Source organism: Aquila chrysaetos, chromosome 20, assembly GCF_900496995.4.
Source record: "Aquila chrysaetos chrysaetos chromosome 20, bAquChr1.4, whole genome shotgun sequence".
In the NCBI taxonomy this organism is placed as follows: domain Eukaryota; kingdom Metazoa; phylum Chordata; class Aves; order Accipitriformes; family Accipitridae; genus Aquila; species Aquila chrysaetos.
The window spans coordinates 21,200,537-21,488,894 of record NC_044023.1 but is presented as its reverse complement, the minus strand read 5'-3'; the positions used below and the strand labels follow the sequence as shown (position 1 = coordinate 21,488,894).

Here is a 288,358-nt window from a genome sequence, read left to right as displayed (position 1 = left end):
ACCTAAACAATATAAAAAAGTTACCTTTTTGGTGATGAAAATAGCATATGATAAAAAACAATCCAACAGAAACTGCTGATGGGAAATCTGACTAGGTTAATACAGTTATTATCTAAGTCATGCTGCCAGCTATAGACGAATATTTTCCACAATCCATTCATTGTTAATGAACATCCAAGCTAGCAAATTAAAATAAACCCATTTTATCACTCAGATTTAATGATTTCCTGCTGGGCCTTTTTAATGTTCAGAATTGGCCTTCTTTGAAATACTTAGCTCATCAGCAAATTTGCTGTCAGTTTTTCGTTTCTTCTCCACTGAAGGTTACTCTGAAATTTTCACCTTTTCCTTTCAGATGTTTATATTTAAAGATAACCACTGCCAGCATGAACAACTTTTACTTCTCTTTGAGCTTGGAGTTCATAACGCTGTTTGAAGGCTGTAAGCCCTTAAGTACTGAAACAAGGTGAACATTCAGCTCCAGAAATTTCAAATCCAGGTGAAGTGAACTTGCTGATTAACTCTGTGAATGAAATGAGTATTTTAGTAGAGTGCTAGGATGACAGCAAATGAAAATCTGTCCTAAAATATAGTAAAACCTGCAGGAAATACAAGGTACCTGCTGAGAAACCAGCTTTCTCTTTACCTATAATGTTTAATCTTTTTGACTCTCGCCTAGTTCTTCTAGGGTAGAGGGAACACAGTACAGATTTCACAGCGCTGTCATTGCCACTGAAATGCTCATATTAATCTAGATTTGTATGCTATGTGACCGTTGGCAACAGGGACAGTTAACATTCCAATATCATTTTCCGTTCAAGGATACTGAAGAGCATTGGAAACATTAAGCTCTGAGGTTGGTAATTTACTAATGAGAAAACTGATTCAAAGAGAAATTAGGACCTTAATCTCTCATCCATTGAAGCCAATGGAAATCATTTTGTGGTTTCCTTGGGCAGACTGTGTGTGGCTTGTAAAAGGTCACACGAGAAATCACAGAAAAATTAGACCAAAAGTCCAATAACTTTTTGCTTGTTCAGTACAAGAATAACTGTCCCTTATCCTATGCCTGAATCCTTTGTATCTGAATCCCTTCTCCTTAATGCAATTTAGAAATATTCCAATAAATTTAGATTTGCTAAGATTACATTTTCATATCACCACCAGCTGTGTGCTGCTGCAGAGGAGATGCGGAACAACGGATAGCTTTGGAGCACGACTGTTTTTTTATTCAGGCCTAACATCATGGGTCTTCTCCCTGGGACCTGAGCTGGAGCCTTCATTGGTAGTGGAGGTTGATGCTCCAAACAGATAATGGAAGCAAAGATCTCTTGGGCAAGTTTCCCACAGAAGAAGCACAAGCCGGTCCCATAGAGCTGAAGAACCAAAGCCTTTGTGTCCTGTTTGCCTGCTCACAATTATTTTAAGCGCTTTAGTACAACTGAAAGCCATACCTCATGTCATAGAAATGAGATTTTCAAATTCTTTGAAGTGGTTAAACTTTAACAAAAAGCTACTCTGTATTGCTGAGACCTTTCATTGAACTAAAGCATCCGGTTTTCAGGGTGACGTGATGACATTGAAGAAGTCACAATTAAATTCTTCGGACTTGTTATTTTAGAGGTAATATTCTCCAAGGACCTGATCCAAAACACTCTGTACTCAGCAGGAGTCTTTCCGCCTCGGGGCTCCCTTGATGTTTTGCAAGATCCTCTATCTCTGGTAATATTTCAAGCAGTTTATTACAAAATTCCATAATGCAATATGCATTGCTTGTGTGGCTAGAAACCTTTATATCAACAGTCTAGATAAATGCCGGTACTGCTATCATAATACACTTCAACAGAGGTAAGAAATATAGTGCTGTATTTACAAATTTGATCCATTCAGGGCCTAGGGCTGTAGTAACTTAGATATAGGAGCGTTTATGCACAAAATCACTGGAGCATACACATGATTATTTATCAAGATGGTCTCTGTATAGTGCTAGTATTATGCATTAGCACCCACTTGATATAACAGGAATAAACATTTCACGAAAGAACACGAAGGACACTGGAAAGGTATATCACAAGCACAGTTTTATAATGAACCCAGGGAATATTTATGTTGTACATTCCACGTAAAATATGTGAGAGCTAGCCAAGTAAAGCCCTCCCAAAACTAGGTAAGCAGGACACTTTTATAATGGTGATATAACTGAAAGAACGTTCCTAGACTTTCATGAACCTTATGTTTTCTATTGGTGTTCCTTCAACTTATGTATCACTTAAAGGTCATTCCACAGCACGATTGAAAGAATAGATGTATTTTGGTGGTATACAGAACAGACTTAAGTTTTTGGACTAATCTGGGCTTAGCAAACTCTAGTGTGCAGTGAGTGGCAAATGTATTATTCTACTGTGTCATATAAAGGACTACCTCAGATGTTTGAAATAATGCATATAGTTAAAGGTTATGGTAGAATAACATTAAAGCAATTCATTGTTTCTGGGCCTGATGGTAATATGAATGATAAAAACGTGATGACTATTATAGCCTTGAAGCATTACAGTCATTTTGCTATGATAATAGTCCTCAGATTTGGTTATAGCCCTAATATGTTACCTGAAAGTTAAAATTAGATTCTCAGGTCTGTTGGCACATAATGATTACTTATTGTCTAGAATGTAATTTCTGAAAGAAAACGAGAGTTGATCTTGTGGATAAATGCTGGTTTCTTTTATCTTTTTCCTTTTTTTTTCTTTTCTTTTTTTTTTTTTTTAAGACAAACTAAACATGGAGTTTGTATTTCAGAGGAGGAATCAAATACGCCAAGATAAATATCTCTCCTGCTCCATACTTACATCACTCTTTGTACCAAACTGTTATGAACCACGAGCGGGTAACATCTCTGGTATTAGAAGCAATACACCAAAGCTGTCAAGTGACTGAGAGCTTCAAACCAGACCCTCCAGGTTGTTTTGGGTTTATTTTTGAGATATTTTAAACAGGCATGTGCAAAGCAGCAGCTCCCAGAAACCTGTCCTGGCTGTTAGGCTTGCCTGAGGGGTTACAGTGCTGTCCGTCTGAAGGACACGGGCTCTAAGATGACTTTCCTCAAAGTGAGTCCCAGCCTTCCCCTTCCCTACAGAAGTACCTAGCAGGAGAAAGGAATCGGAGTCACAATTTGTACTCCTTCCCCACCACACCAGGCAGTTGTCTCAGCTCTGTTTCAAACAGTGCCCATTATCGTAATATTAGCACTTCACAATCCTTAATGCGTGTTTAATCCATCATTTTTAGGACTCTCATATGAAGGACTCGCTGTCCGTGGTCACCGCTACCACTGCAAACTGGAAGATTGCAATCTTAGCCATAACAAGGTCACATAATAAAGCACATACCAGAAGAAAGACTAATAATAATTTTCATTGCGTATAATAAGTATATAATAAAGTTTAGTAGTAGACAGTAGAAGAGCTGTGAAAGTCAAAGCATTTCTTTTCTATTTCTGATTGTCACTGCAGAGAACCCCCCCCCCCCCAAAAAAAACAAAACAAAACAAAAAAAAACAAACCAAAAAACCCCGAGAATAATATTCCAGCCAAAGCTGAGCCGGTTCCAGACAAGCTGAAAAAGAAATGAAATGGTATCACAATTATGACAATGCAGAATAGAAATTCAATATTTGTTCTGTAGTTTGTGCTGTGCTTTACTTTAGGGGACTAGGAAATGTTTGATTGAAAAGGGAATCGTGTTCACGGGGTGTATTATTCATTCCAGATTTCACTTTTGTAGCTCAGGATAGTGGAATACATTTCTTACCCCAGAATCTGTCTGATGTCTCTGCATTTCTGGAGCTTCATACAGGTGATTGGAAATCAAACATTCCAGGGAGATACTGCAGTTAAGTATTAAACCTGACAGTTTTTATATGTCTAGTACGATAATTGATTTCATGTTATGCTAACCTACTCTGCAGGTTAAAGCAGCGAGGATAGTTCCATTTCATAGAGTAGTCACTGAATTATTATTTTTAAGGTTTTAAAAGCACTGAGGCAATTTACATTTCTATTTTCCTTTTTAAACATTCATATAGTTGAAGAATACATTGAACACTTGCACAGGCAAGAGGACAAATTCAACCCTGAAATTTCCTCTGAGAAAAAAAAAAAAAAGTAAAATAATAAAAAAAATTAGTAAAATATTAAAAATAAGTTAACTTCTTGAAAGGAGGGATTATATGTTTATTTTCTTTCTCTTTGTTCTGGTCCACTTACTACCTGCTTGTGGCTTCTTGTTGGAGTGGGGAGCTGGGGAGTGCTTGGCAGTGGCAACAGTCTGAGCGATGTCCAGCATTTCAGAGTTTAAAGGCAAGCAAACTAACACACGTTTAAGCAATATGGTACCAAAAATACATTGGCATAATGTCACTGCTGACAAATTTTGGATTCACCAACCCTCTTCTTGATCAGAGAGGTTTCAGAGAACCGATACTTCTCCGATGTCTTTGGTAGAAGGGGTTTTTCCTAGGTAATCCTTAGACTGGAGTAAACAGTTTGTTATAATGCCTCAAAATGGAAAGGAATCCGTATTCGAAAACACTGCTTTTTTTTGAGCACATACATTAATATGAGGAAATAAGGTGGGATTCACAGAGTATTATGGGACACGGTGAAAGTTGCCCAACTTTCCCTTCCAGGGTACGTAGCCCTTTCCCTCTGCTTCAGACTCATCTCAACCAGTCAGAGGAATGATTTAAATGTGGGTCTTTTACTTTTCAGGTAGCTCCCTAAACTGAAAATAAGATGGTCTAGGTCAAAGTGCCTTCAATCTTCCCAGCTATTACTGTTTCACCTAAATAAATACTACACCTGGAAAAGAGAGGCTGCTTCTGTGGGCAGCTGCTCCAGGCACTTGATTCACATCCCAATCTCACTCAGCAGTCATACATGTTATGCCAAGTGGAGAGCCATTAACTTCAGAATTAATTCATGAGATAATGTCTTTTTACCTACTGGTACAAGTAATTGCCATGACCCAGTGCCTGTTCAGGTAACAGAATTTCTACTTCGGTAAGGACCAAATCAGGCTGTATATGGTCAGAGACCACTTCTTTTTCCAAGTAGTTTTCACTGTGTATTTATGGTGAGAAATGAGTGTCGCTTTCTTTTTGCACATTAGGACTGCTGAGCTGAAGAAAATGGGTATAACTTTTCTTTTAATTCTATAATCTTATTATCCCAGTTCCAATAAAAACTGATAATGAAATCTGAGGATATTGAGAACTTGGATTTTTTCCATTAAGTTTAACTTGATATTTTTTTCAAGCAGTGTGGTACTTACTATAGTCCAACTCTTTTTAAGACTATCCAGGGAAACATAAACCCTTGCAGCGAGCCATTTTCTGTCAAAATTACATCTGACCTGCATATTTTTGCAATTCTCTGATGCATTATACAGTCAGATCAGGTTGTTCCTTGACCAGTTGTTCACCCCTATCAATTGCATTAGCATTTAACCTGTCAGTTTAAATTACAAAGGTAACAAAGGTTTAGGAAGGTTACAATAGATCCAATCTCACACAGAAGTGTGGAAGAATAATCTTAAATCATCCTTCAATGCGAGTGTTATTTTTTCTCCTGACATACATATACTCACCTTCTAGAAGCATCACTGCAACTGTGGGCAACTTTTTATGGTGAAGACTACATGAGATCAGCAAAGCATGTGAAATAAGAGAAGTACTAACAGTAAGACAAGCACGTATATTTTATTTGAACTTAGATTGCATCTCCTATATTTTTACTGATTTTCTCTTCTATTCTCTATCCTCTTTCAGTGCTAAATTTCCTCTTTTTCTCTCTCTAGAGATTCTATTCTTCATTGTGTCTGATTAGTAAATTAGGTCCTATTCTATAGTCACATAAGTACATCATCGGGGTTGGAGTCCTTTAAATCCTTAATCCTTTAGACTTGAAGCTACTGTCTGCAGGAGGGACAGCCCAGCTTCTCCTCGAACCATCCATCATCCTGTACTGCACACTTACAGCTCTACCACATCAGTTTTGGGTTTTTTGGGTGGTGTATTAATAAAATACAAACCTATGATGCCAGTACACTAAGACAAAATCTGTTCTCTTTTAAACAAATGCATATGCTTGGAAAAATCTAGAAATCGTATTCACTTTGCCTGGCATCTTTCATATTTCTATAATGATTTTATAACACATGGGCAAAGGCCATCCTATCGCTGGTTCTGTAGGGTTGTTCAGATGCAGAAGGACAATCTGCAAAATGCCTCCCCCAGCGCTGCAGCTCCAGCCCTGCACGAAGCCCAGTGCATCAGGGCAGCGACGCGGGGAACCACCTTTCAGCTGGCTCGTAGCGAAGGGGCAGCACAGTGCATCTATGAGCAATGAAGTCAGAATTCCAACGGCAGGTTGCCTGAATACAAAATATGACATAATTCTTACCACACCTACCCATACCAAGCTTTCTGTGCCCCTCCCAGCATCAACACAGGCTGTTGAGTAACATAAAAGCACTCCATAGCCTTTTGCAAAGCTAAATCAGCACATGATGAGCCAAAAATGCCACTGACTGAAGCATTAGGAAAAAAAAAACAACCAACAAACACAAAAGCAAAATCCTGATTCTGTTAACCTGTAAATGCCATGATATTTCTTACATATTTTGCTCCCTTTCTTACTGAAGGTGAAACAAAGGGCTTCTGCCAATAATATTCATATGCACAAAGCTCACATCAAAGTTTGCCTGAATGTAAACTGCATCATTAAGATAGTAAAGAAGCAATACGAAAGGTAAAGCCAGATTGTAGCTGTTACTGAGCTCAGGAAACACAGCTGCATATTTCTTTTAATATGCGTAGATATTTTAAAAATACTGTTTTCAGTGTGTCCAGAACGCGTGTTAAAAAGGCTCTAAAAATAACAATGCCTGCCTGTATATTAAGTTTGAACAATAGATAAATGCTAAAAATAATGATGTTGAAAAAAATATTTTAGCCATATATCTTTGCATGCTTAGACAAATACCAACTTTACCACATGCAGCTGTGCCACATTAGCTGTGCCATGATGAATGTTGTTTAATAAGCAGAAGAGCAGAGGTTGGCCTACATTTGGCTAGGGTGCATTCGCTGCTGAAATTAGGATGTGCTGGTTTCATCTCCCCAGACGTGGAGCAGCTGCTCCACCCGTCATGCAGAAGAGGGCTGAGGCAGGGTTTGCATGCTAGACTCTGGGCAGGACATTTGATTCCTCTAATAATCTAGATATGCAGATATTGTTAAGTGCATAACTGATAGAAGATTGTCATGAGAATCTATTGACTATCCAAATAGGAAATACAACTCCATACCAGTCAATATGAATTTCCAATGAGTCTTTGAAGCCATACAGGTGTCAAAAAAGACAATCTTTACAGTGACAAGACTGATTCAGACCTTATTGCTATAACCCGCAATATTACTGCTCTTGAGCAGACAGGTAGATTACTCTACAGTTGCATGCCAAGTTTTATTAAAGAATGCATTGGGAATTGTCAAATTTCTGAGACTGCTATACTATCCGTACACTCAGACGAATCTTATGGCCTTTTCCCAGCAACTCATATTCTGTTTTCAGTACATATGGAATAATGTTAAGGAAAGAAACAAAAGGTAAAGTGATTTTCATCTTCAGTGCAACATTCACTACTCTACTACACAGCTGCAGATTTTGTTATTCCTTGCACAGAGACAGAGCTTGGATTTAGATTTTTGGCCCTATCACATCTTCAGTTTGTAATAAGACCTATCTTAAACCTATCAGCTTAGCTGGCCAGCTGAGGCTATTTCTCCAGAGGACATTCCTCCACCAGACTCATTCTTCATTGACTGGGGGAGAAGTCCTCTATGACTGAGGTGGGGAAACTGGATAGAGCTGGTGAGCTGATTCCCTCGAAGAGCATGCAGGTATCATAACAGATTTCCTGGTGCAAAATGCTCCAAGAAAAAGGCAGATTTCATTTGAGAGGTCTGTGTTATAATTCCACCTCCCTTGCAATGAGCTTCTTCAGTAGATACATTTGAACAGTATCATTTTCAGTTTTAAAGGCTTTTTCTTTTTGAAGAGTAGAACATTAAAACCATATAAAGTGAACTGGCTCCAGACTTATTTTTTGTCGCTTCACTATAATTTCCATCTTTCCCAAAATAAGCAGTTCATTGTGGAACAGACTATCCACTGCCCCCAAGTGTTCTCAGGAACACAACAGAGGCATCAAGTTCAAGCAAATGAACAAAGAACAGAGATCCAGTCTTTCAATCAGCACTTGTATTCACATCCCTGCAGCCACCATGAAGCAGCCAAAACTAAAGTTAATTAACCATTGGTCCTAATCTTTACATTCCAGAGAAAAAGAAAATAAAATAGTAACTGACAAAAAACAAATACAAAAGTATTTAAAAGCTCTGTTACCATATTTTGACTATGCAGATATTACTTCTTTGAACCAACAAGAACTGCTGTCCCCTGATCAGGGAATTCTTCTTGTGAAAGAACAAAATACTTCTCTTAACTTAGATAATATCCTGGGATATTCCAAAGGAAAATGAGTATTTAAATATAGCACAGGCCCTATAAAAACACCTCATCAAGACCTGCTTAGAGTGCACTGGTACATTGTAATATACTATATAACTCTGTGGGTGAGCCAAGCACTAGTGAACCACAGTCCATTTCCAGTTTCTTTAAATATCTCCAGCAAATGTATGTGGAAACACTCCCATATCTACATTTGTAACTCCAATTTAAACTACTTTTTCTAGTACATATTCATTAATAAAATCCTAAATTGTTTAGTGTCTTGTGGCATAAACCCAAATGCAGCCCCCAGTCCTACCAAAAATAAACCTTAACACCATTTGGTATGTTGTTCCAATGAATATTTATAGTGGTGCAGGTGTCAGAGACTCTTTTCTGTGAAAAAAAAACCTTATTCAGGTTTTATTGATGTAACTCACGATATTACTGCTCTTGTACAAAACAAGGTCACACTGAAGTTATATGTCAGACTTCATTAAAGTGTGTATTGGGAATCATCAACTTGTGATGCTCGCTGACCTGAGCACCTTGCAGTTCATGAACGTTAGCAAGGCTTTCTCATGCCACACATTTGCAATGTGTTTGCATAGTCAGCTAATCAATACTGGTAAGAAAATGGACCAGAAGTTACCTGACTGTCATTATCATTGCAATATTACAAACCTGATGATGTTGTCATCTGCGAGTATAGCTTGCACCTCCACTTGATAGTTTCAAGTCTTTCTTCTGCTTGCTTCACAGCAAGCATTTGAAAACAGATCTTTCTTGCCTTATGCAGGAAAATAATCCCATTTGGAGGTTGTTATCTTTTAAACAGAAACCATCATGGCTCAGAGAGCTGGTCTTTGAAACTTCTGGCAAAGCTGAGAAACTTGCACAAAAAAAGTTTTGTTTCAACTACATCCCTTCCCCCAGAAAGCTTCAGAAAGAAACAAAAGTAAAAGAAAAAAAAAAAGTTCTCGGTTTCCTCTATTTCCTATTCTAGAAGTATTCTCAATATAAATGAAATTAGGTCATGCATTTGATATGGCACACATGCACTATTTATGGTCTGCAATCAAGCTGCAAGCTGTGGAGTTCAGTGCCACTGTCTATCATGAAGTCAAACTCTGAGGCTAAATAACTTAATAATATCCTTAAATTTTGTATCTACCATGTATTCATGCTTTGGAGAGCAAACGCCTCAGCTGAAGGTTCCAATGTAATTTGTTTGGAGTGCTGACCTTCCTTTGAAGTATTACTAGTATTTGTCACTGTTATATTCATGATAGTAGATGAGATTTACCAGTCCTTCTTGCCTGTGTTATCAAATTGCTTAACTTAAATATTTAAATGGGAAATGGCTTTGCATTTTTACTGACATATAGAGTAATTCAGATACAGGGGCTTTGCAGTGCTGCAGAGGGAAACACTTATAAAGCTGATGACTCACTGAGATTTCTTGTACAGTCTTGGTGTGTTAATGTACAACAGGAGAATTCCACCCAGATACTGCATTGAATCTCTGATTAACAACAGGGAGAGAAAGAGAGATGATTTTCACTTACCACCTGGAGAGCTATAGGACTGAAGAACTCCACTGGACCAAAAGCCCAACCAAGTTTTCTCTATGTATCTCACATCACACTTTGTTATACTCAGGGCATTCATTTTTTGCATTGTTGTTTTTGGTTTGGGGTTTTTTTTTTTTCCCCCCAATGTGTACATTTGATAACTGCCAGAACTGCAAAGAAGATAAGGAAAATAAAGAAAATTATGCTTAACCACAATGAGACTATCAGAATCCAGTAAATAAATGAGTGTTTCCCGTGCCTGCATCTTAATCCTAAAGTTAATGTAGTCTGATTATTTTCCCAATACTACTGGAAATCTGAGGTTCCTGTAGGCTTTAGAGAGCCTCCTCATACTGAAGTTCAGTGGGAGCCGATAACCTGATTTCTGTAGATGCCTCTGAAGAGTCCAACTGTAAAATTAGACAAAAATATTAAATATTTTTAAAGTGATTTGGGAAGTCTTCATTGACAGGTACCTATGAAGTCATCCAAAAGGTTTTCTTCCCCCAAAAACTGTGGGCAAAGAATTTGTTTAAAAAACATGGACACAATCAAATTTGCTCCCTATCTTAAAAAGTAATCGTGTTTCATAACATTCAGAAAATCACAACTCACAGAGATACATTGCTTGTTGTATACATAACAAAGAAGTTTCAAACTGACATTTGTATGGCATTAACTAATTAGGTGAATTTTATACCTATTAAAATAACCAGTACAAACACTGTGTGAACCCCCTTAGTTCAATTCCAGTCTGGGTTTATTTGCTTTGGGAAATGTGCAAGTAGAAACTCAATCATGGAAAAATACCCCTGCTACTCAATATATGTCTCCAGCTGATACCTTTTCACAAACCTAAGTAACCGGGGAGAGTGATTCAAATAAATAAACCCTCTATATTTAGACAAAGGCACTGTCTTTTCCATTAACATCTCTCAGAGAAATAAGAATAATATTGGGGATAGAGAACTGATCAATATTCCCCTCAAAGTAGACTGGTTAAGTGCACTAATTAAATTAAAAAGTCTGAAGATTAGAGTCTCAATAGCAAAGCAGATGTTTTGTACTTACCAACCTGCCAAGGTGGGATATTTCCATGCGCTCTACTGGGCCTCCATTACAGACTGAAATTGCTGGAAGGGTCAGACCCAGCACAAATGAGAGGCCACACCAACTTATCATCTGTCCAGGTATTAGCAAAGCACAAAGTTCACTTCTAAGCATCCTTTCCCTTTACCCTCAGGAGCTGTAGCTCCAATCAGCAGCTTCTGGCACATGTTCCCAATGGGCAAGGTCAGAGCAATCCTCATTTCAGTAATGATCTTGCGGTCCTGAAGATATGCTCTGCTCTGCTGTATCGTAAATATAAGGAAGGTAGCGGGCAGAGATAACAGACACGTGTGCAAGTTTGTGCGTTCCCTCCTCATTCACCGTTCAGCAGATTCCCATTCATTGCACGCAATTGCCTGAAATAACAACCGCTGCGCTCATGTTTATTAGAGGTAGCCACAGCACTGCCTTGTCACATTTACTCACATATTTCTTTATTGCCTCATGTCAAGTTCTGTTTGTGTCTTGTCAATCTAAGAACCTCTAGAAACATGTGGAATGGTCTTGGCAGAAAGCTCTCTCCAAGCATGACATTTGGGTGAGTGTTCAAGGCATGTGCTTGGCACGAAGCTTGCTAGCTGGCTTTTGGAACTGGATGGAGGAGCTAAGCAGCTACCCCATCGCCTTCAACTAAAGAGCAGGCTGTCCGGCTTCCAGCTGTGGGGCAGGATTTTAGAAGGGGCTGTCCAGAGGATGCTCAGGGGACAGCCACCCCCTTGAGGGTCTCTGGGGGCTGCAGAAGCAATTGCACATCTCAGAAAGTGTCCTGTGTCCAGCCCCGGAAAGCCAAGAGGATGTGATGCTGAATATGACCTGGAACATCCCAAAAGCCTGCTGACAGTGAATTTTCTTCTTTAGAAAATGTATTTACAAAAAATAAGTAAGCATCAGAAGTACCATGCCATATAATCTGTGCTAAAAATATCCCTGTTATTTGCATCAGAAGAAAGGTGTTTACATTATCAACTACAAAAAGCTTTCAGGAAACTCTTGGATTTCTTTTCAGTGTACAAAGCTTAGAAATAATATTTTGCTGAGCTAAATGTCTTTTATATTTACTTTTTAAAATAGTAGCTACTTTATGTTTTAACAATGACCTTTCCATCTGTTGGGTCAAGGATGTCAGCTGACCATGGAGTTCAGGGTAAAATAATTCCCAACAGACAGAACATTTTATTTTTTCTAAAAGAAGACAGCTTTAGCCTTTGGCTCCTAGTCAATATTTTGAAGAATTACTATGATTCTTAGGTTTTGCTAAAGAAAAATGAATAATCATGTCTTTTCCTTAAACTCTAAGTCTCTTTCTATCCATCCCTCTCTTTCCTACAGCAAATCCTCTGTCTAACCTAAATGAGTGTCCCAGTCTAACCTAAGTGTAATCACTGTGTTAACAATACAGACTTTAGAATAATTATAGTTGCAAAAGTCTTAGATGATTTTCCTGTGGAGTATAGCAGGAATGGAAAAGGAAAAACAGTAGCTGAGATTACTCAGTCTGTTACTAACATTGTGGCTTTACTGAGAATTTTAATGGTACTATCGCAATGAGGTATGTGTCACAATGACACTGTCATACCTGGTGCATGTACCAAATGCAACTTCTGGAAGTGTTTGAATAATCTCTACCCCACAAAGTGGGGAAACTCCTGTTGCAGCAACTTTGGTGTTACCTAAATTTGTCTAAACTCGATGCACATCTTATTTGGCCAAAGAAAAAGAGACAAGGGAAAACAATGAAAACTATCAGACATCAACCAGTATCACCTACGTGAAATACTGGGGATTTTTTTTTGCCATAATCTGTCATAAAGACAGAGCAGAGACATGATAATAGGTTTCAAGTACTTAAAAGGTAGCGACAAAGGTGGAGGAGAGAAATTCTCTTGGCCATTGAGAGTCAGGCGACAAATATTGCCAGGGAGGTTTAAGCTAGCCTAACTGCAGGACCAGTTCAGACCATGGCATCTCCATCTCCACCGCTAGCATTTAAGAAAAGGTTGGACAAAGAACCATCAAAACCGTTGCAAGTGTGCCTGACGCCGCTCTGGGGCAGAGGACAATTAAGGTGCATGAAGTTCCTGGCTACAGCTAGAAAAATGCCTTATACTTCTGAACCATGTTTTTCTCCCCAGATGCCTCTGGCCAGTAGCCCCTGGCAGAGAGGCGGGCAGGGGCAGGGGCAGCTGGGATGCTCGCGGACCCGGCTGTCCACCCCGGCTCACCCCTGCGGAAGGGGACAAGGTTAGAGTCACTGCGGCAAAATCTTCTGTGACAAGGCCTATTCATGTTGTTCATCAATAAACACCTAGCTGCAGATTTTTAAAAGGTGTTTAGATACCTCTATGGTCTATATAAGTTTTAGACATACATAAATAACTAATTGCATTAACAGAATATCACCCTTAAAAATATTCCCCTTAGTCTGGCAGACCTAGGGCTCTTCAGTACTTGATGGCATTGATCTCTGTATAACCTTAGAGAGCAGATGCTTTACTGTCTTGTGAAAGGTAAAATACAAAGGAACTAAGGAGAAAATAGGAAAACTCGTGAGAAGAGGCAGAGAAGGTAAGGCAATAACTTCTGCGAAGGTGAAACTGTTCTGCTGAATCTAGTTCTCTCAGGCAGAACTGAAGTAGATGAAACACATGTTGGCATCTTAATGCTTAGTTTTTCTTTCTTCCCTTTTCTTTATAGTAAAAGGAAGGAAAGTATTTCCTCTCCCATCTTGGATCTACCCATCAGACAACAGATCAGTAAAGCTGTGTTGAAAAAAGAATAATGTTTCCAAAGCAATAGAAATTCCTGAAGAAGTACCTATATGTTTGCTTGATAAATTATTTCTTCATTTCTATATTCATACAAAGCACATGTATTTTCACGCACCATTGAACAGAGAAATACTGTGAATTTCCATAGAAAGCTGCTATTAGGTTATTTTTCTTTTACTGAAGAAGTTATTTGCTACGGTTTTTCAAACCATAGTAAAAAGCCTTGCTATCCTTCCTGTACCCTATTGACCGCAAGGGCAAATTATTTTTTTTAAATGTTATTAATGGAAGATAGTTTCAGGTTTTACTTAAATTCAAGCATTTTCTCTGAATCAGTCTGTGTTTTCAAACTAACTTGGCAGGATCCTGATATTACAGTAATGCAAATCTCAAGCTAAAAGTCATTATTAGAAGTGGATCAATATCAGTTTATCACAAAAATGTGATGTTCAGTAGGATCGAGGCAAAAAGGAGATGCTCAGGAACATCCCAGCAAAGCTAAGCAGGACCAGGGATGGGCTGGCACACGCTAAGGAAGAGCGGAAAGACAAGCAGGACCCCAAGCTCAACTCTCTGGCACAGGGTGATGGAAACCAGCTGCTCTCAGAAAAGCAGAAGATACCAACCAGAAGACACCAAGAAGGAGGAAGACAGGCTGTTGATGCCTCCTACATTGAGATGCTGATTTTTCCCCCAATTTCCCAAGTTTTCTATAAGCAGGGGTTGGGAGGGTATCAGCAGTGTGGCAGCATGGCAAGGAAGTTCCCCGCTGAGCGTGGATTGTGTTTTCTTGTCCCACAAGTTTTCAACAGTTTGCAGAGAAATTGTGTATGAACCAGGGCGTCAGTCTGTGACCTCACATTTCCACCCACCAACACCTCCCCTCTTTTTTTTGGTCAGGTCAGTCAAATTAATTGGTTTCAACTTTTTTTAAGTAGAAGTTCATTAAAATTTTGAAAAATTGCCATCAGAAGAAAAAGCACAATCTTTGGTTAACCGTGCAACCCGCTGTTGCACTGGCTTCTTTTTCTTCTTAATTGGATATGTTGAATCAAATCATGCTTAGCAAACACTTTTGATTTTGGCAAATCAGCATTTCTTTCCAGTGGGGGAAAAAATTGTCAAGAAATTCCCAACCATCTCAAATAATTTCCCAGATGTGGTGGTAGCTTAATAAAGTCGTAGCCTATTTAAAACTACATTCTTGTATCTTTTAGGTTTTCCTGAAGTATCAAGGGACAATCAGTCACCACTTGTACTCAATAAACTAGGAGATGGTACTACAGGAATCGATACAACTCTGTAGAGATTTGAAAGATGTGCATATATTGGAGAAAGCAGTAAATAAAAATACAGCCTCACTAGAATTTAATTTAAGTATCCAATGGGTGAGTTTGTACTTGTGTGCATAGATAAATAACTTAGCCAAAGGAAAGGGAAAATTGTAAACTTAGCAAGTATTGACTAATATACAAAAAATAAGGCCAATGTCATCAAGTTATACTCCGCTATTCTAATTCTGCATTAACTTACATAAAGGGCCTTGATGATTGGATGCAGATAATTTCTGGCTCTCCACTCCATCAGGAAAAATCAAATTGGGGATATTATAGACTAAACCAACATTTTCCCACTATATTACCAGTGTTTGTTGCACATACCAAGCTCCATTGCTCAGACAGATAAGTTTGTGTTTCCAAAGGTGACAAGAGGTATGACTGGCACTGAGAGCATGCAGAAAGTATTAGGAATGATATTGTCTCAATATTGAGTTAAGACTATTAACGGTAACATTTTTAAAGACTTCTTGGACAACTCACGATTAACATTTCTTCAGTCTTCTGAAATTATCAAGCATTATGAAAACAGACAAGGTCATTGTTTTATCTGCAATAAAGTCAAAGGAATTGCTGGAGATACAGCAAGAGTATTACACATCTAATTACTACCGTGGTAATTTATTCAATAAAGCTCTCATTTAATTACAGGAACCTATTACACTGAGTGATGTGCTAAGCGTGATTTATATCATCTCAGACGTAAATATTCAGAAAGAGACCTCCCATAGAGAAAGCAGCTCCTCTCTGCTCTCCGTCCGCATTTCACTTCGGCGTGCCGACACAAGAGGAGGGCACACCGGCAGGTCACGCAGCCGCCGCGTGGTCGGCCTGCCCGGGGATTTAGAGGCAGAAAAGAAGGTGGCTCCAGCAGTGCGGTCTGAAAGAGCACTGCACATCCCCACGAGTTGTCCCAGGGCTCGCAATTCATATCAGCACCTTGCAAGCCGGCAGTGATCATTTTGGAAACAGTGTCACCGGCCAGAAGCACGACTGATGCTTCCTTGCTCTTCAGGAGCATGGCCCTCAGCCACCAGCTGCAGACACAAGCCGGTGGTGAGCTGTGACATACGATCTATGTTACGTCCTCTTTCTATGTTACGCTCACCAACAAACACTGAGAAAGTTGAGATGGTAGAAATTTGTCAGTAAGCCTGCACTCTTTCTGCAGCCGTCAAGAGACTGCCTCTGAAATACAGTATGAATCCATACTGATTCACACTAAGTTAGAAATACAGAGAATTTCTTTTTCATAATGTGGAAAAATAAATATTCCTCATACTTGCAAATAAGTTGTTTCTTATTGGTATGATATTACGCACTTGCACATGCTTGCACTTGCTGCCCTCACTGCTCTTCTTCCTCTGCCCTTGGGTTATCCAAAAGCCGATGGAGAATCTGCACAAAGAAAGATTTTAAACCCCAGAGCTTTTAAAAGGAGAGATATTTAGAGCTCTAATAAATCACTGCCTCTGCATGAACCGTACCTGTGCCATTTTAATACCAAAAGCATGGCAAATCACTCTATTACTTAAGTCTTTCCCTCCACAGATCTCAGAGCTTTCACAAAAAAAACAGTAGAATGAAGCAGTTTATATTTGAATGTAACATATTTTTCAATACCCATCTCTCAGAAAACGCTCACTTATTTTATCACAAATTTAAACAACAACAAAAACCTCAAACCCAGTCAAACCCAGCCGTGTCAAGCCTGACAGAAGTTGATGTCACTCATAAAAGGCACAGCTTTCTAAAGAGACATCTTTCTCGTGGAAAGTGTTAGCCATTTGATAATACAGGTAATATTCAGCACTCTATATCTATGCTGATATATAAAACTGCTGTCAAAGCTGCTGTCTTTATTGACATCATCATGAATGCTTTGCTCCCGCGGTGAAGACATCATTGTCAGAAGTAGCTGAAAACATTATATAAGGTATTTCTCAGTTTAACTATGTAAAAGTCCATTCTTAGAAACTCTTCAGGATCCCCTAACATCAGAAAAAGCCTGAAAGAACCCCATTCACAATAGCACGTCCCACATAAAATCTTCAAAGAGCATTTTAACGGGAAAAAAAAGCTCTGGGTTGGTGTGACTAGTCACTCCAGGCACGGGCAAGCCTAGCTGTGACTGCCCACCTCGCGGCTCCCCTCCTGCGCGAGGGGTCGCACAGACTTACAGAAATCCAACCGACGAGGAAACTACTGGGCAACTGATGTTCGAGAGGCTGAAATAGGAAAGTCCCCCCAGCCACGTACGGCCCCTCGCAAAGCTCTGGAGTCGTGTATCATCGCTGCGGCACACCCCGCGCCTGTGGGCGATGCCGAGGAGCACCAGGCATCCGCGGAGGAGCAAAGCAGGAATCCCGCTGTGCCCGTTGCTGCATTCTCCTTCACCGTGCACTGAAAATAATACTGTAAATAAAAGGAATAAATCATTGTCTCCCGCAGCGCTGACCTTACCTAACCTTGCTATAATTTGACAGATAAAACAAGTCACTGAAGACCAAATCTACAGAAAGATTTCAATGATTTGCCACCTAGTGGAATCAAACTCCAGCGATGCTTGCTCAGGGGTGAGCCTGTGCCTCGGTCCCGTTGCAGTCTCAGCCCTTCCTAATGACCCCCCTGCCCCGGTCAGGGGATCAGAGGCGAGCACATGCCCGCACCGTTTCGCCCCGTTGCCATCCCCGTGACATTTTATCCCACTCAGCTCTTACCTCTAATCTAATTTGACGGAGATGGAGAAACCTCACGCTCTCTAGAGATCGATTCTCCTCAAGCGCAGTACATAAATGAATATTTTACAAGTCATATAAATGCAGCCCTTTCCATTTTTCTTTTCCACTTCTGCTGCACGAAGGCCGATGCTGGTACCAATTTATGGCGTTAAGCTCCCACCTCAGGGGCAAGCAGAGAGTCCTGGCGTTCCAGCTGAGCCCCTCACCAACCTCCGCCTTCCAGGGCTCCCTCCTAAGTGCCAAAAATCACATAAGCTGCTGTTTAGTATGTAACTTTTGACATCATTTTAAGTCCCATTCAGCTGTAACAGTTGATTATTAAAAATGTGTAATTGCTCATTTATTCTAGAAAACATCTTCCAGAGGTCCTGTGCATCAGTGGTCTGCAGTGACCTCTTTGTTGGTAAAAAAACCAATCTGTGCTGAAACTACTGATGTGTGAAAACTTCTTTAATAAGAAAACTCTCTCTACATATGGTTACATTCTTTAACACCTAGTGGTCAATAGCTAACATGATGTACCTTAAATGTGGCTATAGGGAATTAACACTTGACACCTTAGGATCCCACTGCAATAGTCCTGCGCTTTTGACTTCAAAAGCAATAGAAGAGTAATATTGAGATCAAAGACTTCAGCACAATTACATTTTTGAAGTTTGCAAGCCATAGAAATCGGAGGCATTTTAGTACATTTGCTCTCGTACTTTTCTGAACTCCTGAATACTTGCAGTTGCTGTTCAAACTTTTGATGCAAACTAATGTTTTGATGCACAAGGGTCTGAAGATGCCAGGGAATTCCAGATTAATCCACACTGACAGCAAGAGCTCATTTTAGCTTTCCATTGTGTGTGAAGGCAGTTTGCAAGGTTTGCAAAAAAAAAAAAAAAAAAAAAAAAAAAAAAAAAAGCTCTGCTATACGTTATGATGAAAAGTAAGCTCTGCTACTCGGGGCAAACACTATCTTTTCGAATATGCATATGCAGCAGTCCTTATTTTTGGATGAGGCATACAAAAATGTAGAAAGTTGTTTCTACATTTCACTGCCAGCAGAATACTTCACCTTTTCCTGCTCCTTGCTTGTGCACCCTCCAACAGACGTAGCAGCAGCAGATCAGTTCAAATTCTGGGCTCCTTTGCACACTGCTGCTCTGCCATTTTAGGTCTCTCTTCTTGCACTTTTATTCTGTAACAACTGGTTTATGAATGTATGTAACCATTCGCTCATCGCCATCGTTGGCTGAGCGACAGCTTTCCCTCCACAGTTGCACAGGATACAAGTCTAATGTCACTCTTAAAATCTTAACAAGGAATATTCCTAGTCTAACTTACTATTTGTGTCTGATCTATCAATTATAAAAGAAAGTCAGACACTCAGAAATGGAAGATGTCCTGATCCACTGTGACAGATGCACAGTTGCCCATTTCCTGGTACGTACGTTTCTCAAATCTCTTTATCCTTTTCTGTATTTAAGCAATCTTTTCCTCTTGCTCATCTACTTGTTTTTATCAATATTGGGTATCTTGCTTCCTCTCGTGAAAATTATCCAGATTGCTACATGACAGATCATTTCAAACAGACAATTGTGCTTATTGAGAAATTCAGCATTTTTGTGGGAAAGTATTTTTAACTTTTTGCTGAACAGACATTTGTAACCAAACTCTCCAAGGCACAACGAATGCTCCGTCCCTTTCCCCAGTTTTTAAATGGAACAGCAGACACCGTTTTAAGGCTTACCTATGGCACAGGCTAGATCATATAGCCAATATTTGCTCAATTACCACGATGCCACGTCCATGCTTAATATTCAAAACTACCTGTAAAACTTCAGTTTTATAGCAAACATTTTAATCAGGCCTTGCAATCTGTATTATTTAGTGACCCCAAATCACATCAGATGGTGCTTTGAGTAAAACCTGGCCAAGTCAAAGTCCACTTGAAAAGCAAAGTATGGGCCCCCACCACAGCCAGCCGGAGAGCCAGCCCCTCAGAGCCAGCGCGCAGGGGAGAAACTCGGTCCTGTTGGAGTTTCTGGAGACTCTGAAACAAAAAAGCTGTCAGCATTCTTTGTGCATGGGGATTCCCGAAAGTCGCATTACATTACATGCTTAAGTGTTCAGCTTGGAAACTAAATTGCTTATCCTTTATGAGAGGTAATCGTTGAATGTAGCAGTGCACCATGTTAACCCCATTTGTCCAGAACACTGTCCTGGGCAGGTAAAGTGATTATAAATCTTGGCAATACTCTGTACGTCTGGGGGGCTAAAGTAGAGTAACATCCTCTTTCTGCACTACAGACTCCTTGTAAAACAGGCTATATATAGCAATAAATCTGTTTATTTTTGTTATGGTTCTTCCATCACTCTCTGACTGCTTCTGTTTTCTCTTTGAAAGCACTTGATTGTACCATTCTCTGTCTGTTTTCAGCATCATAAAATGAAATTCACTTCATTGATCAGAAGATGACCTCTATCCAGTGCCTCTTAGATTAGAGATAACAGCAGGCTGCTGTCTAACTGAGAAATAATTTTTTCAGCTCCTTCAGCTCCTCTTTATTATGATTGCTTCCTAACATATCACTTAAAAACTGGAACAGAAAACAAATGAGAATATCTTTTCCCAGTGTTTGTATTTTGACTTACCAACAAACACACACACACACTGCAGCACATGTTGCTTGAGAGTAATTCATTTTTTTCTGTGGAAGATGAAGAAAATATTTAGCTGTAGATAGATGAGCTGAAGAAATGGGTAAAAATGGATAGACATAAAACCTACTTTTTGCCTTAAAGACTTTATGCTTTAAAACAGGAAAAATGGTAGATGTACATTCATGTGAAATTTAAACTGTGCATATTCAGGAACAGGTTTTTAAATATCAGCATTAAAGATCATGTTAGAATATATTATCACATTCTGCACTGTAGCATGTGTTACATATTTTTAACAAGGAAAGCACGAAAGACTAATCATACACTATGAATAATGCCATGTTTTTACAGTGAGATTTGCAAAGCGTTATCCCAGACAGTCACTTCTGCTGGGGGCAGGAGAAGGGAGACGCTCCTCCTCCACGGGACCGTCCCACTTCAAAGGTGTCTGGTGTACAGTGATATTTATCTGAAAACAGGCAGAAACGCCTGTATTATTTCAGCTGTTTCAGACCTATTGCTGAGCTGCAGGAGAAGTTTCAGCTGGCAGCAAATGCCGTACTCTGTTCCCAGGGCCCTGGGCAATACTGCCTTGGCTAAGCGGTGGGATTCCTGGAGGGCTTGTCAGCCCCAGTAAAGCCTCTCAGCTTCAGTCTTACCATCCTGCACTTCACCACGTTGAAGAATGCACTCTTTAGGAATAAAATGAACTTTTCTTTTTGTTTTCCCCCGACAAAACTTTGAGTGCCTCAGACACTGGAATGGGATTTTGACAGCCGACCTTATTTTATCAAGTAATATATCACCAAAGCAACACAAATCTGATAGTGTATTACACTAGTACAGATAAAATGTTACACAAATACATCATCCAAGAAATGCTGGTTTTATGACCTGTTTGCCCTAATATGAGCTACTCAGCAGAAGCCCCTTCTAGGGTACTAGGCTTTTCTTGCTTTATTTAAGGAGAGAGACCTTTCAAAAGATGGAGAATAGAGAGAAAATTTATTTCTTTCTAGCTGTGGTGTGTGCCACTCCTCCTTTCACGTGATGCAACAAAAGCTGTGACCGAAGCAGTCTATAAGGCTAATAAAAACCAAAGCTGCCTTCCTTGCTTCGCTCAAGGGGACACGGTGCTGTAGCCCAGTCTGCGGGTCCCCGGGGAGCCTGGCACAGAGAGCGGGGACTCGGTGCATTTGGGATTCTCTGCGAGGGTGGAAAGGCGGCACTTGGCCTCTGCAGAGAGATGCCCTCAATGTCAGGCATCTATAGGCAAGTTGCACTGCAGGAAATTTAGATTGAGATTACAAGAGTGAGCATGAAAAGAAATACTAGTAGTAGTTCTGCAAGGGGATGTGTTCAATGGGATAAAGGATTAGCTACAACAGAGTTTGCCCATAGGGCACATCAGTTGCTTTTCAGTATTCTGCACCAGCAGATGAAGGACAGCCTTTAAAAATGTTGATAACATATCTAGCATGAACTTTTTGTACTTCATTGGCCAGTTGTAACTTCTAAACAAAATTTACCTTGCCCAGGCTTCAATACTCAGAGCACATTCCCAGGAGAGAAGAGCAGCTATTGCTCAAGGTCAGTCTCAACTACAGAGGTGTGGAATAAAGAAAGTCTGAGCATCTACTAGCTGGGAAAATATCATCTAGGACTCATCTCCGTTTTGTCAAGAAGAAAGTCCTTGGGACAGGGACTCTCCTCCACTCTGGAGTTGCACTGGGACTGAGGTTTTGCTGTAGCCTTGTTCCCTGACCACACTGGAATAACACAAACATTCATTCAGAAAACTTGTTCTGCACAAAACTTTCTGCATATTCTAATGTGTCACTAAATTTCCTTGAGTCCCCTTTTAAAAAAAAGAGAGATGAGGTGTTTGGGTTAGTAACACCACTGTTCCCTTTAGGTGTGCAAAAGCCAAATTCCCTGATGGACAAAGTCGTTTTGAGATGGTTAACCCATAAGGCATGCAATGCATCGCAGTGCAGAGCCTGCCATTGTTTCAGACAATTTTATCTGATCTGTGATTTTCAAAACTACTGAAAGCACACAGATAGGTTGACAGATACATTTGCTGTGTAATATTGGCTCTGCAGTGCTAATATTGGCTGTTGCCTGACATTTTCTATAACAACATTTATATAACCAAAGTTCCTGTAATTTCTAAGTTATCTGATGCACCACGAAATTTAAAACCAGCAATTCCATTTTCTTCACTTATCAACTTAAAGCTCATGATGAATCAAGTAATATCAGGTAAGATAAATTATGCTGCTGTTTATTTACAGTTTACATCCCTGCAGTCGGTGTACCTTATGCAGGAATTGACCTTTGGAAGAACTATAGCAGCACATTATTTTTGCAGCAGTAACATTGATGGAAATTGATGATGCCTGAAAAACACACAATTATAGTGTCTTGATTAAAAATGGAGCACATTTCAATGAACTTTTCCCTTCTTCGCATGATTATGATACACAAGTACTAACATTAATGGTATTTTTTTATATAATGAACCATAAAATTACAGTTGGCAGTCAAGAGCACTCTAGCAGATAAGTAAGGCAATTTTCCTCATCATTTTTCCCTTTGTTGTCAATCTTGTTGCATAGCCCATTGCCTTTTCAATGAGCTGTAATGTGAATATTCAAGATCTTGCTTTTCCCCGGTGTATATATTCCAGTTGAAATAATTCAGTTTCATGCCACCCATTTTAATAGGTTTTATTAAGTAAACTTTTTTTTAGGTTTTCCACTAGTACTAGAATTTGCCTGCACACTGACAAAAAGAATAATGGCATTTAAATTGTACAGGTTTCATGCAGATCAGCAAAAGTGCTTATTGAGCTTGCTGTGCAAACATGCTTAAAAGTTTGTTTTTGATTTTGCTCTAATACTGTCTTTCTCTCTGTACGGGAGGTTTTATGAAGTTTAGACATGTTTGAATTCTTACCCACGTAAGTATGACAATCCAATTAACTATAAGTTTAGACTGAACTGAGTTACAAGAAACATACATTATAGCTATTAGGTCTCATATTAAAGCGTTTTAGGAAGCATTTACTTCATGCTATTTCCGATTGCCTGGCAATTTACAACTCTTGATGTAAATTACAGTTACTGTAGTATGAGAGAGGAGTAAAATGTCGCATGGCCTCACCTGTGTCTTACGTGGAATAAAGTGGCAATAAAGATTAATGCGTTATGTAGTTTGAAGAAAAGACGTGAAGTGCTCTTGAGCGGAATTGTCATTCTCACTTCCCACTACATGTAAACCAGCAGCTATCAGATAATCACAGCTTTCTCTTGCTCCAGCAGTAGGATGAAGTCTGGGCTCCACTGAGGACAAAAAGTTGGTGAGTGTGACCTCGCAGTGCTGGGTGAGAAGGGTCCTTCTCAAAACAAGTTTGAAAACGTTACTTTTCTGTCCCCCTAGCTGTAGGATTTGTTCAGAGTTTAGCAGTCAGGGAAGGAGATTATGTAAATAGCTCAGACTTGATAAAGATCGACACTTTATCATCACCGTAAGTGCAGAGTCATGAGAAACTCATCTTCTGGACATGCCCAGACCTTGTGCCATCTGAAAGTCACCCTGATTTTAGGCTCTTGTAAACTGCCAACTGTTTCCTGATTCTCGTTCAAATCTCACCTGATCATCTTACTCGCCTTCCTTTATTATTTGCAATTTGCCAAGGATGGATGTTCTTTCTTCTTTATCTGAAGAAGATGTCAAGATATTAGTGGGTTTTTATATGGCATCTAGCAATCCTTAAGAACAGCAATAGCACAAACAGACAAAAACATGTTAACCCTTCGTAAATAAGAACCACAGTTACAAAAGGCTACCCTAAAAGTAGCAAGCAGTAACTCTTTGTTACAGTTCGTTGCTCAGCCCCTCTACCAGCACAAGATCCTGGCTCCGTTCTGAGAGTTATTCCTGGCTTCACACTTATTCGTACTATTCAAACCAAATTTTATGATCTTATAGTTTTTCTTTTTCCCCACAGACTATGAAGCAAATAATACTAGTCACTGCCACTCAAGAAAAGCAAAATCAACAACTGTAACTTGGATATTGGGTAACACTACTGAAATCCCCACATTTGTGGAATAGTTGTAGATCATTTCATGACATTTGCTTGCAGAAGTCTAGGAATTTGCAAGAATGTGCAGGCCAAGAGTGTTATTAAAAGAATTTTTAAAATTCAAGTGTTTCACCAAAGGCAGATTGTTTTATTTTTGTAACTTTTAGTCAGTGAAGATAAGTTATAAGTACGTCTTGTTACGTTTTGTCAGATCAGCCTACACTAAGAGTTGAAGTACCATAAAGTAGTAGCATAGGTAAATAATCTATGAAACAGTAGTCCAAGTTACAGGAGGTCACCCTGATTTTCGTTTTGGATGTCTATCACTATATGAAACACAACGCTTATCCTAGGGGGGGAAAAAAAGCCTCCTAAGACCTCCTACATGGTTGATTTAAGTTTATTGCAATACTCAATTAAATTTAGGGCTACATTCTGTGGTATTTAAACATATTAAATTCTCATTGACTTCAGCGGGAGTGTTATTCAGTTAAAGCCTGCATTACTTCAACTATTTTATTGAGCTCTACTTGAATAACCACACATAAGCCCACTAGCTTGCAAAGATCTCTACAAAAACAGGACAAAAAAAGAAAGAATCAACTTAACCAAAAAATTCTAAAGAACTGAAAAGAAAAATAATCTGTAAACTGAAAATGAGACATCAGGATTTAATGGCATAGATCTGAGTCTTACGTACTGCATTTTCAGCGATGCAGCTGTGATTTACCCATTAAAACCAGAGCATCTGGCAGCCGAGCAGCTGCACGTGGGTTCAGTGATGAGCGAAGGGTGCCACAGACCTCCCTCTCCTCCAAGAGCTCCTCTTCAGCCAGGAGCTGAGCCGACACCACCGATAAATGTCCCTGATGGGATGAGGTTTGCCTCGTTTCTGCCACCACTTGCACTCAGCACCTTTGTTTTCATGTTCCCTCGGCAGCTGATCCCCAAATGCTTTGGGTTTGCGCAATCTACCCGAGGCTTCTTTTCAAGCAGTAGTATTTTTAAAGGTTTGTGAGTTACGTTAGCTTAGGAAAATGAACTGGTCTGGGAGACCACTGTCCCTAACTGTGAGTAGTGTCACTGTGGATTTTGTTTGTTGGTTTCTGCAATAGTGTTTTTTTCCCCATGGGTTCCTACCTGCAAGGAAACTGGAGAAGCTGCTTTTAGTGAGAGTCACGCCGTACTCCTTTAAAAGAGACAACTGCTGTGAGAATTTCCTGGTGGTATTAATTCCCATTAGGACCAAAGATGAGGTCTAACATTTGAACATGCAAAGTCTGCAAGAAATTGTTGTAAAGAAGTGAGGCCAGCTTCCTGGTGAAAAGAAGCTGATGAGACCATGCTGGCTGCCTCTCCAGGTGGCTTTGAAACAGCAGTTAGTTTTATCCAATTTAAAGTGAACATGGGATCAGCTTCCAGCACTCATGGAAGTACTTATGTGCTTGTATTAGCTGCAAACGTGCAAGACCGGTTCCTCAGATTCCAGCTCCAACAACTGCAATCCTTTCTTAAAATGAAGCTTACCTATAAAGTTGACCAAAGCCAATTTTTAGAAGAAACCACCGGTATATCCAACACAGACTACTTCTGATCACTAGGTAGCAAGAACTCACTGCTCATTTCAATGGCCTATATTTTAAGCGTAGGCTGGTCTGTTGTGTAAAAGATGTTATTAAGCCAGACCAAGTCTATAAAATAAATCAGAGTTAAGACAAATAACAATTAAATTTTGTTATGAGCTGTGAATGATGAGATACGTGTTTCTGATAGAGAATACAAGTTGGTGAATAGGTATCCAGTGTGAAAAAGAAACCACTGTATGGTGGCTTTTGATACGTGTCCATGTAACTTTCACATAAACAATGGTGGCTAATCTTGGCTTAGGGAGCTCAGAAAAAAATCTACAGCTGAGAAATGAAGAGTGTCAGGTTTGCAATGAGCTAATGTGGCAGAAGGTCAAGGTTGACAAATCAGCACCAGCCTAATGCCTCGAATATGTCCACTGCAGCGCTAGTCTACGAAAGATAAATGAAGAAACTGTCAGCCAGCTCTAGTCTAAACAATGGAACAATTTAAAGTGGAGGGAATCATAATCTGAAGCAATTTGTTCCATACTGTACCATCATGATAAGGAAAATCTCAATTTTTCTCTGTCAAATTGGGGTGTAAATAGGAGTTTCAACCAAAAATCTTTCATCAGAATAAAAGTCACTTTTCAAGTTATCCTTAAGGATAAGAACCAGGTTTTAACCTCAGTGGTACAGCAGATACGAGAAAACAATTTTGGCTTGGTTGTGTAGCAGTAAATAAAAAGCTGCCAGTTGTACTGCCCATTTGGAGGTAGACAAGAACAGGTAGTTGAAATATGCATTCATGAGACGTGGTGCTTAGCAGCACGTCAGAAGAACGTTCTGAAAAACAAAGTAATGCACATCCCCTGATGAGGTAAATTGCATTTGCAGTTTATTTCTAGAAGGAGGAGATGGCCAGTTAACTCATAAGGGATTGCTCCAAATCAGAGTACTGTCCTCTTTTGGCCTCCAAGGTAAGACGTATGGAAACGTATGGAAAGGAGCATGCAAGAATCATTATTTCTCACAGATTTACTAATGTTGGGTCTTCTCTTCTGTCAAAGACATCTCAGGGGTCTTCACCATGAGCTACACGAGTAGAATGGCAGAGGGAAGACCCTGCAAAAAGAAATCTGAATAAATAGGTTGTAATGTGTGTGTTCCACTACATAAAAAGAGTGAAGTAACAGTTAGTATGTGATAAACCCACAAAGTGGAAGAAATTGGAACTTAAAATTCTCACTGATCCACTCTGTAACTTCACACTGCAGTTATATATTTTTATTTCTGCTCTTTCATGAGTCTCTGATCTTATGATTTTCTCTCCCATTTTCCAGATTTTAATGAGTCTATCAAGACATTTGTATAGCACTGAAAAGAAGGTTATGCAAAGTCTGAAGTAAATTCAAATTGATTTTGAGTACAAGGCACTTTAACTTAATATGCATCTCCCTCTACTCAAAATGGCTCGTTACTACCGCCTCACACTTCCAATCTCACATTGGTTATATTTAAATAAAACAGGTTCCTATTATCCTGTGTGGTTAATAATTCAAGGCCCAATCCTGTTCCTGTTAATGTCAATGGGAGCTATTTGCTATTGACTCCAAAGGGAAGAGGTATGAATGTGATATCTGTATCATCAGATTCATTCCATTAGATGGCTGTAGGTTTCCAAAAATCCAAAGATTTCAGGGAGCTGATAGTTTGCAGAGAACTTACTACTCAGAATGTCCAAGAATACACCCTATAATTATAATTTTGTGGATGTAGTTTTCTAAAACAGAATTATTCCTCATATGATACTTAGTCCTGGTGACGCCGAAAAGACAATCTGTGGTATACATCGGAGACGTGATTATTGCATCAGTGGTGACGTTCATATGCGATGTTCCCATTGCTTCTTTTGGAGATCCGTCTCAGGTCTTATCCTTCCACTACTCTAATACCAGTCTTGAACGTACTGTTTGCTACCGGCCGGATTCCCTAGTACAGCAGCTATGTCCCCGCAGGTACAGGTGGTACGGCTCTTGAAGTCATCCCAGTCTTCCACACCCAGCGGGGTTTTGCCGGGATCGCTTTCCTTGGAGAAAGGGCTGTTCTGGACTTGTCTCTGCCGGTTCCCTGCCATCGCTCCACCGGCCAAAACGGCACCTCAAAGACAGAGTGACCGCAGTGGCAGAGACTGAAGCACTGGCATTCTCCACTGCTTTTTCGTACTTCCATAAGCTATTGCGGCCCATTGTCCTAACAGGTACCTTGCAGTTAGATTCTAATCCCTCAGCTCACACACCTTGAGTAGCTCTGTTAACTCCTTACACACAGCAGTCTTACCTCCGAGTAAAAAAGTTTACTACTTATTTTTAAAGATAATAATCCAAACTTTACCCTAATGGCCTCCTGGGTGTTATAATTTAAAATATAGTTAAAATACTTCAAATAATTACACAATCTTAATAGAATATTCTTTAATACATGTTTGTTTTTTTACTGCTCTAGTACTCAATGTTCTGGAGAGTGTATCAGCAATGTTAGTAAGAGTACAGATTTGTATGATAACAAAATCTGAAGCAACAGTTTTTTATATTTCTTTTTAATATTAGTTTCATTTCAACTGCAGCTGTAGGCTGGAGAATGGCAAAAAATATTCCTTGAAAAACCTGTAGATCAATGTTTATGGTAAAGTAGTATTTAGTAGTACTAATGAAATCTATGAAACTACTTACATCTTTAATGAGATGCATATAATTACACAGTTCCTTGGATTGGGGGAGCCCAGCTGTGATAGAGAGAAGTACCACAGGCAATTTTAAAACACTTGAGATACTAAAAGTAAAGGAACTTCCTATCCCCAGCTCACAAAGCCCACTCATCCTTAGGCTCTGACCCTTATAGCCTGATGGACATGTTTTCAGGTGCAATATCCATGCAGATTTTATAATTAATTATATTTTCCTATAATTCTTCAAGGAAGTTGCACAAAGGGAGAAAAATCACTAGCAAAACAGTATGGCCTGAAGCAACAACAACAAAAAAAAAAAAAAAAGAAGAAAGCACAATAAAAAGAGTAAGACAAAGGAGACTGCTCTAAAATTAGTCTATGTTTTTAAGATGTGTCTCACAAAACGATTTTTAGGCTGTGGTGGTGTAAACCAACCAACGCTATTGACAGAACGATGACAGACTATTGACTCAGATGGGGAAGGATCCAGCCCGCCTACATCACATCTCTCTCGCTGGAATTTGAGCCCTCTAAGGTTACAGAGAATGGATTCTATAAAACTAAACCTAAAAAGTGTATTATTTCTCAGAGGACACAATTGTAACAAGCTTTTCCTGATGGCAAAAATCCAATTATTGTAGTAAAGGTTGTGCTCAGTTATTTCTCACTTCATGTCAAAGCAAATTGTAAAATGAGGTGCATGGGAACTCTGCTACTCTACCTTTACTGATACATAAGCTTACACTCTACCTTTTTTGTTGTTGTTAGTAAGACAACAGAGGGAAAAACTGATGGCTAATGTCATCAAGTACTGGCCAAGAGTGTGATATATAGATTTTCTTCGTGTTTCTCAAGAACTGCAAAGAAAAGTTCAGCATAGATTGGATCAAATATATATTTTTCTTTGGTGACAGAAATAAAGTTATCTTCATCTCTATTGAATTTTTCTTCTTCTTAGATAGTAGTGTATGTTAAACTAGTACAAGTGCTTTTTCTATTTGCTTGGCAGAGGAAAAGAAAAAACTCCACTCAAAACTAAAGGCTAAAGCAATTATTCCTAGCTGTATCTTTGCTTTCTGTGAAATGGCAGTATGGCTTGCGAGGAAAGCTAACTTTTTTTTTTTTAAGGAAACCAAATGCAGTAAGAATGAAGACCTTGGTGAAGTTTCTTCACTGGCCACTGCAAATAATTGATGCCATACTCCACCCTTTGAGCTCACAGCAATGTAACCTCAGAGCGAAGACCTCTTTGAACAACTCCTCCATGCTTTCCTAACTCAGTGCCATTAGTACAATAGCTGCAAAATGCCTTTTTTCTTTCTTTTTTTTTTTCATTTTTAGCTTTCCTTTCAGATGTTATGAGCATATGGAAGAAGGACACTTCAAACAACGCTCACTTGGGCTTGCTTTCCCTCCCATCTGGTCCTTCCACTGGGATGGCCTCCCACACCTGAAACACCCAGCTCTTCTCTCCGCTTTGGATCATGGGTGAAGTGACATGTTTCATTTGCTGCAGCTACTGGACTCAGACATACAGAACTCTTTCTTTTTCCACAGTAGTTGAGATATCTGCTAAATATCTCCCCCGCATCTCTTTTCTGCAGGATTATACATGCAGCTGTAGCTATGTTCATTTTTCTGCTCAAGCATTATAAAGGTGGACTTACTGCTTCTCTCACATTACTACAATATGTAAATACAAGTTAGGAGATGACTTGCATACACTTTTGGCAAGTTCAGCACAGATTAGACCCTGCAGTAGGGCCGGAGCTGGGCAGAGATTCACGGACAGAACGAGTGCCCAACAGCAGCTGTATGCCGCAGAAGTCTGGGCTGCATCCCTTTGCCATGAACAAACTAAAACATAGCTTAAACTCAAGGAATTTTCTGGGCTGCCCACTTTGACTGACCCTCACTTGAGATGACCTAATTCAGTTTATGAATTTCTTTTTAGGCATTTGCTAAACCAGACTTAATCAGACAAACAAAACAGAAAGCTGCCACAGATTAAGTCTGACCTGTTGCATCCCAGATTGAACTGAGGCCAGATTCTGCTTAACATTCACAGTTATGAATAAGCTTTCTCTGTCAAATGGGCACTGCTAAGCCACATGCAAAATAAAATTAACCACAAAATCCAGCCGCCTTAATACTGATGGGATAAAGCAGCACCCAGCAAGGAAAAGGACAGCAGAATTAGGCCCAAAACTTAAGTATAAAGCAGTTTACATTAAAAAGATATTTGACAGAATGACCATGCAATACGAATACTGTCTTTAAAAAAGTGGTTAGTGCTCACAAAGGTGCACTGCCCATCAATTGGGAAGTTGCTACATCCGTATTTGAAAATAATGTCTATTGGACCGATCAGTTTGAATATATTAGGTGGGCATCTGTCTTCAGTTGAGATAGCACTAATTTGGTATTGTTCTGTTGAAGCTGACTACAAAGTTAGATAGATGAGTCCTTAATTGACAACTATTTGCTGACTCCTAACAGTATGATCTGTATTTAGACAGGAATTTGCCGAAACAAATACTAAACACGCTGCTTTTAGCATATATTGAGGGGTGCGGTGTTAACCCCTTTCCATCCATTCAAGATATTTGCCTGTTTTAATTGTTGTATGGCAGTGATTAGGAAACAGCGAGAAGTGCTGTCTCTAGTGGTCCCACTTAAGTGTCTTCATTTGGGTTTCATTTTGGGGTTTCATCCCAAATAGCTAAGACTGAGATCCCTTTTCTGTTTTGAGCTATGACGTTCAGTAAACATCTAAATTGCACCTTCAGTAATAGGGTTTTTTTCATTCAAAACTCTTCCAAAAACCAATGAACAAGCCAAATCTCAGAAAATTCTGCAGGCTATAGTTACGTTTGCTACAGTGCTCTTAGTAAGACTAATACATAAAAGGCAATAGAAATACGATTTGTAGGAGACCAACACTTCTGAGACTAACTTTACAAAACTGCCCTTTGCTCAACCTGAAAGGCTTTTAATAATGCTGTGACACTCAAGACATGCTTCCACCAAACTGATATTTATTTATTGACCCCAATCTTGTGACACAGGTCAGGTCTACAAAGGGTTATTTGCCAGACACAAGACAGGGGCTTGCCCACTGGCTACTGTCAAAGTCCTTAAGTCTATTTTCATTTATCTTAGCAAAAATCTTGGCCAAGCAAAAGCTGCAGGGCTCGACTCTCAAAGTTTAGAACAGGTTCATTTCTCAAATTAAAATTTTATAGGGCCTTGGCTGTCAGAGCAATTTGCAGACATGCCAGCCTTCATCACTTCTACTGACACTGGATCGCCTACAACCCTCTCTGCAGCCGCCGCGATCCCTTGCCACCGCTCCGGAGGTTTGTTCTGCCCTCGGAGCTGGGGAAACACTACCAGTAGCTTATGCCCCGTTTGCCTTCTCCTTCACCCCAACACAACCGTGCTGGCCTTTTACTTTTGATTTCTTTCGGTTTACAGGGGTGGTTTATGTCGCCAGGTTTATGATTGCTGTTTCTGCCAAGTCTCAGTCATGACTGCATTTATCAGCCCAGCTGAGAACAGGTGTAAACCAGTTCTTAAATACGGGTGTGAGTGCATAGTTAAAAAAAATACTGTAAGACTGTAATGAATGCATCTTTTGGAGGAAAATAAAACCAAAGGAAGTAGACAAGTTTATCTGAAAGTAAACTGATAAATAAAATCAGTTCTGTGGAATACTCCAATAATCTGTTTTTAATATTTAGACTGCTTTAAATAGCATGCAGATTAAATTTGATATAGATGAAATTGCAGCCTCTATTTATTTGTGTTCATACACAGAAGCCACATAAAAACCTCTTGAGTTTGTGGAGGAGTCTGTAGCGAATTTGCAAATAACCATATCTACAGCAGTAGTGCATAATGTACCAGTATAATATACTGGAGAAAGTTGTCACTTGTTTGGCAATTAACACTGATATAGGAGGGAAAAGGAATGAGAGGATATTAACAGATTAATCTTGGGTCCTTTTAGACTGCGCTGAAGTAAAATGACAATTGAGTTTACTCCAACTTCTATTAGATCAGTGCCCTCTGCTGATCACTGCTTGGATTAAACCAACCGCACTCTGCTCCTGCAGCAAACCAGCTCACAACCACCTGAAATACAGTCCCAGTATGCGCCTTTACATTTACAGGAAGAAACCGTATATGGTTTTAACCCTCAACACCATCTTTCTAACTGAAGCTACAAACAACTGGGAAATTTAACAACAACCACCTATACTGGCAATATTGCCTAAAAATAAAAGCATCTCTACATATCTTAAGAAGTCCTGTGGTTCAGCCCAGAAACAAAAACTCCCCGACTTGCTGCATTGCTGCTAAACTTTATCTTTTTCTCCTTCTGATGAAGTGAAATGTTTTTAATGTATTAGGAAAAAAAAGTGATCGACAGTTTCATATTGCATCTGTATATTGAGATAAACTGTCCCACTTTGCAAACAGCCCATGCCATGACACTTAGCTTACCACTTAGAGTAAGGAAATTCTTAAGGTGAGTAAAATTGGCACAGCCAAACACATGGATGCATAAATAAATGGTCACAAACTTGCAGTCCTTCTCATGCTGAATGAAGTAAAATAGAAAATGCCGAGCACTGTCTTTCATATCTGTAACTTGTTATACACATATTATCAGCTTGATATCCTTGTTTAGCTAATAAGCGAAGTGCTAACATGGGGCAAAAACTGAGATATTTGCCAACTGCCATTGCATCCAGCAGATACAGGTGGAAGGGAAATTTTATCTTGGCTAGAAATAGTATTATGCTTGGGGATGCTCACTCAGTAAGGGGCTTACTTGCAATTGAGTGAATGTCACAAATGCATAAAGCCACAGAAAATATAAAGCCTCTGTTAGTTTAAAAAACTGAAAGATAACTACAAGAAAGCAGAACAGTTACAAAAAGAGAAAAAATCCAATAGTGAGCTGGGAAACTTGACAGCAGCCTAAGTTTAAATGCTGCCTGGAGGAAAGAACACATTGTTCCATGAAGAATAGGAAGAAATGCACATGGCAATATTTGGAGTCTATTGATACCCTTTACATTTAATTCCTTCTTCTTTTTAGATTGAACTTTCAGCTTATATGCAACAATAGGATTCAGTCAAATTTGAAAAATGCACCAACAACTTTTTCTTCTGGGAGTCCATTTCCCAGAAAAGTGTTGCAGGCTGCTTTACTGATGTATAACCTTAGCTCTAGTGTTTGCTATTCATATTTTTCACAGAAATTAGAGTAGAAAAATATTTTGGTAATGGTTCTGCAACCATATATTCCCTGCAAAAGTACACGCCTTTGTGTGTGCGCGCATTATCTTCTCCAACAGTCGGTGAATTTGGATGCTGATTTTATTTCAGATGGGCATATCTTCTCCTATGATACATCATTCAGCAGTCTCACAAAGCATGGAGCTACACAGTGCCTTGCTCCCCAGAATCAGTAACATATTATGGTGGCCAAAGAAAAGCCCATTATATATTGGCTGCTGAATATCCCCTAGCTATCCCCCGAGGTACTTCATCTCAAAACGTAACTAGAAGATAGAGAGGGTCAGCGTTCACGTTATTCACGAGCATCACCGCTGCCCAGCTCAGCACTCCCGCGCAGTCTTTTTAGCGGTTTGCCACTGTTCTTCCTTCTGTGCTATGAAAATGTGTTGTACATATTACAATGGGGCGTTTATATTGCTCAGGAAGCAATCAGAAAAAAATCACTAACCATTAGAGTGAGGAGTGGAAATGAATAGTTGACAACTTCTTTATCTGTTGGTAATCATTTTAAATAGAGTGGAAAGGATGCTGGCACGCTGCAGACAAGGACCTCATCTCAGCGCGTGATCGTACACCACTTAGTGCAGCCCCCCCACACACTTGGAGCAGCTCACCGCAACATCAGCACTATAATAACAGTTCGCAAAAAATGCAGCTGAACGGACAAAGGGAACAGTAGATGTTGCACTTCTGGTAGTAACTGGGACACCCAGGCTGGGGCTCTGCGTGCCCTGGTTTGTCACCAGCAGGTAGGGACCTCAGTGCAGCACCACAGCCTGGAACCGAGCCACCGGTTCCCAAATAACACATCCAGAACAGATGTTGGGAAATCTCAGGAAAACACAGGAAATAACCTCTTGCTGTGCTCTTTTGTAGGACACGCTATTTTTTTCTGCACTTCCATGCTAATTAAGTTCCTGGAGGTGCCACTTCCTCACAAATCCTTCCCCTTCCCTAAGTGAAATGTCAGTATTAGTGCTGATTCAGTGGCAAGCATTGCTTTCGGGACCTAACATTTAAGCACAACGGTATTACTGGCAAGGTACTACTTGGCAGAAAGAGAGCGAAAAGTTTGGCAACTATGGGCCAACATGGGTAGCAGATGTTTTTAATGCCAGCTTCTCTCTAATTGTAAAGCAGCAGCAACAGCACAGCATGAAAGGAGAATACCATAAATCTCCAATGTAGAGACTAGTCCACGAGCACATAAATTCTGCCACTTGTTAACAGAGTTTGCTGACAATCTCCATGCTCTATTTAAAATTGCGTGGTGTGCAGTCTCATTTGGCTTCCTAATAATAGGCACAGCGAGCTCAGGCTGGGCTTTTAGACACAGGTTGCCATGATACAGCTCCCCGCCCCACGAAAATCACAGGGGCCAATTTGGAGTACAGAGATGAATCTTGCGTACAGGAAAGCCTTGGTGCCAGGCATCTTTGCTCAACAGCGGAGGATTAGCACATATAATCAAAGCTTCTCTGCTTTTGAGGACGCGGCAGCAGTAACAGGCTTTCCCCCTCACCTGTAGATAAAGCACCCAGTCCTTCAACAAGCTGTGAGGGTCGAGTCCTTGGAAAAGTGTTCACCTTACAAACGTAAATCTGGCTTTGTGCCCTCGCTTCCTCAACGGAATCATCCACCATCTACTTCCCTGTATTGCGCTGTAAGAAGACAAGCTTTCTTGTGCGGAGGGAGGTGAGCTGAGTCAGCAGTCGCTACTGGCTGCTGTTGCTCTCGGGTGCTAAACCTCCTATGATGTACTCTCATGGGGTTTGGCGATAATTTCCTCAGATTTTGCTACAAAGAAAACCCATGTGATATTATTCCTCATTCCCAAGATCGGGGTACCAGCCTTGCACATTTTTTTCCTGGCTGGAGGCACTAGTGATGCGACTACTCACAAGAATAGGGATGTCCAGGAATACGTCCCTGCTCCTTGTCCAATCTCACCGTGCTGCTTTCGCTAAGTAGTAAGGGTTAAAACCACAACCATAAAATCGTGGTTTGGAACTGACCTGGAAAGCAAAGTTTATGAAACATTTATTCACTGTTCTGACATCTGGAGGGAGATACTTCGTTTAGGTCATGAATTTTTCTGTCTGGATCCAAGCTGATCACTCATGCTGCCACACTCCACCCTCTGTTCCCCTGCACCTTCTAGCCCACAACTAATTTTCAAAACAGAGGAGGTTGACCCTTAAGAAGGCTTGGAAAGTAAACTGTTTCTTTTTCTTTTTTAAGCAGCAGGAAACAAGACTGTTCACAAGAAGGGAAAATGTAAGAAATAAATGTTTAAAGAGTGAGGAGCTAATATGAAGGGAAGAAAATCTTGTATATTTATGAGTAAAATGAGACTGTGTCCTCTTGAATCTTGCAGTCAGAGGAATCTGAACTGAATTAATCAATCACCAGACTATTGATAGGGAAAAAAAAGACTTGTCAGCAAGCAGCTTGCAAAGGATGTAGATGGAGAGCTAGACATACCAGTCCACCTTCTCTAAACAATTAAAGGACAGACGCAGCTAATTTAAATCCACACAGCAACATCCTAATCAATACAGCTAAGCTGAGTTTCTCAGGCTAAGGATATTGTTGGTTCAACTTTTATTATCCTTAGTTATAAAATTAGAAAGTATGGACGTGACATGCTGTGGTCAACGTCATTCCAAGAAGTTCACTCTACCTTCTTCGGTAGGCAATGCGCTTCTCAGCCCCCATAAACGTTATCAGAAAACTGGAAGGGTATTTGCAATGGAAAGGGTGAAATCTGCCAAAGAAGTCAAAACCCATACACTTCTTCCTATTATAGTTCTTCCCAAGACAGAATCCCCTGAAGGAAGAGACTGTGTGAAAATGGGAACTGTTTCTCTGACAGAGAACGGATTGACAGATTCTGTATTTATTTTAAAAAAATGCCTAACTAAGCATCATTAGTCACCCATCATCCATATTTCTCTCCATAAATGAGAGTGCATAAAGCTATAGAGTCTCCAGAGAAAGCAATTACAATATTAATTTCAACTAAGTGACAACTAGGAAAAAGAAAAAAAAAAAATCAGTTAGCTTAAGGAGTTCAGTTCTCTTAAATCGTGATTATGAAAACTACTTCGCAAACACTGAAAACCACCAGTCACCAATATAATCTTTAAATGAGATCCCTGGAAGGCACTACGAAGAACAATATCCGTGTAGGAATACATTTCAGCAGTAATGAACATGCAAATCTTCAAGTCTGTCAAGCCACAAGTTTGACCATAAAATAGGCTAGATCCTCGAGCTGGGGGAACCAGACACACGCACGCGCACACAGGCAGGCTGTCGATCCAGCTAGGTTTATTGGCATCTTTGCACTGAAATTCAAGGAGCTGTACTTTCTGACCCCACTCTATGGGCCGTGATCTGGCCCATGCAACAGGTTGCTGTCCAAAGCCTCACTGAAGCCCTAAGTGACTCTTGCCTTGAAGATTTCATAGACTCATAGAAATCTTGGTTGGAGGAGACCACATCAGATCATAATTTCCCCACTCAAAGTGGAGCTCTTCATGCTGGATCAAGTCAGCTGTGGCTTTTTTCTAGCTGAGTCTTGAAAATTTCCAAGGATGGAAATTGTGCATCTCCCTGGGCAGCCGGCACCAGTGCTGCTGGAGGAAAATTTGGGAGAAAGGGCTTCCCATCCTTTCTTAAACTGGAGAGCTGAAAGAAATCTCACTCCAGCTTTCAAATAGCATAGAGGGCAAAGCCACAGTATGAAAGTCAGCGTGCCCCAAAGTGCTCTGGCTGTCTCCTCATCTTTACTCACTGCTGACAAGGTCAGACCCATAACCTCGACACTCAGCTCAAGTGTATTGTGTTGCTACTTTAACACCAATGGGAGCCTTTGCCCTAATTTAGATTTGAGGCCAAATTCTTCTCACAAAATGGCTTGAAATGACAACAGCGTAATGATTGTCTAGTTAATTTGCTTAATAATGAGAACCAATTATATAGCAAGAACATTTCCCTTGTGAGTTATTTTCCTTCTCAACAAACAGTCCTGTTGGAAACGTGACGGTCTCCCATCCTCAGAACACCACAAAATATTTTATCCTAGTCGTTTAGCTGCCAAACACACACTGAAATGTGTTCCTGCAAACACTGACAAGATTGATGTGGTGTTGTATTCTAGCTACACTGGCTGATTCTTGACTTGGGCTTTGCTTTTATTTTTTCTGGCAAAATATTGCCCATTAAAAACTGTAATAATGCTAAAATAGCATTAAAAAAAAAAAGTGGGAGGGGTTCTTTCGAAAGATTTCAAGGCACTTCCCATTTCAAACCAGCCTCTTAGATCACCAAAGCCCATTTAAAAGTTGTCTTCAAAAGGAAAAACAAACAAAGCAAAAATACCCTCCATTCTAATAAGCTTCATTAACTTCTAAATATCCATAATTTGTCATGGAACTCACTCTTTCTTCAGAGGACAGCAAACGCCTGCGTGTGTCTGACGGGCTAAACGACACCTTGTTGAACAAAATGTCTGGGAGTCTTTCAGAGTGACAGGATTTCGCAGGAGCTGTGTGATATTTTCTGTCGGCTTGGAAAATAAGCAGAAGTGCTGCTTCATTCTCTTTGTCACACAGTATCACCCAAATGAAGATATAAATATAAGGAGCCAAATAGTTGTATCCTATTTCTTGAACATCCGCCTATGCCTTCAGATCTGACAGATTCAAGTTTCTGACCCCAATTAAGCAGCTTCATCTCCATACCTCAACCTAGGAAACAAATAGGTAGAAGGGACTACCATATGTTTTGGTTTTCAGTTCATTAAATCCTTGATTGTGCAAAACCTTTTAAGAGATACTACCCCATAAAATTCATACAAAGCTATATTTTGTGTTGTTTGGAAGAATCTTATTAAACATTTTCTCCAAAGAAGTATTTCAACCTTTTGAGAATCAGCGTGACACTTAAATGAATTATTCATGCAAGGCTCCACAAGATGGGCAAGTTTCCTGCCAAGACTTGCACAGTGAGGGGTGTTATAAAACTGAAATTGGAATGTGGAGAGAACTGATGGAAAAGATTTCAAAGATCATTTCTGTTGGAAAAAAAAACCCACAACTTCAGACCTTTAAACTTGCTTCTTCACAGTAGAGAGCCTTCTAAATGTCCCTCTTCACATCCACTCCCAAATTCTTCAATTTTAAAATGTGCTCACAAACAGATACATGTTTTTAAATTAAGCCACTGAGTGATGTAGGTGCAATTTGTGAGAATCATTGACACATAATTCATTTCAGTGATCCTTAAATGAGGCTTCATCTCAGGAAACCCTGGTAAGATTTCCTTCGCCATCTTCATGGAAGCGCTACCCACTGACACCATGGAGCTCTTCCTAAATTACCCAGTGTGGGACAAACCAAGAGTTGCTCCATGCATATAAGAGACGACCCTGAAAACCAATCAGGCCTACGAACCAAATTTATGAAAATTTGTTGAGCTTAACTCAAAAGCTGGCATCTGGCAACAACCAAATGACAATTAAGAGGCCAAACATTAAAGTCTTTTATTTTTTACCCATATTTGCAGGTTTAGATGCTGATGAAAATGAATAAAGCTTACTTCTTCCCCCACAAATGCGCTGCACTGAATGACTAATGAAAGCCACATTTTAAATAATACAAAAGACGCAAGAAGGGACTGCTATCATTAATGCAAAGCAACTCTGTACCACCTAACATTGTTTTGGTGGCATTTGCATAAGGGGAAAAAAGCCCTGTAAGCATAGAGGGTTGACAGGCATGATTGCTGAGCACATTTTAATAATTAATTCCACAAATAAGTGAAGTCTATTTTAATTTCACCTTAGACAGCATTGCTATCTCAGCGAAGTAAATTGTAAGCCCTCTTCTGTTACTGTACCCAACACTGACACTTTGGAAACATTACAAAAGCAGCGGGAATGTAATGAAAAATATATATAGTGCTGAGACTTCTGAGCTATCCAAAGTGCTCTTTAAGATCCTGCAGATAATCTTTAGGGAATAATCCAAGCAGCTCTGTTGTATAAAGTTACATTAAATGACTGTACATCATGCTGTGATTGAAAATGCTGATCAGTTTGATTGGACATGGATTCAGTTCCAGCTCCTTAAAAGGCCTGTAAAGAGCAGCTTAGTAAAGAAAAAATAAACTAAAACCACCAAAGTGATGATGTTTGTGTGTTTCAAACAGAAACATAATAGTATTATTTAGCTGTGAAGGAACTGCTAAGAGGATCGGGGGAAAAAAAAAAAAGTGTTCAGAAACCTCTGGTTTTCTCAAACTAGACAAAAAGTTGGTTTGTCCTGTATTTTGACTTCTCAAAAGTTTCTGTAAAGCCCTTTTACATCAGCATCCCCATGGATAATACCACACCACTGCTTTGCAAAGCGCTAACACATAGCCATATTTGGCCAAGAAGAATTTCATGCACGCAGAGCAGATGAGGTGGATACTTTTTCTGACAAATGAATGTTTCTATGTTTTCCCAGCTGCCTCCTGAAAAACAAGGGTTTGAGACTCATTCACAATTTCCAAATATAGGCCCTTTTATCATTTGTAGGTGGTATGATTTTTTTTCCTCCTTTCTTTCAAAGGGAGGGGTTTTCATCTTGGGAAATCGCATACATCTGGGGGAGCAGCTTCTTCACCTTAACGCTTTACCAGAGGAAGTCCTGCTTCCAGAGTAGAGGGAATGCACTTTTGGAAGAAAGTTAAGATTTTTCATCAGTATTATGTCTCTAATGTATTTCTCTGAAACCTGAAAATTCATGGCCCTATTCCAGTTTCAAAAGAGTCTCTGTGGACGCAGTATCCAGGATGTATGTTTTCTCTCATAAGAAAAGCTACATTTCCTTACAGTTTCTTTGCATTTTGAGCAAAAAGGACTTAGAAACAAACAACATAGTCCAAGCAACTGACTTATTATATTGCATCAGGTACACATTTTATTCCTGCTACTCTGAAATGTTGCAATTTAAAGGTACACTCAGATTGTACTGGGGACCCGTATACTTTTTCTGAGATAAGACTTTGGGGATTTTTTTGAGATCAAGTCACATAAGAAGAAGAGATTATAAACACTTGTTACAGAGTTGTCCCAGCCTAAAATATATTCTGCAAATACATCTTAAGGTTCTGTAAATAAGGTTACTATACATAATCCCACAGGTACGAGTATTATATGTACATAATAAAGCTTAAGATCTTATTCAGTTTTCAGGTATTTTATGAGGAAAGATACTGCCAGATTCTCAAGGGCCAAATATTTCATTCAAAGGCAAGGAGATATTATCATACTCTGAATAGATACAGTAGTTAGTTCGTACAGCATCTCATAAAAGTGTAATTTGCAGACTTCAGGAGAAAAAGAAATGCTTTAAGGAACACAAGGAATATTTATGTAGCTACACAAATTACTTGGTTGAGTGGGGTTGCCTTTTCAGAATGATTTTAGAAACTGAAATTACTCCTTACAATATAACTTTTGCCATTATTGTTATCCCTTGCACTTAAAGATATTAAATCCTTGCCTTGAAATTTGGCTCATGAACATGCAATTATGATTAAAGCACTTCATCTTCTTAGCCCATTAATTCATCACAGTAACTAGCCAAATTCCACTGCACACAAAGTCTGGAATAAATGGCAACCTCAGTACAACATAGCAAATACGACCACAGGGTGAGCACATCCTCATTTTGTTCCAGTGACAATATCACCTCTGCTTAAATATGCATTTTTTGGATCTCAAGCAACACACAGCAAAGAGCAGATGAATCAGATTATCTGGAAAATGAAGCGATTTTCACATTTTCAAACCAATTGTGAAAATAAACTTAATAGTAGATTATTAATGTGAAGGAAACACATTTTTCTCATGCTTAATCAAAATTGCTCAGGCAAGTAGTTTCATTCCTTCTCAGTTCTTTCCCTGAATGAGCTGTCTTTCCAAAAAGCATGAAACATGTTATACTGAAGATTATATTGTTGGAAAACTTGAATTAGATATCAGTAAACTCTAAGATTCAAATGCTAATCACGCAGGTATGTATGCAGAAGGGCTCTAGGACTTGAGTGTTAATATGCTCACTTTAATAATAAAGTTAATGAAAGTCATTGCTTCAGACAAGAAGATGTGCCTATCACAGTTGTATCTTATCTATCTTTAATACATTTAGTCAATATACAATGATGCTGAACATACCTGTGCAAACATACCTAATTTTTTACCCTGAAAGCTAATCAATAATATTTCTGTTAGCATACTTCAGCTTAACTATTGGAAACAAGTGGCTGGAAACAAGTAACTGGTATTTCCTCCTCATCCTATATTTGTGTGTACTAAATCCATATTAAGATGACTGCTGAGCCTTGTAACGACACCTCTAGGTCATGAAAAAACCAAGAGTCATTCTGAAAATGATATTACTGTAAGGAGATTTTCTCTGCACTAGATATTTAGAAGACTGAGAATACCCCAGAAAGGTTTGGATCAGCTTCAAGCATCTCATAACCCAGGAGACAAGACTGCAGGATCAGTCCAACCACCTACGTGCACAGGTAGCAAAGACAACCCGCATGTACCTCAGACTCCCCGGTCAGGCCGGAGCAGAATCTTCACAAAATACCCTTCCTTTTCATGGGAGCATAGATTGAGAGTCGGTCCACAGGTGTCCTGGGCTGTAACGTCTCTTTTAACATACTGGTGAAACAAAGCTATGCACACCCAAAAATCAGGACGTGCAACAGTAGTCATGAGATGCTTGAGAGCACAACTCAGACAAGTGACTGGACAGTAAACCAAAAAACTAAACACACGTCTACACGTCACACCTCCCATCACAGTTACGTTGGTTGCAAATGGGTATTGTACAACAGGGACATCCCAACTGGAAATTTTCTGTAGCGTTCAAAGCTACAGAGCATTAAATGATCACATCAATTGATAATGACTGAAGCATGAATATAGAATAATTACCACCTTCAAGGGAAAACAGGAACGACAAAAATAATAACTAGTAGAGAATAAAATATAAGGAATATATTAATGTATAAATGAGAGACGTGGCTAGAGCCTTTGAACCTGAGCTGCACGCCCGCTGTGAGTGCTTTGATCACCAGCACAGTGCTCACCAGGAGACACCGCCTGCATAAGGAGCAAGAGATGAACGTGGTACCGACCTTGCACAGCTCGGCCAGCATCTGGATCAGGATCCCAAGGCTGGCACTTGTCTTTTTGCTCTTTCTTTTCTTAATGCCAGGCTTCTTTCTCAGCTTGTTCTTCACTGAAGGACACCGCAAGTTTCATCGTTTTAGCAGAACAAAGGAGACCTCCCAGCTCATCCTAGCAAGCAGCAGAGGACCCCATGGCAGCACATGCTGATGGTGACCAGTACACAGATACCCCCTCCCATTCTCCTCACCTTCCATTTATAGCTCAAAAATATCACAGTTTCACAGGCCACAGCACAGAGATGCTGCAGGGGTTCTCTGTGAGTGACACTCCTTTGAAAATCATTTACTGGCAGTCAATATACTCTGTGAAGTAATCTCTATTTTATTTGTTTCCCTTGGCTATAGTTCCCCGTAAAGTTAAAAAAAAAACCCAAAAACAAAAAACAAAACCAAACAACAAATGAGGTTGTGTGATCAAAATTTCATATTAAGCTTCTGATAATTCACTCCCAAGTGATTCAAGTAGGAACCAGAATGCCTAAATGAAATCACAGCTCCATGTAATTCATAGTCATTTGCCAATTAATGTATTTTAGCATTAACCAATGAAAGACAACCAGACAACACTCAAAATACATACATATTACAATAATGAAGACTTCATTAGAAACCCTGTAAAAAGTGGCTTCCATATGTTTCACAGAAATTGGATGTTAGCTGTTCATTGATTCCAGTTTTGCTCAATTATGGAAAGCACATTTGCAAACATTAAAATAGTTAAAGAGCATATTTTATCTTCTTTAGGACTTGGAGGCTGAGGACAATATGTCAGCTGATCAGAGAACAAATTTTTGTCCACGATAACTCAAACTGACTACTATTTGACAAAATTCTGTAAATCAACAATAGCCTGAACATTGCTGGGCTTGGACAAGACTGCAGTTGCAAAGTCACTACCTTTTGTCAGTAGCTTCTGTAATGATAAAAACAAAGAAGTACTCATTAAAAAACCAAGCCAACAAACCAACCACTGTTAGAGAATTAAAAGAATGCTTATTTTCTTATTTTTAACACTAAAGAGATATAGAGCACATTAAGAAAACCATTAAATTAAGATCTGTAGAATGGTGAATACTCAGAGAAAAAAAAATAGTTATTTGTTAATTGGTTTGGGTTGAAAGTGATGTTATCCTACCAGTTATATTCCATTGAGTTGGATTCTGTTGATTAAAAGTTAACTTATAAATCTGACATGGTTCCACCCAAATCAATAGAATTCTATTTACTTGCTAGAGGAACATTGATAATCAGGCTCATCAACTTCAAATGAGCAGAAACCGATTTACCAGTCACGAGGAAGAACCAAATCAGACTCCCAAATACAAGTTAATTCTAGTAGCCCTCCTCATAGACTTTTTGTACACGAAGGTATACCGTAAATATTTTAATAATCTTACAAATACTATGACTAAACACAGAAAACTTCAAAGGCTTACTTCCCTAAAGAAAAAGGAGGAAAACCGGAATTTTGAGGAAAGGGAAAGAGAAAGTCAAAGGAGAGTCTGTGAAAGTGAATTTCTGGAAACAAATATATTCTAGAGGCTGCAGCAAAATGTATCCTCAGCACAGCAGGCATGAGACGAATGGGTTGTCAAAGCCGTTAGGAGCCATTCATACTTTCAGAACAGCCGTGTACCAATATGATCGTCTGCCACACCGAGGGACTTCAACCTCCTGAAGTGTTTTTTACTAGTAGCTAGGTCAAGGAACCAAATATTGGACTATTTTGTGAGAAATATCAATATTAAAATTTACCTGCTTGGGAATTAAAAGGAAGATAAAAAGCTCAATTTGGGGCAGAATGGTAAAAAGGAGAGGGGAATTGTACTACAAAAATTGAAACTTGGAATTTTGCCTTAGTGAACATTTTGATGGACTTAATTTCGTTTTAATCTTTAAAAAATATAGGATATTGACTTAAATTCCAAACCATTAAATTCCATTTAAACCTTCCAAATGCATCTCTTCACTTAAAAAGTCAAACAATACTTAAAAAAAAAAAATATATATATATATATATATATTCTAGTAGCCCTCTTCATAGACCTTTTGCACATGAAGGTATCCAGTAAATATTTTAATAATCTTACAAATACTATGAATAAGCACAGAAAGCTTCAAGGGATTTTTTTTTTTTTTTTTAGGGGGAAATTTGTCAAAAGCATCTTTATTCCCACAACACCATTTTATATCCATATCTCCTTAACTCCTGGTGAAAAATCAGGGTAGTAGTACCCAAAATGAGCTAACCGCTCTGCAGTCTGCAGAAGCCTTTCCATACCAAGTTCCTCCAGGACTTTTATGCTTTGTTTTGTTTTTTTCCTAAAGGCATCGGCAGTTTCTTTTTTAAGATAAATAATTTACAGACCCAACATAAATGTGCAAATTGTATTGGTAATGCATAATCCAAGTTCCAAAAATACAACAGTATTTTTGTACAGAAGATCCAACAAATAACTAAAGGGGAAAAAAACAGGGAAGATACTGTTGCTAATTTTGTCAATTAATTAAGAGAAGAAAGAAACTTAGAAAAGAATCCAGACAGCACAAGATTTCAGTGGTTGCTTTAAACCCAGGAAGATCACAAGTTTCTGAAGAGAATTTAAAAAATGCTATATCTGGAAAATATTTTTAGATTTTGCAGAGTCCATAGACACCTGTGCACATCCTGACCTCCAGGAGAGGTACTAAAAATAGGCTTCAATTTAGATTTACACTGCACCTTCAAAAAACAGCCTTGTAGCCTGCATGGCTATTTAGACAGCTATAAATAATAGAAGAGCTTATGTAGGAATCGTCTCTGAGCTCAGTGGTCAAACACATTTTGGCAACCTGAAGGGCGGATTATCAATTTTACATTTTGTTGCAGACGTCCGTTTCTCATTCCTGTGGGGTGGCTGCTCCAACTCCAGAGGTCCTGCTGAAAGCTCTGCCCGCGCAGCCCCCCCGCCGTGCCCCCGACCCGCTCTGCGCGTCCTTGGCCAAAGTCAACGGCAAAACTCTTCCGACCCGCAAAAGCCACCGGCTGCGCGCCAGGCAAAGCCTGCCTGGTGGGAAGACCAACCAAGGTCTCTCCCAGTTCAAAGGCCACCAAAGACAGTTAGACTAGAGATGATATTTTTATAAAACAAATTGCGACTACTGCAAAGAAATCCAGTGGCGGAAATTTGCCACAATTCTCATTTATCTGGTCAGTAATTAATGAGCACTGCATACATTGTTCGGAGTCTGAGCTTTCTGCCTTCAAGCTGCAGCGACTACATTTTCTGCCAGTGTTATCCCAGCACGGATCATTAGAGACCGATCGGGGAAGTCCTTTGCCTTTTCTCTGTGGCTTAAACCTAGTTTTATATGGCTGGATTGTGAAATCTTTAGCCATTCTGGTGAATTTTCCCTGAACTCCCTCTGAATTGCCAAGCGGCTTCATGAATCGTGGACACCAAACCAGGACAGCAGCTTTGCCGCATGGAGTTGCCCTGTGACAGAGAGAAAGAGAGTTTCTGCCCAGAACTATTCAGTATTCTCCTCTTGTACACCGCTTCTCGGGATAAAATCTCCTATCCTGCAAGTATCAGCTACATTCATTATTCTTAGATATATGACCTTACATTTGGTGGTATGAAACACATATTGATTGAATGCTCATCTGACAGGCTTGTAATTACTCAGGTCATCCCATTTACCCTTTTTAAATAATGGCAGAACATGAGCTTTCTTCCAGCCTATTGAAACTTCCCTAGTGATCCAGGACTTATTAAAAATAAACATTAATGATCCAAGGAGTAGCTCAGCTGGCTCTTAAAAATTTTAGGTGCCAGTTACCTAGACTTACTGATTTAACAGAGCCCGACAATAGTAGCTGCCGTTTAACTGCCTCTTAATCACTGCTGGGATATAAATTATTCCCTCCTGCGAGGCAGCGGCATCACCCACCTCCCTCACCGCCGGGGAGAGGACAGACACACCGACAGCGCCGTTTCCATCTGCAAATGGGCTGGTGCAACTTGTTAAAGTTCATTTCACTCCTGTCATATTTAAAGGACATTATGAAATAGGTTTAAACTTGCTGGCCATACATTTTCTCATGCTCTTTTGCTTGTCAATCTTACCGTGTTCAACTCCTCATTTATATTCTCTGCTATACGCTCCTAATGGCCCCACTCACCATTTGTTATAGAGTATTTTGCCAAGGGCGGGGAGGGGGGTCAGAATCAGGAGAGTTTTATTGTTTTCATCTGTGTGAAATTGGATCTTTTGGAGAAGAGTAAATAAATTATTGAGATTTTTTTTTTTTCCCATTAGCACATACTAGACATAATCAAACCATGCTTCCCTGCACCAAGCAACCACTAACATTTCATTCAGTGATCAATTACTCTCTTGCTGTGGAGATAGGATCTAATATAGAGCTCCCTTCTGTTGGATGCAATGCATCTTGAGTTAGGGAAATGTCAACCACAGTTTTTAAGCAACACCAAGGGCAATCTCATACCAGCCGCTGGAGACCTTCTCAGAGGAAAGGACCCAGCGATGCCGCAGTTCTCCTGCTCCTCCCATAAGCCCATCTCCCTTCTACCCTGCAAACGCACATTGCAAAACAGAGAGTGAAAAAAATCCTGTGGGATTTGTTTTCCTAGCAGACATGACCAAGTGCCCCATCTTGTATTTTAGCTATTAGGAAATTGAACTGAAACACTGATCGCTCATTTCTATTAATTGCCTGCGACTGACAAGGGTAATGCACTCTGGTCTAAGTGCCATTTCCCTGTGCCTTCTGCCTACTTGCTTCTTCCAAAAGAGCAGAAAGAGCCACTAATTGTTATATTCGATACTCCCTATTTCCTGCAAGCAATATCAGTTTAATTAAATTTACATGGTTATAAGTGACCATTTCATTGCTGACATCTTCATTTTAAATGCTTCCTCAGTCCCCTACTGACCTTTTTCTTTTTCTTAAGCTGTTTTCTACCCTTCCTGCTCAGCTGTTCACACTGTCCCAGCTGAGGCTGGCTGAAATAGAGGTCTTCTCCTTCCAGAGGAGGACAGAAATCCATAAAACCCAAATCCCGTTGACTGCTATCACTGCCAGGGTATTTCCCTTCGCACTTAGAGCATGAAGGGTCTTTGAGAAGAGAATTTGGACATTTCTCTTCTTTCACCCATTCAAATCCCCTAGAGCCATTCACAGGTGAATCCAGAGGCTGCAACGCCGTTACCCTCAGCAGAAACCATCATCATCATCACCACCAAGGTGGGTACCTGAAGCTGCTGAGACAGGCACTGCTGGCGATTCCCCAGCCCTGCAAAGGCACTGCAGTGTTCTCCAAAACAATGAACAGCAAAACATTCTGCTACTTTCAGCCCAAAACCAGAGAGGATTGACCTGTGAGCGGCTGCTCCTCCCGATGCCACCGAGAGCCCACTCCTCCGGCACCCGCGCTCCAGCACCGAGGTTAAAGCTCACCCCGTTCCCGTGTGCTTTTCCCAGGGCAGCCAGGGCCACGATTCCATTGCAACTCAGAAACCTGAAAATCTGAATAAAACAGCTTAAAAACCACCCCTCTTCTCAGTAGCTCTCACTTAGGTTAGCTCAGCTCTCTGCCCAAGCCCAGAGGAAATGCCCAAAAGCTTTGTGCTTGTCCCAAGCTCCGAGTCCCTTCTGAACCTGCTTTTTGGTTGGGTCGGGCAGGAGGGTTCCTACAGCCCTCACTCCCTCCAGTTAGTGCTCAAAGTGGGGTTACATTAATGCAGGTGAGGTTACCGCTTCCAGCCGCAGTCGCTTCAAAGCGGCAGAGGTTGCCTTTGAAGGGTTGGCAGGACTGAAAATGAAACACAATTTTCAACTGCACGAGCATGAAGGAAGGAGGAAGGAACAAGCAGCTGGGGCCGAGCATCGCGCGTCCATCCTCAGAGCCTGTGCTCAGAAATCAGTTAGCGTTCGCTGTGCCGCCGGGCGGCTCCGGTGCAGACACCGGGCAGTAAGCGAGCAGCTCGGCCGCTCTAAAAGAACGGAGAACAGTCTTGCATTGCCGCGCACCAAGGATGCTCGTTGCTCTGCTCCTTCCCATCTCACCGTGCGCTACCTTTGCCGCACAAGGCTCCCTGGTGAGGAGAGCAGCCACCAACAGGGACTTCAACAACTGGTTCTCTTGCAATTAATGGGACCACAATTTTCTTCGGTTGTTTTGACATATTTTTCATGAGATTATGTGGTTGGGTTTTTTTCTGGAACGAGGGAGAAAAATAATAGCAGCAGTGGTTCTTATAAATCACTTTTATCTGGAGGTTTCAAAGCACTTTGTAAAGGAAAAGATTACAAAAAACCCCAGGTTTATGTACAAGTGAAGTAGGTAGTAACTGCAAAAAACCACCAGCTATGGCTATCAACTCTAGTGACCCTACCAACACCAGCTCTACCTGTAGATAGCAGAGAGGTATGCTGGGGACAAGAAGTCACGTAGAAAGAAAATTGGTGTTCCTGTCTCATCTGCCATTCTCCTCTAGTAAGAGTTTGTACCAAAACATTCACTTTGTCAGGGAAATGCACGCAACATCATCCATGCAAAACTTCTGCTTGATGTGTCATGCCACATTCTGACTATGATAGTTTAGTAAAAAGAAATGTACACAAGAATTAGAAACGTATTGATTATGAATGCAGTCTGATCGGACTTCTATCCTTGGGGGTGGGTGAAGAGAGAAAAAAATATTTTCTGAAGAAACAGTAGTTAGCTTACTGAAAAAAAAAAAAAAAATCCATTCTCTTGACTTGAGAGATAGACAAGCTGACAATGAAAGCACAACTCAAATTAAATATATTGTAGGCATCCCTTTAGAATTTGTGCCATGTCTAATTCACCTTGGAATTGAAGTCATCACATTTTACTTTTCACGAGAAGTACAAGAATAATAAAGGAAGTTTGTCTCCCTATGAAAACAGGGCAAATCTTTAGCACAATGGTAAATTATTTCTAATTCATTGCAAGGGAGCCATAAAATAAATGACATAGAGCTGTCAAGTAAAATTCATCTAAACACTTCTAAAAATCTCACAGGGAAACTTCCTTCTTCTGCAAAATACAGTTACAAGGAAGTGGGTCAACTGTATAAATCTAGATGTAAATTCCTCAGTATACCATGACTAAATGAAACCACGAGGAAATCTCAGTTTAAAAATCTGACTTGATTTGTCTTGTAAGATTTGCACCAGAAACAAACAGCTTCAGTATAAGAACTTCTTAAGAGCACGTGAGGGCCTGATTTCAGACCCCCCTACAGAAACCTGACGTCCTTGCATCTAAATCGACCGTGACTTTAGACCAGCAGAAGACTGAGGCTCTCTGACTCCAGACACGACTTCGATTCCCAGCGCTCGGTCCTGCTGCATCCTTACCTGCCGGCCAGACCCCAAGGCATGGCTGCAACACACAAAACCCAGCTGAAGGATGCTATAAATATAATAATAGTTTTTTTTCCTCTCCTCCTTTTAATTGCCTCGGTCTTGTTGCAGCTCTGTGCGTGCCTGACCTCCGTCAGAGCAACCCTCGGGCTGTTCTCACTGCTACCTGCTGCGGCTGCCGCAGGAGGACCGCGAAGGTAAAGCACTGCGGGGGCTCTGGCCACTTTCTTCTCATCAGACAGTACCTGTAGCAGGGACATCGTCTTCAGAGTCCTACATTGGCTGTGAAGATGCATTTGATATGGAGCTGAAGCCGAGCAGACTGATTATACCACTGTTGCCATGTGTGTTAAGTCAGAGACAGAACTCCAAGCAGCCAAAAGGCAAATCTGGCCCAGTTTCTCCCCTTTCCCTCTGGGGAGAATTCAATCAAGAATTGATTAATGCTTGAATTCTCATCAAGAATTAATAAGTTCCTGATGTGGTGAAAATGAATACTCTCAGAGAAGCAGCCAAGCTTGTTGTTTTGGGGCGGGGGGGAAGCAGAAATTATATATATTTGGCAAGTCTGATGCCATGGCTAAGTTACAGAGAGGGGAAATTCTGAATTCCCTGACTGTTTATGCTTTTTTAATAATGTAATGAGTGCATTGACTGAAGGCCAGTTCTCAGAGATAACTTGGACTGCTTCCACCACAGTTTTCTCAAGCTTAGGTACAATGCTTAGACTCCTTACAAACATACCGGGAGAGATCCGGGCACATCCCTTCACAGCCTTGGTAGGACCCAGGTCCCAGTAAACAGGGGACACTGATGCTCAAGATGCCTTTGAAGTGTCTTAAATCTTGTTCCTTTCTGGAACTTTTGCATTTTACCGCTAGGCAAGAGCGGCAACTAATGCTGAAATAAGACTGAAGGATGGGTTTTTGCTACGGGATTGATTTATTTATTTAAAGCACCCCGTTCTTGCTGCCTACCTTCACTGGCTGGAGCCCCCATTCCAAAAGGGATCCTCCAGCCTCAGGTGGGTCAGGTGTCCACGTCACACCTCCTGTCACAGGGTCCTCACTCCCAGTTACCTTGTTGGAGGCCCAGTCCCACCAGTACAGGTATGCTGGAGGAGAATATAGACCAACATCCACCTGTCTCAGCACCCAGTGAGGTCTGCCCTGGTCATACCTGCAGAAATACAGCCACAAAAAGCCAGGCAAACTCCGCTGGAAATCCTTCCCCCAGCTCAAACACGAGATGCTTTGCATCATTACGAGCGAGAGCTTTGGGGTACGCACGCCCAGGAAAGGAGCTACAGGGAGATGGTAAAGTTTAGTGTTAAAAATACAGCTGTACCTGTGTTAAAATACAGCTGTACCTATATACCCGCTGATGTCAAGCACTTGTAGGTTAGGCAGCAGCTAAGCACTGGGCTCGGGTGCTTTAGCTGTTCTGAAGTTCTTAAATCCTCAAGCAGCGAAAGTTTCAAGAATAAAAAAAATAGATGCTGAAATACAGTTAAACCTCAAGAACTGGAGGCGAGAGAGTTAGAGCACACGTTACTGAGGTGCAGGGAAGGCTGTCATTCAGTCCAGGAGGGAGAAGACACAGGGAAATAATAATCTCAGGTGATTTCTTACAATCACTATGTCCTCAAATCCTTCCAGAGGACACAGCCAAGGAGGTTATAAAAGTTATTATCTGAAGAGACACAGGAACAAGCAATATCCCTGGCACAATCGCTACTTGTAATTATCTTGAAGCATTTCCTGGAAGAGTCATCATGCATGTTGCAGCATCTGCCTATTTCCCCGGTGTAACCACAGCAACACTTGCTTTTCTGCTCCGACTGGCAAAGAACAGAAGGGATTTGGGGATAATAGCAGGGAGCGGAAACGCCAGGTGAATACTGTGGAATATGAAATTCCAGACTGCATTTGTTTATATTTAGCAATCGTTTGCTTTTATGAAAAGAGTTATCAAATGGTGATCATCCGGAATTAAAAAGCCAAGCGTGACTTTTGTCTGCATCACCAGCAGATGTTTTGGTCTGCAGAAGATGGCTGCATGAAAGATAGCTGTGCTACACTGCTCTCATTACCAGCCTGGAGGGATGTGGATTGTAAAATGTATCTTAGCGATGCCTCACAACGATGATTAAAATTAAGGTAGAACTGAATAAAATATCATTGTAAAGAAATAATTAAAAAGTCTAGACCACATATCTGTTACATACAGGGGAAGGCTTTTTATTTTATTTTACTGCTTACTGTTCATCTTGGGGTGGAAACCAGAAAACAGGTTTCTGTTTTATTTCATTCATTTTCTTCCATTGCTGCATGAACATTCATTTGTGTACATGCAACAACAGCAGAAAGATATATCCCCCAAAACCCCTTATGGAATATGCTTGATTTCCATGGCAAAAATGTGCAAGGGGGGGGGGGAAACTGTGCAAATGTGGGGAAAAGGAGTTTGGGGAAGGGAGGGAAGGGCAGGTTTAAGACCACTAGAGGTTTTTTTTCCCTCCCTCCATGACAAGATCAGGTCCAATACTGATTTAATTCCACCTCAGATCTCTTTGCCCTTTCAGCTGCTTATCAGGCATAGCTTTGTCTAAAATCCACCTTTACACATCCAACTTAAAACAAAGTCAGTGATTAATTTGGCTAGAAAGTCCAAGCTGGACTTCCATCATGTTTGCATAGGCACTTCACCTGGATGTGAGTTTTATTCTCCATATTCTTCTCCCTCCGCATCTCCCAGCTACAAAATAAGCACTGCCACAGAAAACAGCATGGTCCCTGGTCAGGGAAGTCAAAGGACTTTATGTCCTTTTTATAAAGGGAAAAAAAAAAAAAAAGCATCTAAATAGTTAATAAATTACAAGGGAGAAAGAAATCCACTTATTTTTGTCCCTTGTTGCCATGCATTTTCTTTCATTTACATGACTAAAATCAGACCAGAAACTGTTGCTTATATCCATGGCACTGCTCTTGTTTCACACAAAGCGAGGAACAAATAAAGCTGCACACGTTTCTCCATCTCCACATGGCTGTGGATGTCAAGAACACAATATTTCTTTTCTTCCATTCTCCAAAGCCAAGCCCTGGTCATTTTGTGTGAAAAGACTCTTACAATAACAATCCCAGAAAATATATATTCTTCTCTCTGCCTTTGCCATATTTGAAAGTGCATACAACAGAGTCTACGGGACCTATACCTGACTCCTTGTTTGTTTGGGGTTTGTTTGGGGTTTTTTGGAGGGGGTTGGGGTTTTTTTTTTTGTTTTGTTTTTTTTTTTTTTTTCCTGGAAGGAAACCAAAATCCTGCTTGGAGCAGTGCCCCAGCCTCGATGGGAGCAGCTGGGCTGGGGATGGAGCAGCCCACCCACACCGCTCCAAAGTAGCCAACGTGCTGTCTTTTGTCAGAAAATAGCTATAGGCTATGCCACTGCAGTAAAGCCCATTTCCTCGCCCAAGGAAAATGTCAGTAAAGGTTGAAGAAAAAGCACAAAGCCAGTCAATACTTTCTCATAAAAAAACTCATCAATTTATCTATACATACACCAGTCAAAATGAGGTACAGCAAGTACTGATGGAAAGCCATAAAGAGAAATATTTAGCAACATTCTTGGTACTTTCTTTGACTGGCTGGATAACTAAAATACCTTAAAAAAAGAAAAAAAAAAAAGAGACATGATGCTTTAAGACTAATTGAACCAATAATCAAAGGCTGTCTCTAATTCCTGGACTAGGAGGTCAATTACTGAAATAAATTTGACAGCAGATAGATGGTAACAGTGTGCAATTACCATTTAAAGACTTGATAATTATGGCAAGAATTAGTCTGCATTTTCAACTGCAGCAAAATCCATCAATTTTTAGTAGTTATTATCTTGATTATAAGAAGAAACGGATTCAGCTATGTCTTGTCAAACTGACAGAAACCTGAAAATACAATGGGCGCTGATAACAGGCTGATGAAACGAGGCAGTGGGTTTAAAGTTTCCATTCCTTAGCTGGAAACTTAAATTGCAGATGTGAGAAAATTTTAATGTTCAGAACATTCGGCAAGGATAGATGTAGACAAATTTAAACTCATAAATAATAGGACTGAGAACTGCATATTTTTATGAGGTTTGTGAAAATTAGTCAAAATATGGGCTTCTCACACAGACATTTAAACTCTCAATTTTGAAAGTCAGAGTCAGCTACAGAGTCACAATCCTGCATATTTAAAGAATTAGCGTGCTCTTCTTCCATTCCCCAGGGCTTTATGAACCTTTCGGTTCATGGGTGCACGCTTTCAAAGCTCCACAAGGTTGGTGAGTTGGGTTTTGCTGTAACCATTTCTTTAAAAATAAAATAAAATGTAAAAAAAAATCTGAAATCTAAAACTCTCAGTAAGTCACAGATGGAGTTTGATGTCCTTTCTTGCTTGAGGTGGACTGTATTATATTTTTCCCTATTGAAACAATCTGAAAACAGAACAGTTAAGATCTCCCTGTTATTCACAAATCTGCAGTCCGGAGAGGTTCAGAAAAGTCAGAATCAGGTAAACCTCGGGAGTCCCTGCTGCCCTGGGAGAACGAATACCTGCACAGGAGAGCGGCAGTACTGCTCAGCCTAGCAGAGCTCAGCACTAACTACATGCAGAAAAAGCCAGAAAAACGGGTAAAACACAGTAGCTAAGAGGCATTGTAACAGCAGCCATGACACCACTAACAGTTAGATAATCTGCACACTTGGAGTCATTAAAAAATGCAATTTAAAAAAAAAAAAAAGTAAACAGTTTTTGGTCAGGGTTTTTTTTAGTAAAAATTTTTCAAGAAACACATCAAGAAAAATTAAAATCCTCAACAAGTGACCGTTATGGGAAATGAAACAAAACAAACATTTTCAGTAAATAATTTCCTCCCCCCCAAATTTAAAACAAAAATCACTTAAAGTACTCCTGAGGAAGAAACAATGAAAAAAAGTGGCTTTAATATCTGCTGTGATGCTTTCCCCCCTCTATCTTGCAATGCTCCTCAAGACCTGTGTTCCAAAATTACTCTCCCCCTCTGCTTGTTGTTGCCACTTTCAGATCCCTTTGCTGACACTACTCTTTGCAACAATTATTTTTGCCTCAAGAACTTTTTTTTTTTTTTTTTTAAGTTTTTTTTACATTAGGTGAATTAGTGTGTCAAGTGATCTGATTTCACTGCACTTCATGTAAATTTATTTACTTAGTGGCCTCTTGGTTTCATGCTGAGTTTGGACAAATGTAGTCTTTTTTTAAATTATAAATAATTAACCAGAACTCCTACTCTATTGGAAGTTGCTACTCCACTGTCAGTCTAAATAGCCCAGTGCTTTTTTTGTATGCATGTTTTGTGTAAATTGCCACTTAGAGGAAAATAAATGCTCAGAACAATGACCGCCTGAAGTCGTAAAGGATAACATCCCTCTTACATGGTAAGCTTATTTTTATTAGAAACCGCATTTGTGCTTTTAATTATTTAATAAAAAAATCATAAAAGGAACTCACTTCAAAATATACGTAATCTCAATTACCACGTGTCCAACCACCTGCAGACACGCAGCGTGGCAGGAGCGCACAGGAGGGAGCGACACGAGCCATTCCCGGCTTGAATCCTGCACCAGGACTGGGCTCAGGAAGGTCTCCACACCAGTAACACACTGGTGAGGACCTCAACACCTGTACAGATCTTCTTTACATCCCCCGGAGGGGCAAGCTGGAACCGTTTTGGCCAAATTGTTGTGTCTTCAGCCCTCTGCTTTCCAGTGAGAGCCGGGTACCCGACCAAGCGCTCCCCGGGCTCCTGCACCCTGCCTGACGGAGCTGGGGGCTGTGGCCCCGGTCACGCTCCCCTTTGAGTCTCTCCTCTCCCCTCCCAGAAATAAGTATTTATTACATGGAGTCTTAAAACCTGCACGTTAATCTCTTTTTTTTTTTTTTTTTTTAAGCTTTTAAAAAATGTTTTAAACTTTTTTTAAACTTTAAAAAATGAAAAAAAACCCACAAACACCAAAAAAAAGCCTGAAACAGTTCAGACATCTTGACCCACAGCAGTTTCAAAATCCCATGTGCAGCTGTAAGTGGAGCACATTTTCCACCCTGAAGAGATGAGGGAGGTTACAGGCGGCGAGAAAAACACATGGTGAGGAAGAAGCTCCAATATAGCACCGATGCAAACAGGCTGGAAGTTTTCCAAGCCCAGGGACTGGGGAGTTGAGGGATCAATATAGACAGATCCTGATAGAAAGTCAGGAGGAAGAAGAAAAAAAACCACAAAGTTTGTGCAGGAGAGGCAGCCCTGCTACTTCAGGGATAACAACAAACCTGTTTCAGAAGAAACACGGATCAGCCGCATCACCCAGCCAGGAGAAAGGGGGAAACCCCACAGCACTAGTGTGGGAAAAGCCCTTTGGTGGGGGTCACAGCCCTGTAAATCTCCCCAGCAAGGTCTCCTGACCTTCCTACCTTGCTCTTCCAGGTAAAAGCAGTAACAAACCCATTTTCCCAGCGCTGGTATGCTCTCACCTGGGTGTCTGGGTCACCTCCCCGCAGCCGTAGGGCTTCGTGGGGCTTTCTGCAGCTCCAGCTCCATCCCCAGCCCAGCAAACACGCGGGACACCCGGCCTCGCCTCCCGCTCCCGTGCGGCGAGCTGTAACGCCGCTGCGACGCTCGCTCTTCCATCAAGAGGCGAGGAAAACACTTCGCAGTCATAAAGGTAACTACATCCCAGATTGGAAGGAAAGGCTACTGATTCGTTAACAGGGTAATTAGTAAAGAAGTACCACCTGTATGTCATTTCCTTCAGGAAGAGCAATTGAAAATGAGCCAGTTCTTATTCTGGCCAAGTGCTGCTGGCTGCAGTGAGAATACTGCAAATATGCTGAAGAAGCATTCCAACACAAAGCCGTGGAACTCCAAACCAAGACTGGGCTGTCAAAGGAAAAAAAAACCAACCAAAAACCCAAACAAAACATACAGCTGCATGTATTCTGTTTTGACATGTTCCTGCCCTGATGTCCCAAGCAAATGGGGAGAACCGTGCTGCAACCCCCAGGCTGAGATTGGCTATGCAGCATAGGAGTACAAACTCCACAGGCATTTTTTTTTTTTTTTCTAAATGCAAATTGTCCTGCAGCCAGGCAGGGACATCTCCTGTGCTTACAGAGATGCTCTGCAAAAGGAAGCAGCGCAGCAGGTATTGCCAGCTGGGCACTGTGTGGCCAGGCACCGGGGCAGAGCCTTTTTTTCCAGAAATACTCATATTTCCAGGCAGCGATAGAGTGGGACAGCCCTGCTCTGCAGGTTTAGCCACATCAAAGAGGGATGTGGCCTCAGTGAGGCCACCGGGGCCTCCAGCATGGCAAAAACAACGCACAGGTCTTGTTAAATAAGGCTTATACATCTGCAGCGCTTACGCATTTCCAACAAGTGAGACTGCTGGTATTTCCCACCGGGTGACTGACTGACTTCTCTGCATTTCAAGCTTATTAACAGATGGTAAAAGTCCAAAAGCTATGACATTTCGTTGTAATACTGAAGAACAGAATGAAATGTTTGAACATTAGAAATAATGCTCTGCCCCCAAAATAGTGCCAATAATGCCAACTTGGTATTAAAAGCAAAATATCAAGTAAAGGTATATTGGTCCCATACTTTCTCCTTAAACTCGTGCTCAGGGATTTGTCAGCTGGGTGTCAGCAAAGGTTGTGGGATGCGGTGAGCTGGGATCTGCCTCCCATGCACCTGATGGTGGCAGCGGCACCTTTTGTTCTCACTCCAGTGAAGCACATGATTGTAAGACTTTTTCCTCTCCATTACATTATTGAGAAAAGTGTAAATCTTATTATTCCAGAATATGAAGAATAATAAAAAAAACTTGGGATGCCCTTGATGCCTTCCTGAAAGGTGAATGCTAGTTAGCACAGTCCTACTTGTTTCTGCATTTGCACTGAAGGTACTCAGGAGTTTTTGCAGGTGAAGAATGCATTAAAAAAGCCCTGAAACCTTCCTGCTAAAGTGAAGTAGCTAAAAACATGAGAAAAAAGAATGTACAAAAGCATTTCTTTCACTGAGTGAAACACTCTTACAATAGCACAGAGACCACACCAGGGTTGGAAGCCAGGGATTATTCTCTGTGTGAGCAATTTGTCTCACACTTGAGCGCTGCTTAGATCTTTCAAATTTCTGTTAAATACCTTTTTTTAAAAAAAAAAATGGGTTTTTTTCAGCAATATCAGCTGCCATGGATTTGTCTGCTGACTTTTAACGAATCCTCGGTAGCGGTAGTTTTTCTGTTTCAGGTATCAGATGGGTGTACCTGTGTGCATCATGCGGGTCCTGCCTGCTTAACTTCTCTCCATGGACAGGCAGAGTAGAAATAAAGAACAAAATCACGTAACACTGAATATTACGGGGGGTAGGGGGGAAGAAAGGATGACCATTTTAATACTCAGTAACAAAAGAACTAAGGTACTTTGCTCTTTTCCTATTTTCCTTGGCAAACAAAGAACATTTGTTATATTTCTGTATAATGAATACATATAGATTTCAGAATTTCAGTATAAGTGGAGTTTTCCCTAAGGGATAATAAGAAAAGAATGAGTATTACTGGGTTTCCAGGTTCCTGGATATTTATAAAATCACCATTATTCTGGTGATCTTTAATGAAGAGGAGTAGAAATTCACCCTGCTAATCTTTATAGCTGTATTCTACCACCTGGATCTGCTCTTTTCACCTCCATTCATGCCTGGTATGTTGAGCTTTTTTCTTCCATTTCATGGCTAAGTGTATTTTAATACTGGATAATGTTATTTTTGCAGGTATTTCACATGCCACTTAGCTTAAAGTTCTGTGTGCTTGGAAGGTTATGTGATGTTATCCGACAGAGAGTATATAAAGCATGTTAGAGATGCTAATGTTATATAAGATGATAGTTTGATCCAGGAAATGATCATACCATGAAATAAATGAGGTATTTGAATTCAGGGTGTTTGCCATTCAGGTTCATCCCTGCTTTGCCGTAGATCAGCTCTAGATAGTTGGTTGTCTGTGGTGTCCAGAGGTCCCAGCCAAAGCCAAGGGCAGCTCGACCTTGGTGTGGGGACAAGAAAACCCACCGTAGACCACAAGCTAGACAGGGCTATGAATGACAGTTAAACCAGATTCCCAGCAAAGAAATGGCATCAGGAGGAAAAAAAAAAAAAAACAAAAAAACAAAAAACCAACAAAAACAAACAGACCAAAACAAAAGAGAAACTTGCTGATTACAGCTAAGGCTTTTGAAGATTACATCAAGTCAAACTTTTATTAGCAAAGTTGTATTTCATGTAAAATGAAAATATCTTTTAAAACCATACGTGCACATATGCATGATACAAACAGCAACTACAGTACAACACGTTTCTCTAAACTTTAATAAATGCACACTAACATTTAGCTCAAAAAGTAACATTGGAACGGTGACACCACATTTGCTTTGATCTTTTGTCATGAAATTACAAAGTATCTTGTTTAAAGTAATAATAACAAAAAACAAAACAGACAGTATGCTTTGGCTCAAACCCACCTACTGGTTCCTGCCTGAAAACCAAACAAATCAGTGCAGATCACTTGAGACTTTTACATGAAAGATATGGAGCTGCAATGTAAACATGTACTGGTACTCCAACACGGTTTATACGTCTTATTTTGAAATACTAAACATTAACAGAGATGCAGCTGAGGGCTTGATCCATTGTCGAACAAAGGAAATTCTCTTGCCATGAAGAATTTCCTTGCTTTATATCCATTCTTACAGGTACGTAAAATAATCTAAATTTACCACTCATCTGCAAAAAAATGACTATAAAAAATTATGATGAGATTTCCTTTCAGAAGTGTGCAAGGATCAGTGAATGTTATTCTAACTTTAGTTTACAAAACTGCATATGGAATTACTGCTAGAAACCTCCACCTTTTTATATAGAAAGATTGTGTTAGTATTTGTTTTCATCTCAAAAATAAGATTGGCCTGAAAACTTTTATTAAAACCTCTCATGCATAGGAACTGACCCATTCAGTCAATGGAAGTAGTTATCAGAAAAAGAGCTACTCATTAAAATTTGTGTAATAAGAACAGAACAGAACAAATATCATAAAACATTAAATGATATGCTAATCAGATCCATTTAAAATGTAAGTTACAAAGAAGGTTTTTTTTAATTTATTATGCATACACACATTTTTATCCAGAGGGGAAAGTCATTTTCTGATTTAGTTCCTAATTCTGCTCTTCCTAAAGATCCAGCCCCAGAAGGGCTTCGATAGCCAGTCCTGTACTGTTATCCTTGCTGAAGAGCAGAGTCAAGCGCAAGTGAGGATTTCTTGAGACTGGGCCCCCAAATTTTGCCAGAGACTGAAGCTGGAGCCATTCCTGCAAGTTCTTGATTGTGCAATCACTTTTTTTTTTTTTTTTTTTAAATAAAAACTTAGGTCTGAGGTTACAATCTACATCAAATCAATGGTACGCTGCTCTGTGAATGTGAACGGCTCACTTGCATGGGAGCTAACACATACCAGGGCTTCCCATATAGTTAGGAAGAGCTGATTTTATTTGCTTAATCTTATGCACAGCCAAAACTGCATGACTTTTTGAGAAACATCCATCCCTCTCTTGTTCCAGAGGCAGCTACTTAAATCCGCAAGCCAGGATTCCGGGGGCCAGGGAAATGCCTCCTCCTTGCTGGATGAAATTGCATCCCGCGTTGACTAAGATATCAAATCTGAAAGTGTCGTTTCCCCTCTCACACTTGTACTGCCAGCAAAATGTAATGGCGTATTGTAACCAAATGTAACCAAACTAAGAGCCACGGTGCTGGGTAATTAATAATTCCCTCTCCGGCACGGCTTGCATGCTCGCACGACTGGCTGTCCCTGACTCCCTTCTCCCAGCAGGCAGTCTGAAATTCCCTGCTAGGTATTAATTAATGAAATCTCCACAGATTTCCATCAACTGATTTTAATAAACACTCCTGGCCAGAGTTTAAAAAAAATTATTGGATTTAATGTACTATTTCAGACCTGCGGTACAGTTGGCGATACTTTTTATTCAGCCTACATGGCCCCCTTCCTCTCACCTGTAACAGACTGCCCAAGAAAAAAATGCAGCCCATCTCCTGGCGATGACAAAAAAACTGCTCGGGAAACTCTAAGCTTGCTCTGTCAGTTTACTTTTGAAAGCAAATCTCTAAAAAACCATTAGTGTCCTGCACTTTCCAAGGTACACTGTATGAGTGGTACCCTTACAATAGAAAATAAAACCCCAATGGGAAGAAAAAAAAGGAAAAGAAATTATTGGGAAAGAGAAAAAAGCTCAGGTGAGTGAGATTCCCCGGGAGTTTTAGCCATTTGTTTAATATTCATTGGGCATATTCCTCAAAAGTCAGTGCACACTGTACAAATTCCATTGCACATCTTTTTGTCACTGTATGATTTTTAGGCCCTAAGGCATCATGAAACACCAACATGAAGATTTAAGGCTCTGAATTAAAATTTTAATAGAAAAAGCACTCATACTGGCACAGATGAGTAGCACATCACAGGAATGTCATAAACATCCCTTAGCAGCAACAGAACAATTGATAGCACAGGGGATTTATATTCATTATTCGATAATTTGACACTCACTAATACGATTGGAAATTTGTGTCTGTTTAACATCGGCGTTTTCTGGGACAAGGAGCCTAGCTGATCCGCAGCCACCCAAAGTACAAGAAAATGGACACCCGTGTCTGCGGGTGGGTCGCATCCAGCCTCCCCCACGCGTGTCTGCCCAAGGCTCTGCTCCGGTTAGTGACCCTGCGCTGGGAGAGCTCTGCCGGGCGCAGGTACAGCCCTGGTTTTCTTCCTATTTCAAAGCCCCTTGATCTTGCGCCGGTGAGGATGATTCCTAAAGGGCGTACATTAAAACCAGCCCAAAGCTTGCAACAAAGGTTGTCACGAGCCTAATCAGTTCTTAGACTTTATCGGGTTTGGGCTGCAGCAGACGAGAATCAGCAGATAAAGATTCTGGTGGGAAATGTCTCTGTTGACGAGATGCCAATTTTCACTTTTCTCCAATTATGCAAGATTTTTTTTCCAAAATAAAAAAGACTTTGGACTTTTTCAGCACTTGGATTGAGTGAAATGCAGAAAATAAAACTTTATAAATAATAAAAGTTAATGTCTTGGGTCACTGACATGCAGTGGGGTGATTTTTGCCTCATCTTTTTATACTCATACACACACGGCATCACTGGGGGTTTCGGGCTGGCTGTTTGGGGTTTGCTTTTCCCAAATAGAGGCTATATGAAAGGCCCTTACAAGCTACAATTAAAAAAAAAAAAAAAAAGAGAGGAACAGATATGCAGAACCATCGAGCACCAAAGGCCATTTACTGCTTTCCAAAATTGATGAGCGCTGGGGAGAAGCCCCAGCGTAAGGGGAGCTGTGTACGAACCGTGGCCTTTCTACTGGTAACAACCTGCATTTCTGTGGGCAACTAACGGGTCTTAATTGTAGCCCTTCCTGGAAACTCATAACCGTGTGAGTAATTCTTGCTTCCTCTCTTTCTTCCATTGAAGTAATGGAGACCATGAAGGAGCCATCGGGGATACTTGCCTAATTACTATCATGATGCAAAATGGCTTTTAGGATCTATTCCTCCTGCAGTAACTATTTAAAAACTATTATAATTGAAGTGACAATCGTTTGTAAGCGCAAGAAGAAATGAAGCCATATTGATACTCTACTCAAATAAGCATATTCAAAAATACAAATGCTTTTAAAGAAATTCAGAAGATTCCAATACAAAAAGACCAAAAAAATGTGCTGCACAGCTTTGCTGAGTTAGTGTTGGAGAGGCAAAGAAAAGGACCAGATTTAAACCAGCATTCAGTAAACAAAATATAAAAGAAACTATACCATAATATTTTCTCTTTGCTTTTGCTTCTGTTTATTTAACAATGAATAGCTTGAAAACAAGCGATCTCTTGAAAGTCAGGTAGGTCTATTTATGTGATACTAGAAAGATGTATATGACTGGTATACACACAACTCCTTCTGAAAACTAGTTTTGCTGGTCCAAACTCATATTGAGAAGCAATTCTATTCATTCCTACACAGCTATACAGACTCATGCTAGCAACGTGTCTCATTTCAAAATAAAACAAGGCTGATTTTTACTTGTGTCAATATTAATATCATATGTACAACGTCTCCATGAAATGTATGCTAGCGCACAAATATACAGATATGAGACAGACAACAAGCATTTTGCTTAGAAATGCAGCTTGCAGAGACTGGGGAAAACAAAATATTTTCTAATAATGGTGGATGGGAACCCTGTTTTGCCTTGCCACAGGAAAGATACTGCAGCTTAACTTATTTAAGGAAATAGTGCCAGCTACTGGTCAGAAGATTCATCCACAAGGCCAGAGCTTTGTCTTTTAAGAGAAATTTTTCTGTGGATAAAGTTGCATCTCTAAGTATTGGTAATTGCAGTCAGCTGTAACCACTAAAATAATTTTAGAGTGTCATAAGCAAAGGAGTTTATTTCTGTATGAAAAATTATACAATATATAGAATATATTTCTCCAGTATTTTAAATTCTCATTTTTCTCAGTAGGATGCATTGTGTCACTTTGCAGAGTAACCTGTTGGTTTTGATTGATATTCTTGTTGTGTTATAACCTCTACAATGCCGAGGCCACGGTACGTGAGGGAATACTACATATAAATGTACGTACAAAGTGACAACAGCCATAGAGGAAAAAAAAAATACTCTATAGAGAAACATATTCCAAACCTAAGAAACACACGCAGTAGCAGTTAAGTATACAGGTGTAACACTGAGAAATTCTGTTTTGGTAAGACCGAGTAAGATGTTTTGTATAGGAAAAAATTATTTGTTTTGTTTTAATTAGAAGAAAACGCCTAGAAATTAGGATGGAAAATCATCTTTTAGTGGCAGTGACTTATTTTTGTATTACCTGGCTGTCAGGTCCCTGACTGGCGCAATTGGCAACCTGCTTCCAATCACATGTGGCAACTGCGGAGTACTAATCAAGATAAATATCACAATTAAACACAAATCATTCTTGCTCATATTTTAGGCGTGGAGAGGAAAAGTTGCTGTAGAACTCCCAGTGCTTTCCACTGATCCTTTTTCCTTAGATCCAGAATAAGCTCCAATAAATGAACCATCTTCATTGAACATCCCATGCTCCCCTTCTCCATAATCTACCAGACTATCAGCACTTTCAGTGGCTTTAATGTCCCCGTTAATTGACTGGAGGCTGCCTTTCAGCGGCTTTTCATCGCTGTCACTACAAAACAAAGAAACGCCTTTCCAAAAATCTAGCTTTTAATTACAAGCATGGAAACTGCTCTTTTATTGTGAAAGCAAGCAGCAGGAGGGAAGAACGAGGGAAACGTTTCTGTGGGGGTCGTACATTGAGAATGATCTGACCCCGTGAGTCCTGCTCGGTCCGGTGCACCTCAAACAGGTCATGCACACCGACCTGAACTCCCCACATACGTGATTTGGGGATTATTACAACAACGGAATTGGTTAAAAAGGCAAACATCAATGAAAACTACACGTGTGTTTTGCTTTTTCCCTTTTTGCCTTGGACAGACAGAAGAATGGACAGAGAGGGAAAGGGAAAGTAAAGGAAACGCTGGAAAGGATTCGAGGGATCCGTTCCAGCGATCGGTGCTGTTGTCAAGTCTTTGGCACCTTACAGAAAAAGACATTTTCATTTTACAAAACAGTGGGCAATATTCAGGGCCTATTTAGTTCATTTTGCTTTTGAGGTGGGTGGGTGAACTGATGTAAAGTTGTGGAATGAGGCATCAGCTGTAGGTTTTATCTCACTGCTTTGTGAGCATTTCTTTCATTTTAGATGACTAACAAAGGGGCTTTTTTCCTTTTTTTCATTTGTTCTGCTATTATCTTATCTTGCTGTAACTGATAGAGTTTCCTTCTGCTGAAGGGGAGGAACAGAGAAAAACGAAAGCAGAATCAGAGTGTCTGTATCTGCTCATATGCAGTCTATGTTCAAAGGCAATTTCATGAAAAAGGACAGGCCCACCACCAAAATTCAGGAAAAAAGGGAAATTCCACTCGCCATTCCTCCTAATGGCACCACAGAAGAAGAACCAAAGCAGTCTGACTTCTGACTGAACATGACATGTGGGGGGATTGGGAACACAGATTAAAATATTACAAAAAAAAACCAAATTAGGCCTCTGAACTAGGTACGTAATTACTCAGTTATGGCCCTTGCTGATGCCAACTCAGTGTCAAAGCTTTGGTAACATTATCTAAGGAAAGACAGAGAAATGCACCTGAACCTTACCTCTTCAGCATATCATCATTAACGTGTATAATCAGTACAGTAAAAATATTTGCTACTTTTCTACACGTGGCATTTCTATTTATAAAAAAAGACAAGTTTGGAGTTTGGGGGGAAAGGAGGGGGTCAAAGTTATTAACCTCAGGACTTTCTTACCTTTCTAAATATTTGTCCCATTAGAAAGCATTAAAAATTAAATAAAGATGAAATTATGCAGAAAAAAAAAACTATTCCAGTACAAATAATGTAGTATATATAAGAGGGATTTTAACAGAAATTTTATGCCCTTAAGGCCAGTGACATCAGTTTTCCAGCATGGTTCTTATAATGATGTATTTTTCTTCATACCACAGTTACATAATATTGTAAGCTTTAGTTATTTTAAAGCAGCCAAAGTGGTTATTTCAGTTCTCCTACAGAAACTTCTGTAGTGAGGTTGGTTGGGGTTTCTGCCATCTCTTACTGTATTTCAAACTTCTCTTTGTTTTCTTCTACAAAACGAACATTCCCCATATTACACGATTTGGGCCTGACTGGGTTTCAGAGACCCACCGAAGACATAAAAGTCTTTCTATTGACTTCAATGGACATTACAGCAGGAACCCAAATTATCATATATATTTACATTATTCATACAATGTTAATTAAAAAAAAAAAACAAGTGAAAAATAACCACTGATACATCAACATTTACTTATATCCCAACCTGGATGGATTTAAGTATACTGGATATACCTTTATATTCCTACTATTATCCGCTCCTGTGAGGTTCGCCTTGAAAATGAAAAATAGCGTTTAATTGCATGCTATAAAAATGTCCTAAATAATGATGACATCTGGAAACAAACAAAACCCCAACGAACACAAACGCCTGTTAAAGCAGGTCCTATTTACCTATATTCCCCAAAGATTTCATCTTTTATTGATTGAGCTTCGGGATCTGGATGCAAATCTTCTTTTTCTTTCACTGTACAAATAAAATAAAGCACAGATCTGTATGCCGTGTTCCACCGTGGACTTTTCTTTTCGCAGGTGCAACGGGAAAACTGCCTTGTGATCACCTCCAGCCTAACCTGGAAGGCAGCAGCTCGCACTGCACGTCTGGCTGGACACAACCAGCAGGCTTCCATCAAGGCTTTGGGGCCATTCCCTAATTTTTAAGAAAGCTAGCAAGTGTTTATAGAATCACAGAATGGTTTGGGTTGGAAGGGACCTTGGAAGATCATCCAAGTCCAACCCCCCTGCAATGGGCAGGGACATCTTCAACTCGACCAGGTTGCTCGGAGCCCCGTCCAACCTGGCCTTGAATGTTTCCAGGGTTGGGGCATCTACCACCTCCCTGGGCAACCAGGTTTATACTTAAATATTTATACTTCAATCCTTACTCACTGCTTTGAAAATGACAGAATTACTTTTAGCAAACTGTTCTATTGTTAAGCAGTTTGGCTACCCATGGAAGTTATGTCAGTTAGTATGTCAAGTAGCAGTTATCAGGTGGAAAGTGAGCAGGTAGCCCGGCCAACGGCGGCTCAGAGGTGGTAAGGACCTCGACTCTACATCTGGATTAAATACTGGAAGATTCACCGAGCACTATCAGAGGCCTTAGCAAGATGTCTGACCAGCATGCAGCACTATCTCACCCAGAGAGCACAACTTCACTTATATTCATTAGAATCCATTCTGCGGATATCTATCAAAAGCTACAAATCCTAATTGGATGTTTCTGCTTGTGGCTTTGCAGCCTCCAGAGATAAAAGTCTGAAGGATGCTTGTTATTAACACGCGAACATAGCGAAAGGACAATAAATCCATTTACCTGAATATTTTCCTCCTTTATTTCTTCTGACAAAGCAAATAGTTAGCAGCAGTAGGGTGAGCAAAGCGATGGCACACATCAGTCCAATAAACCACCCCTGGGTGGAAATTCCATCGTAAATGCCAGCATAGGCTTTGTGAAACAGAAGAGGAGTAAAAGAGAAGAAAATTAATCAGAGGAAAAGGTCATCACCCTACTATAACATGAATACATAACACGTTCTTCACTGGATCCTAACTGAATCGGTCTATCACTACTTACTGTGTTCAACTTAAAGAACTGCAAGACAAAAATATGTCCAGAGAGTGACGTTTTTAGACTTAAGGGCAATGCGCAGTCTACAAGGCACAGTACAGACATTTAGGAAAGGTAATTCTGAGCGAGTAGTTGACTCAAAGGATTAATGCCAAATAGGAAAGCTGAACAGAGAATTGTTAAGCCTCTCATGCAAAAGCAGTTTTGCGAAAGAAATAGAGTTAAAAGTGCACCTGATACATGCAAACCGCTGGACTGGCACACTTAAAATGGATTATACCACAGCACTACCCTTTCAAAATCGCATAGGAGGGAAAACTGTTCTGTAAAGGTTTGTCATTGTTCCGGGCTATTGTGCATCAAGTAAAGCATAGGACTTAGCCAAGAGCCACGGATGCGTTTATGCTCCCATGGGATTCAACTGCAAGGGTCAACTTAAAAATCACAGAACAAAATAATGACTTTGGTACACTTTCACTGCACAACGTAAGATGTAACCTCAACATTTATTTACATTCAAAATAAATCTTTATCACCTTGAAGGGTTTCATGTCTCACCTCTCCCCCTTGTCTCAATTACATCTTCAAAAATGCTATTGTTATCAACCCAATTCTTAGTCACTAGACGAACTGTATACTCAGTTCCAGGCTCAAGTGCCTCAATGGGGTGAAACTTTTGGGTGGGCTTTACTGCTTCTGAAATCTTGCCGATCCCTTTACCTATGGAATGTACATATTCAAGTCATATTAATTAATGGTATTCATTGAACAAAAGGCCTGTGAAATGCACAGTTACAAATAATGTAAATAACACACAAATATGACATACAAGGATTTTTAACATTTGTCATCAGGTAATCTGATTTTCAAAAGCAGGCAGTAAAGTAAAAAACATTCCCCCTATTTGATTTTTAATATTCCATCAGATAAAATAAACAGCAGACTGAAGTAATCCTGATGTTTATGAAGGGGTTGGTACATTTCCCAGGATGAAAGTTAATATTGGTGGGGGATTATGAATCTGCTTTAACTAATGCGTGCTTAAAAAAATTACAACTTGAAAATGGGCTTGCTTTGTATAGATAATCTGGGGTTTGATGCTTCTCCCATTGAACTGAAGTCAGCAGGGAAGCACAGACAGCTTGTTATGTGGAAATGGATTCTTATATGTCTCACAGAAAAAATTAACATTGGGATTTGTACTCATTTCTCTCCTGACAGTGATTTTCCATGTCCTTTTAAATACCACAATGCCTGCACAAAGCACTGTTTTAGATATAGCTGGTTTGCTTTTAAATTGATATTTAGGCATTTAAATGTTCCTGATGAGCTTAATATTTGATTAAGAGGTAGAAGAGAAGTTCCAGTAGCCCTAGTTTTAGAGCCTTTTCACTTGCAAAACGCCTACTGTAATTTCAGTCTGTGTTAAGATTGCAGGGTATTAAAGCTTTTTTAAAACAGCATTTGTGGATCACAGAAAAAAGGACATTTACAGAACTTAGCAATCACTGCCTGAACACAAAAAGCCCGTTCGTATGAGCAAATGCAGAACTGCGTGTGGCCCGGGGGATCTCTTTAGTCACCCAATGGGCACAACACGGCAGCGTGCCTGCCCTCGGTGGCAGGAGAGAGATTTTGGCGGCTGCACGTAATAAATATAGCTCTTTAATTGTGTTCAGTTGCCTAATTTGCCTGCTTTATCCAAAGTCGTCTAAACTAAGGATTGAGCACGCAGTATAATTTGAAAACTACTTGACCAATTAGCACTGACAGTAAAACAATGCTCGTTAATACTTAAACTAGTAAACAAGCAAAGCAAGAAGCTTTCAGAGATTAAGGCTTAGTTGACAGCTGAAGGAAAAAAAAAAAAAAAGATTAAGATGAATCCAAGCACAATCAAAGCAGCAGTTCAAGATAAGTTTTCCAAGGCAACTATACATGTATTACAATAAGCAGTTAAATTAGTAGACCATTGGGACCCAGAGAGAGCACATACAGCTGAAATGTTGCTGATACTGAAGCACGGCTTATTAGCATAAATTAATCCGTCTATCGGTAATTTTTGCTAAATGAAGTATGTGAAACTGAGTTCTAATTTTTAATCAAACTGCAAATTAAGCAACAGGATACCACAGGTATATTTTAATTACATGTTCTAAAATCAAGACATCAGAAAAACATATTTAATGGAAACACTATCCATAAAGTAGCAAGAATGAATGTGAACCTTCAACCCATTGTGTATTAAATACCGTATAACACTTATGCATGACACGATAACCACATGGTCCAATTTGTACACAACGCAAGTCTCCTTAGGAGGCATTTCTCCTGAATTCCTGGTAAGCAAAATACTTAACCCTGAGCCCAGTGGTAGCCCACAGCTGCGGTCCGTTCTGCATCTTCTTAAACCAACGTAACCAGTCTATATCTATCACCTATTTATTTCCAGCTCGTGCCAGCCTCTTCTCTTTGAACGGACAGCTCTTTACAGAAGCAGAAAGGGGGAACTGATATGGCTGAAAAGCAACCCTTTTCTGCCAGGTTATTGCTCAGCTGTGTCAGCCCCTCCGGCCGTGCCGCTGCCCCGGCACACCGAGCAGCGCAGGGCTGGGACGCGCGTCCTGGACCCAGGGTTTGAGCCCGACCTGACCTGGGACTGGGGAGTTACCCGTGGCTCTCCAGGCTGCGTAACGTCACCTATCCCAAAACATTAAACAAATTTTTTTCTTTAAAGCTCGGTACAGGTGTCCAGTGATGGGTGATTATGAGGTTTCTTTCCACGCGATTTCTTTCTGGTCTGTGTTACACACTCAATATAGTATCTACAGAGAAGAAAGCATTGCTAAGTGGGGCAAGTTTGGTGGTTGGAATAGAAAAAGCAGTGTAGCATCCTGAAAAATAAAAGCAAAGATATACAGATAAGGAAAAGCTCAACAGACTGAAAGGTCAGTGAGCTGCAGAAATTAGCTTCAGGAAATTGAAAGCAGTTGGGTTAGGTTTTTAATCTACAATAAGGGAGAAGAAGCATTAGTAATAAAGGCATATCACCAGCACTTCTCATCCTCCCCCACTATTTATCAGCCATACCATGGGACTCGCATGAACATTAAACACTGAACTGCAATTTTACAATATTCCTACCGGGCTTCAAGATTTATGAGAACAACAGAACACACATTTTTTATAGAAGCTTATGGTATAAAGGGAAAAACAACATAACCTGCCCCCAAAGACTTACAAGAGTGCTAGTTCTCCAAAAGTTAGCACATCTGTTATAAAACATACTTATATAAAAAAGCTGGCAGTCTAATAGCTAAATACTAATTGTGGGCAACATCTTAATTTACAACCATACCTGTCTAAATACATCTGCTGCAATAAATGGAAAGTTGAACTTTCATTAATTTTCCCCTACTGCCTGGCTATTAAAAGTGTATAAATATGCATCACAAGTATCCTTCATCTTCTGGGCTTTTTTAGTGCAGGAGGTAATTCGTGCTTAATTGGGAATAGTTTAAACTATAGAGATTAGTAAGCCTGTTGTATGTAAAGCCTATTGAGAAGAATTTATAGGTGAGTTAGTGATCATCTATTTGTACTGATTGTCATTTGTATGAGAAATCTGAGCTCGGACAAGAAGACAGGTTATAGTTCATTTTATCTCTTGCTGCCTCTTCTAAGCTCTCTGTGTTGGCTACACTGGGGCAGGCTGGTAGAAGAGGAAAAAGCAAAAAAAAATAGCAAAGATAAACAGTTAATCACAAATCTGCTTCAAGTACTCCAAGACTGATATATTTAGCATATTATATTTAACACGCCTATTTTTCTTGCTCAAAATGATAGGGGTTTGAAACAGCAATATATCACATATTCCTTTTCCCGGTCCAGCCTGTGTGCAGCACCGGGGCTGGCGGAACGGTTCGTTGCCCGTCATTAGCAACAGGGTTTGATGGGCTATGGGTCCCCCGGCCAAAGAAAAAGCAGCAGAATGGAGTGGCATAAATGACAGAAAAAGAACTTTTTCATCAAGATTTCATCAGATTCTTTTGATTGTGAGCAAACGGCATATTTGGGGGAGTTGCTGGTAACGATACCAGTGGTTACATATGGCTAAGGCAGCTGTATTTTTCCTTTTTCACTGTGCCCGTGGCAAAAGACAACTAAACCCATATATTTTGTAACAAATGGTTAGTCTCCTCATCTTATGGTGTGTCATGAAGGTTAGTACCCTCTGGCTAAGATTTTCAAAAAGCCTGTGGGAGTTATGTGCCAATTGCCATTGAAATATAATGAAACTGGTGAACTTCTGTTCTCTGGCTTCTCTGGAAAATAAAACTACAGTTGTACGGCTTCCTCTGGATGAATTTTTCATTAAGGCTTGAATTTCTGGACACACAGTAATCATTCTCAACATGTAATACGTGTTTAGTAATCCTCAAGAAACACTGGTAGCTAGATGAAAAGAGGCTTTGTGTTAAAAAAGGACTGCTATATTAAATTAATTTTTTTCACTTATGTGAGAACATTATTTTGTGTTACATTTCTGAGGTTAATGATCATTGGGAAATTGACATTTTCAAGGGGAAAATTAATTAGTTTGTAGGTCATTTAAGAAATACTGCCTGAAAATGAAAAATTAGAGATAAAACTCATTCTCTAAAGACAGCATACCTTCTTCTGTGGAATGAAACCAAGATGAAGCCACAAAAATTAAACTATTATTTATTTTGCAGTACAATGCCAATATACTTTTGCCCAGGTTTTTCATGATTGTCCACAGTATTTTATCAACAACAGATAAAAAATCTTTAGTTGTCAATCAGCGTTTCATACCTGTGTTATTTTGGTTATGTTTAAGATCTTTCATAAGAAAGAGGCCTTTTATTTCATTGACTTTGTATTAGCTGCCAGTGCCAGTGGTGTTGGGTCACGCAGCAAAGATTCTACAAACAAAAGCTTTTGTATTGCCTACTGCTATTTCCCACTAATTCCAGTGGGCCTGCGTTTCATCTTAGAGACAAACATTAAAGTGTGGTTTTCCTCTGTTAAGCAATTATACAGCACCAGCCCCTTCTGACAGAGGCAGTACTGCAGAGCAGAGCAGAGAGCTCGCTCTCCACCGCTGCCAGACAAGCACAGAGTGTGGCACTGCTCCACCGGAGAGTGAAGAAATCCAGATGTGAGCATGCGATGGTCTTTTCCTATCAGTATCCGCTCATCGACCTTTTGGTAAAGTGTTGCTAACTCAAAGCGATGTGTTACTCCTGATAAAAATCTGAATCTGAACGGTTCATTCACAGAGGAAGATGTTGCAGTTGTAGAGAAAGTGTATGATCTACCCATTTATCTATACAGGGAGTTATATTCATTTAATTGAGAGAAACTTTTTTTACTAAATTCAGTCATTCATGCCACTGCAAATGCATCTTCAGGAAATGGGTTGCACATAAATTGCAGGCTGGCAAAATTATCATTTAAAGCACAACAATTTTCCCTACACAGACTTGTTTTTAGTGGTGATACATGCATACTCGTATATGTACATATTAAAAAAAGAGATTGACTTTTCTTTCTGATTCCAGACTATAGTAGCAGGGAGAACTGCAAATAAATGAAAGCAATAGCAGTGATGCAGATTGAGTATATCAATGATTAAATGTGAATGAATCCATAGCTTCCACCTTAACATCTCCACTTTCCTGGCAGAATGTATTGTGAAATTCTGAAATACCCATGGCACAGCCTGCAAAGGCTATATTACAGCAGTGGAAGCTATTCAGAGTCTTAAAATGAACAATGAGAGCTTTATGTTTTTATTACTAAAACCAGAACATAGTGGATATAGAATCACTGAATCAAAACCCAAAGAAACTTGGAGCGCTCTATCACAGAGTTTCATTTCAGGGGGCACCACATTTTATATCTGTCATTTATGTGGGTCATTTTAAATTACAAACTTTGACTTTCAAAATCACTCCCTTTCTTCAAAAAGAGAGATCGTTTTAATTTTGAGCAATCGCCTTGCTTTCTGTACCACAGCTTAAAACCCCAAGAAGGTCACTGAAGAGAGTGATTTTTTTTCAGCCTATCATGTTTAGTTGAAAAATATCTGAACAATTTAGCCAGCAAATAATGACACAAAACTCTAGCAGCATCTCAGTGACAGATGCAGTGTCCTAATTTGGGGTGGCTTGAGAACCAGCAAGGAGCACACATTAATCGCAGAACCGGACCCTTGTGGCTTTTATTAATTATACTACTCTATTCTACAAGCATTTCACAAGAATCAGTTGTTGCCTCTGCTGAAACAAAGTCTTAGGAAAGAAGAGAATGAGAACAAAATGAATGGCAACATTATCATCTGTTTAAGCATATCAGGCAGGGAAGCATTTCAAAAAACCTGACAAGGTTATTCAACGAAGTTATAGACTTTCAAGTGGCCAAAACACATTATTCTCCCTGCCCAATGAAGGCCAGAAAAGGTAACTAATGAGGTGATATTGTGTATTTTTTAGCTCAGGGAAAGAAAAAAATAAAGGATCTTTTACTTTCCTTAATGAAGAATAAATTTTAAACCCTGCTGATAGATTTGTAGTTACTACTACGTGAGTACCCATATACTACAGTGAGACTGGAGGCTACAAGGCAGTTGAGAAGGAGTTTCCCTACTTGAGAAAGCGGATGATAGTTTGTGGCTGTATCCTGAACTGGGACATGATGAGTTTAAAGTACTTTTTACTTGTTTTACCAGTAACTGAAGAGATTCTGCAACTTAGAAGTCCAATAGGATGTTGTGCAACGAGGACCATTTTTCTATTTTATATCAACATTGTTCCAGACTGTTATCATTGCTAAAAATGATGAAGCCAGGACTCTTTTGCTTATCACATTCTCTTTCTCCTTCCCTGTGGTAAGTGCACAGCAATGGTTTCTGATTAATAGCAAGGACTTGTTCCTCAGTATTGTAGAGTTTTCAGACTTGCTGAGCACAGTACATTTTATTTCATTTCAGCTGAATGTGAAAGATGAACTACCATATAGTGCTTGCAATTTTCCTTTAAATCACTGAACATCACTGAACATCAGTGGTTTAGGATAGGGTATAAGTGGCACACAAATGCTCACTTCCAGTCTCTGATAAAATAATAATAAAATAATGGATCAAATACACTGCAGTCAACTTCATGTTCATCTGGATTTTCCGTGTCAAATACCTGCCCCTAATGTTTCTGGCAGTCCCGCATCTTCATGCAAGGACAAAATTTTTTTTTATAATATTACTGAGGACAGATTATCTAGATCTTCAATTTTTTCTTCGTGACTAAATGCAATTCACTTATTCTAGTATGGCTTAAAGAGTTGATGGGTGGGAATAGAAACAATGCTGTACAGCAAAATGAAACAGATAAGCTCTACTTTTCTGAAGGGCTGCATGGCTACATTAAAAAGTTCATTGATTGTTCTCATGGAAAGAAAAACAAATTTATTTCTTCTAATTACAAAGGAAATGTCAAGCCTGGAATATTCTCAATAGATTTTTCCATTATTGTTAGAGCTTCTCCGCATAAAAACATATTGCCTATTAACTTACTCCCTTGAGCCATCGTTAGTCCTTCTTCTGTGACCGGCTTCCCACAGCCTTTGACTGTACAAGCCTTCACATAGAATTTGTACTTGGTACTGGAGCTGAGACCTGAAAGCCTCCAGCTGAGCGTGGAGCGGTTGGTTACGCTGACATCGTTCAGAGGTCCGATTTCATGCGTTTCGTTTACTGAAAGGGAAAAGGCAGCTGAGTCAGATCCAGCAGCTAAAGGCTACGAACACGAAACGTGTCATGAAGGCTCCTGCAAGGGAGGCACTCTGCAGTAAGTAGGAAGGATGAAGCCTGAATAAACGTATCTCACCTCCCTGCCAAGTATTTAAATGGGATTTATCTCGTCCATGTCAATCTCCCAATTACTCGGTGAGCTATTACTGTTCTTAAAAAGCTCTCTGATTCTAGATATGCACGTACTGAGTGGGAGGTAAAAATTACTGTCTCCTAGATCATTAAATATATATAAATTGCTTCTTGCTTTGCTTCCAAACATCTGCAAACTTTTGCAAGCAAGTTAACGGATGGTTGTCCTGCTTTGCTCCCCTCTGCCTTGGCAAAGCTGGCAGCTGAAGGAGGGGTTGCCACTCACAAGCCGCCTAAATAGATAGAGCCACTCTCTGCCCATAGGCACCAAAACCAAAGGGAAGATTCAGCCTCCAGCCCCTGATTGCAAAGGCAACCGGGCAGTTCTGTTATCAGCAGCGTGTCCTGGTTTCGGCTGGGATAGAGTTAACTTTCTTCCTGATAGCTGGTACAGTTTTGGGTTCAGTATGAGAAGAATGTTGATAACACACGGATGTTTTCAGTTGTTGCTAAATAATGTTTAGACTAAGTCAAGGGTTTTTCAGCTTCTCATGCCCAGCCAGCAAGAAGGCTGGAGGGGCACAAGAAGCTGGGAGGGGAGACAGCCAGGGCAGCTGACCCCAACTGGCCAAAGGGGTATTCCATACCGTGTGACATCATGTCCAGTATATAAACTGGGGCAGCAGTTGGCCTGGGAGGGATCGCTGCTCGGGAACTGACTGGGCATTGGTCAGCAAGTGGTGAGCAATTGCATTGTGCATCACTTGTTTTGTATATTCCAATCCTTTTATTAATATTGTCATCTTATTATTGTTATTGCTATCATTGTTGGTTTCTTCCTTTCTGTTCTATTAAACTGTTCTTATCTCAACCCACGAGTTTTACCTTTTTTCTCCCAATTCTCTCCCCCATCCCACTGGGTGGGGGGAAGTGAGTGGTGCTTAGTTGCTGGCTGGGGTTAAACCATGACACAGAGATAAGTGAAGATTACGTGGGGTGTTTTTTGTAAATAGGGCACAGTCTAATCCTGTTCGATCCTCAAAGAACATATAAAATACCCTGAATTGTCACCACGCCTCACAGCTGGTGTTGTGGTAGTCTGGGACCAATACTGGATCTTGCCTGAGGTTATCTGCTCAAAGTCTCTTCCCAGCTACTCAGTTCTTTCACAGACAAGAAAGAAAGAAATACCCCTGGTATTTAGTTGTTTCTCAGTGTGATTACTCAATAACATGACTCAGGTGGTAGCTGTCTGCATTTCTGCTGAGGCATTCTACAGGGAGGAGGTGCTCACTGACATAATGTGGAGATCTGAACAAATGTGGCTAAAGTTCTCTCATTACATATTATTTTGCATTGAATGACTTTCACTTCAGCAAAATGTGCCTACAATTTATGGGTCTTCTTAACCACTACGTTAGGTATAATTTGCAAATATGAAATAATTGAATTAGTCTATAAATGTGGAATAGGGCATGGCAGCAATGTGAGCTTACATCAGAAAATCGTATGGAAAACTTTTTGCTCTGGAAGATGACTTTAGCCTGCCCTCTAGCAGGCTGTGCACACACCGCAGATCAAAACATACCGTTCTGACGCTATGGCTGTTACAGGGATCTCAGAAACAGCCCTTCTCATCAGCCTCTGTTTTAAAGAACTGCACATATAAACCCTTTTTTTTGTTTTGTTTTGTTTTTCTTTTTTTTCTTTTTTTCTTAAACTAATAATGCTTAAATTCTAAAATCAAAGTAAAACAAGCACATACTTATCTGGTATTGCAAAATGTAGCCAGTAAGGTGGCCATTTGCTTTCTTGGGAAGTCCCCACGACAGAGTGACGGAGTCCTTGTCAAAGTTCAGGATCCTTAGAAAACGTGGTTGTTCGGGGACTGCAAGATACAGGGATTAGCTTTTAGAGAAGAAGATTGAACAGGTCTGTCTCAACACATACTTGTTAAATGAGGATATAGTTTAGCTCAACACCTACAGTTCCCATTTCTAGTGAAGAGTTTTATGAATATTGGAGATTTTACAATCACTTTAAATAAGGAAATCAACTCACCTTGTTACATGGACAATTTCTATTTATGTCCCTCCACCCCATATTCTCATTTTGTCTTACCTCCTTCTGGAGTTTCAAACACAACAGGGGAGCTTTCCGGGCCATCTCCTTTGGAGTTGTAAGCCAAAACAGTTAAGCGGAATTCACTGAAGGGCTCTAGACCAGGAATCATCCCATAGTTTCTGTCTCCTACAAATGTTAGGAAGTGTTTCTCTGGGTGATGCCTTTTTCCATCCAGCATGCTTTTTGTTTTCCACCAGCTGACCTGCATCGAAATTGGTATTTCTATAGCAAATTATGTTGTATGGGCCTGAACGTGATATTGATTTCTCTCATTTTCCCAGAAATGGGAGATTGCAATCTATCCTTGATCTGGGATTCATTTAGTAGTTTATTCAACTATATACAAATATTTAAAGAGAAATTTGTAACCTTATAGCCTCTTAAATGTCCACGAACTCTGTCCCTTGGTATTCCAAACCAGAAGACTTTGACCAGCGTGCTGTTCACAATATCCACCGATACGCCGGAAGGAGCGGCATCTGGAACTGTAAAAACAAAAGTGCTGCATATTAAAGATACTTACAAAGGCTCAGTTTCATACTGTTCACAGCTACAGGGCTTGGCTTTCCAGCTCAAGCTGTGGCAGTACATGCAGTCTTACTGCAGGGAAGAAAAAAAGCCATTCCACCTGCATTCAGTGGGTGAAATGGGCCAATAAACATTATTTTGCCATATCAGGGCTTTCTGCTGAGGGCTGGAATACAGGTGCACTGGGACATATGAATTTCTACATCAGTATTTATGATTTCCTGTTTCAAGTAATGCTTACAGCAGTGAGAAGAATAAAAAAAAAAAAGATTAGCACAGCACTCAAGAAGGCAATCATAAAGTTTTTTTTTTATAATCAATTTCATTTTACAACTAAGCTCATTAAACAGTAGGATTTTAATCACTACACAATACAGAGAGCTGTTATAGTGTCTGAAAAAAAGAGGCCTTGATCCATTGACAACTGAATTGCAAGGAAGATTTTCCACTGATAGATATAAAATTATATCCATCACAGACACACAAAGAAAATAAACATGCTGCGGGGTTTCTTTCTTTCTGTTCTCACTATTCACCACCGCTTCTGCCATACACTCCACAGGGGAGAGAAGGTGCACGACCAAACCTTCCCGTTGCCCACCTCTGGGTGCGCAGTGGGGATTCTCCCATCCGAACGGCTCCAAGACCGTTCCCAGCACTGACATCTTATGCTGGTGAAACACCAGGAAGCACTCGGCAGGTTGTAAACATCAAACTGGTCCACTGAGGGTTGATAACGCAGATCTCGGTGCACTCACTCAACAAGAGGAGTACTCCAGAGAGCCTACCTTAGGATTAGTGTCCCTCTGTAAGGCTGGTAACGTCTGTGGTTATCACAGCAACTTTACTGATGGTCTCATAATACCTACCATGGGTCAGGATACGATCTTCTGCAAGAAGCTGCAGCAAGTGGAGAGGTGGGAGCAGCAGCACCTATACTACTGCTGCTGGGGAAAGACTCCTGCGGGACGTGGTGGGTTAAATCAAGGACATGGCTGGCTGGTCATTTTAATAAGCAGCAAAACACATGCTTGTCTTAGTTGGCTAATCCACTGTAGACTTTTCAACTGCCATTCAAACTGTCAGTTTGTCTCATTCTTATGAAAACAACTTAAAGACTTCAGATTCTGCATGGGTTGAAAACTGTCTGACTGTAACTAATAAAATTAATCTGCAGATCTGAAACACGGACCTTTCGCTGGCCCTCCTGGCCCCTCTTTGCCAACAGCTCCCAGCCCCTGCTGCTAAGCGTTTGCAAATGCAATAAGCATTTGTATTTGGGATCAGGGAAGCTTGGCACCCCACGCTAGCTGGCCACCATGCTGTTTACTCCCTTGCTGATTTAAATCCTTAACTCCTACAAAAAAGATTCTTTTTTTGGGGTGGTGGCAGTGATTAACTGGGTTGCTTCCTAAAGTGAGGCTTGGCATTTCTTTACTGCTGCTGGATACATTTCCAGTCCTCCAAATATCATCTCTAGTCATGCGGTAAACACCAAAAGGGGCAGGCTGCTGTTCAGAGATGTTGGGGTGGCCTCAGCAGTGACATTATCCAGTGTCCCACGGACGTAGCAGGGCTGCCACATCCTGCGTGGCACCGGCATTAATTCTGTTTGCAGGGCAATCCTCCTGCATGTTCACTTCTCCTAACGGGACATGATTATTAAAGCCCACCATGAAGCTGGAGCTCGAAGAGCATGTGCAAAGGGTGGGTATCATAAGCAGTTGCTGTGATTTCAGAGCAGCCCAGGGCATCTATTTTGTGAAAACGGGTGGCAAGGGGAGAAAGCCTCTTTCTTTGATCTGGCCTGGATGATGCACTGTGGGCCAGGCAGAGTCCAAAATCAGACATGGGCAGGCGCTAAGACCCACGGAGGGGCTTGGAGCAGGAGTAGATCCAAAGCAAAGCCTTACAGTGGAGGAAGACTTCTCCAGAGACACAGGGAGGTCTGAGAGGGGGCTGTGCCACCGGGGAGCCACGGAAAGCCGCTGGACAGAAACCCAGGCTGGAGAAGAGGACCCGTTCTTCAAGAACTCAACAGACAAGGTAACACACAGAATACATGCAAATGTGGCTTCATCTATAAATTCACTTACAACGCCCGGTGCCTGATTGTACTTAATTGCCAGAGTACTTCACTTCTGACAGTGTTAAAGTGCTGAATCAAGCCCCAGACAAGCTAAAGATTTTTTTTTCCCCACCAAGCACACCACCATGACTGCTACACTTCATAGACTTCTTATGGACTGTGGCTGTCAAACAAGTATCCAGATTAAGCCAGCAACTGAGGTTAATGAAAGCACAAGTGACCTTTTCAAAAAAACCCTCAAATTCCAGCAAGTTGGCATCCACAGCACCCAGCATTAGTTGTATCTGTATCTCATGTAGCCCGTCAGGCCAAGCACTGGCATTTAAGCAGTTTTGGCCGTGGGCTGCCTAATCCATCACTCCGCATCCAATCGTTTTGCATTGCAATAATTCCCCACGCAGCGTATTTTTACATGGAGGTTTCTGCTACTTACCGTCCTCTCCTGAATATCCGATGGTAACGTTTGGTTCAGGACCAGATCCTAAATTATTTACCGCTTGGACTTTGATCTCGTAAGGCACAAAGGTGGGAGTATTTCGCAGGGTCAGTGAATGCTTCTTCACCATCTCCTCGTTCCAGTCTGCCTCGACTCCCCGCTGCCGCCAGCTGACTTTGTACTCCAGCCCCGGCCCGTTCCTCTCCACAGGTTTCAATGGCTGCGGAAGAAGTTAAAAGAGATCTTGTCTGCCTTTGTTGCAGTAATCATGAAACAGCAGCTGAGGGGAGGGGGGAATAATTTTGGAGGGCGTGTTACAACATTGGGAGCAAAAAGGGGGAAAAATTAAGCTTTAGCTTTTCACTGTCGTGTTAATTTTAAGACTACTGGAAGAAAAAGGTCATGACTTCAAGAGAAAGGTGGGTGAAAGGCAGAGAAACAGCTGGATTAAAAATAGATTAATTGCTAGTAGACATATTTCTGCATACTACATATATCAGGTTTTGTTTTGCTACAGGTTTTCTTTGTTTTCTTGTGTGATGTAAAACCGCATGCCTTTTAGCACAACTAAAATGCATATTTTGGCATAAGGCTGTGTGTGCCTTTTAGTACGGCTAAAATCTGCATTTTACCTTAGAATTTTATGTAGCACAGCAAGTTGGGTCATTAAAATTTAGATTAGTTCTAAGTACGCAACAAATGCTTGAAACTATGCCTGGACATTTAATGTGCAACTGCTGCACTACTCTTTTTTTCTGATCAGCTAAAGAATTCATCACAACATGGTTCCCATCTAATTAACATTAATTTATAAAATATTAGAAGACGTAAAGCAATGGCTTGTCATGAGACATTCTCCAGATGAGTTTATTTCTCTGAAAATGTACTTCTTAAATTAATAAAGAAGTTAACTGGTTACCTATACTACTAAAAATGATGAAGGTTATTTCAGTCCACTGAAACAGCTGTGGGTATTTCCCACCACATAGCCTACTTTTCATAATATTTAAATTATATATTGTACATATTAAATATATAATAACTGATAGGTATCCAAACTGCACACAGAGGTCTGAAATGAAACGGCATCGACTTGCAAGTGCCAGCAGAAAGCGATGCTCCTCATGCACGGGGGGACCTAGGACTGGGGGATCTGCAAAAATTCCCACTTATCTGCTCTGAGCGTATGAGGACCTTTGGGATGACTGTGGTGAAGGAGCTGGTAGACTGGGCAGCTTTCTAACAGGCACTGCTGGGAGAATCACCTCCATGGCAAAGATCCCGGGGAACGGGATTTGCAAGAGAAGCTGAAGAAGTAAAAAATTCCTAAGAAAAAATAACTTCTCGTTTCAAGTTAAATTGCAGCACTGGTTGACTTATTTTGATCTCCCTTAATGCTGCAAATCCTTGGCTGAAAAGCTAGTTGCTAATGCTCATCTGGTCTCTTAATCCAAAGTAGGCAGATTAACATCATTTTGCAGCCTTTGTCTGCCAGAAATAGCATGTTCAGTGCCTAGCATTTCCTCTGAAAAGCATATAGGAAACACCATAAATAAATGAATATCCTGTTTACGACATTTAAATGATTCAACAAGATTTAACAAAGCCTGTCCATCCCATTCTCTCCCTTCAGTCTCAGTTTTCACGTCTACTTTTGCCCTGTCTGAGCAGTGGATTACAGGCTTCCCAGCGAGGAGAAGTGCTCGTTCTCTGTTCAACAAAGCGTTGGTCATAGCAGCATTTCCCAGCCATGCTGGTTACTACCACTCTGCATTTCTTCTGAGAGGCAGGATGGTCTTCCCTGACCCTGGGCTATGTCGTACAGCAAAAATCCCCATTCAAGTCCAAGCCAATAGATCTAGAGGGCCATCTCCTTTTGGTGTAATTATAGCCTAAACCATGAATTCACGCTGGGGAAACATTTATTGTTCTTTGCTGCAAGCAGCAGATTGAGAAGTAAATCTCATGTAAATTGTGTTTAATTCCAGCCACAAAAAAATTATGCTTCCTTCCACAGTTGTTGAAATTTGTGTTAAATGAAGGAATATATCTCTCTCTCAGCTGTTGGTACAGAAGCTGTAAGCTTAAAAGCCAGGGAATTTGAAGACTGGAAACCATCCTCAAGACTTTTACACAATTCCTTTGACACACATGCTTAGGAGCTTTATCTACACTCCTTTAGTTATTGATGTAAAAATTCAAGCTCACGTTCTCTTGGCCAAGTGATTTGCATCATTTTTAAACCTCCAGGCTGGAAGGGCAGAAGCTCTGTGTAACCCATCCCCTCCCTGGAGCTGGCTGCTCCCCTGCGGAGCGGGGTAAGACCACAATTATTTTAAGCACTTTCTTGTATGCAAGATGCACAGCAGAAGAGCATACTCTGGGGAATTCCCTCTGTGCTTTACAGGACTTTTATATTTCTTAATAACCCGCCAAGTTAGATGTAAAAAATTCTCTTTTGAAACAAAAATGAAACTAAGAGAGGAGATCCAGAATGCATTTAAGTCAATAACAACTTTACCTTTGATTTCAGGAGCATCAAGGATCCTACCTATGGAATTTGCTAATATTTCCTCAAAAACAGGGGATAGGGGAAGGGGAGGTAAAGTCAAGGGATCTGTTATTTCTTTTTTAATGTAATTATATTAAAACAACATCCTGATAAATTCCATGCTGCTTTAGAAACTGCTGCTTGAAGGGAGAACCTGTTTCCGATATTGTAGCACTGACAGACATGTTTGCCTTACCTCCCATTTCATCACCATTTCATTTGGTTCAGAAGCTTCAACTCGGATGTTTTCTGGGTTCTTGTCTGGAGCTGGAACCACACAGGTGATAAGGTTAGCTCGCATATTGCAGGTTTTATTTGCATTTATTATTTAAATGCAAAAAAATGATGCAAAAACCTTTTCTTATTTCTGTATTACTGAGAGTGAAAGACACCTAAACAAAAAACGTTCATGAGATTAATTACTTGGATCAGCAAAGCTGCTGTGACCAAAACACATTGTTTATGCAGTTTTGATTCCTAAGTGCCCTTGCTGGTTGGAGCCACCAGCTAACATGAAACTGTGACTTTTGGATTTCAAAGCACCAGATGTAGGGGGATTATGAGGAGGAGATTTCTCTCCCTATGGGGATAGTAAACAGAAGGTGTATCATTAGTGGGATGCACAGAGCTGAAAAGCTGAAGAAGGACCTGAAATTGAAGTAAAGGGGAAAAAAACGAAAGAAAAATGCCAAGGAATGCAAATGCCGTGCTGAACAGTTGGCCTCTAAAATGACTTTCAGGGACACAACATTTTCTGTCACAGTGAGAAATGCACTGTGAATGGAGATTTTTGACAAGCTTAGCGCTGCTGAAGGACTCCCCATAAACCCTGATCTTCTCCAGCAACTGCCTGTCCACAAAGGGCTGCAATGGGCTTTAAAGGTGCAAAATTGGCAGAGCTCTGGAAAGCGGTGTGTTAGACTTACCCTGGTAGGAACCAGCCTGCTAACCACAGCAGCCTACACCCCTTCCTTTGGACTCCCTGGGCTGCCACTGAGCAGCGAAAGCAGCACAAGTCACCCTGATTTCTTTACACCCCTCAGAAGCACGGGAGGACACTGATATTCCCAGCAAAACACTAAAAATACGGATATTCAGAAAACGTGATGGCAGCGTTTACCAGCCGGAGGTGTCGCATAGCGCAGCGATGGTTTGCTAGGCTGGCTCCTTCCGACAGCGTTCACAGATAAGACACGAAACTGGTAATTCATATACGGGGCCAGTGACAAAAGGGTTGTGGTGTCATTCCCCGGGGTTCGGGTTAGCTCCTGCCACCTCCCTGGCTCCCACCGGTTCTCTTCAAACTCTATAATCGACTCTGGGGAGGAAAAGAAACAAAACAAAAGAAAAAAAGGCAGAGCCTGTATAAACGGCTTATAAATAGCAAGGATGGAAATGAACTTACAACAAATTAACTGTCATAGTAAAACCGATTAAGTATGGCTGTGAGCATGGTTTGTTTCTTCTAACAGCCATGACATGCCATAACGCTAAACAGTGCAAGATGATGCTACTAAAACCCTTCATACCATTAATAGGGCTGTTGTGATTGGCCCCAGCTTTCCAAGATAGTCGAACACTTCGGTTTTGATTTTCTGAGAGCTGAAGGTCTTCTGGAGGATCAGGAACATCTGAGAAATAATGAAGAAGTGTCAAGAGCACGGCAAGCTATTTCTGTTTGTCTTGGCATTTTCCAAAGGACTGAAACAGCAAGTTCAGTCAAGATGGTGGTAAAACGTCTTTTGATTTCAAAATGGACAAAATTAGGAAAGTGGGAATTGCTTTTAAAGATCCTTTTTATTGCAGAAAACCAGTCTGAATCTTCCGGTTCTGTTTTCTCCCTTATAAACACAATATCTCTTCTCAAGTTCATTTCCATCTACTCTCGTTACTGTGCTTCCAGCAACAGATTTTTCTTTTCAAATCAACATTAAGATCTATTTAATCATTAATAGATATTGACACTGCTCTTAGCAGAAAGTTATATTAGCATCACTTGGATTTACTCTGGTGCAAACCAGAGCGGTAGAAGGTGACTCAGCTCTGACAGTTATCGAACTTGGCCTTTTAGAGTATGAGTGAAAGGATAACTTTCATTATCCCAGCCACGGGGATCTATATTAAAAGGAAACAAGAAAATTAATTACCTGCCAGCTCAACTAATGCTGCCCAGAGAATACATCAGAGTCAGAGTTGGCGGTGGTTGGTATGATAACTGCACTGCACCTCCTGGGGACAAAAGCGGGGCTATACGAGCCCCGAGCACGGGACTACCCTGTTGCTGTCAGAGCTCGCTTTTCAGGGACGTGGTCTTAACCGGGGCTGAGGTTACCAGCACCACCGAAATGGGCTGCTCCCCTTCACGGTCCTGGGAGACGGCAAGGGGGGGGCACACGTCTGCAACCCGACCTGGTTTCTCAACAGCATCAGGGGCAGAAGAGGTGATCCGTGGCATGGCTGGGTTGCCAAATTGCCTGCAGTTGAACGAACACTTTCAAATTTAGCGGTTTCAGGCTGACAGATGCTTATCTTCCTTATCGCTCGCTTTCACAATTTGCAGTCTGATTGTATTGGATTAGTTTGGTAACTGAAATGTATAGGGCCTGATGTAAAAGAGTAACTTCTCACTGCAGGGGGCTGATGGTAACCCCTCATCCTTCCAAAGTCACACACACACACACACACCCCTACCTAAACATCGGTCTGGCGTTTCAAAATCTAAAACATATACAGATCAAGGAAATGAGATTACACAACTTCAGGTCTTTGACCTCCTCCTGCCCCAGTGTCCCAACTACATTTTTGGCTGACAATGTCGTTTCTTACAGGAAAAACAGCTACCTCAACCACCAAGTCTGTCTCTGTCATTCTGAAAGAAATTAATTGTGTCTGTACCGAATTTTTTAAATAACAATGTTGAGTTTTCTTGTATACCTCAGGTTACATCAAAAAGCTGAAAAGGTTATGCTTGGGTTTGGGGTTTTTGTTTTATGTTTTTTTTTATAATTACGTATATTATATTAATTTAAAGATGGCAATGGTGTATCTCAAACACACTCATCCTTCTATCTGTTCATTAATCATAGAACAAATACTTAGAAGAATTCTAATGGAATATTTCTTTTGTTCTTAGTTGCCCATATTCTGATGTCTCTATCTGTGCCATATTTAGTTCTTTAGTCATCTCACAAGTCTTTCATTGCAAAAGAAGCCTGACTTTTTCATTTGGAAAATAACGGATATTGTTAATCCACCAAGACCTTCCTTATATACAATAAACAAGGGGAAAAGAGCACAAGACTGTTTTTGCTCTTCTGCAAATCACCTTTTTAAAAGGGAATAAAGTGCTTCATGAAATTTTCATAAGTAATGTAACAAATAGTCTATAAACATTTTGAATTATACAGCACTAAAGAACACGGTACCATAAATAATGTGCATGCATTTTCTTAATTTACTATTTACTGAAAAATACCATTCATCTAAAGTGTGAAAACATCTTGAAGGTCAGATTGCCTTAGCTCATGTTGCAATCACTGCCATAAATAAATAAAGATGTAAAACGAAGCAAAATTTAATGAAATTAAAATGATGCAAAACCGTCAGTAAAATAGCATCTTAGCTATTGGCTGACACCCTTAGGTACATGTGCAAAGGACTGCACATCTCTCCACAAGTTCCTCCCCTTAATTTCAAGCGGTCTTTCAGGAAGGGAGCTGTAAGGATGCTCACACGAGGTCAAGCTTCCCACTCTGTGGGTCAAGGCTTTTCTCTGCTGTGAACTTGTTGTTTGCCACTGGACAATAATTCATGCTCAGGTTCACAGAGATAATTAATCCTTTGAGGTGCTTAACTTTCACTGATCGTCAGAGGACTTGGACATCTAAATACCGGCCTTATGTCTTTCTTCTTCAAAATATAGTCCAAGTGGGTGGTAATTCATTGCAAATCTCTAGTAAAGTGGGGTGAAGGACTGACCAAGGACTTCAAAGCAGAAGCAGAGCCATTCTTAATATGCTATTACGCCTTCCAGCCTGGGCAAGCTCCTACAGCCACTGTGGGTGACTCCTGAACTGAGAAAAAAGGTTGCCTCATCTTAGGTATAACAAAGATTAAATACAAATGAAAAGTTTGCGTCAGCATCCCCATTCCAGGAGATACAAGGATAGCACAACTGAGGTTAATAAGTGAGAGGTACATTGCACGTCTATGAAATTGGGTTATTGAGGCTCTGTAACTGAATTGGGCAAAAGAAGCAAATAAGCAAAAGTGCTGCAGTGGCATTACATACTGCATGAGCTGTTTACACACCAGGAAAATATTCTCTTACCAAGAACAATTAACTGCGATTCAGCTGTGACACTGTCCAGAGAAGTGCTAGCCACACACGTGTAAACTCCTTGATCCTCCAGTGTCACACTTGATATGAACAGTGTATCCCTGTCCAGAATTATCCTACGGGGCAAAAAAAGAGGTACATACAAATAAGGAAGAGAAAAATCTGTAAGATAAGCATATGACAGACAGACACCGAAAAACTGTTCATAAAAAAAACTTGGTAACAGGACATTTTGAATAACATAATTGCATGTTAGGCCTATTACTTTAAAACATAATTGTAGTTGTATTATACACTGCGCTGTAGACTATTATTTGTATTTTGCAGCAATTTAGCCTCCATGGCTGGAAGTTGGCATGTCTCTCTTGGTCTGAAAAGAGCCACATTGATATGCATCGGCTGAGTGTCTGGAACATAGGATTTTGGCACATCATTAATGAGGCAAATACATGGGCTTTCTGTCTGAATTTTTGAAAGGGTTGAGTAAAACCGAGCATTCCCAACCCACTTGTGTAACGTCCAATGCACCAGGGGAAGTTGGCATTAACCCAGGCACATGGGCTCTGTTGCAGACATGGCATTTGCTTGGCGCTATCTGCCCACACTACGTGCCCTCAGCAGGATCTTCAACCTCTCCAGCACTGCAGTGTTTGGGAAACCATCTCTCTTCTGTGGTAATTAATAAAGTCATCTAATTGCCCACTGTGGAACCCTTCATATGGAATAAAGGCTGAGCTCCATCCCCTCAAGGTCAATGGAAACACAAGAGTAAGGCAAAATTCAGCCTGCACTTGTAAGTCCGAAACTCACATGCAGGAAAAACTCATTGCTTTTAATGTGTATGATTTTAGGCAGAATCCCAGAGACCTGTTTTCCATTCACTTCAACATTATGAGGACTTTACTTTGGCTGAACAGGTAGAAAACGCATGAAAATACTGGTTCCACTGAAGTGGAGAAACAAAACCCCAGTTGAGTGCACTGGGGCTAGGGTTGTATTTAAACCAACATTTATGCAATATTCTGCTTTGATGGTGAGAGAGTTAATAAAATCCAAAATAATTTGCCAGCCATGGCTCAGAACTCATACAGATGCACTTGTATTTATATTTATATGTGTATAAAATGCAGATCTATTCACATATCACGTGAAGAATTCTTGCAGACATAAATTTGCATTTCAAGCTATTAAGTCTCATGTTTATTGAAACTCGTGTTCCAGCACCATACAGCATTATTCAGCTGAGATCAAGAAAACTCTTGTGCCTTCCCTGCTTACCTGCCATCTTCCGTGCTGTTGACTGGCAGCTCATCTCCATCTTTCCTCCAGGATAATTTAAAACTGTGTTTCAAGTGTGAATCATACTCAGACTGACATTTCAATAAAATTGAATGCGATTTCAACACTCGGGGGTTCTTCGGAGTAACAACAAGTTTTGTAGCATCTGATTGATCACAGAAAAACACTTTGATTAGGAGAGAGAGACTATTACATCAAATTTTCACCAAGCACTTCATACATAAAAATCAACCTTAGAAGCAATGATCATGTCTTTTTTGTTATATATACAAACATTTCAAGTGAAGGATAGTTGGTTTTGAAATAGATATTTGCCAGGATTTCATTTTCTATCTCAAAAAAATCTTTTTTAGTTCACTCCAAACCAAAGAGCTCCAGAAAAAAAACCACAAAAGTGTCACAGGTGAAAATCCTTGTTAGCAGACTGTCATGAAATGGATGATAAAAAAAAGGCTTGAATATGATTTTTATGTCCAATTGCCATATGAAATAGGCTTTGGCAATGATCCAGGAAAAATTACAAGCTTATTAAAGTCAAGTGAGAAAAAATTATTGCAATCAAGTTTGTTCTTTTAATTGACTCTAATCTGAATGCAGAAACAGATGAATAAGTAAGAAGAAAGTACTTGGCTGAATTTATTTTTACAGTGAAATGTTGCTCTGTGAGAATTTCATTGTAGATTTTCATGTTTATTATCACTGTAAAATTTACAAAGCAAAGGGAGTGGGTAGAAATAGAACACAAAAAGAGTGTGCTTTTTTCCTCAAGTTTGCCACAGCAAACCTGCATCTGAGAGTTCTGAGGACTTTGCTAATTGAGTATTTAAGGGTTTTTTTATTGGCAAGTCCTAAATCCTAAGTAAATTTGTATGCAACCCACTAAATTTAACCTGTGTGATCAACAGAAGCTGTCCACTGCCATCACAGCCTCCAGGAGAAAACCCCTCCTGCTCAACCAACCACATAAATCCCTTAAAACAGAATTGGAGCACAAGATACGTATCTGAAATTTATAAGTAAACACATTTCAGTAATTTTTTTTCCCCTCTATTTACAAATATTTGTCAAGTTGATGATCAGGCAAAAGCCTAATGCAAAGCCCTTAAACCAGCTGCACCCCCTAACTCATCCTGCTGCAACGTGTTCACCGTAGAAGTGAATTTAGTTTGGGATGTACCTTCTGATCACCAGATGGGAAGTAGATTTAGAAAAGGAGGAAGCCCACAGCTGTGGGAGATGCAGGGAGCCTCTCTGGCTCAGCGAGGAGCCCACCAAGCCCACGAGCACAGCGAGGGCTCTGGGCTCCCCAGGGTCAGCCAAGAACCTGCTCTGAGTGTAACAGGGCTGGTGGCAAGAAGGAGGGAAAATCCTTTTAATAACATTAACGGATCTGGGAAGTAAACTGCAAGTTTTTGGTGGCTTGTGTAGCTTCTGCAAAGGTCAAGAAGATATGAGGATGGAGAAATCACACAGGAAAATGGAGACAATTTCTGGTCTTAGTATACAGAGGATTTGCAGCCTCACACAATAAATCTGTATCTTGGACTAAATATTTACTAATTACTTATTTACTGAAAGTTTGTAAATAGAAAACCTTAGCAGATGTCAAAGGTCTTTCTGTTAAGTGAGATACTACCTCTTATATCCAGATTAGCAGTGATCGCCCTTTTTCCAACAGAGTTTGCGGCCCAGCAAGCGTACGATCCTGAGTCTTCTTTCTTTGTTTCTTTGATCTCTAGGGTGCCGTTCTTATTTAACTCATAGCGTGATGTTGAAAGTGGCTCTATGCTATCATCCTTAGTCCTAAAGATGATAACAATATTTATGGGTTATTTCTAGGGCTGCAGGAACTGTTATTTCATGGTTAGCAGATATTGCAGGGGACACAGGAATTTTGAGAGCTGGTCTCAGATCTGCCACTGAGCGACCAAGTCAAGATTAGCAAGGCACTTTACGCACATGCAGGTAAATCATAAAGGGATATAAGCTTCCTGCAAACCAAAAACCACACTGACAGCGTCTAGCAAGGTCTTTAAACTAGTCTGGCTGAGTCTTTCATCTATAGCTGTCACCTGTAATTTTATTGCACCTGTCAAGTGCTCTGACAATCCTGTGATTTCCAACCGCATAGAACCTTTTCCAGGTAAATATGCTCTGTAAGTCATCAGGTTTCCACCTAAATAATGTGTCCAAATTTAAAAAGTTGCCAACATTAAACTAAGGCCAATGAAGCTGTAGCAGGATTTGGCTATATACAGCATGACTTGGTTTAATGAATATCCCAGTGCTTATCTCACACTGGTGTTGAGGACTTCCATTAACCTTTTTTTATAAAGCAGTTCTTCGGGCTTCTTGAAAGTGCGTTTAAACACAGAATACTTACATACAGTTTTGTTACAAATTTCCAATTTTAACTCCACAGAAATAATAACGAGCACATTTTTCAATGTTTGGGAGCCTGCATGAACTTGCCTCACATGAAAACATCGGTTCTCAGTGGCTTACCATCTAATATCTGCTGCAGGCGAGGCAAAGATTTCACAGTGCAGGAAGGCACTGTAACCCACAACTGTAGCATAGTTTTCACCATCTGAGGTCAGTATTAAGGGAGCAATATCTGCAGAAGAAAATGTAAAATGAGCAGCACTGCATTTCAGAACTGGCAATATAAATACTGTCCCTGTATCATCCCCTTTTCCAGCAAAGGCTTAGCCACTTGATGGGAATTTCACTGCCTTTTGGAACCAGTTGCACTGAGGAACTGAGCTCTCGTAAGCTTCACTGACAAAGATAACAGTGGTTGACTGCTGGACATGTCACAACATGAAACATCAGTGTGCTCCAGGAGAGAAAACAGACGCGGTTCCGATTCATCTAGAGACCTCTTTTATTAAATAAATTCCCATCACTCCCTTTCTTCAAAGAACAGTCTGAGCATCACAACTGAAATTAAAGATTAACAATACACTTAATAATTAAAAAACAGAGTTGTGGTCAAAATTCAGCCCCCAGTGGTTTTAGTCCATTTGAATTCAAAAGGTTTTGCGCCCGACCACAACCATGTTTTAAAAATAAAGGATATATCAAAGCTCATGAACACTTATGCTAAGCATATACCATTGCCCACGATAAGGCTTGTTACATTAGTTTGGACAACGTATTTCTTAGAATCTGGGGCCAACGCAAAAGAAAATGACGTGGTTACAATCCCCAAGCTGTTCTGAAGCATTCAGCCAGCAGAATGGGACACTGCACTTCGACCTTCTCTCGTGAACGGGAAAGGCTGGGGGGTACTCACTGAGGACGTTCACGTTGGCGCTGGCAAGGATGGTGCCGTGCTTGTTGCTGGCCTCGCACTGGTACACAGCACTGTCCTGCAGCTGGAGGTTGGTGAGGCTGATCTCTCTGGCGGAGATTCTCCCTCTGAAGGTCCTACCTGGAAAGACCCAAACTATATCAGAAGGTGGAGAAAACACCGCGACTGTGGAGTTTACAGTCTCCCCTCACTGCAGGAAAGTCAAAGGCAAAGCACATCTTCAGGATCAAACCAGGACCTTGCTCAACAGCTAGAGAGCAAGTTGTAGAGCACTGCCTTCGCCAGCAGTTCCGTGGCCTAAAGAAAGTGCTCTACAGCACCAGTTTGCAGTAAAATCCCCACACAGACTTTTTAAAATGGTAGTAATACCATTAAGGTAGTAAGACCATAAAATGGTAGTAATACCTGCTACGCCAAGGAGCAGGGCTCCCCAGGGCTCCCCAGCCCCACAGTCACTTGTCCTTATTCAGAAGCACAAAGAGAGACCAGGAGCCCTCGATGAACGTAAGCTATGCCAGATCCCCAAAAGATGGGAGCGTTACGGGGTGAGGCAGAGGCAGTAACCCATGGGTAGCACCACTCCAACACCCTACAGCTTTCGCCCCTACTCTTTTCAAGATCACATTCAAACATTTGGAAAATTAGCTTTATTAAGTAAATAAATATTAATTCATGTCTAAATAGATGTCAAACCAGACGTCATTCAGCGCATTAGGATTTGCGCGTCCCCTCTAACTGGGCGCAACACAGGCACATCCCACCCGGCCACCACCTAAAGGAGGACGCTGGACCTTGCACTTACTATCGATGGGCATCCCATTAAGTTTCCACTGAATGGTTGGCTCTGGGCTGCCAATAGCTTCGCACAGCAGCACCAGGTTTGCTCCTACGCTGTAAACTCCACCTTCGGGCTCCTTTATCCACCGAGGAGGCTCTGTAAAGACGGGATATAGCGGGTATCAGGTGCCACAGCGAGACAAGTCTAACTCTGCTATTGCTATGGTCCTCCAGGAGATGGCAAACGCTGCCAACAGTTCCCAGGCAGCTCCTAGCAGCCTATTGCGCAGCTGTATTGTATTTCTTGCAAACCGATGTTACAAAAGGTAAAATTAGCATCAGCACACATCAATTTCTGTCCTTCAGACTCTGTGAAATGTGAGTGTCACGGAGAGAGTGTAGGAAATGGGCGGTGTTTATCCAAGTGGAAAACAAATGCAAATGGGAGGTGAGAGGCTGGGGAAGGAGGTAAACCTGAACGGGTCAGCATTTTCCCAAGGACCCTCAGACATGAGATTGTGGTCTGTGAAATAAAGTGAGACTATTTCAGCAACTCAAACAAGATGCAGATATCCATCCAGCTCAAATCCCCCTCACTAGGCACAAGCAAGAGGCTTCCACCCGCTCGCCCAGGAGCCGGCGGAGGGCAAAGCTCAGCGGCGCAGGAGCGGTGCGGGGCTCCGCGACAGGATGCAGCACCTCCACCTGCTCACCTGCGTGGACTGGGGAAATGCATGGTGCTCTTCGATATACTGGTTTTCCACCATGTATTCAGATGAGAGGCTTGTCCGTGAGGTATTTAGGAATGATGAACCGTTCACCACTGGGGATGAGAGAACCACCGTCCCGAGGAGTGGTCCAGAAAGGTTGCCCACAGGGTGGTGGTAGAGGAGCAGCAGTGTGCTGCTGCATTCCCTGGGCTCTTCTCTGTCCCAGCACTGCCAGCTAAACTGGGGCAGCTCTGGGGAGCTGCTCTGCCCTATGTCCCGAGGTGTGATGCTTATTTTGATCTCTGCTGTTGAGAGCACAAGAGCTTCCTTCAGAAGTAAACAGGTTGCTAAATCTGTTACCAGCAGTTTTATCTGAGCTGCTTCCTGTTCCTTCTTTGATTTCTGCTTTTGAATTCTTTTTTTTTTTTCATCTTACTATATGTTTCTTTCTCTGCAGACCAGCCCCTGAGCATCAGGTACCCAAACCTCGTTGGAAAAACACAACCATAAGGGAGGGAGGGGAACCGAGGGGGTGGAGGGAGAAGCATTAATCTGATGAATGCTTTGTTCTCTATAGACTGAATGCAGATCCCTGAGCCTGCCTACCCTTCAGTGGGCAGCCTCAACCCAAAACACAGCCCTGAATTCATCATTATCTCTCCCTGAGAAGCAACAAACTTCCAAATTTTAATTCCAGACCTGATATTACCTCTTCTGCATGTGCTGGGCAGGTCACTGGGCTGCTTTCCCTATTTGAAAAAGATGAGCTAATGTATGGGAAACATGAGGATTCATTAGTTAATGCTTATAAAGCGCTTTGAAGATTAACAGAGCTGTTGCCTGGTAATACATCTCCAGATGTTATCAGTGTGATACACTAAAAACAAAGCGTCATTGCTCATATTCACACAGATATATTAAAAAAACACCCCTGAAGTGTGATACACAAGAGCTTCTACACACAGTCTACCATTTCCACAGTAGAGCACCCATGAAGAGACACTGTTAAGCAACAGCTAAAGACAAGTAAAATACAAGACACCGAAGCTTATCTAAAATTATAACATCTTTGCATTTCCTTCACACAGCACAGATTTCTTCTACCGCCTTCCTCATGCAACACTGGTTGTCCTCCGTAATGCAACGTGTGACGTGACCATACTTCTTACACTTCCTTGTATTTGGCTCCAGGAAAAAAACTCTGCAAGCAGCAGAACATTTTGGTTTTGGAGTTGTTTATCCTTCTCTCTCTCTCATATACATTATGCTTTCACCAGGAAAAGACAGGTCAAAGACATGGAGGTGTAAAGGTTTGTAACAGCTCTGATGAATTTTTTTTTTCCCCACTAGGTCTGCCACAAACACAGTGCTTGAGACAGGGTATTTCCTTGGTTTGGAGGAGGTGAGACACCAAGCACAGACTGAATACAAACCACCTGATGGATCCTTTCCTATTTTCATCTGTGCATACACTCTGGAAGTGAGCTGCAGATATATTATGTCACAGCTTTCCTTTCTCAGCATGGGAATTGCTGTGGTTGCCCCAAGAAAGTGATGCAGCTGCGAAGCCATAGGCAATGAGATTTTGTCAAGTATGAAATGTAATTTCACAGAAAGGCTGAAGAACCTCTTTTCTGTGTGGCAGATATGGTAGTCTACTCAGAAGTATACAAAGTATAAGAATAACAAAATATACATGTATTTTTTAGCAACTACAAAAACTAGTGGTTGGACAGTCAAATAGTTAATCTGCATAAGCAATATAGTATGGCAAATATTTCACTGCATAATATATTCTTCTTGGTAAGAGTTATAAATGTGGGGCTCCTGATCAAGAGATTTATACGTATAAAATGACATACAATGACAGGTCCAAAAATAGAAGGGATCTAAAATGGGCATCTAGTCCATCCTTCTGCAGCAAAGCAAGACCATCCACACCTAAACCACCCCCAACAGATCCAAACCTTCACAGCTCCCCATGCTGTATAGAACTAGAACAAACCTTTAATGTCTAACCAACTTCTGCCTTGCTGCAACTTAAGTCTATTGTATCTTGCATTGTCCCCAAGGAACAAGGAGAACAATTTGTGAAGAAACTTTGGTGCATCTAAAGGCTGCTATGCATTCCCCAGATTCATTCTTTCCTAAATTAAACATATCTATCATTTTTTTCTCAAATGCATGTTTTTGAGCTCTGTGACTACCCTTGCTGCTGTCTCCTGAACTGTTTTGAGGCAACTCCAGCCTTGATGAAGTGCTCGATGTAAAACTGGTTGCACTACGTGAGACCTTATCAGTTCTCAGCAGTCTCTCTTACAACAACACTTTTCTTTGTACTTTCCAGGATGATTTTTGGTTTTTCTGCAAGACTAATATTTCCAGGTTGTGTTCAGCTTGCGATCCAGTATATCCTCCAGACTAGTCTAACCAGACATTTTCCATCCTGTGCTTATGAAGCCAATTAGTGCTGCCTGATCAGAATTGCTTTGCACTTGTGCTTACTGAAGCCCATCCTTTTTATTCCAGACCATTTTCCCAATTTGTCAAGATCATTTCAAATTCTCCTCATGTCTTCCCAAGGGCTGGCAATCCGTCCCACTTTGGGGGTATCGTCCGCAGCTTCAGATGCAGTTACCACCTTGGGGTCTGCATCCCTGTTGAAGCAGCTTTCCAGTGAAGCACAGAACTACAGTTTGAGCCTGATTAGAACGACCAGCCATGGTTCTGCCTCACATTAGTTTCATCTATTTTATTTTTCTCTAGCTGAGTAATGAAAGTATTACGAGACATAACTGCAAAGGCCCTTAGCTATTATATCATTACTATAATTAATCATTATATTGTAATAATTATTTCTATTAAACACAGCCTAAGAGCTTCAGTCAAGATCAAGGTACCACTAGATCAGGCACTGTGATAGTGACAAGATTTTGAGGTTATATGTACATTTTATATTGAGCTTGGCAGACTATATACAATAACCAAATAAACAAACATTTGAAGTTAAGACAATTTGTGGGCTTTCTTTGCTTGCCTTTTTTTTTTTTTTTTAATAATTCTGTCTTATTCTAAGAACAACAGTGGGGGTTTTGTGCCTCTTCCAAAGTTCCAGGCTACATCTTTCCTTACAAAAAGAGATTAAAATGCTCAAACAGTCAAGCAATTGCCTAGCTGAATATTTTCATATGCTTGGTAATAATTGCCTGAATCTTTGCCCTCAGAATCCTGTAGGATTAGTAAGTGGGCTGCATGCAAATATCATTAATTAAAGACTGTTATTTAGAAGGCTGGGGTATTTGTTTGAGATCCTCAAATACTGGAAAGAAGAACAGAACATGTGACATAGTGCAGAAACGATAGCAAAATCCTGATTTACACACCAGCATTAGACTGAGAAGGGTTGGCGGTTAATAACTGAGATGATAATTTTTCTTCCATGTTTAATTCTCTTCTCCCTGCATGCATCCTTTGAGAAGAGCCTGTCAGGTGTGAGGAAGCCCTACGTCAGCATAACTTCCCTGAAACCAACTGAAATTAATGCTCACTTCCACCAACTCAAGATCTGCCCTTGAGTGTGCACACAAGAGTTGCTGCAAGAATGATGAACGTGCCCATCTCTGATTAATGGTAGTGACATTTTCTGGTTAGAAATTCTAGAAGACAACAGTGTTCGGGCTCAATTTTACCTTGATACCCTGCATATGAGGTGACTCCTAATAGGAGGAATTCCTGCTAGTGACAGCAGCCAACATTAGTTACACATATGGAAAATGAACTTAATAGCAATTGCAAAAGCATTTTTTACATTGCAATGGCTAGAGTGAGATTATTTCCTTCTTTTCTTTTTTTTTTTAAGTACTTTTTTGTTAATAAGCAGGAACAACAATTTGCCTGAAAGCTTCCCCCTCTCTAGAGACTGGAGGAGAACGTGGTCAATATTCTGAACTGCTTAATTAATGTTATTTCCCTGGTATTTTGGTTTTTGCAGCTCCTGCAATTTCTTTGAAGGATTCAATTTTTACAGCCGAGAAAATCATAGCCAGATTGTTAAAATATTCAGCTACAGCAGAGATGCTCCAAACCATCTGGAATGATTTCTAGGAGTCAGCACTTCCCCTCCGTCGCAGCTGAAAACTTGCCATGTCCTGGTATCCCCCTCTGCTACACTTCCAGGAAAGGAGACTGTAAGACACAAGGTTGTGTCAAGTGAATGGGAATGATTCATCACATACTGGGAGAAAAGGCTTTTCCTCAGCTGACGAGTAAATACAGAGCAGGTAGCTGAAAGTGCCTTTCCTCCCGTCAGGACTCCTCATGACCACGGAGTGAGAAGAAGCACAGATTAAAATGAAGCCGTTGGCAGACCCCGACAGTTTAATACTGTCTGTGGGTTTTTTTATTATTTTTTTTTTTAACTCTGCAGAGCAGAGGCTGGAGCATTTTTCTTCAGTAAAGAGAAAACGTTTTCAGCAAGGTTTTCAGCTGTGCTTCAGGATTCTCATTTTGTAGCTATTTATGGGCAGCGTTGCTGAAAGAGTTGCAGTGGCAGTGATACTTCTGCAGGGCTCGCTTGTCTGCTAAGTCTCATTGGAGCTCTGCTTTGCTCCTGGAAAAGAGCATCTGCACCTGCCTCACGTGAAGGGCTCACGCCTTCAGGGTTTGGGGAGTAGAAGAAGGGAGAAAGGAGGATGGAGGGAGAGCAGGCGCCGTGTGCCTCTATCTGCACTCTGCAAGATGCCTGTTATGAAGGTCTCTTGGCTGGCTTCATCAATCTGCCTTCTTCTAGCAGCAACATAAATAAATGACGACCAAACAGATGCACAAACATACCAGGTTCTCCGTTTTGCTAGCCGAGCGCAAGCAGCCAGCACTCACCCAGTTCAGCCACCAGATCTGTGTATATGCTCACGCACAGGGATGCACCACCCTATGCACAGAGTATGATATGCATGCGTGTAACCCTAAGACTATTTATGAATTGCTGCTAATATATTGGTCATCCTTCCAAGCACGCAGGCTAAGGTAAGAACGGGCCTTGGATACTCGGTGGGATGACAAAAAGGGTCATATTTCTATTTTTTTTAACTGTTAAAAATTAGTAGAAAGTCTTTTTTTTTACTTTGTTTCATAAGTTTTTATGATATTTTTTTAGGGGTTATAGAAACCACTCTTAGCTCAGGTCATCCCCATATAGAAATGACAGCAAGGGAGCACATGAAGGAGGAGAAGAGAGAGGTGGTACCACGTTTGGTCACTGCATTTTTCAATCCTCCCTGGGCATTCACTTTTGGTGGAAGCCAAAGAAAGGAAATTGAGCTAAATGTACCTCTCATCTGGCCCAGCATAGCCTTTTTCACATTCTTTAAGAGCAAGTAGAATAATTAGATCTTTTGGTCTGACATTCAGATTAATACAAGACATTTCATCAATATCTCTGCTTGACTAGCATCTTTAGAGTGTTGGATCTGCTCACATATTTGTACTCCTGTTCACCACTTTGTAGAGCCTTCATGGTTCAGGAAAAAAAAATGCATTATATATATATTTTTTTTTTTTTTTTTTAAAAAGGTGCTACTACTTTCTGCGAGCTTCCCAAAACTGTAAGGCAGGTCCTTGGCTAGCATAAACTGATAGAGTTGGTTGAATTTATGCATTACACTGAGCGATATTAGCAAAGGTCCTTATTCACTTCCCTTTGACTACCTCTCTGTTCAAAATCAATAAGCTTAGTAAAGTGTACTCAGCACCTTCCACATGAACATGGAACTCGTGCTTTGCTCTCCCCATGGGGTTGCTTGCCGTGCACTGGTATGTTCCTTCATCGGCTGCAGTCACTTGGTCTATCTTCAATATCTTCCCAAAATTTTCTGTTTCTGGTTCATCCTTGGGCAAGTTTCCAGTAACCTTGACCCAGCTTAGGTGAGGAGTTGGGCTAAAAGTAAAGAAAAAAGAGAAAGATTTTGAGTTCAATACTAGGCTGCTGTAATGCTTCGTGCGCGCAGAGCTGCTGGACTCCATGCATACGGTTTGCAAGGTGAAGTTTTTAGAGTCTTTTGAGCCCTTTTAAAACACTGGGGCTATACTAAGAGTTATACTATAGACTACAACTAGTCCAAACTGCTTCTTAATTTGAAGGGCCCCTAAGAATAGGTTCTTCACAGCCAACACCAGGCCACGGCATGAGGCTGCGTTCCTTGCACGCGTATTGGCATGGACTGCGGGAGAGGGAACGGAGCTCATTTCGTCCTACGCCAAAAGGGCACTTGAGGACAGACAAGGAGGTAAAGACTTCATTACAGTGACTTCACTCGGTGCCCTGCCTGGTTAGAAAGGTGGCCAACCATTGGAGATGGCTGAAAATGCTCTTTACGTTTTTAGAAAGCAAATGGCAGTGACACAGAAATCCAGGACAGACTGTTGTCTGCACATTCCCAGCTGGGCTTCGCGACCCCGACACCGTACACGACGTACATACACAGTGTCATATCTGATTACTCTTGTGTCCATCTGTTATTGTGGCAAAATGCCCGGGCACAAGCTACTCAAAGCCCCAGGTACCAAGAAATTACGGTTTTCCACGAGCAGTGAGCACAACCGTGCAAATACCCTATTATTTCCTGCCAGAGTCCTTGTCCTGCTCCTGTACCAAAGTCAGGCTCTGTGTTGCCTTGGTGTTGTATTGAGGCAATGCCCTCCTGACACTGTCATTACTCAGAATATAAGTCTTCAAAAATGACAGATTGCAAATGTACTTATTTCCTTATTTTGCAGTTGGCTGCCCCTGATCTTAGTTACTTGAAATCTGGCTGAGTCTACCCGCTTCTGTGGTTTGTGGACATTTGGTGGGATGGATTGGCAGAGATATAGGCAAAGCTGATCATTTTTCTGCTGAAAATGGGAATTTTAGCAAATAAAAATATCATTTTATTTTGGTCTAAATGTTGCTTTTTTGAAGGCTTTCAATTAAAAAATATTTGTTTGGTGATCAGACAAAGAAGTACTTTGTCTTCCTTTGGGGAAAAAAAAACCCAAAAACGTTTTGTTCGAAAAATAATTTCAAAAAAAAGTTTCCTGGAAAATATTTCTTTTCTTTACTTTTTTGCAGATAAACAGAAAGCCTTTTCTGGCTTTCTCTTCTTCTACATGATATTAATTCTTGCACATGAAAATTCAGATTTGTGTATTTCCAAGGCGATTTGCCTATTAAGTACCTTGAAAACACTACAAACTCATAGTTGTGGACTTGTGGAGGTTTGTGGGCCTGCGAATTAGCTTGATGGGTAGTGAACTAGACAAGGAAGTGTCGCAACAGGGAACTAAAACTCACTGCAGATACTTGGAGTGAATCCAACAGAGACAAGTAATTCACCTTCTCTCAGAAATAGCAACCAACTGCAGAGGCATAATCTTGCCAGCTTAAATGAGCAATGCCCTTTCAAGCCCACATGGAAAAGCAAAATACCCTAAACATGTTTGTTCAGGCAGATAAAGATCCTGATTTTGGAATTTTATAGAGGGAATATAATTGCACAGCCTTTAATATGAATTACCTATCTGCTAACCACAGTCTGCGTTCACAGACCTGCAGCTCTACCATACCGCACGAGAAGACGATGATTTAAGCCTCCATTCAACAAAAAGCTCTATCACAAATAAACCAGAAGCGACTGTGCTTTCATTGTGGGTTTAGCTGTTGGAGAGATTTTCGCTTTACCTTTTTCTCTGGTGGCACCTCTTCTGGGGCAGATTATTGCATCTACGAGCACACAGTAAACATTGGAAAAGCGGACTGAGGGCAAAGTGGAGCTTATGTCTGTCTGAGTTACTGCAGCAGGAACAAGGTCTGAGAGAGGTATTCACAGCTTCTTTGTGAGGACTGCACTTAACATTTATTTAGCCATTCCCTTTCCTTACTTACCCTTATTTTGTCCTGTGTTATTTATGATAAGGAACAAAATTGTCCTGCTTTCCCATCACATACCATCTACTTTAACCCTTCCCTATACTGTTAGGGCGAACAGCTCCTCATCGAGATACTCTGCCATGCTTAGTGCAGCCGGATCTACAACTAGAGCATAAGTAGTGCTCTAACGTAAATGCTGATAGCAATACCAAGCTTGAGATATCTGTGCAGCACAAAGCACCAGAGGCATGCATAGGAATGGGCCAAAGCAGAAAACATGGGACTGGAACTAAATCTGAAGTTAGCCCATTACTGTTAGTTTTAGCAGGATCAAACCAATACAGCTGACTCCAGTTCACTGTATTTTTACATAGTTGTGGACTTTGTTTCTTAACATACTGTTGTCTGTGACCTGTGATTTGACACCTGGAAAAATGCTGAATAGTTTTTGAGCATTGAACCAAAACTGAATTGGCAAAACTAGAATAGAAACCTTATAGGTTGTGAGCCAAACCACAAAAGCTGAATTCCGATGTTATTTAGTTTCTCAACATCTCAAAAGTAGTACTACTGAAAAAAGTTCCATAATAGGGGTTTTTTTAACATAACAGTTAAAAAAAAAAAATCAATACTTACCATGATATCATTTTAATTACTTGTTCATAAGCTATAGAAATAACAAATACATGAATGTTGCATGCTAGCTCTGTGCTGCTTTACAAGTACACATACTTCAGAAAAACTCAACATAGAGGTTCAATTTAAAACTCCATAGGCAAGTAGATATTTTCATTTGTAGTTGTATAATTCTTAATATAGCTTTTTCTTTGCTCAATTCTATTTCAAAAGGTGATTAAGTTTGTGCAGTATTGTGCATTACTCACAGCCCTTCAGCAATACATTCGAGTAGCAGGACACCTCCCTTGATGACAGTGACTGATGAGCTACTGCCAGCAGATTCAGGAGGGATCAGCAGTTTGGGTTTTCTTTCCTTGATAAAATTTGCTAAAAAATAAAATAAAATAAAAGTTAGATAAGAAATCTTAGAGCCTTTGCTTATCCTTCAATAATGCCACAAACATTACTTCTGTCAGGTTTCGGACATTGATTTGTAAATTTTCTTTTTTATTTATATGGTTTGAGACTAATCCAGGACTCTCCTATTTCTCCTGATAACGGTCAGAAGATGCTACAGTAATAACAACAGGCAGCAGTACTAGTGAAGCCCCTTTTCCTACAATTCCATGTCCTGCTTTCCAAGCACTGGCCCTTTCTCTCATACACCTCAGCCAGTCTTGGTCCACTCGTCTTCTCAATTGCCGATCTTCGGGTGTACACCATCTTTCTTAGCACCTTTCTTCTGCATTGACTCCATCATCTTTTAAATCTCAAATGAAAACCCATCTTTCCCAACTTGAATATCCTACAGAATTGTCCTTCTTGCTACAATTATTAAATCTACAGTAATGGAGATACAATTTGTAAGGAAGACTGTTAAAATAATAAAACAAGATTGACCTGCATTTGATTTCAACGGACCATTTGTTCCAGCCTGCCAAACAATGGTTTCATGATGAAATATGCATACAGTTAAATGGCTATCCAGTTATCACTATAATAACAATTAGCACAGTAATGAATAAGTCCCCAAATGGTACTAGTTCTTCAAAAATAGTCAGTTACGGATGATTTGGTAAAAGACCACATGTGTATCTCTGAACCATTTTCTAATTTTTTTTCCTCCTCTTGCTTTGTATCTCTACAAATCTGTGTCACAAGTGCTCAAAGCTGCAGCAAAACACTTTGGTGCCTCTGGATAGGCTTGCACGTTTTCCATCTGCCCTCCACGTCCTGCTGCCAAAGGCAGACAGTCCCCCTTCCCAACCGGTGACAGGAGTTCAGACATCTCTCTGAGGGAAAAATCAGGTTTTGAAGTGTCTGTCACTCTGTACGAGCCCTGCTTGTTCTGCTTACAAGGCTTAGCCTCCGTAGGCCAAGGCTTGAGGACTGATCAGTGCTTTGAGTTATCCAGTCCCAAACGCTCGAGGAGAAACCCTTTTCAAAAACCTCAGTGCTTGTCCAGCAGAACAAGGTCTTTCAGGAGTTTCAAATTGGGCATTTCAAAAAACAGAGACTCTCAAAAGCAATTTAACCAAATAAATCGGAGTCAAGAGCTACATCCAAAACCCAAGACTCTCATTTTTACGTATTTTAAACAAAATTAACTGGGTGGAGAATTGCAAGAACAGGCTGCCTTCTGACTTACCCACATTGCCTGCATAAATCTCAGCAGAATATTTTCAGGATACTGCTCCACAAAGAGGGGAACACAAAGCGAGGATAAGTGCTTCGTTGCAGTGCTTACCTGTGGTGAGTACCAGACAGGGCAATGGACGGCCAAAGAGAACCACCTCCCACCTACCACCAGGTACGGCTGTTAGGTGGGGACAGGTAACACAGAGCACCTAAAGCTCTCTAAATCCACACCTTACGCTCACCCTGGCGTAATGCAGCCCCAGGGCGGCCCTTTAGACATGAACTCATGGTTTTAAACGGTGGGTACCTAAAGCCAGCATCTTCTTAACTGCCAGAGGAAGATCTGGAGCATCCAGCTCTGGCTCCTGCTCTGAACTGATAACACAAGAAACCCAGGGCATCAGCCTCCTTACTTACGTTCACATTATGAAACGTGAACGTTCTTTTCTCAGTAAGAAAACTACCTCTTTGTTAAAAACCCTTCAGATTTCTGTCAAAAGGTACAAGATGAGCAAATTGTACTCTATGGACCACTTAAATCCATCCCACTGCAATAAAAAGGCTTTTGTGATTTTTTAAATTTTTTTTTTTCTTTTTTCCTGAGCAGCAGCTCCCATTTCTTCTCAGCTGGTAGATTCTCAGTTTAAAGGCTAAATAACAGATGCATTCAACTCACCCTTAGTAACCGCAGCGTTAGGTGAGCCTGAGTCATTAGCATGCTTAACTGAAATAAATAAAAGTGACAACCAAACACAAACATGCATAGTTGATCAAAAGAAACAATAAATCAACCAAAAAAACCCATACCCCCCCAATTTCTGCCATAAAAGAAAGAAACAAAGAAAAATGTAAAGCAAAGCAACAGATGAACAACAAATATCTGAAAATACAAAGAAAATTCTTCAAAGATATGTATTATTCTGCAACGTACTTTATGGGTGATATAATCATCATTTCATCCTAGCTACCTAGTAGAATAAAAAAGTCACTAATGCCTAAGTATCCACTATAAAGAAATTTTGTAAAATTTATCCAGTCTCTTTTTTCTTATTGCTTAACTTGTTTTCTATGTATTTTTTTTAATACTGTGCCTCAACAGGGACTGGGCACAGAGTGGAGTGGGCAGTCTCAAGCTGAGTTTACAAAACTCTTTAAGTATATGCCTCCCTTTTTTGCCTGCACCCGGTCTCGTGGCTTTGACGGCAAGGTGCACGTGCCGAAGTGTTTTGCTGGGCAACTGCCAGGGCTACCAGCAGCCCCACAGTCAAACCCCATCTCATTTTTCTGTAATCTGCGTGTGCACGTGTGTGGGAAAGGACCCATTAGAAAAGCTACGGAGAGCAACATTTCATTTTGATATTTTTCTCCCAATTATTATCCCAAGATATGGTTTAAGCAAGTATTAAGATATACAAAGCCACTATTAATCCTTTATCGTTTTATCCCAACAAGAAAACTCTCAAAATCATATATTAAATATTAGGCTTTCATTCATGAAGAAAAATCTCCTTGGCTTTCTGGGCTGCATAAGCCCAAAAGGTCAGAAGTATTAGTGAAACAGAGGACTGATATTAAGGGCACAGGCAGCCTCAGCAAGTGGTACAAGTGATACCAGAAACTATTACAGCCACAAGAGATTCAAGCAAAGTGGGATGGGTCTCCAGCTGGTATAAGCTGCCTTAGTTCCACCGGCTTTTCTCAGGCTTTGCTGATTTAATGCAGCTAAGAGCGTGCCCTAAAAGGCTGCTTTTTTTTTTTTTTGGCTTGGATATTTATATTCTTTTGCTGTGTTTCTAACACTCATAGTTGTACACCCCATATATCCAGTGGCTTTACACAGCTTGAATTAGCAGTTTGGTAGGGCAGCAGGTAGGTGTACACCGAACAAATGCACGCGTCTGATGATGGGACGGCAAACCCCACATCCCCGGTGCGACTCAGGGGCAGGGGCAGCACCTAAAACCATCTTTTGTATAAGACCCTTGGAGCCTACAGGAACACAGAGATGTTAAAATAAAGAAAGAATTAAAATGTGATGTACCCTACTCGACATTTCATTAAGGCAACGGAAAATGCCTCATGTGGCACTATTGATGCTCAAGGCAGCCTGCAAAGACCTGGAAAGCGTCGTCCTTCCCAACCACATTGCTGCACCCGGACCAAAGCAGGCCAGCACCCAGGGAGGAGGCGGCCACATAAAATCCTCGAGACCCAGTGAAGTCCCATCCTTCGGTGACCCACTGGAGAAGCAGATTTCCCTAATGCATCACCACTGGCCTTCACTGGGGGAAGAACAGGAGGAAAAACAGGGCACTTTTGGGGGCCGACAGCTGCAAAAAGCTTTTATCGGTTGAATTTAGCCCTTAGAGTAAGGTTAATAATGCAGGAATAAGCACAGTAACATGCATTTTCTTCAGAGAGAATCGCATCAGAGACACAGGGCGCACATCTGCATTCGCTGATGCCTGGGGAGTTTAAAAAAGTAAAACCAACAGAAAACAAGAAACTACTCATCCACAGACTTACAACGGGAAACCTTCAGCGTCATTGGCATTTTCTGTACAATTGTCCTCAGTCTTGGAAATGCTGCAAAGCAACAATAATCACTTCGACTGTCATTTTCTTCCACATTTGCAAAGTAGAGATCTCCCTTAAGGCTCATGGAGACCCTTTCATCTTGCGGAATGTGCTGCAAATCTAGCAAGAAAAAATAATTATGATATGGTAATGATACTGAGCTGTTTCACCAATATGACTACTAATGCTCTTCTGTCATATGTTTGCTTCCAGATACAGAATGCAACTTCGATGCAAAAGAGGCAGAAGACCCAGCATAACCAATGAGTTATTTATCAATATTCAACATATGATTGATAATTGATAATAAATATTTTAAATATAGTAATGCATTTTAAATATATATTATAATATATTTAAAACTAATTGATAATGAATAATTGATAATAAAAAAATACTCAGTACAAAGTTCCTGCTCAGGTGCAAGGAAATTTCCAGCCACTCTCCCTGGTGCAAAGGCCTGTAATGACGATATGGAGGTCACCGTTTACAGCTGTCCCCCACTGCCAGTCCCCCAAGCACTTTGCTCTTCTGTAACTACAGATTACTGCGGGGGAGTGTTAGTATGAACTAAGGTTGCTGTACTGTCTCATTGCTGATCCAACCAAATGCAGGGCTGTGCTAAATACGTATGTCAGGAGTAGAGAGGCTGCCTTATAAGATCAGAGGTTTAATCTGGCACCCTGTCTCTGCAAGTACTTGGTCAGCATCAGAAACAAACCCTTCATGTCATGGAGGCAATCCGAGTTACTTTGCCTCCCAAGAGCCAGAAATTCCTGCAGAACACAAATGCTGAAGAACAATGTGACAGAAACCCACAAGGAACTAATTGTACATACCTGACAGTTTGGTTTTTTTTTTTCCTTAATATCATAACTCAACCATTAGTTTATGAAAAGAGGAAAACAGTAATGATAGAAAAAATATATTGACACATTCTACCCTCTCTACTGCAAAAGTAGTAGTTCTTATTACTGGTAGACTCCTTTACTGAAATGTAAGCTTTCTGATACCTCATATTTAATAATATGTTGTGTCAATGCACTCTACAATTTAACTTTGTGTTATGTAAAAACATATCTCCATTCTCCATTCTTCAACGTTGTTTTTCAATATCCATATCTTTTTTCCTAAGCACTTGCACAATTACCATTCCCATCTATTATGAATCTGTAATGAAACTGCTCTGGAAGACAAATGTTTTGAGTCTCCTGATATGAATTGTGTACAAATTGTTTACTTACCGATATTCATCCAATAGATATGCAAAGGTGGGATGCCTTTTGGGGGGTTACAGTGCAAAATCACAGAATCACCATGCTCCACATCAAGGGGCTCAATTTTTTCTTTTGGGAATTTTGGTACGCCTGTACAAAAGCAAAGAAGTTCCTCTTACATTGTTACCTTTTGAAATTTTGCCCTTTACATCCCCTTTAATATAGTTCTTAATAAAATATTTACCTTAACATCATCCTTTGCATTCTCTGCCTTTAGTTACTACTATTATTTACGAAGTGCTACAGAGTAACGATGCATTTTACTAAGAGTAAGAAATCTCTGCTAGCATTCTCCATTCACAAAGTGCACAGACCATAGTATTGAAAGCCAGTTAACTGAATGGTGGTGTTTAACACTTGTCTGTGATGTCCATGAGCTTTGCCCAGGCTTTATTTTAATGCATTTATTTTCAAACACTTTCTATAGCTCCTTTGTTTGTACTGTCTGGAAGGGACAACTCAAAGTCAGACAGAACCAAAGCCTGAGGCTAAGATTGGCATAGAGGACTGTGCACTGACAGGTCCCAGGCTGCTCCCGGGGGATCAGAAACCAGTCTGGGAGTGCAGTATGTTCTGGGAAGTCTTGGCTAAAAAGTGGTTCCCAAGAAGCCACTGCAAGTCAATGCACGTGAGGACAGACATCAGGCAGCTATTCCACCTTGTGCCTGGAGTTGTCCCAATTCTTATCCATCTCCAGAATCAGATGAAGCAGAAGTCTGGTTTAAAGATAATATTGCCTCCTCATCCCCTCAGGTGTAAAAACTCTGCTGTGCAGGCCTGCAGGCTTTCTCAGCAAGCTTCTCTTTTGGGATGCAGAGACAGGCTTTGCACAAAAGAATACACCGGGGTGCGCAAGGGTTGCACTATCGGGGAATAAAAATAGGTTAAATAAATAATGGATCAAGGACTTTTCTAATCACCCAGAGCATCAGCACTGATGCCAGCAGACTGTTCAAAGCCTGAACCACGCTTGGCAAACCTGGGCAACCTGGCCAGTCTCAGCAGCCCAAAACGCAACCGGAGTGCATCCAAGAAGAAGGGAAGCTGAGCTGGGCTGGAGCCCACAGCAAACCAGGCACTGGGAGGCTGCAGCTCAGAGATTATTGCAAAGAAATTAGTTCGCAAAATGTAACCACTCCTTAAACGAATTTAGCTAAGACGGTTTCAGGGAGGACGCTGTCTTCTGCTTTCGTTTCAGGCAAGTTCAAACTAGCAAAAGTTTCAGTTCAGGCAACTGCATTAAACAGCAAAATTAACAGCAATTAAACAGCAAAGGGATGAAAGCATCCTGGCTGTGCAGAGTCGAACTGGCACAGCAAATATTGCCATCCTGGTGTTCAAGTCAGGACAGGGAACTCTGATAGCGAGTAAACAATTTGAAACATCAGTGGTCCAGCGGCTCCGCAGGATATCTGCAGTGTCACATTGCAGGAGTCAAACTGAAGGAGGAGGGTGAGAAATGCAGGGCCAGGACTCTGAGGAGACTTTATACATTGTAGGATTAGTAAACATAAAAAGAAGCAATCACTGTAATGCTGATATTGCCTGAATGCAGATTGTGCATAGATTTTATCTCCAGGAGGATTATTAATACGTTACGAGTTTTTAGGAGAGGCAAAACAGAGCTAATGAGCATTACCCACTCTGTAGGTGAAATTTCAGATAATAAAGGGAACCGTATATTCAAATCCAGTGCGCTCAATAACCTATAGTCTTCAAGCCCTGGAAAATACATCTGTCGGCTGCTGGAGAGGTAGAACATTTTCCAGCAGGAAAAAGCCAATTTCTGGATCTAAAGCTTACTTCCCAAAAGCACATCACTCTCAACAAAACTTTAAGAAAGCTCGATCAGGTGAAGGATAAGGGATTTCCGATTAAACCAAAGAGAACAGCAAAGAGACTAATAGTGTGATCACTCATCTAGGACATTGGAAACTCTTGTTCAAACCCATTTTTTGCCTCATTTGGCACAACTAAATCTGGGTCTCCAATATCCCAGTTGGGTGCCATAACCACTGGTCTTCTCAGTCAATTTCTGTAGCCAATAATTACAGAATTATACAAAAATATAGTAAGTCCCACTAGGAGACAGTGAAAAATCATGGTCTCGGTGTCATTAGCTGACAGCGCAGACATTCATCTCCAATGTGTGGCCCAGATGTCTGCCTCTGCACTTCACTGGGGGAAGCAGCAATTTGAACCCAAATGTCCTCCCCTTGAATAAGTCCTTGAACCGCAGGTGGTCGGGGCTTCTGGGTTCTTCCATGCTGTTTTGTTTCACTTTGTTCATAGTGCAAAACATTGGAAAACTTTGATTTTCCCCTCAATGCATAACATCGAGTGTTTTGAACCCTTGAAGGGTTTTGCAAGAGAGGAAAACTCAACTTCCATGAGAAATTCCAAGCCAAACCTTCTGACAAGTATATTTTCTTGCTGGGGTCCCACTGGTCTCAAAGACTAGAAAAATAAGTTGTTCTGAATTCTGGATGAGGAGATTTATTAAAACCAAGAAGCTAATATCACATTAGACTTCGGCTCTCGCACATTTGTCTTCAGTACATATATGTAGGCAATTTTTTTTTTTTTTTTGCAGTGTTCCTCTGTTTTAATTAGTGGATATTCCAGAATCAATCACTACTGATTTGTAGCTGATCACAGAAACTATCACAGCTGAATTAAGCTCGAAAGTATCATACAAGATTAATTGTGTCGTGAAAGTGTTTAATACTGTATGGAGTTATCAATGCAGCACATGGACACTATAAAATTCACATCCAATTGATCTCTTTGCAGCGATACCATTAAAACTGTCATGTCAATCTTTCATGCAATTCCCCACACACAGATATAATGAGAGGGGACAGAGAATCTAGCATAGCTCCAAGTGCTACCTCTCACATATCCATAACACAGGGGAGAACATTATTTAATGACTCTGAGAAAGGCTTGCTGAAGTGCCAGCAGGATGGCTCTCACGACACAAGCAATCAAGTGGCATGTATGAAACAGCCATAGGGAAGATGAAAAACTGCACACCTGGCTTCTGTTATGGAGACATCTTCTAAAAGCCCACCGTGACATATAAAGCTCTCGAAACAGTCTTGGGAAAGGCTTCGCTGCCCAAGTATTATTTCCTGACAAGGCTGTACTGTGAATGCTGTACAGCTCCCAAAAAACAGAATTACAGTGCTTTGACAGTGTGTAAACCATGGAAATGGAAGATTATCAGTGCCCAGAGTCATTTGTGCAAAGAACCAGGCTCTGTTTAATCCCTGGGGTGACTGAAAGTTTAACGACTGAACTGTACTTGAGATTAGGCTGAAATACCACTGGCAAATTAGGTTGGCTGAGAGAAATTTCAGAAAGGAGGCTGGATCACTCCCTCCTGCTTCTTATCTGTTCAGAAAATGCAGTATCTCAACAAAAAGCAAACAGGAGGCAGACCAATACCATGCAATATAAAATCCAAATTTGAGTTTAGCAGTATAGATACAGAAATATAGCAACCGGAGTTGGGGTTCTCCAGCCCCCAGCAGGATTGCTTCAGATTTGCTTGGGTACCTATTAGCATGTTTCATCCTACAGCTTAGTTTTTGTCCTACTGCTGACTACAGTGACTTCAGACAACTGTAACTGTATCAAGTATGGCAATTTATACCAGTTTATATGAGAATGGAGACCATTCAATCTGATATTTTACAGGTTTCTGGGTAAAGTGTTGACAAATAGAACTGAAGGAAAAGGGGTTTTCCAGGTAACTGTAGAAGTCCTTGAGATCTCTGTGTCTGGTTTGTACCAGTATCTGGTGCAAAATGGGAATCAGCTCATGAGGGTAAATCAGCAATTAGCAAATATTTTGGAAATTCTTGCAGGAAAACATCACTATACACCAGGTCTGTTTTTATAACCTTCCCTATGGATGCTGCTGGAGATGTGTCCTGGGCTAGATGGATGCTTATCCTGACCCATCATGGCTATTCTGAAGTTCTCCCATGCAAATAAATCCTTAAAGGATGTAAGAGTGAGGGAAAGTGGAAATAGTCAAGAAATTTCTATATCCTGGAAATTCCCAGCTTCTCAGACACTTTAATTAGTAGCTGAGTGATTTATTATACAGATCTATATCTTGTGCGGTGAACAGCCCAACATATCAAAGAATCTTAAACATGACTTACAGTCACCGATCACATGAGTTGTACAGAATACAGCCTGGGCAGCTTCCAGTACTCATCTCAGTGCATCAATTGATATTCTGATCCATGTAGTAGTATAAGCAGTAGTTAAATCTGTAATTTTCATTGCAGCCTTTGAACTGTTTATGAGATATGATCTTGCTTATTTATGGATTTTTTTAATTGCTGCATTAAATTGAAAAAGTTAGGAAAGTCTGGCTTTCCACAGGAAGACCATGGCTGTCAGTCCACTCGCTCTCAAAGAAGCTTTTATGATGGAATCAGTGACGGTCTTTTTTTCTGTGTAAATCTCTCTCTATTGCCCTTTCCAAAACGATGGTCGTTGGCAACAATCAGTGATCCCAATGATTTAGATGGCCAGAAAGGTTGTCAAAGGTATCAGACACTGGTTTAGGAGCCAAGACATTTACAATTTATTCCCATCGACTGCAAAGTCTCAGTGAGTTACTCTCTTTTGTTTTCTCTTCCAAAAAGGCTATACTGAACACCTTCACAAAGTGCGTTACTGAGACCTCCTATTTTAGTATCAGATCAATATCTTTGAATGATTTCACAATATTCACATCTGTTTTTTTGAATATTAACACAGGTTTTGCTTTCTTTGAGAATTCTAGAACTAACATCAATGGCATAGCACAGCCTGCCACTGGACAACTTTATGTTTCGGCTATGTTTCCATCCTCAGATCTTTGGTCTTTCAGAGCAGCGGCTTTAGAAATACTGAGCATAAATCTTAATGCAGTCTACCATGAAGAGTCTTTTACACTACAGTTAATTAAAGAAGTTTAAACTGTTCTTCTTCTTCCTCTGGCATTGGGCCTACTTAGTAGTTCAGGCAACAGATTCCCTAAATACAGGAGGAGGGTAGCTGAAGTCTGTGTTCTCACCATTTAAATTCATTTTTATGCTGCATGTATCTTGTGACAATCTGGACTTTGTAAACAATGCAAACATATAGAGATCTTCAGACCCCATTCTTCCCCACTCTCCTTAATGTCATCATATATAGGGGAGGTGTGGTATTTTCATTATGTAGGTGAGATTTAATGATCACTTCTGCTGACATTTCTATTGCTTTCCTGGAATGACTGCTGTGAGTAAACAGTCTTTTGTTCTCCTTTCCAGCAGCAACCTTACAGACCCAGTATTCTACTTCTGCAGTGTAAATGTAATTTATGAAAAAAACTGGCCTCGTCTGACTTGCTGGGCTTTTCTTCACTTCATTGGCATAGTGACTTGCCAAGTAGCTTACATTTTACTTGAATACAGCTGGCAAAGCACTGCCACCTCTGCATCATTATCATGAATGCATGTAGTGATCTCACATGTACCAGTCTCTCCTTCAGAACTTGTGGGTGAATAGAGGTAATTTATCCCAACCTCTTCTGTGTCAGTGATTTGCCTAATTTACAGCAGATCTGTGCACCAGCAGCTCTCTTTCACTTGAGCACAGTTGTAGACTATCCAGCACTTTAGAAAATCAAAGGTGTCTTCTATTACTCTCTGAATCCTGATTTAATTTGCCGCATCTACATTGCACTATTAAATGAAAGAACAGATGGCAGAAGAGTATGAATAAAAGTAAATGTGCCTTAAAAGGTGTGGGAGTCGGGTAAATCCCTCTAATACATTATCTGTACCATTTATTTATTTTCTGGATTTAGGACTTTGCATGTATTAGCACTAAAATTCCTCTCGCGTTTGATAACAACCATGTTTGTAACTTCTCAATTAATTTGTTGCTAACTACCCCCCAGTATATTTAATATCTACTCAAGCTAGTATAGACAACTTTTCATTAAAAGCAAAAATTATCTGCTCTGAGTACAGATTCAATAATCCCAGATACAGACATCAACTCGTTCTTGTTTTCCATTTTTAAGCATCTTTTTTAGCTCAGTAGCAATGGAGTATCAGAATATTCCGCTGCTGGAGGTGACATACCTTCACTGAAACATGACACTGAGGTCTTGAACTCCTCTGAAAATTAATGAGTCTGAGACACTTTGCTTAAGAGAAGTCGTATTAACCCCACTGCCCTGGCCAGACTCCAAAGTGAATAATTATGTCCTGTCTAAAGCTCTGAGTAACTGCATCACTCTCCTGTTCCTGCCTGAAACTCCAGATGACATCAGCTGCACTGTCCTACCTGTGGAGCCAATGTACATCATTAGTTCAATAAACTTCAATTTACTGTCCTCAAACTTTATGCAGTTCTCCTCTACTCAGGAATGCTATTCCCCTAAAGCAACTGCAAGTTGGTAGAGACTAAACCGTATAGCAATACATGTAATCTTGGTAATTCCTCACCAAACACCAAGCTACTGCATTAGGGAATACTATGCAATACGGTGCAACGTGAAATAAATTTCCAAAGGAAAAAAATCCATAAAACTGGCTGGAAGGAAAATAAATCATGTCTTTCATGAGGAGCACTCATAAAAATACATTTACATAGCACCCTTAGCAGACCTCTCCCAGGAACTCTCCCAGCCCTTGTGATGTGTCTTATTTTCAACGCGGCCACAGTGCCATGACTCTCCCACCCCCGGCTATGCCTAGAATGCTTCTCAGGATTATTTCCTATGAAAAAGACACGAGAAAAATGGTTATGCACTTTTCTCAAAGACCATTTCATCTGCATTGACCTGCTAGAAGTAGTTTTTGTAGACAGGTAGCCATCTCCTGTCACTCCAAAGGCTGAGAAGACTGTGGAGATATCCCCCGCCATGTGTACACACCAATTCCACCTGTGCACAGCGCTTTCAGATCGCTTGATAACAAAATATTGTAGGAACTTGGAAATGCAGGATCTCGTCTGAAAAAGAATTCTACTGCACTGCTGATTGTCTTCTTTGTCTATGCCACTCAACTACATCGTACGGTCTGCTTCATGTTCTCACCCTGCTCCATTGCAGAGCCAGTGAAGTTTCTTGTCCTTCGTATTCCCACTAGGAAGGTTCTGCTTCAATTTTTCCTCTTCTAATTTCATATCTTTCAATCCTGAACATAGGACCAATTGTGTGTTCATCTCCCTATGTTACTTCCAAACTATAAGTGCTTTAAATGTATTGGTACAAAGCTGGTTGTATCAACGTTGTCCTAATCAGGACCTTGAACTCTGTAACAGTAAATTTCATCCCACTTCTATAAACCTGGCCCTTAAAATCACCCATTTCCTCCTCTGCCCTCCCTCAGTGCTACTGACAGAGGGACAAGTTTCTAGGATCAGTAATTTTGACTACTATATTTTTGAGCTCATTTTCCATTCAGTTCCAAGTCTTGAATATTCTCCCCCTAAGTATTTATACCAAACCCTGAACGCTACTGACAGCAGACTAATGAACTCACAGTTGATTGGATCACTTCCCCTTCAGCTTTCAAATATTTACATCGGTTGCTATTTTGCAGTAATAAACTGTTATTTCTCCCATCCTTCCCCCAGCTTCTGATTTCATGTTCCTTGCTCTGAGATGGAGACCATATTGTCCTCCCAATTTCTGGGCACTCAGTCACGGTTGCCAAGCTAAAATATTACAGTCTTATGACTCTTAACAGCATTCGCTTTCCAGGAAAAGTTTGGAAAGCAAAGGCATCACATAGTTCCTAATTCTTTATAAATAAATTTCTCCAGTATTAGAGAGATCACTCCAAATTTAACTCAGGAGTTTCCCCAAACTCACAAATTGTCTTTTACAACACTTCCCCAAAGTGACCTGACTCAAACCAATTTTGTTTTCTCTGACAATGACTTCCTAGTCCTTTATTGCCCACTACCTTATTAACTTTTAATGTCTTTCTAACACTATTTCATGATCTATGCCATTATTTCTCTCTTTCATGAACAACTAATATCTTTCAATAACTGTACTGCAGTTAAGATAGCTACTCTGCCATTTTTCTGCTATTTGTTTTATCTCTCCAAATATTTTAATTTCTGTATTTTCATGATGTGCTGGCATCAGCTCACAAACAAATTGTCTCAGCCCCGATTAGGTAGAGAATTTATCAGACTACAGCTCTCATCAATATTTATGCTTTCTTCTTTACAGAAAGAAAAAAGTATTAGAAGTGGAAGCATCACAAGAACAAAAAGTGGTTCTAAGCAAATACAAATCAGAAAAGAATTCTTATGGGTTTTATGGCAAAGGCAAAGCAAGTGCTTTATAAAGCATTTAAATAGTCAAGTCAAAGCAAATAATAATTTTCTGACATTGAACATTCAGCTCTCCTGAGATGGCTATTAAAAAGTTTACAGTTTTTACGCAAAGTGGGGCAGACGAGACTCACAAAACAAAAGTAAATAATAAATGTTTTCCAAATGAATATATCTGGGAAAACATATACAAAGTCTACCCAGTTGCATTTGTATTAATTCAAGTTGGGAAGAAGTGTCAGTATCAGCACTGGGAAACCTGTAAGGAGTTGATAGTCCAGTGGTATTGTCTGAAATCCTGCATTCAGATTTGGTTTCTGTCCTCAAAACCAGGAATGAAATGAAATCATTCCAGGGAGCACACAGAGGTTTTCCTTCAAATATTCACTGAATAACAAACAGTGCATATTTTACCATACTCTAGCTTAGTAACTAGTTCTTTCCCATTTAGTTTGAGGAAACGCAGTTTTCATCTTAAAAAAACAAAACAAAACAAAACAAAACAACAAACAAAAAGCAAAGTAAAAGCCCTTACTTGGAACAATTAGCTCAATTTCTTCTGACATGGCAGTTCCCAGCACATTGGATGCAAAGCAACGATATTTCCCTTGAAAATTGGTGATGATTCCACGGTTTTGAATCACAAACGTTCCAGAGTTGTTAGATGGAACTATCCTTGGGTCAGATAATAAATCGAACGGTTTTCCATCCTTAGTCCAATTAAAGCTGAAAAATAATGCAAGTGTTACAAAGGACAGGTGACAGACCAGAGCGCGCTATGGTACAAAACCAGTGGTAAATATGGGTCCAGTAGCGTACTATTAAAATAAAAGGAAAAACTTCTTGTAAGAGGAGGACTTGAGTGGTAAAATGACCACTGTGCTACTGTAACTTGTGTTAGCTATTGGGCATGTCTCTTCTGTCGAACACTTTACTTTTGGATAACTGACTGTGACATGACATAAGAATACAAAGCCTAAGGCAAGGACAATAAATGGGAGAGACCATCTGTGAAAGCAAGAGCCACACAGTGAAAGGAACTAGAGGTTTGCAAAAAACCTGCGTCTGTGGGAGAGTTGGGACTTTTGACTGGCAAGGACTGACAGGAGCTGTTCTCACCATCTACAGAAGATACCATGGCTGAACCCAGGAGAAACCGAGATGACTGAGTTTCTCCTGGTCTTGACACTGGATTACTTGTAGTTTTGATGCTACTGGGGTGTGATTTTGATGAATGCTGATGTATTGGCCATAGTTTATGTATCTGGAAGTCTCAGATGGATTGAAATTGGGCTAAACTGATTCAAAATCAGAGACAGTTGGAAATTACAGTATAACGTGTTTCGTGGAAGACATACCTTTTTCAATACTTTGCAATGTTTTAAGAGAATAAATCAACATCAACAGAAATGTATGTTTTGGCACTTCACTAGTATTGGCAAAACTGCCTTGCTACAGTATGGAGGGGAATATGGGTTCCTATCGCCTAACCAAGACTATCACATACATTTAAATATACCAGAAAACTTTTCATTGATCCGCTGACAAACAGTGAAACAAAGGAAATCTGTTATCATGCTACAAATCTCCATTCAGAGCTCAATTAAAAATGATCAAATCATCTTGATATAAAATAACAATTCTCAAAGCAAGTTTAAATTGTGTTGCAGAGAAAGAAGGGAAGGATTAGAGAGTAAAAATGACATGCAAACCAGCTATTAATTTAGCCCATAGACCATGCAGTGGGAAAAGTCTCAGGAGGAACTTTTACTCTGTTATTATTATGTTTTTGTTAATCACATTTTCATTAAAAATCTTTTTCCTTTTTACACTGGTGTAAAATAGATAAAGCTTATCTTTGGATATTTATTTGAATAACTCCTTATGTGTATATTTGTAACATCACCACGGCCATGATGATGTTAGGTACAGACAAGGTATCTGATAAAATGCAAATGTGATCTCTGAATACATGGTTTAATGTGCTTGGTATTTTTAGGGTTGCTGTGGAAAAGGCAGAAGGACAGCTGGGACCCTTTGATTACCATTACACACCTCCTATCTTTTGCAGCACAGCCCAGACAAGCTCTTTTGAATCGTGGGGTGAACTTAGCACATGCTGGAGAAATGAAACGTCTCCCAACAAGAAAAAGGCATGTTGATATCTATTCACAGAGTGAGTTGAAGTGATGGAGCAACAAAAGCTGAATGGCCTAAAGGGAAACCCAAACCTCAACCTCGCCTTACGATGATGAGCAGGTTACTGTACTTCAGTTATTCCTCCCCTCCTCAAAACCAGAACAATGTTTGGCAAAGGCTAAAAGCAAACTCAATCTCTGTTTGCTTCTCCCGGTGAAAGCAGTACTCACGTGGGCTGTGGGTTTCCTCTCGCTTCACATTTAATTGTAAAGTCCTCATCAAAAGGGTAGGCAACCTGGGCGTGAGATTGCTCCGTGATTGTTGGAAGCTGCGCAACTGAACACAAAGAGGTGCTGGGTTAAAACGCCATTCGAGCAAAACCGTGCTCTGCTTAGGTCTTTTCTTCAAAAGGGACAATGTCAGGATTGCCTTAGTCCTGCAAAAAGTGAGGCTTGCCGTAAAAAAAGGATGATCATCATCATCTTCCTGGCATTGCCAATACTCTCTGCTCCCCAAACCGAACCCTGTGATTGCCTCAGCAGGCGGAGGAAGGCTTGACAGCGCGGACTGTGTTCGGCCAGCCGCTCACGGGCATCACCTGCGCACGCGTCCAGGTATCACCAACCCATCCAGGGCAAAGGAGAGCTGGGGCCGTCCTAAAACTAAAGTCGAAGCAACGTTGTGCGGACTGGTAAATTTTTTCAGCGCTGAAGTCAATAACTGGCTTTTTAATCCAGAGACAGACACACATACACGAAGTAGCAAACTCCTATCGCCATCCTGGATAAAATTGCCAGAAAATCCATGGAGTGCAAAGATGACTTAATACCCCCCCCAGGGTACAGCAGGGGAAGAGCCGTTACCAGTCACACAATGATGTTTCACTAACTTTTTTTTTTTCTAAGGGTATTAAACTGTTGCGAGTGCCTGTGTAACAGAGCCGCACGAGGGAGAATGCTCCCCACAGCGGAGCTGGGGATAATAGGATCATCACATTGTTATAAACAGCCAGGAAGAAAATTAACATGCTTTTTGGTTTCTCTTTTAAGTCCAGGAAGCTCAAAGCTGGAGTGAAATGTGGTGTCTTGCCATATTGTGTGGTCTCAAATCCGAACACTTCCAAGCCCACCGGCTTCACTGATCAGACATAATTCCTTTTTATTAAAATATAAAATGCTTCATTAAAGCAAATTAAGAGCTAGATGGTTCCCCCGTGTAGATACTTAAAAGCAATGGATGCCCAGACAGTTTGTCCTGCACTTTACAGTCACAGCTCCACTTTTGCTTTATTTAAACACAAGGAGCCACTTGCGGTACCTTCCTCCAAAATAACCTTCTACTTCCAAACGCTGTTAAACAAGTTTGGATAGCTTTAGAAAAATATCCTATAAACCTGTTTGATTGCCTTCTCCTTTGCAGCCAGGGCTGTTGGCAGACTCCAGAGTGCTAACAGCTCACGGCAGGTCCGCACGATGCCCTGAAACTGGCCCGTGTCCTACTCTGAGGCTACAGCACCCAAAGCCCTGCAAACAGCCTACATTTCTTTCTCCTTAAGTTTGTTTATTTATTTTTCCCCACCATAATTCATAAAAAACAATATCGTTGAGTTTTGCTTTGCTGATTCACCTCCCCCTCCCCCCAAAAAACCCCTCAAACTGTAGTTTGCAGTTCTCCTGGTCCATTTATGTTCGAAAAACGCCAAGCTTGGGAGGTCTGGGCTGTACTCCAGGCAGTGGGGTCCACTGGCTTTCATTAGATTGTCCCCTAAGAGCCTCATCCCATATTTTACACGTGTCCTGAAACCCCACCGACCGTGTAAAACAGGCAGTTTGAATGCATCACAGCCAGAGAGGGAGAAAGGAGGTGCTCCCCAGGGCCGTATGCGAGGCGTAGGAAATACTTCTCTGGGGACTAATGTATGCCCCGAGACATACACCTGCTCCTTTCTCAGACTGAAACGGCAGGTTGCAAGACAAGTAAGTGAGGGTATATGCACATCAAACAAGCTTCAGGGAGATTCAGAGCCAAAATGAGGAATTTATGTGAAGGACAAAACCAAACCCTTGGAGCTAAGCGGCGTGTTGGATCACAAACACCAGATATATGTTAGTAGACAAGTTTACTGCTCCATTTTAACAGGTCCAAACAAAGTAGCTTACATTTTTATCACATCTGAATTTCCCAAAGGCCATGTTCTGGCAGAATTAAATCCAAAATGGAACAACTGAAAAGCAGGATTTAGGTTTTTTTTTTCTTTGGGGAAAGGTTAAAAAAAAAAAAAAAAAAGGATACCAAAACAAAACACCAAAGTGTTCAGTAAATAGCTACAACTCACCTGATAATGGTATTTCAATAGCTGCTGCCAAACTTAATACAAAGAAAAACAGGCATATGGTGATCCGTTTTGTGCTTAATAGCATCTCCATCACTCTTCTGTAAACAAGGAGTCCAAACAGAACGAGAGACACCTTATGCTTCCTCTCACTGTCACTTCAAATCAGATGTAAGGACGTGAAATTGAAAGTCTAGCGAGGAGAAGAAACAGCCATATTAGCTTGCGATATTAACTTGGTTCTAACAAGGTTACTAAATTAAAGCAATGCTTCAGGATTTGCAGCTGAATTGCAAATTGCACTAAGCGGCACAATTTCCTCTCCTCTTCCCCCACCCCCTGGCTTCAGGAAGGTCCTCTATTAAATTTCTAGCATAAAAATACATGCACAAAAGTACAAATTCATTAAAGCACAGAAGTATAATTATTTTTTGTTTTGCAATTAAAAGTAGGGATGGTTTAAAATATGGTATACTTGTAATCATTCCAGTTCATAAATTTTTCTAATGAGAGTTGTGCAAGTTGGAAAGTAATGTAACAAATCTAATGAGAGAAATTTGGTACACTAATGACCTTCTTCATAAATCTCATATGTCTTTTATCTTTCGTTTATGTTTAAAAAAGGACACAATCTAGTTGAGTTCATTAATAAGGACCAGAACATGAAACCCTTGCTTTTCCTCCATAATCCCAGAACTACTATGCGTAGGTTTTACACAATCCATTATACATCCTTAGATTCTGCGTTACAAGGCAAAAATGTCAGGCGGCTGCCAAAAGGAGACATATTCAGCTCTAATGAGCATTTAAGTGTAATTCACAGAGGAGTAAAGGAGAGCGAATTCTACAAATGTGGGTGTAAGGAGGATTTCAGTCATCAGCATCATTCACAATATCTCAGCGAAATATTAACCGGTGTAAGATGTTTTGTACCTGTGCATCTTCTCACACATAGCACTTACGGGACGTCACTCTCACGAGAATTTAGACCTCAGCTGTCAAGATAATTTTGCAAGAGCAATTTTCAAGGCAAGGCCACTACTCTGGAGGTAAGGACCAGCCCGCCGGCAGCCCAGCCCCGCACAGCACAGCGAGCTCCGATTCCAGGCACGGAGTTCACAAGCGGAGCTGTACGACCACGGCAATGTATTTCCAGACCAAGCCTGGCTCGCGCACAGCTCTCGTATCTTTGCACACACCACCCGGTTAATCCACGGATCAGAAAAGCAATCCCGGGGTCACCGAGAGCAGTTGGCACGTGGGGGCAGGCAGGAGGTGGGACCTGGGCAGCGCGTTGGGGATGCTCGCCCTTGCCCAGCACGGCTGGCTGCAGCTGGAGCAGAGGCAGCGCTGAGCCACGCAGCCAGCCCGCTTGGTCCAGGGTGGTTTGCTCCTGACGGTTGGTTTGCTGGACCTCTAACAAAACACAGGCATAAAGCAGAGATTTCCCTTTTACCCGGCGTGCTCCCTCTCGCATCAGCTCTCGGAGATGAGCAACGGGTTGTGCTGTGGCCCTTTCTCCAGAGGCATTAGCAGGATAATTTCTGTTCACTCGGTCACCAGTTCATGAAAACTTCCTGGAAGTTAACGTCTTCGAGACCAAAATCCCTGGGTGAAGATTGAAACTGGCCAACGAGGGGACAAGAGACAGACACTATAATCACATAAGCCTCATTTGTTTAGAAATGAGGCTAAAAACCAGATGTCTTATAAGTATCTCAGGCACCGAGTGTTCGCTGATGGAAGAAGCTGACTAATCTGCTTAGTGCCTCGCTTCGCAGAGGGGGACGGCCCAGAAGGGCACCGGAGGGGACGGGGACCTGCCGGCTGAGCTGCCGCCCCCAGGTTGTGTCTGGGTGCAAATCAGGCAGAATCGGGCAACACCAGTAAGTTCGGTTTTGCGGCAGTCGATATTTCCCTCAGTTTCATTCCTCCCAGCTCTGACTTGTGAGCAACAGACCTTTCCAAACCTCAGCCCAATAAAATCTGGGCTGTATCGCAGCCTGGGGGGGGGCACACACGAGCCCCAGCCAGCAGCTACCTGACGGCTGCACAACTTCTGTCACTGCAGGACTGGGCTCTCCCGCCCTGCCTTACCTGCTCCTGGCAGACGCTCGGTTCCAGATCTATCTGTGTCATCGACGGTAAAACAGATGCTCTGACAGCAAACCCTCTAGCCACACAATTGCAATTTAGGCTCATAAAAATCTGACCGGTGTTGCCGCTTGCAGATGGCACATTAGTGGCAGCGAAGCCCTCTTCTCCCCCCGCGTCTGCTGACAGCTCTGGGGACCAGAGCAGCCCGTGTCAGGATGCCAGCCGGAGGAAGGGGAGCTGAGATTACAGGAGGTGTGCAGCTAGCTAGGGTTGCAGGCTGAGGAGCAGGAAGTTTCTTTTTGTATGAATGTTACAAAGCATTGCATAGATTCAGATTAAATTCAAGAAAAAACAGGAAAACAGCTTGATTCCTTAACCAAACCTATTAGCTCACACTTTCTTTTTTCTTCTTTTTTTTTTTTTAATAAAGTGACAGAGAGCAAAGAAGAAATGTACTAAATAAGAAAGATATCCTTTATCATGTGGTACGGCAGGACTTGCCTCTGCAGGCTGCTGTAATTAGTCGGTCTGTCTAGCGCCTTGCTCTTTTTCCCTGTGTTGAATACTAATGCAGGGGGCCGACAGCACCAGCATTTGGAAGCAGCGAGCACTTGGGGACCGACGGTGCTGGACTCGAGCACAGCAACCGGCTACTTCCAAAGGCCACTTGGAAAGCTCCCTGCAGCTGTGTTTAACCTCTGCCTTTTTACTCTGTGACCGTTTCCACAAGGTACAATCCCGGGGTGACGCGAATTAAGCAACAGTATCTTTGCAGATAGATAGATTTACCTAGTGATAACTATACAGCAAGATAAGCCTCCTGCTCGTATGTTATATATATTACCCCTAACAGAGCAGCAGAGGCGTTAGGCTGGCTGTGACAGCAGTTATTATGGAAGGCTAACACTTCATGCACATCTTCCCCGGTGTGCCCCACTTAACCGGTCGCTCCTCTGTGCCCTGTTCTGGACAGTGACGGTCCTCAGCGGACGGACGGGTGAGACACACGTCCTCCCCGCAAGGAGACCTGCGTCAAGCCATTAACCTTATTTAAGGTGATGTATAGACAGGGCTGCCAGGCGTTAGGTGTTTAGTATGGCTGTCACACGTTTGGCTGTCCGACCGAGCCTCAGGCCCACAGCTCAGCTGAAACTGCAGAGTCCCTGATTAAATCACCGACCTTCCCGCTCATCTCCAGCGCCCAAACAACCCGAAGCCCCTTCCTAAATGAGCAATATCAGACTGCCTCCGGACACCCCGTCCATCCCCGTCTTAAACGCAGCTGCGTACCCAAACTTCAGGCAGCACGATCTTTCACTGCTGTGATGATTAAACTCCAAACCAAAATTTCTCGTCTTGTGCCAGTTCCTCGCAAATGAACAATTTAGCTGCTTAAGTAATTTGGAGAAATAAATGAGGTAGCTGCGCAAGCACTTGGCAGCCAGGGGCAGGTTTCGGTCTCCCTGGTGCCAAAGCACAACGCTCTCCTGGGGTCTAGTAAGTGCCAGAGAGCAACTGGCAAAACCTTGACCTTGGTAAAAACATCAGCCCTGCTCTCCGAGCCAGTGTGCTGGATCGGGCCCAGAGCTTGCTGTGGACCCCTGCTTTTCCCCAGAAATTCCACATCCTCCTTTGTTCTCACACGGAGTCGGCTGCAGCGTCCCTTGCACCAAGGAGGGGGGCAAAAGATTACCGAAGAAAATCTTTCCTCGGCACAAGGAATGAACGTGGATGCTACAACAAATGTTACAGTTATGATCCCTCCTCTTCCTTTTTCCTTTTCCCCCTCCTCCCTCCATTTCTATCTTAATGTTCTCTTTTCTCCGCCTCAGGCTTAAGTCAAGTAATTTGAATTCACTGCAAATACTTATCTGTAGTTCCTTACCTGCAATTCATTATTTACTGTGCTGTTCAGTTAATAGTAAATACTGATTGCTCTAAGGACAGCTCATTTGTTTGTTTAATGAGCTGCCTTTAACTTACAGTGAGCAAATCTTTCAAAATATCAGTACTTTGAAGGAGCAACCCAGTTCCAGATTCTTTTTTTGTATACCGTTGCTTCCAGAAGCATGTAATAAAAATATTGGACAACTAAACAAGGAAAAAAAATTAAATTTCCATTTATCTCATAAACCTAGTGAACAATTTTCCCTACATATAATTACTACATTAAAATTGCTCATAAATAGTAGCACAATGACAGCCAAAATTCCCAGATTACTGGTCTACTGCTTCCAAGAGAAATTATATTGCACTACTAAATATGGCATCAATCTCAGCTATTTGGTTCCCTCTTAAAATATGTAAGATTTAGTCCCTGTATAAGTCCTGTACAGCACAAATATTCATGCAAGTACTGGATTCCCATAGCTTAATACTGGTACATTTCTGAGCTGACCTTTTCATTAGCTAGAATCAGATTTAATTTCTCAGTGACATATACGTTACAAGATTTTTAAATAAAAGCCATTGGTAATTAGAAATTACAGCCTTTGGGGTGGCCCCAGTTACATAATAATTGAACAAAACTCTGGAAAAAAAATTGCCTCCTGATATGAGAAATAAAGATTTGGTTATTTAATTACACCGTAAGTTGCAAGTTAAGTGACCATATAGCACCGGAGCTTAATGAAGTACTCTCACTCTTCCTCGATTACAATCACAGAAGAAGAAGAAAAAAAACCAACGCCCTCCCCAGCCAAAACGTCCCCCATCCCAAAACACCAGCAGCCCCCGCTCAGCCCAGGGCGACGGCTGGGTTTTACCCCCGGCTGGCGGTCGCACCGTGAAGCGCATCCCCTCTGCCCGCGTCCCGGCGAGCCCCGGGCGGCGCGGTGGGGATCCAGGCTGGTGGGCAGCGATGCTCCAGAGCCCAGCCCGGCACAGCCTGAGGTCAGCCCAGACCCGTCGCCTGCGGAGGCGGCTCCCGCCCACGTACCCCTCGGAAGGGAAGCGTCCTGAAGCCCTGCCACCTTTGGAGGCCTTTTTGGGGAGGCTGGTCGTGTGAAACCTGGAGAAGGTGAGGCTCCATCAAGGATCAGAGGGAGCGACCTCGGGTGCTGAGGAATTTGAGAGTGGAGGGCAGCGGGGATGCTCCACCTGCCTGTTTCCACCCTGGCTGCTCCGAGCCGCACGCCCTGGTCGAGGGGCCACTGCAGGTGACACCTAAAATGACCAGGGCTCCTATTCCGAAAGTGTTCATCTCCGCCCCAGTGAGCCTCCATGCCCGTTTCCCCCCAGCCTTCCAGCAAATAGGTGACAAAAAACTCATGAGGCAAGGAAACGTGTTCAGCGTGGGGCAAAGTGGTCCCCCGGCAGCTCCCAGAAGAGGGGCCACGGTCCCCTGGGGTACAGGCTGAGCCCCGGGGGCACGCAGGATTAATCGCCTCTGCGCTTTTCCATGCTACGGGCAGGAATACCTCCCTACTTCACTAATTAGCTAAAAAAGGTTGAGATTTATGCTAGTGAAACCTTAAATGTAATGCAATAGCAACAGCTGTCGTTTATGCAGCTATAGTTCTTTTTTTTTTTTTTCCCCTGAAGGTCCCCCAACATGCAGAGTCACTCATGTGTTTGGAAAAGATGAGAAGGAATATTCATAAGGACCCACCGTTTTACTTCAGGTGTCAATGTTATACATAGCTTTTCCCCTAAAAGCTTTTTGACATCCCAGTGGTAGTACCAGGGAGAAGATAACCTTCACTTGACTCTATCCCAATCACCTATTTTTGGATGTTGCCAGTTCTCAGAAAAGCAGCCCATGATGCATATGCTGGAGGTGATTAAAATAATCATCCAAATCAGAAAGGCGTTCTTCCTTCCGTGGTAAAATATTTCCAAATAGACTGTAGCACATCAGCATGAAGATTTTTTTTAGATGCAATCCCACTCTCAGGAGGTTTAGTGAGAGAAGTCTATGCATTATTTATCTTGCCAAGGACTCTAGAAACATTATTGGACAGCACATGTAAAGTAAAAGTTTTCAGTGCAGTTAAACTTCAACATTATGTCACAGAATTTATGTGTTTCAAATATGATTGTAACTGTTATGCCTTCCCAATTTGGTAATCCGTCAGGCTTCCAGTTTCTCAAATCACAAAAAAACCTCTAAAAATGTGATAGGATGAATATAAATAATAAAGAAATACGTACGCAAGGCTGTGAAATGTTTTACTGTAGCACAAGCAGCAGTAAAACATTCAATTCGATAAACAGTGTAAGTATCAGAATTAATTTCCCTGGGACAAGGTTTTAAGAAATAAGTAGGGATTTGGGGAGACCAGCTTGTCAAGTCCTGGTTTTCTGGAAGAGAAGTCAGACATCGGCCGGGCAGGGCGTCTCCCCAGCCTGGCAGACACAGCACGGTGATGGCCGGTGCCTGTCCCCGAGCCGGCGGTCTGCCTTCGCCCGGCTGTGACCGACATCTCACTTTGATGTTTGTGCAAATTGTGTGGAAACTCAATTTATGCTGTTTCTGTCTGAGATCTACCCTGAGCTGAGTGGAAGCTGAAAAGGTGTATGAGCATCTTCCCCTCCAAGTGCCCAGCCCTGGGAGAAGGCAGCCGGCACCAGCTATCCATCTTTGCAAATACTCCCTATCTACTCCCAGCTGTTCCCAACAAAATCCTAAAATGCAATTCCCCTTAAGTCTCAGAAGATCACATCCTATGCTCTCAAATCATTTAAAAGCTAGCTATAAATGGTTAATGATTTCTCTTGGTCATCACTCTGCCCATATAACGGTACAGCACCTGACAGATTTGATTTAATTTGTTTCATACATCTAGTAGCTGAAGCACTGTACTACTAAATCACAGAGTACAAGGACCGTATTTCTTAAAGCCTTGCATGTCTTTTACACACACACAATGACTGAAAACTAAAGAAATGTGGTTTCTAATCAGTACAAATGATCTGCTTGTCGGTAGCTCTCTGCTGACATTTGCTGATGTGAGCCACCTTTGTAGGATCTGGAGGTGCTTGCTGCCAAAGGATGTGAGGTCTTTGGGTTTTCCTGAAAAAATAAATGGATTCCCTATTGTCATTTCACCAATATGATTCATACAAACTAGATTATCTGAATACTTTTTTTTCGGTTTTGTTTTTTTTTTTTTGCTTACACCTTCCAACATGCTCCATTGGCTGGCTCCTTTCAATTCAGTTTGTTTTTTAAAAACAGGGCAGAACTAAGCAATGTTTCTGGCAACACATTGTTACGGATGCCACACACATGATATTTAAGCTTAATAAATAATTAGTCAGTACCCATTTTGGTCTATCTGCTCAACCCATCTAACGTTAACTGGACTTGACTTAGCCCAGCAGAGGATCGTTTGTAAACTTTAAGTCAAGCAATCTTAAATAAAATTCCCCACTTTCTGTATTTGCTTCCTGTGAAAATTTGTGCGAACAAGCTTAAGACCTGGAACGTTTGACAAAACCACCGACTTCATACAAATCACACAACTGCCAAAAACAAAGTTCACGTTTGCAGCTGTGGATATTCATAATGGAAACCTACTCAAAAAGTAGCAGCCCTGCAAAGACGGTCAGGAGACCAGGTTTGCCAGCCCCATCAGATCAGCTCTGCTGTGAGCTCAAAATGCCTCCGAGCAGCACTTGTAATAGAGACTCAACAGAAAATCCAGTGTGGAAATCAATACCTGGTTTAGCTTTTTCATAACCAAAGAAATAAATGTTAACTGTGAACGGTACATTGTTTATGATGAATACGTCATTAAACTTCAGTTATACCGTTATTGACACGGCACTTACAAGTAAATTGAGATAACCACTGATGTGGTTATTCCTACCATTAGGAGCACATAAACCTGAATACCCTGCAGCCAGATTCCACCGTTATGGATGTTCTTAAATATGTGAATAAATACAAGCATCTGTATTGATTTAAAGAGAACAACAGTGCTTAACGACGAGCGGGACACCAGGTCACCCCGAAGTCGCTCTGGCTCAGCCCTCCTGACGGGGCCGGCGCAGGTAAGCAGCAGAGGGAGTGCAGGAGGATCCTCTCCCGGTAAATACATCCTCCCCACCTCCTGTAGCTGCTTGGGGACTTTCTGAGCCAGATGCTGCCTCTAACCTTTTGTCCATAATAGCCACCAAGGGGCCTTTCTTCCACAAATTTAAGTACCTTTTCCTTTTTTCTTAATTGATGATATACTTTGATCTCCACCACCTGAGAAAATGAGTCCCTCAATAAGCACGGTGTTAAACTTGCTGCTTAATAGTCTCGCTGGCTCTCCCCGACTCTCTGCGGGTCCCCCCCTCTGCATCCCTTCTGATCGTGCAGTTCCCTGTACCCCCCCGTTGCCAGGCTGAACGCTCCCAGAGCACCAGCTTAACCAGAGCGTGTGCGTGCGGTGGGGTAACTTAGCTGCCCAGTTTGGTCTCGGATGCTGCTTCTCTGGCCATCCTCACTGCGTGTAAAATCGTTTTTTCTCCGGTTCATTTTTGGACTGGGTCAACTGGGCAGCAACTCTGAGCAGCGGGAGCACTGGGCCACTATGGCAGCTCCTTTAACAGATGAGTTTAGGTTTGTAGACACAAACTTAGTCTTTCCTTAAGTGGGAACCAGTCCATATCTTTACATTCACCTTCTAGCCTGCTTTCTCTTCTACTGTGTCAGCAACCTCTCTTTCAGGGGAAAATCTGGATTTAAGACCGTGTACTTGAGCTGTATGTATCCGATCCTGCAGCATAAATTGCTTGTGTAAATATTTTGCAGACTTCTGAGAAATCTACAATTATTTAATTAGCAAGTTTCTAAGGTATCTAAAGTTGAATTAAAAATACCACGATGAAATTTTAGATTATATTTCTTCATTACACTATAAAGTGTACTTTGCATAACACTTGTACACGTCTCCATAAAATAAGGTTCCTGGCTTTATATATATGCACATTTACACACGTAAGAGCGGTCGAATCCCCCCCATGTGTATCTGTTGTATCTCCTTTTCTTAAAGGTATGGCCATACGTTCATTCATTTTTTGTTAACCAATGAAATCAGAGAAATTATTCCAGCACAAGGAGATAACGCTGTATTAGAGGAATGTTGTGAGCATGGCTTTTTCACAGACCTACGAATACACAATGACAATCACTTCCCCTTGCTGGTAACAAAACAGTACAGACTTGAGCTTTGCAGATACATCTGAAAGCACACCAGCTGGTTAAAAATTAAACTATTGTCTGAGGCTTTTACAGTTATATATTTCCTTGAGATTCTATACCTCCTAAATGAGCTTACCACATTTCCTGCTAAAACTAGTTTTATATTAATTGAAATTTTCATCAGCCATTAGCATTTCAGCTCATAGGTCAAGCATGAAGCATAAAACAAAGTACAGTAGCAACTGGGCTGGATGACTGGAAATGACGGCGTGTCAGCCAAGCACAAAGGAAATAAAAGCAGGTTGCCGTTTGTTTTCAGATGAGACTGCTAATGACAGCCTCCTCCAGCGGAGGCAATGCAAATTCTTCTGAATTTCAAAACGAATTTGTGGCAAAGGCGCTTTCTTCTTTTGTACGCTCATTCTCCCTCTTTCAAAGCACAAAATAGTAGCAGAATCATGAGCTTTCTCGTGTTAATAACAGCAAACAAGCGCGGTCTAAGTAAAGCGACACCTCCTAGGAGAAATCCTGCCTCACCTTGAAAACCTCTCTTGAAACCCAGCTCATGCCACAGTTACTTTTAGCCATTCCGGCTCCCGCTCCGCAGCACATGGTTCAGCAGCCACAAAGCCAGGCAGAGCCCTATTGAATTGGAAATGCGGGCAGGGGATCTGCCAGGCAGAGCTCCTTGCGGGCCTGGAGTCTAATGAGATTGCTCATTCAGCATAAAGCTCGGTGAAAACAGCATATATCCCTCCCCAACGCATAGGTACGGGCTCCTCGAAAGTCTGCCACGGGAGAAATTCTGCACTCTAGCAGGTAGTAAAGGAGGGCAAAAATCTACAGCACCCAGCACCTAATGGGCTCCATTTGAGCACGTGGCACGCTCGCGGTGCGGGAGCAATCCCCGTGCCAGGAAAATCATCTGGCAACAACAGAAACCGCTGCAGAGCGGTGAGGCTTCCACTTTGCATTAGTGATTTTCACAGCATGGGTTTGTGTTTACTTGAGAGTTCCCTGTGCTAGTAGCAAGGTGACAATACGAACAGGGGAAAGAAAAAGAAAAGGTATTTAATTGCAAATGAATTACTTCTATAAACAGCAGAAAACAGCTATTATTCCCACTTGACCCATTAGGGATCATTTTTTCCTGATGCATCCCAGACAGGTGAACTCATTCACAACGTACAACACTGGCAAATACTGTCAAATATCAAAAATCCTAAATCTGAGCCCACTGCTTCACCTGTGCCATGCAAGATGCACGCTCACAGAACTTCTCTGCCTCACGGACTCGAGGGAGGCTCAGCGTGTTCCCAAGATCCCGAGAGGAAAATCCTGGCAGGCTTCACACACAAAACCTTAAAACCAAAGAAAAACTAACATCAAAACCAAAGCAAATCTCCTTCTATATCAATGTTATTCTTGTATCTCAGCACAATAGCACTACAAGACAGTGAAAGTCATTGGGACACTGTGTGTTTCTAATTTAAATTGCAGTCAGCGACTCATGACAACGAAGAGTTTCACGGCAAGCAATCTCGTCTGCTTTCTGCCTTCCTCTGATTTTTCCTCCTTCTGTGTAATAAAGGAGATTAGCTTTTCTAGCTTCATGGAGGACCTCACACTGCTTGCTTTTCCCGATAAGTCAAGGCCATTAAGCTTCCAACATTTTCCATATTACTAGAGATACAAGGGATTACCTTAAAAAAAATTAAGAAAAAAAAAAAATCTAGTTAAATGTAATGATTTAACCACAGACACTGCATGAAAGTGTTTAAGGATACAAGTTAAACACCATCCACATCACTGCAGGACAAATTCTGAAATCTTGGCACGCCCTGCCTGGACAGGGAGCACGTCCTCTCGGTTTGGGTACCTTGGTTAGCTTTTACAGCAGGATCCACACTTACCAGTGGGATTTGCAGTCTACCAAGGAAGAAGTACCAGAGGAATTTACTTAGGGCAATAAGCGCAGGATTTGGCCCAGTTTATGCATTAGGAAGTCTAAGCACTCGAGCAAACGTGATAGAATAAAAGAGGAATAGATATTTCAACCTGATTCTGCATTTCCTACTCTCCTTGTGTTTACATTGGATGCTGAAATCTACAGTAATTTCCTTTTTCCATGAACAATTTTACAGCTAAAAAAACCCAATAAGCTTGAAGAAAAGCACACATGCAAAAACCCAGCCCACATATGTGGGACACTCTTGTCTCACCTGTATTCCTTAGGAGCTGTTACAATCCCAGCAGAGGCATGAGGGAAACTGAGGGGACAAGTTTTTGGCTGGATCTCCAGGGAGGAAAGAGTTTATAATCTTACTGGAAGTGCCTGAAACATTCTTTTAAGTAGCATAATGCTACAATTTATCTGGTCACCATTTTATTTCAATAGCTTGTGTTAGCAGAAATGTTTTGTACCAAGGCTTTCAGGGGAACTGAGTTGTTGATAAGGTGAAGATTATTTCTGAGCATGAGCAGCAGTTTTCTGCACTCACTTATGTAGTTTTACCATTGTAAGGGAAAAGTGTTGTTCAAAACGCTCCAGACCCAAATGATTTTTAGCTGCAATAGTTGCTTCTCTCCATTAATGCCTTTTTTCAGGGCACTGAATCAAAACATCAATCTACACTGAAGACAGTTAGCTGACAATATATTGAATATATCTACTGTAGCTGTGAAAGAAAGGGAAAAGACTTCGTAATTCTGTTTCTCTCTTCCCTGGATCTACGCTCATCATCCCTTTCAACCAGCAAGATGCAGAAAAGCAGCTGTCCGTGACTGCATTATTTTCAGGTGATCACACAGAAGATATTTCATTAGACAGATCAGATATGCACATGGTATATTTTAAAGGACAGTTGATCTTTAGAGATGCAATTTCACTCCAACTAGGTGCCTGCGCAGAGAACAAGGAAGCAACACACGTAACAAAACACGCTATGCAAACAGTCTAAAAGCCTTAAAAAAAGTAAGATTACTCACCTATTTACTAAGTAACTGGAGAAAAATGTATTGAAGGAAATTGGGCAAAACTAAGTCCATTCTCCCTCAGCTAGCCAATGGGAGTTCAGTAAAGTATCTCTCGAGACCAGACAAGTAGGCTTAGAAACAACCCGGAGGTAGTGCCCACTAACTACACGAGTGTAATTACATCGTTACGTTTCGTTTCTCTTTACTTTGGGTGTTTTGCTTTCCATGGCAGCAGTGAAACGCATGCACGTGAACTACACCACCAAATCTTAAGTCTTTGTTCCAAAAGCTGGAGCTGCTGCCGGTTCCCCGTGATGTGATGGTATGAACACTGAGCACAAACACACCATATTTTCCCCTATCCCAGTTTTGGAAAAACCTAAAGTCCACCTTGCTGGAAATTAAAGTAAATAAAATTAAATTAGAAGTACAACAAACATATATCAGGAGTGGAAAAATTCTGCTTGAATGATTAAAATCTGTTAAAGTTACATAAAACTGTAAGGAGAATCTTAATGTTCTCCCAGAACCATGGTCTTCATTACCCATTCTGCCCATAACACGATGTTCTTCAGAACAAGTGTGACTTTTGCTCGCCAGCCCATCTGCAGATGTATTGTACTAATCAATTACATGCACATTGGGAAAAAGCGCTCTCCATGTCACACATGTGAAAACTGTATTATACACTTTGTACAGAGCTTCTATAGCATCACGTGTTGTTCTACCTTTTTCTTAAAAAAAAAAAAAAAAAGAAAAAATGGAGAAATCATAAATACTGTTGGTCATACTGTTTTTCATCTCATTTGTATCGCATCACATGGACAGATCCACTTTATTGCCCTCTAATCATTATCTCACATAACTGATAATGCACCTTAGAAAGACTAACCAGAAAATGGCTAAGAAAACCACAGAGAGGAGTCAGTTATGAAAAAGACAAGAACTGCACAATACCTGTCATACACTTTACTCTCAAATATCTCCAACTTAACTTCTTCATGCTTCCCTGCAGCCAGCTGTGAGCCTACAAAGGTCCCCAGAGCACAGGTAAGACTAGCTGCACGGCTTCACTCCTTACGGATCTGGGCATTTCAAACAGCTCTCCCCAACACATACAAATGCACGGACACCCCACGCTCTTCTTGCTTGTCCAACCCAATTGGTGTGTCCATTAGATTCATCCCCTTGGGGTGAACAACATCATTTATTATATAGCTGAACTGCATCTGGAAGCCTGATGGATGCTCTTAGGTATCACCTGAAAAATGTGACTATATTATTATAAATAATATTTCATGTTCAATGAATAGCATGAATCCTTTAGAGGTCCATGTCACAGCGTGACAGCTCAAGAAGGCGCAAAGGGAACTCACAGAGAGTCCGATAATAAATGCAGAAAACTGCCCACAGCCAGGGCAGCACTCTGGCATGAGGGCACAAGGCCAAACCTGCTGCAATGGGGAGCCACACGCTTATCTATAATTTAGCCACTGAATACTAGAAAAGAACTAACCCTGTACCTACCAAATTCTGTTTTATTCTACATGGCAGAAAAGCCAATGGGAGCCTTCCTCATTAGACCTTGTACATCTAAAATACGGGTAACAGGAGCTGGCAGGTGATGTATTGACTTCCATGACACTCCCCTCCCTACTTTTTGGCAACCGTGTAAAGCTCCCAGAGCTTGAAGCATCCTGATTTTCCAAACAGGCAGAGAAGCAGCTAATGGCTACTAATGACATTGCAATGCAAAAATGAAAACGACTTCTGCAATTACAGCACATGCCCTTTGAGCTTTTCCCTTCACTCTCTTTTTTCTCCCTTTATTTAGCTGAAGTTATTTAAAGGACAGATCTCTGTTTAAGCAGCTGCTGCCACAACTAGTCAGCCCAAGCAGCTCTTTTAATTAAATATTTGCTGCTGTGCGAGTTTTCTCTTCCCTCTCTGCTATCCTTGTGGACAACATTTGTTCTTGCAAAGATAACAGGTCTGCTGAGCAGCCTCTGCCTTCGCCTGCAAGGCCTCCTGCACTCCACGCCCCTATAATGATACGAAGTCTCCACAAAAATTAATTTCATGATATGCACCGTGACATTTGTTATCAAGGACAACCATCAACAATAAGGAAAAGAAACAAAACTTGCTGGGATTTAATAATCATTATTAAATTATGTCATTTACATAATTAGACTTTAGTAATAACTATGCCATATCTCTTTTATGGCATGGTAAATTGGCAGAGCACTTCACAAAGTGATTTTTTTTTATTTTTTTCCTTCTCTGCCTTCTCTCCCACCAATAACTGAAAAGTAAATCAGGTAAATGATATCACAACAGGTACTAAGCAGGTTGCAATACAGGATGGAAATGGAGATGAGTATTGCAATGTAAATAAGAGAAATCTTAGGAAATACAGATTTCAAGCAGGTTTCTTAAAAATGTCATTTGCCTCGAATTTCTCCCCAGTCAGTGGCCAGGTAGAGCAATGCCTCTGTGATGCTTTATGGTATTTCCCAGCCAGGATCAGTGAGGCATTGGGTTTGCTCTACCATATGTGTTAACAGAATTGTTCACTGTGTTCCTCCCAGCAGGTAACCCTGGGAATAGCATTTAAGGCAACTGGGTTGACCAAATACCAGTAAAGGCTTGACTTGCCCAGGGAAAAGCTGCTTTCCTACTGATGTCTCATAAAGCAGATGTGTGTCTTGGTTCATCTTTACCCAGTTTAAGCATGAGTCAGAGATTCTCACCTATTTCCATACTGGAAACAACAGAGCCCACTTAGTGTGAAAAAAACCCTATCCATTAGACCCAGTTTGACACTGGAGGTAGAAAAGGTAAAGGGAAAAAAAAAAATTAAATGCTTTTTGAGCCAAGATGTTTCAACAGTGGGCACGGACGCTCGCGGTAGTGCAGAAATGAGAAAGCCACAAGGGATGAGGCTGAAGGGGCGAAGCGCTGTGAAGCCGCACAGAGGAGAGCAGGACTTGGGGTGTGGAAAGGAGGTGGAGAGAGAAAGGTTTCAGGAAAAAAGAGGCAGCAAGCAGAGTACCTGAGGAAATTAGACCAGACACCAACAAGCCTGGTACAGCTACACGGGGCCTCGCAGCAGCTGCCGTTAGATGTAGATGAGCGAGTGAACAGATCCTGGGAGAGGGCTGATTCTGTCAAAATAGCAGGGAATGCAGATGAGCGAGGGCTCGGTGCTGCGCGGAGAGAAGCAGGGCAGGAGCTTGGGAGAATTTGTGAGGCTGGAGCAGTAACTCACTGGGGACGAAATGAAAGACAGACTGAGTCTCAAAGCACCAAGCAGGGAACGGGAGATCCCACGATGGTGACGGCAGTCTGCGGGGATCAGAGAGAAAAGCAGCTCGCCGAGGCAGAGCGTGGCAGAGAACTCTTCATTCAACGGTGTATTTCAAACCTGCCTGAACTCTCCAAGTTGAGAGACGCAGTGGGAATTCATTTCAAAAAGAAAGACTAATAGCACCAAGCAGATTTTATATATATATATTTGAATGAGATATATTAAGACAGACAAGATTGTACAAGTTATTCAGTTGCATCAGTAGAGCGGCACAAGAGGACTCAGCCCTCGCTTTAATCTACACCAGACTGTATCCTTTGAGGTGAGGACAGATGCTCCCAACTGACATCACCTTCACTGGCAAAAAAAAATCTGATCCTCTGTTTCTATGGGAAACCTATCAAATTCCACTCATGCACCAGATCTATTCCCTGTCTTTCCAGCTAACAGAAGCAACTAGTAAAGCAAAGCAGGGCTGGGGTTGGGGCCACTCTCTGTTACCTATCTCAGGAAAACCTTTCTTGGGGGGCTTTATTAACATGGTTTATATTGTTTATAAACATTACCAAATAACTGCAATTCAGTGTGTTTCCTGAGAGGAACAGAAAAGGGCAGTATCCCAAAGTCCCTCTGCTTTCCTCAGATCCATGTGCCAGTAAACCTCAGTTCATTAGCACTCTGCAGGGCATCAGGCAGGTAAGTGCAGACTCACAGGTCCTTCAAATCAGTGGAGAAATCAGGGAGAGTCTGAGAGCTATTGTAAAATGCCTTTTACATTTAGGAGTAGCCAGGAAATTAAAAAAAAAATAAAGAGGAGCAAAATCTCCAAGTAGACTCCCACCTCTAATAGACCTCACCAAAATCTGAGCGTTATCAGGCTGGAGGCACCAAAGTAAAAACAAACGAGTTTCCCGATTCAGAGGTCACGCCTTCTGCAGCTGCTAATCCAGGTACATGTTAAGTTTCTGTTTCCTAATTTTGTCCGCTTTTCTTTTGTAACACTGTTTCTAATTTTGCAACTTTTGCTTTATTAGAGTGAAAGTTGTTTTCATTCTCAACTTGTCTGATGTTTAAACGGGCTCATGCAAACTTGTTGAGCATGAGGAATACCGCTTTCACACTCAAAGAAATCAGTGTTTTCAACAAATACTTTAAGCCTTTATAATCCAGGACAAGTTTGGGCATCCCAGGCGTTTGGGAGTGGCTCTCGCTAGCTGCAAAATCAGCTCCGGGGCTGCTACCAGCAAGCTGCAGGCCAGGAGGAACCGTCCCAGGAGCTGGTTGTTATCTCTAGCACCGCTTCTCCCTCTCGAAAGGGACAATCCAGGACTCCAAAAAACATCCAGACTGGCGTGCAGTGCAGCTCATCTGTATTTAGACCTAATGGACCGCCGCATAGACAGGACCGGTGTTGCAGAACGTGTCCCGGTAGAAAGCAGGCTGAGCGTAACCCAACGCCTGCTTAACGTGACAGGTCAGCAGTCTGTAAAAGAGCTGAAGGTGAGGCATACGCCCTGAAATATTCAGCTCAAACACGCGCCTTTACTCTGGGGCTAACCAGCATAATTGAAGAGCCTCTCAGCAGCAATTTAGCAATGAACAGTCAAGAGGGCGGCTTTAAGTTTCATCAGAGGCACTACCTTTGCTCCAGGCTTCGCAGAGATCAAGGGTTGAAATGTAACCTGGAGGGAGGAATGACACCGACCCGATCCCAAAGTCATCCCAATTTTCCTACAGGCGACGGAGCCTCCCGCGGGTGCCAGGATCCCAGCGTGGCCGCCAGCCCACATATTACCCACTCAAACAGGTCTGCCCGTAAATGTTTCACTAATCCTGAACCACAGAAAGGCTTAAAATATCTGTCAATCACGCTGCCTCCCCGCTGTCCTCCCCGCAGCCCTCGCAACCTTGCTGGGAGGATTGCTATTGAGATCGCTGGCGCTGCCAATGTACTGCGGAAAATTAAACCCCAGCCGTGGAAACAATAGCTATTACAAAGTGTGTAATCAGCGGGAGATGGGATGAATGTTTGTAATTCCGAGCCGTAGAAAGCGTTTTTAAAATGCCTTTAGTCTCATCTGTACTTCTTTAGTATTTTGCTGCCTAATAGTTGCATTTTATAGCTAGGCCATAATTTTACTGAGGTACAAACTTCTACAGTATAATGTCAAACGAAGTACAAACTTCTACAGGATAATGTCAAGCTATGTGGTAAAGTCAAGTAAACATTTGTAGTAATTATATGCCCAGGAGATTTCATAACACCATAGAATTAACAAGCAGCTCAGTAAATTATATATCACTTGATCTGCAATTGCTACATCTCCAGCAAAGAACTCGGCTTTATCTACAGCAACTCTGACATGACATGTCAGCGCGTGGTGCGAAGCTGTCAGGCAGTTATTGTGCATTAATATTAGTTACCACCTTATCTTGTAATGTTTCTTTTCAAAGAATTAAAGCACAATTTTCTTGCACTTTCTTTTAAAGAGAAAACACGATCCCAACTAGTAAAAAGAAGCCATTTTCTTGCGTCTTGTGATTTGCACTAGAAATCATTTCCACTTTTCCTTCATTACAGAGCAACCGTTCAAAGGGACTAGCTCGATACAAAGGTGATGATAAGTCCTAATTCAAAATGGGTGTCTTGAAACATTTAAATGCTACATGGATAAGCTAAGCAGGGAGATGCAGCCTGCCTGCTGAGAGGAGCAGTGTGCCCAGCCAGCGGGAGCAACGCTCTTGCTGGAGACATATGTTACTAAAGCGGTTGGTCTGGCACAAAGCTCATTAAGCGCCCTGACAATCATTTTGATAAAGCATAAGCCAAAAGCTACTGCCTCTCCTGTTGAAAACTTAAGGAATGAGAATGGTTCAAGAGATTTCCAATAAAGAAAATGCAGATTTTTTTTTTTTTTTAATATCTCTTTATAGACTACTTCAGCGATGCCAAGGTTACCAGTCAAAGCGATTACAAACTATCAACTCAAATAGGTATTTGAGCACGGCAATAAATTGCTAAAGCAGCTGCTGCATTTCGGCTCAGAGGTGAGTGCCCTTTAATGTTTGCTAAAGTGATTTCCTACAAAATCCCTATCATTTGTCAGGCCACTACCTGAAAAGTGTAACACACTTAAAGAACTCGCAGATTCGTCACCAGCTAATTCTGTTTTCCGAACAGCACAAAAAAAAGAGAGGAAACAATGCTCAGGCGTCAACTCCTTTCATATTTTACAGCAGTTTTAAGGCAGACTATTTACCGCCTTACACATGTCCAAGGCAGGCAGCCTGAGCCGCCCGAACGGCACAGCCGTGGGGCTCCGTGCGGGAGATGTTCCTCCTCTCCAACCCTTCTAGGGCAAATTTGATCCTGCTTCTAATCCTTTTGGTTGCAGGAGCGATGCACTGGAACTGCATCTCTGAACAGAATTGACCTTATCGCTCGCGTATTGTTTTCTTTTACTAAATGTCTAATTTATACTGTGCAGACTCTAATACCACAGCCATCTGCCAAAAGGTGTACAAACCATCTATATTGTAACAGAGTTTATTAATATGTATTAAAAGTCACATTACAGTTGTCATAAGCCATTTCTGTACATGAATATGAAAAATATGACTATTATATTTAAAACTTTCAACTAATCATGCATCACTGATTTCCTCACTCTGAGTTTATAATTTAAACCTTTAAATGTTTCATAGCAGCCTCATCAAGCCAAGATTTCTGGTGGCTGTAAACCCGAGACAGCCCATTACAGTAACAATAAGAAAAAGACAAAAGAAAACAAGTAGGAACCTGTTCTTGGAGGTGGGGCTGGGGCGGGGGGGGGGGGGGGTGGATGGAATGGAAGAGTGGAAGAGTACAAATGAAATTATTTTTACATCAAAATAGAATTAAAAAAAAAATTAGGAATTGTGTGCACCTGGTTCCTTCATTGTTTTATATTATATCGGTCAGCGCAGGTATGGTGTATAACATAAATCTGTCCAAAAGGGCACCAATGCTTTGCAGACAGAACAGACAGATCAGAGGTGACTTCTGTGTAAGCCTATGTCCATAACAGGGCCAGTCCTGGCAAAAGCTATCTAGATATCAGATCCGATCCAGCCCACGAGTACAGCTTTGCCTTCCGCACAGTGCAGGAAATATTCCCTAATTCATATTTCACTCACGGTTTTAGGGCTTTTACTCAGCACAGCTTATTTAAAACCTTGGGACTCAACAGCCTGAAACCTCTGAGCCGCTGCAGCCCAGAGCAGGAGCACAAACTCCCAACTCTCTGCAGGAACGGTTCCCTCCAGGACTCCAAGTCCTCCAGGCATTTGACATGATTAAGACCAATATTTCAAGGGATTCGGCTACTCTGTTCACATTAATACCATAAGCAATCTGTGTGCCCAATCTCCAAGGGTAATTTGAAAATCCCAGAGTGGGTTTTTGGTTTTCTTTTTTTGGTTTGTGTATTCTTCCCAAGTGCTGAGGAAGCAGATCCACTTATGAAAGCATTTATTAGACTTGCCCAGCTGTCTTTTTCCCATCCCTGAGTTACTTTGTGTGAAGGTTAATCACAGTCATTATAAAGTTTATTGTGTATTAAATGCTTACCTTCATTCCCACACACACCCTGATCAGAAAAAAAAAAAAAAAATTAAAACAGGTCAGGAGAGAAAAATGAAGAACACAAGCCCCAAAACTGGGAGCCATTTGAAAAAGAATTATTTCCAGCGATTCAGATCCCTTCCCCACTTGGCCACACTCCTCATTTCCAAACTCTAGCAACCACCTCTTCATATAACTGTCTTCAAAAACAATGCTAAGAGACAGTGCGGTGCTCTTCGCCATTAGGAAGATGGAAAGCTGAGAGACAGAGCAGGTATTTTTGCAAGCCAATACACAGTTCAGTAAGGGTACGAGGGTTTCAGGTAGGTGTAATATCTCAAGTCATTCTGTATTTTTCCTAGTGTGTGTGCAGGCTCCTGGAGCTCTCCACTGCATCAAACATGCACACGTAGGTATATATGCATGCACGTATGTAAGTATATATGCATGAACGTGAAAAAGAGACTGAGGTGGACAGCAACAAAGTCCTTCACTTTCACTTGGCCTCACCAGAGAGATTTGCCTTCAGCTGTCAAAAGCAGTGAGGCAAGAGCACTGCTCTTCATTGCTGCCTAGTCTCCACCCTCTTGCAATCAGCAACTCTTCTAAGGTAAGGTGACAACACCTAAAACAAGGAAAGTCAGTATATTTAAGCTCAAAGAGCTGCCATAAGCACCTCTCTTGATTCACAGGTCATAGCATGCTCAAATGGGAACATGACTCTCACAGAAACTGCACCTTTTCCTTCGGCATCTCTCTCTAAAGGAAGATTTCCTAGAAAAGTGATGTGCAGGAGTTTCTACTTTGTCTGAGTTTACCTTCTTGCCTCTTCCAGGCCTTTCTATGATTAGCAATGCCCTCTACAGCACTAGCACAGACTTTTTAAACTGCTTGTCCTGATAAGAGAATATTCCACTAATCTCATCTCACCTCAACAGATCCATGGGATGTCAGGGATTTTGGTAAAACTAGAGAGAATCAAGCGCACTTCCCATTAAAAAAAAAAAAAAAAAAAAAAAAGGACATATACAAAAATGAACAGGGAACTTGCCTCCAAGTAATTCTTTATTGACTTTGACATACAGAAACCCTCTGTATGTAAAAGTGAGCTCTGAAGAAGAAAAATCATTGAAATGTTTTCCACCCTGTGTGTGCTGGCAGAGCCACGGGCTGACTGTGTCTCCCACCGTCCCTCCCCAGCCAGATCCAGCAAGTGCTGGAATACAAACCTGAGTGACTCCTGTACAAAATCCTGATAAAAAGACTTTCACATTTGAAGTTTGCAGCATGCACAAAACCAGCCTTTGGGGCCCTGAAACTGCTCCCCATCCAAGCATCTTAAAAGCAGGAGAGATAGGCACCTCAACCTCAAAGGAAACATTCTTTGTTTCTCTCCTTTTTGTAATGTTGACTGTGATAAATCTGTCTCCTGCTTTAATTACCTCAAGAAGATCTTATAGGAGGACTTGCTTCCTGGTTTAGAGATGCTTCAAAATCTAATGGAGATGATTAAGTAAATGATACAAATAATTAAAAGGTTCTATTAATCTAACTACCATTTAAATGTTATTCTTCATATTATATATCCAAACCTCAGTATCTTATTCTATGCTATTTAACTAATATTTCTAGCATGTAAGCCCACGACAAATTAAAGATTTGAAAAAAACACTTATCTTTATCTGATGTTCACATATCTGCAAGTCTGTAATTTCGGAATAAATCAGCTTGAACGACAGTCACTTACACTGCTGCATCATGAGCAACCTGCTGCTCATAGGGTTTACTCCTCCCGAGACTTGAACTTTCTTCTAACATTGACTTGATGTGAAGATGACCTTAACTCCAGATGATGGAGCTTTAGAGGTCAGAGCATTTAAGGAGACAGTGACCGTGTGTTTTGCCAACAATATACAGTTGTGACGTGAGTTGTAGCAAACAGCGTACCCGTTACAGGAGCAAACTACAGCAAAACCCCAGATGACACAAAACACAAGAAGTCTGGTGCCTTGAAGCAGAAGAATTTGAATGAAAGCAAAAACCTGTGAGGAACCTCTGGATTCTCTCATGAGTCCAAATTTTTATCCTGGCCTTTCTTCCAGAGTCACTGAATAAAGCACTAACTATTGGAATCTAAAATGCTGCCAATAAATTATTGCATTGAGAGTTGAAAGGTGAACTGGGAAAGGGGATGAGGACAACAGAAACAAGTTTTTCTAAGGACCTGGAGAACTGCCATGTTTCAAGACTGAAATATATTCATTGCTATGAATCTATGAGGTTAAAATTACCTGGAAAAAGAATGCATGTGTAAAAGTCCAGACTATAAAATAAAGATGCTTCCTTCTTTACTCTTTATTCCAAGATGATCTTGCGTAGTTTGTGCCCTGCTTCCTTAGGTGACCTACTACATTTTCCAAAGTGGTTCATATGTTACTGTACGCAGCCTACTCAATCTGCCATTTTCTGCCCAGGCCCCTTTGGTCCACCTAGCCTAACATTACACCCAGTTTAGTACAACCAAAGCTCTTTAGCTCTTTCCTCAAGCTCCCTGACCTCTCACTCTTGCCATTTCAGATGGGCAATAACCGTCTTGACCTGTAATGCCACAGATGATTTGGGGGAACTCACTTGCCTCTCAAAATAAAATAAAATAAAAATATCTGCAGCTGTAGCTATGATATGAAAAGGGCAGAGGGCTGGAAAGGGAAAGATCAAGAAAGATGAAAGAGGTGATTTCCTCCTGTAATATAACAGACATTGCCCTTAGCAAAAAATAAAGGCAAGTATGGAATTCAAACATCCTACTACTGCATTCAGGATTTACAAATAAAGTACATGACAACATAGTAATCATCCAGCTTTTTGCAGTGTTAGTTGAAGCAACTTATAGGACTGAAATACTGCAAGAAAACTAATTTAAAATGGACATGCACTGAAAAACTTTTGGAGAAATAGCTGGAGTAATCAAGAGACATCACTTTATAAATTCAGCATGAGCAGTCTAAAGTATTCCGTTCACACACCTGAAGGAGCACCTTCATGTAGACTTGCTTTTCTTTCATTCAAGACTTCAAATGTCACAGCCAGTCTGAGTAACCCTAACACAAATAGCACATCAGCTGCAAAAATCTCCCACCTGCTCCCGTGGACCAGAATTGCACCAGAGGCACTTGACATTGCGCCGACAGAGCTGGGGCTCAGGTCCTGCACCCCAACATCGCCCGCGCTCACTGCCGGGGCCGGGTCACTCTCTCGCTTTGTCACGTGAAGCAGCAGTAGCAAAGCAACACCCTCTGAATTCTCAAAAAAACCCCACCCAAAACAAAAAGCAAAAAACAATTCCTTTTGAATGTATTTCATTGCAGACATTGAGGTTCTTTTCCCTGAACGCTTGTAAAAATGTAGATAACATGTAGGAAATATGTTCAACGTCTTTTGAATCACAAAACATAAGCTGATGTTGAAGTGGGTTACAGAAATCCTCTCTATTGGGAGGTAGACCTGAATTTATCCCCAGTATGCCTCCAGATAGATAGGTAATACTGTGATTAATTTTAATCTATCAGAATAATGTTTAAATATTAACAACGTTCATCCCCAAGTTCATTTAAATTATTAACACTTGATTATCTATTAATTGATTGTATTATTTTTTCATCAAGTGCTGGAGTTTCTCTCTAGGACTATTGCTATTCCAGCTCCTTCCTACCACACTGAAATCACCCATGGCCCTGCTCATGGTAGTAAACACAACACTCAGTAGTGAGAAATTAGCATTCGTATCTCATCTGTGTCAGAAATTTGGACTTGTGAGGAAGTCTGTTTGTGTGAAAAGAAAATATCTTTCATTCTAAGGTTGTACCACGAGTGACAACTTAATTTTACTCCTCGGCATACTACTGCATACAGAAAAAATCCAACCCATCAGAGAACAGCAATCACCTCGCCAGGTAAGCGCCTGCTGTAGTGCAGATCTGTCATTGTACCAGCTTAACAGTTAGGTTGCTTTTCTTGGTAGCAAAATATTTAATCATACAGAAAGCAAAATGTGCAGTTTCTTTCAGGGGAGATCATGTACCTGATAAAGAATTCTCTTCAACCTGGATGTGAAGAACTTATTACTTGAAAATGCCCAGGTGCAACATAGCATAAAACCGTAACGTCGCACTGTATAGTGTCATTATAGCTTCAGTGCAATGAACTGCATTTAGATTATTAAAATGAAACAGTTATTCCCCCAGGATGTTGTGATCATTGCATCCAGCAATCCAAAAGAAATGAACCAAAAGTGAGGAATTGCATGGTATTAAGGACAGTGATGCCAGGACAGCAGCCTGCTCACTCGGCATCGAGGACTGTGCTGAGGCCAGGCAGAGACCAGGACCCACAAGCAGGACCTGCACTGAGCACTCACTGGTAGCTCTAGTTTTAGGAGGATAGCAAAGGTGCTATTGTGCTCTAGCAGCTGCAAATTCGGTCCCCAGATCTACGGGATGCAACTTGTATGACAAGAAGCTTGAATTACAGGCCCGCTTATCCCATTATTCATAATTACTGGTTATTCATAATAAATAAAATCAACTTTTATACCTTTTTCCCCATCTTAAACCCCTCTGTTTCCAATGCTGATTTTCACATCGCTGCTCCTCTTCATCAGCAGACCTAAGACCATAGTTGCAGGGACATACAATGACTTAGACAACTAATGATTATGGTATTTTGGTGTTAACTAGCGGGGTTTGGTTATGACTGGGTTCTGAGTAAGACTAAGACACAAAGAAGACTTCATATATGAGCATACAGATTCTGCTCCTATTCTGCGGAGAGATGCCACAAAAATACATACAGCATTCAAATGCAATTTTTATGTAAAATAGTTGGGATTAAAGAACAATGGGCAGTCAGTGTTTTCAGTACACTCACTTAGACACAAATATGAACACATCGTATCAGAATAAAAACAAATCTGAAGGGGACAATTTAGGATAGCAAGTTGCATGAAAGCTGGCTTGGAAGGATAAAGGAATAAGATAACTATCCAGACACAAAAAGGAGCTGCAAAGGTGAAAGAGGACACAAATAGCTTTAAGAAAGAAATTGCAAAGCCGGGCCCTCTCATCTCGGCTACTGTTGTTATATTATGAACATGGCACCCCTTTACAGCTCCCCGGCCACCACGACACTGTATGGCAAACCCCTCCGGCACAGTATGTGCACATGGATGGCCCCATGCTTCTCTTTCCCCGTCTAACGTAACCTTTCTTCTATATATCACACGTTTGAAACATACTGAAAAAGCAGTTATCGAGGACTGGTTCAGCTTTAGGAAGAGGTTAGCCCAAAGCCAAAGTGCATACCAGAAGTCAGATAACATTCATGATGCATGTGAGCAGCCATCCATGAGGACACACGATGACATGACGTACAGCTGGGAGCTGCTGAGGAATGAAATGGGCCAGAAGCAACGCTTAGGTGACTTTTACACTCGTAAATTAAAATGGTACAAGTAGAGAGCGGAGAGAAGACTCTTTGAGTTACAGCATATTAAAGGCTTACTGACATTGAAGTAATAAGAAATAATGAATATTTAACTTCCATTTCATATTAAAAAACCTATTAATGTTTTATTTTGTCATCCATAATGAAACAAGAAATTAGGCTAGTGATTCCTAATGATATATATGGGGCACTAGCAAAATTGCTGGACCTAAACAAAGGCTCTCGTTAGTAAGGGCAGGCAGGAGTGGGCAGCCGAGGTCCACGTCAGTCTGCGTTTCGACTCTGCCAGCTTCGTACACAAACCAGCGCTTCTCCTGCACTCGATGAAATGTTTGCGAGGCAGAACGTGAGCTCAGAAAAGGACAATATGCGGATTACAAATCTGAAATCTGACCTTGTCACTGCAGTCCTTTGCTTTCCCAAATCATTGTGGCGCTTTTAATTAAAAGGAGATGGTCTTGGACTGCGGGCAGAAATTGAGATCCCAACTCTAACAGACTTCATATGCGATCTTACCGAACCATTTTGCACCCAGCCGTGATGTACCTTCTTCTTCCATCTTTTGGACACCTTCTCTATCCACACCATAAGTTTCTCAGGATGGGACCTGCGTGCAATGAGTATGCTCCCTGGACTTCCCATGGGATAAACATGTCTATTCTAATAACAATACATTTAATCATGGCCTGAAAGTACTACTTAAGCCTTATTCTGAGGTGCATTTGTTCCACATTTGCCAGAAAATCCAGGCTTTTGATTACAAACAAAAGGATGCTTAAATCGGCCCTGTACCAGTTCATAAATGTTACATGGGGGTTTAACAGAAGAATTGACAATGCCTCTGAGCCTATAAAAATAATTAATTAAAGTGCACAAAACCCAAGTAATATGAGTAAGTATCCAGGACATTCAGCAAGGTGAAATTATTGGAATTCCAGGCTTTGTAAGAGCTGAGCGGGGAACACCGCCCGCTCCTGCACAGCGCTGTGGGCACGCCGCTTCCACGCTCAGCGGGCTTTCCAGGGCGGATGAAATGGCACCGGGAAACCAGGATACCAGTGAAAGTGACGGCCACTTGGGTTCCCAATGTTCACTGCTGCTCTGAAAACCAGGGAACCGGAGGGACTCGGGACACACAGAGGAGCTCCAGTCACGGCTCCGGTCTGGAGGTGGCTGGCGGGAGCTAGAAGGCACGTGCAACAAAACACAACTGAAATAAAATCCTAGACTTTCCCTTCTGGAGGAATCAGTGACAACAAAAAACCAGAAGATCTCCAGCGATTCCTTCCTCCTGCTTCCCCACACGGTCCACCAGACACGATAAGGTCACACTGGCAGCACCGACGCCTGACTCGGTGCAGCGTCCCACCTCCACGGCACGCCTCAGGCCTCGCCCTGCCAAAAGGAGCAAAAAATGCTCGCTGTTTCTTACTCCTTTGGTGCTTTTCCCTCTTCTCGTTCCGCCAGGACCCAGAGAACAAAACTGGCACTGGAGAATGATCCTGACTTGCTGAAAATCCAGGGCAGTGTGGAGAAGCAAGCCTGGGGGACACGTCTGAATTTCAGATTACAACAATTTTACTAACTTGGGTTTGGCTAATAGAGGTTTTACTGTAGCGAGCTTCCCTGCTATACTTCAATCATTTATTACATGACAGGACCTACGAGTGCAGATCTACTTTGCATATACTATTACTTATCAAGAGCATTTAGTAATAAGACCCTCTGGAGAGCACATTATGAAAGATTATAGACTAATTTGACCAAAGATGTCCCTGGAGAATACTAGTGCTTCGGTGAAGAAGACGTACATGACTGCTGCTACAGCCGAAGATGAGTCAGGGAAGACTAGTGACAGGGCTAAAGCCTTCTGCTTTGGATTCTCTATAGACTAAACTGGTCACTAATCCCTAATAATTTAATTTATTTGCATTAACGTACTAGTGAGTCAATATTTGCTTTAGCCTATTGCACAAAATAGTTTGAAATGTTTCTTCTAAATCTGGTTCAATTTCATTTCTCAATGCTAAACCACCTTTATTTCATAATATACCAGTAGCCTAATTAATATTTCATGCTTATTACGTAGGCTTAGTCTCACAAGAATCAAGTCCAAAAAACAACTTCCACAGGACCCTGGTTAAGGTGCTTAACCTTCCCTTTCAATATATGTAGTGCACCTCTGGTTTGCAATGGATTTAGGTCAAGCTGATTTGCTTCTATTATCATACATGGACCTTTATTGTAAGTTAAAAAAGAAAAATAAGTGTATCATTATCTCTACAAATGGGGTGTTTATTTCCTCTCCATCTTCTCATGGTTTTCCTCTGCACTTTATGTCTACAAGGCATAAAGTACAGAGCAATTTTCAAACACAAAGTTTCTGAATTTAATCTAAACTAAGCCCCATGTCCAATTTGGTAACAAATCACTGGAATGTAAGTATTCACACTTGGTAAATACTCCATGATTGTAATTACATACCTAAAAATCATAACGTGATAACGTTAACCGATGCTTCATAACAGATTTTTTTACCATTCTATACACAGAATACATCTGATATGTCTACACGTGATTGCTCTGTTTGGCCTTAGGCTAGAAATTAAAGGCCAATCTTTCAAACTATTTCTTCCCATTATAAACGTTTCTACTGGGAAAATTTAACACTTTCTTTCGCATTTGAAGATCTTTGAATTCAAGCCATAGAGCTAATAAATACATCTTCAATTAACTTATTTTCTTGAAGTAACCAACTTGGTTTGTACTGCAACACACATCACCCCTGAATGGCTCGTGACTTTGGGAAGTTAAGCTGCTAAACTTCAAAGGACTCTTCTATAGCAAGAATCATCTAACAGCCAATTTTTTTCCTAGTCCTTTTCCATAGCCTTTCCAACTGCAACTGAGGCAGAAAAGTATGGTTGGAAATGTCGCTCATATTCCCAAGCACTCTGATATAGCTGGATAAAACAAAAATACTTTCAGATTCATTTCCATGTCTAAGACTGAATAAAGTCACCTTTCTGGAGTCCTGGAGCATCCTTCAAACCTTCCCTTCTGGGAAAGAGCTGGCCATCAGCATGTCCTCCTTTTACAGAAATCAACTCTGAAAATTAGGCTAAGCTTTCCTCATTGCCAGAGCAAATCTGGGGCATCTTTTCCACGAGGACAAACTCGCAGAGCCCGAGAAAGCCAGCGTGGCCCGTCTGCACCCACGGAGAGCCCGAAACCCTCTGAGAGCACGTGGCGAGGTGCGATGGCACAGCGACCGCGCCGGCTGTCTCGGCCGCTTCAAAGGCAGTGCTCTGGCGAGGGGCTTGGGAACCCTGTACCACTGATAATTACCATCCAGCTCTCCTCTGCAGCAGGAGGATCCCTGCTGACTTTACTACCAAAAGATGCAGTATTTTTAATATTAAACAGCCACAGGGGGAAAAAAAGAGGGAGGGGGAGGGAGAAAAAAAAAAAAGAAAAAAAAGACTGTTAAATTCATAAGTTTCTGTGCCTAAAGGGGATCAACTTAATTCTAAAAATATCCCAGTTTGGACATGTTATGGACAGCTCTCATAACTCGGGTGTCAGCTCAGACAGCCAAGCTGAATATACACAAATTCCTCACCCAACACACACAACTGTCTTTTCTTTAGCAAGGCAGCCAGCAGTTCTGCTGGCATACTGTGGAAAAAATTGAGAAGATCCCACCTAACCATAGCTTTTTCTGCATAGCTACATATTCAGTTGGCTCTGTGCACAGTTTACAGTGAGGGAGTGTGGTTTCAGTCACTGCTTTCATCAAATGTGATTTTTTTGCAAATGCAAAAGCCTGTACAAGGAGGCTTAAAACTTGCTTTCTGGAAGCAGCAGTGCAAAAAATCCTAATCACACCGACGCTCATGGAAAATAAGGTGAATTCTTTTAGAAAAATCAAATTCATAGTCACTGAAATTTCCCCCTCATCTTTTGGTGTTATCTGCGTAGCAATAGGCCTGACTTGTCCTTCCACAGATAAATGGAAAAAAAATGATAGATCTAATGGCAGAAAAATATCTCCATTAATATGAAAACCTAAATATGCCAGTGTGGAGCATTTTGAAGATAGTTTTATCCTACTGAATCTTGTTATCCAAATGGAGAAATGTCAGCAGTGTGTTAAGCAGACAGGAAAGCTGGAAGACTCATTAAGCCACATTTAAAATATGAGAACATGCAAAATTGAATATTTTCCAGGATCGTTACGATAAAACTTAATTACAGAATTCAGGTTTATCTGTGTCACCCAATGTCACAATACTTCAAGACAGATGATGAGGGGAAAAGGCAAAACATCCCCAACAACTGCATTTAGCGTCACAGCAGTATCTGCATTATTCATCATCAGTTGTGCAATGACAGATCCAAAATAATTAGCATTACTCATGTTAAGTTATGCAATTCACCCGCCTAAAAGAGGAGCCGTAAAGAAATGCAAACTAATTATAAGCCAGTCACACGCTCTGCTGCTGATGCATAGCCACCTCAGACCGACACTGCTGTGAGCGCCAGCCTGGTGCCTATGCTGGAAAGCTATGGCAGACCAAACCTCCAGCTTTAAGTAAGGAGAGAGACCAAACCTCTTTAATACCATATCGTGACCAAAAATGCAGCTATCAAAACAGAGAAGTAGACGGATTCAAAACTCAGGTGTGTACCTTACAACGTAGTCAAACCTCTGACCTTACATTAAAAAAAAAAAAAAAGAAGAAGAGAGAGAGAGAAAAAAAATCTTTCTTTTTTAATAGTCCAAGCTAAAAAACACAGCATCTACCTTAGAATAAGACAATTCACCACCATAAATGTCTCTTTTCCTTCTAAAGACAACTGATATGTACCCATTCCCGCTCATTAGCGTATACATCCAACACAGCAGAACAGCGCTGGTCACCAAAATGAGCAGCACCGCACATGTCCTGCATCACTCCAGAGATACCCCAGGACAGGCAAAAACTCTCACTAAACCCCCAGATTACTTGACATCATTCAGCACCGCCAGACTCAGACCCCGGAGCAAGGAGGACAGCCTCACCATAATGCTGTCTTTTCACAAAGGCTGAGAGAAGGAGATAGAAGAAGAAATCCAATACAGGTTTGGGAGGTTTATCCAGCAGGAAAATAGGGAAAGGCTCAAGATGGGTGTGTGAGAGCTGCAGTTCAGAGGAGACAGAAATTCATGTCAAGAGCTAAGAAAACATATATATATTCTGAGGGTTCAGTTACTTCTCCCCCCCCTACAGAGTATAATTTTTTTCCTGTTAATTTTCCTTCAGCTGTCATAGACATGAAAATTCACTCACATCTTACCAGCAAGACAGATTTCTGTTTCATGTTGAGATACAAGCCCTGAAGCATTATTGAATGGGTTTTCCGAGAGAAAGAATTTACCTGAGGCAAAATTGCTCTGCTTATACTTTGTAAAGGAAAATATTGGTTTACCACTGCAAAACACACACCTGTGGAACATAAACCTACATGCTCCACATAAAGACCTGGATTTGAGGGTGGAGACAGACAAGAATACAAGACACTTTAACAGAGACAAAAGGAATCAATACCTAAAATTAGAATCGGTTCTGTGATTAGTAAATAGAATATTCCCCTTCTTTCCCAAACTCGAGGCAAATAAGACTATTATGCAAACTTTGTAAAATAAATCATAGCATTTCTTCTAGTCAATCACACCTAACAGTAGATAGAAAGAAAACTTATACTATTTTCCACACAGTTTCATACATGAGTAGTATGTATTGACACTCATGGCAACATGTATAATATTCATCAACATACATGTCCATTTTCCCCTCACATCTTCTTATTGCAACCCAAAAATGCGCTGGGATGTACTCAAGGATTTTGTCCCTCTGCCTCAGATCAGATGAAGTGAGAACTTTATTTGTACTGGCTTCCACAGAACATGCTAGAGAAGAAAAGAGTTCATCCAAATTTGTTGGGATTTAGATGATGGTATGTCAACCTGAATTCGTATTTTGATGTTTATGAGAAAATAACTGTTCTTTTTTCTTTTCAGGTACATTTTTCTGCCCTCCCCAGTTTCAACCACCATTAAGCAATGGATTACTTTCCCTCCTTATTCTTCCTTCCTTCTCTCTACCTGTCCCACATAAACTTCTTAGCATGAGAGTTTTCTAGTAGCAGGAATAAAATATGTATATTTTATTTAAGTTCCTTTATTCTGAGCTTTCAGGACAACAACCTAGGACACAGTCCCATTAAGTGTGGTATCTCTACAAGGACCTCTGTCTGAAAAGATAATTGACATTTGCTTTTACTTACTGTCCATATAGAGCCAAAGGTGGAATGACCTCTAAGGTATCATGAAAGTTAGCAAGAGATTCATGTTGACTTCAGCAGAGTTTGGATCCCTCCTCCATAAGGAATTGCAAAAGACTATAGCACAGTTTTGATGAATCTTGAAAATCTGGAAGCACATATAACTGGATTCTTCCCGGTTTATTTTTCTCTCAAGGTCCAAAGAAGAAAAATGAATAATTGAACACAGGAAGCAAAAGCATATCAGTGCACCCAACCAAATAGAAAAATTCAGTAAAGGTTCCTCAAATAAGGATCAGAAGCTATGAGAAATAACCACGAAAGACACTGCCTTGATGCGCAGCTTGCTCCGTTTATTGAAAAGACAGAAAGAAGCTGGTTCCACTCAGAAGGAGGCAAAAAAGGCTGTCAGTCAAAACCTGGCACGTACCGCAGCAGCTAAACACGGACCTCATTAGGCGTGAGAGCCTGCACATTACTGGTGGTTTTACCTACCCGTGCCAGCTGAGACTATTCAAGGTTGCAAATGGTTGTAGTAGGATACTCTAAAAATCTGATAAATGCTTAAAAGGATCTGCTTTTCAGTAGATGAAGTTAGTGTTTTTTGAAAGGTGGGTTCCTACAGAGCACCTGAATTTAGGTTCATCAAAACTGAAGCACTCCATACCAGAAAGGTACTTTGTAAAGAAAGTCTGGTGGTTTTGGTCAGCAAACAACTGGCAAAAATCAAATTCCTGTATGACCAAGATGACAGAAATCTTGAAAGGAATTGTTCCAGTAAAGGCTATTCTATATGTGTTTTAACAAGCAAAAAGCACCAGACACTTGAGAACAAACTCAGATGTCTCAGCTTTGCACTAGCTCAACATTTGTCACTTCAACTCTGCCTCATTGGCATATTGAGCTATGAAGGGACGTCAGGCATAGCTGTGCCCTAGGAGCTCACAGCTTTCAGGGGAACAGCTGTGAGAGGTCGAAAAAGCAGGTTTTATTGAGAAAGAAAAAGAAAGAAAAAATAAAAACAAAACCCCAAAAAAACACAAAACATCTGGGCTAAGATAGAAATTCAGAAATACTGACTCAATAGAAAAAAACCCCTGATCTTATACGAAGATGTGCTTTAAAGAAGGCTCTGTGATACAAAACAGCAAAGAGAGCAAAGGAAGATGGAGAGACGAACATAGATACGAAATACCAGCTACAGCCCACGCATCAACAGGTCACAAACATTTCACCAAAGTGGTCTGATATATCACTGCGATGCCCAAGCCCTGCCTCGCAACACCATAAACAGCACACTGGAACAAGAGGACAATATTTCATATACGCTCCTTTCTGGTGACCCCAGTGGTTAACCAGCCATTTGACAGCCAAAACCTGCTTTAGGTCAGCTTTTAATCAACTCAGAAATTTCAAACCTTCTTCGGGGTAGCCTCGGTGCTCCTCCTCCTCCTCCTCACTGCTCAGGATGGCTGCAGGTGCTTTTGTTGGACCCTGTCCCTCTTCCAGGACGATGCCACCTCCCTTCCTCCCACCTCACCAGGACCCCAGCGATGGGCTGCGGCTGCAGCACTGCCTCTGCAACACAGAGGAGCTTCTACAAGAAATCATGGCTATTTCAGAGCATTTAACCTGAAATGCTCTGCAGATGCAATGAATGGCCATTTAAGTAGTGAGTCATCCTTTCTCAGATCCTTTTAAGGAACTTAGCTGGCACATTTTCAAGGCATATTTCTTAATACTTAGTTTTGCAATTTTCAGGGTGATACATCCCAGAGCTGGAAACATGGATCATATGGCAGCAGAACCACATTTGTCAAGGGGAAAGCGTTTAGCACTATATTTTCCTATATGTGGTACTTGCAAAGCCTGATCTTAAAATGTCTGGGCTTCTACCCTTTATGCAATGAACTCTTCTTTTAAAAGAAGTCAGCTGAACTCGGCCAAGAAAGATTTTTAATTCTCTCTTCCATTACAGCCAAGCAAATTAGATTTTAAATATTTTTAAAATGCATTCCCAAACTCAGCTCATTACTGTCTTTGACTGTCATGGCAATCTCAAGCTTTTCCAATGCTTTACTTTTTCATTTTTCTCAGGTACCAGCATCCTATTGCCTATATCTGCACTCACTTTTGAGGAGGGTTTCTAGGAGGCTGTATGTAGCGCATAAGTAACTAAAACTACCCAAGTGTGATCACTTCCAACAAGTACATACTAGGCTATGATGGCCTCTAACAGAGTTTCTGTTAGCCCAATATGAAAGGACCTTCTACATGTGCATTATTCTACACTGAATGTACCCAGGCTGCAAATCTGTGTTACAGAGATGACCAGGTTCCCTTCAGGGAGATCTCAAGATTCACCAGAAGACCCTCTACCAACTTATGAGATGTAGCACCTTTTCTTTTTATTAAATTTTCAATCAGTAGACTATTTTTGATTATTCTAAATTCTGTAGCCCATGTCAGTGTGCACCTGCCTTTGATACGTCAGCAAATTGCTGTCTCTCTGCAACTGACTGTTGAGATAATGCCTGTAAGTATTTTTAGCCCTCTTTTCAAATAGGCAACGGGTTGCAGATGGGTGAAAGTGACAGACTTAACGACAGAAAAACCCACAACTGAGTCAGAGAAATCTGACAAGTCAACTAAACCCAAGGATTTTATCACTGGAAATAGGAAGAAAAGAGATTTGGTCTCATGTCTTGCTCTAAAACAAGTAAATGATGTTATCTGACGCATCCAGATCACTAATTTGGACAACTCAGCAGGGAACTGAACAACCACCTACACAGGAACAGTCAAAAAATAACAATTCATAATAATTTATTAAACAATATCCTTATGTTATGATTACTTGTTGTCAATGAAATGAGGTATGATGACTAGTCCTGGAAGTCTGAAGAGATTAATACCAAACTAATATTCCTATGTATACACACAGTAATGGTGCAGGGATTAACACCTCATTAGTCCTTAAGGAGCAGGGTGCCAACCTGTGCTTTGGATGTCAGAGCTCATTACATGGTAATATAGAATACAATATTTATTCTTTCTATCATAAATATATAAATATATATGATATACAGACATGATCTGTAAAGGACACCACGCACATCAAGAAGATGAATCAATTGGATTAATTAGATATTTTATGACTGAAAATCTTTATTCTTTGCAGGTCTACCGGGCTGCAGTAAAACACTCTCTTACCCTTTCACACATACACAGAAAAAAATCCCAAATAAATCCAATTCCTTTAACCTTTCATCTAAAATATTATTCTCTACTTCTTACTATTTTCACAGAAATATGATCATTTTTTGGATATATTTCTCATCGACTGACGGCACAACATTCATTTGCTGCCTCGTGGCACAATCATCCTCCCATCAGCAGCATCCTGACTACGGCTGTCGACTCCTGTGGGATCCAGGGCGGCACTTTTCCATCAGACACTACATTAAATGACTGGTCACTCGATTTGCAAGTGTGAGAATGACTTTGAACAGAAAATGGAGTGAAGAGAAACTGAAGCTCAAGTTAATCCTAATACCAAGCAACCTTTTCTCACTGATTTTTAATACTTACTACAAGAAGGAAAAATAAAGTTTCAGGTCTGGACATTGCCAGCAAACCACAGGGAGTCCAAAGGCTACAGCTCACGACGGGAACTTCAAAAAATATGTCAAAAGCATTAGCAGTTCAGAGGGAGACGAATGACTATGTTTGTATTCAAGCCCATTTGCTAAAGAAAGCGTTTAATAATGAGTGGCATCAAGAGCTGGTCTCAGTTCTTCTAGCTGCAAAGCAAAAAGTTTTTCAAGTGCTTTCTTAGTATCGCTATTTCAGTGCTTCCACTAGCGCCTTGACAACACTAACATACTGAAATCTTTGATAAAGCCGCTGCTTCCCAAAACGCTCTTTTAAAAAGTAAAATGCCTCGATTATCATCTTGAGAACATCAGGGTGAAGTTATCACTTATTCAACGGATGCCAGGCTTGGTTTTCAGAGTTTTACTGGAAAATGCTCAACTACCCGAACTCCCCCCGCAGTGACCCCCAGCTCCCCTCCAGCCCCCCCAAGGGAGGTGCGTCGTCCCCCATCGGCGAGGGCTGACTCCGTCCTCGGCCACCAGCCCTGGGGACAGGGCAGGGGACCCCAGGGGCGTTGGGGGACCCTGTGTACACCCCCCCTTCCCGGGAATTCGCCCACCGCACTTGCACGTAAAAGCTCCAGCGTAAGCCCTTCAGAGAGAAATGAAAATCCTGTGTAATGAGCAGGGTTTTGGCAAAACCTGTGCATCTCTATTTGGGGGATAAAGGTTATAATGTTGAAATAGATTGGTTTGATGAGGACTTCTTTTTTCGGTGGCAAAGGAAAAAATGCTATTTTCTGGGACAGCTGGCTGGAGAAATGGGGCTTTTTACACTGGTGCAGCCTCTCCCATCTATCCAAACCCCTCAATCGCTGGCAAACAGGGAACTTTCAAAGGAAAGAAACTCAAACTAGTGCCTCCACTGAGAGAAAGGACATTGTAAATTCTGTTTGAGAGCAGCTGACTGGCAAATCTCAATATATTTACTGGCAAGCCAGTCAGCCTGTACACAACATAGGCTGTGAGTAACCCAGTATTATCTCCTGCCTGCTGGGGAAGACAGAAGATGCAGGAGCACTGCCCCGTGCAGAGCAATTGGGAATGCAAGTCAGTAGGAAAGCAAATCAGGCTTTTAGGTTCACAGGTTACAGAAAAGCTCCATTTCTAATTACCTGGAGAGAATTACTTTCCCTGTTATTTTGTGCTGTATGGGTATTATTAACTTTTTACATAAATCTGCATTGTAGAAATGTAAACCAAAGCTGGTTAATGAAAAAACCCACCCTGTAGGGACAGAGCAGTTCAACAGATGATCAGAAAGGCCTTTTGCATCATTAATCTGCATGATTTCATGATACTGCCTTGGATAGAATTAAGAAAAAAGAAGTATTTCGCTAATGTGGGCGTGAAGCATCCTTCAAAAGGTCTGTCCCTCCCCCAAAACTAGTTCGCCCAGAACCACTGCACAGCAACAAAGACTTACTCAAATTTGAAACTAAATCATTAACCAGAAAGCACTCAGTGGGAAAGCACTTCTTGCCCAATATAAGAAGTTTCATAGCCATCACGTCTGTAGCCTGCCATTTGTTCATTAATTTTCAAATGAGGGATTATGAGCATAGACAACGTCCCTTTGTCTTCCAGCGTGGCACACTGAGGATATAACGCTGAGTCCCTTATTAGTGGGTGTCCTCCTCACCCCTCGCTCAGAGACAGAACTTCTCGTATGACGACAGAAACCACGCAGTGACCTCCAGCCAACGCAAGCTGTCGGGTAACCAGCTAACAAAAAATGTTTATTTCACAGCAGCCTCTTCCAAGCTCTCGGTACGTGCAAAATCTGCCGTGGCAGCATCCCTGCACCCTCACACCTCAGGCCTTTCCGACAGCCCTTCTTCTACATTTATCAAAGCTCCAACCCTCATCAGATGCAGAAATCTACTGAGCATCTGTCAGGTGTCTGCATGCTATGCGGCAGATTATAGAAAAGCAACCCTTTGGAAAAAGCATGCCTATTAAATCTGGAAGAGCGATAACAGTTTCGAAGTTCTTGAATTTAATGAGGCAACATCACTTAGGGCTGACTCTTACTAAATGTATATAAGGAAATAATTCCCTTGTAATGAACTCATGCGGCAACTGGCTTTGCCCTTTCTGCATGCTAATGATAATAAATTCCATCCAAATTATTTCAGGCACGGGGTAGCTGCTGGTATACTGTACTTACCCTTAGCCCTGTATGCAAGGACAAAACAACAGCTACGCTAAAGGGGAAAAGGTGCATTAGGCCACTTAGTAAGAACTCTTTTTCTTCTTTTGCCGTATTCAGACACAATCAGTGATTTTTTTGGCAGTCTATAAAATGCTAAGCTTAGCAGGGAAGTGTTTAGAAGCAAACAACTTTTTTCAAAGGTAGTAGTGACGAAATATGCAAAGTGAGGTATCTCCAAGAAATATCTGCCCGCCTGGGAATCCTACTTCTACACAGCCAAGGAAGATGGTACAGCCAAATAAACAGATGACTAAACACGGGCTGTCAGTACAATTGAACAACAATCTATCTTACAGCTACACAGGAATAACTTCTACTGCAACCAATTTTGATCTAGCATGACAGGATGGGGTTTGAGGAAATCTGTCAATAGTATAGAAGCATTTAAAGAAAATGCCCAAGTAATTTGTCACATCTCTGTCAAGCCAGGTTCGGGCATGCAAGTCATTCTGTAGCGAGACGTCAGCTTTCAGAAATGGGAGTTGCAATGACTTTCAAGGCTGAAGATTCTAACAAATGGTTGATTTGGTTAGCCAAGGTATAATTTTGTAAGTCTACTCAGCGTACTCGGGTGGCACGGAAAACAGGAATCCACATGGACACGTACCATGCATCCATAACGCATGATAAAATGACTGAGGAGAAAGCAGCAGTCCTTCCAGACAAACATTAACTTCTGCACACATTTTCCCGTTACTACCCTAAGCACTTGTCATACATGGGAGACATGAGCACTTTGCAAAGCATATGTGGTTTGGGAACTGAAACGGAGGGCCGATACTAATAAGAGCTGGCACATTGCCACGGCTCGGGCTGATGAGGAGGGAATTTGTGAACACCGCCTCTGTCGACTCATCACCGGATGGATGCCGTGTGTTTTGTTTGTTCTTTTCTGGAAAAATGTCAGTTCAGTTAATCCAATCAAGGATGGATCAGGGTGTCAGAATCAGTTTTCAGACTGTCAGAAAATAAAGCAAGTCCTCATCACTTACAGACTGAGTTACTGTTGCCTCAAGATAAAATATTGTTAATACTAATAATTTGGTTCACAAATCATATCTCTTTATGCAATCATTTTTCTTTTCAAAATCTTCCTAGTTACCACAAACTACATTCAAAGAAAATTGTAATTCCAATTTCTAGTCTGATCATCTTCATAGTTTTTATTAACTTAGTATTTTACCTGATAAGAAAAAAAAAAAAACTGGGGGGGGCTTTTTTGCCTATTCTTCTTCTTCAGCTGACTCTTTTGGTTTTGCCCCACTGACTTCATTAGGGTCCTCGCACATTAGGAGTGTTATTTATGTGAACTGGCCTCAGGACTTTTCCAAACTAAATGCCAGTAGTAAATTAATTCTTTAATCCTCTTTATGCCACAGGATGCAAATCTATACACATAACATCTGCTTATCTACTTTTTGCTATTAATTATTACATTTTTAATCACTTTCCATTCTCTAGCATTTGCTTATACTATTCTGTCAAAGAATGAATTTAGAAAAGGAATTCAATAGCTCAGCCACTTTCAGAAAATTAATTTATCTTTTCATTTCATGGAGGGTACTGTGTTGTTTGGGTTTTTTTAAAATAGTTTCCTTTATTCCAAAGTACAGAACTGTATGCAACCTGTTATCAAATCTGCCTCAGAAATACCTAACTGGACAGTGGCATTGCAGAAAAGGTGACTGTTCTTCACAGCAGAATGAAATACATTAACATTCAAGTCTATGGGGGCAGGACTTGGAAAGAGAAAAAACTACTAAAACATAACAAAAATAAGCTATATTTTTTCAAGAGAATCTTATAACGCATGGTTTATCACATCTTTTTAATAAATTTATTATACTTACCATTCATTTATTATTCTAATACTCTCTACTCTCTACAGTGGACATCAGAGTACTGCACTATACTACACGCTGTCCAAATCTATAACTAATATTGCAACCAATGCATTAATTTACTGCATCCATATTCGTATATAGTGTTGTGGTAAAGCCTCAAGATTGTACACATTTTTTCCCACATGTAAAAAACCCTTCACAAAACAAACCATGCATTTGAAGAGCTCATTTTGGTAACAACTTTCCCTTTCAAAAGTTGGCCCAAACCTAATTTTTATTATCTCATCTAACCAGCATGTTGGAAAGGACTTCAAGAAGTCATCTACTCTCTTGGCAGACTCAACCACAGCTCTGTCAGTCCTGGATGTACCCACCGAGGGACTGCTCCTTCCCAGCAGCTGGAGCCTCAGTGGCCACCCCGGCAACCTCAGGCTGGGCTTGCTGGCTCGGTCACCGGCTAGTGTCTCTCCAATGTCTGTCCTCACTCATTCATGCCACAGTTTTGGCCTTCCTCCCTACCCACAATGGAAACTGGCCTCTTTACATTTGCCTTTTCTACATCTGAGGACTTGCTCCTCCCCCACCACACTTCTCTATTTTTTTTTTTATTATTATTTTTTTCTTTTGACTCATTTCAACCAAAATGGATCTGCATTTCCCCAGGGTGAAGACTAGCAAAAATATACTGGTTTCTTGTGCACATAATACAAATCCTTAAGCTCTTTTCCTGGAAGAGCTCTGTCTCCCTTCCCCTCCAAATTCAGTACAGGATGCCTCCTGTCTCAAGGACATGCCCTTTGCCATCATCATGAAAAAAAACCATCACGGTGTTATCGAGCTATAAGCCTCTAAATATCCCAGTGCACAACAACTTCAGAGACATTTGACAGCTTAACCCTCCCCACCCCTCTAACCCCCACGTGTCGGATGCTCAGACTGCCAAAAGATCCACTCCCCGCCAGTCTCATTCCTACTGCTGTTAGACTTGAGATGCACCACCTCGGAGCGACTAACCATCCCCTAAGCAAGGCTGCTGGAGCGGGACATTCCCTGCCGGAGCAAGGCTCAGACACCAGGACTGCAAAAAGGTGCTGAAAACACAGCCGGGAAGGTAATGCAATCGGAGAACATAACCACAACCGCGGTGCGCGTACAGAAACCATATTAATGCTGTATGGTTAATATGGTTTCGGTGAGTAATACAAAAATACGAATCTTCAAGTCTTCCAGTTCAACTAATGAAGACTAATTAAGCAATAAGAAATACTTCATATAAATCTTAATGAGTTTTTCTAACCCTTCAGTAGTTGAATTAACTGTAATTAATCAAAAAAATAAAGATGGTCATTTACTAAAGAACCTTTTCCTTTTGATGACAAGATCCGCCCTTCCTACCTTTCCTGCAAAAAGGGATTTAAAAGATAAAGGGAAACATTGGTCCATTACCTAATAGGGAAAGAATAGCAAATCACGTTCCACATATAAGAGGTCGGCATATTCAATACCTTTTTTCCTTATGTCTTCACAAAAAGATGTTTTACAGTGTCCAGACTCTCAATATAATTCATTTTAACTAGGAGCTTGAACACAAGCTGAGCAGAGAGTTAAAGACTGCGTGGGTAAGATACAACTGAGTAAGTAAGTTATTAAGGATTAAATTTATTTTGAAATACTTCAGGTATCAGATGAAGTTCTCTTTAATCTATTAGTAATTACTTTTTAGTAATTACTCTCAGGGAATGGCTGAGGTCCCAGAGGGTAAGAGGTGGTCAAACACAGCAGCTAGTATTAGAAATGGGAAAAAGGAAGACTACACAGTCTAGATTCAGAACATAGAAAGACCCAGGAACAAATGATTAAACAATGAAATTATAAGCACCTAGAGAAATATAAAGTGAGAAGAAACTGCCAAAATATATTTGTGAAGAACTAATCATGTCAACCCAGTCATTTTTTTTTTTTTTTATCAAGATAATTGCCCTATCATAAGAAGGAATTAGATGTGATACATTTTGAATAGACAAACATATTCCTCTATCACAGGAAGGCAGATTTACCAACTTCTTATTTTAGACTAACAATAAACACATTCAAAGAACAGTTTTCAACTGTCTGCTTCCAAATTGAGGGAGCACACCAGTGTATCTCCACAGGTCTTTGCACCTGGTCCCATATTTTCATGAGTAACTTAGGTCACATGTAGTGTGGAGGATCTGCAAGCACTCTGGAGGATAGCAGTAGCATAACAAATTATCTCAGCTTGTTGGGAAAAAAAAACCATCTGAAATCATGAAGATAATTTAATAAAAAGATATGCAAAGTCCTGCCTACTTTGGAAATAATCAAGTGCAAATTCTAAAATGGCTTTATTGGGTAGGTAACAATAGAGAGCGAAGAGGGAGGTTAGCAAGGATAAAACCTAACCATGAGTCAGCAACGAGAGTCTGCTGCCAGAGAGACAAGCAGTGTTTTGGGAAATATTAACAGATGTTCACCACAGGACACAGGAGGTAATTATTCATATGAGATTTAGAAAACATGACCTAGAAAGAAGGATATCTGTTCACTCCATAAAGAGAGAGGACCAAAAACCAGGCATAGCAGCAATATTGCAATACATAACAGGTTTTAATTAAGAAAACTACAATCAGTTGTATTTCATGAGCATGAGTAGTGACTGCCTTAATTCACAGAAAGGAAAATTAAGGACAGATATTACAAAAAGCTTTCTGAGCCGTATAGATAGTTAATCATTTTAATACGTTATCTCCAAGACGGCTGCTGGGACCCATCGCTGGAAGCTTCTAAAAAGACCTTGACACAAACATCTCTCCTGGAGGCAGGCTATGTAGTGCGGTCCAGCGAGCTGAACTGGATGACCCCCTAAGATTTTGTGCCAGATTTGCATTCTAACATGTTCAGTGTCAAAAAAACAAGAAATAACATCTTCTAGAAACATTATCTCCTCTGGAACAGGGTAAAAGAATCATTTAATTTGGCACAGCTGACTACCGCTGCCCAATACAGCACCAGCTTCATATTATCTTTCTTTTAAAATTCATATTACAAACTTGCAAGTCAGGCCAAATATGGACAATTAGCTTGAGAGTTTGCAAAGAATCAGTCCACAAAGGCGCCTCTTTATCCCAGTGCTGCCAATTTTATCTTTTCCTAAGAAACACAATCAAATAAAACCAAAATAGACAAAGATACGTAGTCACACTTCTGTTTAACACTCCTGTGTACATTGGTTTCTTAACATGGTCTACTCAATATTATCTTTAGGGAAAAGCCTTTCAGAAAGAAGAGGGTGGCATGTTATATACTTCCTTCATTGTGATGGTTTGTATTACATATTCTTATTCATTTGTCTTAATTTACTATGCATTTGGTAGTCCCATACAGTACTTTGCAGGAAAGCTTATTTCAGCATCAAACCAGAATTTTATATTTCAATTTACTGAAATAATGAACGAGTTTTGCTGATGCTGAATATATTTTAACTTTGTATTTTTCTGTGATTTTATTAACTCATTTATATATACCTGGATTATAGTCTCTTACCAATCTATTTTCTCCGTGTCTACAAGTATGTAGTCATATAGCAGATATATTTGAAATAATAGGAATAACAAAACTAGTATTATGCACAATTATAGCTACTAGCACTCAAAATGAGACATTGTTAATAATAAATGACAATATTATATAAAAGAAATACCATCTGAAAACTGATTTTACACGGCATATTAAAGACTTGATGGCTCAGGAGATGGGTAATAGAATAAAAAGCCTTTCATCTCAAGGTCATCAATTCAAATACAAGTCAGACTGATAGTAACTGAAAGCCATTTGATGAGAGCTCTAACGAACCTAGTCTCGTCACTAAAAATTTAAGAATAGCCTTAGCATTTAGCCCTTTCTCCTGCCTCTGACAGCAGTCAATACAGAAATCAGAGAGAGTATGGAGGAGCAGATCGCATTCAGCAGGTAGAGTTGTATGTCCCTTGTTACACACTGCCAGTCCCAGACTATTGCTATTTTAGCAGCTTCCTAGCAGGTACCCGTTTGTTCTGTTCCAAAATTCAACATCCTCAGCACTGCTGTGTCTTTTATTGCTTGGTGGGTTGAAAAACAGAATTGGGCTTTCAGCTCCGAGTGACCACTTCACGTGATGCATAGGCAACACTCAGGCTCTTTGTCTGAGCCATAACAATTTGGTACATTAATGCATTATCTTTATTTGATATCTTCCTATTTTTCTGGTATGTATTAAATAATGTACCAAAGGAAACCAATGCACTGGGGAAGAGAAGAATCCCTGTGCAAACTAGAGCAACTGTTCAGCTAGCCTCACATTAGCCAGCAAATAAGGCAAACCACATATTGCATGACTTGACAAGGAAACTCAAAATCCTCTCAAATAAAACCTCTGGTATAATTTCCTTTGTTCCAGTATAATGCCTACATAATTTACTGTTGGCTACAGTATTAACATGATGCAAAGCACTGATAAGCAACCCATTGATGTTGTCCTTTTGTTGCCTTTTTATGCTGAAAAAGATTTTTATTAAAAAAAAAAAAAAAAACAAACTAAACAAAGATGAATTTTCTGTGATTCTCCAAAAAAGCATCCCAGAAGGAATTTTGCTTTCATATCTTTCATAGGCAAAGCTCAGTGTTTGCACATGCAAACTAACACCTACAAATACCTGTTTGCAGGTATAAATGGGGACACACAGAAGCATCAGTCTGACATATAGTAAAAGGACAAGTGTTCCCCATAATCTCTATTTGGAACCCACAGATTCCTTTTTGAACTGAGGCATCCAGACAACCTCCCCAGGTCCCTTCCAGCCTCAATTATTTTAAGATTCTAAAAATTAACCACCTCATGACTCATGTAAACTCCATCTCCAGTAGAACCTGAGTTTAGGAAAGCCATTTTGTTTTCTTCAGAAGTGACTAATGGATTCATTTTAAAGGTACCTAGGTACCTAAAGATGCAGTTTACAACCAGCGTGGGTTTATGATGTCTGGATAATCAATTCCCTTAATGCAATTTTTCCCCAGTGTAGCATAAGTGCCTAATAACCATTATAAACCCAGCCCTTACCCGGGGCAGACAGCAGAAATCCCCAAACTCTCACTTTTCTGCTGTGTCTATAGATATGCCTCAGCACCTACACTTCCACTACTAAACCCCTGTTGACACCTGTATTTCAGTGCTGAACTTGATAATTTATTCCCAAATCCTGATAATCTCATGATATTTGTAACTCACAGCTCAGCGGGATTTTCAGATACAATGCTATTTCAAGTTATTTCACGCTTAATGCCTAAGCAGGCACTTCTGGAACATGCCCACTTCTCCCAGTTCAGCCCTCGCAGAAGCAGATGGGAAGATGCCAGACCGAGCTGCACTCGGACCACGTTACTTCCCATGGAGCGCGGGAACGGCCCCGTCGTGCCACACAGCAGCGGTTTGGTGATAGCTCATCTCCAGTTTCGGGAGAGAGAATTTGCTGGTGATGCACCCAAACGTGAGCTCCACCCAAAAGCTTCACCTTTATGGAAGCTCTTCGTATGATGGAGGCTGTATAAATTTTTGAACCCCCATCGGCCCAAGATGCACGTGCCTCTGGTGTCGTCGTGCAGCCTGCAGCGCCGGATTGCTAACCTGATTTTCCCTTGCAAGTGGTCAGGAATTGACCAACTCCAATTACCTGAGGTTAAAACTAGAGATCGCTTTGTTTCAGCAAAGAGCTACCCCCTGGCTTGCAACACCAAATGGTCCTCTTGCTTCATCTCAGTCCAGAAGACTAACTGTCAAAAGTGCAGAAATATGGATTTAAGTGGATTTGGGAGTGTGGAAAAATCCCAAATCCATCAGTTAAGGTCATTAGCTCATGTGACACACCTCACTGAAGTCAATTTTCAAGGATAAGCATGTGACAATCTGACTGGAGGAATTCTCCTTTAATGCATTATTAATTCATTTATCATTACAGTTATTATAATCTTTATGCAGGGCACTGAAGCTCAATTTGTTCTATATCAGCTAATGTTTTTAATGAGCCCTTTCTTCTCCTCAGGATGGGAGCTTCCTTAACCAGTTATCTAGGTTTTAAACAAGTAGAAAATGACATGACGGTGTATCCTCCTTATAAATACAGCTTCACATATCATGCCCTGAATTTTAAGTGAAAACAAATGAGTACTAACTTTCACATCGCCAAATATCTTTTAAAAGGTAATAGACTCACAAACTCTAAGTATAGGAACTTTATCACACAGTTAAACACAATGAAATCTTAATTGAAATTCCTCTATCTGACAAAGAGGAGAAATACATTTAAACAAAAAGGTCCTGTGTAAATGCAGTTATTTGTGGGGGAGACATTGGAGTACATATTAACTTAAGTCTGAAGCCCCATCTGAATGGCTTCGGGTTCATTCTCTGGTCACGCAGGGCAAAGAGGTCGCGAGGCTGATCCCTGCGCCGAGAAACTGGTTCAGTTGGAGAGGAAACGGCATATTAACTAGAGAAGTGAGTGTACTTGAAGTTGTGAACCAAAGGGAAGAAAATAGCACATTTCCCAAACATACACATTTCTGACGCGCTGAGGGCCAAGCATCCAGCTGGTTATAAAGGCTGCATCACTTTGCGACCTTTCTTGCTGAGGGAGAAGGTCATGGTATTTAAAAGATGTGTAGACGTGGCACTCGGGGACATGGTTTAGCGGTGGACTTGGCAGTGCTACGTTTATAGTTGGACTCAACGATCTTAAGGGTCTTTTCCAACCTAAATGATTCTATAATTCTAGATAGAAATCTGCTCAAGTCTACACTCAGAATGTTATGCCTACATTTCCAGTATTTCTCCCTCGAAATGGAATAGCTCAGCCCATGGGATAGTCTCACAGAGAATATAGGAGAAGGTTTTTGGTTTGGTTTTTTTTTGGGGGGGGGGGGGGAGTTTATGCATTTTGGGGGATGTGTAAGAAGAAACAAGACAGACTGTCCCACAAGAAAAGCAGAGTGAATCTTTATTTTCTCTGCTCCTGCATACCTAAAAAAAAGTCAGCCTTCACATAGTGACCTTTCCAGATGGCTGGTCTTGAAAGAGGGAAAGTTTATAAGCTAACTTACAAACTGACAAGAAAGTGAGCTTTTCAGTTCAGAGCTGCTCCTGCAAAGAGGTGAATCAAAATATAACCAGATTTTATGGAGATCTAGATTCACACAGCATGTGAATCCCATTGCCTGATTAGTCAGGGTTTATAAAAAATTAGTAAATTATTTTCTACTTGAAACAATCACTGGCTGTAAGGAAAAAAATAAATTTATCAGTGGGTATAATAAAAGAACAAAAAAATTTTACTAAAAAAAAGTTAAAGCAATATTCAGACAGACTACATTTTATCAATAGCTTTGTCACTGTGAATTTTACAGACCACGAAAATATGGAAAATGAAATTCAGCAGTGGATACATAAGTACAATGTTCTCAGCCCCGCTCTCTGCAGTAGTCAAGGCCAGTGAGCAGAATACAGAAAATCCCAATAAACGGTATCTCAAAAGAAAGTTATGGTGTAAATAATTCCCATTATACTCAAAGCTTTAGCCTTAGAACTCTTATTAACAAAAGTTAATGGGAAATGCAGTTTTAAACTCCACATATTGGTAGCACAGACTCCCTTTTCATCAGCCACAAATGAGAAACAGAACACAAAATTACAGGAGAGGTTTTTTATGAATAGGATTTAAAAAAAAAAAAAAGAAAAGATAGAAATCCCTTGCCAGTGTGATTATTTCCTCCAAGCACATCTCACTACAGGAAGGGTCCACAGGCACTAAAATTCCCTGGTAACAAGCTATCCTAGAGAAGCCCAAGACATAAATAACTCCATGGCTCCAAGACCTTTTTTCACTGGTGAACAGTTGTTGGCAATGCCACCGCTAAGGCCCTGCTCTTCCGCTATTTATTTTCAACATGCCCCAGGGGGACTTTAAAGAGCGGCAAGGTCCGTCCACCACTTTGGATCCAGCCCCTCGGGTGTTTGGGGTAACTCACTGCCCCGACGGTCACCGTCACCAGCTGTTGGAAAGCAGAATGGAAGACTTCCTTTGAAATAATCAGAATAGAATAATTACAGCACCTTTTCCTGCAGGCTGAAGGACCAAAGAGATTTGAGGGCGGTTTTTTAAACGTAAAATCACAAGCTCCTTGCCAATTAGATGCTACAATAGGATAAAGCCTAGCTTAGAGCTCAGCTACACATATAATAACAAATGACTGTTTGCTTAACTTGTAAAAAGAGAAGACAAACAAGTTCCGTCTGACATTAGAGAGCTTTCAGACTTTGAAAGCATGTCCGCATACTTCAAGTAATTAAAATCACATGGAATTACTCCAGAACATACAGACATGCACAAACAAATATACACACACGTGTTTATGCTTTTATAGAAAGCGTATTAAAGACAAGAATGGTATCAAAAGGGTCTAAAATGGTTACAATGACTTTAACTGTTATGATTCAGAAATAAAGGTAAATAAAATTTATGTCTAAAACACGAATACTTAATTTAAAAAAAAAGCATTTCTAACCAGTACATGCAGCTGTTTCTTCATCAATGCACGGTCAATTTGCAGTTTTACATCTGAATCATTCTCCGCACTTTACTGCATCTAGAGAGAAAGACAAATTTGTGATTTGAGTAATGGTATGTCAGATGTTGAATTTATCTAAAAATAGCATCTTTATCAGTACAATTTCTTTGTTTTCTGTTGTTTATTTTTTTTTCTCTGTATCACTGAGGTTATATCTGATCTCATTCTCTTTGCCCTCCACTTAACTGGAAAAGGACAGTTTTTTCTGTATTTGAATAACAGAAGCAACATACCCCATGGAATAGAAAAATGGGCTGAAGTGAGAAGATCTGATTCTTATTCTAAATCTGGTTTGTGACCTTGGAACGAGTAATTTCTCTGCACCTCTATTTCCCCCCTCTTTCTTTGCCTTTCTTGTCTACTTAGATTACAAGCTTTCTAAAGCCTGTTAAGTGTTTATATAGTATCAAACAGATAAGATTCAGCTTTCATTAGAATCACTAGATGACACAAAACCAGAAACAATAAATCTTATCAATCACCACTTACATTATTCCTCTTCTATAGTCCACGAATGTGAAACACTATGTCAAAATGATTTTCAATAGTTAATTTCATTAAAAAAAAAAAAAAAACTAATAAAGGCCCACGAAAGAAAAGTATATTCAAGAGGAAACAGATCCCTTAACTGTTTTTTTTCTAATAACATTCCCCCCACTTAAAACACCTTGACCAAGAGTTGCATTTCTGTATCAATCGCTTGTGTACGTGGACACGACACACCTCTGCTATTGAACTAGCACCTCGATAGTCACTCCTGGCCACGTCGCACCACGGGCTTCAGCCTCTGCTCAGCATCCTGCTCTGTACCCATAGGATGCTCTGCTACGTGCTGGGAGCAGCAAAGGCAGTGGGAAGGCTTTGGAGCTCTAAGACCACTTCTCTTGCCCTCCCAAAAGAGAGTACACAGACACTGTGTAAATCCCAGGCCATATTCCCATGCCACCAAGGAGCAAAAGCAGCACACAAGCTTTTTTTCCTTTGTGGGTCACCTTTAGAAGTTATTTTCTTTCCAGACTCTCCATATGAATGACAAGATATTCAGTGAGATGTCTTAAGGGAAAAGAAGTGATAAAGAGAAATTCAGCTAACCTATTTTCTTTCTTGTCACTACTTGATAATCTCTTTATCTGGTCTCATTTCACCAGTTGCAGACAGACTTATTTCCCCATGGACAGACCCAACCCTTCTTCCAAAGTGCACACGTGCACATGCACCTCCTTTTCCACAGCATTTCAAATTCATATTGTAATGCCTCTCTACTAGTTTGGTGTATATATAGCCAAATTCAGCATACATAGATGTACATGCTTATTGCCACACACATCTCTTGGCTTTCCTATAGTTTCTGTGGTTATGGGCACACACAGAACCTTTATATGAACCACCACATCAAAAGAAGTATGCAATTTCACTGAAACACAATTCACTAGCACATATATTTTAAAGTTCAACCCCTTTGTTAATAAATTATGGTTTCCAATGTGAACAGAAAACATCTTCTAAAGCTCTGCAGTGATTTAGGAACCTCAATTCTACTTTCAGCTGCACCTTAATCCTTCTTGACTTCTATTGAGGCTTTAGTTTAGAAATCTTTATTCTCCTGCTAGCAATACACTCAGCCTTTTAGAATGGCTTTACCTTCACAAAGTAATGTAGCTGCAATCTGTAATGCCAAATGCAAATTGCCTGATCTACACCTTGTGCCAGCTGGGTATAACCCAACAAAGCTGTGGCAGCCTGATCCAAGGATTGCAAGACATGCCTCAGCTAGAAAGCACAGCAAACCCAAACCCAGTCCCACGCACAATCACCAGGGCTTGCAAAGCGGAGTAGAAAATCCCTGTGCTGTGGATCAATGTAAAACAGAGGCTATTTTCCGGATTTCAGTTTATCACAGGACTGGATTTAGAGAGTTCAAGACCAGAGATGCTGCTATTACATCAGGTCCAGACTTCCCACCGTTACATTTCCCCCAGCTATCTCTATATTAAGCCAATTCACTTGTAATTGATTAAAACATCTACTCCAAATAAAAAATCCACTTTTTATTTAGAGACATGAAAAAAGAGGAAATTCAAGAGGAAATTATTTTATTCAGAGATTCTGAGGGAAGAGGGAATTATGATTTGTATGTCCCCCTCCACCTATTTTTTAATCTAACTCAAAAATCACAGCAGAGAATAGTAACTCAGATGCTTTATAGCTGAATTCTTTTTAATCAACTGTCTCCTATCTTTACCAGCTGTTTGTCTGCTTCTCCCATTTATGCTGTGCATCTTGGACTTATCGATCTAGTAAGCTTTAAATTACAGCTATCCATGAAAAAAAAAAAAAAAAAAAAAGCAGAGGCAAACCATAACAGGAAAGAACAGACCTGATAAAGGATTTCTGAAGGACTACTCACTTTTGCTAAAAGAAAATCTTAATAGAATTTCCTGGAGAGAAGGTCTGTAGGACTGAAGTTATCAGTGTACTGTACAGACAGAGGAAGGGTAAATAGAGCTCACGGATTGAAAGAAAGGATTTATATCAAAAACGGTTCCGGTGAAAAGTATGGGAAAACTTGGGGAAAAAACCACAAGATACAGTATTAGTAACCTAGTCTGTATCGCTGGGTGTTTTTATTGGGTGTATTAGAGCCAGCCAATTTATAGCAGTTCTTGTTGTTTCAGGCATAGTATAAACAGACAATAAGAATTTATCACTCCCCAAAAACCACTAAAAATGTTTAACACTAAAAAGGCAGAGTAGGAGCAGAGCTGATTTCAGTGCTCAAGCGCACCTCCTGCAGCTTCAACTCAACGACTGCTAAGGAGTTTTGCTTTAGGCTTTCACCAGTGAGCTATCAGGACTCTCCTACTGAAGGAACTAAGCTGACCATAAATCTCCACAATCCTCCTCCACCTCAAATCCAATATTCCATGCAGCAATACAGCAGTTCCCCAGGGAAGGTGATCTAAGCTCCTGGCAACGTGCATCACCTGGTGAAGGTTATCCATCATCTTTGCCCAAGTCTCTTCTGTAACACGAAGGAAGACTTACGACTCGGAGGTCTATGTCCCAGGTGTTCCCATCTGGGGTGATGCTGTCAGTAGGAAAGCACCGTCATTCCTCCTGCGTAACGGCTATGCAACAGGCACAGATGGCTCTTGCTTCCCTTAGGTAAATGGCTCTCTGTCCGAATCAAGCTACTTAAGTTTAAAAATCAACCACGAGGCTTATTTCACAGAGGGATAAGATGAGGATTGTGGCACTCTAGGCTATGTGCCGTTATTACTGCTGTGCACAGAAGTATCCACGCGGCCACTTCTAGGCTGCAGAAAATTTGCAGTGCAAAAAAGGTCTAGAAAGATTGCATATAGCACTACACTGGAAAAGAAAGAATTACTGAAACAATGTATGTCTGAATGAGAAAACCTGTCTCCCAGTCTATGTTGAAAACTTAACGTGCTCCTTGGTTTTTCATGCCTTCCATACTACAAGGGAAAAATCTGCACTCTTACAAACTGGGATTTATGATGACTGTCCTAGAGACCCCATGGCCTGAATCAAAGTGGTTACGTGCCTTGGTCTTGTAAATCTGTTGGGATTGTTAAAGATGAGAAATAAAAATACAATCTTTTTCCTCTGGGGGTATGGGCAAAGCGTCTGCATGGCTGGTTTCCCAGTGCTGCTTCTGCTTCCCGCTTCGCAATGGCATTTTATTGTTACGATGTTCTGCAAGTACAGTCACTTTGGTCTTTCAATTTTCCAAAAGGTTAGAGGGAGCTGACAGACTTTTAAGTGAGGGAATGCAGTTCACACTTTTATTCACTCAGCTGGTCATTCACTGAATTTGACACTGTATTTCAGCCGAGTCACGCATGGTGCAGAGAAGGGGAGAAGCAGCAGGGCACAAAGATGGCTTTAAGATATCTCCGATCCCTGTGTTGAGCTACCCTGGGGCTGCTTGGTCTCGGAGCAGAACCGGGAGCAAATGCTGCAGCCAGGATTAGGGCTGGCATCACCCCGCTGCCCCTGGCCACACCACAGATGGCACGGGCGCCTTCCCGGGCTCCTCCATCTACTGACTGCAGAGGAACAACAGACTGGGGCAGGGACGAGCGGTCCCTGCTGCAATGTGACCTTCACATTTCATCCATCCATTTCTCTCTAAAAAGATACATGAATCGACGAAGTACAAGCCTCCGAGTCGGGCTCAGATGACGTTCTGAAAACGAGAAACTAGATATTTAAGCGTTACTTGAATCGTGCCTGCTGCAGATCCCCACAACGCCGAGGAAAACGATTAAGAGGTTTGGCCCAGAGGACTCGACAAGGCAGAACGCTGGCCAGGACGAAGCTTTGATGCTGCGTTGGCCGCTCTCCCGCAGCAAAGCCCTCCTGAAGCCAACGCGCTCCCGCAGCCCTGTGCTCTGCACGTCAAATCTTCAGAGACCCGGCTCTGCCTTGCGGTGCCGACCATGAAGGTTTATCCTGTTGCGGCATACATCGTGTGACATGTGGGTGGCAAAGGGATGAAAGGACCCAAAATCCCAGCGCCCAGGCCTGGGCAGCGCTCCCATCGGCTCCAGCACCACTGCGAATGAGGAATAAGCTTCACTCGTGCATATTAATAGCAGAAGGTTTTTTGAGGAGGAAGTTCTGACAAACAATAAAAAGGTGCATTAACCAGCTTGGAAAATAGCACAGGATGAAATGGCTAAACTGTAGTCACAGCAAAAGGTTGCTGTCCTTACAGCTTATGGATCCCACATAAGTGCAAATGTGCTAAAGGGAGTATTTGCAATGACATCTTCAGACTAATACCAAGTACGTAAAGTTAATATGGGTTGAGAAAAAAAGAGCAAGAGAGAAAAGAAGCTCTTAATTATTAAAGAAACAAACATTTTTAGATGTAATTTTACCCACGTGCATTATGAAAACAACCTAACAAAGATGCAGTGTTGCTGAGAAAAGTCAGTACAAGAGTTTTTCTGCTTCTTAAATCATACGATTATTTTCTTTTTAGCAACAGTAGGAAAGTACTAATTCTACAGGAATAAAATTAAGATGTCCAGTTTAGCAGACATGCTTTGCCAATATTTAAGTTTTCCCAGCAGGAAATAAAATATTTGTTTTGGGTCAGTCTCACACTTAGAATAAGCTGGCTCGTAATTATTGCAAGCACACTGTTGCAAGTTGCTCAAATATCTGTTTATTTATTACTGAAAGGACTATCAGAATATGAAGAGAGCTTTGAAATACTAATCATAGCTGTCTAAGACCATCACATGATGTTAGCCAACAATTTCTGTGATTTACAGTACCAATAAAAGAAGGCAGCCATGAACAAGTTTTTGTAAATCAAGCATATTGGGCCAGATTCTGGTCCATGATTACTCAGACATAAGAAATGTTACAGCACTTTGCCAGTACATAATTCAGGTTTGTAGTGAACTTCCCAGTATGGATGTATGGCATTAAAAGTTGTTGTAACGGTTACCAGAAGAAAATCACCTTGGTTCTAACATACATATAAAGGCTAATGCCTACACACGCACACACACTCTCTCCCTCAGGCTTGTCACTAGCCAGGCACATCACAGATATTTTTCCCTAAAAAAAAGGTCAAGGTCTGTGCAAAAGCACTCAGGTGTCATGTACAGCACTGCCACACGATCACGGTAGGTATATGTTCAGCAGTTAAACCCTGTGCCACGACACACATGCATGCACTGAGTTGAGATTTACAGTGAACACCAGGTGTTATTGTCCCTTAAGGGAGATTGTGACTGGTAGAGAATCACCTCTGTCAATATTTCCCTCCTGGGTCAATAAATTCTGATAGTCAATAAAAGTCAGCGAGCAAAACCGACACCACCACAGGAGCCTGGGCGTACCTTGGGGTAAAATTTGGCACATTTAGTATCCGCTTATTAGTTAGAATGATTTTGCATTTAAGGTCCCCAAGGTATAGAACACACTTTCACTTGGTTTTAATAACCTTCTAATGCACAACACAACTCTGCATTACAACCTTTCCTTGAGCTCTTCAACACGGACTATGTGTGTAAAGTGAATGGCACATGGGCTGAAGAAAAGGGTTTCTCCTGTACTGGTAATACAGCATCATGAGTATCTACACGCCAGCTAAAAAATAGCCACCATTTTTCATGAGACCCATGCGTTGCTATCACAACACTGGGGTTTCAGGAAAGAATACAGCCAGAAAACTTAGTTTTGTGTTTTCCAGATACAAATTAGATTTCAACTATGCACACCCATGTGCCAAAACACAGAGTCATTCTCAGATATTCTGGAGCAAATCTTCAATTGGGATTAATCAGCATAGTTTTTTTGACGTTATTTTTATTTACACCACCTGACAAACTATTCCCCCAATGTTTCCTCATTAAAAATTTTATGCAGGCAGTATGCAAATTTAACTGAGGATGCTTTTTTCCACTCTACAACACAAAAGTCAATCATATGCAAACTGCCATGATACCTGAACTCAGAAAGATCAGAAGGACCTAACCCATGACACTAAGTACAAATAATGTAGAAAGGTTTTTGAAACTATTTTTAAAATAATCAGTTTTGCTGCTGCCCTTTTCACAACAGATTTAGAGTATAGTTTTAATGAAGGAATACTTTTTTGCTGTTGTAAAGATTGTTCACTGTTAATCTGTAATTTTCAGGGTTTTTTTTCCTGGTAATGCCTTTTAAATGCACTTGAAAAACATCCAACACTGAAATTGGAAACTTAGCCTTATAATATGCGATTCTATGTTCAGATTGCTAATGATCATACAAACTAATAAGTAATTTATTTGGCATCTAAAACGATAAGTAAAACCACGAAACAAGCAAACTTAAAAGATTTCTAAAGCTAACTGACAAATGATTTACAGGCTAAAAATTTCTCTAGAGATTGAAAGTCATTAACTTTTACAAGTCAAACAGAGGGAAAAAATGAAGTCAATAGACTGAAGTTGTTCATTATAACTCATTTGTTCAATTCTAATCTTAATTTGGTCATCAGCTCTCCGCTTGCTTATAAGATGGTCAAGCCATGCAAACAAAGTGATATTTGTTCACATAACAATATTGAACCCTTATATAGCACTTTTCATCATCAAATCTCAAAGCATTCTGCAAAGAAGGAGAGCTTTGTTATCCCCAATTCAGATAGGGAAATTGCAGCAGCAGGATAATTGCAGAGCCAGAAATAACACTTCCGAGTCCCAGGCTAATGGCCTAAGTAACAGCACAGGGCATTTCATTAACACAGAAGATGACTGAGGTCAAGATGGGCGATTTCAGTATCGCAACTTTCGAACTGCTGAAAGCGTAAAGAGAAAAGTGCAACTGAAAAAAATGCATCAATTCAATGAGTGCTTTACATTGGCACTTAAGACTTCAAGCATGCCATTAACTCCTTCTGTCCACAGATATGCATAAAGACTTAATACCAACAATCCCCCATGGAGAAAGATTACTAAGCAGATACTTAAGTTATTGCGGTACCCCAAATGTTTAGGGTCCAACAGGGTTTCAAAATTTTTTTTTGCCTATCAGAAAAAATACATGTTTCTGCTGGAAAAGGCACTGTATAGGATTAAAAGCTGTTAAAATGTATGCTCAGAAGACAGACTTTTTTCCTCAGAAGAGGCTAATGAGTCAGAATTATTTCTCAAGCCTTTTATGTGTGTAGCTGGGCTGTGCAACAGGTGATGGGTTTGTTGGGAGCTAATGCTTATGGGTCAGAATCAGAGAGGCCAACAAAGAGGATGCTGCTCTGTGTGTTTTCTGCCCACCACCCAAATTAAGAACTGGAAGTGGATAAAGCTTTATTCAGCCTCCACAATCAAAGGCCCTGGTCATCCTGGGGGACTTTAAGCATCCTGATATCTGCTAAGATGGCAACTGGTGGTGCACAAGCAACTGAGATTTTATGAGCGCATCAAAGACAATATTGATGCTGAACTTCAGGGGAGTGGTTTGGCTTGCTGAGGGAACTAGCAGGTGTAATGTTATGGATGACTGCCCTGGGGTGCAGAAGGGCACAGGGGAGCTCCTTGATCTTCAAGGAAAAACTCCTCAAAGCACGAGAACAATCCACCCTGATAAGTGGAAAGTGGAGCAGACGTGGCAGAAGGCTGACTTGGCTGAACATGGAATCCCTGACTGAGCTCAAACATGAAAAGAAAGTGAACAGAAGGTGGAAGTGGGGACGAGCTACCCAGGAGGACTATAGAAACCTTGCCCAGACTGCAGGGACAAACTTAGGAAAGCCAAAGCTCAGGTGGAGTTGAAACCGGCAAGGGATGGTACGGCCAACAAGAAAGGTTCACCCATAGGTACATGTGCAGCAAAAGACCAAGGAAAATGTGGATCAACAGAACTACTGACAAAGGGCACAGAGGAAGGATGAGGAATTCAGTTCCTTTTTTGCCTCAGTCTTGACTGGCAAGGCCTACTCTCAGGCTGCCCAGGTCCATGGTCCTAATGTCTTTGTCTGGGACAGGAAAGTCCTATCTACAGTAGAGGAAGATTTTGTTAGGGACCACTTAATCAAACTGGACCTACACAGGTCTATGAACATGCAGGAAACAGGCTGACACCATTTTGAGGCTGCTCTTTGTGTCTTTGAAATATTGTGGCAATTGGGGGATCCTTTTGATGACTGGAAAAGACAACCGTCATGGCCATCCCCAAGAAGGGCAAGAAGGAACAACACACACCAACATCCAACCATCTGGTGACCATCACCTCGGTCCCAAAGAAGATTACGGAACAAAACTTCCTGAAGGCAATCTGTTTAACCCCTTAATACCTTCGTTAACAACTTAGACAATGAGAGGGAATACACTGGCAGCAAGTTCCCAGATGACACCAGAGCTGGGGAGCAGCTGACATGCCAGAGAGTGGGACTGCCATTCAGCAGCACCTCAATAGGCTGGAGAAGTGGGCTGACAGAAAGCTTACAACCAAAGCAGACATGAAGCTCTGCGAAGGGAAACCCACGGTGCAGAAAGCAGCTCTGGGGAAGACAACCTGGGGGTTGAGCAGGAGTCGGCAGCGACAGTGATGAGCGCCAACCACACGCTGGGTTGCATTCGCAGGAGCACAGCCAGCAGGACAAGGAAAGGAATTATTACTCTCTATTCAGCACTTGTGAGGCTGCATCTGGAACAGAGTGTCCAGTTTGGGTTTCCCTGTCACAAAACAGACACTGACAAACTGGCAAAAATTCAGCAGAGAGGACCAAGATGGTGAAGGGGCTGCAGCACATAACTTAAGAGGCTGGGAGAACTGTGTTTGTCTAGCCTGAAGAAGAGAAAGCTAATTACTGTTTTCAACTGGACAAAGCCCTCAGCAACCTGATGTAACTTCAAAGTCATGCCTACATTCAGCAGGAGGTTGGGCCAGATGATGTCCGAAGGTCCCTTCCGACATAAATTATTCTACAGTTTTAATGGTTTCTCCTTCACTTGTATTTATTGTAGGGCATTCAGTTGTAAAGTATCATTTGGAAATAATTATTCTGACTTTGTGCAACATTTTTAAATGCAATAAAAAATTCCATACATATTTGAGAAGTATCCAACTGCAGGTGAAGAATATCATGGCCTAAAAGCCAGTCAGCTGGAGCCAATTAAAGTACAATCAGCATCCCATGACACCAAAATGCCTAATTGAACTTCTACCCTCTGTGCAAGATGGAGATTTTTGCCTTCTCCACAGCAGCCCAAAATGAGGGGTTCACTGCTCTGTGTCTCTGTAAATCAAGATCATTATCAAAACATAACGATCAAAACAGGAGATGCCTGCCTTGATTAAAATAATGGTATTCCATCCTCTAAGAAGAAAGAATACTTCCCTTGCAAAAAGATGACCTCAGATGTTTAGTCACAGACACCCATTTTTACCCTCCTGGCAAATGGAGAATGTGATCAGGAGCAAGTGACACACATGCATATTTAGAATTAAACTTCAAAAGCGAGTGGTTCATTAGCGTAACGTGAGAAAAACTAAGACATGTCTGAATGAACAGCTATGGTCTAATAAAACCTGAGCTTGGTTTTAAAAAGAAGAGAAAAACTAAAATGTATGTCGACTGAAATATATAAAAGTACAATGAAAATCAATTGGTATTTATAGATACTGAATAATGCATTCATTACTATTCATTCTCATTCCTGTTCATTTTGCAACCGTCACAAAAAATATGGTGACTGACTGACAGCTTTTAAAATATTTTTATGCCTGAAGAACCAAAATAGCTGAAAGAGATCTGGAATTTTGAATGCAAAAAACTGTACAAACTGCCAATACTATAGTAATCTAATCTTCTCTTAATTAATTTTTGGCCTTTTTTTCAAGTTCAAATTTCCCCAATCTTTTGAGTTAATGTGAGTAATCCTTTTGCTTTTCTTCCTTTTGGGGGGGGAATCATGTTTCACTTCTATTTCGCTTTACTAAGCTGTGAAAATCTCTGTCTATCAGCAAGAGTACAAGCAACATTTTCCCCTAATTAGTCCATAAAAATGCTAATTTTTCTAATGAATCAGATTGAAATATCACAGGAGTAGGTAATAGCGCAAATACAGAGTTTGCTTATGGGGTAGGCTTTCAGATTCATTTTGCTAATCACTACGACAGCACTGGGCAACTTAGCCGATGTTATAATGAGGTTAGAGAGGCAAAACATGCTCATCTTAATTTTTGTGCAAAATACAGACAGTTACATGCATATGCATGCACTGCAACCATGCATTCATTTATATATATGAAGAAAAACAGACCCATCATATTTACAGCCCAGCTCCTCAGCTGCACCAAGCCCTTCTATCCCCATTACAAGCAGAGGTCTTCTGCCTGTTTACTCAAGCTGAGGATGTGACCATAAATCTTTATTCTGCCCAATTTCACTGTTAATATAATCCATTTCTGAAACCAATAAAATAATACTTTCTTTTTTCATGGACCAGTAGCTAATAATGTCACCAGTTTGAATTGTACAAGCGAGAGACTGAAATCATTGTCTGTCTGCCCCACAGCATCTTTCTCTATTTTTTTTCCTGCACTTACACTTTTGCTCCTGCCTTCTGTGCTGGCACATACTAAGGCACTTGTATCCAAGCCGCAGATCTAGGAAGGAGTGGTCTTTTTTCAAGTCAAAAATCTAGTAGAATCAATGAGCTCTTAGAGGAAATCTCTTAGGGCTTGACCTTCACGGTGGCCTTTTACTCTCTAAACCCCGTGTAAAACAGTGATTCTGCCAGTCAATCCTTAGTAAAAGATTTAAAGAAAGCGACTGTTGCCTATTGGTGGCACCAGCAATCTAAGCAGGAATTAAGCAGCTTGAAAAAGCGTTTAAATTCAACTTACTATTCTCCCAGAGCTCTCCATATATTCTTTATGGCCCTGTGTTCCCTTATCCCTTTGATCATTTTATATTGAAGTAGTCTCTTGTTTAATACGTAGCTAAGATGACTGCACGATAACATCAAAACAGAAGGGAACATAAAGAACATGAAAGAATATGAAGTCAATAGCTTCGCCAATCACAATACATAAACAGGCCTAGTTAAAAGCCACGGCATTACAGTGCCGTCTTTATGCTCTCACAAAGCTGCACACAGTGTTAAGACCAACTACAAACTGAAACTAATGATTAAAACTACATTGAGCTTGCTTTCTTCTGCTTTAATTGTTGTTCGCTTTACTCAAAGGGTATGGATCCGCAAATCCAGCGCCTATCTTTGTGCTTCAGCCCAGAAGCCCACCACACCAGCTGGTCTAACTGTCCTTCTGTTAGAAATCGGGGTTTCCAAGCCAGGGTTTCCTCAATGCATGGAAGCTGCACACGTCCATAAAACATGGTCCATTACCCTTGTACCATCATCCTTACAACAGAGCTCCAATCATGCTCTAACCAGTTTCAGAGGCATTTTTGACGAGAAGCAAAAAGGGAGAAAAGGTTTCATTGAAATCTCTCTCGTTCTTTTAAGAACATTAACTCAATTTAACAAAAAAAAGAAACAAAGCCTATTAACACAAGACTTTGTCTTCTTGATCCCCAACATACTCCTGTTTTAGTGTTTACATAAAACTACGCGGTATGTTTCAGAGGCCAGACAGATGGAAAAGTTGATGTCTACTGTCTAGAACTCATCTCACACTTGGTTTTCATACCATATTTCTTGGCTGCCTACATTCATGCTAATCTGCTAAAAATCACTTTACCCACATGGAAGGCAACATATCACTTGTACTCAGTTCTATTATTCATCAGACAACCACGATGGCAGCTCCATGACTGACTGCTAATTATCCTTTCCAACTGGATGTCAGAGTTGCATTTTCGGCAGCAATTTATTCCTCTTCCCATGGAGTCATGAGGTGGAAGCTGAGGCCTATTGATGTCAGCGACAAAAGCCCTGTTGACTTCAATTGTGTCGGGAATTCATCTTTTAATGGAAAGAGACCTGCTTAAGTGTTATTTAGTATATGATGTCAACACTTTGAGATAACAACTGACACGAGAACAACATGCACGTTACCAATGGTGCCAGGATGGGACACAGCACTCAAAGGCTCTGCACGCCGTCAAATCCCTGTCACAGGACCAGACAGGATGGTGGCACGTTCACATTTCGGGTGCCTCCCAAGAGAGAACAGCCTCACGTCTGGTCAAGCCCAGTGCACCCAACACGGTCTGTAATACCTGGGAACAGCAGTACTTCACCAGTGTGATGGAGACATCTCATTTGCTTGGTGGGCTGGATCCATACTGCAGCCCGTAGGCTGGCTTTTTCATATCTAGTGTCTAACAGGGAGATACAATCCCTGTTTACAAAAGCAGTCTGGAATAGCTCCGGCATTAGAAATTCACAGTGTACACTGCGCCTTAACTTCTTTAATAGAGGCGAGAGCTAAAAGGGCAATGAGTGAGAAGGCAAAGGAATCTCACCTTTCACTGATTTCCTGCCTATTTCTCCCTCCTAGACATGCTGGCAAGGAGGACGGCAGCATTGTCCGAAATGCTCACTTCTTACAGGAAAAGTCATAGTTTTCACGTGGAGAATGTTTCATGTATGTAAATGAGAAATTAAAGATAAAATCCAAGTGCTGACAAACACATACTTTCTGAATTACAACAGGCTTTGATGATGGGTTTGCTGGTTTAGGTTTTTTTTTCCCCCCCCTCCAAATAAGCTATTCTGACCTGTCCTTTCTCTTGGCTACTACTAGTGCCTTACTCTCCCTCCCTTACATTAACCAAAGTGTTTCACTCTCACATCCTTTCACTCCCAGCTGGAGGATCCCCTTTGCCTGAACTCCCAGCCGAAATGATGGGGACCTGCTCCTCTTCCGCACTGCTCCTCAGCTCTCCCTCCCTCTTCCATCCAGCTCTTCATCCTAAAGAAACAGATATTTTAATAACCCATCACAGCACCAAGACAGCAGGTACCCAACCATCCACAAACACACACACTTGGGACAGGACTATTCTCTTATTTCTGCATGGTCTACTCGGGCTCCATCTCTTCTTCCCACATTTCTTCCCACTGATAGCCAGCCTGTGCTCACTCCCTGCCTCCTATATTGCTTCCAAACTCCGTCTGTACAGAAACCTGTTTCAGCTACTCGTATAACTTCTCCAGTTTACAGTAGCTAAGGACATAGTCACCAATTCCTCCAGCCAACATGCTGGTCGCAAGTGAATAGCCGTGGTTTCAGCAGAGATGTTTGTATTTTGTGATAGTCTTTGTAGAGCAAAGCCATTCCTTGGGGTAAAAATACCAGCAGGCTGCAGGAACGCTGCCAGGTCCAGGGGCGAGGAATCAGCAGAATCCCATCATCTGTTCCCCACCTGCACGAGCCTGAGCAGGTAAGGGAAGGAGAGTCATCTCCCGAAGGCAGCAGCAATGACAAGTCAAGCTGGAAGGCAGTTTTTAGCAGTTGGTCGAGACCAGCAGTAGTTTTAGCAGCTGTCCTGCCCCAAACTGAGCTGAAGAATATTCTGCTTCACTCCATCTTTCTCATGCGGCTAAACAACATGAGTAGTAAGACAGAATTCTTCTGTTTGTGTGTAAATTGTTCTTAAAAAAACTTCACTTTAAAAAGGAAGCCTCCAAATACATTTAAAATCCTGTTCAAGCCAAATTCCCAGCACAGCCTATGAGATTTTATTCAAATACACTTTTCTATGCTTCTGTATCAGCTGACTGCAAGTTGCTGGTCCTTTGTTCTGCATAAGGCTCATCTTCTCTTTTCTAGTCCTGTACCAGACAAACCAGCAAGCTGACCTCTGACGACAAGGGAAATCCACTCTCCTCATTCAGAATTGGTCTCTGGAGCACCTAAACCACAGAAGCCTTATACAAACTCAATTTGCTTTTCTGATGCATCCTTTTATTTGTGTTGTTTAAGAACACTTTATGCAAAAATTTATTGCTTAAATTAGCAGCAATTCTTATATATGGAACAACAAAAAGAAGGAGGGTAAGAATAAATCACGATTCCTCTGTAATACGTGCTATGACAAAGTGGTATAAGTAAAGATGGATTGTAAAAACTAACTTAAAATATGAAGCAGAATCCACAAGAGCAACACATCAAACTGAAAATAAATAAATAAATAAAAATCAATGTGCACTGTACCGGTTGCTTGCAAAATTAGACAATTAATTCTGTGTAAACTAACCTATCAGGAAACCACACTGTGGGGATTCTGATAGCTGTTACTGCAGTACACTATATTAAGAAAAGAGCGCTTTAATGAGATCCCTGGAGAGTGTCCACGGACTTGGATCTTCCTCTTGAAAAGACCGTTTTTACCCCATTTAACTGCCAGTACGTTGCATCGCTGATAAACATATGAACAAAAAAAAAAAACCCCCCGAAAAACCCACCAACCACCAAAAAAAAAAACCCCCAGCCATTACCACAATTATCAGTACCAATAAGCATTGTGCTTTTCAGGATCAAAAAAGACATTATGCCATTTTCAATATATAAGATCCATTAAAAATAACATCTATATATTAAAACCCACTGCACTTAACACCACTTACAGCCAGAATAGCAGCAGCACAAAGAAAGCTTTTACACAGGGGGGTGTAAAAAACCATAATAATAATAAAAAAAAAATAAAACCACACAGTGCTTACCAGAACAATCTGCATCCTGGTTTTTATTAATATATTATTTTTCTATAAGTAAAGACCTAGTGTAGAGCTTGCCAAATACAATAAATGCCCCAGTTTAACATTTGATTTTTCAAATAAGTACTGGAGAAAACCACCTTCAGCTCCAAATTCAAAATGGCTGTATTTCAAACTGATTGCTTGCTGTAAAATAACAGCTGTAAAATAGCAAGGCAAAATATTTTGATCAGAAGCTTAGTAGCAGGGTTAGAAGCTATTCTTCTATTTGCAGATTCTCTGTAAAAAACATGTATAACCCCATTTATGTCTTAAATCTGAGGAATCAATATTCTCCGGTTTCGAAAAGCTTTTCCAGTGAAGCCTGTGGATTTTTCTCATTGTATTATCTGTAAGTATAAGTATAAGACTTATGTAAGTACCGGCTCTATACATCCCTAGTATAATGGACCGGACATTACTCATATAATGGACCAGGCTGTGATACTACTGTTGATTTGCAATAGTTTCATACTTCAGCAAGTTAGTAGGTTAAAGAGTTAATGGGTAAAGAAGTCAATAGGAATACGCAGAGCTCAAGCAGTTAATGAATGCAAACCAACACACTAGCGTATGCTGAATTATTACTGTGCTGCTGCCATTTTACCTGGGCCAGCTTATGTGACATCGTCTGCCGGCACGGAACTGGGCTCCTACCCGCCCCATCCGGGGCACACCAAAAGCCGACCTGCAGGAGATCACCTATGGACAGCCACTGCTGAACCCAGCTCTCCACAGGGAAGCAGATTCTAGCAAGTTTTAAGCACCCCTAATTGATTTTACAGTGCTAGGAAACTGAAAAAGAGTTCACATATAATCTTTGAGTCCTAATATTTAGATGGGGAAACATTTGTTTATCGGTCAGCTGTGTAATCTCAGGGCCTCTGCAGAGCATGGGACAGCCTCTTAAGTAGCTTTCTCCAGTTTTGATTAGCTGACTCCATAGCCAGCCCTATAAATATTCTTAACATTTGCACCCAATGGACCAAGTATTTTGTTGAGCAGACTAATTGGTTCACAACCCCTGCTAAGTATCAACCATATCATCCCTGACTGCCATAGGCTACTATCATCATTAGCCAAGTGACAATCTCCTAGAGAATTTTGGCTCTTTAATCTCTCTTCTCCCCGAGGACATCAGATTTATTATGGGTTAAAGCTATCAGAGTTCGCTCTCGTTCCTTTCCTACGCTGTATTCTCAGCACAGAAGGAAAAACCTTGCGAACACGGCGACACAAAGGAAGCTCATGTCCACGTCTCCCTAAAGGGATGGTAAGACCTACAGACCTTGGGGCTGACGCGGCCAAGGCAGAGGGCCAGATCCTGCCTGCATACAAATTTCCGCTGATTTCCGAGAGAAGCATAAATTAACAGATCCCAGCTGAAGTCGCACGCTGATGAAAGCGGTCCTTGATCAGCATCGTTCCTTTTCCTGACACCACGTTAACACCGAAACGCCGTGGTCAGGGTTGTCCCAGAGGCTGCGGAAACAGCCGGCGTGCCGAGCACGCCATGTGCCCGAGACCCAGCAGCGGTGGGGTGAGGAAAACTGAAGAAGGAGAAGCAGAGAGCGAGATGGAACAGGTCAAAAGCTGGAACAAAAGGTGAACAAGAGAACAAAGGTGGGAAGAATGAAAGACAAACTCTGAGAAGACGTAATATCCTCGGAAAGCCAGAACACGCGCAAAGAGTACCAGCTTCAAACAACGCAAATCTGACCTTCGTTATGGCTGTGCCATAGATCTGGAGATTTAGGCAAGGAACAGGGGGGTTCTCTTCGCTTTGTTTCATTAGAAAGAAAAAGTTCTGCTTGCAAACTTGGGAAAAACTTTAAAATGTTAGAGATCTGGAGCATTAAGGTCTCTTACTTCGAAAGACACAGATCACAGACACCAACAGCTCATAAGATGTTATTCACAACTACAGATGTTCCCTCCATTAATTTTCCTGAAAACCCCCAAAACAACCCACAATTAACAAGGAATTCCTCTCCTCATTGCACCTCTCCCTATTCAAAGAGGGAAAAGCAATCATCCTGGTACAGACAAAAAGCTCATGGCCCTCTGGCAGTCTTTAGCAGAAAGCGTCCTCTGGATTGCCTGCTTTCAGACCAAATTCTTTGTCATCTTAAAAATATCTTCTGCTCACTGATACTAGAGATTCACCTGACCATTTAAAACAAGTAGGGGAAATGAGATTTTAAACCTCCAGTCACCGTCCCAGCCTACCTGAAGGTAGCAGGGAAAAACCAGCTGTGCCGTGTTGGCCTTTATGTAGTTTACAGAGGAAAATGGTTATTAAAGGAACAAAGTCAAAGCAGCTCACTCATGGACACTGCCTCTCGTGTCCAAATCTGTAACAAGGCAATAAACCATGGGTTTCAGTACCAGAACTACACCACTGCAGCACCCTCCCACCACAGCAAGTGATCAGCATGCACAACACTTTTTTCTTTTTTTTTTTTGCTTTGAGTCACGCTGAGAAATCTCTGCAATTTGTAGCTTTGGAAAGCCTCCACATTCACATTTAATTTGAAATGATATCCTCCCTGTCAAAACATGCCTGGGGGCAAGTCACTTATGAAAAAAAAAATTAAAAAAATAAAATCTGAATCTTCTTGTCTGTTCTGAGTCATAACATCTGCCACAGCAAGTGTCTGAAGCCAAAGACAGGAAGATGTTGTTCTACAGAGAGCAGCACCTAAACAAAAGCAATACCCCAAAATAGAAGGAATCTGAATCACTTCTCCATAGCTGTGGTAAGACCTAACTGTTAAATATTAGGAACCAATAAACATTAGTATACGAGCTTTCAGGCACTTCTCATGTGCCTGCACAAGACAAAGATCTGAATTGCACACATATATATTTATAAATAGAAGGTATATGTGCAGTTGTGTGTGTATGCTCATGCAAACATACACATTATAAGTGTGTAATTTCAAGTTTCAAAATTCATGTCTCCGGAATAAATCTAAAAATTTGATATGCTCCATATTGAGCTGGTTCACTTTTGTTTGTTTCCCTTTCAGTCACATCAGCTGTTGCTGGTACTCTGGTTATTTTCACGGAAGATAAAGTAATATCAGATTCAAAAGCCCAAGGCAAAAGCTATTGCCCGTTGCACAAAATGGTTTAGGAAAAAAAAAAAAAAAGCTATATATATATAAACCAAATGATCTTCTTTTTCCATGAACTGCCATGATGGTTAAACAATTCTGTGCAAAAAATATACATATATAGTTTAACTAAACACACAATGTAACGAATTGTGTGTGTGTGTGTGTGTGTGTATATACACACACACACACACACACCTTTTAGTGTACCATCTTAACACTTTATCCACTCAAACTACTATCTCTTAAGAAATGGGCAGGACATTCAGTTCAAAGGAAACTGTGAAAAACCTTGCAGGAGGCAGTGACAGAATAATCAATCCAGGGAGACATTAATTTCCGATCCCTATATTTAGAAAAGGCCTATGATCTAAAACATGAGACTTTCTCGGAGGGTCATAATAGATTTGTTTCATTTTATTTAACCAAAGTTAAATTCACCAAATAGCCCCTGGCCTTAGGAAGGCTGAGAGAGAATAGTGTTTCTATTGGATTGTTTTCTTTCTACAAAAAAGGAAAAATCACTTCAATAGAAAGCATCTGCTCAGCAGGCCAAGGTGGTCAAGATGCAACTGAGATGGGAGGTTCTGTACGGAATGTATCAGCAAGGACTAAAAATAAGTATGGTGCAGGATTAGCAATTTAGATGTGTTGCTAATATATTCTTACCTTTGACACTAAGTATAACTGCATTCGAAGGGCATTAAAAAATTATAGAAATAGAAACGACTAAATGGGTCAAAAATAAGGAAAATAAAGGTCCCTTTAAGAAAGGAATGAAAAGAATTATCAGTATTTCATGCACAGATGAAGTGTTTCAAGGAATGAACATGACAGACATAAGTATTTATGAAAACAGGTGAAACAAGGTCAAATAGTCACTTTCATGATCACACCAGAATTAAGAGACAGCAAATTTAAAACGGGAAAGAAAATCACAATAATTAACTTTGTGAACTCTCCGACACAAAAATGTTATTGATACAAAGGGCATAATGATTAGGAGAATGATTAGATGTTTAAAGTGCTAATAATAATACTTTCCCAAGCCAGGATAAGAATTTATAAGGGCTATTGATCTCATGTTTCAGGATGGAAGCCAAGCAGTAAGTGCTTGGTAAGAAGAAAAAAAAAAAAAAAAAAAAAAAAAGAAAAAAAGAAAAAAAAGTCTTTCAGAGACATTTTGTTCTTTAATTGTGATAATGAGAGTTCAGGGGAGGAGGGAGGAAGGTTTGGGGTTGGTTTTTTTGGTGGTTTGTTTTTTTTTTTTTTTCCCAGGGTGTTGAGTCATCTAGTATTAGTTACTAACAGAGATAGAATTCTAAGTTAATTGGATCTTTAATCGGATTGAATAGGGTAATTCCTACCTCTCTGCGTTCCTAATGGATGTCACAATGTCGTGAGTTAAATGCTGAAGTGCTGCTCTGATTTGAGAACAGCTTCTAGGGAATCCTTAGGCAAAGACAATTATTCAGATGTCCATTGAGAAAGAAAATGATCATCAAGGTCAACATACTTCCAACAGTATTTTAGAATAATTACTGTCCAGTTAGTCAATTATTACAGGTAGTGCAGACATTCTTGCATGATTTTTTTCTTCCACAAGAAAACAGTTTATTATAATTTGTCAGTCTTCCTAGTTTCAAGGAGAATATTACCATAACAAACCCAGGTTCTAGTGCAGTCCTGAAAATACCCAACTCCAGCCCAGAAGTCAGAAAACTGCTGTGCGGTATTGCTGGCAATGTAAAATGTCTATGGCCGTATGAGGTAGAAATAGTTGACCCATGAAGAGGTGCAGGTAATTGGGTGCTTTAATTGATCACAAATGTTTCTGTTAAACAGTCCAAAAGAAACACGTTGCAAATTTCCATTGTAAAGATCCTGAAATAACTGCTCTCTTCAAATCCAAAACCAATACAGCAAACTTTGCTAAACAAAGGTAATGGCTTTGTGATGGAGTTGTAAAAAATAACATGCGAGTTATTCCTCTCCCCATAACAACTACAGTAGTATTCTCTACTGTGGACATATGACAGCGCTTTTGAAAATGTTTCTGGAAAAGTGATTTTCAGTCCTGGCTAAAAGGCTTCCACGATAGCAAAGTGACTTACAGTCCTTAAGGCATCTGTTTCACTTCCATGATAACTGGAGATCCACACAAAAAAACAGCAGCAAATTCACCTGGGCCATGACCTTGACTGAACCATTGCACTTCCTCACCAAAGAAACACAATATTACATTTAAATTAATGATTATGTGGTTATTAGGCACTGTAAGCACTTGAAATACAGTATGTTTCTTCTTTGAAAAAAGAAGACACAGTCACTGATCTGGTGAAACTATTTCAAGACGACAAACACACACACAGACAGTACTCATCAAAAGCAGCTGAGACCACAGGTTTCCCTGCTGGATTTCCCAAAAATTTGTTTGTAATGGTATAAATATAGGGTTCACGATTTCTTTTAAAACTTGTATGTATAACACTGATGTCAATAAAGCGAAGGGCACACAAGAGACCCCAGTGACAGCCCGCCGCTGAAAAGGTAAATCGTGCCGTAGCCCAGGCGTTACAGGACATGCCCTTCGCTTCTGGGGAACGTGGCACGGCTCTCGCGGTGGGATGTAGCCCTCGGCTCCATCACGTCTAAGCAAAGTTGATTGCGCTGTCTTCTCTCACAGCAGCAGAACGGGGAGCCGATGCTGCCAAAAGCCCAAACCACAAATAGGAGGTTTCTTCATCATCGTTAACAAAGCGTAGAATCCAAAATTGCTGTTTTGACTATGAAACAGATGACTCCGGCTCTGCCAACACTCAAGGTGTTCCCAATGCCAAAACTCACTTTGCTGAAACATATGCTCCCATATTTAGAAACAGAAGCTCCTTCTCCAGATGAAATTCCTTTCTTTGCCCTTTTGGTGCTTCTATTTCTCCTTTTTGTGCTTCCCATGTATGTTCCTCCTTTTTCTTATCTTCCTTCCTTTGATTACCCTTTCAATGCTCACAGATTTTAAGGCCTTTGCACCTTTCTATACGCCACAGGCTGCTATGCTTTTCCCTATCGCCTGCAAATCATATCCAGTAACTTGTGTTTGACTGATCATATCACAGAAGGTATCCGGTCTCGATTTGAACACATCATAGTTCATTCCAGTGGTTAATCACAGATAAAAAATTGTGTTTAATGTCTAATTTAAAATTGTCTGGCTCCAGCTTCCAGCTATTGGATCTTATTTTTCTTTTCTCTTCTTGATTAAAAAGCTGGATATGCTTTCCCCATGAAAATACTTGTCCCCGTAATCAAGTCCCCTCTCAATCCTCTTTTTGATGAGCTAAGCAGATTGAGCTCTCTAAATCTCTCACTGCAGGGAATTTTCTCCACTCTTCAAATCAATATTGTGGTTATTTTCTTGATTCTTCAGTTTTGTAAACTCTTTTTTCAGCTGTTGACACCAGAAGTGGCCATAGCTTTCCAGCATTCTCATGCACTCAGATAAAAACCCTGTGTCAAAGGAGCCCACTAGTCCTTCAGCCATAGCATCCCGCTGGGAAGTCAGCCACCTTCCTTTCTTTGTCCGCCGTGACCCCTCCATACCCATTCACAGTAACTCTTCTCAAGGATACCCTCTTCCAAGTGCATTGGTTAAGGCACAGACTGTTGGGAGGACAGGAGAAGAGGCAACACCTTGCCAGCCCGTCAGTCTGCTCCATATAACTTCTTATTTCCACACTACTGATATTGCCTTATCCACAACTTTGGCAGCAGTCATTTAATTTTTGTGTCCAGATTATTGATAGAGATGTTAACCAGTTTCAGGACTAGTTCTCATTCTTGCAAAACTGCGCTAAATCCACACATCTTTCAATGCATAATCCTCACAGAGAAATACCTTTTCAGCTCTGTTAGCTAAATCTTAATCCATTAAGCAAGACTGCTACTAATTCTACATACTAACTTCGTTGGGTTTGTTTGTTTTTAACTGAGATTTCATCAGATACCAAATGTAGAAAACTGCCATAAAGCTTAGTTACCCGTATCTATCAGACCCATAACCCCATCAGGAATAGGATCCCTTTTCAGAAAGCCATGGTGACTGGCCTTAATTATCTCTCTATTCTTTAACTCTATATTAATTCATTCCTCTATTAACTTATCCATTATTTTTCTGGGATTGGTGCCAAGCTCCCCAGACAATCATCCCCTACCTCCTTCTGCTTTCCCTCTTTGTACATGGGCTCCTCCGGTATTCCCGCAGAACACGGAGATAGGTAGGATAACGGAGCCCAAAATACTTTGTCATCCTTCTATGATATATCACCTTATCTTTCCCAAAGACAGTAAACCAGACTTTTTCCAACAGGCATATTATCCCTTTGATCAGTCCTGCCTCTCCCTCCCACCACCATTTCTGTCCGCCCATCCCAGTTTATCTGTCGCACAGGTACGGAGATGCCAAATCCAGCCGCTGAGAACAAGACACACCACAAAGGCTATCACCACAGACTGCTCATGAAAGCTGTTTCAGAGACTTCAGTGTTACGTTTTAGCTGTAAAATTTGGGTTTTAGGAGAATTCAGCTTTGGCCTATCTCCATGATATTAACCCAGTAAGAGGTTTTTTCCCAGGGATGCCTGTTTCATTACCCCACAGCATCCTTCCGAGTCCCTGTTCGAGAAGCACACTTAGCACCACACGTTAATTGAACTTTCAAGCGCCAGCCCAGGGCTCGGTGATCCTAAGTGGACTGGACACCATCTTCTCTCAAAGGGGGGCTGCAAATTGCCGGATTAGCACCACACAACCCTAATGCGGTCAAGCATTTGGAATATAAGCTGTCTTACATTATTTACCTGTAGCAGAGTTACAGTTCAATTACTGAAGTAATATCTCATTCAGGCAGAACAAAGAAAAAAGGTATGCAAATCAGTTAGTTTAAATTCACTTAATTTAAAGTCCTAAAATTTTTAAGGGCGCATTCCCTCTCCAGGGACATTTGGGTTTGGAGATTATAAAATACATAAAGCTCTAAACAGTTACATGGATTGCTGTTGCCTGAGCTTCAAAAGTTTCCATAAATTATTCTTTTCCGTGAGTGCATTATATAATTAACACTGCAGATATGTGGCACTCCTGCCTATATCCTATCCTATGTAAGGATAAAAAATTTGGTCCAGCCACCACCCATGACAAGGAGCTTTGTGCGCAGACAAGCTTAGCATACATTTTGGAGGATGACAGTGGAAGAGGTTTGTATGGAGAATGCTGCTTATCAGCTGAATGCAAAGATTATTCCAATTTTTTTTGTGATATACATGATAAGGTTTCTGAATAGCCCTTGATGTTTGTTGCCTGTTGGGTTTTTTGGTGGTTTGGGTTTTTTTTTAATAAATGCTGAGGCATATTTCTTGTGCACCAAAGGTGAAATTTTCATCTTGCTATGCAGTTGGAATTATGTGAGGTTTCACTGCACAGTGATGTCTGACAGGGGGAATGGCTGACAGTGAGAATTTGCTGCACTGGCAGGATAATTAGGTACAATGCTCCAAAAGGTAGGATCCTGCACAGGTGGAAGTAAATGGGAGAAACTTCCTTTTCTTTAGGGGCTGCACAACCAGACCAGCTGTATTACTTTCTGGTGCCACCACACTTAACTGCACTTTACCTTTAATAAAGCTCTGTACCACAATACAACTCAAACAGCTCTCAATTTTCAGCAGTTCCCTGGGACGTAACACGAAGCTGAAAAGGCCGAGCGTTTCCCAGCAGGCAGGCACCGTCTGAGCAGGTATTAGCCGAAAAGCAGGGTGGGCAAAAATCGCCGGTGGAGTGCCACGCAGACACGAACAGCAGGGATGCTGCAATTCAACACGATAATCAGAGACAATAAAAGTCCCAGATTTAGGTGAAAGCCTAAGTCAAACCTCATACCGTCAAAAATAGAAAGGCGCATTTGTCATGCAGGTAGTAAACCCTGAGCAATTACCATGGATTTCAGTGGTAACCCTGTAAATTTAATGAAGTAGGTATGCCTTAGCTTTGTACAGCTGGGACAGTCCTTTAATCACTGTTACTCCATATAGCTTACGGTATGACATTTGTAATTTGTACGAGTCGGAAAACAGGAATATTCATTACTGTTTCCCGGTTATTTGTTTCCATCAAAGTATGAGACAAGAACACGCCACTTGATAGGAGACACCATTATAAAGCTCCCAACGCGCGTGTCTGCAGCGAGCCCGAGCGCGCAGCCTGTTACAGCGTGCTTACTGATGGACACGACAAGCCCATGCGGACGTCGGACACGATTCTCCAGAAGCCCAGATGGCGTAAGTCAGTGTAACTCAATCATCCTCAGCTGAACCACAGTAATTTGTATCAGTCAAGGACCTGAGCCATTATGCCTATTTCTCAAACTGGTTAGGTTGTAAATTAGATTTTCATCACTCCTGGGACAAAAACCTGACTCTGCTGAGGTCAGTGGGAGTTTGACCATCTATTTCAGTGGCGCCATGACTTCACCGGTGGTTTTCATGTGCAATATTAATCCTGGAAGCCATCACAGTGTATCGGGTTTATTACTTTCCTAAAAATATATTAAATAAAATCTTCCATTAGTACTTGCAGATACTAGTAGTTCAGTTCTGTGTTATTTTCTTCTGCTCAAATGTAACAAAAGGAATATTTATCTCAAAGGATTTGGGATTTTAATTACCAAAATAGCTGCAGTTTTGACTGATGCTTCAGCAGAACTCGTACAAAGTAAGCACTGAATATGGTTTATTCAGCTGTAAAACTGCCCCATGACCAAGAAGATCAGATGGGACCTTCTCTGACTCATAACAGGTCAAAATAGGAATCTTCTAAAATCCATTTCCTACAATGAAATTTTACTAGAACAAAGTCGTTGGTGGAGTAATATGAAAGAATAACCCATGGAAAATAAAGCACAGGGCCCTTATCCAGTAACACACCTGAGCAATAGCCCCAATTTGAGTTAATACTTCCACTGAAATCAGCAAACATATTGTGGTTTAGAGTATTTTGCCTACAAAGTAGTAAACCCAACAAAATTAGGCAGACAGGCATGGGTGCAAACATGCACACAGACCTGTATCAACCAACACAAACCGCCCCAGTACTGCAGAGGGAAGGATTTTAGTGATGTGACCGACCAAACACACTGGGCTATGAGATCACTTTTGGAAAAAAAACGTAGGTGCTTCAAAACGTACAGACAATCTCTTATCATTAACAATTCTCTGATTTCAGTAAACTGCAAAAAAAACCCCAAAAAAACCCCAAAAAGCTGTATTCTGTGAGTATGTCAAAAAAAAAAAAAAAAAGGCCATAGAGTTAATCACTACTGTTAGCTGAAAGCATTGTTATGGTATTTTCTAACAGAAAAAAAATCTGCCGTGGAATAATAATTTTACTTTTCCTATAAGCAAAGCAATCTTTCATCAAGAGTAATTTTATTTCAGGCACTGGGGATACAGCAATGGCACCAGCCATTTTTTACAGAAACATTGTTCCAGGTTTCCATCAGTTTTAATACTGTAATACACACGACATAACTGAACGATGCATTTTTCGAATATACTTTAAAGCTGTGGGAATACACCCCTTAAAGGCAGCCCTCGCCTCCTTTCAAGTGCCATACAAGCACAGCAGGCAGCATTCAAAGCCACCTCTTCCGTGTCAGCCAGCGGAAAAGGCTGACAGGGAATTGGTTGTGTCACACTCGAAAAGTCACCAAAGGAGACGCAGACTGAAAGGTGGATGGGCCCGATTCTGCAATTTATTTTTCCCTATTCCTCTTAGGAGATTACTGCCTAGCCAATTAATTTCAGCCGGGAGGCTGTCCTGAATAGCGACTGCCAGCTATTTCACAGTCGTCTCTAGGGTCTCCCAAAAAAATGGAGACACTTGAAATGAGATTTTTAAAAGCACTGAAGTCCCCTGACTAAGCTACATTGAAAGGTAGGAGGACTTTGGCTCACTGAAATGTTTAGATACAATTCTTTGGAACTGGAGTCTTGGGCTTTCGCTACTTGGCTTGTTTACAGTTAAACTTTCTATTCACGAGGGCGTTGAGACTTCCCAGCCGTTACAGACCTTCAGACATGGGTTCACCCCACCTTTAAAGTTACAGCCCTCTCCACCTCTAAAAAAAGACCAGCAGCCACAAGAACTTGTGAAGGCACAACCCACGTGCTGCCTTCCACGCTCCTGCGAGGAAGAGGAGGAGGAGGATGACAAGGAGGAGGAGGAGGAGGCAGGAGCATCGCTGGGCAGGCGAGAGCAGCCCAGGTGGGGTCCAGGCTGAAGACCAAGAGCGTTCGCAGAGCGATGCGAAGGCCACCGGTGCACATCTTGCTGCTGCACTGGGGCAGCCCAGGGGAAAAAGTCCATGGCCAGTACACAAAGTTCAGCTTTCCCCACCTCCTCGATGGCAAACGTGGGGAGGATGAAACGGGGACACTACGAGAAGCTCCGTTTTTTGCCACAGCGACAGCGGTTGTTTGGAGATTACCTGTTGGGAGCTCGGCGTGGGGCTGTCCCCGAGGCAGCTCAGCCTGGCTGACAGACCGGCTATTACAGCCAGACCGGGAGCCATCTGTTAAAAATATCCTCGAAAGCTGCACTCTTACAGAAAAAACCCTGCCCAGGCTCGACCATTAGCTCCTTCTCTCCCAGCTGCTCAGGCTTGAATCCAGACATCTTTATTTCTTCTGCGCAGCAGAACAGGAGCAAAGATGAGGATGAATCCAAGCAGGCTCATCCCTGTCCTCCCCAGTCGCCCCTTCACCCTCCTTAACCCGAGCCATGTCCCCACCACACCTCTAATTTCATGCCATCTTGTTGCTGGCTCAGCAAAAGGAGAAAAACACCTGAAAAGAGAAATTGGCAACTTTCTTGATAAATGGAGAAAAGAGAGGGCTAGCGAGGCTCAAAAGAAATTATGAAGACTTAAAAGCCCTGATGAAGAAAGCAACATAAATCTTGTCCTTCTTGCATGGAGCAGGATCTGCGCCTGGAGGTCACACTCGAAACAACTAACACTAGTTCAGCTGTAAAAATAAACACTAATTTTAATGATAAACTGTTTTCCATCTGCCTTTTTTGGAGTTTTATACATTCAGGTGTAATGAAGGAAGAAGGAAACATCTGCTAGGGAATGCTGCAACCTCAGAAAATAACACATCTCAACGGCCGTCACAGCTCCACACTCTGCATTTCACACGGGGTGCCTGGACACGCTGGGAGGAGAAACCCGAGACGCCAAATATTACCGTGTACCTTCATCAATTTATAATGCAGAGGCAATCGCTAATCAGCATTTGGGTATGCAAATGCACTTAGAGAAATCAATGCATAAAACAGATACAAGGAGAGTAGCTGTGAAAAAAAAAAACCCAACAACAAACTCAACCTTGAGTTTTGGGCATTGACTTTGTTGCATAGAAACAACAGCAAAAAAACCCCACAACAAAATCAAACAAGCTCACATGTACCTAAATCTTTACCTAAATCTATCTAAGCCTAGAAGGGCAGTTACAAGTACACAGATTATGAACTATAATAATCTTAGCCTAGGAATATTGACGATGAGTTGAGATTTAGTTCGCTGTGGTCGACAAATGGCAGCAGTTACTACGGGCACTGCTACAACATCCGCTTCTAGTCCAATACACCAGTAAAATCATGCAATACCCAAGCTCTTTGTCTAGGAAAGAAGAGAAATACCTCGATTCCTTCTTCTCACCAAGAGGGAGAAAGAAAACTTACAGAATGCCAACTACTATCTGAGTAAATTAAATGCCATGACAGCCTGCAGTTCTCCTAGCCCTACTATGCTTTTTCTTAGTTACGATTTTAGAAGGAAAAGGCTATGTCTGTATTAGCAAGTAGCAGAGCTCAGAAGGGCATAGATGAGTAGAGCAAAACGGTGCTGGGAACCCCAAATCCACCCACGCACATGGCAAAGGCTTCGCTTCAGCTCTAGGCAGGAGGCCACGGATGAAAAACCTATTAGCAGCTGAAGTGCACAAAATAAACTCCTGAAACAGATATTCTGACTTAGGTTCATCCAAAATTAATCCGGTTTGTGCGGTCTCCCCATAACGCAAACCAAAGCACAGTAGGTGGGGATGGGACAACTGCAAGATTCCCTTCCAAGGTGCACTCCAGAACTAAGATGCCAGCGTACATGAACCCAGGGGTAACGATAAAGGGTTCACCAACATAAAAATATAATTCCACATGTATGAAGTGCATGCAGGATGCTGCAACCTGGTTAAAGCCAACATTAGTACTTTGGGTATACAGAACCATGATAACATTTATCTTCCTTCTGCTCTTTGAGTACTAAATCTGTTATTTCCTTACACAAAATCGCTCTGTTAAGAAACCAGTGTCTTCTGCGAGGACAGCCTAGCAGAGATCTCCAGCCATATGGGCTGTAGGATGGGCCAGACTGCCCTGACATAATTCGGACAACAATCAAACCGCATGCTCCATCTTGCATTTAATTTACTCATAATGGAGCATGGGGTAACGCCACAAGACCTTGCAGGATCTCACATCTCGAGACAGCATGAGGGGATCTGTTCAAAAAGCATTTGGTAGATGACTGTCTTTGTTAAGACTTACTTGTCCCACTAATTATTTTGGTTTTTGAACAGCAGTCTAACCGAGAAAGGGCAATTGAAACTTGTTATAAAACACTGAGGACATCACCACCAGAATATGGTTTACAAGTAAGATTCCTGCTCTTTTCTTCACACCCATGCTGCTCCCCAGACCCTGTACTGAGGCAGCAATTTTAATTATATATAATCTGAGGTTGTTATAAGGTGGGCTTTGTGCTAGCAAAAAAAAAAAAAAAAAAAAAAAAAGATCTTTAACAAAAACAGAATTTCTACTTTCCTGGACAAATATACCAAAAAGAAATTGTGGCATCTTGGTGGGTTGCTAAGCAACCAAGAGCTCCAGTGTCACTTGTTTGTGATCAATTCAAGTCATTCATCAGGCGCTGAAGCACCAGCTCAGGAATTCCAACAAATCTGCGCCTTGGGAAAGCCACGGGGACTTCCTGCCACACAATAACACTTTCTTTCCTCCAAGATAAACTTTGTAGATGTTCTTTTGATCTGTGTGATATGTTAATTCATTATTCTTAACATACTGCTAATGGGAAAAGCTATAATTAACTAACTACAGCATTGTAACGCATGCAAGATAAACTGAACTAATTAGTAGTGTTTAAAGTAGTCCCTGTCCTCTCCCACTGGGGAAAGGAGCAGATCCTTTCTTATCACAGAAGCAACTGTCCACAACATCGTTTTATGTAATGTACGGCTACCTTTTTTTTTTTTTCCTTCATTTTTCCTTCTAAACTTAAGTGATAAAGTATATTTTTATTGGCAAACAAGATGGCTACAATCCAAGCCACTGGAGGTACACATACATGTCGTGAAGAATGTAATCTTTCATTTAAATGAAGGCTTATCTGCTGGGTTTCTTGGGATAAAGAAGTGGACTGTTGTATTTTCATTCATTAATGACTGAAGTAACACATACTAAATGCCCATAATAATTACATTCACGCACACTGACAGTGAGTTAAATGTAATCAAAGTGTATATAGCTGAAGTACGGTCTCTTCATTTCAGCCTCAGATTCAAAATTCATTTTATTCCTATTTTGATAAAAATCAATAATAAATTGCAAGAGTTTAGAGAACGAACTGGTTTAAAAGCTGTGTGTTGCATATGGCAAAACTTCTACAACTCTTGGATTGCTGACAGGTTTTTTTCTACTAAAGATATTTCATGATACTTTTACACATATTGTGCAATATTCCTGAAGGAACTCCATTACCTCCTGCAAACCTTGGTGGTATCTTATCTTTTGCATTTCATGTTAATGTAACATAGTCTAGTCTTGTAGTTCTTCTGTAAGCCAGACTCCACTGGCAGCAGATGTTCAGCCTAAGGACCACAGAAACTGGCTAACAAGAATTTTCTAATTTTTTAATGACTCATTGGGAGAGGTGGGTTTTGGTTTGGTTTTATGTTTTGGAAAGACAAAGAAAATTCCTTACTTTTAAGCAACAGAAACGTGTTCACGAAGCAGTAGTTGAGCACTCTAATACTTCACATCAGTAAAAGCCAAGCAGAGGATCACGGGAAGCAATGGGCAAAGGATCACATGCACGACTCCGACAAGGCAACGTTGCATGTGTGTTCACGAATGGGCAAAAATTACACATTCATTTTAAGGTGCAGGTTTTTCCCCATGTTCTTTCCTCAGGCCTGTAACTAAACTCATAATATTTATTATTTATTGGTTTTGGAATGGTGTTTGGGAGAGCTACATAACATGTATTTAACTCAGTCGCATCAAATGAACCCTTGACAATCAAACAAAAATACCACCTGTCAGGTCTCTGGTGAAATTTTCCAAAACATATTTCAAGCAAAACTATTCCTAGGTAGTGCCGAGAATGAATTCACTTGCTTTCTATCTGTTGAGTTATGGTCGAATACCTGTATGTTATCCAAGATACCATAGTTTAGCTCCTTTCTACCCCAAAATAAGAGGCAAAGTAATATTAGTCATAGAAGCGATAGATGAAAAGTCTATTTCCATTTACTGTGTCCAACTGTTAGGAAACAGAACCTCCTTGCATTATGAAGACCTAAACCTAGCCGAGACCACTGATGCTCTGATCGTGCAACGCAAATTAATAACACACAGCACACGACACTGAGGTTTAAAGATTCTTACAGCTCTCCTGGAGCGCAACACAATCACATCACTTCCCCAGGGGAAAAAAACAAGGGCGGGGGGGGGGGGTACTTTTCTAATTATTTAGGTATTGCAGGAAAAAAAAAAAAAAACAAACAAAAAAACTCTCCAAAATCACTAGTGAAGGAAAAAAGAAGCGTTTTGCCACAGACGCCTGACATCCAGGCTTGCAAACTTGAACCCACCTAAAACCACACGAGACCGAGCGCGCCAGCCCCCAGCCCACTGCCACCGCGCTTTTGACCTCCCCGGATCCCCCCGGACCCCCAATTCCCCCCCCCCCCATTCTCCGCATCCAGCCTCCCTCACCCACCTCCCCCCTCCCCCGGGCTCCGCACCGCTCCGCACCGCTCCGCACCCTCCCGCAAACTTTCCCCGGGGCAGCGGCTCCTCCGCCCCGCCGCGCCGGAACGGGGGAGCCCGAGCGTACAAGGAGGAGGAAAAAGAGATTAAAATAATAATAATAATAATTATTATTATTATTATTAAAGAGGCTTTCGGTGGAAAAGGCAGGGCGAGAGGAGGCGGCGGCCGGGGCAGCCCCGCGGCTGGGCACCCGCGGTCCCAGCGCTCTCCGCCACCCGGCAGCCCCGACAGGGGATGGGGATGAGGATGGGGATCGGGATGGGGACGGGGACCGGGACCCCCCCCCAGCCCAGTGTGACCCCCCGGCGTTACCTTGAGCCCTGCGCGGGCAGAGCCGGCAGCTCGCAGGGCGGTGCGGGGGGGATGGCCGGACCTGCGGGTCGCAGCGTGTCCGCAGCCCCGTCCCGGCTTTCCAAATTAATGGCTCCACCCCGGAAAAAAAAAAAAAAAAGGAAAAAAAAAAAAAAAAAAAAAGAGGAGGCGGGGGGGTGGTGGTGGTGGTGGGGGGAGCCCAACCACCCCGAACCCAGCTCCACACCCACGAGAAGGAAGAGGGGTCCCTCCGTGACTGGCATCACTATCTCCTCCGGCAGAGCTTGCAGGGAGCCATGGCAACGAGCCCCCCCCCCGCACCTCCCCAAACCTCTGCCCGCCTTTCCCCCCCCTCCCCCGAGGTTGGGAAAGGGATGGAGGGGGGGGAAACCGAGCCGCCCCCAGCCCCCGGTCCCGCTCGGCGGTTCCCACCTGCCCGATCCGACGCCCCTCCGGCGGGAGCCGGGAGCCAGCGGCACCGACGCGCTTCTCCGGGCGGCACCTGGGGATGGCGGGGACGGGGCTGGGGGGGGGGGGGGGGGGAGCCCCGGCCCGGCCCGGCCCGCCCGCACCTCCCCTGCCCGCCTCCAGCCTCGGGGGGGGGCAGCGCTGCCGCCTCCCGCCCCCGCAAAGGGAACGGCCGGGCACGGTGCGGGGATGGGGAAGGGGGGGGGTTAGGGTTTGGTCCCGGTCAGCCGAGAGCCAAGGCAAGGAAGGGGTTAAAGAAATGGGAGGTGGAGGCGGGGGGGGGACGGACGGGACACGACTTGCCACCGGCAAGATCCTCGCCCGGCAGCTCGCACTTTGGCAGGGTGGTGGGGGCTGCTAAAATGGGGTCTTCTTGCCTTCTGTCGGGGTGCGGGGGTGTCATTGCTTTTCAGAGGAAAGGATGAGGGGTCAGGAAAGCTCAGATGGGGATGGGCCCCCCCGCCCGGGGCGCTCATCAGCGCAACACCTCGTGCTTTATATGTACAAACCTCCGAAAAAACCTGTCTTTTCCTCATTTTTTTGCAAATGCCCCTCTTCCCAATTCTTGCTGCGTGCGCTCTACAGCGCGTGCGACCACGAAAACCGACCAGGTTTATGTGTGTGTGCTTGAACGCTCGGACCTTCTGCCTGTATGGTTTACTTCTGTAATCCCTTTGTGGAACGGGCTAAATTTTTAAGTGATCACTGAAGACAGTCGTCACAAATCTGCCAGTCATTTTCTTAAGCGCTCCATCCAGAGACGCCGTGTGGAGGTGGTGAAGGTCAGACATAATCATTTTCATGAGGACTTGGACTTCTCAGACAATTTTCTGTCTCACTGCTGACCTTTGGGTGTTTTTCTTTTCTCTGAGCCTTGTCTAATGCAATGAACAATAATCATAAAGTAACATTCACGGGCATTAAACCATAAAACCACCCTACCGAATCACAGTTAGCGCTCACGGGGATTATTATCATTTGGGTTAAAGATTTTTTGGACAGCAGCAATCAGAATTTGTGGAGGTGCCGGCCAGCCAACTCGTGTTGTTCGTCTCCAGCCGATTTAGGTAGGTGAGCTTACTTTTTGGACAAGAAGTAAATAATTACATTTAAGGAAAGCTATTATAAACTAAAAGTGGCAGTAAAAGAAAAAAATCTGAAAACTAGTAGGGAAAAGGGTAGAATAGTTTAATATACTTGTTCTGTGTTAAGAAAGCAAATGCAAAACTCTGTTAAAGCAATGTTATGCTTGATATTTTCGTCATGCAAAGTCAGGCAATTCATAGATCTAATTTTCATATTAAACTACGTTTAAGTCAACTTGCGCCAATATAAATGCCAAAGTTCTCACCAATTGCATGGAGAAAAGCTGCTATTATGTAAGGACGGCGTGCTGCGGTTGCTTAGAAAGCTCTGACGTTGGGCAGTCGGATTTCTGCGCAGCGGAGGCCCGGCCCAGAGCACACATAAGGGAAAGGGAGTTCTCCCTTTGAATCCCCCTCTCATAGCCAAATCCTGAATTGACTTACTGTTTTGTCCAAAGACAGTGAAATGGTATATTTACAGCACATTGCCTTCCAAAGCAACCAACAGCTAGGCAACAGGCCTGTGCCCCCGTGTTGCAGAAACCTCGGAAAATAAACGGAAAAGAAGACAGCTGTAGAGGAACGTCTCGACCGTGTCAGGGCTGCCGATGTACTGAAAAGCCATTTGACCCAGTAAAAACGTGGCCATCGGAGATCGAGTCAAAATCCAGAGATGACTGGAGATTTACTGAAGCGTTGGCAAAAACCGAAGGCGCCAAGGGTGGGAAGCTGTGCCCTGCTCGTCTGGGAGCAGAGATAACAGAGCTGGCCGGAGAGCTGGGAAGAGCTGGCATTGCCCCTCCTGCTATTGCCAAGAGGATGAAAAACGGGGGCAATGACTCTTACCCACTTCTGGCCAATACTGCTCTCCTCCTGGGATGCCTCAGCAGTACCAAGAGTTTCCAGGCTGATTTCTGCAGGGCTCTGACATAAAGAAGAGACATGACAATTTAATTACCTCCAGTGACTGCTTGAGGCAGGGCTGCTGCCAAAGTCAACTTCCTAGGCTGCCCATACCTACGTTGCAGCATCCACCACCCAGATACGCCGTGCCACGAACAGAAGGAAGCTGGGCTCCCAAAATGCAGCGACCACTTAGACTTTCATTTCCCTGCCTAGCTGGCCCAACTTTTAGATCCTCCCTGGCAACATGATTTCCCCAGGGTCTTCTTACATCTTCAGGTTTCAGCCCGTAATACGGAAACCATTAAATGGTTTTAATTTTTCGACACAGAATCGTGCAAAAAGTTTTCCTTCCACTAAGAAGCCAGCTGATGGAAAAGTCAAAGTACGTCAGCTTACCAAACACCACTCCCTGCTTCCAAAATAAAATGTGTTCTTGTTCATAGTAAGACACGGCACTAATCGCATCTATTTCCAAGACTAGGGTTTGCCTTAAGTAAAGTGTAAATAGACATAATCCATAGTGCTCCAGATTTCACTGGGTAATGAAACAGGGCAAATGTCATCGCACTTAAGTCTGCACAGAACAAAAATAAAGACAGAGAAGCACAGTTCGGTCCTGTCCACATCTCCACAGAACTGCTCTTTATTTTGGGATTTCCTGCCGAAAATCAAGGAGCCTTTTCATCAAACCCGCTACTTGATGTGAGACTGAGAGCACAACGCTGCTAGAAACTTTGGAAAAATTCATTAAATCTCTCCAGGCTAGTACTGATCACACATTTAAAATACACATTAAATGCATAATATTGTCTCAAATCAAGTGTGAGGAAAAAAACTCGGGATATTTATCTCAGGAGTTGTCCAAAGAAACCAGAAGGAATAGAGGGTGTGTTTGTGCCTATTGCAACTTTAACTTGTTACCTGGTTCACTGAATGTACTCACTCAAGAAATGCCTACCATTTTAAAAGCGGTTCCAGAGTCTGATGGGAGGCTCAGAAGATGTCCGATCTTACTCTAAATGCCCCTTAAGATACATGAAATGCTCAGGACAAAAGAACAGATTGGCCAGACTTTCTTTAGAGAAAATTCATTTTGCTTGTAATTGCCAGCACATATCCCACCACCACAGCTCGTTAATAAAGATGATGGAATTTTTCGAATAGGTAGATATGCAAAAATGTGAATGTACTTGAATATCAAAAGCCACAATTGGTTTGGTTTTTGGGGTTTTTTTAAATGCTAAGTTTCTGGGAATCTGTTTTGGTCCTGGACAAATTAAATGGCTAAAATAATTGACATCATGCCAACCAGCATTTTTTCCATGTCAAAATTTGGTTTGGAAATTATGTCCTACTGCAACATTTCACAGTATTTTCATAAACTTTGGAATTTTTAGAATATTTAAATTATACCAGATGAGGTGTATATTGAGAAGCACAAAGCACCATTACAAACTTTGAGCTCATAGGGAAAGATTTCATCTGTAAAGGGCAAAATACAGATGAGAGAGAGTGATGCATATCCCACTAATGCTTTCTTAAACTTGTATCTGAGTACACATCATCAATAGCCTTGAAATGTTGAAAGTTAGATGGGTCTTGACCAGAGCAGAGAAGCTATAGACGTGCTAGAAAATTCTTGTCTATTCCTTCATAATGAGAATACAGGAAAAATCCATGTGATCAAAGGACAGCAAATTTAAAATGAATTAAAGGAACTACCACTTTTCGCAGTTCGAACCAATCCCAGGAATTTAGGCTTTGAAGAACCTGGAGTGAAATGTTGGGATTTTTTCTTAATATAATTTTTTAAAGGCTGGATAATTTTATGACTGCTAATAACATTTGTAACTATGCAAGCTAAGATAATAACAACGGTAATCAAATCTCATGCTTCAGGGCATAAATTGATTGCTTGAAGGGGCTATGGAGGTTTTTCTTTTTTTCCCACTGCTGAGTACATGATTTCACAACTGACTAAGTGCATTACAAGGGGTGTGTTTGCTGCTGTAGCTAGACAATTGATCTAATCCGTAATAACAAATACGACACCAAAATACAGTGAGCTGCCTATCTGCTTTGCAAACACTAATAGATTTAGGATCAAATTCAGTGAAATATTTGGTTCTTATTTTCCAGTTAGTTTCCTACAGTTCTTTTGAAAGAAAGCAGTAAGGTCTAGATTAATAAATAAATAAATAAAACCAACCCAAACCACACAAAACTTAGGAGCAAGAATCTCACAATGAATCTTAAAGACCCAAGTTAGGCAAATGGGTTCCTCCATACTTAGGTTCAGATTCAAAGATGGGGATGAAAAACAATCAATTCATGGAGTATCAAATCACCACGCAGGCTGACCCATGCATCTCCTGTGGCCAGCTCGTAAGAAGACAACCATATGTTTCCATCAAAAAAGAGGCTGTGGTTCTCTTTTCTTTGAAAAACAGGCACAGCAAGAGATGAGAGAGCTCAGCCTGGAGATGGGGATTTAGGTTTAATTCCCAGCTGTACCAGAAAGCTCCACACAAGTTTGCATTCTGCTCCAGGACAGATAGACTGAGCTCTGTAGAACACATTGCATCAAGCAGAAAATAATTGAAGATTCACTGGACCCAGCCTGGAGCAAAACTGAGCCTCACCTTCGTTATGGCATTTGTGGAAGGAAGGCTTGAGCTCCAGTGGTGCCACAACAGACTATTCATGCTTTTTCCTTCAAGCATTCACTAAAGATCCTAGAACCTGTCCAGAACACTTCTTTCTGAATGAATATATAATATAACGCACAAGAACAACTTTGTAATTTCTCATCTTTGGTGGCATTGCTTGTTAAGTGAGACCTTTATCATTCCAGGGTTTAGGTTTGGGTTGATTTGGTTTGGGTTTTGGTTTTTTTGTTTTGTTTTTTTTTTTGTTTTGTTTTGGTTTTTTGTTTTGGTTTTTTGTTTTTTTTTTTTCCACTGCACAGTAGTGACATTGTCAGATACCACACTTCAAAGCAGAACTCCGTAGCACAGGTTTCAAGTTTGTACATGTATTGAAAGTAGAGATCTGCCACGTCAGTTTAGTTGGCCACTCCACCACAGACACCTTCTCCTTTGGTAGCCTGCCCAGTTATCTAGTTGGTGTGTACCGGTTTCTGGGATGAAGCTACAAAACTGTAAGTCCAACAGAACGGCTGTGCCTGAGCGGCAGACCAACGCATGCCCGGTCATCCAGCACACAATGGGACAAGGTCATTTATAAAGAAAAGCAAGTACCGTACTCACAAAAAATGCTATCTGAAAATGTATCTTTGGTCTCTGCGCAGAACTGGCACAAAGCCCAGAAAGAGCAAGCCACAATATTTAGAGAAGTGGAATTGTGACTCACGTCAGGACAATGGCATTGATCTCATTCATTTGTGGAAGAGATTAAAGAGGCCTAGAAATAAAGATTTTTCTATTTCCTGAACAATAACTGCTAGTCACTGGACAAAACATCAGCAACAAGGTCCCCACGGTTGCTCTTATTCTTGCCTAGTGTGGAGGTGGGATATGTAGAATGAAGCCTTTGCCTGGATAACCCATGAACACAGTCATAGCTTTTCCAGTGATGTAGATGAGACCTATTGCTCACCAACTACTGAATAAAATGCTTTCTTTTTGCTTTCTGTCAAGGTCAACTGGTGTAATTTGCACATAATGTCTACTGCCAAAACCCTACATTGATATAAAACAACCTGATTATCTATACTGCCCTGTACAAAAATAAAACCAAGTATTTTAAAGAAATTGTTTGTGCACCTTTTTCCACTGAGAGTCAAACCCATTTGGATTATAATATCAAGTAACATTTACGGAATTATTGTAGCTACCTTTGAAACCAAGCACAGTTATGAATGTAAACAGCTGATTCAGAATTACCAGGGACCGCCTCCCCCCGCCAAGTTCTGTAGACACGTGAACAAGATGATTACTGAGGGGTTCATTTGGTTTTCATGAGAAAAGAAGAAATGACACTGATCTCCTAAGACAGGGACAAACAGTGGTCTTGGCTAATGCTATCATTTGTATTCTTCCATTTTTTACGTCCATATAGTGAAATGGTTTTATTAAAATAACCTACATTAAAGTCCAAATCGAAAACAAAACACTAGATGGTTTGTTGCTGAACCATTTGGTGCTCCCTGCGTTCCTTTACCAATTTAATCTGACTGGTGGGTTGCAGGGTGTTCAATAGGTCACCTGCATCAGCAATTTCAGTCCAGACAATTTGCTTCTAAATACTACATGGTATGATACACATTTTCCAATTACATTTCAGACTGCTTTTAAATTCTGCTAGACAGATGAAGTTATATGAAGAATAGAATGCTTAGGAAACAACAGCATACAAATAACTGTACATTAAAACAATTTTTTTTGCACAGTCAAGCTATACAAAGTTATTAATGCGAGGAGGAAAGCAATAGCTTGATCAACAACGTAAGACTTCTTTTAAAAAATATTGGCAATTCTCATCTAACAGAATACGTAAATGATTTATCCCTCTTCAATGTCCTTCAGACAAGACATTCAAGGAGAAAAAAATTAGTACTGTGAATATCAGATACGATAATTGGGAAAACACTCTGTAAAAACAAGCATACTTCTGTCTTACCCTTCAACCTTTTATATAAAAATTGATGTTATGGAAACCCAGGAAATTTTATTAAAAATAAGCATCGCTCAGTAAATACTGGAAATACTGTCACCAGGCCAAGGTGATGAGCATGAGTCAAAAATTATATTCTTACAAGAATGAAACTAAGGAGTCCCTTGAAAGTCTGGGGATTACCAAAATGGTCAGCATTACACTTGTCAGGTATGATAATACACCCTAATAGTTTTAGTAGACTCTGCAGGCAATACTCAGGGTTTTTTTTCAGTATCTATATTAAAAGGATAAATACTTCCAAAACCTTCAAATCAAAACTAACAGTAAATGGAGGCCTGTGGTGCAGGGTGACCTTAACCATTTGGTTAGCTGGCTGTAAGCAAGCAGTACGCTTTTTCAGAATAGCCAGTAAACGCAATGTGATGGAGCAAGGAACAAGGAATGCAAGTGATAGAATCAGGATTCCTATGAAGAACCTATACTCTGAGTGGGACATAAGTCTGAGAGAGATTTAAGAACCATAGGTTGAACCTTATCTATTTGGAGGGCTACAAAATCCATAGCTGTATAAGTAGAGGATATTAAGTAGGTATAAAAAGTCTCTATTGCTTTTGTATTTTGTGCTGGTATGTATTTTGGAATTTAAGTGTCTAGTTCTGCCATCTGCAGCTCAGGATGGATATCAAACTACTTGTTAGGATTCACAAAGGAGTCAGGGAAACAACTGCAGCATTAGAAAGTACATCTTAGAACGAGCAACGAGAATTCATCAAGTAGCATGTTAAGAGGTGATTAGATCCCAGTCTGTGGTACCAGAGGGAATAGGTATTTTGTAGTGGAGGGCTCCTCTATCCAGCTGACAAAGTATAACAAGATCTAATGACTGGCAGATGAGAAAATTGTTTATTAATTTTTTTTTTTCTGAACAGTGAGTTTAATTAACCTTTTAGCAACATTTTCCTAGTTGTGCCAAGTTATTAATGATGGGCCATTATAATACCAAGACTACCTATTTTTCTTAAAAATACTTTTTTCATTTCTTTAAAAATACTAGCTCAAGAAAAAAGATTGAATCGGGAATGTATAATATAAGAATTTCCTGTTGGCTGATCACAAAGGTTGTACTGCAGCCCTTGCTGATGCCCAGCAGTGACAAAAAGCACAACTAAGCGCAAGATCTAGGCCAACAGGACCCTGGAATGAACCAAGGGTGCACTGCTCCAAAGATGACCTCCAAAGAAACCCCTTAAGCCAAGTCCTGTCAGCAAAACGAAACTGGTTTTGAGACCTGTCTAGCTGCAAAGTGGCTGCAGCTGTAGCAGACCACGCAGGCTGACCCTACTCTGTCGTCCTCCTGTTCCTGCCTGCATAGTCCAGCTCTGGGATGGAGCAGAAAAAATCCTCAGTTACAACAGCTACATCTTGCTCGAGGGCTTGAAAAAGTTTCTCAGAGAGGTAATATGCTCCCTCAGAAACCGACAGCAAAATCAGGTATATGTCATCTTAAACATGCGTACTAGTTTGGCTAGACATTAAATCCAACACTGAGGGGAAACAATACCAGAGAAAAACTGCTGTCAAATTCACCTGTATTTAGAGCCATGTGGGTGTGCTACGTTACATGCCGATTTAATGATATAGAATTATCATGCAGTTCAAGCTCAGCTGACTTCCAGCTCCTTGAAGTTAATATAGCTGTGACACTTTCCATCAGCTGAAAATTTATCCTATATACTTTTCTAAATATATCTATCATCTCTAACAGCTCCCAAATTTCAACTTCATTGAAACTGCTTTCTCAGTCCTTCCGCCATCTGCTTTTTTGCTGGGCTCACATGTGTTTCTCTGGCAGTGACTCTGTAGACCATACTAAAGCAGTGAAAAGCACAACGGAAAGTATACTTTTAAAGTGTCTTGCCTCATTTGGGAGTGAAATGCACTTATATCACAAACGCATAATGATTAAAAAAATATCAGAAGCCGATACACCTACATTTGGGTATACATTTCTCTGCAAAATATTCACTGACCGCTGACAAAACCAGTCTCTTACAAGGTCTGTGAACACAGCCTAGCATATATTCCACACTTGAAGAGTCGCACACACCCCTTATACAACCACCAAAGAAAGAAATCCCCATGCCAACGTTCAAACTCTGGACAGGAATGCAAGTCAGACATCATTTTGCCACGATGACAGTAATCACCAATGTACAAAAGGAACTTCTCTAAAAGGAATTGTTTCTAGAAAGCTATATTAAATCCTCTGTCCAAGCTGTGAATACCCAAATTGTTTATATTTCTCTTACCTTCGCTAGAATGGGTGTCCTTCCCCAGTGCCATCCATGATGCACTGAGATACATTAAAAGGCTTACACGTTTTCTTGATAGAGGGAGCCAGAAGGGAGAAGAGGTTACCATTTTCTTTCAAACTACAAATAAAACAAAAAACTGTTTCAAATTTTACTTCTTTCTACGTGACTACATCTCATTCCAACCTATATAATTATCTTCTGGATTCATTGGTTAATTTGTCCCCTAATTTGTAGAAGGGAGATTATTTTGTTCTCCATCCTTATTGCCAAGAGATTGGACTGACTGAAAATAAAGAGAGGGATGTTAAATAATGCAACTGCAGCAAAAGCAAAGCCAAAAAACCCTAACACAAACCTTTAAAAAAGGAACTCCTTATAAGATAACCTGTCTATCCAAAGTGGGAGTAAGCAGGGTTTAAGAGAAAAAAGAAGACTTCAAAATAGGCATGGCACCCTCTGATCTGAGTTTTTGCACTCATAAAAGTTTTAATTCTACATGAAGATGCATTTCTTCAGGCACAGCGGTTGAAATACAACGGGGCCCTTAGGTGGAAAATTAGAATATAAAGGCTATCAACTGCCAATTAATCTTGTGAGGTCAATGGGAAACAGCCAGAATTGCTGTTTCCAGATGGGTGAAGGGATGCTGCGGAATTTAATTTATCCTGTTACCAATGCATTCTGGCAGATCTCTGAGCCCACACTCTCAAAAAAGGAACTGAAAGACCAATGACTTGGCAAGATTTGGGGCCTTATGTGTCAGCTTTGTACAGTGCCTGGGCTGGAGATGTAAATTCACCCACTAAGTGGATAGGTGGGACACGTTGCTGTGCCACCCTCATCTGACAGTTTAGAATGGCCTGCAATGGGTCTCATCATGCGGCCAAAAGTGATGCATTATCGCATACAGTCCAGGCGACGCACAAGAGAATGATTTGCTGTTTAATATTATTTGACTATTAATTTAAATATTAGTAGTGCTGGTTAAAAATCTCCGAACTGTTAAAAGCTAGTCACATTTTAGATCGGGTTATATGTTTAAAGAGAAAGTATTGACTTACCATAAACAGTTGAGCACTTTTAATGTTCGATGTTGAAGTGTAAAATGGGCTAGCAAGTTGTGTTTGTCAAGAGCAGCTGAGAGGTATTAAAATTAAAAAAAACCAATCATGTCTTCAAATAAAAAAATCATGGAAATCTTCAAAGCAATGGCTGAAGGTGTGAATGCTGTCACTGATTCGTGCAGCTTTGTGTTTCACTCAGAAAAAAACCTGAGAAATATTTGTTTTACTGTGTGTTTTGACTCACATTTTCTCATCAAAAGATGCTATTTGAACTTAAATTACTGAGCAAGCTGCAGCATATTTATGGCTGTGGATCTCCAGAGAGAGTTTTCAATACTGTGAGGAGCCCTGTGCTGACAAAGCCTCTTTTAAACCACAGCTGATCTAGATGTGGTCACAGACCACTCAGCCAAGGCTGATTTTAAATACCTCTGTAATAAAGTCAAGTATACCAGATAACCCCTGTGGGCATCTATTATGGTTACTAACATATTAATTGACTAATGTAGTTAAAAAATTGGATAGTCTTAAATATGAAATGCTGTCTCCTTAAAATATGTTGTGATGTGTATTAGCTCATTACAAATGGCATTAATATAATACTGATAACAGACAACAGTATAGATGAAATAACATATTTTCCCTTATGATACTGGTTTATGGCGAGTATTTATCCTCCAAGATATACAGTTAATCTTTAACCTAAGCATAAGTTACCCTTCATGACAAGGGAAAATTTGCTTACGTGTTTCCCAGAAAATGCTGCTTTGGTCCACCAAAGAAGGTAAGGTTATTAGGTGGAAAAGTGAGAGGCCACAGATTTCCCCTAGCTCTGTAGGTTGACAAAAGCATTTCCCAGCTGGAAAGTCAGTGTGGTAAGTTGTGCAAAGCAATGGAGAAATTCATGTTGCAAGTTCAGCATGCAAACCACCAAAAGGCAAGAGAAAGTAAAATGTGGCTTAAACTGTGATGAAGAGGATAAGAAAGGCTTACGGGTGGGTGTTTACGCTGATGAGGTTAGTGGCTTGGAGTGTGACCCAAAGAGAGGATAAGATGGATCGCTCTAACGGTGTTGTCTCTATCTCCTGTAGGAATGACAGTGAATAATGGGGCTTTAATTGGCAGCCGCCTTTTCACCTGTACTGAGTAAGTGCTCTCACTTGTGCCTGCTGGAGTTATGCATCCCAAAAAGGGCAAAGACAAGCTGGAATTAATAAAAGAAGATGACAGAGTAAGAGATGAGCACATTTTGACTGCTGGTATAAATCAGGAGTAATGCCAAGGAGCAGTAGAGTGATACCTCTGTGAAACAGGAGCAAGTGTGATCAGAATGAGACCCTTTCTCATTAAGTGAACAAGTCACTTCTGAATCAGGAGAGAAATATAATACTGCCTTAAATTAAAGCTGCTTGAGAAACAACTTTTGCTATCCAATTTGTACAGGATTTGTTTTGCTCACAGAATAATTTATCATTATTTCTATTGCAGTAATGACTATGAGTTCAGTGTTATATTAGGCTGTGTGCACACTCCTGAGATAACATTCAAAAAGATAGAAATCAAGCAAAGAATGGCGCAAACAATGACAATGTAATGGGGTAATGGGGAATTTTGGCAATCAGGCTGTATGCTTTGTAGGCTAATGCTCTTTTTGCAGTTTTTTTAATAACATGAAGTTGTTGTGTCCTTTCATACTGTAACATTACAATGGCTGGTTTGGGCTATTTTCTCTACTGGAGGGCAACTCAGGGGACAGGAGGGGAAGAGCTCTTTTGAAGTGAAAAGAAAAAAAAAAAGATGTTAAAAATGAGGGTAAACGAGGAGCAGGGCAGGGGTGGATGATGAGTGAGTGTCGGTGGGGACACTGCCTTGGCCAACATCGTGCTGTCCCACTGCACCCAAGCGGGGCTGGGGGCAGACCGAGGCCCCAGGACAGCCCCAGGATGAGATGGGGGGGTCAGACCTGGAGCATCCAGAAGGTCCAGTCAGAACCGGCAGGAGATGGGGTCAAGGACGAGGCTACCCAGAGGGTGACTCTGAGGTCCATCCCATGGCACGGGTCCAGGGCTCACCAGTCAGTGAGGCGGGTCCGTGGGAGATAGAGCAAGGCACAACCACGCCGGTGCCGTGTCCTAAACACACCTGGGTGCCCGGGGCTGGGCTTAAATACAGCTCCTGGGTCCTTCGGGAGAAGGTGTGTGAGTGGGGGTCCTGGTGAGCCTGCTCAGGGCAATTAAGTCTATTAGTGCCCTCAAGAGACGGGGTGAAAGAGGATGCGCAGCAAAAGGATAATGGATAAAAATTAACTGACTGATAGAGCTGAAAGGCATTAGCCTCTTGTGTGATGGTGCGGATCTGCACCGCAGAGCTGAGTTTCTCATTTCAGTTCAGACAACGACAGAATTTAGGTTTCCTTCGTAGGAGCTGGGGGGGGCTGGCTTTTGTCTTCAAAGGACGGTTCAGCCTGGGGAAGAAGGGAAGTCTCTGGGGTCTGCCCCAAGCCTGGGGGAAGCTGCGGGGTTCAGGAGACCTGATGGACCTCCGGAGGCCACACCGACCAGCCTTGCACGCAGCTACGGACTACTTCTCAGGTTTTTTTTCTCTTCTGTTGTTATGGAAACAGCCTGTTGAAGGGCTGCCGAGGTTCTGAATCCTGGATGTGCAATGAGGGCAGGTAGGTAGGGGATCCCTCTGTGTAGTTTCACAGCTGAATAAAGATGTGGATATTTTACATATATATTAAACAAACACAGATAGTCAAAGCCCTAACATGGAGGCATTTCTAGGACAGCAACATTCATAAGCAAGCCTGCTGATGTGAGTTTCTGTAACCACCTGTAGGCATGTACAGCATCACCGTGCTGAATGCCAAAGGTTTTGCCTAAGGAGACGCCTGATTATACCCAGATGCAATTGTACATAGTACAAATTTCATTAAGAGTTTCCTTATGTTTCTCCAGTTAATTTCAAAGCTGTATCCAACCTGAAGTCACAGGAGCAAAGACCTGAAGATATAAAACCGTGCCAGGATAACAGTTGTCATTTGGAGAAAGAAGGCGGTCTGACACCTGAGATAATTCAGTAACACTCGATGCTCTAAGGCTGGAGATAATAATTCCAAGTGTGCTATTTCATCTGGGATAACATGCACCATCCAAGCCACTGCTTCTAATTCCTTGTTTGGCAAACCAGACTGGTTTTTTGGACCTCCAGTCCTTTGTATAGTCAATCCGATGCTCTCAGCCTGTGAGTCAAGACAGTTTTCTCCAAGAGACTCAATTACTTCCTTCAAGAATGAACTTGCAAGAGGCAGCTCTTCTTAGATGCATGCGCTCATGTGAACATGCCAGGGAAATGTGTCTGATTGCAAAAAGGTCAAAAGAGATGACTAGTCCCTCCGCGGGCTTTCTATCCCACCTTCTCTGCAGACCATTAAGGGAAGAAAGCTCCCTTCTGCTTCTCCCCCAAGCACGCTTGGTTCACTTGCTGCTCCCTCTCTATTTATTCAGCTGCAGAATCTGCCTAAGACTATTCAAAGTCTGTAAATCAGACAGCAATATTTAAGCGCAGAACAAAACCATCACAAGCCAATTCACACAGTCTCCACAGGATGAAAGAGGAAAGACAAATTCTCCAACACTGTTTCACTAATGAACCTCACACCTTTGTAGTAAAAGCGAGATTGTCTGCAGTTCGCTCTTTCTCCCAATTATATCTTCAGCTCTTTGCTAAAGCTGCTAATCAAGGTACCAGATAATGCCAGCTCTGAATGTCATCCTGTATATGAATATTTGTCCATTCAGTATTGCCTGTAGAAAAATTTAACTCACACAGGGCACCGCAAGCTCTTGTGGCTAAAAATCCCAGTCTTTCCAAGTTAGACCGTGAGGTATCTCTGAACCTGGGAACAAAGTAATGTGTCCAGAAGAGAAAGAGTTGCCTTGTAGGAAACTTCCTCTCCTGCGCTTCCAGTTCTGGGGCACACTGGAATAGAGTCAGGGCTGCTGGTGCCCTCTCCTGGTGCCATAGCATCACGATCTCCTCCAGTGGAACCACCAGTATGGTTAATCGGTGGTAAACTGACACTAGATACTGTATTTATTTACTGGTGTCTATGATAATCTCCAAATTTGAATCAGCAAACCTCATGCACTGGGAGAGAAGGGACTTGAGCAAACCCATGAGATGTGTCACCATGCCAAGGCTGTCCAGTCAAATGAACGATACTGCAGTGACATACAGGCGTGTCATTTGGTTTTGGAAGTATCACAGCTATATGTTCAGGTCTGTTAAATGATCCCAGGTTTTTAGCTAACACAAACTCTTTTGAGCTGAAGCTGGTTCCTTCAAGGCCAGCTTTGCACTGGTCTGCACTGCCTGATGTGGGTAAAACCAAACCCCTTTCGTACTCGTAGGTCTCGTGGAAGGGACTCACAAACAGGAGACAGAGGCTTCCAGTCTGGGCTACTGTCATGGGGGGGATGCTTCCCAAATAAATCAACCCACACGCGTTAGACCTTCTGTCGTGGTTTAACCCCAGCCAGCAACTAAGCACCACGCAGCCGCTCACTCACTCCCCTCCCACCCAGTGGGATGGGGGAGAAAATCGGGAAAAAGAAGCAAAACCCACGGGTTGAGATAAGAACGGTTTAATAGAACAGAAAAGAAGAAACTAATAATGATAATGATAACACTAATAAAATGACAACAGCAATAATGAAAGGATTGGAATGTACAAATGATGCGCAGTGCAATTGCTCACCACCCACCGACCGGCACCCAGCTAATCCCCGAGCAGCGATTCCCCGCCCCCACTTCCCAGTTCCTATACTGGATGGGACGTCATATGGTATGGAATACCCTGTTGGCCAGTTTGGGTCAGGTGCCCTGGCTGTGTCCTGTGCCAACTTCTTGTGCCCCTCCAGCTTTCTCGCTGAAAAATCCTTGACTTTAGTCTAAACACTACTTAGCAACAACTGAAAACATCCGCGTGTTATCAACATTCTTCTCATACTGAACCCAAAACATAGCACCGTACCAGCTACTAGGAAGACAGTTAACTCTATCCCAGCTGAAACCAGGACACCTTCAGTGTAGGTATCAGTGACAGAGGGGTCTTGTGGGCACAAAACAAAACGTAGAGGAGACCTTTCCTTCACAAAGATTAGATGCTGCCAACTTCTTCTGTCCTCACCTACAGGATACACATGCTCTTTTCTCTGGCAGCGTTCTCATTCCTAAGAAGATACAAAGATGTGCTGTGATCAGCTAAGAACATTACTATAACTACTGAACTCACAAGAAAAGCATTATGATACTATACAAACGACAGAACAAACCCCTGTGATGAACAGACAGCCTTTTATTACCTAATAGTATATCAGATCTGGAATTTCAGTACAGAAAAGGTGAAATCTGGTATTCTACAGCCTGTCCCTACCTTATTGCCTCCGTCTGAAAAGGAAATCACATAGTATTTTTCCATCGGTGTTTGCTCCTCAAAGTTACATTGCCTTCAGATAACCTGAAGTAAACTGGAGGACCAGTTCTCTTGAAGTGCACTTCTCAGAGCAGGCAACAGCTTGGAGAAAAGATTATCATGCAGGAGCAAGATTGCACTAATTGGAGAAATCGGTATTTCAGCTGCTGCTGTTTTGGAGTATTGGAATGAATTAAAACAGATGAAGCTGACATTAAATCGGTATTGAGAAAAAGTACCGAAGACTGGGAGAGCAGAGCTGCGTGCAAGATGAGGAGGTGTTGTATTAACGTGCGGTGGTTTATAATTTCATAGCCGTTTGTTTCACTGATTGCACAAAGTGACCTGAGTCTTGCTAACAGCACGTCTGTAGGACACAGAAGAAATGTCCCGCCGTCCATCTGCAGCAGAGGCCAGAGGACACGCAACCCCTCGGCAGGTCAGTAAGAGACCTGGTAGAGAGCAGAGTCTCGTCCCCTCCCCACGGCTCGTGCTGCCTCCTCAAGTCTTCCTCACCCAAACTCACCCCTCGGTTTCCCTGAGGAAGCCTCTTCAACTTGAACGTGTATCATGTATTTACTGGGGTTTTTTCTACTTCAGGGCAGTACCTCACTGTCCAACACCTACAGCCTCGTGCACCGGTCAGTAGATGCCAAGACAGTCTCTAGTTTACAGCTGCACCACCAAAAGCTATCTGAATGCAGAAAAGAAAAATTGGCAAAGGAGAAAAACAAGGTGATACAGGGCATTATTCCCTTCCACAGGGCTCTACAAGGCCACGAGTACTAGGTGGTATCTTTTAACAAACATATATTTTTGCCTTTATTAATCAGACTTAAAGCAAAAGAGATACACAAACTGGTGTTGCACATAACCCCCCTTTCCTATTTAGAGTAAATTCAGTGTGAGCATTTTCCAGAAAATACTGAAAAAATAAAAATGTCCTCAGGGAACCATATACCATTTCTTCAGCTGCTCATTATGTAGCTTGCTCTAACAGTCCATCATACTGAATTTTGTATCCCAGGTGCTGATGAGGACAGAAACAGTTTGCCAAAAAACAACTGTTTTGAAACATTTCTGGGCACTGATTTTATCAGTGTGCAACATTTGGGAGACTTAGTGAGGTAAAGGCAGAACTAGGTCCAAGTAGGTCGAAAGGTGTTACATGAAAATATTCAGAGGATAAATCGTTAATTGGGTAGGGGAGAGGTGCTGTTCTCGGGCATTCTTGCTAATAATCTTTCATTTACATAGTGGAATTGTCTTCAAAATAGGGATTATTATAATGTATTAATGCCTAATTGAAAGAAGGTGCTGCAGTTAACTCAGGAACCGCTTAATTTCGAACCCTTTTATCATCCCTAAATGTGAATCCAAATTTAAACATGGAGGAAAAATACATGGTGTATTCAGGAACAAACAAAGGTATTGTCTGACATAAGGAGCTTATGTAAATGTGGGATGGCAGAGCTCCTTTTACAGTAAACCTTTCAAATACCTCAATAAATCATGAAGAACAAAAAAAATCTTTCTTTTAAGGAGGTTTGCAATGGGATTTCACCTGTCCAGGACTGATGAGGGACAGCACTGTTCAGAGCAAAAAGGAGCTTTGCTAGCATCTTCCTAAGCAGTAAATTGCAAATAAATATCTTTTTTTTGTGTGCATGTGCTTGTGTAAGAAGGCTTCCTTTATGTACCCACTGACAATTTGCTAATTTTAAAACAGAGGTGACATCATGCAGGGATGGATGCACCTGCAGGAGTGTTTCACATCCTCTCAGTCCCCCTTTACAAGCCAGTGGATTTATTTTTGCTTTTAAAGGCACAGAGCCTATTGACAAAAAAAAATAAAAATAAAAATTAAAAGGTGCCTGTACTACAGTGGCTTGAAAAGACATTGGATGTGATCCATTGGATAAAATGCAGGGTCAGAGACCCTGGACTTTTCCATTCTACTCAGTGCAGTCACTGTCGTGCCATATAATCTCAGCAAAGTACTTTACCTCCTTCTTTCTCTCTTGCTATTCTTACCTTTTAATTCCCCATTTAGACTGGCAGTACTTTGGAGAAGGAACTATCTCCTATGGAGTCCTCGAGTTCACAGTGTTCTGCTCTCAGTTGTTCCTGGAAGACCAACAATTATAATTACATGAAGGCAGGATGCATGTGGATGCAACATTACTTTGTTCAGGCTAATCAGCTCAATTCTATCAGTGAAATCTCTCTCAATTATAGGAGAATCCATGTGTGCGACCAAGACAGCAGAAATCAATCCTAATTACTCCCCACTGCCTGCACAATTCTCCTGTGAAAATAGAGGAGAAGGGACATGAGGTGTTCCCAACATGGGTGGTGGTCATTGCAAATTCCTTCTTCTAGGAACCTGTTACTGCCCTATTAGGAAATGCTTATGCTATGCCAAGCAAGAAAGCCAGCAGTATTTATGTCAGCAATATTAACAAAATGGCCGCTTCAAGCAGAAAAACAGTCATAAAACTCGTAACAGGCCCTTTCTAGAGAGAGCGGTGTACGACCTGCCTCGCTTCCTCCAGGACGTGCTGAGCAACGAATTCAATAGCTTGCCTAAGAAAAAACACAGAGATCCCTATGTCTTATGCCAGGTGAGAACTTCATAAAATCATTTCCTTGTCCCAACAGAAAAAGCTAAATTTTGTGTTCTTGGTAAATCCCCTTTATTCCGATGTAGGCCCACAAATCTGTCTTAAACCAAAATTCACCTGTGGATGAACGCTGGGCTTACCCGCCACCACTCACAAGGCATGCAGCAGGAGAGAGCTGCGTCACCTCTGTGGTTGGAAGGGGCAGGGACAGAAGCAGACACCCAAACTGACCCACGCCTGGCAGGATCTCCTGGCTCGTTCTGCAGCCACTTTCAGAGCGGCCGCAGATGAACTGGGAGCTGGTTTCATCCCAATAGCATCAATGACATGCACAGGCAATTTTACAGCTGCTCTAAGTACCTCTTGAGCATCCCTGGCAATCAAGCTTCACGTCTATGTGTACTATTACAAAATGAAGGAGTGAGTGGGTCGCAGTGTTTCATTTAATCATCTTTATTTTTATATTAGACTCCTGAATATGCTCCTTCATACACATAAATCAATTTGAGTTACAAAAGATATTGAGCACTGTCTACCCAAAACAATTATAAAAAGGGAGTCAGTGCAGACAGCCCGTGCTCACGGCTGCAGTGCCATTTCGTTCAGGTTGCTCTCCTCAGCACATAAACCTTCTTTTATTTTTATCCACCGAGATCCGAGTGCCCGTATTTTGAAATCTCTGCTATAAAACCACATAGCAGCCACACAGGAATTAGAAAGCTGCTGTGTCTCAGAAAATAATTTTTGTCCACAGTGTTTACACAAATCAGAAATGAATGAAATTATTCAGCAGAGTTGAGAAGTCAGGACAAGACAGTGTAGTAAACCAAAACGGAGCAATAGCCAAAACCCTCCTGCAGCACATCCTCCCTTTATTTGATGCAAAGACAGAATGCTGCTTCTTCCTGGCATGAATTGCATCTCCAGAGGTTATACCCATACATCAGAGAGTACAGAAAGAAATACAGAACAAAACTGGAGGAGACAATCAGCAAGATTTTATTTTAAACTTAGAGCTCGAAGATCAAAAGGTCAGCTTCAAAGTTTCCAGCTCTTCTTGTAGTAATGATAGACTGAATTATGCCGCTCTTCTCCAGGGTTAGATTTGGAAATCATATACATTCTTTGTTATAATTTGACCTTGCGATGATCTGCCACAATAGGGATTAGGGTGTTGTCAGAAGATTATTCTGCACCTGTTTCCCTGACATTTGTCCGTCGCAGAGGAAGTGTAAATACTGGTGACATCTACCCTCAGTGACGCCTTGTCACTCCTGTTGAGATACAGCTGAAAAGCAAAGAGAAAGAAGAAGGGAAAAGGTAATGAAGAAATAAAAATAGAAGCAGAAATTGGAAATCAGTCTAACTTTTCCCCTGTCTACCACTCGTACCAAGAAAGCAAAACAAAAAAGATGCACAGGAAAAATCAGTACAAGTCAGCAAAGAGAAAAACATGTTGGAAACATACACAGGGAGATGCAGGAACACCCAGGCATTTATACTAAAGTCATATTAAAAACTGTACCTCTCTCTAAAATATTGGGAAACCCTGGATAAAACATGTCTGATATAAAGGTTTGCTCAGATTGAACTGACTGACAATATCCATGGGGAAAAAAGATGAAAAACAGGCTATTGCAGCGGGATGCTCTTACTGAAGTTAGACATTTCTTAGCAGGAGAGAAATACAACTACTTTGGAAAGAAAATTGAATAAAGTTAGAAAATGTCCTCTACAGAATGAGTGAAAGACTGGTATCACAAGCACTGAAAACAAAGCTTGAAGCAAGCTTGAAACCCCAGTTTTCAAGCGGTGTAAAGCTGTCCCTCTGGTCCCTCTTAACTTTCACTAATCACAAATGGAATAAAAAGGCCTAATAATGTTATTACCTTTTACTATTTTTATTACCTGTATTTTCATACAGACAAGCTATTCCTGGCTCATGGTCCCATGATATTAAGTTCCCTCATCCCTTGGCTCTTGATGGGAAGTGGGAAACTAACTTTGCAGGGCTGTTATAAAAATCTCATTCTATCTCAGTATCACTGATATATATACTGCCTTTGGTATGGATCACATCTGTAACTGTCAGAAAAGGAGCTTTCCTATGGAAAAAAAGTGCGTTTATTTACTCAACAACATAGTCTGCCACAAAAAAATCTCTAGCTTAAAAATCTAAGATGGACACGTTTCTTTTAAATAACCTCGAATGTTTTAATCCCATCTTACTTAACAGCAATACAAAAAGAAATAAATCTGAGTTTTGTAGCTATGTGACACCAAAATCTCATTGATTTCAGCTAGACCCTAAACACATCAGTGCCCCAAATTCCTGTTTCTATAAAGAGAGGTTGAGATTTAATTTACAAAAACATATGCTATTTTTAAAATGTTCACCAGTTTTTCATCTTCATTCATTCTGATGCACATATTTAAACAGTTTCCAGTATTTCAGTTTTCTTGGCCAAGCAGAAATATTTATTATACTTGTTAAAGTTTATATTACCCTGTAGCAAAGCAATTTATCATTACTATACATGGGTGACTTTCCTGATTATTAAAATACTGTTAAAGTGAAAACTGTTCAGCTCACCACACTTCTCTCTAATTTATTCTTGTTGTTCGACTTCAGTTGGAATATAACTGCAAAATAATACATCCGATCTAGAAACTGAGACACAGGATGGGTAGTCAGAAAGGTGAGAAGTGTCCTATTGACAAGGCTGAGTGTATCCTCATATTTTGTACAGATATGGTCTAGGGTCCCAGACTGTCTTCGGGGCCACATGGCCACGAAAGGTTGATTTTGCCTCTGGACAGTAAATCTGCTGCAGAGTTGCATTAGTAGTGCCGTACCCCCTTGAACTGAGGGTGACATGTGCTGAGAAATTCCCAGCAGGGAATCCACCTTCAGTAAATACACTTGATACAGACCTTGCCTTTGCTACCTGCCCTCACGCCCATCTGCTAGAACGACATTGCCTGATGAAAAGTTGGTCCTTGGGAAACTACACTGGTCTGATAGAGAAAAATATACATATAACTACTGAAGTGCTAAAATTACTGCAGGAAGCACCTCCTATGCTTTACTGAAGCCACCATTCTGTGAATCCTTACGAAGAAGCATACATATTGCCATCTATATTGGTGTTCAATCTATTCCTCTGTCTGTATCTTAGGAAGTGCATACATTTATTGAGGAAAAGGGTTTAGCACTGTTCATAGCAAGTCACAGTGCTAACAGAACTACCTTGATAAGCAGCAGCATCCGAAATACTCTGGAAGCCCATCAGGGATGCAGAAATGCAAGCTTAAAAAAGTAGTTTCAGCAAAGTAAGGCTTAGATAAGACACACAATAGGAAGGCCAGCAAACAAGCAAAGGGATGAGTCTGGAAGACTACACTGGAGGCATTGGAGTTCAACTGGCGTTGGACTACCTGAGGATCTGCTGCACCGTACCAGGCTCAAGTGACTGAAACTAGTTCCCAAGATTAGAGCTTGACTATCAGTTTGTATCATGTTCTCACAGGCAAACAGGGAAGGTGAACATCACCCATTCTGAGCTGGGCACAGCCAATAGAAAAGACACGAAGGCATCTTTCTTAACTATCGTCACCTCACTTGATCTGACAGGTAATCATAGCCTGAAAATACTAGTTCCAAAATCTTTTCAGATCAGAATGGAATGAGATTTGGGAACTGAGTGAACTTCTGCTCATGGCCCTGAGGACAAGAATGATGGACTTTCTGTCCCAGTCAAACCAGCTGGTATTTTATACTGTTCACTCCTATGCTATAGAAAACCTTCCACAACAAGTATGTGTATATGGTTTGCAGTTAGAACTATGTGCAGCTTTTATTGTAAGAGCTGGTTCCTATCTACATGCCTAGTATTTACAAATCCTGGCTTTTGCACAGTGTTGCTCATCAGAGACACTTTCAAAGTAAGTAAAAATTATCCACATTTTACAAATATTTACTTGGGGTATAAGCAAGCAAAACAATTTGCTCAAAGTTAGACTGGTTACTGTGCAGGTGGGAGAACCAGTATTAGTGAAACAGCAAAACAGTGAGAGAGCTGGGAACTAAGACCCAATTACCGCAGATCCAGCCTCCTATCCACTGGACCACGTGAGACCTTCACAAAAAAAATGCCGAGATCAAGAAGTACAGCCATAGCACATGGCTAACACACAAGAACACAGGACTGCCTGCATAGTCGGCTGCACGCTCAAGCCAGGTGTCTGCTCAGCCAGCTCTAAAATCTGCAGAGAAAAGAATCCAAAGGCTGTTATTAGCAAGCATGAAATGACTCCACTATGCAATAAGTTGGGTTTTTTTTTCCCCTTGTCCCTGTTGGTTAAGGATAGGTTTATGTCCAGAAGCGTCATGGTCCAAAAAGCCCTGACCCCTCTTCATGAGGATGTTGGGACTTTGTGGTGATATTAAGTTGTTCTGACAGTGTTTGGGGCCAGTTAGAAATGGCCCATGGGAAAAGTTAACCAGGGAGAGGGGAGCAAGCCGGGGTTGTTGTGCTTCTCACGGCTCCACTGCAAACACACTCCAACCACGAAGGGTGCTTAGAGGTGTTGTACCTGACCTGCCTTTATTTTTTTCCCCACTGAATCTGGAGGTTTTGGAGAAAGCAGAGACATTTTTAACAATCCCATGGGAGGGACTTCAAGTTCCAAGTATATAAAGAGGAAAAGTATATAAACGTTCTGCATCTTTTTTCAAATCCAATAAAAAATGTTTTGTTAGGTTCAGATATTCCCATTGAATGTAATAGAAGTGGCAAATTTGTGTTGTTGTTTAAAATACCTCCCTTATGTATCTTTTTACAGACTCTATGACTGTATTCTAGCTAGAATTTTGCATACCAGATTTCCAACTAGTAGTGATTACTTACGGCTGAACCGTCAGCTTCTGTATGCAAGGAACCGCGATGGCAATGCTCACAGAGAACAGCCCATAAAAGCTGCAATGGGTTCTGCTATAAGTTTGTTTTTTGGGGGGGTTGTTTGTTTGTTTGTTTTAAGCATAATGCCTGCTTTGGTCTTTGTGAGAATCTTGTAAAATTGAAACATAACAAAATTCAAATGCTCGTAAGCAGATAAGAGCACTGAGCTCATGTCTGTGCTTTTCATTCACTAGCAGTTACATTTTTCTCTATCATTTGCTGTCGTTGTAGTGATAACACATAATTTCAGAGCTGTCATGAAATGAGATTTTCAACAAAACATTTATTTTTCAATCTGAATTCACCATGTTTAAGGTAATATTTCCGCATCCTTTTTTCTGAAACTGAAACTCAGGTCAAGTTGTACTGTTCTTTGCTGGCAACGAACAATTGCACCAATCAGAGTATATGCTTTACTTCTTAATGAGCTGATTTTTTTTTTCTATTTCTTCCTCTGCGTTATCTTAAAATGCAGAAGATGGTAATTTAGTTTGCTTTACAGAAAATCCCCTCCAGTAAAAAAATACATTCTTCTGAAGCTGTAGTGGCCAATAGCAAATAAAGTTCAGTTCTTTGGGTGATGTCAAAACAATGCCTGATAGTAACAAAGCCAGCTGCTTTGATTTATATTGCCTTCCTCTAGCAATACAAGCCAGCATTCTGCTTGCCCTTTTCACTGCAGTTGCACATTAAGCTGAATGCTTTAGAGATTTTCTACAACAACTCCCAGATCTCTTTCCTAATCAGTATTCGACACATCTTTCCTTTCAGCAGATGCGCTATTTTTTCCCTTTGTTCCAAGATTCATTGTTCTCCATTAACTGCAGTTGCCAGTTATTAGTCCAGATGCAGAAATGATCCAACGACCCCTTATGAGTCGATGTGTTTACACCCACCCACACGTCTGTGCGCCAGCATGCAATAGGCCCTCAGATCATCATATATTTAAATATATGCACCAAAACTATATGCTGTTTATGTGAGACTTATGATGTTTCCCAAATGTGCGTATGATAATGAAATGCGATTTTGAACTGCTAAAAGTGAACCACTTTCAAAGATAGTTTCTGAAGATGAGCTCTTCTGGGCTTCAAGAATAACATAAAAATACATAGAAGGAGATCCTCAGCTGGTGAGAAATCTTGTTAGAATTAATGTTGCTATGTTGATTTACACCAGGTAAGAGTGTGATCAATTAAATCTGTGCTGTGAACTATATAATTTTTTAATGAAAATTTAAATGTAATCAGGCTAGGCCACAATATTCATTTTGAAGAGAAAAAGGAGAAAAAAATTAAGTATGGAAACTCTAGGAGAAACCATTCTTGAAATACAGACAAATTGGTAGGAAATGGAGTGTGTAATGCTTAAATATTCAAACTACTGATAATATAAACAGGTGGCAACCATATAATATAAAGTACATTAACTTGGAATTCTGTAGACACTTGGAAGATAGGAAAATAGGATTTCACATCGTATTAGTTCACTGGTCCATGAAATCCTATATCCTTCTTTCAACATTGGCTAGTAGATAATTCTTCAGTGGAAGACAATCCCGCCCCGCATAATGCATCTCAGAAATACAAAATGCTGTAAGACAGAAGAAGCAGGAAAATAATGGGCAAGGCAGTCATTGAAAAATTTGGAAAAAGCCAAAAATAGGAGCTCATAGCTTTAATAAAGAGAAAAGATTCATTGTCTTAAGACCAAGCTCAGCTGGGTATTGGACACCTAGAAGTATGCAGTGCTTTCTACCCTCAGGTTACTGACTCAGCTTGTCTCCCCCATCAACACTGCCTAAAATTTATGATCACTGTGCCCTTTGTGAATAAAGATGTTTCCACTTCATAAAATCAATGGGTTTTACTAGCACTCACTCTTTCCCCTTCTCCTACCAGGGGCAGCAAGCATGGCAACTCCACGAACCTCCCTTTGTGACGGTCCCTCCAAAACACGACTGAGAATCATTATTAGGGAAAGGTTGGGAAGCTAATATCAAACTCGGTGAATACTGTCTTAGCTACCATACAAATAAGTCTGTGTTAAGTAAAATTAAATATTGTGGCATATTCTGACAGTTAATGCTTGTAGTTGCCAGTGGATTGTGGAAAAAAAAAAAAAAACCAACCCACCCCAAACAATTCTGCAGTCTTGTTTTCACACTAGAAACTCTACTGTTTACAACGGTTGGGGTAGCCACAACCACCCACTGTGGCATTGTCTTTATGCTGGTGAGAGCAATACCCAGCTCAGAAGCCCTGGCCTCAGATATCGGTAACGTCCAAGCACAGACTAGTAGCAGCGTGTCTCAGCTAAATATTACCAAAGGTGATTATGGAGATGAGCAGGAGCTAATGCAACCTGGCCTTAAATTTACCCCCCTTAAATGGGCCTTAAATCAGCCCATCAACTAAAACCACACCCAGAATCAGAGACTAGCTGCACAGAAAACTCTTGCAAAGTCCCATGTGCTGAACAACCCAAATCAAATGTTACCCGTTAGAATAACTTTCCATCCCTCATTTCTAAAATCTACCTATCCGTTTTCTGTCGTGAGCAGGTTTCCTTTGTGCCAGCTCTCTCAGAGCACCGACAGCCCCTTTGCAAACGTTTTTCCAGGCTCAGATGAATTACTCCAAGAGCAGCAGCCCCTGCTTCAGTAACCTAAGTGCCTTCCAAAGGTCCAGCCGTGGGGGGACGTGCAAGCCAAGGAGAGGCAAGGGTAGAGATCTGAACCCTGCAAGGAATTAACACAAGCCTTTACAAAAGCCATCAACTTGCTTCTATAAGAACCAGGGGGGAAGAGAATGAGGAGAAAGGAGAAGGAAGAAGGGGCTGATCGGGGGGCTATTGATATTAGCTGGAGACATTCTGCTTTCTAATGAACATTGAGTCAGGCCCAGGGAGACATTTCTTTAGCATTTTTCTCCCTTACTACCCTCTTTGACGTAATTATATTTCAACTCCCTTGCAACTGTTAGACAGTAAAAGGCATAGCATTGTCAACAGTGCTAAGCTTAAAATGCACCTAGGTGTAGGGGGGTGAGTGCGTGTCTCTGGAGACAAACAATACTGAAGGGTAACCGAGAGCAAGGTCCATGATCGCAATGGTGGGAGAAGGCTGTATACCATATGTACAAACGGAGTTACATTACACCTGCATTCATGACTTCCAAGGCTTTTGCTTACTTCAGACTTTTCTGAAATTTTTTTCTTTTCTTAGAATGCTAATAAAATTCTCAAACCTCCTAACTTCTCCTTATTTCTTCCCAATTCCCTGGGCTGCAGCTGCCACCTGAGACACCCCCAGGCATTTAGCTTCTCTTCTCTTCCTCTCCTCTTGGCCTCCTTCCCACCTGGCAAGTGTGCTCAGTCATCACCCAGCTCAGTGAGAAGGGTCTGTCTCGTCTCCATACGTACTGGGAATCAAAATGTATAGGTCACAGCAGGAATCACTGACTCGTGATGCACACATGTGCTTGTCAGGAGGCATCAGGGACGCGTCGATTCAGCTCCAAGTGAGCAACAGTACTCACCGACCCAGCAAAACCTCTCCTGATCTCTCAGGGGCTCTGTCGCATTCAGAAATTCCCCTGAGCGGTGCAGTAATATTCCCTCTCCACGTCTGGTCCCAGATTTTTTTCTACTTCACTTCTGTAAAAATGAAAAAAACTAAGATGTTTTTGAAGTTTAATACAGACACTTAATTGTCTCTGATCCTGGCTTGAGCTGTGCAGAAGAAGAAAATGAAGAACGCCATTTTGTGTGCTTTCAAAAGGTCTGGAGCAACCTGCTTGCTCTAACTCAGCCCAGGAAAGAAAAAATATGGATATATACCTTCATATGTTACAAAGACTTAAAGTTGCCTTTTACTGCCATGGGACCATGCGGAAAGAGAACATATTGCAAGGCAGATCACATTAATCTCCAGAGAGGTGCTATAAGGGGCATGATCAGAAACATTCAAATAATGCCATTTATTCTCATGAGTCTGGGACAGCCCACACCTAGTGCCCTGAGCACTGAGGTTACGGATGGGGCTGTGTTAGGTTATCCCAAACACCTGAGGATAAGCAGAGTGTTGCTCCCCTCTCTTCATCGCTTTTTAAAACGTGTTTACACTGAGAAGTAAGAATGGAGCATGGTCAGAGGATGACAGAAAGGACTGCCCGTCCTCCAGCTGGGGCAGGTCCTGGCACAGGGCAGACACCCCACTGCAGCACTGCTACATCGCACCACCACCCTGCCCCATCCACAAGTTTAGTTTTCTCCCCGCTTTGAGACGTGACAGAAAGAAAACCCTCACAGCAGTCAGGGGAAGAGTCTCGATAACTAACACAAAATTGTATCTTTGTAGGTGAACGGAAACGACACCATTTTCCTGCTAGATCTGGGTACGGATCCTATTAAACAGCACGGTCACTTCTTTCCTTTGTTCCCAAATGGTTATTTCACTAACAAACACCCATAAAATGACAATTTACAATGAAATGGTTTCAGAACTGTAAACCATTCTAAAAGCTGAATTCAGGCAGAAGCTAATGATGCAGTAGATTTACTAAGCCAGATCTAAGCATAGGAGGGTGATTGGAAAAAAATATACTGTCTGATACTTTTTTTTAATATACTTTGGATAACAACAGTACACAGAACAGCATCATTTAATATATTAAATGATCCATCTTGTCATGTTATGGCTTCATCTGATATGATCTATTACTTTACAGCATGCTATTATGTGTATAGAAAAAAAACCCTAGCTTGTAATAAATTATCACAGCATCTATTTACTTTGCAGTACCTATTCACTTTCACATTCAACCCATGCCAACGTAAGTCCATTTACAAAAACACAGGTCCATTTCCTAATCTCTGCGAGCTCTTTAGAAGCATGGACCACAAGATCTTGTGATATCTCTCCTGGATAGCAAATGTTCAGTATATGAGCACTAGACCTTCAGGCCTTACTGATGCACACTAGCATTAATAAGAGTCTTGACCCATCTTTGAAGACGATGAGCAAGCCAAATCCTACACCTACCCAGAAAGGAACAAAATCCCTGGGAGACGGGACATGCAGTCCTAATTCCTTCTTGTGTTTTGGAAAGTTCCTTCTATAATACTTGCTCTACTTTCAAAATATCTACTTGATAAAGAGCTCAAACCTAGATCCTACTTGTGGTCTTTGTGCCGTTCCTATACCGTGATGTTGCCAAGGACAAATGGGTTTTCCAAGATGAATATTACTCTTTCACATGGCCTGAAGTTGTGTAGTGAAGGGGTTGATCCTGGGAATCACAGCTGGGCAGGCATAGTTTAAAGGAGATCTGGAGATGCTCTAAAAATGATAATCCCACAGAAATGCAATAATAGGGCAGGCAGCAAACACTTCTTAATTTATGTAGCAACAAGCTGTTCTCCAGGTGCAAATATAAGCGTAGCTCCCGATCAAGATTAAAGATCAAGACTGCCTTTCTCAGACTGGAATTGCTAAACAACTTTCCCCCTCCCATTGCAAATGACATCTTTTGATATGTGTTATCACGGTTTTTCATACAAATTCCATTGAAACAGTAGAACAGCATAACAAAACACCAAATTATTCCTGCTAGATTCACCAACTAAAATTAAAGAGGTTTTTTTCTACTTGGTCATAATTGTAATATTTCAGATTCCTTCTACAAAGAGCAGAATTTAATGGCTGTTATGGATTTTTCACCCCCTTAGAGAATTTCTGCAAAATTCAATTATTTTTGGAGACTGCTTGAGTTTATATCTCACAGTGATGATGAATTACCTATTGTACTGGCTGACTTAAAAACAATACACAAAAATCAATTTTTTGACAAAAGGAAAGACACAGAGAATCCAGGATTGGCACACACTGCCTTTGCCCCGAGTTTAAAAATGAGCTAATTTCGACCACTTTGCCTTTTTAAACCACTTGCTGTAGCAGCATCTGATTACATTTCATCTGTTTAGGTTTCCTATAGAGATTGACTTTGCCAACAAGACGATTTGCCATCAAGAAATTGTAATTAACTTAATGAACTCTGTCTTTTAAACAGTTGGAGATTTTAGAGCTAAGAGTAATGATTATCACAAGTATCAAAGAGTTTTGCTTTAAACATACATATTCAGTGCCAGATATAAGCAATTTGCATGTTAACATTTTCATGCTCAGATGTGACAGTGGTATTTAGGATTGCTGACTGTCTACAATAAGAACATATTTTGCATCAAATAATAGAATTTGAAATAACAATAAATAACACTGAAAATGGAATTTAAGTAATGCCTCTCTTAACCAAGAGTTCTAAAGCTCAAATTTGCTAATAAAAGAAAAATATTGCACCAGATCAGAGCAAGAGTCCTTCTGTGAAGCCCTGAGATACAGTTTGAAACCAACTTTTCATTCTGTCCATGAATCTGCAAACAGATTATATCACATACTTTGGGTTGAGTAGCATATAAATTGTCAAGAAAAAATATAGGTAGCCTGAAGCTACCAATAAAAATTGTTGTACTGCCAAATGCTCGGGTTTTGTGGACCAGCTGACCTTCCCCCTCAAAAAGTATTTTCATATTAATCTCATGCTAAACAAATCAAAAAGTATTGCACTGGTAAAATCCGACTTTGTGTAGTGCTGTGATTTTACACAGCAAACACTCAACCTGTTCTCATCCCTAGATGATCAGATGTTATGGTTTGGGGGTTTTTGCCATAAACTTCTCAGCAACCTTGAACAAAACTGGGACATTTCATAGGGAGTGATGCTGAGCAGCGACCATGGAAATACTGCTGTAAGAAAGCCGTGCAGCGTGCTCTCCCTCTGAGGAAGGCTGATAATATTGTCAACAGGAGACCCAGATCTTTGTCTCTAAACTTCATTACAGGGAACACTGGCTCTGAACACAATTACCTATACAATATCACCAGTGAAAAAGGAATGGCATAAATATTTGACATCCATCTTTTTGAGAAAGTGGCCACTATACCTTTTTCCCATTGGTGGGCAGACGCAACCTATTAGCTAGATGGGTAATTTATCCTGCCTTAGAAAAGTAGTGTACAAGACCGTCCCAGCAGTATAGCCCACATACCTCCACGTCACTCTGATGCAGGTATGACCCTTATTGCCTGCCGGAAGGTCACCTTTCCACTGAGAGAAAAAAAAATACTGAGGAAGAGTGAATGATACATCTCCGAGAAGTAAGGCATGCATGGCGTGCATTGAAATTACGGTGCCAGCTTGCCAATTTTAATGGGTGACCTCATCTCAGGCACTTTGAAAAGACTGTTTTCAAAAGACAGTCAACATTTCCTGAGAAAAATCAGTTTCCTGACAAGGCATTCATGCTGAGCATCTCTCAAGAAAGAGCTACCTTGCATGGCTCAGGTGAAGAGATTTGTCAGAAAAATGTGCGTTTTTCTTAACTTGAGGATGTCAGCATTTATTACTTTTCTGTTTGGGATTTTTTTATTTATTATTATTCTTGCCAAGATATTTTCAGTCTAGGAAAAATGTTCCCATTTTGAATGTCACTGCATGGATCTCCTGCCAAAACACACATACAATTATGTTGTCACTGAAAAGCAAGAAAGTTAAATCTTGAAGCTCTTACTCACTTGAGTAATCTCACTGAATCAAAGCAGTGGGATCAAGCTCCTAATTACGTATCCCTGAAAGGCATTTTGTTATAATGCTGAACATCTCCACTGAGGACCCTCCATGACCCTCTCATGTTGTAAGAGCTTTGCAATAACACAAGAAAACACTGTAGCTCTGCAGACGAGCCATACAGAGCGTGGGGTATCGGTTTTCTTCCTTCCTGCAGAGGTGAACTAAGAGCCACCGCTGAGAGTCACCATGCAGTGACCATGTTGCTCTCCAGCTATTTATTGACGAAACTTTCCCCAGTGGTTTTCACACTGGTGAGTTACAAAAGGGAAGCACTGAGAAATTCCTAAACTTGCCAAAGGTAGAAACAAAAGTTTTCTCACTGTCTGTAGCTGCTGCAGGATTGGGATCAGACCATAAATTGTAGATTAAATCGTGTGCACAAATGCATGAGATTCTGGTGGTTGTATTAACTTATCATTTCTAGGTAAGGGCTGTCTAAACTACAAAACCATCCCAAAAAGCCTTCCTAGCACAGACGTGGCTCATCCTGGCAAGCAACTTCAGTTTAGGTAGCGTTAGCTGCCCAAATTACTAAATTCTGCTAAAGAATAACTGCATCTATGTGAAGGCTTTTGCTAGCACAAACATGCAGATTTACATGTGTCCACATGTACGTATGACGTGCCCAGTCTCTGACTTCCTTAGGACTTCTGTGGTTCACAGAATTAAAGCTTATATAAACTCCTGCACAACTATGACTGCAATAAGTCTGTTCCCCACCTTTGGAAGAGTTTGCACTGCAGAAGCACTAGTGCTAAAATAAACCCACAAATTTTCCACACACAGAACCGTACAGCCTAACGGTAAGAGAAGTCTGCATCAATCCCTGTTTAATCAGCAACGACAGCAGAGCCCACCTCCATAACACGTAACAGAGGCAAAGGGAAAGGCACTACTATGGGTAGGAAAGACAAAGAAAAAGAAACAGGATTAATGAGTCAGCTGTCAGAGACCAGAGGAAGAGAAAGGAGGTAGAAAATGGCAAATATTCTCAACAAAAAGCCACCTGTGAATAAAAGCATCACCACACATGAAGAAGTTTGTCTCAGCAGCAGAGACAGAGTGAATAGCTGATGGTACCACAGGACGTCAAGAGATCACCCGGTGTCAGCAGGTTCATTCAAACCTGAACTCGACTGCCACGTCGTCACAGCTCAGCTCCAAAATACCTGACATCTGGAGGTTTAGTCTGGACTTAGGCAACATCATTTTAGTTGCAATCTTCTTCCAAAATAAAAAACCCAAACAATGAACCAAACTATCATTTGTGAGACAAAATAAAATATTCTCCATCCTGTTTTAAAACACAGGAGCACACGTGCCCACACACAGGCACATTATTGGAGGGAATGAAGACAAATCCTGTCATTGCAAAGTGCAACCAGCTGACAATGTTTCCTGACAAGTACCTTGAGGGCAGAAATCAGTTACAGTGGCTGGGCAAGCTTCCCCTGCTATTACTCACCTATGCTGATAAGCCGTCCTGCCAGTAGCACTTAGTGCTATGCAACTAGTCCTGGATGTATTCATACTACACATTTCAACTGCTTTCATTTCTGTGAAATTCTAGCTGCACATGCCATGGCTCAGCTACTTTCTGTAAGGCTTTCTAAAAATCAGGACACCTTTGATGATCACCATGCTTCTGGTCTAGAGCTGTTATTAAGTGCATGTACTTCTTCACCTTTTCCTAAAACACAATTACTGAGAAAATGATGGGTACAGATATAATTTATGTGGGCAAGCAAATGCATTGCAATGTAGCTACATTACAAGACAGGCTCAGCACCTCCATGTGCTGAAATAGGAAAGATCAAGAGTTATTATGCTCAAGAGGGGGAGGGACAACCTTGTCACCATTCAGCATCATTCCTCTACATTGCCAGGGGCAGATGCATTTCCATACAGCTGGTAACATTAATTAAGGTTGCCTTTTAGGGAATTCCTTAAGGGATCCATACTATCCCCTAAGTTAAGCACTGCATAAGCAGAAACATGCAAACAGAGCAGTTTTTAAATCAGTGAGGGAAAACAGCATCCCACCTACACCAGAATAATAGATAATAGGGATGAAAGAGGAGAAACAAAGCCACAGAGAGAAGAAATATGAAAATCTTTTGCTTTTAGTACCATATTTACAGTGCATACCACCTTTATAGTGCATAGAAATGCTCCAGCATCTGCCTACCTACCTGTTTCAGTTGAATCCTTGATTTTTCCATTAAGTGAACCAGATCATTATTCTGAAAATAACAGTAAAACAGACGAGTGAGGTCAGGGATTACCCTACAAACAGCATCTGCCCAAGACAGATGATGGTTTGGGACACTGCCATGTTTCAGTCTGCAGCCCTCCACTTTTCCTCCTTCTTTCTGTTTCTCACAGAGGTTTTGCCCCTTACTTTTCAGTTTCTCATTGTTCCCATCAAACTCATTTTTGGCAAAGATTGCAGTCCAAGTCTGTAGCTAAGGGACTGCTCTCCTGACTTGCCATTTCCTACTTTTATAATAATAGGGAGCAAAAAAGGATAGATACAAAAGCAAGACTGATAAAAGGAAACACCTCTATTAGGGGTGTTCCTCTAGTTTTCTAAAGCCTTCACGAAGTTTCAGTAAAACAAGTGTTACAGACGGGTCATGGGTAGGTGACAGGGCTGGTGGGGTAGAGACATCTGCATAACCTCAGGGCTACCTTGTGTGCAGTAGGGCAGAAAAGCACGCTCTGAACTTAAAGACAGCGCTGTGATCTGCTGGGCTTTGCTGAAGTGTGGCCCAATTTCTTCCCATTGTTGGAAGCCTGAAATTTCTACTGGCTTTGTACACACAAATAAACCAGCTCACCAACTTCAGGAAGCGCCTGCAGAGACTCATAAACAGTTAGCTGCAGCTGTCATTTTACACAAATGTTTCTTGCTGTGATGAACTGGAAATGCAATGTGTTCCTCATCGAAATCATATTTAATTGCAGCTAATTCCAGTGCCATCAGAGGAAGTGTCTGCACATTTGCTTTATCGCAGCCCCACTGGCAGACACTTACACTGGTTTCCCATTTATTTCATACCCAGTTCAAAGCTGCCTGCCTTAAAATTCTCCATGGACCATTTCCAGTCATCTTCACAGATCTTGTGCCCATGCTAGGTTTCATTGAAGTCACTGGGAAAATTTCCATTGATTTTAATTGAACAGGCTGTTTAGCTTTTTTTTTTTGCCCTCTGGCAATGAAACATTCCAACCAAAAAATTCAAAACCATGTGACTGTGGGTCTCTTATTTTATGGCAAAACTGAAAATCAGCTCATGCCCACCCCAGGTTTTACTAAGATTTACAAATAGGAACCATTTTGTGTGTTTTCCTCTAGAAATGCACACCAGTTGTGTAATTGGTCTGAATGTGACACTGTTCTGAAATATGCATTGATAGTTGCTTGAACAGGACTTTTTAAAACAAAAAATACTTTGCATTATATATCAATTGATATATAACGTCACTATATATCATTGAAGACACTGGGAAAAATTCCATTGATAACTGCCAGTTTTCTTAATTCGTTTGTCTGTTGTTTTCTTTTGCCACAGGAAAATTGTCATAATTTCCACATAATTACTAAAATAGTAGAACATACCATGGTTTGAAATAAGATTTCAGGCAGGGCAAATTTATTCCTATCTATTGCATTACTGTTTTCCAAAGTACCAGAATATCTGAACCCCCAGGTTTGCTTGCTCCATGAAGAAGAACTGCAGAAAGATGAAAAGAGGACACTTGCCGTGGTCCTCATCCTTTTTGAACAAATTGGAAAGAAAAGAAGAGGACGGGGAGACAGCTGGAGAAGACCTGTCAGGTGGCAGTGGTGAAGAAGGCTTGTTAACTCCCTGAATAATTGTGCCCCAACGCTAGGTATCTCTCAGGGCTGGCACTCCCCCTCCTACATTTCCTTCACTCTTGGGAAGGAAGATTCCTTGTCCTTGTCAAAATCTATGAATATTTTGCTTACAGTGTTAACAAAGGTCTGATTCCACTCAAGTGCTGTGACGGAGCCTATTCAGGGTGGGTATTATGACTGCAGGAACATACGCCAACAGTGAGATGCCTTCCATGGTAATGAAAAGAAATCCACAACAAAAGAAGTCCAGAAAGTTCAAGTCTACCTCAGGTTCACTGGTTTCTGTGCTATTCTTTCATGCTATTCATTTACTCACAATGAAGTACTGCAGAATTCAAACACATTTTCTCTATGCTTCTTTTGCTATACAAACCAAGGTTGATTCAATGAAAAAAAAAAAAAAAACAAACCAAAAATAATAATAAAAAAAAAAAACCAACAAAACCCCACCAAACAAAAAAACCACCATGAAAACAAAACTCCTTCCCCAAAACCACAAAGCCAAGATGTCTCTTTTGGACTCAGAGACTACCCACTCCAACAGTTCATTAATTACCTGGATTGCTCACAAAATTAAGTCCTAACAACATCAAATTCCAAAATTTTTGTCTCTGACAGAGCAAAAAGCAACCCCCGCTCCATGTTTGGCCAGGGCAAATAGGCACTACTTAATAACTGATATTCCCTTCCACCCAACACGATGTTAATTGAATGGATTCCGTTAAGATATGAATAGAAAGGACCAGATTAAAAAAACAAGCCATCTGTAAACTGAGCCAATGATTTTAATCGGAAGAAAATAAAGGCTAGCAATTGTGTGGTGAAGTGCATCAAAATGTTAATTGCTTATAGTCATCTGCTTCTGAACTAGTGGAGAGGATGATGAAGATAAGGTCTAATAAAATGTCTTTTCAGACAGCACAAGTTCTCATCCTTGGTTATTCTGCAGTGGAAATAAACAGGTAAAATGAGGAAGGAATATTTGCAGCTGCATGGACTTAGTGTTTAGAATGAGCTCCAAACCAGTGAGTCTGTTTTGCCTTTCATTTTTATCATCCTTTACATATATGCAAAGTGAGGGCAGAGCAGATATAAACATTTCTATTCCAACTTAGAAGCTGTTCTTCAGGCAAGATACTTCAGTTCAGCCAAGCAGGGCCAATGTAACTGTCAAACACAGCTTGATACCACTTTACTGTTCTCATAACTGCTTTCTGCGTATAGCACAGTTTCTAACAGTCTCAGGACCAATATTAGTTGCATACTACAGTATACATCTCAAAACGCATTCACAGGTGAACAGCAGAATGACAGCATATCCCTTTTCTCATATGCTGCATTTCATGATACACCCTGGATTCCTCAGAAAACCAGATAGGCAAATTTATGACCTCTACCTTGGAGTAAGGCCAACGAACCAACGTAGAGCCAAGGTCCTTGCCTACCTACACACGAGATGTAGAATATGGGAAGTTGATATTAACAATCCAAAAGGATTATTTTTTGCATGTGAGTAAAGATATTTCAGGAGGTAATTTTGGAGGCACCAATTTTTAGAAAGGCTCTGTCCACACCAAACTCTTACAAAACCCACGCTTTCTGTGATACGTAGGGAAGACCACAGTAGTCACCTAAGGCAGAAGAAACTGTGGAAAATCTGGCCTCAAATACAAGTCCCAAGTTCTTCTGAAAATTCTCGTCCTATGGTCTCCAGACAATGCTATCCAGGCATTTCATAAAAACCTGAGCATAGCTACAGTCTGATCCTGACTTGCCTTCGTTTTCACAACTCGAAACCACATCAGTCACCTAATGAAAGGCATGAAGGTGTGCTCACTTCGACTCCTCAGCTCCCCAGTGCCCTCTCAAGAGGAGAGGGATGCACTTCTTTCTCATTTGTGTGTCACTGGTAGGACTGGCAATTAAATTCCAATGCTAAAATATTGACAACGGGTGATGATATCCAAATCTGAAAGAACCATGTTTGTCTTTCTGGTTTTAGGAGTTGGCTGCAGAAGAAATGTCCTTTTCACTTGTGATGTGAATTGGGACACAGAAAGAGAACTATTAAAGAAAACACTATTACATTCCTGATGGAATAATGGTTCATATAGCCTCCCTTAATGTTAAGGGAAGAAGTACTGATTTTAATCTGATGAATCCCAAAATTACATGAGGTTCTCCAAGTCACACGGAGCAGCCCTGATGAGATCCTCCTAGCTTTCATTTCTTACTCGTAGCTACAAAATGTTCTCACGAGTGCCGTAACAGGAACTTGGAGGAATGAGAGTCTGGGGAATTGTAAAATGTCAGAAACATGCAAATATTGCGGATTAGTATTCCACACAGAGCCATAATTTTCAGTGTTTGCATTCATTTTAGCATTCCTTTTAAATTAAAGACGCAATAGGTAAGCTGGCAGCTTGCAGATGGTTTAAAGAGTTTAAGACGTCCTTATTCATAGTTTTAATTTTTTATAACAGAAGCTATTTAGAACCCAATTTTTGTGCTCTTTCAAAGGTAACGGGATTTGTTCTGAAAACTAAATTCAGCAGGAAACCGGCAGGTAATTTGCGTTAATGCGTTTGCATATTTTAAATACAAATAATATGAGTTAATAATATCCCTTCAGATATTTAAACGTAACTTGAGATACAGACATCTAGCTGTGTAGGAAAGATTACAATGGAACAAAACTGTAATCACTAGGGAAGAGGCACAGGAGAAATGTGCCACTTAGGAGAGTCCTGAAGTAGATCCGGAGAGCGCTGCTACACTCGAATAAAGGCAGCTGGGGGTAGATGAAGGACGTAGACATTTTCACCGCAGTGGCAGCTGCCAGAGCTAGACTCTAGAAGTGAAAGTGCATAAAGGTAATCAGGCATTTGGCAAAATACATTAAAAACATCCACAGGCTGATCAAGGGATGGTTTTAGAGTCAGCCACCAGCAAACACTAAACACGGACCGAATTCATGCTGCTCTCTGACTTAGAAAGATGTCCCTTTCGTTTGCAACTTTGGGTCCCATTTCATCTTCTGAGATTGACTGAAATGCAGAGAAATTGGTATGGATCTGATCTATTTTACAGTTTGCTGGCCTCTAGAAGTGAAAGATCCATGTTGCCTTCCCCCATCTGTCTGACAAGGACCTAACAGACATCAGAGGAGAGTGTATTACCAGTCAGCAATGGGATGTAAACCATTAAACCTGGTCAGTGATTCTGGAGCTGGCTATCCTGATTCCCCGTGTCCCATTGAGTGCCCTGAGCTGTGAATCATTCTCTGTCTCTGACTTCTTCCCTTTTTCTGCCCTCAGGACTTGCAGCTTTGCTGTGATGACTGCGAGCAGTGAGCGCTGCTTGCTCCGAACCAGCTGCGAACAGACCGCTGCTATAGGAAAAAAAGACGATGGATGCTCCTCTTCATCCCTGAGCTCTCAGGACAGGGAGCCTACGCTTCTCAGAGCAAGGCAGTGCTTCGGGGGTCTCATCTTGTCTCACCATCGTGTCGGCGTACAGAATACAACTACTGCTGTCACCGCCTCGAAAGAAACCACCATAGCTGTGGCTTGTGGAGCTGGTCCCTGAGAAGACCTGTTGCCCATCTCAGCCCACCCGGCTCAGGTGGAGGACATATGGCTGCCTGCTCCTTTGGGGAGAGCTCCAGGCACGTGCAGCGAGAGGCTTGGGAATTTTAACGTCAAAGATAAGATGAAAGACATTTATTTCTTACTCTCTCCTGGCTCCTTAAAAATGCTTGTCCCTTTCAGGTTGCTTAAAGTACCGTCCTTACGTGCCCATGAGCACATTCCTGATGGAGCCTCACCAGTTAATAGATTTCCCATTGCTAAGTAGGGGGAAAACACACAAAAATAACCCAAACAAACAAAAGCTTATCCTATTAGCTAGTTGTCAATTATCCTTGATGGGTAATTGTACCAGTGGCCAGAGGGAAAAGCTGGCAGGTGTAATTACTGGCTGCTTTTTCCAGGGTTATAACCTCTGACTTGCAAGGCCTGTCTTCAGGTAAAAAAAAAGAAATCACTGAATAAATTATGGTAAGCTTCTGCCCTGCATAAATAAGGAAGATTGCACCTGAAACTGGATAATTTTAATTGCAAAAGCATTTTACTTCCAGTGCTTCTGCACTCATGATGGGTGATGTGAGCAAATATCCTCACAAAGCGTGGTCTCTTGTTAAAACTTACAGGTACCAGCACAGAATATTATAAGGAAAAACATTTATGTGGAAAAATATTGCATGCTGAGTTGACAAGAATCTACTTGTGCTTATTACAAAAAGATACAGTGCAGTTTAAAACTGACAATCCCTTACTAGAAATCCATCTTTTGCTAGGATGATAAACCAAGATTGAATTATAGATTTCACAGCAGCAATTTCTACATTCTGCATTTAAATCCACACCTTCTGCTTTCTTAAAGCTTTTTTAATCCATTCATTTGAAATAAATGGCCGTGCTCAAAAATTGCCTCATTTAATGAACATTTTCATTGCAGGAAACGTAGCAACACAATCCCCAAAATTGTTCACGGACCTCATTAAAAGGAGCTCTCTCATCAAAACCCAATTTTTAACATTTATTTATTTATTTATGTTTAGTTTGATTTGTAAACAAGTACATGCCCCAAGCGCACGGCTGCATTTCCTACTTAATTCAAATTTGCAGAGGGCACTCAGATGTAGTTACATTTTGGGCAGGATTCTGATTTCAGACCATTGCCATTCATACATGAATATTTAGTCACACATGAAGTCCATCTAATCCACAGATTGCAACGCAAGTGAATAGGGCAAGCGTGTTATCCACATTCTCCCACTAAATTAAACCTTTCTGTCTTGTATGAACTCATTTAAAATTGAGATTTCTGTTCACTGTACTCTGTTCAATGATGTGCCTCACAGCTCGGCAGCTGTAAATATGGTCCAGTTCCTTCAAACGGGTTTTACCCCAGAAAGGGATACCAGCGAGTGCCCAAATCCAGATTGCTGCTGCTTTCTCCTCGTTTCACTTTGATAATTCAGTTACAAATAAAGGCAGTTAAACCAGTCAAAAGCTTACTGGACTGAGCAGTCCTGGCCAAATCTCCTGTCACTCTTCCTAAATAGCCATCCCCAACTTGTAAACAGATGTGTGTGTGGGAGAGAGAAAGACTTCCTAACTCACCCCCATAAATCTGAAAAAAGTTCAACATTCAAACTCCACCAAATGTTAATCAGTCCGCCGCCTTTTGTTATTCTTATGAATGACTGTAGTCAGGCTATTTAAAGCAACTGATGCATTCAGTTGTTAATTGTGAGTGCCCATTGAGGGCACCTCAAATGAACCACAGTCTCCCTCACTTCTCATCCCCCCTTCCCAGCAAAAGGCTGGAAAGGCTTTAAGAGAGAACAAGAAGTTCATCTGCTAAGAAGTTCATCTACTAAGCCAGCAGAGTCCTTCAGAAATTATTACAGAAAGGGAAGGGCAGTCTTGGAAGAAAGAGGAAACCCAAGGATTTCAGTAGCTTTTTATTTATCACCCAAACCTGCCGTAGCTCCGCGCTTACCTGTTCTCAGACCTCCTGAAGAGAAAACTGCCCAGGCTCTGTCCCCTTTCCAAGCGTCCCCTGTCCAGACCAGTGAAGAAGGGTCCTGTGAGAGAAGGTGTGACTACACTATTATTGCCACGGTCAACATCACTTTTACAAAGTCAGAATTATTTCTGTCTCTGAGACTTTTGCCTACCTCTTCAACTTATCTGCTCAAGTAGGGGCAGAGGTTGTGTGCCAGCGTCCCTTAAGTGTTGGTTTATATGCTAGAAAACCTCTGTTTTGGCCCACCACACAAATATTTAAGTGCTAGTCTTGCAAGGATTCATGAATTATTTCAACTTAAATAACCAGTCCCAATAATTTCAATGGGTTTATGTGCAGAGTGTAAAAATAAGTACATTTGCTGTGTAGGGCAATAACTGGCTCAGTGCATATGCTCTGCATGAATGTAAGAAAACACCTGTACCATCTTCTTGAAAGCCCACATGACCACCTGCAGGATATGGTAAAAAATTAAAAAGAAAACTACCTTCAGGGAAAAGTCATGCATCACTAGAAAGAGTCACAGAACTGCTTCCTTTAAGCCGAGCAGCATCACACGAAAATAAAACAGTCTCGGTGTTCCTAGATATGGCAACCTTCTCCACCTCTTGTCTGCCAGGCTTCCTGCTTGGAATTCAAAGCAGGAGGATGCAAACAGGTACCGCTGCCAGCAGAAATGCCCTTTGTAGGCTGCTGGCCGCCAGCGGAGCGGGAGCCGGAGCACTGAACAGCCTGGGCTGAGCGAGGAAGCAAAATGAATACAGGTGGTGTGGAGCTGAACGGCACCAGCATACCAACGCTAATTCAGCCCACGTCGTTAGTTAATGAGAGAGAGTGGGTTTATGTATGCATAAAACTGAAGGCTGAGGCCTTAGGGATCCATATCATATTTATCCCGAGAACAAACACCCAAACCTGAATCCGAATTTATACAATCTAGATGTGCAGTCTAGAAGTTTCAGGTATGTAAACAGCAATGACATCAAGTAGCATTTCTGCCAGACGGATTATCAGACACGCAAAGGGGCTCAACACCACCATGAATGTACCATGAATACTCTCCAGGGATGTCCCACAACTGTCTCATCTCTATAATGTTTCAAACCCTGTCACATTCAGCTTGTGGTTTTGTTTTTTTTTTTCCTGTAATAGAAGGTGACTAAACTCCATCTCCCTGAAAATGGTAGAAACAAACATTTTCTTTGTCAAATTTTCTTTCTCTCTTTCTAACTGGAGCCACATACAGGATCACTGTCTAATCACTCCGTCCTCAGCACATGCACCAATACCCTCGGCTCCTCATTTGCAAGCATTGCAAAACAGTTTTTAAAGGAAAAAACCCCTAAGACTTGAGATTTTTTGGCAGTTGTTTTCATAACGGCTTGTATTTGCTTTTAATCAACATGTAACCAAAAACAACAATGAAAAAATGTAACAGTCTCAGTACTGCCTCAGTAAAAGTGCTATTAACTTCACTGGGGAGAAAAATCCTAGAAAAAAAGATGTAATCTATTGCCATGTTCAGTAGACTTCCCAAGCTTTTTGAAAATTCAGTTGAGGTGAAATATATTTTGCCCCAAAATGGAACTTACCGTAAAGTACCCAAACACTGACTTAAAACTTACGTTTGTAAAAAGCCCACAAAAGTTTAGTCAAAGAAAGTTACATTTGTATTAGTAAAGCAGATTTTTAATAGGTAGTGAAAATGAAAGAAAGAGTAGTCACCAGTTTTTCCTCCTGTTTATTCATGTGTGAGTGAAAGATCTCATCCTGCTGCTTATAGACATATTTAAATACTAAGTTTAAATACTAAGAAACCAGATTTTATATCTAAGGTATTTTTCCTCCACTGGCAGTCTGTCCTACACCTTTGTAGCCTGAGAGACACTTCTAGGCAGCAGCACTACCTTTAACATCAGTTTTTAAGCTTCTCATTGAAGTATCACAATTACAAGACCTAAAACCTGGCTCTTCATGCAGTCTGATTTAGCAGCCGCTGCACTTCGTAAGATCCGAATTCTATTACCGAAGAAACCCTGCCAATGACATGATATTACACAGCGTGAAATCACTCCGACATCTAATCTTCTAAGGGACTTACATGACAAAAAGAATCAGGAAATCTACGCAGTCATCATTTCTCAAAATTTTTCCAGTTTCCAAGCTTAAACCAGGTACAAGCCTGTTTTCTGAACCCTGTGTGCATTTCAGCATCATTCAGCATAAGGAGCAATTTTCTATTTGAAAAGAATCTGTGTTGGGATTATAAATTAATATTAAAACCAATCTCCACACTTTCATTGTCTCCCCAAAGAACCAGAGGTCTGAGACTGAACTTGAAAGGAGGCGGGTTACAGCAGGTACGGACGTTTCCTAGTATATTGTTTTTAGAAAAATGGAATCACAATAAAGCCCTGAGGTATTATCTGCTTTCTACCTGCAAGGACAGGGAAGTGATTCAATCTACATTCTCTTCATAGCATTTTCTTACCATTTGCAGTGACACAAGCCCATCACACCTAGTACTCACTCGCTGCCAAGGCTGCATTGCCAAAGACGCGCGTGTGACACTGGCACTCATCTGCGCTCCCAGCTCTACAGGTACCCCAGTGAGTGCATAGTTACCATTTTTCCATGAAAAAATGTAGAGAGAAGGAAAATTTAGTCATAGAAAAGCGAACTACAGAGAAAGGCAAAGGAAGATTTTTATCGTCCTTCAACAGACCACATAACGGTAGACAGAGCCAGGATGCTAAACACAGTATCTGCATTTCAGACTAACCACAGCACTACTTTCAGGAGAAAAAAAGGGACTAAAAAGCAACCACTTGTACCAGGGTGACGTAATGAGATATCTCTGACCACGTGGCTTTTAGTAAAGCTGAATCTTTCTCACTTGAATTATCTAGAAACCCAAGCACCCCGATCCCAACAGCGGGAGGCAGACAGAGACACCCCCCCCCCCGGATTTTAGGGGAGCTCAACCATCCTTCAGAGAGAAGGAAATACTGCTCTCCACCACCACAGAAATAAATGAGAAACAGGGAGTCTGTAGAACAAGTTAAAGCTGAGCCTGACAGTTTTCAGAAGCTCTTTTTTACCGAGAGAAGTGACCTGCCTCATAGCAGAAATAGCCTGAGAGGGCCCAGTCCTTCATCTCCTCAGCCCCATCGCCCTTTGCGGGAGCTCAGCCAACGTGGTGGCAACTCAGAAGCATTTGGTGAAACATTCAGCAATCACTTACATGGAAAAAAAATGTATTTTTTTTTTTAAATACTTGCAAAAGCAAATGCTGTCAATTCCCCGAGGCATTCTTCAGAGCTAAACAGTCACAGTGCCAAGATTTTAAGGAAGGAAACTGCAGACCTTCAGGTGAAAACAAACCAATTCAAGGAAAAACTGAGACAAATGGATCACAAGTAGGTTAAACTCACTCATTTTTCTCCTAGACTCATTGAGGTTTTTAACTCCGAACGGAGGACATGTTACATAATGTAACAGGAGGTAATTAGCATGGATTCCCAGGGAAGAATGCAGCTATCCACAGAAATTATACTGGAAAATATTTTTGAAAGTTACTCTTGAAATTTTATTTGTATTATTGCAATCTATACCAAGCAGACAAATAAACAAATAATGTAACTAAAACAACACTAAAAAAAAAAAAAAAAAAAAAAAAAAGACTTGGTGCACATGCTAAGGTTATCTTGTTGCTGGCTTACACTTTTAGGCTACACAAGTCCAGAGTTAGCAGTGTTATTGTCTGACTCAGCTCTTGAGAGAATATCTAAATCACAGTAATTTCTAAATAACGCCAGCCTACACCAGCCAGCAATCAAGCGCTTGCAAAATAGTAATAGACACATAATGTATGCTAAACTGGAGCCTTGAATCTCAAAGTAAATATGACACCATTTTGACCTGCTAATAAATAAGCTCAATCCTGCTTAGTCTGGAGTGTGTTTCACTGGGGAGATGATGGGACAGCCGCCCGGGAGAGGGCAGGGGCACGGCCGAGGACCCTCTTCCATAACAGCTCCCCTTTCGCCCAGACACGTGTGATTTAAAATACCAGTGCAGATACTTCAGGGCTTCCGTGGTACCTTTTTACAGAAACACAAACACAAAGGAATAACCAGTATTTAACGAACAATTATATGACAGGAGAAATTACATGGGCAGATTGTGAGTATAGCCTTTAATCTTCATTACGGATTCAAACACAAGCATCTAAAATAAGATTCAAGTGGGATGATGAAATTCTTTTTGTTTAATGGATAACAATCAAGTAACACATAATCCCTTATAGCAATGATTCTGCAACTACTCTGTCCCTTTTATGTGCATAATATATCTTAATGGGTTTTACAGCAATTTAGGCCACAAGACAAAGCATCTGGCAAAGACTAATTTACAACAATGTCACTCATGAGTAACATATACCATCCACAGAACTGAAATATTTCATGGTATAGGCACTTAATCTTACTGCTATACAGAAGTCCCGTAAATACTCTTCAAAAAGATGAGAATTTCTAGAGAACAAGAAAACCTCCCCAATGCTGTTACACCTCTTTCTGGCATTACTTGTCTTTCAGTTGTTATCCTTTGAACAGCATACTTATTTCTTTTTCACTCATTAATAAGATTATCTCACATTAATAGAGATATCGCCTGTGTCTTTCCTAGACGTCCTTGCAGGATACCAATGCCACACAGCTCATCAGAAAACAAAGAGGTCACCACATAAATAGAATTATTAGGATTTTGAATTAAAAGCAATCTCAAAGATAAATATAATATACAAGGCGGACTAAAACAGCCACTGAAAAGGTAAATACGAACAGTCTATAGATTTCAGTCATTTCAGAGAGGAAATTTTGAGGAAAATCATGATCTCAGTGTATGTGTGCAGGCAAGGCAAGCTAAGAAATGATGAATGTATGGAAAAATGGGATTAGTGTTCCCTTTTCATTTCAAGTACATGCAAAGATGTGAGAATGAGATACATCTGTTTTAGAAGATCCTTTCTGATCACGGCTATATTCTCTCAAGTAAAAAACACGTGTGCTGAGGACTGTCATGGTTTAACCCCAGCCAGCAACTAAGCACCATGCAGCCACTCACTCACTTCCCCCCACCCAGTGGGATGGGGAAGAGAATTGGGAGAAAAAAGGTAAAACTCATGAATTGAGACAAGAACAGTTTAATAGAACAGAAAGGAAGAAACTAACAATGATAGTAGTAACAATAATAATAAAAGGATTGGAATATACAAAACAAGTGATGCACAATGCAATTGCTCACCACTTGCTGACTGATGCCCAGTCAGTTCCCGAGCAGTGATCCCCCCAGGCCAACTCCCCTCCCCGGTTTATATACTGGGCATGACGTCACACGGTATGGAATACCCCTTTGGCCAGTTGGGGTCAGCTGTCCTGGCTGTGTCCCCTCCCAAATTCTTGTGCCCCTCCAGCCTTCTTGCTGGCTGGGCATGAGAAGCTGAAAACCCCTTGACTTAGTCTAAACATTATTTAGCAACAACTGAAAACATCCGTGTGTTATCAACATTCTTCTCATACTGAACCCAAAACATAACACTGTACCAGCTACTGGAAAGAAAATTAACTCTATCCCAGCTGAAACCAGGACATAAACACATGTACAAGCAATGCCTCTTATCACAATTTTATTCAGATACTATTGAACTTAAAGGATTTCTTTCCAGAAGGACCCGAACTGTATTAATGAGTATTGTTAAATTCTATAGGACTACAAGTAGTTTAGAAACCTTGATGATATTTTCACTAGTCATTAATTTTACCTCACAGGCTAATACTGGCCCTGGAAGCCTTTTGAATGAATCCTTGCTTGAGTTAAAGCAGACCTTGCAGGAGGTGGAATAATTTTCTTTAAAAAAAATGCTGTTGAGAGAAAATCCACAAAAAAATATTCAGTTGTTGAAATGGTTAATTGCCATGCCTGTTAAGACTATGACTTTTTTTTTTTTTTTATCCTGACAAGCATCTTACAGTAACTTTTGAAAGTACTTGATTATCCAGATTTGGGTTCTCACAGGGAAAAGAGAGACTGATTTGGTGAATTGTTACTATTCACTTTGCACCTGCTGTCTCCCACTGACAGACAAATTTTCTAACCACTTCACCATTCTCCGAGTCTTCTCTGTACTCCCTGAAATTTCTAAATTGCATAAATCGTGTAATACTACCCTGTTCATAAATCCTGGGATGTGTGTGACCTTTTGGTCACTCACTTTAATGGGAGCTATTTTTCCACTGATTATCAAACAGCAGTTTTCAGGCAATTTTGTGAATATTTTGCAGGTATTAACCAATTGTGTATTACTGACATTGATCTACAAAGACCTGATAGGAAAAGAAAAGAAAATTCAAAACATTGTTTAAAGGATATTAAATTTCCCAAGCACATTCAGATGCTGACCTTGTCTCTTGATTGAGAACCACCTTAATGTGAAGAAGCTAATCCAAAAGCATGAATGCTATATGAAAGGACAAGCTTCAGTTCTTCTGCTCACAGTTCAGGGATACACACCGAGAAGAGTGGTACCCACAGTTTCAATAATTTTATCTAAACATTTCATAGCTGCTCTACTAGAATTGCATCTGTAATTAGCACATGTACCAGAACTTCTCTCTCCAACTTCTATCCTGCCTTCAAAGGATTTGGAAAGGTGAAGGTTGAACAAAATTATAATTATTTCCTGTATTCTGGTCAGGAGAGCTGAGAAATGACATGGGAATTGCAAGGTTTGCCATCCTGTCAGCAGGGAGCAGGCACTGAGATCTCATTCCCTTTGATCCTTCTGGATCCAAGCTGCAGCATCGCACTAAACGCGACTCTTCTGGGCCAGAGTCTATCACTTTGCATTGTTTGCAATGTGATCTTGCTAGCAGGATTTTCATGGTTAATTTAGGTTCGAGGGTTGTTTTTATTATTTTTTTTAATGACTGTGTGACCAAGCCATCTCCCTCTTCATCTGCTCAATAGATTTATTTTGTATTGGGCTACATCTGTTTCAGTACCTTAACTGTTCCAATCTGAGGACTATTGACATTTTCATTATGTGCAAGTTGACAGTACATGGCTATATTAAGGGATTTCCAACGATAGGGGGGATGGAGGGGCTGTGATCTCTCTTTGCAGAGATTTCTAGTAGATAATGCTTTTCAGTATGGCAAAATGATAATGCAAAAAGAATTGGGACATTTTAGTCCGTGTAAGAGGACAAAATCACAGCATCCTTGTGAAATAAGTGCTGGCTGGAGAGCAAGGTACGTGTCATTAATATATATCAGTATCTATATTCCAGAAGGAGATAGCCAAAGACTATAATTAGCTCTGAAGCTAAAGTATGAGCAGCATAATAATAACTATTAGACTAAAAGGGAATGTAACGAATAAAAGCTCAATTCACAAAGGAATACAATGTTAATATTGAAATTTGGACATGTTAAAATGGTAAGTTGTAAAAGAGGAGCATTTAATGACACTTTGTGTCTGTGCAATTTATTCAGGCTAGATAAAAAAAGAAACAACTATAATTTACAAGAGCAAGGAGTGTTTTATACATGTTTTGTGATACAGTCTATCAAATCGATCATTGCCTTCAATGCTGTCTCCAGCGTACACATACAGAAGCTCTGTGCTGCACAAATACACACACGCACACACACACACAAACATATATATATATATAAATAAAATTAGGTCTGCTGTTTTCCTACAGCAGCAAAAAATGAGTAGAGAGAACAATGGTGGAACAGATAGATAACAAACTTCACAGGAGATCTCTTTGGTTGTTCTCCAGATCTGACCTTGAAAGACTGCTTACGCGTGATTGTCAGTAAGTGCCTCCCCCCTTTCATTGACCAATTATTTACACATTTCTATTCAAACCTAAGGCTTGAGAAAAGGGGGAAAGGGAGGAAAGCTAATGCCCTCTTTAAAAGCTAGCTGTTGTTCTGTATCAAGACAAAGATGTTTAAACACAACACAAACTAAAAAAGACAAAGACAGTGTTCCCTGTATTCATATTTACTCAGTGATCCCAGGTTTGTTATGAGAATGCAAGATCAAAGTATAGGCAGTTCACAGTCTAAGCTACCATCCCAAAGGGTATCGGGATAATATTGCATTATTTCAAGTTAAAAGAGAGATTTCTGTTATTTTCTACAAGATTTGTAGTATAATCAGTTGATCCGTCCTTTTTAATATAACAAAATACTTCTCTTACTTCAGAATTAAATTCCTTACTGATGAGTTTGCAACCAGTGTGAAAGGAGAGAGAAGAGAATTAATCAAAAGACGAGAATTAATCAAAAACTATAAGCTGACAAACTAGTCACATTCTTCTCCTATGGTTCTATCACTTTGATTTCACCAGTGAGTGAAAACGCGTTAAGAATATTTCTGTCGCTACATGTAAAAGCTGCCATGCTCTTGACCTGTCCCACGTGTGTATTCTTCTTCCTCCAGACTCTCCATTCAACTTTTCCTATTCCTTTCCCCTCATCTGCATTAATATTTACACAACTTGCTCTATACCATCTGTCAACCTGTCACCTGTGCCTAAAATAATCTGCTATTTTTCTCTACCAAATATTCTATTTCACCACATACAAATCTCTCCTTATAAAATAAAAAATAAATAAAATAATAGATGTCTTTCATAAATTAATGCTCCTCACCAGTGATAACAATGAACTTTTATTATTTACATGGCAGCTTGCTAGAAACTTTATGAACAATTTTCGTCCCCCCCCCTTACCTGAACTATATTTAAGATATACTTTAAAAAATGACTTAACTCAAACATAATTCATGCAGGAAGGTTCTAATATTTTAGCTTACATCAGATTAAAAACAAGTGTAAGTTTCTACCTGTTTATTAATATAAGTCACTCTTAAACCCAGAGTAAGACTATTTACATAGCCATCAAGAATGATTTAACTACATTGGCCCTACAAATACAATTTTTGAAATGTATAAATGGAGTGGGCAGAACTACAGAGTACAAGATGGATTACCTATTTTTCTATACAACATTCTGCCAGTGCTTCAATACCACAGCATGCCAGACAGCAGCAGAACAAGTCTGTTATTTATATCAGAAAAGAGCCCAGAAACTTCAGATTTTCTCCAAAACTCTAGGGATTGTCTCAGTTGAGGCTAAATCTTATGGGTATGATATATGGCAACAAAGTGAGTTAAAATATGCAACATATTTTGAGAGTCTATCAAGAGTTCACGCTACAGTGGCATGCAAGATTGGCAAGGACGACTAAAAGTTAACGTAGCTGTAGACAAAGCAATTAGCATCTCTATTATGTGGATATTGATCCAGCTGATCTCTCTGTTAATAAACCTTCCAAAATGAGATAAGGCGGCACTTGCTAATAATGCTAGATGAAACAGATAACAGCAAAACAATCAATTAAGTGGAGTCATGTGATGCCTACTTTGAGGATCAAGAAGGAGTGGAGAGATCAGATGAAGAAAAAAATTATAATTTACAGTTGGGAAAACTCTGTAAGATGCTTATTTGAAGTCAAAACTGATAACGTAATCCCATGAAACAGGAACAATCAGCATCCTGGAGGGATGAGCATCATCCTCTCCTACTTGAGAAAAGCCTTCCAGCGCCTCGCTCAAGGTGCAGGACTGGATGTAACCCTCAGTGGCAGCGGTTTCTGTAAGAGCAGGAACTTACAGTCCAACGCCTAAGAGAACAGATAGAGCCAAATACCCCTCTGTACGCAACGTGGTCCTATTAACTGGGGGCCTGGGGCTGACTGCCAAAATGTCCTGAGGAGCTCTTTTTAACTTTTCTCGGACTCCTGACGCTACTTCTCTCTCTTTCCTCTTCCCCCTCTGTTATACATTACTATCGCCAGACCTTGTCTGACACCAGGTCCCATTTGCGAGACATGGTGCAAAGATATTCCATCGTTCGCAGCTGGTTGAGTTGCACTGGTGGAAGTTTAAATGGGACTAAAGAGAAAGAAATGTGCCTGACTTAAGTGAGGACTATTAAAAGCAGGAACAGAATCCACTTCCTATCCCATCCAGTCCAACATAACAACTATGAGTTCCTGCTGCCTACATTCTGTACATCTCTTCATCTCTAGTTCACACAGGTTCAGAAAAGCAAAGTTTCACTTATTTTGGGGCAGTTCTCACAGTCAAAAAGCCTTTTGCTGTAAAATCACGTTCACAAAGAACACTGCTGAAGTTACAAATGTGAAACATTTGAGCAACTCTGTGAATGAACATAATACGAACAATTGAAGGAATAGGTAAATCTGTCCTAGGTAGAAAGCTGACTTAAAATAAATGTATTTGTTAAAACCAGAGTCTGGTAACAAAAAATTCATAATGTATAGTAAATTTATTATAATTAAAACCATAAATATTTGATCATGAAGAGTCTGTCCCTTTTTGTTCTGAGAAGCTTTAGTTCAAGACAAACATTTTTTCGTGAACTCTTCTAAAAATGTGAAATACTATTTTATATATTCTATCTATCTATACTGTTACTAAATTTCTTGTAGTTGGAATTCTTTTGAAAGGACACATTTTTGTTCTTTGATTCGTCCATCCCTTGAGTATACAACTCCATTTGAGTATATAAAAATAAGTATGTCATTTCTATTCCAGAATCTAGAAACTACTGAGGTCTTTTTTCCTCAGTTTTAAAAAATACATTACTGTTTCAGCTGGGATAAAACATAAATTTAGTGTGAAAAGGTGTCTTTGCCTGGTTTTAGTAATCTGGGAAACTGAAAAAAAAAAAAAAAAAAAAGGTTATACAGAAAAAACCAATATAGCATTCCTTTTTTTTTTTTTTTTTGTGAAAACTGCAATGAGTCATGATGATGTAAACCAAGGTTATGTTAGCAATTGAGGAAGAAAAGAATTAAAGCATCCTCATTTTTACTTCATCTTGTAAGCTCAGGAAGATCTTATTTTGTCCAGACCATGGAAGCCAGCTACAAAGACCAGTGCAGCTTCTTTTTACATACAACCTAGAAATAAATGTTATGACTCCATTTCACTTTATATCTAGGGTTCTTTGTGTTGGGATACCCTGCCTTTTTAGTAAATAGGTGAGAAAATTTTATTTTTTTTAAATAGTAAATAGTTAGAATAATTAGTCATTAAAACATTTTAATCAACATACACAGAAGTATGGAAAACTATGCCACAGAAGTCTTGTTGGCTGTTCATATATTTTAAGTCATAATCATGAGCATGAGACTGGGTAAAGAACTAGAATGAAGACATCCAAATCTCTTTGCTGTCCTTCCCTTTTCTGCTCGATTCCCAAAACACATTAAATCCTGTTTTTTTGATTTAGCTGGGACTTGCAATGGTCATTACCTGATAGGAAGTAATTCACTAGATAAGAGCAATAAACAGACCTAACAGCAGCCCACTGGGGCTTTTAGTCAACAGTCTTTAAAAATTCCAAAACACCGCGCTCAGGGGCCTCGGTACTTCAGGTGAGCTGTATGAGAACTATCTTTCTCCACAGATGTACTTTAAAAATAATCAGTTCTGAGTAACTCACAGAGTAAAACTGACACACTTAGTATCATACACACTATCACATCCATTTAAATGGGCTGGGGAAAAAAAAAAAAGTATGTTTTGAGGGGTTAAAACATCCCATCTGAAAATATGATGCTGCATATTTCTTCTTTACAAAATATTTAAATATTAACAATGATTTGAATCCCTGCTGCAAATTCTAGACTGGTATAAAACTGAAGTAGTTCTATTTACTTAAATATGGGGTCAGCAACTCATAACAGATTGAAAAACAAGTCCAAAGAATAAAATACAAGTTTACCCAGAATATTTCAGTGGGTTTTTTTTTTTTCCCCCCGCTGGTAAACATTGGTTCATTGCAATCAGAATGCCTCGGGCAAATGTAGCACTATCAAAATACTGGCACTGGCAGGATTTCAGCCACCTCCCTGGCAAACTCCTTGGAGAAAGATCTGCTGTCCTGCACCGAGACTGGAAGGTTCGTACAAGGCAAGGAAGTGAAGGTGGTGAAGTATGATGGAGACATATGTGGAGCGCAGAAAAAGTCGTGTCACTGATGTTCAGAAAGGCTGAACTCCTACAGCAACAAGGGATGGGAATGCTTAATGAGACAATATTCATCAAGTTTTGCCAATTCAGCCTTAGAGAACAAAAACTGAGAGTAGGTGCCCCTGTCTGTAAATACACCATGTGAACAACAAGGAAGAGGAAAAGGATTTGTAAGCTAAAGGGAGAGGAAAAAAAATTAATATAAATTAGCCAGGAATAAATTCATTCTGAAATTAGATGAAGGTCTCTACCCATTATTGGAGAAAGGTTACAGAGCAGAGTCCCAAGAGAAGAAAAATTCTAATTAGTTTTAAAACGGTGCTTGATCACTTTATGGAAGGTATTACACGGCACGGATATCTCCTACAGCAGAGAACTGAACTCATGACCCAGCAGATCCCTTTCACTCCTAGGAGTTTCTTCACATTAATGCATACGTACAATCAAAACTTGACCCTTTTTCATGCTTTTAACACTTAAGTCCATTTTAATGCCGAATTTCCTGCTTTTGGGAGTTTAATATATATTTTTAATGTTTTATATGCTTTTATGTTAAATTGTTTGAAAGAACCAAACCAAACAAAATCTAACACTCTGCTGCAGCCATTGATTCTACACATACTGTTATGGCCCTTTATCTGAATGTTATTTAATGAGTGTCCCTGAAGGGATTAGCATGTCAATGTGTGTATATTGATTTCCTAATCCAGTCCATCAAAGCTGTTATGATCTGGTGACAGCACAAGAAACAGGAGTTCAAGGTTCTTCACACAGCTCCGACAGTATGTTCTCAAGCCTCTTGATGTGAGAATTAGCTCAGTCCTGAAGTCCAATTAATCTGATGAGACTGTCAACAAAGATGTCATTTCTAGTCACATTTTTGGGGATGTGGACACCTGTCTAAAACACAGAATGAGATCATCAGCTCATTAACATTTTCCAACAGATGGTAAAAAGCTGCATTTTATATCATTTTGGACTGCTCCACATTTTATAGCCAGACCTCTAAGCTACTCGTGCTGTAGGGCTGCATACCAGAGTTAGTTTTAGAAATCAAAATATCTGGTAGATGTGTATTTAGACACTAGCATCAGGATGTTACAGCAGAAATAGAAAGAGCTTGCAATCCCTTCCCAGACATTAAAATAAAATAAAATAAAATAAAATAAAATAAAATAAAATCAGAACAACTGAGGGAGGGAAATTGTTTAAACAAAGCCTTTTTCTGAGTAACTTAAAATTTCACCCAGTACTTCTCTCCCCAAAATATTCCAATGTGGAATATTTCAGTTTCCTGTGGTGCCATGACCCCATCCTTTCCTAAGGTCTACACCCAAGACCTCTGCCTGGTCCTACACCAGACACACAGTCCTCCAGCTATTCCCTAACGCCATAAAGCCTGTAGGAACAGGAGGCTCAGCACTAATATGTGTGCCATAAAGCAGAGTAAGAACCAGTTTGACAGTTCTTGTACAGACGAGGCACAAGCTGCTTTTCCTCAGTAGCAGTGCTAAGGTCTCAATCCTGTTACTACTGCGTTCAACAGGAAAACTATTTAATGTAACTGGAGGAAAATCGGATTCTAACAAGTTCCCAGCTGAGCTAAGTACCGCAAAAGAAGAACATGTAAATGCACATCCTAGTCAGTATTATTGCAATAATATGCGATAGTGGAGTTTTATCAGCTAACATCTAGAGAAATTGCTGTCGGATGAACAGAACGGTTTTGAAGGCTTTATAAGGAACCCCCTTTTTTTCTTCACTACTATACATTCAAATAAACTCTCCTTATACCGTCTTCATATTGCTTTTGCTGTTCAGATGTGTCACAGCACAAATTGGCATGCTTCCTATTTTTGATATTGTCTAATTCCCTGGGTCATTAGTTATGTAATCATAATCATTTTTCTGCTGGGCAGATTGGTGTTATCTATCTCATCTCCTTTTCTCATCTCACCTCTTTAGTAGTGTTAGAGCATAGATGGGAACATCCAAGTCCCTCAGGGCACCATCTGGTACTAGCCTGTACAGAGAGGGCTAAATGAATGACATACTGTATGGTACTTCCTACTCATTAGTTACTGATTCCTTATGTTGCTGGGTTTGGTTTTTTTAAAAAAATTCATTCCATTACATATACTTTAGTTATTTTGTTCATCTCTATCTCCTTTCCTTTATACCCGTACCTAAAGGCCTCACAGAGTGGGGAAAATAGCCAATGGGTAAGAAAGTGATGTGCTGGAGGGTGTAGTGTATCAGGAGTAATATTGTGAACACAGGAACAAAGGAGATTGTATGGGATCAGTGTTTAAACTATATGCAGGAAACCACATAGAAAATACCCAAAGGCATCACAAAGTAACAAGGAAAGAATATATATATATATATATATGTATACACAGCCTATACGAGTCACCTGCCCACCGATAAGTGAGTATGCTACACTGCCTGTTAGCAGGAACAGATGAATCTTTTATACGTAAATAACACCAAGTCTAAAAGCTATTGCCTCCTTTCCCAAAAGGATTAAAATCCAGTCTGTACTGATGCCGAAACAATTAGAAGATGCCTTCTGAAGTTTTGATTAACACGCGTGTACCAGCCATCGTCTACCTGCACCGCTCGGTGAGAAAGCACTGCCTGCAGATAAAAGGAGCTCAACATTTGCATTTGTTACCGCTTTATGTTCATCTCAGTAAAACAGATTGTTATTTTTTATTGTACTATGTAGCACCATAAATATAGATGGCCTTTTAAAGCCAAATATCACTCTTGCTAAGTAATTGTCAATTAAATTTAGTATTAATTATTCTTAATAGCCCAGTCTCATGTACCGTTTTCCATGTGTCCCATTTTTGCATGGATCCGATGTCAGAGGAGATGAGTTTTGGTTTGGAGTTTACTTAAACCCCATATTTAATGAAATCACCGTATTGTTGGGTGAATGTGTAAATCTCTGAAGTGAAACTGCAAGAACTGGTTACAAAAAGCCTGGCCAGCACAGACCAGCGGCACGTTCAGCTCTTGTAAGTAAACATCAAAGCACAATCCGACAAAAATGCAATAACTTAATAATCAATTCAGGCTATAATTATATTGACAGTCAAAGCCTTTGCTTTTAAGGGTTAGTGTCAGAAGACATATTTTCCAATCCTCATTAAGACAGACAAAAATTCCAAGGACTCCATTTCTACCCAGATTTTCAGCCTCCACGGCAGGACAACCTGCCTGGAAGGATGGAGAAGCGATGAGGGTCGCACAGGGTGCCCTAAAGCCGTGTGCCATGGCCCACCAGCACGGCAGGACCGAGGAGCCAGGGTTACCCACGAGCGGCTGGAGCAGCAAATCTCGCAGAGACTCGCTCCGTCATTTCGCGGACGGTTAAACGGTTCCTCTCTGCCGTGCCCGCAGGGCGAGGGCCTCATCTGGCAGAGCTCCGCTGACGGGAACGGAGGCTGCAAACCCCTCTGAGAGCAAAGATAAATGAAGCCTCAGGTGTTTCCCCCCTTGATGTGGAATCTAGTAAAGCTTAGGGGTTATTTCTAATGGGTTAGTTTTACCCTGGCCTCCAGGATGGATGTGCCGGCATTCCTCTGTAGCCTTTGCCATGCCTTGCCGACAATCACTACGTACAAGAGTCAGTTCTGCAGCAGAATCCAAGCTCTTCCTGAGCAGTTCGGCTCTCACAAATAGCTGGTGCCTCATTAGGCAAGAGGCAGCAAGAGTTGGAAAGGAAAAAACAAAGGCGATAGCCCACCTCTGCTCCCAGTCCTGTCTCCAGTGACACGGGACCGGCTGCTGCACTGGGTTCATGCTGGGACAGAGTAGCTGCTCGTCTTGGTCTTTAAATGAACGCCTGCATTTTTAAAAATTTGCTTATACATTTTACAGTTTGTGCTTGCTACAGCACAGCGAGACCTCGTGCACAAACAGGGGGTCAAAGATGCCCACAATCAATCTGTCACCTTCTCAGTGAAATGAAAGGAAACGTTAAGCAATGTTACAGATCCATGAAATTCAAGGGAATGACGTCAGCTCCCTGAAATGGGGGTTGTATTTTCCACATAACAGTCTTGTATGAAATGGCAAAACAGAACGTAGGATAAAATTCATAACAAACAAATTTAAAAAGATCCTCAGTTTGGAGACTGTAACACGCATTCTTGAGATGCCTTACAGCCATTCATTCCTCCTTATATCCATTTGAATGTTCCCCCTTGGCCTTTTGTTTTCATTTTAGCTTTCTAAGCCTCTGTGCCATTCCAGAAGCCTTCCCCGCCTCTCCGCTGTCCCTCCCTCCCAGCCTTATGTACTCTGCCTCTGCAAGACCCTTTCTCCTGTGTTGATTACTCTCGCTTTTTGGCATGTGTGCTCTTTCTAAATTCTGTTTTGCTTCTTAAACCTTTTTATTTTTTCCCCCCCCTGGACTGATTCCCCTTTTTCATTAAGCAAGACTCTTTCTTTTTTTTTTCCCCACCCTTAAAAAGAGCATTTTATTCTGGCCAACCTAAGAGGCTTGCCATGTTCTCATTTACAAATGTCACTGCAGCATGGCTAAAATTCTGCTTCAGCTCTGAAAGCTGCACTGGCACAGAACAAAAGCATTGCAGTGCCTTGCACACCACTGCGTTGTTTCCCTTCATTCCTCCTCCAGGCTTCCTTAATAGTAACAGCTTGTAATGACATTTTAGCAAAAGCCACGCTCTTCAGAGCTCCTCCCCCTGCTTACAGCAGAAATTAATAGTGAGAGTCCATTTTGCAGAAGCCATGAAAGACTGGCCCTAAGCAAGAGAAAAGGAGATAGATAGCCCCTCATTCCTACCTGGTCATCTTTATTTGCATCCATCCCAATATTTGAGATTTTTTTCCCTCATCAAATATTCAACTGTCATTTGTAATCCTTCAGCTCAGCACGTTAATTTTAGCAGGGTTCAGCACGGATGTGAAGGTATCTCTGTGTGGACCTAAGAAGGACCAGAGAGAATGTTTATATTACCAGGACCGAAGCGCTAAGTGCAGATGTCTAGCGTAAGTGGTGTAAGACCATATTCAGCAAAATGTCATGCAAAGCAACCCACGATTTAATGTGTAAGACATCACCAGCTAAACCCAGCTCGAGGCCTCATTGCCAGACCCCTCCTCTCCCAGAAGCATCCGTCCCCTGCCAGCGTGGTCTCGTCGGTGCCCTCCAAACCTCACGGCCAACCCCTGGGTGCAGCTGGACAGAGACCCAGTAAGTCTAAAGAGTTCTTGGTGGCATTGCCTGTTTTGCTTATTTGTATATATATTTATATTTACCCACTTAGAAAAGAATATGAAACTAGAAAATTAAATGTTATATAATTAATAGGCACTTGGACGACTCACTGCAGAAGTTGAGTGTTCGCTTTCCCTCGGTTGCCTGCGGAGATGAGTTCAATAAGCGGATACCCTGCCAAGGGACAAACACTCGCAGGGAAGGTGGAGGAAAAGCCCGTCTCCCGCCTGCGTGTAAAGGCGAGGGACAGCACAGCAACACCGCTGCGGTTCACCCGAGTCCACCGCACAAAAACAAAAGGGCGCTCGGGCTGCTGAAGGCGACTGGCACCGGCTGTATAGAGATATCAGGAGCCATCAGGAAGTCCTTGACTAACGGGCAAGAGTCTCCTAGGCCTGCTCCAACAGCGAATTAAGTCAGTGGAAAGCCTCCCACCGGCTGTACTGGCATCTGGGTTAGCCCCATAAAAACAAACACCACCCCCCCAAACGCCAGGAGAATTACGTAACGTTTGCTCGTTTCGAAGCGGATTTCAGCAGCGCCGGAGTGGTTTTGGGGTGGAATAGTCTCGCTTCGCCTCAGCAATTACTCTGATTTTCCTTCTAAAACACGAAAAGGTGACGGAATAATTGAATGCCCAATTCACTGAGCAGTGGGGCGAAGATTGGTCAAGTCAGGTTAGCAAAACACTGAAAGGATGATTAGGTGGCGTTATAAAGAGGTAGTGTTCTGCAACAAGTGGAGCATCCCAAGCTGCCTCTGGCTTCTGGCCACCTGAGCTGCTAGCACAGCCACCAGCCATATTTAATCCCATTTACTATTTAGACAATACAAAAAAAGAGAGGCTGTTTGGTTTACACTGTTGGTGTAAACCTCCGCTGTTCCTCTGAACTTCTTTACAAGTTCTTACAAGGTGGAGATTAATTTTACTACTTTCTTTCTGCTAAACAGACAGGCAATTTTCCCAAACACAAATGCAGAAATTGGGAAGGAAGGAGGATTTTCTATCTCCAGTACAGGCAGGTCCTCCCCGGGGAAGAGCCAAACCTGCTGCCAGCTCTGCGCTGCTCAGAAGATAAAAGTGATTTCCAGCAGGAAGAAAAAAATCTATTTATTTGGGGCTTTGAGTATCAATTAGTATTTCTGGGCTAAAACTGATTAGTCTACCAGTTCCAGTGCAAGGTTTCTCAGTCTACAGAAGAAGAACAACATTAGAGGAATATTTCCAAATTCATAGCCAAGTGGCCAGGCAGCAACTGGTTTAGTTACACTTGCAGGAGACTTGCTGTGGGACACCAGTGCGGCTGCAGGGATTGCGGCTCCATAGGGAAGCCATTCCTCTCCAGTGGGTGCAGGATGCATTTATTCAGTCCCTCATTTGGGTTTTTTTGCATAATCCTGTAACAGGAAGACTGCTCTGTGCTCAGAGAAATAGGTAGAAAGTTTAGGATCCCCCTGAAACTAACAGCCAAACGAAATGGTAAGTTCTGTGTAAAACCTGAAACTTCTATCCTCCAAAAAGCCAAATCTGCCCTGATTTAACTGGCAACGTCACTTATACAGGAACTATAAGGCTGTGGGTACAATAACTTTCTGCTACACATTTGAGTTAATGTTTTGATTGCTTTAGTTTATAGAATGGCACAACAATAAACAGTGGTTTAAATGACCATAATTAAATACCGTATGTATGAAAGAGCCGAAATTATTTATTGGCCAAAAGGCACTAAGTGCTTGATCACTTCATCAGATCATTAATCTGTCTTCTAGAAATGTGCTTGGCACTTATATAGCCAATTATATGCATTTTAAGTGACTGGACATCAGTACATATTCACAAGATTAGATCAATACCGGGCATAATTCTCTCTATATATTCCATCAGATATTTAGTGAGGTTTTTAAGACAATTTTCTTTTTGTTAAGGCAAATTAATAAATACTTTAGTGCACATATAGTTCAGAGAATGACCAATGTGAAATAGAAAACACTTTATATTGACAGCTGCCAAGTTCTCTCAACACTGAGTACTTTAAAATGTTAAGACAAACCTAGCCTGTCTCTTAATTTCTTCTGTGCTATATGAAGGTGCTTCCTGAACACATTGGGTTGGATTGCTACTTCCCTGCTGCTTTGTAGCATCTCCTTTCCCTTCCTTTTTGTCTGGAGTTTGTGCCAGGGTGCCTACAGATGACTACTACAGCCAAAGTATTTTTGATAAAAATATGGTACTAAAAATATGCACATACACTTGGAGAATGTCAAAATAATCCCGAGCGTTAAGCACAAGGAAACACATCCTCAAGAAACAGCAGCCTGTAATCTATATTAAGAAGCAAAATAAGTACGAGTTCTCTTAGCTTGACTTTTTCTGTAAAAACTGTCTTGTTGTACAGACTCTCTTGGATCATTTGTGCTTCCAAGAGGCTTTGTCTTGTCAGCTCCTCTCTCTCTCAGCTAAGGCAAATATTGCTGAAAGTTGGGCACATCACAGATCTAGGACTTCCAATTCTTTTATCCTTTTAAATCCCATATGCCTGGTGGCCGTGTAACAACTCAGACAGTGAGAACCCATCAGATGTTTGGGATACTTTACTATAAAAAACCAGTCCAGGGAGGAATCAAACCGAGCGGCTAAGTTTCCTTCCATGAAATCACCTAATTATCTTTTCCATGTTGTGTCTTGGAGAAGAAGTCCTCCCTTAGCCTGGGGTCTTTAATTTACTATTTCAGAGGACTAGAGTCCTTAATTTACAAATTCTGACCATGTAACAAGGTAATTTATCTTTATTAGCACCTCATCAAGTGTCCAGTTCCCTCTTTTGCTTGGAATAGCACATAATTTCTTCAGCTCAATGCCTCGGCCTGAGTCAGCCTGAGATTTCCCCTCATCACGTAGTTCAAGCATGCCTGGTCTGTTCCCAAGGGCTTCACTTACTGGCCAGCATGCCTGGATCTCTTTAAGATGTCCCTCTTTTTGACTGGCAGTGCTTCATCTTTTTTCATGGCTTTCTGAGCAGCCCCACAGTAAACGGGAGCAGTTCTCCAAACAGCTGCCTGGCCAGAGACCCTTTCCTCTCTGTTCTCCTTCAATAGATTTGCAACGGAAAAATACAGCCAAGACCAAATAGTCAAGATCAGACTGAGAAATTTTGGGGGGCAATCTGGAATGACTTGATGCATCTTCCTATTATTGCTAGTAAGAAAACACACAAGTCATTCATTACATTTCTGAAGGCAATGTCTTCTCCTAATGCTGCCTGCCTCACTCTCTTCCACTCGCAAGAAAGAAACTGCGCTAGTACAAGTAAACCAGACACCCCAACCTCATTTGAGTGCTTTGTAGCCCGGTTAACAAATGCAACTGCATCCACAAAGAACATTTTAAGTAAGCAAATAGAAAAATATAGGCACTAATAAAAAAAAATGTGAATATCATAGTAATATTTGCCTACGTCGTTGCATACAAATTCTAGTAATGTATTAGTTATATATTTTTTAAATGCTTAGTTTCATGAAAATCACTGCCGGTCTTCAATGCCTGGTGAACACTGCCTTTTGACTTTTGGCAAAGAACATAAATTAATTACCTGTTTAGTATTCTGGGTTTGCTTTAGTAAAATGAGCAGCCAACTTTGCAGTGGGCCAAAATTCAAACAGAAACTCAATTCATGCAAAAGAGATCAGCCTTACTTTCCAGCCTTAAAACTTGGATAGGCACCATACTGTCAGAACGGCTTCTGTCAGCCAAGGGGTGATAGCTGTACAATGCAAAGCAAACATCCTTGTCGGCAGAAAAGGAGAGCATGTTTGCCGTGATACACTGCGCAGGGAAGTACATTGAAACCTGTCTTACAACATCTACAAAGATTTCTTCTATTAAAGCACCCGGCTTCCTATGTTCTTCCTGAAATACATTATAAATGCCCTGTGTCAAAGACCAGTTTACTGGCAGTTGTATAATGGCCAGTATGGAAATGGAACAGTTTTGTGATAGAGCAGGAAAATCCTAGGAGAAAACTTCAGGAGATGCATTGTCACACTGGATCCAGGGAGTCTTCCTCATTCGGTGAAACACTCTCCCCCATCTCAGCCTAACTTTGATCTTAGAGGGTTTTTTATAAATGTAAGGATTGGTAATTTCTTTACTGAAGGGATTTCACTGGCCTACATACAAGATGTAACACAAGGAACCTTTGCAATATTTTATAGGTCCAATTTTGTATTGTTTCTAGAAAACAGCTGGAGGCTCTGGTAGCCATAGAGACCTTGGGTCTGGCTGGAAGTTACTAAACTTTAACTAATTGTTAGCAAGTGCCAAAGGGAAGCCCGATGCAGGAGTTTGCCTGAAACTTTGCTCTTCAGGCCTGGCTCCTTGCTCAAACAGCCGAGGAGGAGAAAAGACATTAAGAAACAGATGAAGCCAAAGATACCCACTGTTCCCCAGGGGACACGATGGCACTTAACCATCATGTTGCCATTGGGATTTCACACTAACTCACTCCAACGTCGTTTTGAAACAACATGTCACGATACACGCACAGAAACACACGGTCACCATCCCCATGCTAACCATGGGCTCACGCTCTGAAAGAGAACTTCTCCAGCTCATTATTGACAAATACCTCATCATCACGTCATAGCATCACACGGCCTATCTCTTTTAATGCTGTGGCATAAAAAAGTGCCACTCTGAAAGCACATCTCGTATCTTCCAATTCGTTTACTTGCCTAGCCTCAGTGATGACACGGTAAGGCCAACGAAAGCCCCAGAAAGCTTGCAACAGTACAACCTCCCCCCCCCCCCCCGACTTCTCCACGGGCACTAATTTTGAGTAAACTATCATATCTGTACAGAGAAACTCCTTTATATTTTAAGTACAGAATGGCTTTAGACTTGAGCTAGACATGGACCTCTCCCTTCTCAGAGAGGACAGCTGTAACAGTCTTAACCGTTTATCTACAAGAAAATCAGATAACTGCTCTGTTCTGAATGTAGAGATTGAAGTAAAAAAAAAACCAAACACCAAGAACAGCCCAAAAAACCCCAAAATAGAAATCAGTAGCATATAAAAAGATGATTATGGCAGGAATTAGAAAATATGGGTAAGTCACCTGGAATAATTTGCTCACAGTATATTAGGTGGCTGAAAAAGTGGAACTACAATACTGGATTAAAACATGATTACTGAAATAAGTAAATGGAAATTTGTGAGCTCACATTGTTTTCCACAAATGCTTATTCTGATTCTTGTGTCACAGTTGGAAATACTGGAGGGGCGGGGAGTAGGGCTATACAGAAAAAGAGTTAGAAAAGCTGATTTGGAATCTCAAATCATTCATTGATGCTATACTTAAAAAACACTTTTAATGGAAATAAAATGTAAAATACATAATACATTAGTTGTGTTTAATTACTCATCTTAATTAACTTGAATAATTAAATAATCTGGTTCCTCTTTGAATACAGCATTTTGCATACCAAAATACATAACACAATTAAAGAGGAAGGCCGTTTGAACCTTAGAGCTGAAAATTAATCCTGAAACCTGCTTCTGTGGAGGCTGGGACTGCAATTCAAAACAAATATATTGATTAGATTTGATTTCTATGCAGGGAAATTACTGTGAATTTTCACATCATTCCAGGATGCAGAAAAAATGAGAAGTAATCATCTTCTTCATTTCTCTGATCTTTATTAGGAGATGTTATTCTGAGCTAGTTCATTGCCATTATCACTGCAGTCACACTGGAATTTGTTGCTGTGGCAATGCAAAACACAATACAATGAGACGATTATAGCACTTCCAAACATTCCTTTAAATTATCCACCATTACTCATCTGAAACTGCCAAAGTCTTGAAGCCTGCATACCTGAAGTCAGGTTCCTAAAATCTACATACAGGTACCAAAGTCAAAACTGTCTGATTACTGAAGGCATTAAACACTTACAGGTTGTATTTAAAGCAGCAGCATGGCTGGGTTTTCAGCAGCAGTTATTAAATCAGTCTAACTCTATGTTTATCTGCTAACATTTGGAGTAGGAAAATCTACCTTTTGGGTATGTACCTTGTACCGGCAGAGACAGGCTGGCAGAGACTGTCTCCCTTAGCTCCCATGGCTGTGTCCAAAGTTGTCAAATTGCATCATCGGGCACCCAGATAATGTAACAAGTGTTGTGATCAAAGCTGTTAAGAGACCTCAACCTATAATTATGTCAATGGAAGTCCAATGTGAAAATACATTGCTCCCTGGGTGAGATACCTAGGAAAGTTAAAGAAAACTTTGTTAGTGTATTATGGCATTAGTTTTCTATCTTGTTATTTTTAGCAGCTATAGCCCACATAGATGAGACAGACACAAGATCCCTAAATAAGATTTTTTTCATAAGGCATTTTCCCAAATCAAATTATTTGTCTTCCTTTATTGATTATTAGCTGTAGCAGGCGGGAAAACTAGCTTTTGACAAGGTATAACTGGAGAGAGCTAAGGGCCTGATGTATTACCACATGCCACAGAAGAGGGAAATCTGGAGATTTACAGAGCATGGGTGAAATACAACAATCCAAATTTCAAGGACTTTGCATGACAAACACATACGATCTCTCTGATATTGAGAGACACCAAGGGATGCAAGTTTGGGAACAAGCCTTCAAATTAATTTTCTTTTCCTTACTTTCCCACCTTCAACCTCTTATTGAATCCTTTCTCAGGAAAACCACAATTGTCTGAGTTAATCTCCCCCACCCATCAGTTTAGGTTTGTCCAGTGCTTCTCACCGTTACAGAAAGAAATCTCTTAAAACAAACTACAACAGGCCCTCGTTCAAGCCTGGTTATGCTATGCTCCACTAGCCAATTCAAATGTTTGGCTTTTATTTCTCATTATGTTCAGTTAAAAATCATAGCAAAACTCAGTCATAGAGATGTGGTTTTAAAAGCATGAGATTTTCCTTGGCAGCTCACCACCCGATTTCTTTACCTTTGTGTTTTCATCAGTTCTGTCCTTTGGTGCATGTGTTTGATGTTCTGCTATACAATACCTACAAAACCAGGAAAGAATGCCTTTGCTCTTAGAAATAATACAAAATGACTAAGCACTTTGAATTTTTTTTTCCCCCCGAACATTTGCCTGACCTTTTGCTCTCTTACAGAACAACGCGACACTTTCTCCATTAGTATAAAGTGACCTCATTTGAAGAAACTCATCACAGCACTGGCAATTCCTAGCTGTAGCCACAGTGATTTTTGATCTGAAGAGGAACCATTGGTATATGCACCCTTGTTGAGCAAGTTTTTTGGTTCATGAACTTGTACTTCCAACATCTTTGGTATATTCATCCATCTATGAAGTTGCAGCTGTACAGAACATCAAAGTTTTGTGGTTTTAGGATGGTACAAGAGGAAGCAGCAGTATTTCAATAGAAGTTTGAGACCTCAAACAGTATTGCAGCCCTTTACTAACTCTGATTTAGTATACTTTACAGCATTTAAGCACATAAAATATTCTATGTCATTAACACAATTCAATATAAATGAGCTTCTAGCTCTCCTTCGTTTCCTGAAAAGAGAAACCACTTCTTTTTACTACAGTTGATTTGAAAGCAAAAGGAACAGCATAGCAAAGAAAACAATAATGGTCATTTCTGGTGTCAGGGTACATTTTTTTAGTACCTTGTGAAGATTACACAGAATATCTGTCTTTTTATAATGCACTTATTTGAAGAATGTAGTTCTTTTAAAATAGGCTTCCTGTGAAAAAAAGTTTAGAATCCATTTTGGCAGTAGGCAAATGATGGACTTTTAACAAAAGAAGAAAATGTCCCCATAAGTACAGAAAATGTTGGGTTTATGCCTTCGATTTTGCTTTAAAGCCTTGCGGCTCAACCAGCCACCCCCGTAAGCATCCTAAACCAAGTTCAGAGGCAGATGGAGAGATTCACTGTATGTGGGTTTTGGTCTTTGCCACAGGCTTGAATAGCTGAGATTATTTCACAACCCTATGCCTGCTCAGCATGTTGTGTTTTCTGACGATAGCAGAGAGGGAAGGACCACTTGGATCACCCCTAATTGCTCAGGACTTCCCTTCCGAGGAGGATAGCAGAGGATGCCAGGAGAGTTGTCTCGCACCAGGAAAGCCTCTGGTGAAAAGAGAGGGGCTTAATTTAAGCAACAGAGCTCACCACTGGGCTTATGGCACACGGAAACAGAGATAAGAGAAGCTCCAAACAGTTCAGCCTCAATTTCTTAGCCAGAAAATAGACGGAAACTTATGAAAAAACTGAAAGCGGACTTGCTCTGGAGTCCTGCTCAGTGTTGAGAGCTACGAGGACAGCTGGGTTCAGGACAAGGCTGTAGCTCAGCCTGCGTTTGCAATAAGTAATTTAGCTGTAAGTCAACAAAAAAAAAAAATACCTGAAAAGGCAATTTCAACAAGATTAATTTATTCATCCAAACAATTTATTGATTAGTCTACGCAAAGTACTGCCACAATATTTCTGCTTTGGCAGCTGCTTCAGCAGCATGATGCTACGCTGTCCTACAGGTGCCTCCATACTGTCCCTTATTAATCTCTCCTGCATTTCCCAAGAGAGGCTGCCAGAGCTCGGGTTGTCCAGCAGCAGAACTCCCCACTCACCAGAAAACCTTACCACAAGCTACACACAACTTCAACCATACAATGAAAACCAAGCCTTCGTCCAGCCAACTTCGGCCACATCTTTCTTGGGTTCAGAGGCAAATGAGCACAGCACATAGGTGGTGCTTGCAAGTTAATTTTGCACTTATTATCCAGAGTGGTTTATATTTAACTGGTTTGTACTGGAAGGTGAAGGGCTAGTTCATGAGCTGTTGTTTGGGAGCAGTCCTCCCTGGCACGCAGCACCGCGCTGCAGCCATGCCGCCCTCCTGCCTGCTCTTCTCTCACCTTATCTTTCCTCGACACATTCCCAATGCTAAAAGCGGACAAGAAACCTCTTTTCTACCAGCACTTTTCTGCTCAGAGAATATTCTGCTCAGAGTTGCTTCCTGCCCCGCTCAGTTGTAAGTGTGTTGGGAAGGAGTCCTCATGCCAGGATGACTCGAGAGCATCCCATCTCTCGTCAGACATAAATAAATACCTGTTATTTGGAATTAAAACTTCCTTCACTCCCCAAAGTGCTGTATTCCAGCACTATTTATACACAACATTTATTTTACATTTCTATTGAGAATTATTTATCAGCCATAAATCCTGTTGTGATGCCTGAGAAACCTTTCTATTTAATACGTGTGTTGTCTTTGATTTTAAAGAAGAAAAACATTTAACGTCTCTGAAATGGATAGCAAGATAGCAAAACGCAATTGCTGAGTGCCCTCTAGTGATGCCAGGAGAGAATAGCTCCGGCTGCGTTCCTGGCAGGGGTACTGAAGAACTGATAATCACACATTTTTGATAAAAAGATCCCCGTTTTTTCATAGATCTTATCTTCTGTGCGCATTTCATTCCTGTATTTATCGAGAATTTCAATTGATAGCATTTAGAACAGACTCGCTACAGCTGCTCCAGCAACACAAATCAAGAAGAAGATACAGCTTTCTTCTATCTTTATTAGACTTGGGAAATGCCAAACAGGTATTAAATCTTTCCTATTATTATTTCCTATTCTTTATATATAACACAGCAGCATCTAGAGGTCCCGTTGCACTAGACAGTAAAAAAAGGAAACCCCCAACACACCCGTATATTAAAATAGTAGGAAAGCAGGTAAATTAAACAAATACCCCAAAAATAGGCTGGGGACTTGAATATGAGTATGCTTTATGAAACAACAAAGTACTAGATGTTGTCAGTACAGGAGTGGGGATTCCTGGTGTGGATTAAGTGCCCCCTTTGGGAAGTTCCCACGGATGGCTGCGGCTGCAGCCGATCCCTCTCCCATCCCCTCCTGCCAGGCAGCAGCATGCCCTGGGCTGACGCAGGGCTGGTTTGGGTTAGGATTAGGAAAACCGCACATCCTTTGTAACTTCTGGATATTTGCAACTGCACAACTGATCAATACATTTCAAGTTATTCTTTCTTCCCAGCAACACTGCTTTCCTCTGTTGAGGGATTTTTCTCGATGTTGAGGAATATCCCTAAGTTTTTGTTCTATTTTTGGCAGCAACATACTCTTATACTAGCCCAGGTTTCAGGGCAAGGCTAGGGTTTGGGTTTGTCAGAGGGTTGTGAGAGCCAGAGGGTGCAGATGCAGAATGACAGCAGCATTTTACATGTTCTAGGGAAGAACCACAAGAGCTGAAATTAGTAGCTTTGGAGTAATCGTTCTGCCTTTCTCGTTACAAATGTATTCCCAGAAGGATGGGTGGTTCACGTCCATGATAGTGGCACGCTGTGGTCAGAAAAGGAGCATTATGGCACTTGGCATTTTGCAGTTTCCCGGAGCTGAGTTGGGACGGGTGCAGGCACATTTCCAGCTATCACCCTTTCTCTTCCAGTATCAGTGAGCCCCACTGCTGTGATAAAATCTGAGTTAGGTTAGAGCCAAGGTTGAGGCCCAAGAAAAGCTTAAGGTTAGTCCTCAGGTCTGCACGCTCCAAAGAAGAACAGAAGAACCGAAGACTCCTGTTGAATAGTCCTGTCTGCCACACAGGTTTCAGAGGACTTTATTCTGAACAGGTCTGCCCATGTTCTATCAGGAGATTCCTCCTTTCTGGCCACTGATATATTCCTATTTCGGAACGGTCAGGCTAAAAGCAAAGAGGCAAACGGGAAGGAAGAGCTACCACGTCCAAACGGAGGCGAGTGCTCGCTCACGGGAGAGCCTGCCAGGTCCAAACAGCGGCAGGACTTGTCACGGCAGAGCCCCAGGAGAGCAGAGACCGACGACGAGCCATGCGTGGCAGTTGCCTGGGAACCTCTCCATCAACAGCCTTCCCCAACAAAAGTGGTTGAAGGTGTCTGTCAATTCCAATTTCAAAAGAAACAAAGGGGAAATGCCATTGAAAAAACAAAACTTTTTCCATTCTGGTCCAACTCTAGCCCTGTGTTTTCCTCAGGCACTCTGCCCTACACTATACTGATACATCTGTCATAATCTCTCTTCTATCTTTCTCTCTTTCAGTCCACAGTCTTTGAAACGTGGTAGGACTGACCCAAAAGCTGTACTGTAACCCATCAGCTACAATCAGGATAAATTAAAAGCATAAATTATCACTTTTATGCTGTAAAAGCATAATGCTGTCTCATAAATGTTTAAAAGAAGGTTCTTCTGGTTCTATTCCCTTTATTCTGCTTCCTGAAGGTTGTTTCCTGCACAAAATGTCCATGATCTTACCCAGGCTTTTTATCAGGCCCAGTAATGCAGGCTCTCAGCCAAGTTTGAGACTACTTTTGACATACCAAGAAATCACTGGATTTTAAGACAGTTTATGAATCTGTGAACTGCATTAAAAAACAAACAATTCACAGAACACATGTCTTGAGGTATGAATAATTCAGATAACTTGCACTGCTTCAGAACTGATTTTTTTCCCTCTGAAGTTCCAGCCCATTTGTGTTGGCATTACAAAATACACTGTTTGTGAGAGAGATATGCTGACCTTATGAATCATTTTATAACATGCTCACAAGGCGTTGATAAGGATTCATTAATTTACCTGCATTTTATTCTGTTAACTTTCCTGTTATTTCTGGGAGGTGGAGGAGGGGACGTTTTCTTCTGATGATGGAGCATCATGTGAGCATCATATTCTATAATTATGGCTGCTGCATGTGACTGATTTCAGTACCATTGACTTCAAGACTATAATTACCAGGTTTCTTTATGGATGAGTCAGTCATCTAACTGTATGATTTAATTTGATTGATCACTACACTATAACATTTGCAAATCCAGCACTGCAGGACAGACATTTTCTGGTTATACACCCACATATCTGAGTTATTTCTAGAGCACATATTTTTTTAAAAATTGCTCTAATGGCAATATTAGTATATATATGTATCTGAAGAATCGACAGAGGCTGCCAGTGAAGTTGCTGGGGGGGGCAAAAAAAAAAAAAAGAAATGAAGAAATGTAGTGGTATTCTTTATTTTACTTCAATCCACTTTTTGGATCAATGATAATTTCCCTGTTTTTCTGAATCCACATAAACTTCAATACTGCAATAAAGGTGCAGAAAAAACACCACTTTTCTCTTCAAAGTTATTCTTCCACCTTTACTCACCAGTAAAGAGTTTACTACAGAGCTGTACCAAACTATTTGCTACCCCCAGGGTTGATGGGAGGCTCCACAGGATTTGCAGGGCTTGCTTGACATCTGATTCACAACAAAGCAAACCAGGAAGACAACATTTCGTTACCAGTCCCAGACGGTCTCTGCCTGCCCAAGACGGAGGAACATACATTGCAAATGTTCCTTCTCCCTGGGATGATACTAGACTGTCATCCCACCCACCCAGCCCAAGAAATTTTTAACTGTCTCTGCAGTAGCAACACCGCACACGTCTGAGTCAGCACAAAGTGACAGCCTTGAAAAATAGCTAGCAAAAACTGATGGCAGGTCTAAAGCATCATTTTACTAGAGGAATTGCTTTTGTAAATTTAAGGAGCTTGCTTTCCTTATGGCAAGGAAATGTCTGAATGACTAATTTATTTATTTTTTAATTTATAAGCATACATTTATAACCTCTTGCACTTAGTCACTAGCCTTTCTATGTATGAGATAGTTGTAATGATCTTTATTACAGTGTATATTTATTTGCTTTCCAAAGAAGCTTATTTTCCTTTTGCTGCAATGCTGACAAAAAATGTATTTTAATAATAAATATTATTTCCTATAGTGAAAGGCATAAAAATTGTGTCAGTCTGAACAGGCCTTTTCATCCCTGCTCAGCAAAAGTAGAATTTGGATAGCAATTTGTATATTGAAGAGTAATTTACAGATTTCCTTCAGATGGTTCATTTGTTTGTTTTCTTTAAACATGAAGCAGAGCTGTTAACAAGTCAAAAGGGTCTCTCATTTATTATCTTGACTATTTATTTAGGTTAATTGCAGGTACACAATATACCTTTTCTGCACTATTATTGATTACTGCTTAATTCAGCTTGACCCTTACCTTTCAAACAAATATTCACTGTACTAAATGGAAAAGCAAGAAATATTCAAAATATCTATTTTCTGGTTAGTATACTGCTTTGCTACCTCTAGTGTTGGCCAAAGCTTTTCAAAGTACCACCAAAAGAATTTTGACCACAATAAACAGTTACACCATCAGGGAGAAAGCTAATGAAGAATGAGATAATTTTACTGTGAAAAATTTATGAAAAAGTGTCATATTCATTTTCTGAAGAGATGCTGGCCTGTTTTAGGTATATTAATGTAGGTAAAGCTCCCGGTGAATGCTATACCGGCTGGCTAAACTTCCACAGTAATCACCCTGCCAAATATAAGCTGCAGCTAAATAATTCACTAGGTGTGAGGGCTGATTGGAAATTCAATCTGATAAAAAAAAAAAAAAAAAAAACAACCCACCCCACAAACCTAACAAAAGAAATGATGAGCTGGTAAAATAATTTTTGAGAACTGCAGCACACTTGAAATTACCTGTATTTTGCACACTTTTCTCAGTTATTCCATCAAAAATGTGTGACTATATGATTATGAGGATTACTTCCATAATCAAAGCTATCTCAGCGAGTGAAAATACTCGATGGGTTTTCTAGCACTAATTGTAATTCTAGATAGAGGGCAGACAACAGCAGAATTGGTCTTTAAGAAGCAACAGCCAGAGATAGCTACACGGACAAGAGATTTGCCAGTGGGTGTCTAATTTTAAACCCATTAAAGTTAATGGAAATACCCTCAGTATTTAAAATGAACTTTGGATTTAAGTCTTAACATGACATACATACACAAGAACAACTGACAGTTTGAGGACATGCTTATAACTTGCAAACATATTTGGAAGACAAATTCTTAAAAGTGCTATAAAAGGAAGGTTGCTTTCTATGTCACACTAATTTTCATCGTCTTTATTATGCCACAAAGTAATCTCTCTTCCTTATTTATTTGGTAAGTAAATGCACTTTGAAAGTTATTAATATTAAAGAAAAACTTCTAGTACCAAGAACTATTTTCTTCCATGAAAAATTAAGCAAAATATGTTGTAGTAACAGGAACCATAAATTAATTTTCTGGGTTTCTTAGGCACATCTCTCCAGTTTGTAAATGAGTGAAACTTGAGTTTTAGGCTTAAGCTGGAACTGAGAGGGAAAAAAAAAAAAATAAATAAAGAAAAAGAAACTACCACACTTAGAGCATTTACTTGGAATTTTATAGAAGTTCATACCTGAAATTTGTGTGTTAATGGATAGACTTATCCTAGGGAAATGTATTTTTAAGGTAATGTCTAAAATACATAGCCAAAATATAGCAGCATGTGAAAATGTTCAACCAATTATCAAAAGCAATAAATAGGCCTCCAGAAATGAAGTGAGAAAGAGAAATTGAAACCTTTAGAAGTTCGGGCCTCTTTTAGACCCGAGTTTCTTGCTTTATTCTCTGGTGGCACTTCCATACCTATAAGGCGAGATGTACGCAGTGATTTATAACATTTGTAGGAGTGGTTTTGTTCGTTAGTGGCAGTCACCGCGTGGCTGGCACGTGGCAGCACTGACCCAGCGTGAGGCCATGGGGGAGAACCGCAGACCAACTGCAGGCGATAAGGCTCCGAGTTCAAACCGATTCAACTTCGGTGGCGATATATTCTATTCGAGACCTCTTTTAGATGCTGGTTAAAACAATTAGCAATGCTTAATGCTTGCATAATTATTATTATTTTTTTAATCTTCAGGCCGCCTCACCCAGTTAATAAAATCTCTGGTTCTTTTCACCTCCCCTTGCTGCTTTCCTCCATTTTCTGCTTTCAGTTCAGAAGCCTTGAAGCATATTGAAAATTTAGTACCATCACACTGATTTCTTAAAAAGAACCATAGAATTACTGTGCTTGGCCTTTTCATCATGTTTCCTCAACTTAACTTCCATTTTGACAACCATTTTGATAAAGAAGACCCTAAACACCACATGCTCTGAAAACGGATTTGCTCCTGTAGACCCACAAAGGCTGCAGAGGACCAGGAAATTCTCTGTTCGGATGGAGATGCGGGAGAGGCGGGATGGAGAAGTTTGAAGTGACCAAATAAACTCCTATTCCTCCATACCACAGAAATTCAAGCAGAAAATTACGCATTCAAGTGGCAGTGAGATCCTGCCTTTGAGATGATGGTACAGTCTTTCCAATTACTGTGATTACAGAGAACCAGAGAGAAATTACCCTGTGCCATTACAGGACTGCTACTTGTAAAGGTAGAAATAACAAGGTAGTAACAAATTGTAAAACTTAAACTACACTGATGTTCTTCCCATCATTATTACATTCCTTACTATTTGTCCAAAGACAGATCTGAATTAATTAGAGTGCACGCTTCTTACTGAGTAGGTTACATTCATATATAACTACAAAAATAAAATATAATGGCTATAGGGTAGTCAGAAAGTTAAACCTGTGAATAATGGATGAATATATTATTAAGAAGCAATAATTAGATCTGATTTTATTCCATTTGAAATATTTCATACCCATAGTATAAGTTTAACTGGAATAGAATAAACCACTAATTCTAAAATAAATTATGTCTTTATATGTCACTGCTTAATACTTTATTGGAATGTATGTTTTCTACAGTTGTTACTCGTAGCTCAGTAAATTATTAGTAAAACTTAAAGATACCTGAGATCTGATGTAAAACTGATCTTCTATCTGTATGTAGTAGATCTCAAAGAGAATAGCTCAACTCTTCCTATATCTCCTCTGATGAGTCCAGACAGCAAAAGCTGGATGAATATGCCAGATGTAGTTCCCTACTGAGCTTTTAAAAATTAAAAATTCAGTGCTTTAAACTCAACTGATCAAAATTAACCTTCTTTCTAGGAAACTGCACCAAACAAGGAGATTTAACCTTACCTTAGAAGCTATAAACCAACCTCTAATTTTACATAAATCAGCCTAAAAATGCATATCTATTTTCTACTCTACACCTCAAGACTATCATCACAAAATACATTAATATTTTAACTGACTGGCTAAGAGTTGGCTACATAAGAGTTGCACAACCTCATCTGAGCATTAATAAACTTGGAATTAAAAGAAAACAACAAACAACCCAATGCAGAACTCCACAGAAGCCTCACTGTGCTCATAATCACACAAGGTAGAATTTAATTCTCTCTCTGTGCAACGTGGCTGGTGATGACTCCTGCAAGGAGTTATGTGCCTGATGCCCTGGATAGAGGGGAAGCGCAGTACGTAAACAGCAGATTTCCAGACACACCTTTATTATAGGGACTTCAGTAATGTAATGATTCTGTGGGTCAAAAATACAAGGAGAACATAACCCAACCAAAACTGTAAGCTGGACACGACCTTCAACTTCAGAGATGCCTTGCAAGTAGCAGAGACCTGGTACCACCACCCTCCCTGTACCTCCTCCCACCTGCAAGGGAAGTTCCTTCTGCCTTGGGACCACGCTCGAGGTCCAAGCCATGCTCATCCCACCAAGCTTTGCCACCAGGCTATCACACGTCAATCTTCTCATCCTAATCATTTTCTCCCTTTCAGCCCAACTGGGTTTGCTATCTTACTCAAGTCTTGACAATGGCTAACAGGTCCTTGAGGTTTACCCAAAGCTTAAATTGGCATAACTTTTTCCCCTTACACAACTGCATCTCTATCCTAGATGCACTGAGATTAATATAGAAATTTTACTGGAAATAAAGGTTTACAATCCCTTACCAAGCATTTATTCTGGGATTGTTTTGAGGGGAACCTAGCTAAAGAATTCCCATCATATCTCAAGTAAAACAAAACAAATATTGGAACAATATAGAAATTATTAATAAGGTATTTAAATGTTAATTGTTTTCTGGTCTGGAAGGATAGGTCCATTGTCCTAAATGCTTTCACGAACCATTTATATGTCCACAATAGAATGCTGTGCATGTGATCAGGAAACTATGCTATCCCTCCTGCATAACATGTTTAGCAGTTGAGGTAGATCTGAAGCACATGTGATGGAGATGAAAGTTAAAATTTAAATAGCTTGGCAGTATTAAAACAAATATAATTACTGGCTATGTATAGCAGTGGCATCAGAGAAAATAAAAAGGCATATAAACAGTCTTGTTCTAGACAACATGCACAGTTATCATCTGATTATAAAAATGCTGCTGCTCTCAAGATGTTCAAAATAACTCCATAGAAAACACACCTACCTCTCTAATAAAGGCTGCTGCTCAATTATAAAAGTGCTCTCCCTGCCTTAAGAAAGATGTCTTCTTCCTTTTCCACCTTTCACTGTGAGAGATAACATCCAAAAACGTCTTACAGTCTAATAAAGATTTTCTGCAATTCTGCAGTGTAGTTTTCACTATTCAGGTTAGCTAGAGAATGAATAAAGTAAAAGGCTATGAATTTAACACAAAGCAAAACTCGCTAAAATTATACTTTCAAACATTTTTCATCTAAACCAAGTTCTTAATATACAGTACAAAATAAATTCTCAAAGAAAACTTGAAACAATTTGGATTCTACCTTTACATTTCATAATAAAGACAAAAAGAATAGTATTGCTTGGATCTAATCAGCAACTTGTGATAAGAGCTGGAAGAAGGTAGAGTAACAAATCCTTGGTCCCAGGAAAGACCTATATTCAAGTAACTTCACTCAACTCTGCAATCACAGCATAGTAAATCTTCTACTCTTAACTACTTTACAAGCTGCAGATCAAAAGACAATTGTTCATCACACAGACACACAAGAAGGGACCCATACCTCCCAAATTCTGGCTGTACAGAAGATGAGGCACTCTCTGTTCCCCCCGAGTTCACAGAAAAAGGGAAGGAGACTGCTCTTCTCCTGGCTCGCCTTCCCCAGGCACAATGGGGCTCACCAAGAGCCCTTCCCACATGCTCGTTATGTAATTAAGCAATGCCAGCTGAACCAAGGACCACAGTAATGTGGAATTTAAGGACATTTCAGGGGCTTGTTAAAATAAATTGTGCCTTTTTTTTTTATATATAATGAATTCAATTCTCATAGCAAAAGTTTCCTAAAAATGTCCTCAGTATTAAGCGAATATGTTTGTTCTATTTTTACGTACCCCTTTGGACTGCAGACAGTTCAAAACAATAATTTCTGGTTTTAAATACTATAGGAAGTGAGATGTTTGCTTCCAAGTTGCATAAACGTGAGTCATAAAAAAACCACAAAGCTTTGACAGCTTTACTGCAAAGAAAAATTTACCTTACACAGTCACAGAGCCATGCATTGCCCAATGTCTATTAAGAGAACTCATCAAAAATACAGATATAAAACATACACCTTACTTTTGTCTCAGTACGTTGCACGATTTTTATCTCCTCTCCATAAATAATGGAAGCATCAGCACATTTGTCTGTGCACAATAACAAATCCCATCCTCTTGGTAATTGTAAACACACTGAAGCTTGTTATTGACCTTGTATAAAATACTGACACAGGAAAATGGGAAAAAAAGAGAAACAAAGTTTACCCCCCACACACCATTACATCCAAAGCCTACCATGAACTAAAATACAGCTGAATTTATAATCTGTGATGTGGAAGGAATAAAACATCATAAAAAATGAGCTACAAAATAAAGTGTGGAGCAAATATAAAATCCAAATTTAATATAGTAAGGTGTATCCATCCACATAATGACAATTTACATGCATATTTTACTTGATTTAATCAGTCTTAGTATTAAATCTTAAAATACCGGTCACTGTAATGAAACAGAATTTATTACCAATCTGTACAACTAGCACTGCTGATTTTCATAAGTAATCCATTTATATACTTTTGGACATTTGAATGGCTAAATTCATTAGGCACTCAGCTCTCATTGACTGCTTGCCTACCTCCTTTATGCCCCTTTGAAATTCCCTATGCTAATGCAGCACTGCCAGTACAAAATAAATTATTCATCTGATTGAGTAAGTACATTTCCTGAAATGTTCTTCGACTTGAATGAATGTTGGAAAATATATTTTTCTATAACGATAATACAGCCATAACATTTTGACATAAAGTATCCTTTCCCACATTATCAGTTCTCAAGGACCGTAAAGGATTGTACTTATGTACTCCATTCAAAATGCTCTGAATCAAACAATTCTTCCAACATGACTCTAAGAGGTAACAAAGTGCTATATCAGATCCAAGGACGTATCAGTTTAAAAGGACCACAAAACTTTGTGTACAGAAATATTGTGTTTGATGGGCCATAAGGGATAAATGGAGGGGTCTGAACCATCATAGATCATAATAGGAGATATACAACTTTAGCTGGCAGTAGATGCATGTGAGGCACAGTTTAATGTGTATTGCAACACTTTCTTTTTCATGCTCATAACTTTCTAGAGAAATTTTCCATGTCTGGTGTTACTGCAAAGGCAAACCCATTCATGAAAGATCTATATCAGAATCTATTCATCCATTGAAGATAGTGTTCTGTAGAGCTTGGTATTAGGAGATACATATATATATTGTGTGTATATATATAAATACTTATTAGCATATGCCCCTTTTCCAACAGGAAAGCATACTGTTTTATTAGAAACTAGCCATTTGGACTTTAAAAAGGACAATTCTTATCCAATCCATAAAATACTTTTTAGAAAATGTTAAGTTTTGTGTGCAAAGCCACATTACAGAATTGTCATTAAGAAATTGGAACCTGGCAGTGCAAAATAAAACCAGAATATCCCCAAATAACAAAAAACACTACTGAAGGAGTTAGCCTGCAGAATCACTTGTGCAAAATGCGTGCCAAATTGCTTTTAAAAAGGTCGTACCTCATCTACATGCAGTTTATGTCTGTACAACTGCTTCTGTCAAGAAGAGCATGTTTATATTCCAGTGGCAGAGGCTGAGAGCATCCAGGCAACGTGGAGGGGCAACATTCAAGTCCCGACTTTGAGTCAGGTGAGGATGCAGGACGACTTAAATGGGAGAATTTTTAGTTATACCAGATGATGCCTCTCACTCCCTTTCTGTCCTGAAAATACTAATTGCGTTGATCTCATTCCATATCACCATACAACCATATGCGAAATGTTCAAATATTTCCGTAAAAATCTCGTTTTCCAGCCAGAAAATGATTAGTAGTGATTGTATTATTTTTAATGCTGTGCTTTTTTTATAGACTGTTAAAACTTAGAAAGTGTACTTATGTGCTCAGCATCTTGTAAAATTGCTAATAAGTGGCAATTACAGTTATTAATACTTTCCTGGTAGCTGAGAAAGCATACCCTTTTCATTAGACAAAGTAGTTTATCACAGAAAATTTGTGAAATAATAAGCCAATTTCCTATTATAATAAGGCAATTTCAAAGGAGCTGTCTTCAGGTAATTCAGGGCTCAATTTGACAAACAGCAAACACTGCCCAGACTATCCGCAGGTTCTCCTGCTGTCACACAGTGCGCTACTCAGGGGACAAGGTGAGTTGGCCCCGGGTTTTGTATCACCGCACTTGAAAGTGTCTGTGTGTCTCTTCACTCCTCTTCAATAGCCAGAAGAATATTTGGCTTGAGATTTTTTTTTTTTTTTTTTTTTGACAATCACTATGTGTTGCACTGACTATTGCATTTTATGTTCCCCAGTATTTCACTGTGAAGTGGATAAATACTGATTTCCCCGGCATCAGAGCTCTTCAAGGGGGATTAAATGAAAACACGCACATTTCTTCTAATCACTGCTTGAGACACTTGTGTATTGGTTTTGAGTGATCGTTAATGAGCACTCTGAGCCAGAATGATGAATTTTTAATGTAACAGGTAGCCTACCCAACACTACAAAGAAAAGCCCTTCTGAGGCAGGAAGATAGGTGTGCGTGTCCCCGAGGCAGCAAGGCTCCTAACTCCAGAGTTAGAGTTAAAGCAAGTGGAGAAGAAACAATAAATATCTACAACAGGTTTTGATCAGCATGTTCCTTACACCAAATTTCTGTAACAGCCACTTCCCTTTGCAGAGGGATATTCCTGAATCTTGGCACCATGTTTTCTAACTCCCAGAAACAGCAAAAGCTAATATCAGTATCATGTAAGTGAAAAATTAAACCTTGTAAATTCACTTTCATACATGGGTTTGCACTGAAATAAGTGTGCATCTGTAATACTCACATATTTAAGAATCAGTCAACAACTTTAATTTTAAAATAACTGCTTGGCTTTAACAAAGTCTAAAGCATACTTTAAATTTATACCCAGGATGGGTTGACTCATAAGACAGAGATGCAGAAGTCTTTATAGGAAGCCAGGAAAAGCAAGATAGCCATGGGTTTGACAGCTCTAACTACTATCTTAAAATATTCTAGGGCTTTAATATACATTTTTATGCTGAAATGACTGAAGAATCATATTTGGACTGTGGAGTTCATCTTTTCTTCAAAATGTACACCTCACCTTAAAATTATTCCCCATCTGGGATATCATCATGGAAACTAAGTATCATAAATGGGGATCAGGCTTTCGGATAGAAAATTGAACCACATAATAAACCAAAAGAAAACCTGTACTTCTTCACACATCATGAAACTGATAGCATACAAGAAGAGAATAAACTTTACAAAGATATTCACAGATGTGTTTTTAAATATAAGTTTTTGAAATTTTCTAGGAGATACCAGCTCCTGTGTAGATAACCAGTTCAAAAGAAATTGTCTAGCTTTACTTTTATGCATCCATAAAGTTCCTTCCACTAAATGTCCAGTGAAGTATCAGACAGTAAACTGTGAAAAACAGAACCATAAAGCTAAAAGGTAAACATGGGAAGACTATACAAGCTTTCTAAAGAGATACATTAAAATGAAATTCTGTATCTATTTTTATCTTTCTAATAAGTGTATTTACTTTTGTACAGTACAGGATGTAAAAACCATCCAAGATACTCATACAAAATCTCTGGACGTTAAAAAAAAAAATAATGCAGTGAGTCCAATCTCCAAGATTGTTTAGGGAATGCTGATAAGTAACAAATTGAACACCCTATTAGATTAAAAAGAAGTTGTTTTAGTTGCTAAAAAGTTTACCAAATTTACACATTTATATATTCAGCCTTGTGTGGGGTTTTTTTCTCTGTATACTCATTACTCTAGACCTATTAGAAAATTTTCTTCACAGACAGCACATTGTTGGTTACAGTCAAATCAGGTTGAATTAGGTTAAGAAAAAGAGGCAAGCCTGATATGATAAAAACAAGTAAGGATTTTATTATTAATCAGAAAAACGAAAGAGAAGAACAAGACAATACCTCTGGCAATAAAAATTTGCTGCCTCTTACTTGCTTGTTTGTATGTTCAATTCAAATGTGTCAGTGCTAAGAAAAGAAAAATCACCTGCTGCATTTCAGTGGGTTATCCAGAAGCTTTAGATCTGCCCACAGCAGGGTCATTTTGGGAAACTGGGAGGCTGCCACTCTTCCCGGGCCTGTGTGGCAGACTGAATCACGCAAAATCTGTTTAGAAGTTGTTTGCATGAACCACAGAATTCAGAGCAATGGTTCTGAACGACCACAGAAGCGATACTAAATCCTCCGCGTGTGCACAGCAAATCCATTTTGGCAGATTCGCTGTACATGGTCTGGTCCATCAGCATCAGCCTTGCCCTAGCAGCAAAGTGCTGTGCTCCTCGCGCAGCAGCCTCACCCACGCGGAGCAGCCTGGGCTCTCGTTCCTCCTAGACAGCAGAGAAAGTGGCTCTTAACCCCGGAAAACCCTCAGACCTCTACGTGATTATGGAAAAATGCCACAACCGTGACAATGTGAAACCGCATAGTATATATACACAAGGCGTAAACTTCACCTATGTGCAGTGGAAGTATGTATACTGCTGCTAACAGTATGTGCAAAGTCCTAACGATTCATTAGTTTTTTAAAATATATTAATGCAGCTCTAAAAATCAAGCCCACAGTTTTGATATTAAGGATGTGTAAGGATTTGCTGTTCTCACGAAAGGCATTGCTTAACATCAACTGCAGAAACATGGCAGAATTCATGGGCAACTATAGAGTTCTATTAAGTTTAATTTTGGGACTCCTTCCCACTAATTGCTCAGCAGGAGGAACGGTAATTATGTGAGCTGCAATATACAGGGTACAAAAAAAGCAATGCAAATTTGTCGCACCAATGAAAAGTCTAAGAAAGTAATATTTTTAAAAAATTAATTAGATCCAAGCACTAAACAATATAATAATTGCTCTCTGGCATAACTTTCCAACAATTACAGGAAAGAAGTAAAGGTTTCCAATTAAGTACATATGAGAAATACAATCTTTTACAGTTTTATTTTCATTAAAGTTTCTAGACAATCACAAATCCAACATAACTTTCTTTTTTTTTAAAACAAAGAGGATAGAAAATTCCTAGACCTTTTCAATGAAAAACTGCTTACAAGTATAACACTATGGGGTTATTTTCTTCTTTCATTTTTCATGACATTCTCATAGTAAACTGTTTGAAGACTCCTTAGTGATAAAATACATCATTAGCAAATACCACTCATGTTAAAATCCAGTGGGACATAAATGCAAACAATACTTTAGATCCTCCCAGTGTTATCAATGTGTACCACTGAATAGCTGTCATGCACATACAAGGCATGGATAAATTGGTCTAATATGCTTATTTCAATTTTTTGTAATTGATCCAAAGTCAGCATAGACGTTAAGTATTCAAGAAGATGACAGCAAGATCATGGTCTTTTCATGTAAGAGTGATAAAACCCAGTGCTTAGAAAGGTAGCGCAAAGTGCAGATACTCATCAGAGCTTTTGAACCATTTTCTACTAACTGAAGTGCCCAGGTCTCATGCACAGTGTAAACAATTACAATGCAATGCAGAACAGATGAGCAACACCAAAATTTCTTGCAGACAGCTTATCACCCTTTCCTGTGGGCCCAGGTCTTCCTTCCTCTGAAAATTAAGTGAGGATGAAACAGATCTGGCAGTTCTCAGTTTAAGATGCCTGGATGTCACCAGATACTCAGGCTGAGGTTGATGAGTCCATAAAATTGGATTTGGGCTTTAGTACTAAATCTAAATCATCAAAACAAGACGATATCAAGTGCTGATCTTTGTGTTCAATTCTGTTCAAAAAAAATTGAACTTTTTAAAGGTAGGCTTTATACTGGATCAGTCATTCGTAGTCATACTGCAGCCAGCTCATTTTCATACGTTCAGATATGTGTAAAGGCTGTATTGTGTCCTGTGCTACCCTGAGAGGAATACAGGTGCACACTCATGCCTGACCCAGCTCAGACATGTACTTCTTGGTCATCCAGAGGAGCATATATTTAGAAATGACTGAAAAACAACAGTCCACAGGACTGCAGCTGATGTTCTCTAAGGACAGTGCAACGATGCCCAGAGAATTTCAGTGATGGTAGCTGGTGTGTTTGTGGAGACAAAGTAAAACCTAGAGTTGGAACTGAAATATCTTTATCACGGAAGAGTTTTCCAAAGAGAAACACTCACTTGAAAACGTCAGTGGAAACATTTTACGTTTTTTTCACAACAATTTTTCATTCCAGCTCTTTCAGTTATTTCCATATTTTTTTAAGCAAATGTTTTCCCTTGGGGAAGCAATGAGTCCAAAATTACTTTTTTTTCTCCGTTTCTTTGTGTTTTCACAGTTAGGAAACGGTAGGAAATGCTTAGATGAACCACTGCCACCAAGGCTGTAATCTTACCTCTCTAAATTTCTGAATGAATGGCCAGGTGAAGAAGACACTGAGACTAAAAAGACAAATACATCTTTATAAAAAAGGCACTAGAATATTTAAGAAACATCACCTCAAGCAAGCTAATTTTAGACTCCTTTTTCCCTGTATAAATAGAATCAATAATATTGTAGGGCTCCTGTATTGGTTAATGTTTCTAAGTGCTTTTAGGATTAAGAAAAAACCTGGCCTACCATTCAGGTACTATTTGGAGCAATAGTGCTGGAAAAACAAGTCACATGCATTCAAATCCTAAGCCTTCACATTATTGATATTCATGATTGCCATTAAACTGCTTTAAACTAAAGTTGCTGGGGGAGAGGAACATCAATCCATCCCACTCCTACCAGTTTGATGCCAGTGCCAGCAACAGATGCCCAGAGCCTGGAGAAGGATCACAGGTCAGGAGAGCACCTGAAGAGCAGCCCAAAGGAATTCCAGCCACTCCAGCCACTAAGTCAGCTTCATCGGGGCCCAACTTAAACGCCTCTACGCAAACGCACATAGCGTGGGGAACACACAAGAGCAGTTGAGACGTGCGCACGCCTGCAGGGCCGTGGTCTTACTGGCATCACGGAGATGTGTTGGGATGGCTCCTATGACTGGTTACATGGGATATGGAGAAGGCTGAGCTACACGACTTTTTTGCCTCAGTCTTCACCACCAAGTGCTCCAGCCACACCGCCCAAGTCGCAGAAGGCAAAGGCAGGGACTGGGAGAATGAAGAACCTCCCACCAGAAGAAAAGATTGGGTTCGAGACTATCTAAGGAACCTGAAGGTGCACAAGTCCATGGGACCTGATGAGATGCATCCGCAGGTCCTGAGGGAACTGGTGGATGAAGTGGCTAAGCCAGTATCTGTCATATTTCAGAAGTCGTGGCAGTCTGGGGAAGTTTCCACTGACTGGAAAAGGGAAAACATAACCCCTGTTTTAAAAAGAGAAAAAAGGAAGACCCTGGGAACTACAGGCCAGTCAGTCTCAGCTTTGTGCCCAGCAAGATCATGGAGCAGATCCTCCTGGAACTATGCTAAGGCACGTGGAAAATAAGGAGGTGATTGGTGACAGCCAACATGGCTTCACTAAGGGCAAATCGTGCCTGACAAATTTTGTGGCCTTCTACAATGGGCTTACAGCGTTGGTGGATAAGGGAAGAGCAACAGACGTCATCTACCTGGACCTGTGCAAAGCATTTGACACTGTCCCACGATATCCTTGTCTCTAAACTGGAGAGGCATGGATTTGATGGATGGACCACTCGGTGAATAAGGAATTGGCTGGACGGTCACACTCAACGAGTTGCGGTCAATGGCTCGATGTCCAAGTGGAGAGCTGTGAGGAGTGGCATTCCTCAGGGGTCGGTATTGGGACCAGCACTGTTTAATGTCTTTGTCGGCGACACGGACAGTGGGAGTGAGCGCAACCTCAGCAAGTTTGCCAATGACACCAAGCTGTGTGGTGCGGTCAACAGGCTGGAGGGAAGGGATGCCATCCAGAGGGAACTTGACAGGCTTGAGAGGTGGGACCATGCAAACCTTGTGAAGTTCAACAAGGCCAAGTGCAAGGTCCTGCACATGGGTCAGGGCAATCCCAAGTACAAATACAGGCTGGGCGGAGGATGGATTGAGAGCAGCCCTGAGGAGAAGGACTTGGGGGTGTTGATTGACAAGAAGCTCAACATGACCCAGTGATGTGCTCTTGCAGCCCAGAAAGCCAACCGCATCTTGGGCTGCATCAAAAGAAGTGTGACAGCAGGTCGAGGGAGGTGATTCTCCCCCTCTGCTCCGCTCTGGTGAGACCCCACCTGCAGTACTGCATCCAGATCTGGGGCCCCCAACACTAGATGGACATGGACCTGTTGGAGCGAGTCCAGGGGAGGGCCACGAAGATGATCAGAGGGCTGGAGCACCTCTCCTATGAGGACAGGCTGAGAGAGTTGGGGTTGTTCAGCCTCGAGAAGAGAAGGCTCCAGGGAGACCTTAGAGCAGCCTTCCAGCACCTAAAGGGGGCCTACAGGAAAGCTGGAGAGGGAGTTTTTACAAGGGCATGTAGTGATAGGACAAGGGGTAATGGCTTTAAACTGATAGAGGGTAGATTTAGATCAGATGTAAGGCAGAAGTTCTCCACTGTGAGGGTGGTGAGGCCCTGGAACAGGTTGCCCAGAGAAGCTGTGGCTGCCCCATCCCTGGCAGTGTTCAAGGCCAGGTTGGACGGGGCTTTGAGCAACCCGGTCTAGTGGAAGGTGTCCCTGCCCAAGGCAGGGGGGTTGGAGCTAGGTGATCTTTAAGGTCGCTTCCAACCCAAACCATTCTATGATTCTATAATTAACACTCATAAGACTATATGCAAGTAGTTGTAGTTCATGTGAGCACTTGGGAAATGGCCCTTCTTTCCAAAAGATACAGCTTAATGTAGAAATAGAAATTAACTTTCAAACAAATGTATTAATTATTTTTAAGAGCTGCATACTATTATTCCACAGTTTAATGCTTTAAAGAGCCTAAGTTATCCAATCTGACAGCCAAAGCAGTACTCATGTGACCTAAGAAATATATTAGACAGAGGAATAGTCACAGTGAATGGTACACTCACTTTCTAACAGCATAACACCACTTTTTTTCATAAAAAACAGATGGCTGTTTACCAACATACCAGCAACCCACGCAGTTTTAAAAATACAAAATGACAGAAATGCTCAGAGAGAAGTAGAGGCTAACAGCCTTCTCTGCACACTTTCCATGATTTCCATGAACGTCTGTGACCCCGCAGCAGACAGTTCTCTCTGTAACTTCAGGGACCGTCCTAGGCAGGTTGTGAAAACCACTGACAGTTTGATTTACAGTGTTTTCCAAAAAACTTCTAGCCACAGTGTTCCAGTTATGGGTGAAATTAAAAATCCAAGAAGGTGGGACTAACAGGACGATTGCAGTCACTGTCTCGAAGCGCTGGCCAGGGGAGCAAACGACGTCACTCAGACAGACCAAAGATCCCCATGCTGCGTCATTTTTCTGTAATACAAATAAGCTTCCACTTCACTTACCAAGTGAGAAAACCGCATTACTTTGGGTGCCTATTTGTAGAACAAAGCTGAAATTTCTTTCAAGCTTTCACACCAAGTTGCACTATTTACAGTAAGACAATTTATTACCCAGTTTTGCCAAGCAGATTCAAGCCACTGTGGAAACAATTATGGTAGCGCACAATGGCCACGCTGCACGCTGACGTACTGTGACGTGCTCGGTCTCACGCATCTTACTCCCTAACTCTAAACATTTCACATTTGCTATTCTGCCACCGTTCTCTAGTTTTCTGCTTTGAGCTTAATATAAATTCCTTTGTGTATTTAGATTTCTAATCAACATGGTGGAAACGTTGTACAATTACCCAGTTTATGGGGCTTTTTGTAATTTGAGAAGAAAATTACACAATTTAATTAAATTTTAGTGCTGTCAAACCTGACCTATAGCACTGATTTATTTCTAGGTACTCTAAGCCAAAGCCAAACATCCAGCAGTAGAACCACTTTTCTCTTGCAAAACCTCATTACAGTTCATTTGAGTTCTGCCATAAAGTTCAAAATGACTAGTCTTGGTTTTATTTGTACTTAAAGAAATATCTGATCCAAGTATGGATCATCTTTAAATGTTTCTGTTTAGGAAAATATTTTAATGACATTATCAATAAGTAACATTAAAATGAAAATGTTATTAAACATTTCTTTTAAATTAAAAATCTTTGTCAGAAAAGACACCTAAGTATCAAAGATGTTCACGG

The 288,358-nt window shown here is 40.9% G+C and overlaps 1 protein-coding gene and 2 long non-coding RNA genes across 7 annotated transcripts in view; 1 reads left to right on the top strand and 2 right to left on the bottom strand.

The window, feature by feature from the left end:
* The window catches only part of LOC115333370, a 23,906-nt gene extending 20,399 nt beyond the window's left edge, over positions 1–3,507 (top strand). For both annotated transcript variants that reach the window (XR_003920768.1, XR_003920769.1), the window contains exons 7-8: positions 356–499; positions 2,797–3,507. This is a non-coding gene — a long non-coding RNA (uncharacterized LOC115333370). The remainder of the gene's footprint in view (positions 1–355; positions 500–2,796) is intronic.
* A 6,776-nt stretch (positions 3,508–10,283) lies between these two features.
* LOC115333371 lies at positions 10,284–12,770 on the bottom strand. The gene is made up of 2 exons (XR_003920770.1): positions 11,216–12,770; positions 10,284–10,314 (listed from the first exon to the last, which is right to left on the bottom strand). It is a non-coding gene; the product is annotated as an uncharacterized LOC115333371 (long non-coding RNA).
* A 47,634-nt stretch (positions 12,771–60,404) lies between these two features.
* Positions 60,405–201,736, bottom strand: CHL1 (cell adhesion molecule L1 like). Of its 4 annotated transcripts, XM_030043954.2 has the most exons (28): positions 201,642–201,736; positions 169,760–169,840; positions 121,485–121,674; positions 119,380–119,485; positions 117,546–117,736; positions 108,629–108,751; positions 107,334–107,504; positions 105,484–105,531; positions 103,436–103,556; positions 100,396–100,580; positions 93,961–94,092; positions 93,141–93,278; positions 92,348–92,459; positions 91,479–91,645; positions 89,822–89,987; positions 88,535–88,659; positions 85,734–85,835; positions 85,325–85,522; positions 84,401–84,471; positions 81,651–81,873; positions 78,970–79,085; positions 78,598–78,802; positions 78,242–78,364; positions 76,168–76,347; positions 69,132–69,293; positions 68,319–68,450; positions 67,397–67,469; positions 60,405–65,470 (listed from the first exon to the last, which is right to left on the bottom strand). In XM_030043954.2, the coding sequence occupies exons 3-28, from the start codon at positions 121,573–121,575 to the stop codon at positions 65,254–65,256; spliced, it is 3,678 nt and encodes a 1,225-aa protein (XP_029899814.1). In that variant the 5' UTR covers positions 121,576–121,674; positions 169,760–169,840; positions 201,642–201,736; the 3' UTR covers positions 60,405–65,253. The 4 variants fall into 4 exon arrangements, with proteins under 4 accessions (XP_029899814.1, XP_029899817.1, XP_029899816.1 ...); XM_030043957.2 differs by lacking the exons at positions 169,760–169,840; positions 201,642–201,736 and adding an exon at positions 153,435–153,807; XM_030043956.2 differs by lacking the exons at positions 169,760–169,840; positions 201,642–201,736 and adding an exon at positions 136,961–137,074.
* Between the last annotated feature and the right edge of the window lie 86,622 nt (positions 201,737–288,358).

What these genes read in the sequence shown, in the direction of transcription:
- CHL1 (XM_030043954.2), bottom strand. Translation starts at nt 121,575, where the DNA reads ATGGAGATGCTATTAAGCACAAAACGGATCACCATATGCCTGTTTTTC. An exon ending in GAATGTATTGCTGAAGGGCT is followed by an intron (nt 100,581 to 103,435) that starts GTGAGTAATGCA and finishes CTTTACTTTTAG; the next exon opens with CCCAACTCCTCACCTAAGCT. An exon ending in TCACAACAGCCCTATTAATG is followed by an intron (nt 85,523 to 85,733) that starts GTATGAAGGGTT and finishes TTTCCTCCCCAG; the next exon opens with AGTCGATTATAGAGTTTGAA.